Source organism: Salvelinus fontinalis, chromosome 14 (genome assembly GCF_029448725.1).
Source record: "Salvelinus fontinalis isolate EN_2023a chromosome 14, ASM2944872v1, whole genome shotgun sequence".
Lineage (NCBI taxonomy): Eukaryota > Metazoa > Chordata > Actinopteri > Salmoniformes > Salmonidae > Salvelinus > Salvelinus fontinalis.
The window spans coordinates 47103117-47391474 of record NC_074678.1 but is presented as its reverse complement, the minus strand read 5'-3'; the positions used below and the strand labels follow the sequence as shown (position 1 = coordinate 47391474).

Sequence of the window (288358 nt, the reverse complement as noted above, 5' to 3'; positions counted from 1 at the left end):
CAGGCAGCTAATCAACTGATCATTAGGAACAGATAAGTAAACAAAGATATCCATTATCCATCAGCTGTGCCCAGCTCCCCGCTGTGTGTGTGTGTGTATGTGTATGCGTGTGTGTGTGGGATTATCTAACGAGGAGACAGCAGTGCTCACTCCTGGGGTCCCCAGTGATGATCTGACAGGCCAACCACAGTCTCTTTACATGGCCAGTTGGGCCCAGCAAGACTCCTTTCAGTCTCAAGTAAAGTGTGTGTGTGTGTGTGTGTGTGTGTGTGTGTACTGTATGTGTGTGGGTGCGTGCCTGGGTGCGTGCGTGGTTCAGACGATTGGGGTGCGGGGGTTTAGTGCAGTGGGGTAAAACAAGAAATTGGTGCTAGAGGAGGGCATAGCTGAGCTGTCAATATCGCCAAATGCCTAATGATCCTAGCTGCAGTCTTAAGGTGGACGAGGTCTATGCACAAATACACACACGAGGGTTGGAGTTTCCAGACTGTGGTGCCATAGAATTACACATAGAGGAATTGGCGGATTTTGTTTAACTTTTGTTGAGCTTCAATTGGTGGACAGAGAGCCTTACATTCTCCTGCATACAGGAGATAAACTTGGGAATTCATTTTTCTTTTTTCTTTTTTCCGTCGATGATAGCAAGCTGTCCAGGCCCTGGGGTAACAAAGCAGCCCCAAACCATGATGCTCCCTCCACCATAGTTTACAGTTGGGATGATGTTTTGATGTTGGTGTGCTGTGCAGTACAGGCAGGGGTTTGTGATCAGAGTCAGGCAGGTACAGGACGGCAGGCAGGCTCGGGGTCAGGGCAGAAAGAGGTTCGTAATCAGCTCAGAGTCAGGCGGGTAGAGGACGGCAGGCAGGCTCGGGGTCAGGGCAGTCAGAACAATCAGAACCGGGAAAACTAGGAAACAGAACTTAAGAAAAAGGAAAACACTCTGGTAAGACCTGACAAGACAAGACGAACTGGCAACAGACAAACAGAGAACACAGGTATAAATACACAGGGGATAATGGGGAAGATGGGCGACACCTGAAGGGGGGGTGGAGCCAAGAACAAAGACAGGTGAAACAGATGAGGGTGTAAATATATCATGTGTATACAGTTGAAGTCGGAAGTTTACATACACTTAGGTTGGAGTCATTAAAACTCGTTTTTCAACCACTCCATACATTTCTTGTTAACAAACCTCTACGGACCACCCATCCCGGATCCGGGATCATTCTCATCAGAAACGCTGACAAGAATAGCCTAGCCTAGCGCCACAGGGATATAATATAATAGAATTTCATGAAATCACAAGTTCAATACAGCAAATGAAAGACAAACATCTTGTGAATCCAGCCAACATGTCCGATTTTTTTAATGTTTTACAGCGAAAACACAACATATATTTATGTTAGCTCACCACCATATCCCAAAAAACACAGCAATTTTTTCACTGCAAAGATAGCTTTCACAAAACCCACAAATAGAGATAAAATTAATCACTAACCTTTGAACAACTTCATCAGATGACAGTCATGACATCATGTTATACAATACATTTTTGTTTTGTTCGAAAATGTGCATATTTATAGCCAGAAATCGTGGTTTTACATTGGCGCCATGTTCAGAAATGGCTCCAAAACAGCCAGAATAATTACAGAGAGCAACGTGAAATACAGAAATACTCATCATAAAACTTTGATGAAAAATACATGTTGTACACATAATTAAAGATAAACATCTTGTGAATCCAGCCAACATGTCCGATTTTTTAAATGTTTTACAGCGAAAACACAACATATATTTATGTTAGCTCACCACAATATCCAAAAACACACCGCCATTTTTTCACAGAAAAGATAGCTTTCACAAAACCCACAAATAGAGATAAAATGAATCACTAACCTTTGAACAACTTCATCAGATGACAGTCATATGATATCATGTTATACAATACATTTATGTTTTGTTCGATTATGTGCATATTTATAGCCAGAAATCGTGGTTTTACATTGGCGCCATGTTCAGAAATGGCTCCAAAATAGCGAAAGTAATTACAGATAGCAATGTGAAATACAGAAATACTAATCATAAACTTTGATGAAAGATACATGTTTAACATATAATTAAAGATACACTGGTTCTTAATGCAACCGCTGTGTTAGATTTAAAAAAATAACTTTAGTAAAAGGCACAGCAGGCAATAATCTGAGACAGTGCTCAGCCATTCTTCGCCATGTTGGAGTCAACAGAGTCAACAGAAATACGAAATAACATCATAAATATTCCCTTACCTTTGATGAACTTTCATCAGAATGCAGTGCCAGGAATCCTAGTTCCACAATAAATTGTTGTTTTGTTTTATAATGTCCATTACTTCTGTCGAATTAGCAACTTTGGCTAGCATGTGTAGTACACGTGTCCAAACACTTGCGCAATTGAACAAAAACGTTGAACGAAAACTTCAAAAAGTGGTATTACAAGTCGAATAAACTGGTCAAACTCAGTTGAGAATCAATCTTCAGGATGTTTTTCTCATATATATCCAATAATGTCCCAAACGGAGCATTTCTTCATGTCTATCTAACGCAGTACAGACAAAGACATCACATGCCCTCTGTGCGTGGCCAAGAACTGGCAATCTGCCTGACCTGTCACTCCAAAGGCTCCCATCCGGTCCCACATGAAGCTATATGCTTCATTCCACGTTCTACTGCCTGTTGACATCTAGTGGAAGGCGTATGAAGTGCATACAGATCCATAAATATAAGGCAATTGAATAGACGATGCCTTTCACAGCGACCCATTTCAGAATTTTCACTTCCTGTTTGGAAGTTTGCCTGCCATATGAGTTCTGTTTTACTCACAGATATATTTCAAACAGTTTTAGAAACTTCAGAGTGTTTTCTATCCAATAGTAATAATAATATGCATATCATATGATCTAGGACAGAGTACGAGGTCGTTTAACCTCTACAGAGTACCTAACCCGGATCCGGGAGCACCCCCCACACCCCCCACACTGATTAGCATCGCTAGCATAGCGTCACAATTAAATAGTAGCATCTAAATATCATTAAATCACAAGTCCAAGACACCCAATGAAAGACACAGATCTTGTGAATAAAACCACCATTTCAGATTTTTTAAATGTTTTACAGGGAAGACACAATATGTAAATCTATTAGCTAAACACGTTAGCAAAATGACACCATTTTCTTACTCCAACAGTTTCTTACTCCATCAGGTGCTATCACCAATTCGGCTAAACTAAGATATTGATAGCAATTAACTAACAAACAAATTCATAAGATGACAGTCTGATAACATATTTATGGTATAGCATAGTTTTTTTTTTTTAAATGTGCATTTTTCAGGTATAAATCACAGTTCTACATTGCAGCTGCAATCTGATATAGTGCTGATGCAGCTAGAACAATTACAGAGACCAACGTTATATAACTAATTACTTGTCTTAAAACATTTCAGAAAAAATACACAGCGTACAGACATTGAAAGCCCAACATCTGGTGAATCCAAACAATATTTCAGATTTTTTAAATGTTTTATAGCGAAAACAAAATGTATCGCTAAATTAGCATAACGAGGCCAGCCAGAACCGGCTGGACGCGCCCGACCAGTTCACATGCACGACAGATATATGAAATAACATCGTAAATTGGGTCTTACTATTGCTGGTCTTTCATCAGAATGTTGATCAAGGTGTCCTTAGTCCTGATGAGTCGTTCAATCCATTCACAATGGCAACCTCCCCTCTTCATTTAACCTGGGTACTGGTCGACTGGCACGGTCCATGTCCAAAGTTAAAAAACTCAAAGAACGGAACACGGCAAAACTCCCGAAAAAATTCTAACAATCTGATTAAACTATATTGAAAAAACATACATTACGGTGATATGGTCACATGTATCAAACAAACTTCGACACGGAGATAGTTTTCATCCGTAACGTCAGCATAACAAAATACAATGCCACCTCTGAAAACGCGCATTTCAGAAACCGGAAGTTGTCGGTCACGCTAAAGAAATAGGTCTTATTTCACGTCAGTACAAGATAAACAAAAAATTTCTCCTCTGACGTCTTCCAGACACCCAGAGGAAGAAGAAGGAAGTGTGATTCGGGTCATAGGTCGCGTGACCATATATAGGCAGAGCTTTGAAGCGAGCATACACATCTTGCAATTTTCTTCTGGCTCAGGGAAAGTGCTGTGAAATGACCTGTGTTTGACTCAGAGACTCAATTGGAACGGTTTTAGAAACCATAGCTTGTTTTCTATCCAATGCTATATGGTTATATGCATATAGTAACAGCAATAATTGAAAAAGAGGCAGTTTAATCTGTAGAGGCAATTATGCTAATGCGAAACAGCACCCCCTGTATTCTCAAGAAGTTAACCTCTAACGCCTACCTAACCCGGATCCGGGATCCCCCCCATCACAAAAGCTGACTAGCATAGCCTAGCCTAGCCTAAAGTTACAGGGATATCATAAAATAAAATGTTCATGAAATCACAAGTCCAAGACACCAAATGAAAGATACAGATCTTGTGATTCAAGCCATCATCTCTGATTTTTAAAATGTTTTACAGGGAAGACACAATATGTAAATCTATTAGCTAACCATGTTAGCAAAAGACAACAATTTTCTTACTCCACCATTTTCTTACTGCATCAGTAGCTATCACAAATTCGACCAAATAAAGATATAAATAGCCACTAACCAAGAAACAAACCTCATCAGATGACAGTCTGATAACATATTTATTGTATAGCATAGGTTTTGTTAGAAAAATGTGCATATTTCAGGTATAAATCATAGTTTACAATTGCAGCCCCCATCACAACTTTCACTAAAATGACTAGAATAACTACAGAGACCATCGTGTATCAGCTAATTACTCATTATAAAACATTTCTTAAAAATACACAGCGTACAGCAGATGAAAGACACAGATCTTGTGAATATAGCCAATATGTCAGATTTTCTAAGTGTTTTACAGCGAAAACACAATATAGCGTTATCTTAGCTTACTACAATAGTCAGTCACACAGCAGCATTGATTCAAGGCAAAAATAGCAATAACGTTATAAACCACCAAACGCTATTAATTTTTTCACTAACCTTCTCAGAATTCTTCAGATGACAGTCCTGTAACATCATATTATACAATCCATATAGGTTTTGTTCGGAAATGTGCATATTTAGCAGCACACACCGTGGTTATACAATGTGATCAGTAGCAACAGGGCATGCATTCTGTCCGGCGCCATCTTGGAAAGGCACCTACTCTTATCGAAAGCTATTCATAAACTTGACAAAAAAAATACAGGTTGGACAGCAATTGAAAGACAAATTAGTTCTTAATGCAATCGCTGAGTTAGATTTTTTAAATTAACCTTACTGCGCAATACTGGGTACAATACAGGGTGCGATAGCGCAACGCTACACGGAAAATAATTGCGTCTAATATATTTTACTTTTTCAACAGAACAACGTTTTATCAGCATAAATAGTACTTACTATTAGCTGAACTCCCATCAGAATCTTGGGGAAGGTGTCCGTTGGCCAAAAGAATCGTTGCTGGGTTGGAGAATGTTTCCTTTGACGTTGCAATTAGCAGTACAGAATGGCATTCGAGAGAGAGACACCCAAGTTTCTACAGCGCCATGGAAATACCTGAAAATCGCAATATACTGACATAAACTGGTATAATTCGGTTCAAAAAAACAAGATTATGATGTCTTTAAAGCCTATAGCGAATAAAAACAGAGCCGGATACATCTAGGAGCTAAAACCAGAGGTTCTAAAAAGACATGCCAAGAACCTTTCTGCGTCAGCGCGAAGTCCCAAAAGGCCGGACACCTCGGTTCCAATCAATTTATTAACTTTGGGAACTACGTAGAGACGCCATTTCAACTCTCCCTATTCGCTAACAGCCAGGGGAAGGCGTATGCAGTGCATCTCAACCAATAGAAGACAGGCAAAGTTAAAGACAGGTCTCAAAGCAGATGATAAAATATGCCATTCTCACACAGACATAGGAAAAGTGCTCTAAGTCGAGTTCTGTTTCACTTACAGACATAATTCCAACGGTTTTAGAAACTAGAGAGTGTTTTCTATCCAATAGTAAGAATAATATGCATATTGTACGAGCAAGAATTGAGTACGAGGCCGTTTACATTGGGTACACATTTGTGCTATGTCGAAATAGCATCCCCCTAGCGGCAAGAAGTTAATTTGGGCACAAATTCATCCAAAAGTGAAAATGTCGCCCCCTATCCCTAAGAAGGTTTAACAAACTATAGTTTTGGCAAGTCGGTTAGGACATCTACTTGGTACATGACACAAGTAATTTTTCCAACAATTGTTTACAGACAGATTATTTCACTTATAATTCACTGTGTCACAATTCCAGTGGGTCAGAAGTTTACATACACTAAGTTGACTGTGCCTTTAAACAGCTTGGAAAATTCCATAAAATGATGTCATGGCTTTAGAAGCTTCTGATAGGCTAATTGAAATCATTTGAGTCAATTTGAGGTGTACCTGTGGATGTATTTCAAGGCCTACCTTCAAACTCAGTGCCTCTTTGCTTGACATCATGGGAAAATCAAAAGAAATCAGCCAAGACCTCAGAAATAAAATTGCAGACCTCCACAAGTCTGCTTCATCCTTCGGAGCAATTTCCAAACGCCTGAAGGTACCACGTTCATCTGTACAAACAATAGTACGCAAGTATAAACACTATGGGACCACGCAGCCATCATACCGCTCAGGAAGGAGACGCGTTCTGTCTCCTAGAGATGAATTTACTTTGGTGAGAAAAGTGCCAATCAATCCCAGAACAACAGCAAAGGACCTTGTGAAGATGCTAGAGAAAACAGGTTCAACAGTATCTATATCCACAGTAAAACGAGTCCTATCTCGACATAACCTGAAAGGCCGCTCAGCAAAGAAGAAGCCACTGCTCCAAAACCGCCATAAAAAGCCAGACCATGGTTTGCAACTGCACATGGAGACGAAGATCGTACTTTCTGGAGAAATGTCCTCTGGTCTGATGAAACAAAAATAGAACTGTTTGGCCATAATGACCATCGTTATGTTTGGAGGAAAAAGGGGGGGGGCTTGCAAGCCGAAGAACACCATCCCAACCGTGAAGCACAGGGGTGGCAGCATCCTGTTGTGGGGGTGCTTTGCTGCAGGAGGGACTGGTGCACTTCACAAAATAGATGGCATCATGAGGGAGGACAACTATTTGGATATATTGAAGCAACATCTCAAGACATCAGTCAGGGAGTTAAAGCTTGGTCGCAAATGGGTCTTCCAAATGGACAATGACCCCAAGTATACTTCTAAAGTTATGGCAAAATAGTTTAAGGACAACAAAGTCAAGGTTGGAGTGGCCATCACAAAGCCCTGACCTCAATTCCATAGAAAATTTGTGGGCAGAACTGAAAAAGTGTGTGCGAGCAAGGAGGCCTACAAACCTGACTCAGTTACACCAGCTCTGTCAGGAGGAATGGGCCAAAATTCACCCAACTTATTGTGGGAAGCTTGTGGAAGGCTACCTAAAACGTTTGACCCAAGTTAAACAATTTAAAGGCAATGCTACCAAATACTAATTGAGTGCATGTAAACTTCTGACCCCCTGGGAATGTGATGAAAGAAATAAAAGCTGAAATAAATCACTCTACTATTATTCTGTCATTTCACATTCTTAAAATAAAGTGGTGATCCTAACTGACCTAAGACAGGGAATTTTTACGAGGCTTAAATGTCAGGAATTGTGAAAAACTGAGTTTAAATGTATTTGGCTGAGGTGTATGTAAACTTCTGACTTCAACTGTATATATATATACAGGTAGCACGTCCGGTGAACAGGTCCAAAGAAAGAAAGAAAGAAAGAAAGAAAGAAAGAAAGAGAGAAAGAAAGAAAGAAAGAAAGAAAGAAAGAAAGAAAGAAAGAAAGAAAGAAAGAAAGAGAGAGAGAGAGAGAGAGAGAGAGAGAGAGAGAGAGAGAGAGAGAGAGAGAGAGAGAGAGAGAGAGAGAGAGAGAGAGAGAGAGAGAGAGAGAGAGAGAGAGAGAGAGAGAGAGAGAGAGAGAGAGAGAGAGATTAAGAGAATTAGAGATAGCATACCTAAATTCACACAGGACACTGGATAAGACAGGAGAAATCATCCAAATGTAACAGACTGACCCTAGCCCCCCGATACATAAACTACTGCAGAATAAATACTGGAGGCTGAGACAGGAGGGGTCGGGAGACACTGTGGCCCCATCCGACGATACCCCCGGACAGGGCCAAACAGGCAGGATATAACCCCACCCACTTTGCCAAAGCACAGCCCCCACACCACTAGAGGGATATCATCAACCACCAACTTACCATCCTGAGACAAGGCCGAGTACAGCCCACAAAGATCTCCGCCACAGCACAACACAAGGGGGGCGCCAACTCAGACAGGAAGATCACGTCAGTGACTCAACCCATTCAAGTGACACACCCCTCCTAGGGACGGCCTCAGAGGTAGTAATCACACCGGGAGGCATTCTTCTTAGCGAACCACATGACCTTTGTTTTGGAGGTGTTCAGAACAAGGTTAAGGGCAGATAAAGCTTGTTGGACACATTGAAAGCTTTGTTGTAGAGTGTTCAACACAAAATCTGGGGAGGGGCCAGCTGAGTATACGACTACCATCTGCATATAAATGAATGAGAGAGCTTCCTACTGCCTGAGCTATGTTCTTGATGTAAATTGAGAAGAGCGTGGTGCCTATGATTGAGCCTTGAGGTACTCCCTTGATGACAGGCAGTGGCTGAGACAGCAGATGTTCTGACTTTACTCTTTGAGAGAGGTAGTTAGCAAACCAGGACAAAGACCCCTTGGAGACACCAATACTCCTTAGCCGACCCACAAGAATGGAATGGTCTACCGTATCAAAAGCTTTGGCCAAGTCAATAAAGATAGCAGCACAACCTATTCTTAGAGTCAAGGGCAGTGGTGACATCATTTAGGACCCATAACCTGAGCAGAAACCAGATTTTATACCAGAGAGAATACTATAGACATCAAGAAAGCCATCAAGAAAGTTTTTCTAACGTTTTTGATAAACAGGGAAGACAGAAATTGGCCTATAGCGATTAGGAATAGGATCAGCTTGATCTCCCCCTTAGAATAAATGACGGTTATGTTTGTCCCTGTTTCCGGTGATCCATTTGAGCAGGTATCAAGGTTAAGTGGATGGCTAAAAGGTTCCTGTGGAGATACTGAAGCCCTCAGGCCAAATCATACTGACATTTCTTAAGCACTATTTCCACACTGGCTTGTCTGCTCTACAGAGGCCTTCACGGCACTATAATTAGAGTCAAATGGCTGGGAGCATACCTGGTTAGTTGGTGACCAACCAGGGTTCAAAACCCCGGTCTCCTGCACACGTCAAGACTGTATTTACCCGCTAAGCTGGGGGAGCTAACACAAGCCTTCAGGTTTCAGGCAAGGTTATACCATAAAATAACATATCTACTGAAATGTACCATTGCACCTAGGGTTGTAAAATGCTGATAACTTCCCCAAAATGGTTGGAATAATCAGGGTATGAGCAGAAAATCTGTGAAGTTACCAGCATTTTGCAACCCTAATTGCACCAGAATACAGCAGATCTCATAACATGCTGAAATATCAAATGCTGGGCTAAAATGATTTGACATTCCCAGTCTGTATTACGACAGTATGTACACCACTGTTTTCTTGGCAGGCAATTGAGAACATTTTGATTTGAGTAAGGTGTTCTCCTCTAGGCTTCTCTCTCTGTTCGTTTCCTGTCTGTACACTCTTAGAAAAAATAGTTCCAAAAGTGTTATTTCGGGCTGTCCCCATAGGATAACCCTTTTTAGTTACATGCAGAACCCTTTTTGGTTCCAAGTAGAACACTTTTGGATTCCATGTAGAACCCTCTGTCTACCTGGAACTCCAAGGGGTTCTTCAAAGGGTTATCCTATGGGGACAGCCGAAGAACCTTCATCTTTTTTTCTAGGAGTGTAGGTTCCATCCCTCCACTCAGGCAGTGGTCAGTCAGTGGGTTAATGCAGGATGAGAACTATACATGCCAGCCGAGCTAAAGCCTTTAAAAAGGGCTTTTTGTAAGGACAAGGCATAAAGCCCAGATTAGGGGAACAACAATAAAACAATCCCTTATGTTCATTCCATAATACACTGTACAGTTGAGCTTATAGGGGTTTGGGCTTGAATAAACAGCTTCAGATAGCTAGGCTCTGTAGGCACTGTAGCTGAGGTTCATGGTCAATAGTGGGATCACACTTATTCGAAGAACTGGCTGCTTGGAGCCAAGGCTCATGGCGGATGAGTTAAGAGATAATCAGTACATTTACTAGGAGTCAGTGGTGGGGGGGGGTTCCTTAGGCCTACATTAGGAGCATACTTCAACCAAGTTCTCAGGTGTAGATAATTTATGCAATTCCTTCCAAGAGACGGGCTTACACAGCTGCCGAAACCAGAGCTACTGTTCTGCTGTCGTATCTTTGTGATCAAAACGTGGTTCATATTGCAACTCTACAGTGACTTAAACTCAACAGGCGAGCTTCAATTCTCTAAATGTCGGGGACCAGATAAGCCTCTGATGCTGTAAAGCACTTCAGATCAGATTTAGCAGTTATAGGCAGACGTAGAGGTCTGAGAGGTAGCTGGCGAGGGGTATTATATTATTATCACACCGGTACAGTTTTACCCCATTCCTTTAATTGAGAAAAGACTTGGAGACGTTTCTAAGTGCTCCCAAATCAGATAAAACAGTAGGAGAAAATCATCTTCTCCATGTAAGTGTGCTAGTCTGCGCTCTGACACTGATACGCACCCAGAGAGGATTACATGTGGGAGGTAGGCTGGCTTTGGAGAGACTACGTGGAAGTTGGGGGTGTAAACTCACCCTGTACTTTTTCATACATATATTTCAATTTGTTCAACTAAATTGGAACATTTATAATGAAGATTTGTATCTCGTACCACTTGTGCTATCGAGTTCAGATGATTGTTCTACAAATGTTCTCCCCACTTTTAAGTGCAATCATGTTAAAGGGATAGTTCACCCAAATTCCTCAATTACATATTGGTTTACTTACCCTGTAAGCAGTCTGTGGACAAGGTAAGACAGATGAGGAACCCAATATGAAATGTTGTAATTTGGGTGAACTTCCCCTTTAAAGGAGTGTACACTAATTACGTTAACCAGAGCCTAAATGACACATAATTCACTGTCTACCCTGACATAACAGAACCTGCTGTTGGTCACCCCCCCACCCCCCCCACCCCACCCGTGGTGACTGTGTGACTGACTCTGGGGTACTGCTAGTCCCAGTGCAGTCTCTCTTGCCCCTCTCTCCCCTGGTTGATAGTTTAATTACCCCAGATAAATCCATTGGCTATTTGTCAGGCTGTGCCAGTGTATCCTCCCTTCCTCCCTCTGTTCCCCCGCTACTCTCCCCTTCCTGGTTGTAACTAAGCCCCTGTAATGAAATACTAATCACCAGGTCCCTGACGAGCATCCCCAGCCTATTATCCCCTAATTACCCCCACACTAGTAAAGGCCCAGATTCTGGCCAGCAGGGGGCACTCTGGGAAGTTTAGTTCGCACACAGTTGAAGTAGATCTCATGTGTTCTGTATTAATGTCTTATTACTTGTTTTTAAGGGATCAAATGTGTTCTGCCTTATCTGGCTATGTTCCTTTCTGTCAGATGTTCATTCAGATGGAGTTTAACTTAGCGACCATGTACCATCTCCTTGTCCCATGAAACCAAAATGGAGAGGCAGTTTGAAAGCCTGCTGACTGGGGGCAGTTTATGCATGGGACCAGAGAGAATCCGTCTTGTTCACAATCTCTACCTCCTGTCTGAGTCCAAATGGTTCCCCTGTGGACCATTTGGGCTGCGGCAGAAAATGTCATCCCGAACCCCCTACCTACCTCATTCCCTCCCAGAGTAATTTGCAGGTGCTGCACTTGGGATTCGGGGTGAGTCAATATGGCGCAAAGATCACAATTGGAATTGGCAGCCGATATGGAATGGGGTCAGGGGATTTGGTCTTGACACACACAGGCAGCATGTGTGAGGAGATACCTCTGGTTCAGAAGGGGGTCCAATAAAACAATGGAATTATGGCTGTATAGGTAGTGGAGGAATGTGATCCCAGTCTTTGCGACATGATACGGTAACTCCCCTAGAGTTCTCAACAGGTCTTGCAACATCTCCTTAGTCTAGGGATACTCTACTGAGTTCACTCTGATCTGGAATTTACTGAAGTTTTTGGTTCAAATCTGGATTTGCGGGAGAGTTTGGACACAAGTCAGGGTGTGTCGGGGATTCGGGGTGATGAAGCAGATTTGCTAAACAGTGTTTGTGCTGGGACAGAAAAGTTCCCGTAGTCCCTTGTCTCGGACTGAGAAAAGAGCAAAGAAAAGGGTCCATGTCACACAACGTCGGCCATATTTAACATACAACTACCTCAAGCTAAACAAAAATTAAACGATATACTGAATCATTCACGTATTCACAGTTATTTTTACTAGAAACAATGTTAGACTAATGTTTTACCCAACTTTATTTGGGATCCTAAAGCATATGATTGGGGGGGGGGGGGAACACGCCATGGTCCTTTTGGAATCCTGGTGCCCGTTTTTTGTCAGTGTGGAGGTGAAAGCCTGTCAGAAATGGTTAGCTTCTCCAGTGAAACTACTTCTTTGCATCTTATAGCTCCAGGTCTTGCCCTGTGTCTGCACCATTTCTTTCTATCCTCTTGTTTCTCTCCTTTTGTTTAGATAAAGCGAGGGATTAGGGAAGATTTGCCCCCATAAAGTAGTGGTTTGATAGGCTTTTATCCCTCCATGTTGCTAAAGCTGTGTTGCCCCTGGATTAGGCGGCTACAATAGGGGCCCTTGTGCTAGGCCGCAGCCCGAGGGGGACAACCAAACACTGGCTCAGGGAAAAAGGGAGGAAACAAACCTGCCAACTTCAATATGTCAAGTTGGCCAGAGGAACCGTTCGACAGAGTAGCCATGGCGCATGTATGGTGGTCTGTAGGTGACGCAATATGGTTATATCTATATTCTACAGGGTCCATTGGATTAGTTAAGTCACACTCTTCCAGGGTGTCACTGCCACAGAATATCCATCACTACTACCTAATATGAGTTTAAATCAAAAATATGCCCGACTTATCTAGTGACACTTACTTTACAGTGCTAATAAGGGTATCCATGTCCTATTGATGTAGGTTATTGTAAGCATTGTCACGTCAATTAATCTCAACCTGCCCATCTGTTGAGATGAGCTGCTATGAGGTATATGCCTAACCTAAGAGTTTTACTGCCTAGGGTAAAATGATGATTCAGAATCAGATGGAATACCATCTCTCATATTTAAAGGAATCAACAGGGCCCATATTAATCAAGTGTCTCAGAGTAGGAGTACTGATGTAGGATCAGTTTAGCCTTTAAGATGATAATTAATATGATTACTATAGACAGGGATGACCTGATCCTAGATCAGCACCGCTTGATAAACACAGGCCTAGCAGGTCTACTTGACATTACAGTCCTTGACATGCAGCAAAGCGATTTCAAATCAAATCAAATGTTATTTGTCAAATGCGCCAGTGAAATGCTTACTTACTTACATTTCCCAACAATACAGAGTTAAAAAGTAAAAACTTTTTCAAATAAAAATAGTAACACAATAAATAACAATAACGAGTACTGAGTCAATGTGCAGGAGTACGAGGCAGTTGAGGTATTTGAGGTAAAATGTACAGTTGAAGTCGGGAAGTTTACATACACTTAGGTTGGAGTCATTAAAACTCGTTTTTCAACCACTCCATAAATTTCATGTTAACAAACTATAGTTTTGGCAAGTCGGTTAGGACATCTACTTTGCGCATGACACAAGTCATTTTTCCAACAAATGTTTACAGACAGATTATTTCACAATTCCAGTGGGTCAGAAGTTTACATACACTAAGTTGACTGTGCCTTTAAACAGCTTGGAAAATTCCATAAAATTATGTCATGGCTTTAGGAGCTTCTGATAATTGACATCATTTGAGTCAATTTGAGGTGTACCTGTGGATGTATTTCAAGGCCTACCTTCAAACTCAGTGCCTCTTTTCTTGACATCATGGGAAAATCAAAAGAAATCAGCGAAGACCTCAGAAAAAGAATTGTAGAACTCCACATGTCTGGTTCATCCTTGGGAGCAATTTCCAAACGCCTGAAGGTACCATGTTCATCTGTACAAACAATAGTATGCAAGTATAAACACCATGGGACCACGCAGCCGTCATACCGCTCAGGTATGTTCTGTCTGCTAGAGATGAACGTACTTTGGTGCAAAAAGTGCAAATCAATCCCAGAACAACAGCAAAGGACCTTGTGAAGATTTTTTATTTTTTATTTTTTATTTAACCTTTATTTAACCAGGTAGGCAAATTGAGAACACGTTCTCATTTACAATTGCGACCTGGCCAAGATAAAGCAAAGCAGTTCGACACATACAACAACACATAGTTACACATGGAGTAAAAACAAACATATAGTCAATAATACAGTGAAAAAAAATAAGTCTATATACAATGTGAGCAAGTGAGGTGAGATAAGGGAGGTGAAGGCAAACAGATATATGTATAAATAAATAAAATATAAAAAGGCCATGGAGGCGAAGTGAGTACAACAGAGCAAGTAAAATAAAAACTAAAAAAACACTGGAATGGTTGGTTTGCATTGGAAGAAAGTGCAAAGTAGAGACAGAAATAATGGGGTGCAAAGGAGCAAAATAAATTAATAAATAAATACAGTAGGTAAAGAGGTAGTTGTTTGGGCTAAATTGTAGATGGGTTATGTACAGGTGCAGTAATCTATGAGCTGCTCTGACAGCTGGTGCTTAAAGCTAGTGAGGGAGATAGGTGTTTCCAGTTTCAGAGATTTTTGTAGTTCGTTCCAGTCATTGGCAGCAGAGAACTGGAAGGAGAGGCGTCCAAAGGAAGAATTGGTTTTGGGGGTGACTAGAGAGATATACCTGCTGGAGCGCGTGCTACAGGTAGGTGCTGCTATGGTGACCAGCGAGCTGAGATAAGGGGGGACTTTACCTAGCAGGGTCTTGTAGATGACCTGGAACCAGTGGGTTTGGCGACGAGTATGTAGCGAGGGCCAGCCAACGAGAGTGTACAGGTCGCAGTGGTGGGTAGTATATGGGGCTTTGGTGACAAAACGGATGGCACTGTGATAGACTGCATCCAATTTATTGAGTAGGGTTTTGGAGGCTATTTTGTAAATGACATCACCGAAGTCGAGGATTGGTAGGATGGTCAGTTTTACAAGGGTATGTTTGGCAGCATGAGTAAAGGATGCTTTGTTGCGGAATAGGAAGCCAATTCTAGATTTGACTTTGGATTGGAGATGTTTGATGTGGGTCTGGAAGGAGAGTTTACAGTCTAACCAGACACCTAGGTATTTGTAGTTGTCCACATATTCTAAGTCAGAGCCGTCCAAAGTAGTGATGTTGGACAGGCGGGCAGGAGCAGGCAGCGATCGGTTGAAGAGCATGCATTTGGTTTTACTTGTATTTAAGAGCAGTTGGAGGCCACGGAAGGAGAGTTGTATGGCATTGAAGCTCGCCTGGAGGGTTGTTAACACAGTGTCAAAAGAAGGGCCAGAAGTATACAGAATAGTGTCGTCTGCGTAGAGGTGGATCAGAGAATCACCAGCAGCAAGAGCGACATCATTGATGTAAACAGAGAAGAGAGTCGGTCCAAGAATTGAACCCTGTGGCACCCCCATAGAGACTGCCAGAGGCCCGGACAACAGACCCTCCAATTTGACACACTGAACTCTATCAGAGAAGTAGTTGGTGAACCAGGCGAGGCAATCATTAGAGAAACCAAGGCTGTCGAGTCTGCCAATGAGGATGTGGTGATTGACAGAGTCAAAAGCCTTGGCCAGGTCAATGAATACGGCTGCACAGTATTGTTTCCTATCGATGGCGGTTACGATATCGTTTATGACCTTGAGCGTGGCTGAGGTGCACCCACTGCATAGAGTCAGTGTAAGACGTTCAGTGCAAAAAAAGATCAATGCAAAAGTCAAGGTAGCCATTTGATTAACTTTTAGGCAGTCTTATGGCTTGGGGGTAACAGCTGTTCAGGTGCTTTTTTGTCCCAATCTTGGCGCTCCAGTACCACTTGCCATGCGGTAGCAGAGTGAACAGACTATGGCTTGGGTGGCTGAGGTCTTTCACAATTTTCCGGGCCTTCCTCTGACACTGCCTGGTATAGAGGTCCTGGATGGCAGGAGCTCGGCCCCAGTGATGTACTGGGCAGTCTGCCCCACCCTCTGTACAGCCTTGCAATTGAGGGCGGTGCAGTTGCCATACCAAGCAGTGGTGCAGCCAGTCAAGATGCTCTCAATGGTGCAGCTATAGAACTTTTGAGTATCTGAGAGGCCATTCCAAATCTTTTCAACCTCCTGAGGGGGAAGAGGGGCTGTTTTGCGGTCTTCACGACCGTGCTGGTGTGAAAGGACCATGACGATCCATATCGGGGATGGATGGCGGGGTACAGTTGTACTTCAATGGTTCCCTTGACCCAGCCTGTACTCCTTGGAGCTAACCACGTTTGAGACGGTTTACGGCAGCCAGGAGCAAAAACTCCCTATTAGTCGGGCCCAATGGAGAAACCCTGGGAGGACCAGGCTCGTAAGTCTTTAGGGATGGGGGCCTTGCTCACCACTCCATTTCATGTAGTTCAAAAATAAAACAGAGGTTTCGAAAAAGTAAAAGGGGTTTGTCCCCTTAAAGCAGGTATCTTACAGATGGGGGGGGGATCTTTAAGGTGAAGGCCCTGCTAATAACATGTCTGAAAGATTACTCCTGGCAAGTTGCTTTGTTACTCTTGTCAAACACGTCCCCGGGTAGTACTCAATTCTTCCCCATACATCAAAATGATTAATTTCGCCTAAATGAGCACAGGCCTGGATACCCTTGACTGAGAGCAGGTGAGGCTAAAAGCTAGAGGATTGGAAGAATAATGTATTCATGAAGTTGTGAAAACCTAACGATGACTCTGCTTTGAGAGACTCAACTTTCCACTCGATTTCATGCAAAACATCAGTCGAAACTCTGCTTACTTTTTTAGGTGTAAAAATTACACACGCTTGTGCATGATAAACACGATTAAACTGTAGCCGAAAATCGTTTAGTGTTTGCATAGTGTTTTACCGCTCGAGTTGGTTTATGAAGGCATAGACTGCCAAAGTCCTGATATGACTGGATAAAGTTCTAGATCCTGAAAGCAGGCAGGCCTATGCGTCATTCAGAGATGATGGAGAGCAAAGACGATAATTCACGTCAGTCGAGGCTTATACATGATAAAGTCTGAAAGCAGCCGTTGCCGGGTATGCGGAGAACAATGAGCGCTAGTGCCAAATCCGTGGAAATCTGAGATGAATTTCGAAATAAGGGCTAGAAAAGTTAGAGGGTGTTAGGATGAGAGCGAGAGAGAGGATAGAGAGGCCGGAGCGAGAGAGAGGGAGAGGGGGAGAGAGAGAGAGAGATACCCGTGGTGGCAGTAATATTGCTCTAATAGGAGCACGTCTTCGACGTACACTTGGCTTTAAACACCTCAAACGCGCTGGACATTAGCCTGCATTAAGTTATGTGGAAAGCTGATTTGAGGAAGAGCAGCTGAGAGGAATGCCTTCTCGCTTTAATTGCTTTAGAAACGGTTTCCACAAAGAGACATTGCCCAGATTTACCTCCCGTTTAAGTTCTTATTTCTATCGGTTCACAAGTTAATCCGATTTCTCTCCCAGACCCAAATACTCAGTGATATATTGTGCTGACAAAAGACGGAGAGGAACAGAGGGTCGGCTTGAAGCATTAAAAACTTCCCCCAAAATAAGAACAAACAATTGAAAACGAATGTGAATTTATACGAATTAAGTCACAAATCTGTTTTATTATTAAATTGCTAAATGTGTTGTCCTTATTTTCATGATTAACCCTATCATTAATTATACGTTAAAAGGCTTATTCATTGAATATTGAAAATGACAATTAGGGTTATATCCTTGCCATTATTATGAAATGGAATTTCATGACTGTTATGTAATCACATCATCATAGTTTTGGAGTTTAAAGACCCGAATAATGAACTGTCTTAATCCCAAATTGTATCACTAAATCGACATTTTTAAACAAGAGAGGACCTGCGTTCCATCAAAAAACAATTCTGATGTTGCTTAAACCCATCATTGAAAATACTAGAGCTGCATAGATCATTGTTTTACGTAATGTAATGAAGGATTACAAACAAACAAGAACATTGGTAAGACATATTGAACAAGGCAATCTGTTGCGCGTAATGCACTCCTGGGGGCGCGAGGCGTGATGCATAAATGACAGCAGTAAGTTCTTTCTGATCAATTCACTGTGTACAGATGTCACATGGCGTCCTGCCAACCTGCTCAATCCACCAGGCTACGCCAACACGGTTTATTCATTATCTACAACCATTTAATAGACCTATAATTTTCCCTATTTGCGTCAGAGGTTTTCCAATTGTCTCCCATACCCTGATATTACAAGTTGATGTATTACATGAAATACATTTAATCAATTAAGATGTGAGAATTACACAACCTACCAAGAAAATAGAACAACAGCTTATTCGCCTTGAGTTTTGCGCCCATGTTCGACTGGATTTCCCAGGAAAAGTCGTTATTGGCATTTCACATCAAGACTGGATTGTAAAACTCAGTCGTGAGAGTGCATACGTTTTCTTTTCATGCAGTGTTTGATCTAAGTCTAAACTTCTATGGATGAATATGGTCAAAGATCAAATTGAGTTTAAGATTTCACACCCTCCCTTCTCTTTCTCTCCTCCTCTCTTGGAGAAATTCAACAAAATATGCAAGCGTTGGGCTACATTAGAAGGCTACATTTCGCTGCCCTTAATTCCAGCCTAAACGGGTTTTCTCCGGGAGAAGAAATCTTTTCTTAAAACCTTGAAGAAGAGAGGGGGCATTATTGTTTTAATCCTCTTACCAGCAGTCATTTTAAGACAGTTTTTTTAGAGGCTGAAATGGCGTCTTGTCTCCCCAATCCTAACCTAAATCCCTTGAGGCCGGGAGAGTTTCTAAAGGCAATAGCACCCTGGCATCTATTACCCATCTCTCCACCGCAGTCTCCTCAGCAAATAGCTCGACAAAGTCAAAAAGCAAATACAATTATTGCATGAGTAAATCAACCCTTTAAAACAACCCAAAACATGCATGCAAACCATTGTAATCAAAGCGTTATTGAAAACATTGGCACTTCTTGAGTGAACAAACATATTAATTATTATAGCTACCCTTTTAGGCTATTACATATAGGCTAATATAATACTGCATGGGTTAGCAAAATGGGATAGTGGATTTTAGTCGATGTTCCAAGTTCCATTTGAAAATAGACTGCACATTGATCAAAGATATAGGCTACAAAGTGCTTAGGCCGAAATGCAAAGCAATTGTCAAATGTAGGCTATATTTTAATTAAGAAAATGAGACTGAAGGAAAGAAACACTTAGTCTATATTTCTGCTAAGGCTGTCAAACGATTAAAAATGTGATCGAGTTAATCGCAGGATTTGACTTCATTAATCATAATTAATCACAAATGCAGAATTCGCTCAAAATGAGCTGTAATTTAAGACGTTTTATACAAAAAGCATTACAATAATATTGATGTCTTGATTTTGTCCAAAGAAGACTAATGGTAAGCAGAATCAGGTAAATTGATGAAGCACACTTTCTTTGACCTCAATGTCAACTTGTTTTAACATGCAATGTTGTTTTTAGCTGTATAGATGCTACATTTTGATTATTCTGAACACTTTGAGACAATGCAATGAATCATGATTGAAAAAAAAGAGTGCACTAAAATGACAAGAAATTCACTCGAGTTAACAGATGAACTCTGACAGCCTTAATTTCTGCATATTAAATTATAGACTGAGCAACATGTGAGATTCCTTATTGCATGATTTCACCTAATTTTAACACTCTGTCATAAAGAGCACATGTTCAAAATAAAACACGTTTTCCAATCTCAAGAGGTTAAATCCATGTTTTTTTAAACTATGGTATGTGCCTATTAAAGGCCCAGTACAGTCAATATTTTCATACGTGTTATATTATATGGTACAACAGCTGATGAAACTAACACTGTAAAAGTGTGAGAAAAAAATATCTGTGTAGTTGCTGGTTGAAATACAATCTACATACACAGGACCTTCTAATCAGCAGGTTTGCATGGGGGGAGTTTAGTCTTTGCATGGTGACATCACCACGGGTAAATGAGCTTAAATAGACCAATAACAGAGAGTTCCAAACCCCTCTGCCAATAACAGCTTGTTTTCAGTTTTCCAATCTCCACTCAGACCACTCCCACAGTCCAAGCAAAATTCTTGCTTGAGAAATAGTTTTTAGTTAAAAAAAAGCTAATTTTGTTTATTTTAATGGAAATCTATTACAATAAGGTGCTTAATTGTTACGCAGAAATTATTTTATATTGATATAAAAACGGCTGCATTGGGCCTTTATGTGCCAAATAAAGTAACAAGGTTGAGCATATAAGGGTTGACATAACACGGTTGAAGATTTTATCTTAAGTCAGCCATGAATCCCCTTGTGACAGGGGGAATGGAAGCTTGTTGTGTGCAGCAAGGAGGGGCAATTGAATGCAAGCTTCACAAAAAGATCACTTGTTTAAGCATTTCTATGGGTAACAGAATTGACTAGTGCTCGACACACTTAGTTTTCCACCACAAAACACTAGAAAATTGCCAAAAAGAGTAGAGCCAGCTCACCTGATTATGCATTATGATTTGGCTATTAAATGTTCACATTTTATTTAGATTTTTTTTTAAAGGAACAGTTTCATCATATTAAAACGAGAGTACAGTTCAGGTAACAACCTTAAAATGAGGGAAAGTTATTTTTTTTAACAATAAAATTAAACAATTGCCAAAGACCACCCAATCACATTAAATAAATAATATTCAGAAATAACTTTGACAAAGCAACGAAATAACTAAGGCTTTACAATGATGGTGAAAACTTGGAGAACTGTTGGGGTGAAGTGGGTTAAAATCTTCCTGGAAGTCAGAGGGTGCATGAAGTGACATGTCAAAGTGCTGAATTTTGACACTTTAGCTAGTCTTTATTCATATAAAAATGTATGTATTGAAATCTCCACGTGGTCTATGTTAAAGGACACTTCATTGAATATAATAGGCTTTTAAAATTCCAAATTGGCGCACAATTTCTACTTAAAATATAAAAGGGGCGCAAAGGGCACGCATTTCGTGGAACGACCCATACAGCAAAGGCCCTACAAGTTAAGAGGATGAAAATACTAATACTAATAATAACACCATTTGATCGTTTCGATATTTGATAGAGTAAATATGACAATACCTTGCCAATGTCAGTATTCTAAATTAAGACTTCTAATTATCACACATCCACATACACATTTATTTCCTGTATAATATTACGCTAACATTCATGTCCAGAAATTGATTCAGAAATGAACTCTAAATCAGTCATGAGAAAGACAGGAGTAGAAGAAACCTCTTTTGATTGGCACAGCAAAGAACCATTTGAAATCTTGCATGACCTCACCGGGCGCTCGAGTTCTTTAAAGCCCTTACCTCGTGCGCGAGCCTGATATATGGCAGTACTCTGAATTCTTCCACACTTCGGAGAACGACAGGAAAGCGAGAGCACCGCGCACAGAAAACGGACTACTGTATTCCTGAAAGAAGACAGCGTTTTGAGGAGTTTGGACACTAGTTCAAAAAATGAGTATACAGGACTAAACAGCACGGAATTGATAAGTAAACGCACGAGGTGATACTTTGAACGCTAATATTCCATTTGAAAACAGCGGGACATCGGCTACAACACTCAAAGACCCCAGGAGCGACGTGTGCAATAGGTAATAACTTTTTGAAGGGCATGCGTCAGTAAAACAAATCAGGGATGGACCATGTTAGAAAAATACCGTTCTAAAGTTTGCCTGTCATAATTGCTGAACAATTTAAACCTTGGAGCAAAATATTGTTGTAGTCTTATGAAGATGCATTTATTATAAGCGGAAACGGCTAAACTTAGCTAAAATGTCAACATTATTTTATGAAATGTTCATCTCCTGAACAGTTTATTAAATTATCCATGTATATTAGCGTAGGTTTGGCCATAACTTGAATCAGGGGTGCATGCACGTAGAAGAGTGTGTCGCTTGTACAGACATATCGGCGGCCCCTGGGCGATAGGCCTACATAGCCTCTTCAGTGTCTGGGGTAGAACATATACATCCACGGCAATTAGCATAATGAGGCTTAAATCAGATACCCAAGGCTAACTGACTCTCTCAACATGGAGATATTAATATTTAAACATCCTCAAACCAATTGTAAACCATATGTAGGCTACAGGCAATGGCACTTATAGGAAGATGAACTGTCATATTAAAAAATTGACATTATTAATCACACACACGCCTTGCATGTGTCAGAACGGATGACAAATGAAATAGCCTAGCATTTGAAACCTATTTGCACCTACATTAGACGGGGTAGCCAACTGGGGATCACCATATTTCACTGAAGAGCCCTCATACATCTCCCCGCCACAGCAAGCCTCCGGGCAGTGGGACGCGAGCAGCCAAAGATCGGGAGAAACGGCTCCCATTTAACTCAAATACTCAGGGAGATAAGTAAATATTTAGCAATGCACATTCTGTCCCGGTCGGGGCCAATGTAAAGTGTTCCCTCATGGCTGGCTGGCAAAGACTCGCTAGCAAATACAGAAAAACAGATTCCTTGACCTGTGGGCTATGGCATATTCCAGTTTATTGTAACTAATTTTATTGTAATTTTAAAACATGTTTTATCAAATACATTACAGTATATTATCTGGTATAGGCTGTATTTTAGGCCTATGATAATCCCTGTAAATGTGTCTGAAATTTACATTTACATTTACATTTAAGTCATTTAGCAGACGCTCTTATCCAGAGCGACTTACAAATTGGTGCATTCACCTTATGACATCAATTACCGTGTCATTACACTACTGTATTATTGGCATGGCAAAACATTTGTCAATTTATAATAGGTAGCCTATAGGCTTCCATCATAACTGATAAATCAAGATTTGCAGCATTCAAACATTCAGATATTGTTAGATCTTGATAAATGTTCATGCTCCTGCATTTGGTGACAATATATGAAAGTGAAAATATGGATGAGATCGATATAACGTATATAGGCCTATCAGGTTATAAGCGTTCAATTACTATTATTATTAATAATATTTGTATTATTAAATTCAACTTTTATTACCAATTTTAATCATTTCACTTCATACATGCTACATTTCTGCTTTATGAATGACAAGATGAAATGTTAACGTGATAGGGGTCTGACACTATCATTTAGGCTTCTGTATTTAGATTGTTGTGTTAGCCTACACATTCCCGCTGTCACCCTTAGGGCTTTCATTCCCAAGAGCACATAAAATAAAATACCGTGGGCTATGATCTTTTGGACATAGTGCAAGACTGCTAAATCTAGCAAATAAATAGATCCAAAACAGGCGAATCCACCCATTTGAGGGGTTGAAATTATATTCAAACAAATATTTTTGCAGGCCTACTTACAATTATTATTCTTAAAATAACAACATTGCAGTCAGTATTCCAAATTATGAACGCAATATGCACATGAAGCTAGGCCAACTTGTCTTAATAAATAATACAAATAATAACAAAAATAAACATGATTCGTCGTGACTTGTTTTATGAGCAGTTTACGATTCAATTCTCAACGCACTGACAATTTTTAGATTTAAGTCGTAGGCTTGGATCATTTTATCGTAATCTATGTGTGAATACAAATTAGCTAGGCTATTAAATGCGCTAAATTGCTACACATTATGGATATGACAATAAGTCTGCAATTAATAGGACTCTCAATGAAAACATTATAGCATTTAATAATTTATTTTGTCTGCTGGTCACGCCAAGTTATTTGCTTTTGTGTGATTTTTCAGAGCAAAGTCCCCAATTTATTTCTGATTATTGTGTAGTTTTCTGTTGACGTTTCATTGGCATTTTTAACTTCAGCTAGTGCTGTAGGGACTCTATATTTAGCCTATTTAGTAGCCCCACGTCGCTTTGCTTTCAGGCACAACGTCAAGTGCGACATACAAATAATGAATTTCAATATCAGCATTAATGTTGCGATAACACAGGAGAATAGGCTAATTATTTCATACAGCCCCTGGGGCTTTAGTGGTGGGGGGGGGGGGGGGACCCTCTTGGGACAGGCTGGTTAAATAGCGAGTTTTGCGTGGGAACAGAGGGATAGGGTTCGTGGAGGCTGGCTTGGCTTCTCAATGCCATTATATTATAATGTCTCACTCTCAGCTTTAATCTTTATAAATACACATATTTACAGTTATAGCCCTATAATAGCTGATGCAATATTGGACCATGTCCAAATGCAGGTGCCCAATTAAAGGTATTAGAAGTCAGATATTGATAGGCGAAATAGTTTTGACAAAATGTATGGAAATAGGAAATGAAGATATAATAAAAAAATAGGTGATAATAACTTAAGCCTACTTGATCTTTGAATTATCTATTAATCTACATCTACAGGCTATTAACAAGACTATAGCCTTGATCAATCCACACTGATATTACACTATGGTTTTAGGCTATAATTCAACAATAACAATACATTGTTTGACTTGTAGCTACATTTAACCTCAAACTTGTGTAATTACAAATGCCCATAAACAACTTTTCCCACTATTTTTTTTTTTTTAAGTTGACGGGAGCCATGCAGCACTACGGAGTGAATGGATATTCTCTCCACGCCATGAACTCGCTAAGCGCCATGTACAACCTCCACCAGCAGGCGGCGCAGCAGGCCCAGCACGCCCCTGACTACCGGCCGTCCGTGCATGCGCTCACCCTGGCAGAGAGGCTGGCTGGTAAGAACTGGTTGCACATTTTCTGAATATATAGCTTAAATCTGTCCATAAGTCAGAAATATTTGCAATACAATTAGGCTAATGCTATGTGATGGTCAAGTCTGTTGCCTTGTGTTAAAGGACTCTTGAAGTAGTCGAACTAAGTGTCTTACACAATAAATTGAAGCATTTACTTAAATCCATATTCAGAGCCAGACTCTCAATTAAATTGGCCCCGTCTCTTTTCCTTCAACGGCTGCACATTTCAAGACATCATCCTCGAGGCCCGGTATGGCTCCCAGCACCGGAAGCAGCGGCGCAGTCGCACAGCCTTCACTGCCCAGCAGCTGGAAGCCCTGGAAAAGACCTTCCAGAAGACCCACTACCCTGACGTGGTGATGCGTGAGCGCCTGGCCATGTGCACCAACCTGCCAGAGGCCCGTGTACAGGTGAGGATACTACAGAGTCGAAAGAAAGGAAATATTTCACGAGGTTCTCATCTTCTGGGGTGGAGTGAGTGGGAGTGAGGATGATAAAGAGCAATATTTTCTTAATCCTCTCCGGGGCCCATACCAAAGATCTCCAATGATGTCGGTCTTGGGCAGATACATTTTTTTCTGGCCATGACTAGTGGATGTTTTTGAGTTCTGCAGACAGGAAGAGCAATATATACTGGACAAAAATATAAACACAACATATGAAATGTTGGTCTCATGTTTCATTCAGCTGAAATAAAAACATCCCAGAAATTTTCCATACTCACAAAAGCTTATTTCTCTCAAATTGTGCACAAATTTGTGTACATCCCTGTTAGTGAGCATTTCTCCTTTGCCAAGATAATCCATCCACCTGACAGGAGTGGCATATCAAGAAGCTGATTAAACAGCAAGATCATTACACAGGTGCACCTTGTGTTGATGACAATAAAAGGCAACTCTAAAATGTGCAGTTTTGTCACAGTTTTGAGGGAGTGTTCAATTGGCATGCTGACTGCAGGAATGTCCACCAGAGATCTTGCCAGATAAATTAATGTTCATTTCTCTACCATAAGCCGGCCTCCAAAGTCGTTTTAGAGAATTTGGCAGTACGCCCACAAGTACGCCCCCGGCCTCACAACCGCAGACCACGTGTAACCACACTAGCCCAGGACCTCCACACCCGGCTTCTTTACCTTCATGCCACCAGGACAGCTGATGAAACTGTGGGTTTGCACAACCAAAGAATTTCTGCACAAACTGTCAGTAACCATCTCAGGGAAGCTCATCTGTGAGCTCATTGTCCTCACCAGAGTAAGACCTGACTGCAGTTTGGCATCGTAACCAACTTCAGTAGGCAAATGCTCACCTTCGATGGCCACTGGCATGCTGGAGAAGTGTGCTCTTCACGGATGAATCCCGGTTTCAACTGTACCGGGCAGATGGCATCGTGTGGGTGAGCAGTTTACTGATGTCAACGTTGTGAACAGAGTGCCCCATGGTGGCGGTGTGATTATGGTATGGGCAGGCATAAGCTACGGACAATGAACTCAATTGCATTTTATCGATGGCAATTTGAATGCACAGAGATACCGTGACGAGATCCTGAGGCCCGTTGTCGTGCCATTCATCCGCCACCATCAACTCATGTTTTAGCATGATAATGCACGGCCCCATGTCTCAAGGATCTGTATCAATTCCTGGAAGCTGAAAATATCCCAGTTCTTCCATGGGCTGCATACTCACCAGACATGTCAACCATTGAGCATGTTTGGGATGATCTGGATCACGATGTATGACAGCGTGCTCCAGTTCCCGCCAATATCCAGTAACTTCGCACAGCCATTGAAGAGGAGTGGGACAACATTCCACAGGCCACAATCAACAGCCTGATCAACTCTATGCCAAGGAGATGTGTCGCGCAACATGAGGCAAATGGTGGCCACACCAGATACTGGTTTTCAGAGTATTTTTTATCGAACAGCAGTTGAAGCTGTGAATAAGTATTTGTTATTGAAGGGCCATGCTTGAGTTGGTTACAAGTCTACCTTTCTTTTAAGGCATCTGTGACCAACAGATGCATATCAGTAGTACCAGTCACGTGAAATCCATAGATTAGGCCCAATGAATTTATTTAAATTGACTGATTTCCTTATATGAACTGTCTCTCAGTAAAATCTTTGAAATTGTTGCATGTTGTGTTTATATTTTTGTTCAGTGTAGAAGTAAATGTGTTATTAGTTAATTATATTTGTAAGAATCAACAATATACACATTGGATGCATCAAAGCCTTATATTTTTACTATTTTCTACATTGTAGAATAATAGTCAAGATATCCTAACTATGAAATAACACACATGGAATCATGTAGTAGCCAAAAAAGTGTTTTATATTTTATATTTGAGATTCTTCAAAGTAGCCACCCTTTGCCTTGACGACAGCTTTGCACACTCTTGGCATTCTCTCAACCAACTTCATGAGGTAGTCACCTGGAATGAATTTCAATTAACAGGTGTGCTTTGTTAATTTGTGGAATTTCTTTCCTTAATGCGTTTGAGCCAATCAGTTGTGTTGTGACAAGGTAGGGGTGGTATACAGAAGATAGCCCTATTTGGTAAAATACCAAGTCCATATTATGGCAAGAACAGCTCAAATAAGCAAAGAGAAACGACAGTCCATCATTACTTTAAGACACGAAGGTCAGTCAATACGGAACATTTCAAGAACTTAGAAACATTTCTTCAAGTGTAGTCGCAAAAACCATCAAGAGCTATGATGAAACTGGCTCTCATGAGGACTGCCACAGGAAAGGAAGACCCAGATTTACCTCTGCTGCAGAAGATAAGTTCATTAGAGTTAACTGCACCTCAGATTGCAGCCCAAATAAATGCTCAGAGTTTAAGTAACAGACACATCTCAACATCAATTGTTAAGAGGAGACTGAATGAATCAGGCCTTAATGGTCCAATTGCTGCAAAAAAATAACTACTAAAGGAAACCAATAATAAGAAGAGACTTGCTTGGACCAAGAAACACGAGCAATGGACATTTGACTGGTGGAAATCTGTCCTTTGGTCTGATGAGTCCAAATTTGAGATTTTTGGTTCCAACCGCGGTGTCTTTGTGAGACAGAGTAGGTGAACGGATGATCTCTGCATGTGTAGATCCCACTGTGAAGCATGGAGGAGGAGGTGTGATGGTATGGGAGTGCTTTGCTGGTGACACTGTCAGTTATTTATTTAGAATTCAAGGCACACTTAACTAGCATGGCTACCACAGCATTCTGCAGCGATACGCCATCACATCTGGTTTGCACTTAGTGGGACTATCATTTGTTTTTCAACAGGACAATTACCCAACACACCTCCAGGCTATGTAAGGGCTATTTGACCAAGAAGGAGAGTGATGTAGTGCTGCATCAGATGACCTGGCCTCCACAATCATCCGACCTCAACCTAATTGAGATGGTTTGGGATGAGTTGGACCGCAGAGTAAAGGAAAAGCAGCCAACAAGTGCCCAGCATATGTGGGAACTCCTTGAAGACTGTTGGAAAAGCATTCCAGGTGAAGCTGGTTGAGAGCTTTGCAAACTCTTGGCATTCTATCATCAAGGGTGGCTACTTTGAAGAATCTCAAATATAAATTATATTTGTATTTGTTTAACACTTTTTTGGTTACTAAATGTTTCCATATGTATTATTTAATAGTTTTGATGTTTTCACTATTATTCTACAATGTAGAAAATAGTAAAAATAGAGAAAAACCCTTGAACGGGTAGGTGTGTACAAACTTTTGACTGGTACTGTATATAAAATCTAAATTACCAATATTGACATTATCAGAAGCCTTGGCTATTATAGAGAATTACAGTTTTCGTAGCAATAGATTTCAGCCAAAAGATAATCTGAGATTGAAAAGTAATGACATTTCTTTATTACTGTAAATCAACTGAAATCCTTCCTCTCATCAGGTGTGGTTCAAAAATCGCCGCGCCAAGTTCCGCAAGAAGCAGCGCAGCCTCCAGAAGGAGCAGCTCCAGAAACAGAAGGAGGCCAACGGAGAGGGGGGTGACAAGGAGGATGTCAAGACCAAGGACACCTCCACCACAAGTGTGCCCTCCACCCAGAGCCCTTCACCTCCCTCGTCCTCCACCTTGGAGTCGAAGCAGCCCCAGCCTGCAGAGATGAACGTGGAGGTGAACGTCACCTCCCCGGAGCCCTCAGACAGCGAGTCGGCCGCCGAAGACAACGGTGAGGGAGAGGAAGAGCTGAGGAGGGAGAGGCTGCAGGAGGAAACGCAGCAGCAGCTTCAGGGGGAGATGCAGCAGGGGGATGCAGGGCTGCAGCCGGGAGGCGGCTCTCCGTCCTGCAAACGCCTCAGCTCCACATCAGGTATGAACTCCTCTATCACAGTCACAGATAGTGGGCCATACATCGAGACTGTGAGCCAGCTTACAAAACGGAATTGTCTTTTAATAGTCTTTGCAACAAACACTAAACAATACATAAACAGTGGTGGTTATTTATGCAATTAGACCCAAAGGGGTGTGGAAAATTGGCCATTATAAACTGGGTGGTTCAAGCCCTGAATGGTGATTGGTTGACAGCTGTAGTATATCAGACCGTATACCACGGGTATGACAAAGCATTTATTTTTACTGCTCTAATTACATTGGTAACCAGTTTATAACAGCAATAAGGCACCTCTGGGATTTGTGATATATGTCCAATATACCACTGCTAATGGCTGTGTCCAGGCATTCCGCCTTGCGTTGCGTGTAAGAACAGCCCTTAGCCGTGGTATATTGGTCATATGCCACAGCCCCTCTGGCCTTATTGCTTAAATATATCACAGCTAAGGGCTGTTCTTTATGCACAACACAAAGCGGAGTACCTGGATACAATCCTTAGCTATGGTATATTGGCTATTTACCACGAACCCCGAGGTGCTGAAATGCTGTTTCAGCCAAATCAGCAACCAGGACCCAAACTACCCAGTTTACAATTATCTTTTGACCTAGCTAAAACCAAAATCTTCTTCTCCCTCTCTTATCATCAGACTCTCCCCTGGGCTCTCCCTCCCTCCCTTCCTCCAGTGGTGGCATGGGCAGCAGTGGGCTGTCCCAGGGCTCCTACGCCTCGTCCCCCCTCAGCCTCTTCCGCCTGCAGGAGCAGTTCCGCCAGCACATGGCCGCCACCAACAACATGGTCCACTACCCTTCCTTCGACATGGGTACCCCCTCCTCCCTGCCCTACCTAGGCATGAATGTCAACATGCCCTCCCCCCTGAGCTCCCTGCCCTGCCAATCCTACTACCAGTCCATGTCCCAGGCATCCCTGTCCCAGGCCCAGCAAGTGTGGAACAGCCCCCTGGCAGGTCTCCAGGCTCCTCCGGGCAGCATGCCCAGCCTCAACAGCAAGACCACCAGCATTGAAAACCTGCGTCTGAGGGCCAAGCAGCACGCAGCCTCCCTGGGCCTGGACACACTACCCAACTGACCTGACCCCTCCCCCCCCAGTGCAGGGCAGCTACCAAGGACGCAGCCAGACATTATGACCCCTTCTACTGACATCTTCACTGACTGGACATTATAGACACTGCATCAGTTTTGGACACTGGGACTGGACATTTGATCAATACACTACTGGACACTGCTTATTTGATCCTTTGCAGGTTAGATGCATAGACCCAGTCCAATCTCACTACTGCTACCCACCAAACCATGTGGATCAGTGAACTCAAAGCTACACTCCCCAAATCACAAAGCCGTCATCTCATACTGGGGCAAATGCATGGCGGTTTACAGTATCTGATGATCTCAACACTAGAGCTGGCGAGAGTGACAGTAATATTAAAGATGAGCTTTGCATGCATCCTGAGACAAGGATTACAACGGCACAAAGATTGAACCAAGATTCCAGCCTCAGATCAAACCCATTCAAAGATTTACAACAGCACAGACTGGCCCGACAAATCCCACAATGCCCTGCACCTGGCAGATGGACAGTACTTCCTGTTAAAGAGCTACATCCCACCTGCAAGAATTTATTCCACATTGTACTGTAAATATTCCTCCTTGTTTGTTCCCATCCCATCTGCTTGGTTAGGGAGTATAAATCAGTGTCTCCTTTTGTGTCGAGGACTTAAACAGGAAACATTCAAGCTATTTTTGAATTGTTCCATTGTGGCTTTATGCAAAGGACCTACAGTAGAATGAGCCAATACCTGCTGGGGTAAAGATTATAGTCTACGGTGGGAACAGAGCGACGTTCAAATATGAATCTGTTTAATCTAGCGATGTTATGTTCGTCTGTGTACCAGGTTGTTTCTGCATGCGTTTAAGAGCGCTACATCTTTACGGAGTCAAGACAGTGACAAAAAAAAAATGGTGTTATCGACTTAAGCAGAAACACACTGGCACCCAGGCCAACGCTGTATGTATTTTATCATTGTAGATCCCAGACATGTATTTCTCAATTGTTTACTTAAATGTGAGTAATTTATCTGTTAAAATGCAAGGGAATAAACCACGTGTATGAAGATCGATTGGTGAATGAGATTATTATTTTAGACGATAATTTAAATCATGCAATATAATTTATGAATAATTCTGTTGTGAATACATCACAGACAACAGAGACAATTTGCATGTTTATATGTGAAAGCCTTTTTTTCTACTCTTGTGTTTTGAAAACTATACTGAACAAAAATGTAAATGCAACATGGAACAATTTAAAATATTTTGCTGAGTTACAGTTCGTATAAGGAAATAATTCAATTTAAATCATTTCATTAGGCCCTAATCTGTGGATTTCACATGACTGGGCAGGGGGGCAACCATGGGTGGGGAGGGCATAGGCCCACCCACTGGGGAGCCAGGCCCAGCCAATCAGAATGAGTTCTTCCCCACAAAAGGGCTTTATTACAAACATAAATACTCTTAAGCACCCCGCCCTCCCCCCTCTGACGATCCCGCAGTTCTGCGGTTGTGAGGCCGGTTGGACATACGGCCTCAGTTTTTTAAACGATGAGGCGGCTTATGGCACAGAAATGGACATTAAATTATCTGGAAACAGCTCTGGTGGACATTCCTGCAGACAGCATGCCTATTGCACACTCCCTCAAAACTTGAGACATCTGTGGCATTGTTGCATGACGAAACTGCACATTTTAGAGTGGCCTTTTATTGTCCCCGGCACAAGGTGCACCTGTGTAATGACCATGTGGTTTAAACAGCTTCTTGATATTCCACACCTGTCAGGTGAAGGGATTAAATGCTTATTAACAGGGATGTAAACTAATTTGTGGACAACATTTGGGAGAAATAAGCTTTTTGTGCTTATGGAACATTTCTGGGATCTTTTATTTCAATCTATGAAACATGGGACCAACACTTTTTGCGTTTATATTACATGCATGTTGCGTTTATATTTTTGTGTAGTTTGCCCTTTAGGGCTACCGTACTTACCAGAGCTTTGGGACCATGGGTGGCTACCTGGTGGAGCAGCTAGGTCAGAGTGGCTCACCAGACTACCAGAACAACTCCTGAACCATGGAGGATCACACAGCAGGAGGCTTCACCCACCTCCCACCACCCTGCAGTGTGAAATCACTATCACAGCAGGGAACCTGGCCTACAGAAAACAAACAAACAAACAAACACACGAACACACTAAAACACAGGCATGCATGTGCTCCTGCAGATGTGCACACACAGTCTTACAAAAACGTATTTCTAAAAGTTAAAACGTAGGAATTCTTTCCATCACCCAACGCCTATGTACAGAGCACTGAAGTCCCTGTTTAAGGACATTCTTGTCAAACAGTACACACACAAAGTCTCATATAACTAACCTTTTGGGGACACACAATTCAGTCCCGTTCAAAATCCCATTTTCCCTAACCCTAAACCATTAACCGCAAAACCTAACCCTAGCTCCTAACACTAAACCTAGCTCCTAACCATGAACCCAATTCTAACCCTAAGACTACATCTAACCTTAAACCCACCTAGAAATAGCATTTGACCCTGTGGGAACTAACAAAATGTCTGATATTTTTTTGTTTGTTTACTTCTGGTGCCCACAAGTATAGTTAAACACGTCCACACACACACACACACACATAGCTCCTGCCACTTGTTCACCGAATGCAGAGTAACTAATCCTAAATGAAATGACTGAAGCACAGTGTCAGGCTCTAAAGAGTCCCCAATCCCCCACTCCCCTTCTCGGCCCTGTCATCCGAGGTTCGGCTACACCGAAACAGAATGCTTTGCCATAATAAGATTAACTTGGGTTGGGATATCGATGGATTAAGTAAGAATAGAATAAGATGAAATAGAACTGAAAAGGTTCCTAGAGTCAGCAAAGTTCAGACACCTGTTTTCTCTGGTCCCTCTCTCCCTCTTTCTTCCTTTCTCTCTCACTCCCTCAACAACCCATACAATCAGAGATCTCTCTATCCAGTTTTAACTGAAGGCTATCAAGTTAGTGTACAAAATCATTATTTGAAGGAAAAAACAACGTCCTAGCTATGTCATTAAAAATCATTTGTTGATATAAAAAATCCTGGCATAGAAATATTGGGTTTAAAAGATGTTCAAGCCTGTATGATTATGTTGTCGACCAATGGGGTTTGTGCGTATACACAACTTTGTATATTGTGAGTTGTGTGCGAAATGGTTCATGCGAATGCTGTGTGTGTGTGTGTGTGTGTGTGTGTGTGTGTGTGTGTGTGTGTGTGTGTGTGTGTATGATCTCACACACGCACGCAAAAGTGTGCACGCACACAAACAAGTGTGTGTATACACACACACACACACACACACACACACACACACACTTGTTTGTGTGCGTGCACACTTTTGCGTGCGTGTGTGAGATCATGTATGTGTGTGTTTGTGTGTCTACGGCGCTGCTAAGCCACTGAAGGAAGGTTTCCAGGAGCTCTTTGATGTGTATCTGGGCAATGCGCTATTAGAGGGATTTTCATCGTTGACAGCTCGGAGAATGTGTGGAGGAATTGCGATGCCAGCGGGCTAAGATAATGCTGGAAACAGGATTAGGATCATATTCTGGCAGCGCCTGTCACTTCATCAATGGGCTAAGGTTCCCTGGGTGACAGCCCTCCTCTGCCCAGCTAAAACCTTTAGTAGGCCCATGAAGGGGGTGAAAGAGGGGGAAAAAAACAATGATTGAATGAATGGTGCACTATGATATTGGGTGTGCTCAGGCTGTGCTGGGGCATTGTGTTGGGAGGTCTAGAGGCGTGGATACGGAGGGAGGGGTGGGTTAGAAAGGGGATGAGGAGAAGGAGGAGGGGTGCTGGGTGAATGACTACGGTCTCTTTGGGAGGTTACATATGCGCACACCAACACCCCCACTGGCTGTGCATGGTGAGGGGTGTTACACTGACGCTACCGGACAGGGAGGCTGCGGGCATGGTGGTGTCCCCACAAAGAGGAACAACATCAGGTGAAGAGAAGTGTCCTGGGAACCTTGTCTTGTAGTAGAACATTATTCCCTTGTGTCGAGCTGTAAAGAACTGTACGTTTTACATTTCAAGTCTGTTTTACTCTGTGACTGACCGCATTTGACGTTGCAAAGTTGTCATTATTCACTTTGATGTCCAAGTGCCCTGCAGTAGGTTTTGCAGGTGTATAGCCGTATTTCTCTAATAGATACTATTCAAATTACACCATATAGGACGACAGCATATTCATGAAATATTCTCTCACGTCAATCAGGCATGCAATACAAAAAAATGTGTTCAACGAGGAATTGCTTCATACATGTAGCCGTCTGAGCTCTATTGCTGTATGAATAATCCAGTGATCTCTCGAGTAAAATCGCTGATGTTTGGTCGACTCAGGAAAGTAAGAAGTGTTCGATTACATGGGCTGAGTTAATAACTCAACAACAGTAGGTGGTTTGTGTTTCTTTTACTCAACTACGTGGTTTACTTGATGGGTTGTGCTACTGCATCTGACTAGAGTACATAGAAGACAATGACATGAATAGTTCATATATGACTTTATTATTCATGTGAATGGACCCACAGCCATGACCACAGGATTACTTCACTGACTTCTCCTTGTTCACCGCTGAGAATCTGAGAAACGTCCCCATGACAGGGGTCAAAGGTTAGCGACGCTCCATTCAGCACCACCCACTCTCCCTCCGCCAGGACTGGGTCTATATTTGCATTGAGCTCTTTGCCAATTAACCTCTCTCTACAATGTGATATAGTGTTAAACAAGGAGAACTATCCAAATCCACACCCCTTTCGTTATGACACAATCCCACAACGGACTTATGCATTCAATTAGAGTCATTATATATGTCTTAGTCACTTCTCAGCTAACACATTTTGGTTCCCAGAATGTTGTGGAAAAGTTATATTTCAAATAACCAAAGGAGAACCTTAAGGGACCATGATGGGAAGGTTCTTTGCTAGCTTGGTTAGGATCTGATGCTGACTCTCAGCACATCTCACAACGCAAACTTAATTGATTTGCATCCTGACTTCTTAACAAGCTCAGGTTGATAGTCAACGTTTATCCAACGGATTTGGGGAAAATCAAAATATGATGTTCCAAAAAGGTCTTGTCAAAATTATAACAATCTCTCGTCAAAATCATGACTTCAAGGACGTAAGAACTACGAAGGGTTAAGGTTTAGGGATGGCCATTTGAAATAATTTCACAGTTGCAGGAGCCCTGTGGTTCCCAAACAGTGGGACGCACCCCGTAGAGGGGCCGACAGGGGGGTATGGGAGGGGGGCCTGAGTGAAAAAGTTTGGGAACCCCTACTGTAGCCTACCCACATTTCTTTTCAGAGTACTTGAACACAAGGCACGCAATGGAAACGAAATAGCACATTTATTTATGTCAACAGTGCACAACAATGCCCAATTTATCATAACCATTAGAGATAACAAATCCTAATTGCCCCATACACAGTTGAAGTCGGAAGTTTACATACACTTAGGTTGGAGTCAACAAAACTTGTTTGTCAACCACTCCACAAATTTCTTGTTAACAAACTATAGTTTTGGCAAGTCGGTTAGGACATCTACTTTGTGCATGACACAAGTCCTTTTTCCAACAATTGTTTACAGACAGATTATTTCAATATAATTCACTGCATCACAATTCCAATGGGTCAGAAGTTTACATACACTAAGTTGACTGTGCCTTTAAACAGCTTGGACAATTCCATAAAATTATGTCATGGCTTTAGAAGCATCTGATTGACTCAAATTATGTCAATTACGCCACCAGAGACTCTGCGTTCGAGCCCTGAGGTCCATGGAGCGACGCACAATTGGCCTAGCGTCATCCAGGTTAGGGAGGGTTTGGCAGGTAGGGATATCCTTGTCTCATTGCGCACTAGCGACTCCTGTGGCAGGCCGGGCGCAGTGCACGCTGACCAGGTCGCTAGATGTACGGTGTTTCCTCCGACACACTGGCTTCTGGGTTGGATGCGCGCTGTGTTAAGAAGCAGTGCGGCTTAGTTGGGTTGTGTTTCGGTGGACGCGTGGCTCTCGACCTTCGTCTCTCCCGAGCCCGTACGGGAGTTGTAGCGATGAGACAAGACAGTAACTAACAATTGGATACCACGAAATTGGGGAGAACAAGGGGGTCAAAAATAAATAAATAATAATATTTAAAAAAAAATGTCAATTAGCCTATTGGAGGTGTACCTGTGGATGTATTTCAAGGCATACCTTCAAACTCAGTGCCTCTTTGCTTGACATCATGGGAAAATCTAAATAAATAGGCCAAGACCTCAGAAAACAAATTGTAGACCTCAAGTCTGCTTCATCCTTCGGAGCAATTTCCAAACGCCTGAAGGTACCACGTTCATCTGTACAAACAATAGTACGCAAGTATAAACACCATGGGACCACGCAGCCGTCATACCGCTCAGGAAGGAGACGCGTTCTGTCTCCTAGAGATGAGCGTACTTTGGTACGAATAGTGCAAATCAATCCCAGAACAACAGCAAAGGACCTTGTGAAGATGCAGGAGGAAACAGGTACAAAGGTATCTATATCTACAGTAAAACGAGTCCTATCTCGACATAACCTGAAAGGCCGCTCAGCAAGGAAGAAGCCACTGCTCCAAAACCGACATAAAAAAAGCCAGACTACAGTTTGCAACTACACATGGGGACAAAGATTGTACTTTTTGGAGAAATGTCCTCTGGTCTGATGAAACAAAAATCTAACTGTTTGGCCATAATGACCATCGTTATGTTTGGAGGAAAAAGGGGGAGGCTTGCAAGCTGAAGAACACCATCCCAACCATGAAGCACGGGGGTGGCAGCATCATGTTGTGAGGGTGCTTTGCTGCAGGAGGGACTGGTGCTCTTCACAAAATAGATGGCATCATGAGGCAGGAAAATTATGTGGATATATTGATATATTGAAGCTTGGTCGCAAATGAGTCTTCCAAATGGACAATGACCCCAAGCATACTTCCAAAGTTGTGGCAAAATGGCTTAAGGACAACAAAGTCAAGGTATTCGAGTGGCCAAAAAAAGCCCTGACCTCAATCCTATAGATAATTGGTGGGCAGAATTGAAAAAGTGTGTGCGAGCAAGGAGGCCTACAAACCTAACTCAGTTACACTAGCTCTATCAGGAGGAATGGGCCAAAATTCACCCAACTTATTATGGGACGCTTGTGGAAGGCTACCAGAATTGAGTGTATGTTAACTTCTGACCCACTGGGAATGTGATGAAAGAAATAAAAGCTAAAGTAAATCATTCTCTCTACTATTATTCGGACATTTCACATTCTTAAAATAAAGTGGTGATCCTAACTGACCTAAGGCAGGGACTTTTTACGAGGATTAAATGTCAGGAATTGTGAAAAACAGAGTTTAAATTAAGTTTGCTAAGGTGTATGTAAACTTCCGACTTCAACTGTAGATGTTGCTGCCTTTTTTTATGATTGTTGCTAAATGATGATTGTTGCTAAACACTTCAGTTCAATAAAAAAATCAAGATCCATTTAAAATTCATGTTGAAACTGTAATATAAATTGGTTATATTGAACACAATTATAAAAAAAGGCAGCAACCTCTGCTTGTAGAAGCCTTATAATAGGAATCAAAATGACTATGTAAAGGTAGGTTAAGTAATTAAACATGAACTGATATAAAATTTCCACATATACACTGCTCAAAAAAATAAAGGGAACACTTAAACAATACAATGTAACTCCAAGTCAATCACACTTCTGTGAAATCAAACTGTCCACTTAGGAAGCAACACTGATTGACAATACATTTCACATGCTGTTGTGCAAATGGAATAGACAAAAGGTGGAAATTATAGGCAATTAGCAAGACACCCCCAATAAAGGAGTGGTTCTGCAGGTGGTGACCACAGACAACTTCTCAGTTCCTATGCTTCCTGGCTGATGTTTTGGTCACTTTTGAAGGCTGGCGGTGCTTTCACTCTAGTGGTAGCATGAGACGGAATCTACAACCCACACAAGTGGCTCAGGTAGTGCAGCTCATCCAGGATGGCACATCAATGCGAGCTGTGGCAAGAAGGTTTGCTGTGTCTGTCAGCGTAGTGTCCAGAGCATGGAGGCGCTACCAGGAGACAGGCCAGTACATCAGGAGACGTGGAGGAGGTTGTAGGAGGGCAACAACCCAGCAGCAGGACCGCTACCTCCGCCTTTGTGCAAGGAGGAGCACTGCCAGAGCCCTGCAAAATGACCTCCAGCAGGCCACAAATGTGCATGTGTCAGCATATGGTCTCACAAGGGGTCTGAGGATCTCATCTCGGTACCTAATGGCAGTCAGGCTACCTCTGGCGAGCACATGGAGGGCTGTGCGGCCCCACAAAGAAATGCCACCCCACACCATGACTGACCCACCGCCAAACCGGTCATGCTGGAGGATGTTGCAGACAGCAGAACGTTCTCCACGGCGTCTCCAGACTCTGTCACATCTGTCACATGTGTTCATCTGTGAAGAGCACAGGGCGCCAGTGGCGAATTTGCCAATCTTGGTGTTCTCTGGCAAATGCCAAAAGTCCTGCACGGTGTTGGGCTGTAAGCACAACCCCCACCTGTGGACGTCGGGCCCTCATACCACCCTCATGGAGTCTGTTTCTGACCGTTTGAGCAGACACATGCACATTTGTGGCCTGCTGGAGGTCATTTTGCAGGGCTCTGGCAGTGCTCCTCCTGCTCCTCCTTGCACACCACCTGCAGAACCACTCCTTTATTGGGGGTGTCTTGCTAATTGCCTATAATTTCCACCTGTTGTCTATTCCATTTGCACAACAGCATGTGAAATTTATTGTCAATTAGTGTTGCTTCCTAAGTGGACAGTTTGATTTCACAGAAGTGTGATTGACTTGGAGTTACATTGTGTTGTTTAAGTGTTACCTTTATTTTTTTGAGCAGTGTATATTCAGTCAATAAAAACTAAGTGTCATTTGAGAATAATTCATGGAAACTGTAATGAGGCGTTAGCTGCTCGGCTCTGACACGTCAAGGTGCTTTGCAGTTGCAAAAGATGTCATGAGAGATTGGTGCAACTTGTCCCACTCCAAGAACGTTTCTTTATGCTTGATAAGCATATGATTCCTAATGAAGCTAGTTGTGCTGTGAAAAGGAGAGCTTGATATTGCATAGTTTGCATTACACATGGGTTTCATCAGTTTGATCAAAACACTTCCAAACCTCGCTGCGTTTTGGCAGCCATGCTGATAGTGCCTACTTCCCGCTAGACACCTAAAACAGCTAAAAATACAATATTATGGGTATGGAAAATACATTTCAAAGCAGTGTAGATGGTACAATGATTCTCTACTACACTATAATTGCTTGTTTTGTCACAAACAAAAATTTGCCAAACTTTTCTACATTTAGCAACCGAGAAATGGAGGAGCGATTTCTGCAAAGTGAATCACTAAATAAAGAAGTTGTATTGTGAAAGTTAAAACTCCATCTCAATATAACATTTTATTTTTATTTTGACCAGAGTTAAGAAATAAAATCACACAAATAGTATTACAGTATAAAAAAATAATTGATCTCTGGTTATGGATGGTTCAAGTCTGTTCAAGTACTCAAGCACTCGATTACACATGCACATTCCTATTAAGGTTAGGTAATAACCACTTTGTGGTTAAAGGGATAGTTTGGATTGTACCATTTTTATGTATCTGCGTCCAGTGTGAAGGAAGTTAGAGGCAGTTTCGCGAGCCAATGCTAACTAGTGTTAGCGCAATGATTGGTCTACAGGAACAGCTAGCATGATAGTTAGTTAGCAACAGTAACTAAATGCTAACGCTAGTTAGCAACTTCCTTCAAACTGCACGCAGATACATAAAAATGGTATCCGCAACTTTACCTGACTCTGGGGAAGCCAAAATCACAAACTATCCCTAGGTCAGGGTATGGGCTGCTTCTAATTCCCCTATAGAGCATCACCAAGACCAGGGAAACTGATCCTAGAACAGCTACTAGGCCAACTCCCCAAGACTCCCTCCACCAGCGGCGTATAGTAACTCCCAGGTCTGCTCACACGTGTGAAACAATACTTTCACAATACAGCGTAAGGAGTTTGATTGTTGCCCGACAAGTTCCTATAATTCCTGGAATTACAGACTTGCATGCAAATGCTAAATCCTTCTCCCTTTCTTCTGAAAAGTGGATGAGACGGCCTGTAGCTGCAGGCTTCGCTAGCTGCTCCCCAGCTTTGTGCAGCCGAGACGCTCTCCTTTCTCCCCCTGACTTCGGTGCTAATCCTGACACGCACTGTCTGCATTTTTGACTGTACGCGTTTAAGCGCATTTGCAGTGCGTTTAACTCCCCAATGTAAACCAATTTGGCTATAAGGGCCGTGGGCCAAGCGAGCCGCCAGAGGGAAGAAAGGGAAAAAAACAACTCAACCTAGCAGATGTACAAGAGGGGAAAGAGGATGGTGAGGTAGTGAGAAGAGGGATGGAGAGAGGGAAAGGAGGGAAAGGGGGGTTGATGAACGCCTGAAAGCAGCAGAAAAAGGGAAGCGGAACCATCTCGGGAAAAAAACAAAAAAACAGAGTGTCCCTTGTCCAGAGGGTAAGCTTTTCAAAGTTGGGATAGCGGCTCTTAAAGCCGCTAGAACCTGGATCACGGAATTGTTGAGTCACAGAATTGGAGGAAATCATTCAGAGCTCTTGGCTAATCCTGTCATAGAGAAATTGGTGAGCATATACCTCAGAGATCCCAGCCCCCATGCAAGAAGCACTGTGCGTGGGCTGGTGTAAAGAAAAAGGCCCCTGTACGCTACTTGCGCTACTCCATGTACACCTACCTGTATGAGCTGTCTGGTAATCTCCCATTCCTCTCCTCCCTCCATCTCTCCACATGCTGGCTCTTCCTATTGGGGAGTAATGGCGGATGAAATGGACCAAAGTCCTGAAAGCTGCCAATCTCACTCCATCCAATATCCCTTTGGAAGTGGCTTTCAGGTCTCAGAGGCAGAACTCGTGACTTTGATCATCTGGAAGGCAAGAGTCGTGTTGCGACAGACATTACTACCTGAGAGTCTACGGCACTATAATGACCAAGGGGCTCCTTGGTCCCTGAAATGGCACATTAAGACAGAATCATCCTAGTTTAGTTGGGGCAATATCGTATTTTTATTTGTTTGCACCCGAACGGGGTGTGAATGGGTTGGGATGGCTTTTAAAGTACCTGATCTCATAGCCTGAGATTTCTGTAAATGAGGCGTTTGGACTTCCTACCAATGAGCTGGAACATAAAAGGTCTCTGCTAGAGGCACTGGTAGAGGTTCCCTGTTAGATGGCCTGTTATGTTCTGTTTTCTTGGTCTGGAGCCAGGTAAATCTGCAGTTGAGTGTTGAGATCTAACTCTGAAAACTCCTTATTACATTTGAAAACGTCCATATTAGTGAATCCTCGGTCTCAGCACAACTTCTTTCAATCTAATGCTGCGTTTAGAGGGAAGCAAAAACTGTCATACCAGTCGGCATAGCCGGACAAGAAAGCAAGAAAGAGGGTGACTGCAAAAGCAAGCCAGCGCGACCGTATGCGTTGCTATGGTGATTTCATTAAACAATCAGCGCAAATCAAACATCTGGTAGCTAACAACTCCACAGCAGACGGCAAAAGTTGAAATATTGGAACTGTGGCGGCAAGTCCCGTCTACTGTGGTGGCCAACGGCATTCACCGTCGCGCTCTCATTGAAAACAATGACATCCGGTTTGCGTTTTCCTTGTACCATCGAAACGTAGAATTAGCCCTGCTGAGATTGAAAAAAAAATTGTGCTGAAACTGAGGCGGTCCTAATATAGTTTTACTAAAACACAAGTCAGAACTACAATCAGCTAACGTTATTGAACAATGACATCATCCTGATTACAGTGTGAAATCAAGCATTTTATATGTATACAGGGCTCATTTGTGAAAGAGGCCTTGGTCTCAGCATGACTCTTAAAATAAAAGTTTAAATAAAAATAAGGAGAACACTTTTAATGCTGTGTTAGAGACCGACAAAGAGTGAGAGAGCAAGAACGAGTGTGTGTCACACTGTTACTGTAGGGATTTGCGTTCTTCTGAAGAGACCGGAGACCCCCTCCACTGCCTCTTATTGCTTAATGCTCCCTGACTGAATGAAACAGCCAGAATCTCTCTGACACAGATAACACTAATAACCCTACCTCTCAATCTACACTCTCCTCCTCGCCTGCCTAATGTGTCTACCTCACTCTAACAGATATGATTTCATATTCAATAATGGAATGGCAGAGAGAATAGGAATGCACCACGATGATGGAAAACAAAATGCATTGTCCCCTAATGGCCTCCCATCCCAGGAGAGTTAAAAAAAAAATGTAAATTTATGTAAAATCGAAAACACATATTTACAATATACTTGGGGGGGTAATCACAATACGCGGCGGCCGCAGCGCGCTGGCCATGCCAATGGAAACGCTATGTGTCATTAGGTCCCCCTTATCTATTGCTGCGCTAAAGACATGTCCTGTTATTGAGGCGACGCCGTAATCACTCACAGGGAAAATGATCTGTGCTACTCATCTGTGGCACCAAGATGGAGAGAGGAGGGTAAACATTGAGAGAGGAGGGACTATGAGGGAAAGACCCGGCCAACTATGGCCAGGGGTAAAGGGGAGAGAAATAAAAAGAGAAGGGAATATAGAAGAGAGGGGAAGTGGGGAAGCCGAGGTGGAAAGGGAGAGAGGTAGAAGTAGGATAGCTATGGCAGAAAGGGGCAAGAGAAAAAGAGGTAGAAGTGAAGCAAAAACACAGAGTAAGAGAGAGAGGACAGCAGAACTCTAGAAGGGCCAAACATAGAGATACGGTAGCAGAAATGCAGATGGAGGAAAAGCAACTGCCAAAATAAAGGAAACGCGCCTCCCGAGCGGCGCAGTGGTCTAAGGCACTGCATCGAAGTGCTAGCTGTGCCACTAGAGATCCTGGTTCGAATCCAGGACCGGGAGACCCATGGGGCGGCACACAATTGGACCAGCGTCGTCCGGGTTAGGGGACTCTCCCGAGTCCGTACGGGAGTTGCAGCGATGGGACAGGATGTAACCACCAAATTGATACCACGAAATTGGAGAGAAAAAAGGGGCATACATTTTTTTTTTTTATATATATTTTTTAAATAATAATAATAATAAATAAAGGAAACACCAACAGGAAGTGTCTTAATAGGGCGTTGGGCCACCATGAGACTCCAAAGCCACCAGAATAGCATCAATGACCCCTGGCATAGATTCTACAAGTGTCTAACTCTACTGGAGGGATGCGACACCATTTTTCTATGAGAAATTCCATAATTTGGGGTTTTATTGATGGTGGTTGAAAACCATAAGTGTTCATAAGTGTTCAATTGGACCTGGTGACAGACACCTACAGACTTATAACCTCCTATGCTCCTTTGAGACCCCTCTTTCAAAGTCACTGAGATGGGCATTTTTTACACATGACCCTAAGCATGGAAGGGTTGTTTTAATTGCTTAATTAAGTCAGGAACCACACCTGTTTGGAAGCACCTTCTTTCAATATACTTTGTATCGCTCATTTACTCAAGTGTTTCCTTCATTTTGGCAGCTACCTGTATATACAGTAAAACGCCATTTCCTCATTAGACATGTCCAATACCATTGTCTGAGTAACCGAGACAGACTGCGTCGTCATTTTCCAGAGTGTCGGATGTTAGCAAGACGCCAGCTACACAACTTCTACCCCTTAATGTTGTTGTGCCTGTTCATGCTACATTGGCTGAGATATTAAAGGGAATCGGAATGTTAGTGATTGACTGAGGAGAAGAGTGGCAGAGGCTGTTACTATTGTCCTGGGTTAATTCGCACAGCCCACTAATGGACAAGATCACGATCGATGGTATTGGATGAATAAATGACGGTCAACACACAACTTTCCTTCCGTATTAAAACTGCAGCATGTATTGAAAAGTACATAAGTGACCATATTATATCTCAGATATCTAAAAGCATTGCATGTCACGTTTGGTAGACACTTGACCTCAAGGGGAGAAATCCATGATAAATGTTCTCATTCCTAAACCATGCAGACACAAACAGCACTACATAGAGGGATATATTTAAAACGTTTTTAATTTGAGACATGAAAATCACAGACATAGTGTATATTTAGATTAATTTTCCTATATAAAAATAAGTGCATAAATGCAGACACAAACAGCACTACATAGAGGGATATATTTAAAACGTTTTTAATTTGAGACATGAAAATCACAGACATAGTGTATATTTAGATTAATTTTCCTATATAAAAATAAGTGCATAAATTGACTATTATTTAAAAATACCAAGTCATTTCATATTTCATTAGTGCGTTTTTTTTATTTAAATCGACTGAGGTAAACAGAATTTCCCAATTTTCTTGAGTGTGTAAGAAAATATGCATGTATTTGTATCCCTATTTGAGGTCAGGTGAACTGTTAGCAGCCATGGAACAGTCATGTGTTTCTCAGTGCACTTGGATCAGTCCTTCCTCCAACCTGCTTTCTGAGGACATTTACAATTATTTGGGCCAGGGGGCCCTATTCAAGTTACCTTGCAGCATAAGAATAATGTTATATATTCCTTTTACTGCTTCAAAAAGTGACTTTTTCTTATATTGATTATTTTGACTGCTTGATTAAACAGGTCCTTTTTACCATTCTCTCTGTCCATAGACTGAACTTATCTCTCTCCACCTCTTAGTACATCAATCTCTCATTTCTTCTTCTCTCTGAACAGCCTCTCCACCTCTCTCATGAAGCGCAGACAGAGCTCGTCCTGCCAGGGCAGGGCCACACACTGTACGGCCACCGGCAGCCCCTCTCCACCAGTCACCGCCTGTAAACACACACAAACAGTCAGTCCCAACCAAACGCATGTTGACTAGGGACCGTATTCACAAATAATCTCAATAGGAGTGCTGGTATAGGATCAGTTTTCCTTTTTAGAGAATAATATATACAATTATATGGAGGGGGGGGGGGGCTGATCCTAGATCAGCACTACTACTCTGAGATGATTTTTGAATACGGGCCCAGTGGCCTGAACTCCAACCAAGCAACCAGGACAGGCCTCTGCTTCCATCTACTGGTTACAATGGAACTACAGGTTAAGATTCACCGGTTAGGCTACAGGTTGTGACATCTGGCATGGACAAAATGGCCACTTCAAGTCAGGATGACGGTAAGACGGAAATAAGTTTGGAAATAGCTAAATATCCTGTAAATATTTTAAGAGGAAGAGTGTGTTTGTGACTGACTGTACCTTTCTGTAGAGCTTGTCCCAGAGGTCCCCATAGTTGCCCTTGTAGTGCCTGAGTTCCTCCTCGTCCTCTGCTGTTACCGTGGAGACAGGGACCACCCCAGCAGGGAAGTTAAGGAGGTTGTAGATAGTGGTGTAAGACAACGCACCTGAAGAGAGAAAAGGGGTGGGGCGGGGGCACTGAGTCAATAATCCATCCACCCATAGTTCAATAAAGCAGGTGAATTCATAACAATTCCAACTGGTGATTCTACATTTTAAAAAATGGCCATGACTGCAAAAAAAAACAAACAAGCCTCATAAAATTAAAAAGAGCTAGTTAAATCTATATTCCATTTGATAAGAGAGATCAGAAAGGAGAGATGGGTACTGGTGAGTTTCCCAGGGTAGTTATGGTTGTAGGCGGGACCCATCATGGGACAGAGCAGCACGTCCAGCTCACACCTTCTCCACTCTGCCATCACCTCATGCATGTAGTCCTTGGAACACAGACAGAACTACTGTACATTTTCCTCAGAGCACTGATTTCCACACAACATTCTCTCAAAGGTTTTTGTCAAATTGATTATCATGCTGCAAGCTTAGGCCAACAACCTAGTTGAACAATATAACATTGCCAATGACTGACACTATAATCCATGCCATTCTGTTTTTCTGCATTACAACAAGAGACCAGATTAATGAAGACATTTAAATAATACATTTACAGGATACGATTTGTGCCTCCTCTCGGACCATCAGGAAACTCTTAGAGATGGCACAACTTCAAAATGTCTAGTACCTCCACATCTGCATGCTGTCTCCACAGGTCTTGCACAGAGCTGGTGAAAAGAAGTGATGGAATCATTAAGATTCTGCATTTCATACCATGGCATCGAAATATAATAAAAGAGTCATCCCATGTCATTTCAGCAAGCCATGACATCCACCATCTCAGATTGTTATGAAAGAATTTCTGGAGTTAAAAACAGATAAGATTAGCATTCCTGCAACTTTATTTTGTTGAAATTTAGTTGCTATTTGATTGCACCCAAAAATTGGCCAGTTTAAGTTTTAGGATTCACATAATATTCAATAAATATAGTACCCAACATCCAATTGGAACCAAACATATACCTACCATTGACTAAGAAATGGGGAAATCAATAAAATGTGACTGACCACCTCGATTCTGTCTTATGTAGCCCTATTTTAAATGGTGTTTTTTTACATTGGAAAAAAGTAGAGACTCAGAGCTAGAAAATGGTATATCATACACTACAGTTGAGGAACAATGGGAAAGTAATTCTGCTTTGAAAGTCGATAAACTTGTAACCCCACTTGAATGTTTTGGAACACCTACAATACCGGCGAGCTCTTCTTTGTCTACACCTATTCAGCATCGTTCACACCCTCTTAAGCCTTAGCCCCACCCATCTCTTTAAGGATTCACGTGAGGCCATGTGGTAAACAAACGCTATATCAAATCTATAAAATCTACATTTGTCACATGCTCAGGATACAGAAGGTGTAAACGATACAGTGAAGTGGTTACTTGCATAGTAGCAATATCAACAACAGAAAGTGTCCAGAAACAAACATTTTATTGTCAAAAGCCACCCACGGACGCCCCCCAAACCTCACGCCTACCACCCCAACAACCAATATACAGTATCAGTTATCTATGTTTGACAAGTAGTATGGAGCTGCGGCTTGGACTATTGCTTCTTCATCCTATGTAAATGTTTCCCTGGGGTGGGATTGGCATTGGGTGTGGGTGTGGGGGTCACTGGGTGGCTTTTGACAATTTTGGGGAATTTGTCAAGTCTTACTCGTTGTTATTAAGAATTATGGTCCAAATCAGATGTTAGGTATTATAATTATTGATGATTATATGAATCCAATAGGAAGAATAGACATAGGTTCTTCTCACCTAGCTCCACACAGGCTTTCCATAGAGGCACCAATACGAGGAAACTGAAGGGAAAAAAATAAGACCATTGACAAACATAGAAGTATCCGCCAAATATAACATGAGCAGTCTGATACACATCACAAAGCTCCCCAGATACAGTTTTAACCTCCCTCTCTGTATGCTGCGGACTTGGAGAGCACTCACTATGGGCTTGATTAGAATGGAGAGTATTTTCTTCACAATGCGAGGTAAACCGTACGGAATAATCTGAACCCGCAGAGACGGGTCGACAGGCCCTCCTTTCCTACAATAACACCAAACAACAAAGTTACTTTTTTAATCATTTTAGTGCGAATACTGGATAGTTAATTTCTCTCCCAGGGATGTGCTGGTTTAACTCATTGGGAGAACCTGGGTTGTGTTCATTAGGGGGTTGTGTTCATTCATTAGAACTAAACGGATGAAAATGGATTGAAACAGGCAGGGACTACATTGACTGCAATAAGAAATACACATTTTTGCTTCGCATTTCAAAATGTCTTACTATGGTGTGCCCAACTGAACACAATCCAGGGTGATTTGACTGACTCACAGGTTGCTGAGCAGGGTAGCGCATCCATCGCCTGCGATTCCCCTGATAACCAGCTCATGCATGGCATAGCTCAGCCTGGGGAGACTGAAGGGAACCAACTACAGAGAGTGAGATGAGATAGACAGAGAGAAATACAACTTAATATCAACACAGTTATGGACCGACCTGTTAAGGAATTAACATCCACATTATTTTGTTTCTGTTATTTCGGCAGTCCAAGTAAATCTGTCTCTGATACATAAAAGTGTTCAACCAAGCTCTGGTCATATAGTGCCTTCAGAAAGTATTCATACCCCTTGACTTATTCCACATTTTGTTGAGTTACAGCCTGAATTCAAAATGTATTAAATATATATTTTTGTCTGACCCATCTAGACACAATACCTCATAAATGACAAAGTGAAAACATGTTCTTAGAAATGTTAGCAAATGTACATAAGTAATCACACCACTGAGTCAATACATGTCAGAATCATGTGTCAGATTTTCCCCCCAAACATAATGCCTTGTATTCAGGACATAAAGTTCATTTATTTGCCACATTTATGGGGGGCAGTTTCACTTTAGTGCCTTATTGCAAACAGGATACATGTTTTGGAATATTTTTTATTCTGTACAGACTTCCTTCTTTTCACTCTGTCATTTAGGTTAGTACATGTATTGTGGAGTAACAACAATGTTGTTGATCCATCCCTAGTTTTCTCCTATCACAGCCATTAAACTCCGTAACTGTTTTAAAGTCACCATTGGCCTCATGGTGAACTCCCTGAGCGGTTTCCTTACTCTCCGTCAACTGAGTTAGGAAGGTAGTCTATCTTTGTAGTGACTGGGTCTATTGATACACCATCCAAAGTGTAATTAATAACTTCACCATGCTCAAAAGGGATATTCAATGTCTGCTTTTTTTAACCAATAGGTGTCCTTCTTTGTGAGGCATTGTAAAAGCTTCCTGGTCTTTGTGGTTGAATCTTTGGCGATTATAAAGATGACAGAACTACATGAGTTTGTATTTTGAGTTTCGTGGTCGCACATTGAGATTAGTGGTTGCACGTACGACTCCCAAATATGTATTTTAATTTTGCAAACTTTTATCACGATGAGTGAAAGATTTGTTGTATCTTTAATTTTGAATACATTCAATAAGACTTGCAAGCATCATTTCATTTAAGAATGATTACAGATCTGATCACTACTTTGTTTCCTTTTATGTCTCCCTTTCCTCCAACCCTAAACACTAGGCCCCTACCCAGATGGTCATGTGCCATCGCAATTTTCACTCACTCTCTCCTCTTCTATCATCTCTCCCTTCTGCTAAATCCTTCTCCCTCCTGATTCTGCCTCTTCGACCACTCTCTTCCCTTTCCGCATCCTATGACTAGCACTGTCTTCTTTCCTCCCAGCCGGCTCTGCCCTCTCTTGCTCCGTGGCGGAGTGAATCATTGCGAGCTTACAGAACAGGGCTGTGGGCAGCTGAAAGAAAATGGAAGAAAACTAAACTTCCGGAGGACCAATCATCCTTTCACTCCCTCCTCTCTACCTTCTCTTCCTCATTATCCGCTGCCAAAGGCACTTTCTACCACAAAATTTCAAGCTTCCGTCTCTAACCCTATCCTTTAAACTATTTTCCCCCTTCTCCTCCCACCTTAATCCTCCACCCCTCTCTCTCTGCGGACGACTTTGTCAACCACTTTGAAAAAAAGGTTGACAACATCCGCTACTCATTCACTCAGCCTATTGAGTCCACTGGTCTCACTCACACAGAACTACCAAACATCTTGACCTCTTTCTCCCCAGATTAAATTCTGTGACTAGTGAGGTCTGGCTGCCCGACAACCTGCCCGCTCGACCCCATCCCCTCTTCCACACCATCTCTGGAGACCTTCTCCCATTCCTCACTTCCCTCATCAATTCATCGCATTCCCTCTGATTTCAAAATGTCCTGAGTTGCTCCCCTCCTCAAGAAACCAACACTTGACTCATCTGACATCCAAAACTATAGACCTGTATCCCTTCTTTCTTTTCTTTCCAAAACACTTGAGCGTGCTCTCTCTTATTAACTTTCTCATTATCTCTCTCAGAACAATCTTCTTGACCCTAACCACTCAGGCTTCAAGACGGGTTACTCAAATGAGATTGCTCTTCTTTGTGACAGAGGCTCTCCGCACTGCCAAAGCTGACTCTCTCTCCTCTGTTCTCATCCTCCTAGATCTATCCGCTGCCTTCGACATAGTGAACCATAAGATCCTCCTCTCCTCCCTCTCAGGGTTGGGTGTCTCAGGCTCTGCACACTCTTGGATTTCATCCTACCTGGCAGCCCGCTCCTACCAGGTGATGTGGAGAGGATCCATGTCTGCACCACATACTCACACTACTGGTGTCCCCCAGGGCTCGGTTCTAGGCCCTCTCCTGCAAGAGTATTTTTGATTCACAGCAGTATATTCATAGTTGGAAATAGACTTGTCATAATTCAGAAAATAAATGATGCTTGCAAATCTTATTGAATGTGTTCAAATGTCAAGTTAGCGACCATTGTTAAAATCTTTCACACATTATACAAACATGCAAAATAAATTACACATTTGCAAATCGTACTTGCAACCACAAATCTCAATGCGCGACCACGAAATTCAAAATACAAACTCACGTAGTTCTGTCGTTATAATCCCATAGAATCTTTGTTTGAAATTCACTGCTTGATTGAGGGACCTTACGGATAATTGTATGTGTGGGGTACAGTGATGACATTAAAAAATAATGTTAAACACTTAGTGCACACCGAGTGAGTCGGTATAACTTATGTGACTTGTAAGCACATTTTTACTCCTGAATCTTAGGCTTGCCATAACAAAGGGGTTGTTGAATACTTATTGACTCAAGACATGTCAGCTTTTCATTTTTAATACAATTCGTTAACATTTCTGAAAACATAATTCCACTTTGACATTATAGCGTGTAGGCCAGTGACACAAAATCTTAATTTAATCCATTTTAAATTCAGTCTAACACAAAATGTGGATAAAGTCAAGGGGTGTGAAAACTTTTTGACCGCAGAGTAGATCAGTCTGGAGCTAGAGGTTACTCACCGTGTGCCCTGCTCTCTCCAACAACGCCTTGGTCTCCCTCAGGGCTCGGCCCATGCTTGGAGACGGCATGGCATAGCCGTCGTTCTCATAGTACCCGATCCTCAGGGGATTGGAACGCTGGTATACCTGGAGAACAGAGGAAGAACACAGTATTGATACATAGAGAATGTAGATTGCCGGGGGTTTGAATGTGTATAGGTCCTTTCTGCATAATGTACCTTATAATAATGGATATTGGCATCCAATATCAATCATTTGATATGGACACTATTGTTTGATATTGATAAGAGCAAGGCATATTGTTATATCGGATTATTCTTCTTGTCAACCTAAACTATTATGTAAAAAAGCATACGTGACTGTTCCTGCATGCACAAAACCCTCCCAACAGACCTTCTCACGGGCTGTCAACTTATCATAATCATACTTAAATTGCCTGCTGATGAGCCATCAACCGTTCATGGGCTTCTCATTGTATTCAAACTGGTTGAGTAGGTTAAGCTCCTAGAACATTCAGACCAGAACATTCCCAGAACATCAACAAGCAGCTGGAACATTCAGACAGTTGCAATGTTTTGAGTAAAATCAATATGTATTGTTATGTTATAATAAAACAATTGCAACTGATATCATTATAGATTTTACAAAAGGGTGCCCGTCACTAAATATAATAATAATGTATTTAAGGATATCATTTATTTTTCTTCAGGGATATCCATTGAACAATGATACGTATCCTACGAAAGGCTCCAGGATGAAGTGTCCTTTATGTACAGATCTAGGATCAGCTTCACCTCCTACAACAACAACAAAACTGTCTCAAGATCAGCATCTAGGGGCAACATCACCCTACTCCCTATGACAGAGAGAGATCCCACCTGTTGGTTGAATGGGATTGGGGGAACAGTAGGGTCCAGTCTGAACATGTGGTCACAGAGCAGAGCTTGCATACAGAGAGCCAGGCTATCCACGTCCCTTGCCATGGGCCCAAAGGACGACAGCACTGGAACAACACAAACAATCGGAGTCATCCTGACAGTGGAGAGTCAGTTGTTAAAAGTTAACAATAACATCTGTTACTATGTTGTTACATGTAATGCAATGAGCATCCTTTTGATTCCATTCCTACTTTTTTTCACAGAAGAGCTCCGCTCCCTATTTTGTCTATGTATATAGGCGTTATGACGGCGGGGGTTAAGAAAACGTTCATCAATTTATTTAGCTATACATGTGCAGGGTGGAAAGTTGTACGTTTGAGCCTTGCCTGACTTTTGGCCCCGGCTACAGGAGACAGCACCTCGCGAACTGAAAAAAAAGGAAAAAAAAAAAAAATTGTCAGTCATCATCTAACCAAGCCAATCAGGTCAATAACTCACTCAAACACACAACTATGCTTTTACGGGGGAAATAAACATCTTGTGATGCAATCATTCTTAAACTCTCCTCAAGGTTAGCAACATTGTAAAAGATTACTGAAGGCCTCACAGGTTGTCACCATGACTAACATATTCACTGACACATCCTAATAGTTACACGACGCACTGACAGACCCCCCCCCCCCCCCCCCCCCTTCCTCATCCACCCACCTCAGCCTGTTGGCCGTGGGTTTAAAGCCACAGATCCCACAGAAGGATGAAGGGATGCGTATGCTGCCCCCGATGTCGGAGCCCATGCCCAGGACCGAGCCCCCTCCTCCGATCAGCGCTCCCTCCCCGCCCGATGAACCCCCGGGCGTCTTTTGAGGGTTATGGGGATTCAGAGTCAGGCCGTAGATGGGATTGCCGCAGTCGTAGCTGGACATGGGGACAAGACAGACGTGGGTGAAAACACTGACTGCTAAGAACAACATGAGTCATGGGGTGACCAATCAGCTTTACTCTGGGTGCGGACTAGTCTGGCCATTGGACTTTGACGATGACCGTCTTCACAAACTCCTCAATCACATTGCTCAAGTCATAGCTCTTGCACTAAATTACATCACCTAATGTGGTATGTGGCACATTAAAGGCATTGTTACCCGATCTATGTCAATGTATTGCTAGTGTATTATGTTTATTCATCAGTTGACATTGTATATGGTAGACAAATTATATTCTGAATCTCATTCGATGCATTCACAAGAATAACACCTTAGCAGGCTTTGAGGTACGTTGGTCTTGATGAAGGGAATGGCGCCTTGTCTCTTCAGCACTTCAACCAGCACACTGTCCTCTGTGGCAGGAAGGTCCAACTTACAGATCACGCCACATGTAGAGTCATGACCCTAAATACAAAAACGGGCAGATCAAAAAAGTAAATAATTCATAAAAAAATAAACTCTTTCAGTAGACATGCACATCTCTGAACCCAGAACTATGTTACTGGTAGGCCCTCACGAGAGGCTCGACTTGAAGTTCACAAACAAAGACAAGCCTACTATGGGGTGGCTTTCTGGACACAGATTAAGCCAATGTCCTAGGCTAACAAGTGTCAGGATTCACCTAGGGGGTCATGATTTGGGTCTGTACAAATGTTTGATGTATTCAAATAATTGATTATGCTTATGTTAATATAATATCTATTAATATAAGACCCCTCCCTCCTAACATTTATAGGGTCCTAGACTACAGATTAACAATATATATATATTCATTATATAGTTTTAGAATTGTTCCACAGTTTGCTCTTTCTTTCTCTCTCTCTCTCTCTTATGTGTGACTGACACAGAACTCTGCAGGGGAGCGTGGGAGATAAGAGACGACTCAGACATTCCACAAGTAATCAACTTCGGGGAGTGGACGTTTATTGCCTAGCTTTTAGACAGAGTTTCAGTGTTTATGTTTGTATAGCTATGGATGCTGGGTTCTGGTCTCAGGAGAAAAAAGGTAATGACGTAGTCAGTGACATCACTAAGGCAGGACTTCGGTTTAATAAAACAACTTGAGACCTTTTGTTTGACACAGAACTTACTCAGCAACATTCGTGCTATGTTCCTGTTTGTCAACTTCTGTCTGCAATTGCATTAAAGGTTTTTGAATGATTAAAGATATTGTCATAATGCTAATTTCACCAATGAGCCAATGATGATTGACAAGAAGGAAAGGAACAAACCTAACACAAGCATGCTCAATGGAGAATCTCTATTGAAAGTGCTTTGGTCCAGGACTAGGCCCATGTTTAATCTGACCTGGAAACCCCTGCTATATTTACAGGTAAAAATGACAATTAATGAAAGACACTGAAGTGACATCTAATCAACACCTTGTATCCAATATTTTCCTTGATGCTGACAGGGACCCCATAAAGGAGACCATCCTTGTGAGAGCCAATATCCTCCAGCTGATCCCAACTCTCCAGCAGGACCTCAGTGCAACAGTTCAGTCTCCTATTCACCTCCAATGTCTGTGGGAACACAACATGTGAAAAATCAATGGGAGCACTTGTAGATTGAAAGGTCTAGTAGCCTGGTCCCAGATCAGTTTGTGTTGTCTTGCCAACTCCTATGGCCATTGCTACAACAAGAGCACAAAACAGATCCCAAACAGTTCTGGGAACAGGCCAGATTGATCACCACGCCAGCATGCCCCAAAATACATGATGCCTATTATGTGAAAGCCATTCAATGACTGATCATGCTGCATTGTTTTGTAAACAGTGCAAATATAATCCAGGCATGTCATCATAACTACATAGGCCTTTTCAGGGCTGTGTTGGCTCGGACTAGGATTGCACATTTTGGGGAATATTCAGAGGTGGAAACTTTGTGGGAATTAATGGGAATTCACAGAAATTAATATTAATACCATTTCAATGTAGATGTTTTTTTGCATTGGATATATTTACCATATCATATGGAGACAGAAACACTTTACCTTATCATAAATAGACAATTGTAAATGATTAAATCCTTCCAACAGAAAGATGAAAAACCTTTTATTTACGACCTTTACATTAGTTTAATCTTCACATGGGATGATTTCACTGAACAACAAAATAAAGGGAATATTGAATGATCCATCACATCTCCCAAAGACATATTCAACATAGATCTGTAAAATTATAGTCTAGAAACTAAAGCCTTGGTTGTCTTCCTCTCAGGCTTCCATGTCTTCTCCCTTGACCTCCTCAAAGTCCACCTCTTGAACATCCGACTCGGAGGCCTCATCTTCACTGTCACCTTCAAACCTTGAGGATGGCTCGTTGTCAGGCTCAAAAAGCCTCAAAGTTGCCAAGATGGCCACCAATTTTTCAATACTTGTAATGGTCAGCCTGTTGCGTGCTTTGGTGTGTGTTCCCAAACTAGGACCAGTTGCCCTCTGAGGTGGCTGATGTTGGGATTTGGAGGATGGGGGAAAAAGCCTCAGATCCACAAAGTCCCTTTCACCAGCTGGCTGATGAGATACAGTTGAAGTCAGAAGTTCACATACACTTAGGTTGGAGTCATTAAAATACGTTTGTCAACCACTCCACAAATTTCTTGTTAACAAACTATAGTTTTGGCAAGTCGGTTAGGACATCTACTTTGTGCATGACACAAATCATTTCCCCAACAATTGTTTACAGACAAATTATGGGAAAATCAAAAGAAATCAGCCAAGACCTCAGGAAAAAAATTATAGACCTCCACAAGTCTGGTTCATCCTTGGGAGAAATTTCCAAATGCCTAAAGGTACCACGTTCATCTGAACAAACAATAGTATGCAAGTATAAACACCATGGGACCACGCAGCCGTCATACCGCTCAGGTATGTTCTGTCTCCTAGAGATGAACGTACTTTGGTGCAAAAAGTGCAAATCAATCCCAGAACAACAGCAAAGGACCTTGTGAAGATGCAGGAGGAAACAGGTACAAAAGTATCTATACCACACGAGTCCTATCTCGACATAACCTGAAAGGCCGCTCAGCAAGGAAGAAGCCACTGCTCCAAAACCGACATAAAAAAAGCCAGACTACAGTTTGCAACTACACATGGGGACAAAGATTGTACTTTTTGGAGAAATGTCCTCTGGTCTGATGAAACAAAAATATAACTGTTTGGCCATAATGACCATCATTATGTTTGGAGGAAAAAGGGGGAAGCTTGCAAGCTGAAGAACACCATCCCAACCGTGAAGCACGGGGGTGGCAGCATCATGTTGTGAGGGTGCTTTGCTGCAGGACTTCACAAAATGGATGGCATCACGAGGCAGGAAAATTATGTGGATATATTGAAGCAACATCTCAAGACATCAGTCAGGAAGTTAAAGCTTGGTCACAAATGGGTCTTCGAAATGGACAATGACCCCAAGGTTACTACCAAAGTTTTGGCAAAATAGCTAAAAGACAACAAAGTCAAGGTATTGGAGTGGCCATCACAAAGCCCTGACCTCAATTCAATAGACAATTTGTGGGCAGAACTGAAAAGGCGTGTGCGAGCAAGGAGGCCTACAAACCTGACTCAGTTACACCAGCTCTGTCAGGAGGAATGGGCCAAAATTCACCCAACTTATTGTGGGAAGCTTGTGGAAGGCTACCAGAAACATTTTTACCCAAGTTCAACAATTGAAAGGCACTGCTACAAAATACTAATTGAGTGTATGTAAACTTCTGACCCACTGGGAATGTGATGAAAGAAATAAAAGCTGAAATAAGTCATTCAGGCTAAATAAGTCATAAGGCTTAAATGTCAGGAATTGTGAAAAACTGAGTTTAAATGTATTTGGCTAAGGTGTGTAAACTTCTGACTTCAACTGTATGTTTGTGCTCTTGTGGAATACTGGTTGAGGGGTGGAGATGTAGTTAATTATTCCTTTCCCACAATCAGTAAACCACCATTCAGAGACGATTGCAATACGGTCTATGATTTGCTTGACCTAGTCTACTCTGTTGAATTCTGCATCCAGCAAATGAGTAGATAAAGCATGTCAGGTTGGAAGGGTGCATGCTGGGCGAAGAACATTCAGAAATCTCTTCCAATACACATTGCCTGTGAGCATCAGAGGTGAACCAGTTGCATACAAAGCTTAAGACATTCATCAGCATTTGTCTTACTACGTTCCTCCATTGAGTCAAAAAAAATAATAATAACTTGATTCCAGGAGGACCATGAGCTGTTGCTATTGATAAGGTGTCTGATTCATCATTTACACCTCGAATAGAAGTAGAGTGACTTTTGTCAGTGGTTGCTTGTTGTGAGCGCTGAGAGAACTTTATGTACTTGGCCAGATGATTCTGCATCTTACATTCTACACATTTAATTTGGCACAGTATTTGCAAATGTACACAGCTTTTCCTTCTACATTAGCTGCAGTGAAAGGTCTCCACACATCAAATAGTGCCCGTGGCATTTTCCTGTAAAGAATAGGATTTAAACAATTACAAAAAAAAGAATACAATTCCAGTTACATATAAATAATCTCAGCAAAAAAAGAAACGTCCCTTTTTCAGGACCCTGTCTTTCAAAGATAATTCGTAAAAATCCAAATAACTTCACAGATCTTCATTGAAAAGGGTGTGAGCGTGCTCATATGTGTGAGCATGCCTTTGGCATGCTGCAAGGAGGCAAGCAGATGTGGCCAGGGCAATAAATTGCATTGTCCGTACTGTGAAATGCCTAAGACGGCACTGCAGGGAGACAGGACGGACAGCTGATCGCCCTCGCAGTGGCAGACCATGTGTAACAACACCTGCACAGGATCGGTACATCCGAACATCACACCTGCGGGACAGGTACAGGATGGCAACAACTGCCCGAGTTACACAATCCCTCCATCAGTGCTCAGACTGTCCGCAATAGGCTGAGAGAGGCTGGACAGAGGTGCTTGTAGGCCTGTTGTAAGGCAGGTCCTCACCAGACATCACTGGCAACAACGTCGCTTATGGGCACAAACCAACGTCGCTGGAACAGACTGGACTGGTAATTAGTGCTCTACACTGACTAGTCGCGGTTTTGTCTCACCAGCGGTGATGGTCGGATTTGCGTTCATCATCGAAGGAATGAGCGTTACACCGAGGCCTGTACTCTGGAGAGGGATCGATTTGGAGGTGGAGGGTCCGTCATGGTCTGGGGCGGTGTGTCACAGCATCCCCGGACTGAGCTTGTTGTCATTACAGGCAATCTCAACGCTGTGTGTTACAGGGAAGACATCCTCCTCCCTCATGTGGTACCCTTCCTGCAGGCTCATCCTGACATGACCCTCTAGCATGACAATGCCACCAGCCATACTGCTCATTCTGTGCGTGATTTCCTGCAGGACAGGAATGTCAGTGTTCTGCCATGGCCAGCGAAGAGCCCGGATCTCAATCCCATTGAGCCCAATAAACAACTCCTTTGTAAGATACATGTTTTAAAATGAAACATGTATGGAACAGGTGAATTAACACTCCTATGTTAGCAGGCTCAAGCAAGCTAAAACCCACACGGTTGCAAAAACTAACTAGCAGAAATTGTTAACAAGTTAGAAATGATTTACACACACTTTGCTGTAGGATACTATTTATAATTAACAAAAGAAATGTCATAATATATATTCACCCCAGCCAGTATTGTAATCAAAACTTACCAGAAAGCATGTAGTTCTTGGCTCAGACAGTGTAGTAGGGTGGGATCTATAGCATCTCATTAGTGTGCAAGATCTTGAAAATCAGCTGCAAATGTGATGGTTGCAATTCCATTGAATTGGGGATAGTTTAACCAAAATATGCTACAAGACCTAGAATTTCCTTATGTGTATCCTACAAAAAAAGGTTCACTGTTATAAGCTAACTTTTTGATGAATTTAAGGAAAATTCCCCAAATTCCAGGTCTTAACGTCCCATGGAACATTTCCAGAAAGTTTCAGACCCTTTGCAACCCTAGCTGTGACTTCCGATTTAAATACGTAAACAGGTTAAAGGTGGTTAATGGTTTGCAGAAAACATTGCAGGAGTACGATATGTTGCCAATGCTTGCAGTGAAAACAAATTACACCACCTATAGAAATAATGCAGTCCACAAAATTCCACAACATGCACATTACAGCGGTCAAACGACCTCCACTCTTCACTGTCAAACGCTCCCTGAAACACTTCAGCGAGCAGGCCTTTCTAATCCACCTGGCATGGGTATCCTGGAAGGATATTGACCTCATCCCGTCAGTAGAGGATGCCTGGTTTTTTTTTTTAAATGCCTTCCTCACCATCTTAAATAAGCATGCCCCATTCAAAAAATGTAGAACCAGGAACAGATATAGCCCTTGGTTCTCTCCAGACCTGACTGCCCTTAACCAACACAAAAACATCCTATGGCGTTCTGCATTAGCATCGAACATATGCAGCTTTTCAGGGAAGTTAGAAACCAATATACACAGGCAGTAGGAAAAGCCAAGGCTAGCTTTTTCAAGCAGAAATTTGCTTCCTGCAACAAACTCTAAAAAGTTCTGGGACACTGTAAAGTCCATGGAGAATAAGAACACCTCCTCCCAGCTGCCCACTGCACTGAGGATAGGAAACTCACCACCGATAAATCCACTATAATTGAGAATTTCAATAAGCATTTTTCTACGGCTGGCCATGCTTTCCACCTGGCTACCCCGGTCAACAGCACTGCACCCCCCACAGCAACTCGCCCAAGCCTTCCCCATTTCTCCTTCTCCCAAATCCAGTCAGCTGATGTTCTGAAAGAGCTGCAAAATCTGGCCCCCTACAAATCAGCCGGGCTAGACAATCTGGATCCTTTCTTTCTAAAATTATCTGCCGAAATTGTTGCAACCCCTATTACTAGCCTGTTCAACCTCTCATGTCGTCAGATTCCCAAAGATTGGAAAGCAACTGCGGTCATCCCCCTCTTCAAAAGGGAGGGACACTCTTGACCCAAACTGCTACAGACCTAAATCTATCCTACCCTGCCTTTCTAAGGTCTTCGAAAGCCAAGTCAACAAACAGATTTCCGACCATTTCGAATCACACCGCACCTTCTCCGCTATGCAATCTGGTTTCAGAGCTGGTCATGGGTACACCTCAACCACGCTCAAGGTCCTAAATTATATCTTAACCGCCATCGATAAGAAACAATACTGTGCAGCTGTATTCATTGACCTGGCCAAGGCTTTCGATTCTGTCAATCACCAGATCCTCATTGGCAGACTCGATAGCCTTGGTTTCTCAAATGATTGCCTAGCCTGGTTCACCAACTACTTCTCTGATAGAGTTCAGTGTGTCAAATCAGAGGGCCTGTTGTCCGGACCTCTGGCAGTCTCTATGGGGATGCCACAGGGTTCAATTCTTGGGCCGACTCTCTTCTCTGTATACATCACTGATGTCGCTCTTGCTGCTGGTGACTCTCTGATCCACCTCTACGCAGACGACACCATTCTGTATACTTCTGGCCCTTCTTTGGACACTGTGTTAACAACCCTCCAGACGAGCTTCAATGCCATACAACTCTCCTTCCGTGGCCTCCAACTGCTCTTAAATACAAGTAAAACTAAATGCATGCTCTTCAACCGATCGCTGCCTGCACCCGCCCGTCCAGCATCACTACTCTGGACGGTTCTTACTTCGAATATGTGGACAACTACAAATATCTAGGTGTCTGGTTAGACTGCAAACTCTCCTTCCAGACTCACATCAAACATCTCCAATCCAAAGTTAAATCTAGAATTGGCTTCCTATTTCACAACAAAGCATCCTTCACTCATGCTGCCAAACATACCCTCGTAAAACTGACCATCCTACCGATCCTCGACTTCGGCGATGTCATTTACAAAATAGCCTCCAACACTCTACTCAGCAAATTGGATGCAGTCTATCACCGTGCCATCCGTTTTGTCACCAAAGCCCCATATACTACCCACCACTGCGACCTGTACGCTCTCGTTGGCTGGCCCTCGCTTCATACTCGTCGCCAAACCCACTGGCTCCAGGTCATCTACAAGACCCTGGTAGGTAAAGTCCCCCCTTATCTGAGCTCGCTGGTCACCATAGCAGCACCCACCTGTAGCACGAGCTCCAGCAGGTATATCTCTCTGGTCACCCCCAAAGTCAATTCCTCCTTTGGCCACCTCTCCTTCCAGTTCTCTGCTGCCAATGACTGGAACGAACTACAAAAATCTCTGAAACTGGAAACACTTTTCTCCCTCACTAGCTTTAAGCACCAGCTGTCAGAGGAGCTCATAGATTACTGCACCTGTACATAGCACATCTATAATTTATCCCAAGCAACTACCTCTTCCCCTATTGTATTTATTTAGCTCCTTTGCACCCCATTATTTCTACTTAGCACATTCTTCCACTGCAAATCTACCATTGCAGTGTTTTACTTGCTATATTGCATTTACTTCTCCAAGATGGCATTTTTTGCCTTTACCTCCCTTATCTCACCTCATTTGCTCACATTGTATATAGACTTATTTTTCTACTGTATTATTGACTGTATGTTTGTTTTACTCCATGTGTAACTCTGTTGTTGTATGTGTCGAACTGCTTTGCTTCATCTTGGCCAGGTCGCAATTGTAAATGAGAACTTGTTCTCAACTTGCCTACCTGGTTAAATAAAGGTGAAATAAAATAAGTGATTGCTGGGGTGTTGATTGAATTGTGCATTACCTTTTCCATGTATGTGTGGAACACAGCTTGTGGAGTTAGTGTTCCACCCTTCAGTTGTTTGGACAGCTCAGCCAGTGACAGTGAGAGGATGAGAGAGGTGTCTGTTCCAGGGTGCTGACATGGGAGTCAAAGAGGGAAGAGACTGAACATTCGGTACACCACCAGATATCTATCTAGCTACCCTCTGAAAATCTAAATGAAATGTCATGCTATCTCAGTCAATAAGGTAAGGTCCTCTGCATACACTTCATCCTCCTTTCAATACATGCATGCATGACTAAGTGGCAACTGGTTTGAACATGAATATGTGATAGCCACCCCAGTACTATCTGCAAGTTAGAGTCACAGCTGTGTCTGACTGACTTATCAACAGGGTTGAATGTTCATTCGTTGAGGTTGTTAGCTAGCGTTTGCTAAACTAAAGTCAAACTTACAGATTCGTTGAACTGAAGGACAGCGAGTTCTGCCTGTTGCAGTGACGTTTCTCTTCGGGCTTTCGCCCTCTGAATTTTCTTCCACGACTGTTCGTGTCTGAACCAATTCAGAAAAAGCATCAATGCACCTGTACCGCATGTAGTGGCTGTCAGAATCGCTGTCCAATTCGGCTCTGCCCAAAAAAATACTTGTTTAAAGTTGTCCATTCTGTCCACAACGCTCTGACAGCTATCTTCCACCTCCAACCTCCTACCTCCAAGTACACTTCAATGATTCTCGAAGGGTTCGGGTTAAATGCGTTTGACTCCGCCCACAGTGAGCCCGGCCCCGAACTGCAGTCAGGGGCTTCTCCCTACACCTTATTCGTAGGGGTTTTAAGGGTGGTTGGCATCCAATGTTAACAGTGCATTACAGCCACCAGCTGTAATCACAGTATATTCCAAAATACACCCCTACACGGGCTAAGGGACCTGTGAGGTCAGAACATTTGCCAACAGGATTTCTTGCAAGGTCTCGGCTGTGAAATCACAAAGAAACGTTCAGCTGCATTCACAATTACAATTTGCTCCGACCTCTTCTCCGCTTGTGCTGTCCAGCTTATGACCACTGCAAACCGACAGCTATCCAGCTGGGACAACGCACGTTCCAAACTGCTGTACATGTGGGGAAACTGCACCCTTCTTGTGTCATCTCATCACAACACAGGGATTGGCTCGAGGCTATCCAATAGAAGAGGCAAAGTCTAGATAATCTTCGCCAAACAATAGCAAGTAGGCGAGGAACTCGTGACAGCTTTTATTGCATACTACAAAAATTAAGATTTTACCAGGGGTTGTTGATTGCATGGAGGCATGCTATACAAGGTTTCCATTATGTGAAATTGCATTTTAGCGGAACATAAAGCAATTGTAATTCTTTGCAATTATCCAGTTGTTGTGAGACCAATGACCAAGTTAATTTATGCTGCACTTGCCACATTGATACAGCATAACCTCTTTCCCAGTCTCAATAGCTCCCGCCAGCTGGTAGACGAGAGTAGATGCATCACAACTAACAAAAGTATAACTTAATAAAATCCAACCAGTTACAAAAAACACTGATTTAACACTTAATTTACAATTTATTCACATGAACAGAGTGTGTATTTGAGGTTATAACATATATCCATAGAGGTTTCCTTTCAAACCAGGTACTCGTTTCTATATCTGACAGGGAATTTCTGCCAGTAGTGCAGGGAGCTGGATGGACTTTATTTGACAGAATGGAAGACTTTGTGTGCCACCTGGGGGACAGAAATGAAAGGTAAAGTTATTGCAAACTGTCAAGTACAAATGTATGCAAAGTGAGTGACACTTGTCTCCTAAAGTAGCTAGTTATACCATCAAAATGATTTTCTCTTCATTCCTCGTCCAGTGACAAAGCATACAACCGTAAAACAATATGAGGGTCAGTCTGCTTTTCTTTACCCATTTCTCCACATCCTTCTGTCCTGATCCATCATCCAACTATTGCACTCAAATTCTAAGCTCTCCAATCATGAAGAACTTAATAATGGAGAAGCATGCTATAGAGTAAATACAAATCACTGACTCCTGAAAATTGGTATCATCTGTCTGTAGACGTTTAAATGTTCAGTCACACAAATGTATTTGTGTATCAGTTGTGGTACGTAGCGGTGGGGGGAACCGCACAGATGACTGAGGAGACAAGGAGTTGGATCCACTGACATCTCTCTTGGCAGTCTGACAACCAGACTCAGTCTCAGGTTATTTCTTGGCAGACTAAGCGAGATCCAACCTGCTGTAACATTCTATCAAGAACTGCTAGCTTTATCAGCTCGTTGCTTTAACATCCACTCATGCCTGGTTGTATGTTCTCCATTGCACCCCATGGTTAACTGCTGGTGACAGTGTCTGGGTAGATCTCACGTACACAGTGGTCCCGGGCATGGAGAAAGTCGAAAAGCTCTTCAGTGCAGTCCTCTGCGGTCTCGGACTTGGAGCTGACCCTGGACTCGCAGTCCTCTAGTTTTGCCCGGGTGTGGATGCAGTGCTCTGCCTGTGCACACTTGTCCCGCACTGTGTCAAGGGGGTCCTGGAACAGAAGGACCATGGCTACTGAGAACATAAGTCATCCATTCCCTAGCCTGGTCCCAGATCTGTTTGTGCTATAACCAACATATCTGGCATAACAAACAACCATACATCGGACTTGGCTATAGCACAAATAGATATGGGGCGGGCTATTTATTCCCCCCAGTTGCATGACAACTAACTAGTTGGCTAGTTGACAAAAGATTCTTTAGGTTTCAGAACCAATGCAAGGTGGGCAGATTACGTTGCATCATACCAAATCGATACATACCACCATGTCTTCCTCCTCCTCTTCCTGAAAGAAAAACACATTTTAAAGCACTCGAAACATGACACCGATATAACACACTGGACTACTTGCCAAGGCTGTTGCTAGCCAAGCTAGTTAGCTAACTTTCATGCTATTTATTGCCACTGGTTGCGCGAAAACAACTGAGCAGATTATTGGCTAACTATGCTAGCTAACGTTAGCTGACTCGCTAGCTGACATACCGGCTGGCTAGACACTGTGTCTCTCCTGTTAGCTATAGTAGCAAACCTAGGCCTTAAACTCACGGTTCCGTTCATTATTTAACCACATATTGAATGGAAAATTGTTAATTAATGTCTTACATCTTCGGGTTCCCCGTTCAGGATCATTTTCTCCTCGAAAACCATGATGTTATTGCTCTTTACCTGATATGACTCGCTGTCAGATGAATAACTTGATCAGAGTTTCTTTGATTTTATGTTGGAGGACGGACCAGGTCACTCACCCGACGTAATCGTGGCGATACGTTACTTATTCTACGTTAATGAAATGGCACCCAATTGAATCCCTGTACGCTACCAAAGCTACTGCCACCGTGTGTACCGGAGAAGTTACACGCTGTCAAAAAAGGGATTCAGTCGCACAAGGCTGTCAATTCACATGTAGACTTATCGATCTCCTAAATTCCAAACCCAATACCGAGAATTTCTAAACGCAACACCCAGCAAATGGTCTAAAGTAAGATTGTACATTTTATTCCAGTTTTATATGTTTGCCCTGTAAATTAACTTGTGAGCTGAGCACTGCCATTATTGATCATTGCCACGCAGCCTCTAATTGTTAATCCACTGCTCTGTCAAGTTCAACCACAACACAAACACACACAATTAGGTCAGAGGATAGACTATCCAATCACTGATAAAGGTTATCCTCTACATTGTGTTAGTTTAAAAAAAAAACATTTGATATAGTGTTGCTTGTAGTGTCTACAATGTAAGTCTATAATATCTGCTGTGTCACTGTCACCATAAACCTATTGATTTTTTATCATACCCATTTCTACCAAAGTAAGCACATATTGTTTGGAGGACAGACTGAAAGATCAAAATCCAGGAAAATGGGGAAATTTGATTGGCCCTTCAAGTGCCCATATTCAAATGAGGGTAAGATCAGAGCAACAACATTACACCCACACACAGGCTAGGGGTGATATAGACTACACATATAGGCATAAGCTTACACTTGGCTCATTCATCCCCCTCCTCTCCCATGTAACTATTCCCCAGGTCGTTGCTGTAAATGAGAATGTGTTCTCAGTCAATTTACCTGGTAAAATAACGGTAAAAGAAAAAAAATGAAAAACACACTGAACAACAATATGAATGCAACATGCAACAATTTCAACATTTTAGAGTTACAGTTCATATAAGGAAATCAGTCAATTGAAATATATTAATTTGGCCCTAATCTATGGATTTCACATGACTGGGAATACAGATATTCTGTTGGTCACAGATACCTTCAAAAAAAAGGTAGGAGCGTGGATCAGAAAACCAGTCAGTATCTGGTGTGACCACCATTTATTTGCCAAATGCGGTGCGACATCTCCTTCGCATAGAATTGATCAGGTCTACCTACACCTGTTGTATTCGGAGCATGTGACAAATAAAATTGGATTTGATTTCATCCAAAATATTGATCAGTCACATTTATTGTACAGTTTAATTTATACAAACATATATATATATATATATATATTAGTATACAGTTGAATATACAGTTGAAGTCGGAAGTTCACATACACTTAGGTTGGAGTCATTAAAACTAATTTTTCAACCACTCCACAAATTTCTTGTTAACAAACTATAGTTTTGGCAAGTTGGTTAGGACATCTACTTTGTGCATGACAAAAGTAATTTTTCCAACAATTGTTTACATACAGATTATTTCACTTATAATTCACTGTATCACAATTCCAGTGGGTCAGACGTTTACATACACTAAATTGACTGTGCCTTTAAACAGCTTGGAAAATTCCAGAAAATTATGTCATGGCTTTAGAAGCTTCTGATAGGGTAATTGACATAATTTGAGTCAATTGGAGGTGTACCTGTGGATGTATTTCAAGGCCTACCTTCAAACTCAGTTCTTCTTTGCTTGACATCATGGGAAAATCAAAAGAAGTCAGCCAAGACCTCAGAAAAAAATAGTAGACCTCCACAAGTCTGGTTCATCCTTGGGAGCAATTTCCAAACGCCTGAAGGTACCACAATCATCTGTACAAACAATACGCAAGTATAACCACAATGGGACCACGCAGCCATCATACCACTCAGGAAGGAGACGCGTTCTGTCTGCTAGAGATGAACGTACTTTGGCAAAAAGTGCAAATCAATCCCAGAAAAACAGCAAAGGACTTTGTGAAGATGCTGGAGGAAACCAGTACAAAAGTATCTATATACACAGTAAAACAAGTCCTATATAGAAGCCACTGCTCCAAAACTGCCATAAAAAATCCAGACTACGGTTTGCAACTGCACATGGGGACAAAGATCATACTTCTTGGAGAAATGTCCTCTGGTCTGATGAAACAAAAATGGAACTGTTTGGCCATAATGACCATCATTATGATTGGAGAAAAAAGGGGGAGGCTTGCAAGCCGAAGAACACCATCCCAACCGTGAAGCACGGGGTGGCAGCATCATGTTGTGGGGGTGCTTTGCTGCAGGAGGGACTGGTGCACTTCACAATATAGATGGCATCATGAAGCAGGAAAATTATGGGAATATATTAAAGCAACATCTCAAGACATCAGTCAGGAAGTTAAAGCTTGGTTTCAAATGGGTTTTCCAAATGGAATGTGCGGGAATGTGCCTTAGGCATGCTGCAAGGAGGCATGAGGACTGCAGATGTGGCCAGGGCAATAAATTGCAATGTCCTTACTGTGAGACGCCTAAGACAGCACTACAGGGAGACAGGACAGACAGCTGTTCATCCTCGCAGTGGCAGACCATGTGTAACAACACCTGCACAGGATCGGTACATCTGAACATCACACCTGCGGGACAGGTAGAGGATGGCAACAACAACTGCCCGAGTTACACCAGGAACGCACAATCCCTCCATCAGTGCTCAGACTGTCCCCAATAGGCTGAGAGAGGCTGGACTGAGGGCTTGTAGGCCTGTTGTAAGGCAGGTCCTCACCAGACAGGACTGGCAAAAAGTGCTCTTCACTGACGAGTCGCGGTTCTCTCTCACCAGGGGTGATGGCCGGATTCACGTTTATCGTCGAAGGAATGAGCGTTACACTGAGGCCTGTACTCTGGAACGGGATCGAGGTGGAGGGTCCGTCATGGTCTGGGGCGGTGTGTCACAGCATCATCGGACTGAGCTTGTTGTCATTGCAGGAAGACATCCTCCTCCCTCATGTGGTACCCTTCCTGCAGGCTCATCCTGACATGACCCTCCAACATGACAATGCCACCAGCCATACTGCTAGTGTAACAGATGTAACTTTACGTCGTCCCCTCGCCCCGACACGGGCGCGAACCAGGGACCTTCTGCACACATCAACAACGGTCGCCCACGAAGCGTCTTTACCCATCGCTCCACAAAAGCCGCGGCCCTTGCAGAGCAAGGGGCAACCCTACTTAATGTCTCAGAGCAAGTGGCGTAACTGATTGAAATGCTACTAGCGCGTACCCGCTAACTAGCTAGCCATTTCACATCCGTTACACTAGTTCTGTGCATGATATCCTGCAAGACAGGAATGTCAGTGTTAGTGCCATGGCCAGCAAAGAGCCCGAATCTCAATCCCATTGAGCACATGTTCATTTTGCTGAAAATAAACGCAGTTGACAGTGAGAAGATGTTTCTTTTTTTGCTGAGTTTAGTTAAGCAGTTATTGTTAACAAGTTGGAAATTATTTTAGCACACTTTGCTGTAGGCTACTATTTACAAGTTAACAAAAGATCATGTATGTCATATAAAATATATTCACCCCAGCCAGTATTGTAATCAAAACTTACCAGAAAGCATGTAGTCCTTGGCTCAGACAGTGTAGTAGTGTGGGCTCTATAGCATCTCATTAGTGTGCAAGATCTTGAAAATCAGCTGTACATGTGATGGAAGAGTGCACTGCACATGTGATCAGTGTTGCCAACTAATTTTCAGGGTAAGTTGCTAGAGGCAGGATGATTTGTTGCTAAAAGTTGCAAAAATGACATTGTGATGTCATTGCGTGATAACATAAAACTGCGTCATTACGTAGAATACACAATAACGTTACGCAAATTGACTGGCCATCTAAGCGAAAAATATGATTTGACATTTGTTCAGGTACAGACTCCCACTCTTTTCTGTACTTATGGCTGTACAATTTTGATTGAGACATGTTGATTGATGTTGTAAGTTCTGTTCAAGATCAAACATTCGTGACCAACTATATTCTTTGGGTTTGTCTTGTCGAACCCGTACTACTGCTGCTGCAGTCAGCCAACAATGATTTGCAATTTTCTGAAATTGCTGCTGGCCTGCTGCTGCCTGTGCACGAGCTGAGCGCCTGCTGCTGACGTCACTCACAATGCACTTTTGCAGCCAGGCACATGTGTTGTGACTGAGTGTGTTTTATTTTTTTATTTCACCTTTATTTAACCAGGTAGGCAAGTTCTCATTTGCAACTGTGACCTGGCCAAGATAAAGCATAGCAATTCGACACATACAACAACACAGAGTTACACATGGAATAAACATTACAGTAGAGAAAAAGAAAACAAAAAAGTCTATATACAGTGAGTGCAAATGAGGTAAGATAAGGGAGTTAAGGCAATAAATAGGCCATGGTGGTGAAGTAATTACAATATAGCAATTAAACACTGGATTGGTAGATGTGCAGAAGATGAATGTGCAAGTAGAGATACTGGGGTGCAAAGGAGCAAGATAAATACATACAGTATGGGGATGAGGTAGATAGATGGGCTGTTTACAGATGGGCTATGTACAGGTGCAGTGATCTGTGAGCTGCTCTGACAGCTGGTGCTTAAAGCTAGTGAGGGAGATATGAGTCTCCATCTTCAGTTATTTTTGCAGTTTGTTCCAGTCATTGGCAGCAGAGAACTGGAAGGAAAGGCGACCAAAGGAGGAATTGGCTTTGGGGGTGACCAGTGAGATATACCTGCTGGAGCGTGTACTACGAGTGGGTGCTGCTGTGGTGACCAGTGAGCTGAGATATGGCGGGGCTTTACCTAGCAGAGACTTGTAGATAACCTGTAGCCATTTGGGTTTGGCAACGATTATGAAGCGAGGACCAACCAACGAGAGCGTACAGGTCGCAGTGGTGGGTAGTGTATGGGGCTTTGGTGACAAAACGGATGGCATTGTGATAGACTGCATTCAATTTGTTGAGTAGAGTGTTGGAGGATATTTTATAGATGACTTCGCCGAAGTCGAGGATCGGTAGGATGGTCAGTTTTACGAGGGTATGTTTGGCAGCATGAGTGAAGGATGCTTTGTGGCGATATAGGAATCCGATTCTAGGTTTAATTTTGGATTGGAGATGCTTAATGTGAGTCTGGAAGGAGAGTTTACAGTCTAACCAGACACCTAGAATACGTGGACAACTACAAATACCTAAGTCAGAGCCGTGCGATCAGGTGGGGGCAGTGATCAATGGAATAGCATGCATTTATTTTTTCTTGCATTTAAGAGCAGTTGGAGGCCACAGAAGGAGAGTTGTATGGCATTGAAGCTTGTCTGGAGGTTAGTTAACACAGTGTCCAAAGAGGGGCCAGAGGTATACAGAATGGTGTCGTCTGTCTAGAGGTGGCTCGGGGAATCACCAGAAGCAAGAGCGACATCATTGATGTATACAGAGAAGAGAGTTGGCCTGAGAATTTAACCCTGTGGCACCCCCATAGAGACTGCCAGAGGTCCGGACAACAGGCCCTCCAATTTGACACACTGAACTCTATCAGAGAAGTAGTTGGTAAACCAGGCGAGGCAATCATTTGGGAAACCAAGGCTGTCGAGTCTGCCAATAAGAATATGGTGATTGACAGAGTCGAAAGCCTTGGCCAGGTCGATGAATACGGCTGCACAGTAATGTCTCTTACCGATGGCGGTTATGATATCATTTAGGACCTTGAGCGTAGCTGAGGTGAACCCATGACCAGCTCTGAAACCAGATTGCATAGCGGAGAAGGTACGGTGGGATTCGAAATGGTGGGTAATCTGTTTGTTAACTTGGCTTTTGAAGACCTTAGAAAGACAGGGTAGGATAGTTATAGGTCTGTAGCAGTTTGGGTCTAGAGTGTCACCCCCTTTGAAGAGGGGGATGACCGCGGCAGCTTTCCAATCTTTGGGAATCTCAGACGATACGAAAGAGAGGTTGAACAGGCTAGTAATAGGGGTTGCAACAATTTCAGCTGATAATTTTAGAAAGAGAGGGTCCAGATTGTCTAGCCCGGCTTATCTGTAGGGGTCCAGATTTTGGAGCTCTTTCAGAACATCAGCTATCTGGATTTGGATGAAGGAGGGGAATTTAATCAATTTTAAAATAAGGCTGTACTGTAACAAAATGGGGGAAAATTGAAGGGGTCTGAAAACTTTCCGAATGCACTATGTATATATAAATACAATTTTATACTGGCTGATAAACTGTTTAAATTTTTTAATGGTTGCAAGTAGGGCACCTATGCTTTAAATAAAAAATGCATAACTAACAAACACTCAAGAGTGCCATTCAATAATTTAATCAGGTTGTCAGTTTTGTTTTGTGTATATTTTTTACATAAAATCATATTTTTATATATATTTTTTGCTGCCTAAGTCCCTGTAAACCCCTGCATTAATCCGGCCCCACACATATAGCAGAGTTTACATTTCAGAGTAGTTCCGACTAGCACATGAACACGGCATACATCCTAACAAAGTAGCCTACTCCCTTACAGATGTTACATCCTCAATAGGTCTACTGTAGGGATACTGGGTATTTTGAAAATGAGCTAGTCAAGGCTATGTCTGACAATCACTTTTGGAGAAAGGACTGTCCTCTCATGTTTTTCCACTTTCTCCAAAAGGCCTATTCCCAATAAAAAATAATTCGTTTTTCTAAAGAGTAGGCCTACTGAACTCTTAAATCTGTTAATACACAGACACTGCTGCACGTTTGTGGTATACGCTATTATAATTTAGAAATAAATTCACAAACTCTTCATTGTGTGTATTTCTGCCTAGGCCTGTGGACAAACGCCTGACGTCATAATCAACTGATTATGACTTCAAGCAGCTCACTGAATTGCGTGAATAAAATAAAAAACACAACATAACATACATGTAACACAACACAATATCACGTTTCGTATGGATATTGTTGGTGCAACAACCCAAATCAGGTATCTGCTTGACTGAGGAGATTGTACAATATTACGGTAATATTTTCTAGATGTGATGTCCCTGATTTTACATGGGCATGTCTCACACTTTTAATTCATTTTAACTTGCAAGATTCAATGGAAAATTGCCACGATGATTAATCTGTCAAGAGAAATTGGGAAAACTGTTGCTGACACGATATTGCCACAGGGTGGCGCACATTGTCCTGTTTTCTGTTGTAACGATGAGAAGCCAACAGGCATGCGTGTTTTCCGACTTCTGGCCCGCCGGCTCCTCCTCTTCCAAGCTGTCAGTACAGCAACCTTCATGTAGCTGTCCATGTAGTAACTGTTGGTGTTAAGTCAAGTTCCGTTTGCTTTGTGCTAGTAAATACTGTATCAGATTGTATTTGTTTGTAAAAGTGGTTGGCTCATTATTACCCCGTTCTGCCGATAGGTTAGTGGTTGGAAATGTATTGGGCTGCATGGTTGCAACTGGCCAAGTTATCTTTCAAATTGGAAGTGGTTTGACAGCTCGCTGCTTATGCCTTGCCCACGAAGGCGCCCCAACAACGGGGTAAGTCAGGACAAATATCTCCGTTTGTTTACACCAACTTTGTTTATACACTTTTAATTGTACTACAGCAGCTATGCTGTGAACTCATGATGTGCTGTAAGTTTACTAGTTAGCAAGCAGATGAAGGACTTTTTTCCCCTCTTTTGTTGATGGTGCGTTTGTTTATGTCCGGACAGACAGCGCCTGATAAGGTCCAGCATCAGTTAGTTGATAAAATGTTGCTAACTAACGTTAGCTGGTTATCTAGAAAGCTATGTTGCTGGTTAGAACGAACTGTAAATATTTCCACTCGTCAAGAGGACTTGTGACGGTAATAACCATCTTGCAAGCTGCTACAGCCGATATATGCATTGTTTTGTCAAATGAGCCATGCAATCATTTTAGATTTGTACACAGAACCACATATCTAAAAAGTTAGCCAAAATATGTACAAGCGATGCATTCATGGATGTTGTTTCTCAGTTTGTGTGTCGTTATGTGCATTGCTGTGCACAGTATGTATGTCTGTATGTGTGTGGTGGTCTCTTACCTGGCTTTATGCCAGTAGTCATCCTATCTATGCCTTCAATGGCTTCCCCGTTCGACCCCACCCTGAACACAGCCCTCACTTTCAAACCCTCACTCTCTCCGCTGTAGTTCACCTAGGTCCTCCTCATCATTCAATGTACTTATTAGGATCAGCTTCAAGTTATGGCAACACATTCATGTGTTTGTTCGTGTCTTTTTGTGTCTTTTGTATCAGTGTCATTTTCAGTGGAATACAGGAGATTTGAGAGAATTACAGTACAATATGTTCCACTCTCAGTGAAAATAAAGGTTATTACATACCCAGAGGAAGGTAATAGGGCTAGGAATTACAAAGGGACCTCACAATAAGCTTTATCACGATACTTAGATGGCGATGTATGTATTGCGATTCGGACGATTCTATTTTGCAATTTGATACTGTGATTTTATTGCGATTCGATGTTTCAAAATATTGCTCACCATATTGTCTGCTGTAGAGGGACAAGAGAGCCTGGGGCGACTTCAGCAGGACAGAACGGTGTGCAACGTTTAATTAAACGGAAGCGGTGCTCTTCTGAACGACCAGTTGAGGGCGATTGTGTATGGTGTGCTGCACGAGTTTTGCTATTCCAAATGGTTACCCATATTGATCGGCCGGCCACACCCACCAAACGGGAGCAAAAAGGCTACCATAAGGATTGTTGAAGAACAGGGTGCACTGTTTTGGGGAAACGTGTCCTTCAGTACAAACTGTCACACAATGTAGGCTAGTAAAACGTTTGAACTTTAATGAACTGAATGCACACCCGGCTGGTTCTTATTTTACGAGCTCATGGTGTTGGCTCTATCCCACTTGGTCACTAGTCCTACCAGTGGCTGTTTGTCTGTCAGTAACCATGGAAACTAACATACACTGTGTCCGGTCTACAAGCGGCCTAAGCAACCTAAACTTGTTACTGTAGTTAAACCTGGTGATTAGTGTGAGTCAACTTCCTTTTCGCTGTCTACTCTGTCCTCTAAATGTGCATATCACTCACACAGATACACGCTCTGGCTTCCTGTCTCTGTGAACATACAAACACACAACATCTCACTCCGACCGTGTTTTTCCGGGTATTTGAGCTTCTCCGCAGTTCTCGTCTGCTAATTCTAATCAGTGTTAGCCCTGTTTGGAAGTTGAAATTCATTCCCACACAGCCTGGCTTTGTATGCTGTCTGAGCAAAAAGGATTTGGTAGCTCTAGCCTTTTCATTTGACTATACCAATGCTACCTGTGTTGTATTCAATCCTACACAAGATCTACTGAGAAACCTTTTTATTGCACACTGTAACACACTGTAACACACACTCCCACCCGTTGTACCATGCCCAGAGCGTGTGTGTGAGAGAGAGAGAGCAATGTGAGGTGCTAGGGAGTAACTGGATTAGAGGTTATACAGGAGAGCATCTGCCAGAGAGCTCTCCTACCAATAGCTCTAGGGTACCCTTAGGTACTAGGCTAGGCTATTTCTTGGATTTTTAAAATATTTTTTTTTAAACTCTGTGTTAACAACTTTTATTTGACCGTTACTGTAAATAAAGTCCTACGTGAAGACCTATAAACCAAGTGAATGTTACAAAGTGTGCTATTATTGATATATGTGTGAGTGATTCCTCCAATTAAATCAGCTTGTCACACAGTAGCCTATATGTGGCATTGACACTAATCTGTTTCTCTCTCTGTCAGACATGTCGCGACGGAGTATGAGGCTGGTTTTAGGGGGATACTACAACCAATCCTCCGAGGATGACGAATCCTCCTCAGTTTCCTACAGGGAGAGCCCTGTGAGGTGTGTGTGTGTGTGTGTGTGTGTGTCTTCCATCTTGTACAGTATAGCCTTATATCGTAGGCCTAATAGTTGCTTTAACACCATGTCAAACTCTCCCTCTCTCTTCTCTCCTCTATTTCTCATCAACCTCATTTCTCTTTCTCTCTTCTCTCAGGGTCTTTCCTAAGAGGAAGAGAGGGGGTCATAAAGTGGCCTCCTCTCGTACCTCCAGCCGGGCCAACAGCGTGGCTAGCACCGCTAGCATTGCTAACACGATGGAGCCACCCAGTAATGCTGAGGACTACATTGGTACGGTTCACCCCACTTTCTGCATCCACTGTCCCAATGACTCAGTTACTTTCACCCTCTACTGTATACTCAGTACTGTATGTGTTGTATTGCAGTGAGCTAGCTAGGTAGGTTAGCTTTGAATTGTAGTTACATAGCTAGGGTAGCTGCTTTTTGTTGTTGTTAGTTAGCCTGCTGGCAAGCCTTTTCTGTCTATGTTTATAGTTATCTATTCAAAACTGACCATCTGACTCTCTCTCTTTCTCCCCGCAATCCTTGCCCCTCAGTGGTCTCAAGTTTGGCTCAGAGGAGGAAGACCTTCCAGGAGCCTCAAAGTGTGGCTCCAGCACCAGCCCCCAGCCTGAATCTGGCTCCTAGCCCCAGGGGCTTCCCCTCCTGCCAGACCAGCCTTAACCAGGCCCAGAGCCAGAGCATCGCCGTGGACAGCTCTGGTTACTCCTCTTCAGAGGCAAGATGTTTCAAAGGATACTCTGGATACACCTCTTTATACGGACAAAGGGCTAGCGCCAGCCAGAGCTCTGGCGCCAACAGGAAAAGCGCCAGCGCCAGCTGGAGTGAGTAATGTGTGGGTGTGTGCTTGTTTGTTAGCATTAGCATAGCGTTAGCTTGTCTATATGCTTGAAGCTTGTTTGTTAGCATTAGCTTGTTTCTATGCTTGTAGTCTGTTTGTTAGCATTAGCTTGTCTCAATGATTTTTTAACTCGGTCTCCTCCTGTAGCCCCCCCGTTTGTCCCTGCCGGTGTGGGGAAGGCCATTCTAATTGCCTTCCTCCTCCTCTTGACTTTTGGTGAGTGGCATGACACCCCATAATCATACAGTCTATAGTTATATAGAACTGCCATGAAAAGAACCAACAGTAAGCTGTGTACACTTGCACTTTTACTTTATTGGTGCTAGCAGTAAATTGTCCACACATGACATCCCTAACCATAGTACTTACTGGCAATTTAATTCACTGAGGGAACGTATAAAATGGCACTAACAGAAGTACAACACATACTGTACGACCAATAATGTAGACACAATAATGTTCACACATCTAAATGTTGTCTGTGTAACCTGTACGATACTGTGCCCCTTGGCGTATTCAGGTCTATTCTGCTTCTCTCTGCTAGGCTGCTGGCACCTTGCACCCTTAGTATGGTCCACCCTGACTCCGACTATGACCCTGAACCGACCAGTCATCACCCCGACTCCACCCCCTATCTTCAGTCTGCCTCCCAAGGCTATGGTAGGATCTGATAGGACCACATACCCGCCAATCATCTCTCTATCATCTTTCTCTTGATTTGAAAGGATGCTGCATTGACGCTCTGCATATGTAACCTACTCCTGGATTGTACAATAAAGTTTGTCAACTCCTTCTGCAGGATGGCGCGTCGGTATTTAATTTTGCTTTGGAAGCCAAGATGAACACCATCCTGGTAAGAGAGACAGAGAGAGAATACAAACTATAGTTAATTTGGGTGTATTAATTTTTGCTGAACTGACATGTGCATGTTTCTCCCACAGACAGAAATAGAAATACTTAAGAAAGACCACCAGCAGAAATTTGTTACCGAGGTGAGTACTCTACCGCGGTGGTTCCCAAACTTTTTATAGTCCCGTACTCCTTCAAACATTCAACCTCCAGCTGCATACCCCCTCTAGCACCAGGGTCAGCGCACTCTCAAATGTTGTTTTTTTCCCCATCATTGTAAGCCTGCCACACACACACTATACGATACATTTATTAAACATAAGAATGAGTGTGAGTTTTTGTCACAACCTGGCTCGTGGAAAGTGACAAAGAGCTCTTATAGTCCAGGGCACAAATAATAATATTATAATAATCAATCATTTTGCTCTTCATTTAGCCATCTTACATATAAAAGTTTATTTGTTCATTACAAATTGTGAATAACTCACTACAGGTTAATGAGAAGGGTGTGCTTGAAAGGATGCACATAACTCTGCAATGTTGGGTTGTATTGGAGTCTGTCTTAAATCATTTTTTACACAGTCTGTGCCTGTACTTAGTTTTCATGCTAGTGAGGGCCGAGAATTCACTCTCACATAGGTAGTGGTTGCAAAGGGCATCAGTGTCTTAACAGCACGATTTGCCAAGGCAGGATACTCAGCGCAGCCCAATCCAGAAATCTGGCAGTGGCTTCTGATTGAATTACATTTTCACAGAACCGCTTTTTGCAATTTCAATGAGACTCTCTTGTTCGGATATCGGTAAGTGGACTGGAGGCAGGGCATGAAAGGGTTAACGAATCCAGTTATTTGTGTCATCCGTTTTGGGAAAGTACCTGCGTAATTGCGCACCCAACTCACTCAGGTGCTTCCCTATATCACATTTGACATTGTCCGTAAGCTTGAGTTCATTTGCACACAGGGGCTGTCGGGGGCAATACGGACTTTCAGCTCCCTCCAAAGATTTTCTATTGGGTTCAGGTCTGGAGAGTGGCTAGGCCACTCCAGGACCTTGAGATGCTTCTTACGGAGCCAAGTGAAATAATTTGTCTGTAAACAATTGTTGGAAAAATGACTTGTGTCATGCACAAAGTAGATGTCCTAACTGACAAAACTATAGTTTGTTAACAAGAAATTTGTGGAGTGGTTGAAAAATTAGTATTAATGACTCCAACCTAAGTGTATGTAAACTTCCGACTTCAACTGTACATGTCTTACTACTCTAACGTCGTCTTAATTCTCGCTGGAAAAAACTCCTGTGGTCCTTTTTCAAATGGGCATGTTTCGTTTCTAAATGTCTGCGCAAGAGTGAAGGTTTCATCAAGTTGTGAGAGAGTACTTTTGCACATGTAACACACTGTGGCTGAGGAAAGGCACTACTCCCAATATAAGTGAACCCCAAATCAATGTAGTTCTCATCATATTTGCGTCTCTTCGATGGTCCAACGTCCGTCTGTTGTTCGGTGCTTTCCCGGGTAAGGGGGCAGTAGCCCTTCGGCTGCATCAGATTCACAACTGTGTCCATGCTAGCTGGGCTAACAACAAATGTAGAATTACTGACGCTAGCATTGGATGTGCTCGTATAAGCAGAACAACTTGTGTCGTCGACAGGTGCAGGTGTAGTACTACCAGTAGAGCTGGTATGGGTCTTATGGATGTGGACCTTTAAAAAAAGTAACCATTTATCAATTTTCAAGCTAACGGAATGAGCAGCAGCTACGTTTGTCTACATAGTGGAATTCACGCGAGAGGGTAGCGGTTAATGTGATTGGATGTTAATTATTTGCCTAGGCTACCTGTATTTGACATTGTTGTTATTTCGCTGAACACTAGATGGTTTAATTTGATTTTTGGCATTAAAACGAGGCTACTCAGGGGAGAAATAAACCTCATCCAAATGTATAGTCCAGTTGGAAAATATAAATGGACTGTATGAAAATGTGAATTTTTAAAACATTTTTATTTGGCCTACCTGCTTCTACAGTATACTATTATGTGGATTGGGGTGTCATAAGGTTTCAGTTATAGATGTCTATAGTAATGTACGATATATGTAATAGGGAGTCATTTACAGGGCTCTATAGAAGTGCAGTATTTTTGCAAATAGGGTTTAATTTAGAGCTGAGCGATTTGGTGCTTTTTGAGGTCAGTTCTGTTACTGTTCGATTGTTAAAAAATAACGTTTTCGGTTTCGCACATTTTTTTAAACATGAAATTCATTATAAAATAATGACATTTACTATACATTTAGAGCTTATTTTTTATATATATATATTTGTGAAAAATGTTATTGTGTATTTTATCCCCAATTTCGTTCTTGTCTCATCGCTGCAACTCCCCAACGGGCTCAGGAGGCGAAGGTCGAGTCATGCGTCCAAAAACATGACCCCCCCCCCACAATCTGCGTTTCTGACAACCCGCCCGCTTAACCCACAAGCCAGCCGTGTCGGAGGAAACACTTTTCGACTGACAACCGAATTAAGCCTGCAGGCACCCGGGGCACCCGGCCCACCACAAGGAGTCGCTAGAGTGCGATGAGCCAAGTGAAGCCTCCCCGGCAAAACCCTCCTCTAACGTGGACGACGCTGGGCTAATTGTGCTGGGCTATGGGACTCCCGATCACGGCCGGTTGTGATACAGCCCGGGGTCGAACCCGGGTCTGTAGTGATGCCTCTAGCACTGTGATGCAGTGCCTTAGATCACTGCAGCACTCGGGAGGCCTGGAGTTTGAGATTTTTTATGGAAATTCCAAAGCCTAAAATTGTGAAAATTCAATTGAAAAACATAGAAAATATTCCATTGTCTCTGATCGGGTCCGCATTGGAAATTACTATGCAAAAATAAAACATTTCAGTTCAGCTGCAGAGCTGTCTGACGATGTCATTTTACTAGTTCTTCAAAGTAGATTAGGCATACTTTCACGAACGGTCTGTCTCTCTTTCGTCGTTATGTACATTCCTCTCATGCGGCCAGTGTGTATCTAACCTAACGTAGCAGATGTAAAAGTGTATCATGTCCAGAGGTCTGTATATAATAACGAGATGCTCATGTCTCTGCTCTGACATTGGGAGTCGTTGTCTCAAATGAGGGAAGGCAGGCGACAAGCTGAGGTCCAAAATAAGCCCATAGAAATGCATTGGGCTTATTTTGGACAGATTCTGGCGAGAGTGAAACCTTTCACTTCACCTCTTCCTCTCTGATCTGTCTGAGGTGGAAAAAAACTGGTGCAATGGGTTATGGACATTGAGGTTAATTATCACATTTCTGCTAGGTTGAATATTTGCTTAATGAAAACTACAACTCCCTTCAGCCCAGCGTCCCACATAGTTCTTGACTTGATTTCTGTCTAGAGAAACGGTGCGTTGGGCTCAGAAAAAAACAAACTAAATGGAATTCAAGTAATTGAACCGATGTCGGTCAATTAGTTGTTTAATAACCGAACGAAATGTAATGTTGGTTAATCGCTCAGCACTAGTTTCATTTCCAGGGTTTTATACTATACTATATTTACATACATGGTTGAGATGTGGTCTTTGTGCTTGTCTATCCCAACAGATGGTAGAGAGACTACAGACAGACTTGACAGACGTGAGGACAGACATGAGGAATGTGACAGTGAGAGTGGACAGGTGAGTGTTTTTTATTTGATTTAGTTATTTAACGTATATTTAACTAGGCAAGTCAGTTAAGAACAAATTCTTATTTTACAATGACGTCGTGGGCCAATTGTGTGCCGCCCAATGGGACTCTCGATCACGGCCGGTTGGGATACAGCCCGGGATCGAACCAGGGTCTGTGTTGACGCCTCTAGCACTGAGATGCAGTGCATTAGATTGCTGTAACATTCGGGAGCCGGCCCCATTCAGAAACTACCCCTAGCTCCTTACCCATGCTCCCTAGGCAGATTTGAAAGGATTTAAGACATTGGTTAATAGGAAAAGTATGAGACAATCTAACATCCCAAACTAGCCAGCAGCATACCACCCTGCATCCAACTGCTGGCTTGCTTCTAAAGCTAAGCAGGGTTGGTCCTGGTCGGTCCCTAAATGGGAGACCAGATGCTGCTGGAAGTGGTGTTGGAGGGCCAGTAGGAGGCACTCTTTCCTCAGGTCTAAAAAATATCCCAATGCCCCAGGGCAGTGATTGGGGACACTGTCCTGTATAGGGTGCCGTCTTTCGGATGGGACGTTAAACGGGTGTCCTGACTCTCTGAGGTCATTAAAGATCCCATGGCACTTATCGTAAGAGTAGGGGTGTCAACCCTGGTGTCCTGGCTAAATTCCCAATCTGGCCCTCATATCATCACGGTCACCTAATCATCCCCAGCTTACAATTGGCTCATTCATCCCCCCTCCTCTCTCCTGTAACTATTCCCCAGGTCATTGCTTTAAATCAGAATGTGTTCTCAGTCAACTTACCTTGTAAAATTAATAAAACTGTTCGATTTGGGGGGTGAGGATAAAACATATTTTTCTCGCTAAATAGACAAAGTTACATTATAAACTCTTTTCAAGACCCTGTCTTTCAAAGATAATTCGTAAAAATGTAAATAACTTCACAGATCTTCATTGTAAAGGGTTTAAACACTGTTTCCCATGCTTGTTCAATGACCCATAAACAATTAATGAACATGCACCTGTGGAATGGTCGTTAAGACACTAACAGCTTACAGACGGTACTCAATTAAGGTCACAGTTATGAAAACTTGGGACACTAAAGAGGCCTTTCTACTGACTCTGAAAAACACCAAAAGAAAGATCCCCAGTGTCCCTACTCACCTGCCTGAACGTGCCTTTGGCATGCTGCAAGGAGGCATGAGGACTGCAGATGTGGCCAGGGCAATAAATTGCAATGTCCTTACTGTGAGACGCCTAAGACAGGGCTACAGGGAGACAGGACGGACAGCTGTTTGTCCTCGCAGTGGCAAGACACGTGTAACAACAACTGCACAGGATCGGTACATCCGAACATCACACCTGCAGGACAGGTACAGGATAGCAACAACAACTGCCCGAGTTACACCAGGAACGCACAATCCCTCCATCATTGCTCAGACTGTCCGCAATAGCCTGAGAGAGGCTGGACTGAGGGCTTGTAGGCCTGTTGTAGTAAGGCAGGTCCTCACCAGACATGACCGGCAACAACGTCCCCTTAGGGGCACAAACCCACCGTCGCTGGACCAGACAGGACTGGCAAAAAGTGCTCTTCACTGACGAGTCGCGGTTTTGTCTCACCAGGGGAGATGGTCGGATTTGCGTTTATCGTCGAAGGAATGAGCGTTACACCGAGGCCTGTACTCTGGAGCGGGATCGATTTGGAGGTGGAGGGTCCGTCACGGTCTGGGGTGGAGGGTCCGTCATGGTCTCCTCCTCCCTCATGTGGTACCCTTCCTGCAGGCTCATCCTGACATGACCCTCCAGCATGACAATGCCACCAGCCATACTGCTCGTTCTGTGCGTGATTTCCTGCAAGACAGGAATGTCAATGTTCTGCCATGGCCAGCGATAAACCCGGATCTCAATCCCATTGAGCACGTCTGCAACCTGTTGGATCGGAGGGTGAGGGCTAGGGCCATTCCCCCCAGAAACTTGCAGGTGCCTTGGTGGATGAGTGGGGTAACATCTCACAGCAAGAACTGTCAAATCTGGTGCAGTCCATGAGGAGGACATGCACTGCAGTACGTCATGCAGCTGGTGGCCACACCAGCTACTGACTGTTACTTTTGATTTTGACCTCCCCCCTTGTTCAGGGACACATCATTCAATTTCTGTTAGTCACATGTCTGTGTAACTTGTTCAGTTTATGTCTCAGTTGTTGAATCTTGTTATATTCATACAAATATTTACACATGTTAAGTTTGCTGAAAATAAACGCAGTTGACAGTGTGAGGACGTTTCTTTTTTGCTGAGCTTCTTTTAATTGATCCTATTCTATTGTAGTGTGGATCCTTTGGATTGGGACCGTCGTTTGAGCCAGCAGACAGCCGGCTTCACCAGTCAGGTAGACGACCTCAAGGAGCAACACACACACATCAGGGGGAGAGTCGCTGCCCTGGAGGACCAGACTGCCACGGTAATGTACACACCCACAAACAGGTACACAAACCCGGTCAAATTTGTAGCACTGAACTTATCCAGAGCCACGTATGTGTGCCGAATAACTGAAATATGAATGGCTGAGTCCAAAATGGCACCCTATTCCCTACATAGTGTCCTGGTCAAAAGTACTGCACTTATAGGGAATGGGTGCCATTTTTGTACTCAGACAACGTGAATGATGAGCCTTCCTAACCTAATTGATTTGGTGTCTGTTGTGTAGCTGCAGCAACAGGTCTACTCTGTCCAGAACCAGCCTCCTCCAGAGCCCAGCCCCACCAAAGCCGACGCACACCTGACCACCGAGCTCAAAGAGGCCATGGCCAAATGGCTGCATGAGAATGTGCCCCAGAATGAGCCACGGGTAGTGAAAGAGATTGTGAATGACTGCAGTCCTCCATTGGCCGACAGGATGCCGGACTTTGCCTTAGAGTCCCAAGGTGCCAGCATTGTGAGCACGCGGTGTTCCGAGACGTACCGCAGCCGCTCGGCATGTGTGACCTTCCTGGGTATACCTCTCTGGTACCCCTCTGAGAGCCCCCGCACCATTATCCAGGTACCTCTTTCTAGCTCTTTTTATATTCTTTCTTTGCTGTTTGTTGCCACCGTGTCAATAGGAATCTCCACTCTCCTTTTCTCTGTTTCCTTTCTTTTTTGCATTTTATAATCTAACTAAACGTGAACCTCACCTGTCCGCCCCTCAGGGCCAGCCTGTGCAGGCTGGGAAGTGTTGGGCGTTCCACGGTGCGCAGGGCACCTTAGTCATCGCCCTGTCTCATCCCGCTCGCATCACCCACGTCACCCTGGAACACCTGCCTGTATCCACCGCCCCCACCGGACGCATCAACAGCGCCCCCAAGGCCTTCTCTGTCTACGTGAGTCACCTCTGACACCTGACCTAACTGTGATACCGAGACCCCCCCCCCCCCCGCTATTCCTTGTAGAATCTTCTGTTGGACATTTCCCACCGAGATATCTGGAGCAGTACGCTAAGGACTGGTTTCTCCCTTAGAAGATCTCACTCGTCTATTTCTCTCTCTGTGAAGGGTATGTCCACCGAGACAGAAGACGGCACCTTCCTGGGAACCTTCACTTATGACCAGCATGGAGAGCCAATCCAAACCTTCCAACTGCCCGTGAGTCGCGTCATTCAAACTTAGTCAGGGTTAGGCTAGCTAGGTTTAACTTTTGGGACTTGCTATAGCTGAAATCTGCCACACTCAGTTGAGTTTCTCATGCTAACTCTTTATCCTTCCTGTTCTCTCCCTCTCTTTCTCTCAGAACCCTACCAGGGCCATCTATCGCTATGTGGAGCTGCGCGTTCTGAGTAACTGGGGTCACCTAAAGTACACGTGCGTGTACCGCTTCCGTGTTCACGGACACATGGCCCCATCCTCCATATGAGAAGGGTTCACCGTCCACCATCTACCCCAACCGCAGACCTCAGAGAGGCTACGCTTTCATGTTCCGTCAACATCATGACGGAACAGTCTAAATAAATCCCTCTGGTTTCATACACGGGCTTTTGTCTAGTGCGAGGTTAGAGGTCGTGAGGTTAAATATCTATAGTGATTTATTTTTATTTTTTTTGGTGCTGACCTGGGGGGAGTGAGGGGATGAGTTTTTCTGAGATTGAAGTTTGTGTGCATGTGCTTTTGAGCATAGATGGTTTGTTTGCATTTTGTCTGGCCACAGCAGACAGACATTTCAGATTGTACCTTGAAGGTGTGTGTATAACAGTCCTGCCTGTGTTACTGGACTTTTATTCAGTTATTTTTTCTTTTTGTCTTTTATACAAAAGTAGAATTATGTTGAGAAAGAACGTTGTTGGGTGTGTATTTTGCAAGTATCAAGGTGTATTGTTAATATAATTTATTGCGATAATGATGTAATGTAGTTGCAAGTTATTCTTTTCTGTTGCTCTGAATGACCATACAAGTTTTGAAGTACCTTGCCAATAGGCATCCTATTGAAGGATGTATGATATGATTTGAGATGCTTGATATAGAGACGTTTCCGTTTCCTTACACAATAATACCGAATAGAAAGAAATAGGCAGGAACACACCATGAGAATTGTCTTTACTCAAAAACACATCTTAGTTTACACGGCTTGTCACATTTATTTAAAGTTACTCTTTTTTAACATTTTGCCTTTTTTTTGAACAATTCAAATAATTTTCATAGTAGTGAAAGCACATCCAGGCAATTTCCCAGATGCAAGGTACAAATCATAGAAAATAAATGCATATTTATTTTGTCTTGAATAACTCCTCTCAAAAGCAATGAGGCCATTTCAATGTCAGTGAGTCCAAATGTCAGGGTTTCTACGTCCAAACATTGGTAAATGGTACAAAAGTAACCTACTCATTGCTATTGTATTATTTAAATAATCTGAATGTTTTTTTGGAATCATATGTAACTTTTTTACATTCACAGTATTATTGATTTAAACATTTGCAGTAGTGTTACAGACTAACAAAAGACTGATTGTAAGAAAATACTAATATGAGAAAATACTAATATGATTTGCTATCAATAGCACTTTGAGGTGTTTGTTTTGATCTGAAATTACAACAACAACTCCGGGCCAATTTATGTTTACTTACGTTCTGTTGAATTGGACAAAGAATGTCCGCGTAGGAATGCAATTCAATTCTTGAAATGACTGGCAATATATAAATAATGAATGTGTATGACATCTTTTTCTACTCTGTTAAAATACCCTCTTTTTTTTGGTATGTTACTTTTATGCAGTAGTTATTTGAAAGCGAGGCATCTTAACAGGTATTTCAGATGTTTCGAATTGGGTTTTCAAAGAAAATACTTAGCTAGGTGTGTGTTCAATTGGCACAAGACAAGATCTTTTTTATTTATTTTTTTAAACAGTAGGATTAAAAAATGTTGGTAGTACCTGAACTTGTTCTATAAAAAAATGCTCAATTATTTTGTTGCTAAACATTTTGCTACATTGTGCTCAACGGAACACGGCCCAGGTGAACGTAATATTTATTTTATTTAATCATGTGCATATCATACATTATTTAATTAGGGTCATTGTATTTTTTTAATTTATCTTTAATCATTGGTCCAACTTTAATTTCATTGATTTGTTATTAATGATGCATCAATATTGTAGCATGTAATTAATGCAGGCTAATATAATGAGACAGCAGAAATCTTCCCTTCGACTGTTATAGCCGGGGGTGCTGGCCTGTGGTAGAGTAAGGTTAAGAGTGACAGTGAGGTGACTAACTTTTGCTTTTACCTCCTGATTATTTTCACTGCAATCGCTCAGCAATTCGATGCATTCATTGATTTTATATATAAAGATTTTGAAAATATATTTTATTTTGTTAAAGTATAGCTAAGTACTATGGTGGTTAGGTTTTATTTAACCAGGCAAGTCAGTTAAGAACAAATTCTTATTTTCAATGACGGCCTAGGAACAGTGGGTTAACTGCCTTGTTCAGGGGCAGAACGACAGATTTGTACGTTGTCAGCTCAGGGATTTGAACTTGCAATCTTACTAGTCCAACGCTCTAACCACTAGCCTACGCTGCCGCCATACACACCATAGCCTTAAATCACAGGGATTCACATGGAGTTATGTCACTATAATCTCTGAAATGTGCACTTGTTCACTTTCTATCAGGGATTACTTTAAAAAAGGGTCATCTGGAATTGTTACATCCATTTTTGGACTTTAAAATTGACTAGATGGTCCAGCTAACCATAATGATAGATTTATTTCCCTGATGGTGTCCATGTGCTTGTGTGTCCTGACAGTTATTTTTAATAAATTTGCAAAAAGTTCTAAAAACCTGTTTTTGCTTTGTCATTATGAGGTATTGTGTGTAGGTTGATGAGGGGGAAAACTATTTAATAAATGTTAGAATAAGGCTGTAACGTAACAAAATGTGGAAAAAGTCAAGGGGTCTGAATAATTTCCTAATGCGCTGTATTCATAGTTTTGTTGAATAGGAAATACATCATATTTGTACTGTGTACTTGAGCTTGTGTCCTTGAAAGTGACTACACCTCAGCAATTTATAACTATAAAGTTGAGATTTTAACCAGCATTACTAGTTATTGTTTATGGCCTGCCCGTGATAAATAATTACTTTGGGGATTACTTCAATTACATTTAGTTACATTTAATATGAAGTGAAAGCCCTGTAAACTTATTGGACCCTGATTCAGTGATTGACAGGAGTGATGACCAATGGGGCTGAGTTTTCACCAATAACATTATCACCAGGGTAGCAGCCAATGAAAGAGTAGATATCAGACCTGGCCTCCACATTTTAGAAGACCTGAACCTCCTCATGATCCACAAACACCCCCAATTTCTGAGGCTTCTCATCCAGACAGAGGTGAGTAACGGGAGTGGTAAAGGCCTCATATTTATCCCTATTCCTCAGTCCCACATTCCAGTATTCATCCGTAGGTCACCGTGTCAACACACAAAATCCTTCCTGTTGATGGACTCTCTGGCCACTTAACTCCCAGTAAGCCACCACCCCCCCCCCACCCCCACCCCCCCACACACACACACATCTACATTTAACCTCGTTGGGTTGTCAGGGAGATTCTGTGTTCTGCTTCCAATCTCACTTGTTTCCTGTCCTCAGGCATGATGAGTTGAAGATTTGTTGTATCAGGGTCCAGAGTCACAGCCACTGCATCCTCTTCAGCTATTTATGTATTTATTGTCTCCTCCAGTTGAGACACAGCTCTCCCCATACACAGCTTACTGTAAACACTGATCTCATACCAGCGCTTGGTAAGTGTAGGGAGGTACAGGGATAGGGAGCTTTGGTGGAGGTGGTTATCAGTATGCCAGAGCTGCTTCAGGTCAGTGTGTCTCCTACATAGATCAGTGATTCCCTGCTCCAGCTCTTTAATCAGCCCTTAATCCGGTTTCTCGGCTGCTTCCTGCTTCTCCTGAAAAACGTCAATGAATTCAGCCTGGGTTCTCTCAGTGGAGAGCGCCAGAGCAGTGAAGACCTGCAAGCTGTCTGCTATCACTCTCTCTGCCTCTCTCTGGCTGAGATCTACTGAGTGTTCTCCTGAACCTTCTGTAGTCACTCCTGGATCATCTGCTGTTCTTGTCCCTCCTTTATCCCCAATGTAGCCTTCCTCTCTCCTAACTATTTTTAGAGTAGGATTCCCCGACAGGCGGCCAACGGGACGATGTGTGGCCCCGCAAGTGGTTTTCTGAGAAAATTATAATAATTTTTTTGAATTTTCCTTGTTGGACATAAAATATTGTAAAATTACCAGGAAATCACCTTCAAGTGATTTACATTTAGTAAATTTGTTCCCAAGTATTCCCACACATAATAGAGACACATGATTAGGGCTGTTACTGTGACAGTATTACCGCCACACCGGCAGTCACCAGTCATGACAGCAGTCAAATTCCACACTTCCTAGTCCCGGTAATTAGCTCTGATGCTGCTGATGTTCAGTCGTAGCCTACCAAACTTGCCTGGTACTCAGGACTCTATTGTTCCTGTAATCACTCGGACATCAATGCAAATGTAATCAAAAATCTAATCTAACACTTCATGAGAGCCCATCACAACTAAAGTGGCCAAATAACTTCTTAAAATTAAACACATGAATCAGCTTTACAACGGGTGTAGAGCCTAACTAGCATACATACACTAAGCAGCGACTGAGTTTCAAGGTTGGGGAAGATCCTTTTCTCCATAAATATGCACCTTTATAATAAAAGCATTACATGCATAATCGCATTTGCTGTCACTTTTGAGTACGGCGTATTCCCGCTAATTTATTGCATTTTGGAACATTTGCGCTGTGTGTGTGAAGAGATAGCCTAATAGTTTATCAACATTTTAAGCTAAACGTTCTGATCTGTTGCTAGTTGCTAGTGGTTGTATTAATTCCACAACTGCCCAAATCAAATCAAATTTTATTGGTCACATACACATGGTTAGCAGATGTTAATGTGTTAATGCGAGTGTAGCGAAATGCTTGTGCTTCTAGTTCCGACAGTGCAGTAATATCTAACAAGTAATCGAACAATTTCACAACTGCCTAATACACACAAATGTAAAGGGATGGAATAAGAATATGTACATATTGGCATGTGTCCTAGACTATGTTTGGAATATTTATTTCTCTCGCAGAATATATTAGGTCAACTTTTGTACTATGGGAGCCTATGTCAATCCCCATAGTACAAATGTTGATAGGCTAGTGCTTTTGCTGTTTGTTATGTCTACTCATCTTGTTGGCTGGCGAAAAATATATGTGGACAGTTCATTCAATATCTTCAATATGCGCCTCAGAATTGGACAAGGACGTGCGCAGTTGTGTCCCCGATGTGTCTGTCTTCACTTGTAGCCTGTGAGAAAGACCTGATCATGTGACGGGCATTGGCTAAAAATAATTGAGCTACCTGAGTGAGCCATGTGAGTGAGAAGTGCTTTGGAGCACGCAGCCAGGAAAGGCATAGATTTTTTTTTTGGGGGGGGGGGGGGCATTACAGCCACACAATGGGGATGCCACCGGGAAATTCAAGGCATTATCAAGTGCTTGTCAAATTGTGAATGAGAGACTGATGAAGTGTGTGCAGCCTGCACAAATAACAAAGCAGAGCTCATGCCTTTCATGTGACTTTTTTCAAATCATCATTAGAGTCGCATGATGCAGTGTGATGCCTGTCCTGTGAGGATCAGAATGGGTCAGATCAGACTGGTGGGGGATGACAGTAACCAAGTCTCTCTCTCTCGCCCACAGAGGGGGGGGGGGGGGGGGGCTTCTGGATGGTCAACAGTTCACACCTTGATGTAAATTACAGGAGAAGGAGACTTTCTTTCCCCCTCCCGTATTTAACCCAAGGAATGTTCTTTGTTAACAGACATTTTCACGCCGAAACTCTAACATAGTCAAACGTGAATACTGGAACAATAATTCTAACATATGAAAGTGGGGAATATTCAGTTGTGGGCTATATAAAACTAATGTCATATTGGTTTTTATTTTGTGATGTCATAAAAAATTGTATGGACGAAATACTGTAACTTGGAAAGTATATCCCCTTTATCAGTCAAGTTTCCATCCAATACGTTGTGCTTATAATATAAAAAATTATGAAATAATTTTTGTTAGGAATGTGATTTTAGGAGTCATAGGAGATAACTGGCAATCATATCCTTCGCACAGTAAGTAGCCATGCCCCGAGTGAGGTCAGAAGAGCGTGTCAGCCCGATGGAACTTTCCCTTTCGACCAGAGTGCTTAAAAAGACTGGTGAAGAATGAACATTTCAGACCAGAACATTGCCAGGTTGCAGCTGTGCGTGTAAAGTGGTCTGAATCCTGAACCTTGAATAATCAACACGAGGTGTAGGCGAGAAGCTCACCTCCAAGACAATCACTGGTACGGCTTATTAGCTGTCCTAAGTCAGATATCGAGAAAAGCAAATCTCAGAGGGACCATCACACTACTCTTCAAACCATCTCATCCTACTACGAGTCTCAAATCGCCGGATTCTCCTACCATCATCACCAATGAGAACCGTCGACACAGCTGGCTATCTTCTAGAGTGAACAACAGTAGAAAAGACGGGTCCAGACCCTTTCGGACAATCAGAGCCTTACAAGCGTGCCACTGAAAGGCCAACCCACATCCTTCCTAAGAAGGACTGGTTCCGACAGATAAATGGCGAACAACGGCACTCACACGTAAATACATTAATGATGTCTTATTCCAAACGGTTGGCGGTTTGTGTGCAAAGTATATGATTAATGTGAGAATAGTTATAAATGTATCCACGATAAGTGTCCCCCCCCCCTTCCATCTCTGTTGTAACAAGCCGTCATATTGTGTCAGTCCACTAGGGGCATTTGTCTCATGTAAAGGGTGTATGTTTATTCTGTGTTATTATTTAGTTAGCTAGTAAATAAATAATTAAACCAATTTGTGTAGTACTGAATCATGATTAAGGCTAGGGTTTTTGAACCGTCGTAACCGCACAGAATGATGATGTGGTATGAGGTAATGATTAATACGTTGACTGTTTTATGGATGTGATAGGTAAAGACATTTAGAGTTTAATTAGGGAGATGGTAACTCTTTAAACAACCTCTTCCATGGTTTCCCAAATTCTAATGAGTTAATTGTTACATGATTCATTTAATTGGGTAACAATTAAACAGATTTAGTTGATTAAATAAATAACAGTCATCAATTTAATGAAAGTAAAGTCACGACAGCAGCCTTAGAATGTACTAAAAATCTAAACATATAGCCCGACATTTGTATCACAACTAAAGTTGCATAAATAGCTCTAAATTAAGCATATAGGAGGACCTGTTTCTTTGTTAACTGCTAAACACAGAATAGCCTCATGTGCTCACTCCCTCAAATCATTTGGAGAAAATATCCTTTCTATTTTATTCAGCTTTGTTCAACTGTATTCTTTCTACTATAAAATAATGCCACAAAAGTCTACACAAATCTTGTCTGCTAAATGAACTAGTGTAGCCCACAGCCATATCATGGCATAGCCAGATCAGGGCCTAACATAAGGACAACTCATTCTGTTCTTCTGAAATAGACTACATCTTTTTCATATCATGTTTCTTTAGACCTGTCTAAAATAGATAATGGATTTATTGTAAAATTGTAGGTTATATTATATGGATCTATTAGACTTTTTAAAATGTAGATGTTCCAAAAGATCTGCATCAGTGGCTTGTAGGTTATGCGTGGAACCCAGGAGATGCTAAATGTGTTCATGTTAATTAACGGTCAATTACCGTGAGACCAGCAGTTATTTGTTTGACAATCACCGGCTGACAAAATAGAAACTCTCCAATTAGTTGCAACTTATATTGGAGTTCAAATCAAATGTTATTTGTCACATGCTTTGTGAAATACAGGTGTAAACCAACAGTGAAATGCTTACTTCCCAACAATGCAGAGAGACCATATAGAAAAATAATGACACAAGGTACAAATAAATACACAATGAGTAACGATAACTTGGCTATATACAGGGGGTACCAGTACTGAGTCGATGTGCAGGGGTACGAGGTAATTGAGGTAGATATGTACATATACAGTGAGCTCCAAAAGTATTGGGACAGTGACATATTATTTGTTGTTTTGGCTCTGTACTCCAGCACTTTGGATTTGACATGTTTGATCTGAAAAGTTGAGGTTGGATTTGATGAGGTTAAAGTGCAGACTGTCAGCTTTAATTTGAGAGGATTTTCATCCATATCGGGTGAACCGTTTAAAAATTACACCACTTTTTGGCATAGTGTGTGTGGACCATGTTCATTCCTTAGTGATGTGGACACCCGAGGAACTTGAAGCTCCCGACCCGCTCCACCACAGCCGTGTCAATGTGGATGGGGGCGTGCTCGGCCGTCTCTTTCCTGTAGTCCACGATCAGCTCCTTTTGTCTTGCTGAGATTTAGGAAGATATTGTTGTCCTGGCACCACACTGCCAGGTCATTGACCTCTGACCTCCTCTCTATAGGCGGTCTCATCGTCGTTGGTGATCTGGCCTAACACCGTCGTGTCGTCGGCAAACTTAAAGATGGTGTTGGAGTCGTGCGCGGCCACGCAGTCGTGGGTGAACAGGGAGTACAGGAGAGGGCTAAGCACACAATCCTGAGATGCCCCCGTGTTGAGGGTCAGCGTGGCGGAGGTGTTGTTGCATACCCTCAGCACCTGGGGGCGGCACGTCAGGAAGTCCAGTGTGTGGATCTGTTGGGGCGGTATGTGAATTGGAGTGGGTCCAGCGTGTCTGGGATGATGGTGTTGTTGTGAGCCATGACCAGCCTTTCAAAGCTTTTCATGGCTACAGATGTGAGTGCTAGTCATTTAGACAGGTTACCTTAGCCGAGTTGTGTCTGTTGTTCAGGCTAAAATGTTCCCACCTGATCTCGCCTCCTCCCGCCCGCCTTTCCAGAAAAACCCTTTGACCTGACCAGAAAATAATAAAACCTCTATTGATAATTGATTCTGATTGTTTCTTCTGGATTGATCATTTATTAAAGCCATGGCTGTAATGCCTCCGTTTCTCTTAGCATTAATAAAGTAACTTCTTTGTATTTTACTGTTACCGTGTCTTGTGTTAGAAACTTTCTTAAGCTTCGGAGGAATAAAAAAAAAAGAATCAGTATTGTATATCTCAATAATCCAATAATAAGAATAATCCAAAGGCAATAATCCAACAAAATGTTTTACTAACGTCCAGCTGCCATACAGGAGCATCAAAAACAACATATAAAAATGAACATTTTCCATTTCGAGGACATAGCTCATGGAAAAAAATGTTTGGGATATTGCATAAACTACAGTGCAGACACTGAGGAAAATGTTGGCTCGTTTGGTCAATGTTTGGGGTCAGCTCATGAGTTTGACCTCTATTGGTTGATTTTCCTATTGAGTTGTGAATCAAACAGCCTCTTCTCACAAGTGTCTTTTTTACCATTCACAGAGACCATGTGTGTGGAGCTTCCCAGGGGATGTGGGGTCTTGGTAACCAGGGCAACAGTTCATCTCCCATTCTTCTCAGGACATTGGACCCTATAGCCCACCCTGTAAGCTTGCAGATACACACGCGCCTGGTTGATCCTGCAGCCACAGAGAACAGTCAGACTGAGGGATAGTGTGTGTAGTGCAGTATGTTTCAGTGATGGTTGGGTTGTGTGTTATATAAAGGAGTGTTGGTGTGTGTGTGTCTGAGTGAGTGAGTGTCTGAGTGAGTGAGTGAGTGTGCGCATGTGTGTGAGATCTGTCACCTGTACTTGGTGCAGAGCTGAACTCCCAGGGGTCCACAGCGGTCAACGTAACTCTCCCTCACACCCTTCCTGACGGCACGGGCCATACTGACCACAGTAGTGACCACAGGACACGTCCTGATCAACACACACAAAACAAACAGAGAAGAACTCAGGCCGGGATTCATTCAAAGGCGTGCTGCAGCGCTGCGCACTGCACTGTCTACAAATAAGGAATGTCGTGCAGCGTGTTGGTGCTGGGTTGGCTGGTTGGTACTCACAGCCTCTCACAGTGGATCCCAGCCGTGCCCTCTGGACAGGTGCACTTGTTGTGAGGACTACAGGTGGCACCGTGTTGACAAGGGGGCACACAGGGGGTGGTCACCGCTACAAACACAACACACAACACCTGCGTCATACTGTACAAGCACATTAACACACACATCCCTGTCTGTCTTTCACACGCAGGCATGTGCACACACTTACACACACGCACACACTCACCTGTCTCACAGAGACTCCCAGTAAAGTCACTGGCACAACGACATCTGTTGAGGCCCACACACACGCCACCATTTTTACAGGGCTTTTGGCACTGCACAGGCTCTGGGTGAAAAACACACACACACAGTGATGCCTTCACATTGTAGTACTGAGATACAGTACTATCACCACTAGAGGGCAGCATATCATTATCTTATTACCTATCTGGCAGCGAGCGCCTTGCCACCCTCCGACACACGTGCATTTGTTGACATCTACGCACCTCCCTCCGTTCTGACAGGCTGGTGTGCACAGAGCTAGAACACACACACGTCACACACAGACACATATATATGTAAAATGTGTGACCGTAAGTAGCTTTGGATAAAAGCGTCTGCTAAATGGCATATTATTATTATACTGTATATTTGTGGCACGGAAATTCAAATTTCTAACAAAATATAGCACGTTACAAGCAATGTTCCCTCTAAACTGCGCGCAGCCGCGCAGCTCCCCCGGGACTGCCGTGCAGAATAAATATTAGCCTGAACAGCGAAGCCCAAGACTGAACTTCACTCAACTTTCAAGAGTTTTTCCCCTTAGTTAACACTACCAACGTTTCAACACAATATTAGCCACTTTGAATGCAACATAACCGAAACAAAACAAACTATGCAAGACTTAGTATGCAAAACTAACTATTCAAGTGCTTTGTTGTAGGCAGACGGCATCCGAGTAGGATGCAATTGCCTTGACACTAACAACTCAGCCCCTTTTTTCGTTTTTGTACTTTTCACCTCTTTTTCTCCCCAATTGGTAGTTACAGTCTTGCTTCCTCTGAAACACAACTCTGCCAAGCCGCACTGCTTCTTGACACACTGCTCGTTTAACCCGGAAGCCAGCCGCACCAATGTGTTGGAGGAAACACTGTACAACTGGCAACCGAAGTCAGCGTTTATGCGCCCGGCCCGCCACAAGGAGTTGCTAGAGTGCGATGGGACGAGGACATCCCGGCCAGCCAAACCCTTCCCTTATCCGGAAGATATACAGACAGGCTGGGCAAATTGTGAGCCACCTCATGGGTCTCCCGGTCGCGGCCAGCTGTGACACAGCCTAAGATCAAACCCGGGTCTGTAGTGACGCTTCAAGCACTGCGATGCAGTGCCTTAGACCGCTGCGCCACTCGGGAGGCCAAACTCAGCCCCTACTCTACACAGACCGGTGGAGCATAACCAATCAGAGCTGAAGTAGGCATATATGCAAATAGACCATTGCCATATATGGATCTGAGCCATTCAATTTGAAGAGGACTGTGTTGGGTGCAGTGTTGTATTTTGATACGGTCTTGATTAAGCTAAGTAGCCAATAGGCAGAGGGTATCATAATTTGTCTGATTCTCTGTAATAATGGTATTGGAATAATGAATGCATTTTATTTTGTAGTGGTTTCTTGCATCAAACAACACAACATTTTCAGTCACCTGAAGTACAAGTGGATAAACAGGTTAAGTCAGGCCCTGCATATTTTTTTTCAAAAGGCTCATACAATGTAGATCTACATTGGCTGTTACTGTAGGCTGAATGATAGAACAGCTATTTCCATGTTAAATTGTCATGGGATGCATTTTCTCCATTGTTTTTGACGGTAGGATACTGGTAGACCTACATTATGATCAAATAGCCACAGTAGCCTACTTGACCACTGTCTGAATCTGTAACTTAAAGCAGGTTCAGACTCAGTGTTCACAGTAAACGCACACTGGAAGTTGCACAGAATGTTCAATGTTCAAGTCTGCGCTCAGCGGACCTGAAAGGTGCTATGTGGCGAAAAAAAAACAAGACGGAACATTGGATACAAACAGTGCCCCATAAAATGGTCTAAAAAAATGAATCTGAGGCTCATGTATCCAGTGTGGTTGGTGTGCTGGATGCAGATAGTTTGTTCGTCTACTCACGTGAGAGGCACTGAGGGCCCGTGTAGTCCGAGGGGCAATGGCAGGTCTCCGGGCCCACACAGCGACCACCGTTGGCACAGGGCAGCTCACACACAGCTAGGGAGAGAGAGAGGGGGGGGGGGGGGGGTATATATATAGAGAGAGAGGAATAGAGAGAGAAAGAGAGGGATAGAGAGAGAGGGAGAGAGAGAGAGGGGATAGAGCGAGAGGGAGAGAGAGAGAGAGAGAGACAGAGAGAGGGGGAGGGGGAGAGAGAGAGGGGAATAGAGAGAGAAAGAGAGGGATAGAGAGGGAGAGAGAGAGAGAGAGAGAGGGGGATAGAGAGAGAAGGGATAGAGCGAGAGGGAGAGAGAGAGAGGGGGGATAGAGAGAGAGAGGGGATAGAGCGAGAGGGAGACAAGAAAGGAGGATGAGAGAGAAGGGGAGGGAGGGAGGGAGATGAAAAGTGTCACAGTATGTGTCAGGGTGGGGGACTGACATTGGCTACGTCTGAACAGGTACCCTTTTCCCTTATATAGTGCACTACTTTTTGACATTCCAGATGCAGCCAGCATGACGGGGACAGTCTACCTGTGTGACAGCCGGTCCCCGTCCAGCCAGGTAGGCAGAGACACATGTTCCAGCGTATACATGTTCCTCCATGGGCACAGGGCGGGGAGCACATGGCTGAAACACATGTTATTCACGTCATGTCACAATGTTAACAACACTTACTACACTGAACAAAATATAAACGCAACATGTAAAGTGTTCGTACCATGTTTCATGAGCTGAAATAAATTCATTAAAGTCGCAGACGTTTTTCATACGCACAAAAAGCTTATTTCGCTCAAATTCTGTGTGCTCAAATTTTGTTTTACATCCCTGTTAGTGAGCATTTCTCCTTTGCCAAGATCTGGGTGTGGCATAACAAGAAACTGATTAAACAGCATGATCATTACACAGGTGCACCTTGTGCTAGGGACAATAAAAAGACACTCTAAAAGGTGCAGTTTTGTCAGACAACACAATGCCACAGAGGTCTCAAGGTTTGAGGGAGCATGCAAGGGTGCTGAGGAGTATTTCTGTCTGTAATTAGCCCTTTTGTTGGGAAGAACTAATTCTGATTGGCTGGACCTGGCTAGCCAGTGGATGTGCCTATGCCCTCCAAGGCCCACCCCTACCCAGTCATGTGAAATCCATAGATTAGGGCCTAATTTATTTATTTAAATTGACAGATTTCCTTGTATGAACTGTAACTCAGTCAAATCTTTGAAATGAATTGTTGCGTTGATATTTCTGTTCAGTTCATATACTACATGTGTCTATAGTATATGTGTGTGGATTTAGGCCCCAATACATACACACGTACCTGAACAGCCAGGACCAGGGTAACCTGCAGGACAGTCACAAGAGTGAGGGGCCACACACGCTCCATAGTTCTGACATGGGGGGTCACACACCGCTGGACAGGCACAAAGAGACAGAGAGAGACAGAGACAAAGACAGAGACAGAGACAGACAGAGACAGAGAGGAGAGAGAGAGAGAGACAGAGAGAGAGAGACAGAAATATAGGTCGAGAGCAAGAGATTGAAACTAAATCACATGCAGCATAATCATTAGCCTAGGCAGCTGATAAATGGGCGCTAGATCTGCACTACCGTTAGACGAGCTTATTACCGGGAATGCACGTGTCCCTTGTGGACCGGCTCGGAAATAAAGCATCCTCCATTCAGGCTGCAAAGGCATCATTTCCCTTTTTAACCAGTTTAAATGGTGAGCCGCCGGGGGAAAAAAACGGAACAAATATACTGCATGTGCTGAGTGCACATCAATACTAAACGATGCAGAACTAGCGGCCACGAGCGACTGCCTAGGCTACATAACCGTGGTAGATGCCTCAACACACATATAATAGTCTAATATACAATGATAAGTAGAAACCAGTCATTTTGTCCATTACATATGCTTTTTCAGTTACTTTTTATTTACTCATTAGAGTACTTCTCAGAGTTCAGGCCGTGGGATATACAGCAGACTCACGTTGGCACTTGGTGGTGTCGTCGGTACGAGCTACATAGCCCTCCCCGCAGCTGCAGTTAAAGCCACCAGGGTGGTTCTGACACAGCTGCTCACAACCGCCGTTAGTGAAGTCCCCACACTCATTCACATCTGAGACAGAGGAGAGAGACCGCCCAGTGTCAGACAAGCAGATAGACAGCAACCCAGACAGAGAAGGAGAAGACAGGGGCAGAAAAACAGAGACATGGAAGTTCATATTTGGAGGTGTTCTGTACATATAAGCCTGTTGTTTTAACCCCAAAGTAAAGGAAATATCTCATACATATTTTCAGACTGGACAGTTTTTCTCTCTTTTTTTATATCAAGAAGCAGGTGACCTTGAAGGGGAAAAAGCAAGAGGAAAGAGAAATAGAGGGAAGGAATAATAGGAAGACTTTCTCACCCAGGCAACTCCTCAGGTCCTTGCCCAGTTCCCATCCTGCACTGCAGCTACAGTAGAGAAGCCCCTCGGCGCGTACAGTACACACGTGGTCACAGCCGCCTCTCCTAAAGTCGCACGACGTCACGTCTGCCCAGGAGAGAAAGCACACGCTACGCGCCATAGTACACAGGAGACACACAACTGGTCCGATCTACTCACGCACAACACACTCTCGTGTATGTTGGAAACCTCCGACTTTTGGAAACGTAGGTCTGAGTTTCTCTGCGGAGCACTGTGAGAAATCACTTGATGGAAAGTGGACACGAGTACAATACCACAGCAACATGGGCAGACAATAAGGATGCAGTCATGCACACTGTCGGTCTGGGTTTCTTTGTGGAGCACCGTGATAAATTCAAACAAACACACACACACACAGTGAGGTAAGGCGAAGGTGGGGGACGTACTGACACAGCTGGTATTGTCCGCGTGCAGCAGTAGAGGGGCGGGACAGGAACACGTGTGTCCCCCTGGTGTGTTGGTGCAGGTGTGGGAGCAGGCCCCGTTCTGGAGCTTACACTCGTCAATATCTAACACACACACACCCACCCACACAGACACAGAGAACACACACCAAATTACAAACTGTGTTACAGTTAGCGGCATCCAACAGATACATAACAAGCTAAATAAAGTGCGTTTCTCAAAAACTGAAAGTAAGCCCGGATAAAATACAATACTCTAGGGAGTCTAGGCTGACTCCTTTACCTCCAACATACAGTCTAGTTGGATAGATTTACCATCCTACTCCACACTATGCTTTTCCAAGGTTTTACAGTAGCAGAACTGGGCCAGAACATGGCTGAACTGGATCTTAGTGGCCCACTGACTACTGACCTACACAGCTGTGGCGGTCGATATGAAGCTGGTAGCCAGGTCGGCAGGAACACAGGAAGGAGCCCTGCGTGTTGGTGCACACCTGCTCACACGTCCCGTTCTGCACCACACACTCATCAACGTCTGGGGGACCAAGGGCAGGGAGGAGATTCAGGTTAGTGCGTATTCATTAGCTATGTAGTGTACTGTAGGTAGTTAACTAGCTATGTACTCTTTATATGTTGAGGGTAGTTTACTCTTTATGAGTACACAAAGGAGAGCATTCTGCCTGTCTGTGTTAATAGCGATATGCTCTTTACCTGTACACGGAGTAGTATCCTCTAGTAATTGTGCAGTGCTGTAGTCGATCTGTTCAGTACTGTTGTTAACCAGTGCAGTACTGTAGTTCACCTGTGGTGTGTTGTAGTTAAAGGCCCAGTGCAGTGAAAAATGTGATTTTCCTATTTATTATATATATTTCCACACTATGAGGTTGGGATGATACTGTGAAATTGTGAAAACTATGATAATGCCCTTTTAGTGTAAGAGCTGTTTGAAAAGGCCGCCTGAAATTTCATCCTGTTTTGGTGGGATGGAGTTTTGGCCTTACATGGTGACATCACCATGTGGTAAATTAGTTAACAGACCGATAAGAGAGTTTCAAACCTCTCTGCCATTAACAGCTAGTTTTCAGTTTTTCCCTCTCCATTCAGACTGCTCCCAGACAGTCCAAGAAAAATTCTTGCTTGAGAAATTTGTCCTTTAAAATATATAGATATATTTTTTTTAATCGAAAACAATCGCAGTAAGGTACTTAACTGTTACCCAGAAATTATTGGATATTGAGATAAAAACAGCTGCATTGGACCTTTAACCTGTGTAGTACTGTAGTTTACCAGTGCAGTACTGTAGTTTACTGTGTAGTACTGTAGTTTACTGTGTAGTACTGTAGTTTACTGTGTAGTACTGTAGTTTCCTGCGTAGTACTGTAGTTTACTGTGTAGTACTGTAGTTTACTGCATAGTACTGTAGTTTACTGCATAGTACTGTAGTTTACTGCGTAGTACTGTAGTTTACCTGTGCAGTACTGTAGTTTACTGCGTAGTACTGTAGTTTACTGCGTAGTACTGTAGTTTACTGCATAGTACTGTAGTTTACTGCATAGTACTGTAGTGTACCAGTGCAGTACTGTAGTTTACTGTGTAGTACTGTAGCTTACTGTGTAGTACTGTAGTTTACTGTGTAGTACTGTAGTTTACTGTGCAGTACTGTAGTTTACTGTGCAGTACTGTAGTTTACTGCGTAGTACTGTGGTTTACTGCATAGTACTGTAGTTTACTGCATAGTACTGTAGTTTACTGCATAGTATTGTAGTTTACTGCGTAGTACTGTAGTTTACTGCATAATACTGTAGTTTACCAGTGCATTACTGTAGTTTACCAGTGCAGTACTGTAGTTTACCAGTGCAGTACTGTAGTTTACCAGTGCAGTACTGTAGTTTACCAGTGCAGTACTGTAGTTTACCAGTGCAGTACTGTAGTTTACTGTGCAGTACTGTAGTTTACTGTGTGGTACTGTAGTTTACTGCGTAGTACTGTAGTTTACTGTGCAGTACTGTAGTTTACCAGTGCAGTACTGTAGTTTACCAGTGCAGTACTGTAGTTTACCAGTGCATTACTGTAGTTTACCAGGGAAGTACTGTAGTTTACCAGTGAAGTACTGTAGTTTACCAGTGCAGTACTGTAGTTTACCAGTGCAGTACTGTAGTTTACCAGTGAAGTACTGTAGTTTACCAGTGAAGTACTGTAGTTTACCAGTGAAGTTCTGTAGTTTACCAGTGAAGTACGGTAGTTTACCAGTGAAGTACTGTAGTTTACCAGCGAAGTACTGTAGTTTACCAGTGCAGTACTGTAGTTTACTAGTGTACCAGTGTACCACTGTAGTTTACCAGTGCAGTACTGTAGTTTACCAGTGCATTACTGTAGTTTACCAGTGCAGTACTGTAGTTTACCAGTGCATTTCTGTAGTTTCCCAGTGCTGCACTGTAGTTTCCCAGTGCTGTACTGTAGTTTCCCAGTGCTGTACTTTACCTGTGCAGTTGTGTCCGTCCTGGGCTAGCTGGTAGCCTGTGCCACAGTGGCAGCTGTAGCCTCCTGGCTCGTTGGTGCAGTTGTGCTCACAGTGACCATTGCTCAGGGCACACTCATCAACATCTGTAACCATGGCAATCAACAGACATCCATAATAATACACTGTAGTAGAGCACAGTAAAACAATGGTATGTACAGCAACACCTTGAGCACACACACGTACACACACACACACGTACACACACGTACACGTACACACACACACACACACACACACACACACACACACACACACACACACACACACACACACACACACACACACACACACACACACGCCATCTGCTTCTGTCTCACCCACCGAAGCAAGAGTAGCCATCCCCATTGAAGCCCTGGTAACACTGGCAGAAGTAGGAGCCAATGATGTTCCCACAGCGAGCATTAGTATCACAACCGTGACGCCCTGATGCACACTCATTCTCATCTGGAGTAGAGAGACAGAAAGAGAGAGAGAGAGGGAGGGGACACAAGTCATTATCAACAAATCAACTTCAAATTGCATCTGCAACCCTTTACATCTGCAATCCTTTACATCTGCAACCCTTTACATCTGCAACCCTTTACATCTGCAACCCTTTACATCTGCAACCCTTTACATCTGCAACCCTGTGACTATTAAACTCTCTAAATCTAAAATAAATTTTCCGCAGAAATGTTAAGTTCTGTTATGCAATGACATTGCTTCTTACCTTCACAGTATGTGCCATTGCCCCGGTAACCTCTTTGGCAGACACACTTATAACTCCCAAGAGTGTTCTCACACACACCCTGACCAGCACACACCTCTGGATTTTCCTTGCACTCATCCACATCTGTGAAAGAGAGAGAGAGAGAGAGAAAGAGAGAGGGGATAGAGAGAGACGGAGGGGATAGCGAGAGGGGATAGAGAGAGACGGAGGGGATAGCGAGAGGGGATAGAGAGAGACGGAGGGGATAGCGAGAGGGGATAGAGAGAGACAGAGGGGATAGAGAGAGAGAGAGACAGAGGGGATAGAGAGAGGGGATAGAGAGAGAGAGAGGGGATAGAGATAGGGGATAGAGAAAGAGAGAGAGGGGATAGAGAGAGAGAGAGAGAGAGAGAGAGAGAGAGAGAGAGAGAGAGAGAGAGAGAGAGAGAGAGAGAGAGAGAGAGAGAGAGAGAGAGAGAGAGAGAGAGAGAGAGAGAAAGAAAGAAGTTAAGAAATACTTACACCTCAGAAGATAAGTCAGGGTGGTCCTGCATGGCCACCAAAGTACCAGTAAATCAAGCATCCAGCGTGAACCGTGAGCCATAGGTCCATAAACCGGAAGCTTTTCAGGGCGGTCATGAAGGGTCTACTGGGTTACACACGTGAGAATCTGCTGTTGGCACCCATTCAAATTAGCCTCAATTTGCCTTTTTTAATCTTGCCCATTCACTTAATTACTCATTTCTAATTAGCTAGGAATGTTGTTTTAAAATGTTTCAACCCAACATATTTGGCTGACCTACTGCACACCCATTATTCTTGTGCAGGGTCTGCTATTAACACGCTAATGTAACGGAGTTAAAAATGTACCGTAAACTCACTCCACAGCTAGCTTGAAATGTCGCCGATGGAGCTATCCCATTGCTACCATTGGTATAGCTCAAACGGTTGGTAATGTTTTCAAGGAGGATGGTCACGTGTGTTTGCGAGCAGAGGATCACTGGTACGAGCCCGGTATTTACGGACAGGGACAGTGGAGGACGATACAGTGAGCACCAAAAGTATTGGGACAGTGACACAAATACAGTATCATACCCGCAATACATGCTAACCTAACCGGGATGCTAGCCTTCTAGGCAGAGTTCCTCTGTCCAGTGTCTGTGTTCTTTTGCCCATCTTCATTTTTTCTTTTTATTGGCCAGTCTGAGATATGGCTTTTTTTCCCCCAACTCTGCCTAGAAGGACAGCATCCCGGAGTCGCCTCTTAACTGATGACGTTGAGACTGGTGTTTTGAGGGTACTATTTGATGAAGCTGCCAGTTGAGGACTTGTGAGGCGTCTGTTTCTCAAACTAGACACTCTAATGTACTTGTCGTCTTGCTCAGTTGTGCACCGGGGCCTCCCACTCCTCTTTCTATTCTGGTTAGAGCCAGTTTGCGCTGTTCTGTGAAGGGAGTAGTACCCAGCGTTGTACGAGATCTTCAGTTTCTTGGCAATTCCTCACATGGAATAGCCTTCATTTCTAAGAACAAGAATAGACTGACGAGTTTCAGAAGAAAGGGCTTTATTCTTGCTATTTTGAGCCTGTAATCGAACCCACAAATGCTGATACTCCAGATACTCAACAAGACTAAAGAATGCCAGTTTTATTGCTTCTTTAAATCAGAATAACTGTTTTTAGCTGGGCTAACATAATTGCAAAAGAGTTTTCTAATGATCAATTAGCCTTTTAAAATGATAAACTTGGATTAGCTAACACAACGTGCCTTTGGAACACAGGAGTGATGGTTGCTTCCGGCGCCGACAGAGATGGCCGCCTCGCTACGCGTTCCTAGGAAACTATGCAGTATTTTGTTTTTTTAAGTGTTATTTCTTACATTGGTACCCCAGGTAATCTTAGGTTTCATTACATACAGTCGGGAGGAACTACTGAATATAAGAGCAACGTCAACTCACCATCATTACGACCAGGAATATGACTCTCCCGAAGCGGATCCTGTGTTTTGCCTTCCACCCAGTACAATGGATCGGATCCCAGCCGGCGACCCTAAACAACGACGCCGTAAAAGGGGCAAATGAAGCGGTCTTCTGGTCAGGCTCCGGAGACGGGCACATCTCGCTCCACTCCCTAGCATACTACTCGCCAATGTCCAGTCTCTTGACAACAAGGTTGATGAAATCCGAGCAAGGGTAGCATTCCAGAGAGACATCAGAGACTGTAACGTTCTTTGCTTCACGGAAACATGGCTCACTCGAGAGACGCTAACGGAGTCGGTGCAGCCAGCTGGTTTCTTCACGCATCGCGCCGACAGAAACAAGCATCTTTCTGGTAAGAAGAGGGGCGGGGGGGGTATGCCTTATGATTAACGAGACGTGGTGTGATCATAACAACATACAGGAACTCAAGTCATTCTGTTCACCTGACTTAGAATTCCTCACAATCAAATGTCGACCGCATTATCTACCAAGGGAATTCTCTTCGATTATAATCACAGCCGTATATATTCCCCCCGAAGCAGACACATCGATGGCCCTGAACGAACTTTATCTGACTCTATGTAAACTGGAAACCACACATCCTGAGGCTGCATTCATTGTAGCCGGGGATTTTAACAAGGCTAATCTGAAAACAAAACTCCCTAAATTCTATCAGCATATCGATTGTGCTACCAGGGCTGGTAAAATCCTGGATCATTGTTATTCTAACTTCCGCGACGCATATAAGGCCCTCCCCCGCCCTCCTTTCGGAAAAGCTGACCACGACTCCATTTTGTTGCTTCCAGCCTACAAACAGAAACTAAAACAAGAAGCTCCCGCGCTCAGGTCTGTTCAACCTAGGTCCGACCAATCTGATTCCACGCTTCAAGACTGCTTCGATCACGTGGATTGGGATATGTTCCGCATTGCGTCCAACAACAACATTGACGAATACGCTGATTCGGTGCATCTGCGACGTTATACCCACAGCAACGATTAAAACATTCCCAAACCAGAAACCGTGGATTGATGGCAGCATTCGCGCGAAACTGAAAGCGCAAACCACTGCTTTTAACCAGGGCAAGGTGACCGGAAACATGACCGAATACAAACAGTGTAGCTATTTCCTCCGCAAGGCAATCAAACAAGTTAAGTGCCAGTATAGAGACAAAGTAGAGTCGCAATTCAACAGCTCAGACACAAGAGGTATGTGGCAGGGTCTACAGTCAATCACGGATTACAAAAAGAAAACCAGCCCCGTTGCGGACCAGGATGTCTTGCTCCCAGACAGACTAAATAACTTTTTTGCTCGCTTTGAGGACAATACAGTGCCACTGACACGGCCCGCTACCAAAACCTGCGGGCTCTCCTTCACTGCAGCTGAGGTGAGTAAAACATTTAAACGTGTTAACCCTCGCAAGGCTGCAGGCCCAGACGGTATTCCCAGCCGCGTCCTCAGAGCATGCGCAGACCAGCTGGCTGGTGTGTTTACGGACATATTCAATCAATCCTTATCCCAGTCTGCTGTTCCCACACGCTTCAAGAGGGCCACCATTGTTCCTGTTCCCAAGAAAGCTAAGGTAACTGAGCTAAACGACTACCGCCTCGTAGCACTCACCTCCGTCATCATGAAATGCTTTGAGAGACTAGTCAAAGACCATATCACCTCCACCCTACCTGACACCCTAGACCCACTCCAATTTGCTTACCGACCCAATAGGTCCACAGACAATGCAATCGCAACCACACTGCACACTGCCCTAACCCATCTGGACAAGAGGAATACCTATGTGAGAATGCTGTTCATCGACTACAGCTCAGCATTTAACACCATAATACCCTCCAAATTCGTCATTAAGCTCGAGACCCTGGGTCTCGACCCCGCCCTGTGCAATTAGGTACTGGACTTGCTGACGGGCCGCCCCCAGGTGGTGAGGGTAGGTAACAACATCTCCACCCCGCTGATCCTCAACACTGGGGCCCCACAAGGGTGCGTTCCCTGTTCACCCACGACTGCGTGGCCATGCACGCCTCCAACTCAATCATCAAGTTTGCGAACGACACTACAGTGGTAGGCTTGATTACCAACAACGATGAGACGGCCTACAGGGAGGAGGTGAGGGCCCTCGGAGTGTGGTGTCAGGAAAATAACCTCACACTCAACGTCAACAAAACAAAGGAGATGATTGTGGACTTCAGGAAACAGCAGAGGGAGCACCCCCCTATCCACATCGACGAGACAGTAGTGGAGAGGGTAGTAAGTTAAGTTCATCGGCGTACACATCACGGACAAACTGAATTGGTCCACCCACACAGACAGCGTTGTGAAGAAGGCGCAGCAGCGCCTCTTCAACCTCAGGAGGCTGAAGAAATTCGGCTTGTCACCAAAAGCACTCACAAACTTCTACAGATGTACAATGGAGAGCATCCTGTCGGGCTGTATCACCGCCTGGTACGGCAACTGCTCCGCCCACAACCGTAAGGCTCTCCAGAGGGTAGTGAGATCTGCACAACGCATCACCGGGGGCAAACTACCTGCCCTCCAGGACACCTACACCACCCGATGTCACAGGAAGGCCATAAAGATCATCAAGGACAACAACCACCCGAGCCCCTGCCTGTTCACCCCGCTATCATCCAGAAGGCGAGGTCAGTACAGGTGCATCAAAGCAGGGACTGAGAGACTGAAAAACAGCTTCTATCTCAAGGCCATCAGACTGTTAAACAGCCACCACTAACATTTAGTGGCCGCTGCCAACATACTCACTCAACTCCAGCCACTTTAATAATGGGAATTGATGGAAATTTATGTAAAAATAGCCACTTTAAACAATGCCACTTAATATAATGTTTACATACCCTACATTACTCATCTCATATGTATATACTGTACTCTATATCATCTACTGCATCTTGCCATCTTTATGTAATACATGTATCACTAGCCACTTTAAACTATGCCACTTTATGTTTATATACCCTATATTACTCATCTCATATGTATATACTGTACTCTATACCATCTACTGCATCTTGCCTATGCCGTTCTGTACCATCACTCATTCATATACCTTTAAAGGTCTAATGCAGACGTTTTTACCTCAATATCAAATAATCTTTGGTTAACAATGAAGTACCATACTGTGATTTTTTTCCTCAATTAAAATGGTCAAAAATAAACAAAAATAGCTTCTTAGCAAAGAGCAATTTCTCAAGACAGAATTTGCTGGGACTCTCTGGGAGTGATCTGAGTGGGGAGGGGAACACTGAAAAGTAGACGTTGCTGGCAGAGAGGTTTGGACACTAACAGCTCTTACATTAAAAGGCCATTAACATCATTTTTACAATTTCACAGTACTATTCCAACCTCATAGCGTGGGAATGTATATAATATATACTGTAAAATATACTCCACTGGGCCTTTAATATACTGTGAGAGTTCAATGACCACCCTCCTCAGGGGAGAGGTACTCAGTGTAAAGCCAATTAGTACACAGCTGGGCCCACTAATTGCTTCGTGTCTTCCTCCTATATAGGTGTGCCAGGAGAGGATCTGGGGGAGGATTGAGAGGTGAGACGGGGACATGTGAGGACGTCAGTTTTGCCTACCTCAGAGAAAGCTTCTGTGACTGGGCACCTTGTCTCTCTGTTAACCAAGACAGGCTTTAGGTAGAGAGAAGCGTTCCTCCTCTAACTGTTACGTGTAGACGATAGTCTAAGACGGGAGAAGAAGTTAGTTGTTTTGCTTTCTTTTTTGGTCAACGACTTAGTTTATGTTCATTTGTTTTGTTACGCTGGTGTTGGACGTTACCCTGTACTGGAGTTATTATGTCGGGCGAAAGAAGACCCGTTTTAGTAAACGATACAAAAGACAAGGAACCACTGCCTCTGGTCTGTTCATTTTATGCCTACCGCCTGTGTTCGATGCTTCGGACAATCTGATCCGTTCACAAAACTGAATTACAATTGAACTACATTGTCAGCCTCAGTCGGAATAAGATTGACACATACTGAAACAATAACAGCAACCACAAGAGACCAACTCACCGATGCAGGCTGGGGCCTCTGCGCTGAAGCCAGGCTGACACTGACACACGAAGCTACCAGGGGTGTTCACACACACGTTTCCCAGCTCCCTGCGACACTGCTCCTCAAAGCTGCACTCATCAACGTCTGAGAGAGATATACATATATCATTCACCCATCAATACCTAAAAACGTACACACACGGGAATGTACAGAGTGCAAACACACACACACAGTCTTGCACAACTGACCTTGTGGGGACACAGAATTCATACATCAACACTAATTCTAACCTTAAACCCCTAGAAATAGCATTTGACTTTGTGGGGCCTAGAAAATGTCCCCAGTTGGTCAAATTGTTGTTAGGACTGGTCTCCACAAGTATCCTTAAACACGTCCACACACGTAACAAAGACCTCACCCACACAACTGTGTCCGTCAAGAGCCATAACGTATCCAACTGGACAGGAACATGAGAAGGATCCAAGGGTGTTCCTGCAGTCTGCCCCAGACCCACAGGCCTGCAGCCCTGTCACTTCAGCTAGAGCACACTCATCAATATCTGAAACACACACATGAATAAGCACACACACAGAGAACATCAAATAACTCTCAAGCGCAAATGCTAAAGCCGCACGCACACTCACCTTGGCATCCTCCTGCACCCATCAGGTAACCACGGAGACATTTGCACAGGTATGAGCCGGGTGTGTTTGTGCAGTTGGCATGGAGACTGCATGGTCCTGGCCCCTCCCCTTTACACTCATCTACATCTGATACAGAACGAGAAACGCAATATAAAAGAGCAGCACAGTAGATTCCATGTTAAAAGTGGCACAGACCATACCACTGGTGTACTGTAGATGTATGCTCTTTACTGAGTTAGACAGAGGGTGCAATTGGACCAAAGCATGTTTTAGCATGGGCAGTGCCATTGAGGGCTTTCACCATTTGGAAGTAACAGGAGTGTTCTAGTACATCTCTATGGACTCACCTAGGCACCCTGCTGCCCGCTGCAGAGTGTAACCCACAGGGCAGGTGCAGTTCTCTCCTGCAATATTCACCATGCCAACAGGGCATCCACAGCCCTCGCTGCCCACCAACACTACCTGATTACCTGGGCACTGAGGGGTGGGGGTAGGAGCTGGGGCTGGGGTAGATGTGGTGTTGAAAGAGGCTGCCGTGGCTGAGGAAAAAGAGATGGATAAGAGGAGAATACGGAGATGCAGTAGAGAGAGACAGAAGGAAAGTAAGATAGACAAGAAGATTACAGATGCTCAGTATTCAATAACAACATAATAATAGGCTCAATATTTTGAGACACTCACTTGCGGCTGGTCCACCCCCCTGCTCAGTTCTACTGAAGTTCCCAATGGTGTTCTCGACCTCTAGGTTCTGAGAAGAGAGGAACAGAGCAATAGGTCTCCTCAAAATGACTCGCACCACTTCAACTCAAAAAGCAGGAGAGTATGGGATGATATGCTTTACTCAAAACAATGAGAAGCCGCAGAGAAAACGTTGACAACGAAGTCACTGCGCAACATGTTGCATCACGTCACTTAAAATCTTAATTTGAGCGTTTCCCACAGACTCCTATACCCTGGGCGCCAGGCGGATATAGCTTCAGCCGACTTCCAAATGTCTTGTCAAACAATAACGTTCTGACATTGCTTTAATGAAGAAACAGAAAGTCTAACGCCCAGGCTGATTTTGCTACTTTTGACCATTGAGCGCCACGTTCAGTCTGGTTTAACCAGCCTAGCAAACTCTGGCCCTGATGTGGAAGAGGGTCCCAGACACACAGACAGTCACTGACCTGGCTCTTGGTGAGTGACGCCTCTGTGTGTTTCAGGACCTCGTTGTCGCTGCCATTGGGGGTGGTAAGGGGCTCTGCCACACATATCGCTGCCAGCAGCACCAGAAGGTGAGTCCGAGGCCGTGGCATCATCTCCTGACCCTATGGGGAAGAGGGAGAGTTTAATACATCACAGGCAGGGCAACAACTTGACACACAGAAGGACAGAGGTGGACAGGTGATTGGGTCAATTAGACTGCAGAATACCAATCACCTACAAGTAGGTAACAAACTTACTTTCGAAACATGGTCAACTTTTTGGGGGGGGGGGGTGGCATATAGGCATACTAATACATATGATCAATGTTTATGAATAGTTCATGCTTTATATACACATTGATTCATTATCATACCGATCATCATGTATAATAAATAGGCCTAAAAACGGACTTCTGTATTTATAATTTTTTTTTGTGGTACTTTTTACCCCTTTTTCTCCCTAATTGGTAGTTAGAGTATCTTGTCCCATCACTGCAACTCCCGTACAGACTCGGGAGATGCGAAGGTCGAGAGCCATGCGTCCTCTGAAACACAACCCCGCCAAGCCGCACTGCTTCTTGACACACTGCTCTCTGGGGGTGGGAGTAGGAGCACTGCTTCTTGACAAACTGCTCTCTGGGGGTGGGGGTAGGAGCACTGCTTCTTGACACACTGCTCTCTGGGGGTGGGGGTAGGAGCACTGCTTCTTGACACACTGCTCTCTGGGGGTGGGAGTAGGAGCACTGCTTCTTGACAAACTGCTCTCTGGGGGTGGGGGTAGGAGCACTGCTTCTTGACACACTGCTCTCTGGGGGTGGGGGTAGGAGCACTGCTTCTTGACACACTGCTCTCTGGGGGTGGGGGTAGGAGCACTGCTTCTTGACACACTGCTCTCTGGGGGTGGGGGTAGGAGCACTGCTTCTTGACACACTGCTCTCTGGGGGTGGGGGTAGGAGCACTGCTTCTTGACACACTGCTCTCTGGGGGTGGGGGTAGGAGCACTGCTTCTTGACACTGCTCGCTTAACCCGAAAGCCAGCAGCACCACCAATGTGTCCGAGGAAACACCATACAGCTGGCGACCAAAGTCAGCGTGCATGCGCCCGGCCGCCACAAGGAGTCGATAGAACGCGATGGGACAAGGACATCCCAGCCGGCCAAACCCTCCCCTAACGCTGGGCCAATTGTGTGCTGGCTGCGACACAGCCCGGGATCGAAACCGGATCTGTAGTGACGCCACTAGCACTGCAATGCCGTGCCTTAGACCGCTGCGCCACTCGAGAGGCCATGGCATTCTCCTTAAGTAGGCTGCCATGATGGTCCCACCTGGTCGATAACATATTGCAGCCTAAATGTGATTCTATTTGGTTAATTACATGCTTCAAATCGTGATGATCACTGACCATTAAATAGCTTATTTCCAGTTTCAGATTTTTCATATGCCTCCGATTTATAAGGTCGAGTGGCGCAGCGGTCTAAGGCACTGCATCTCAGTGCTAGAGGCGTCACCACAGACCCTGGTTTGATCCCGGGCTGTTTCACAACCGGCCGTGATCGGGAGTCCCATAGGGGAGGGTTTATCCGGGGTAGGCCATCATTTTAAAATAAGAATGTGTTCTTAAACCCACTTGCCTAGTTAAATAAATGTAGTGAAGACATCTACAACTATGAAAAAACACATATGGAATCATGTAGTAACCAAAAAAGTATTAAACAAATCAAAATATATTTTATATTTGAGATTCTTCAAAGTAGCCACCCTTTGCCTTGATGACATCTTTGAACACACTTGGCACACTCTCAACCAGCTTCATGAGGTAGTCACCTGGAATCCATTTAAATTAACAGGTGTGCCTTGTTAAAAGTTAATTTAAGGAATTTCTTACCTTCTTAATACATTTGAGCCAATCAGTTGTGTTCTGATAAGGTAGGGGTGGTACACAGAAGATAGCCCTATTTGGTAAAAGACCAAAGTCCATATTATGGCAAGAACAGCTCAAATAAGCAAAGAGAAACGACAGTCCATCATTACTTTACGACATGAAGGTCAGTCAATTTGGAAAATGTCAAGAACTTTCAAAGTTTCTTCAAGTGCAGTCGCAAAAACCATCAAGCGCTATGATGAAACTGCCTCTCATGAGGACCGCCACAGGAAAGGAAGACCCAGAGTTCCCTCTGCTGCAGAAGATAAGTTCCTTAGAGTTACGAGCCTCAGAAATTGCAGCCCAAATAAATGCTTTACAGAGTTCAAGTAACAGACATCTCAACATCAACTCTTCAGAGGAGACTGCATGAATCAGGCCTTCGTGATTGTATTGCTGCAAAGAAACCACTACTAAAGAACCCCAATGAGAAGAAGACACTTGCTTGGGCCATGAAACATGAGCAATGGACATTAGACCGGTGGAAATCTGTCCTCTGAGTCCAAATTTGAGATTTTCAGTTCCAACTGCCGTGTCTTTGTGAGACGCAGAGTAGGCAAGCGGATTATCTCCACCTGTGGTTCCCACCGTGAAGCATGGAGGAGGAGGTGTGATGGTGTGGGGGTGCTTTGCTGGTGACACGGTCTGTGATTTATTAATAATTCAATGCACACTTAACCTGCATGACTACCACAGCATTCTGTAGCGATACGCCATCCCATCTGGTTTGCACTTAGTGGGACTATCATGTGTTTTCAAAAGGACAATGACCCACTACACATCCAGGCTCTGTAAGGGCTATTTTACCAAGCATGAGAGTGATGGAGTACTGCATCAGATGACCTGGTCTCCACAATCACCCAACCTCAACCCAAATGAGATGGTTTGGGATGAGTTGGACCGCAGAGTGAAGGAAAAGCAGCCAACAAGTGTTCAGCATATGTGGGAACTCCTTCAAGACAGTTGGAAAAGCATTCCAGGTGAAGCTGGTTGAGATAATGCCAAGAGTGTGCAAAGCTGTCATCAAGGCAAATTATGGCTAACTTGAAGAATCTCAAATATAAAATAGATTTTGATTTGTTTAACACTTTTTTAGTTACTACGTGATTCCATATGTGTTATTTAATAGTTTTGATGTCTTCACTACTATTCTACCATGAGAAACATAGTGAAAATAATGAAAAACCCTTGCGTCCAAACTTTTGACTGGTACTGTACGTCCAGTAAAACATGGTGCAGCCAAGCTCCTGGACGTGTTAATGTTTACAATTGTGCATATGACTCATAGGAGGCAGAAAGGAAAGGCATGAACCTTTTTTGTGCTTCATTTCCAAGAGGCTTCGATGTTAATAGGTGAAATGATGCACACTCATCCCTGCGCTATAGGCAGGTGAACATAGCCTACCAGGCACAGAAAGATGGTTTAAAGTGGCTCTGGCTCTTTGTTCATAACTAAAGCTATTTGCTTTGCCGTGATGACAATACGTTCCCTGGGAAATTAGCTAATTGCCAGGGTAGGTATCTAAAGAACCATTACTAATGTTTGCCCTTATGATTCAGAGGCATATGAAAACACTGAAAATGGAAATAAGCTATTGAATGGTTAGTGATCATCACTATTTGAAGCATGTAACTACCTAAATACCCACTGGGAACAGACGTGAATTCAACGTAATTTCACTGAAATGACGTGGAAACAACGTTGATTCAACCAGTGTGTGCCCAGTGGATAGAATTACATTTAGGCTGCAATATGTTAGTCTATCGGACAATACAGCACATTTGGTTCCTTGGATGTTGTGGAAACGTACATTTTTGGTTTCCCATTGGTTCTGGGAAAGGAGCCATACGTTTTCTGACTGTTAGAACTGAACGTTTTTTTTAAACGTTCTGAGAAATGAAGTGAACATTTTGGCCTGTTCTGGGAATGCACATTTTTAAGTTGCAGCGAGGTTCTGAGAATGTTTCTCTGTGGTTCACTGGAAGTTTTCCTGGGAGGTTTTTATTAACGTTCTGAGAAGGGAAATTCTAGGTTATTTGAAGGTAATTAAATAACGTTTTGAGAGCATGTTTGATTAAGACTTTTAATTACCCTGCTAGCTTAAGTTAACTGTTCTGAACTCCAAGCACAGACAGGACATTAATCATTAATCATGCAAACACATGTATTATTTATTGTGGCATGGCGTCAGTGAGATTCAAAACTATGATCTTCTGCTCTCTATCCATGGAATTAGTCCATTGTGCCACCAGGATGGTGCTTACATAATGTTTTTTTTTACTCATACAAAGCTGTTAATTTTAGTATTTTCAAACATACCTTATTTCAAAGGAAACAAGCACTCATTAAGATTACAAGATAGAGGACAGCGAGTTTTGTTAATCCTGAGAACGGAACGTGTATATTTTTAAATAACATTCCTTAGAACGTTCTTTGAACATTACTAATGATTTCTTGTGTTTTTTTTTATGGAAAGTTTTCTTAACGTTCTGAGAACATGACTTTAAATAGAACCATGAGGAAACATTATGCTTAAGTACTTCCAACGGGAACAACGCTGCTTCTTAACGTTCTGAGAACATGACTTCAAATAGAACCATGACAAAACCTGTAGGGAATGTTATGGGAAGGTTGTATGCAAAATAACCATAGGACAACCACCCTCTCAACAAGCTCTAAGAGACATATGGTTCTCAGAATGTTATATGTTAGCTGGGAAGTGGGAATGGGACCGTCATTGCACACAGTGATGTAAAGTACTTAAGTAAAAATACTACTTAAGTCGTTTTTTGCAGGTATCTGTACTTTACTATTTATATTTTCTTTACATTTTTCTTTCAGCATAAACTTTTACCTTTACTTCACTACATTCCTAAAGAAAATGATGTACTTTTTACTCCATACATTTTCCCTGACACCCAAAAGTACTCATTACATTTTGAATGCTTAGCAGGACAGAACATTTTTGTAATTCACACACTTATCAAGAAAACATCCCTGGTCATCCCTACTGCCTCTGATCTGGCGGACTCACTAAAACATACTTTGTTTGTAAATGATGTGTGAGTGTTAGAGTGTGCTGCTGGCTATCCATACATTTAAAAAACAAGAAAATGGTGCCACCTGGTTTGCTTAACATAAGGAATTTGAAATGATGTGCACTTTTACTTACTTTTGATACTTAAGTATATTTTAGCAATTACATTTACTTTTGATACTTAACTACATTTAAAACCAAATACTTTTAGACTTTTACTCAAGTAGGATTTTACTGTGTGACTTTCACTTTTACTTGAGTCATTTTCTATTACAGTATATTTACTTTTACTCAAGTATGACAATTAGGTACTTTTTCCACCACTGATTGTACATAATGAGAACGCTGTTCTAGTAGAGATTGTAGGCTACACAAATCCACAAGGAATCAGGAGTAGCTTGTGATTTGAACCATCGTTTATCAAGTCAGCCATATCAATCATGGTTCTGAAAAGGGAGTAAACAGTATGTAAATGAATGAGATGATCTCAAGAATATATTCAAACAATTAAGAAGATATTTGTATTTTACGTCCAGATTGAAGTAGAATTAAATTAACTCTGATCAATGCATGACGTGGACATGCACTCGAATCTGCAGCTGAGATCACAGGGAACAAATTAATAAATTTAGGGAACACATTTTTATATCGAGGGAATTATTTGTTTATATTGAGGGAACGAATAAAAAATGACCATGACCCCTAAGGGGCTCCCTCCATACTATGGAATACAACAACCAACAGCTGAGCTGAGCAGACAAGAGATTCGACCCATTTAAGCTGCTGGGGGTAGGCTAACAGACATCATGTCTAGACATGTAACACTGGCTACAAAGCTAGATGAAGAGAGCAGAGTAGACCCTGTTATTAACCATCTTCCGTTCTTGTTCTTTCTCCATGACACGCCCGGGTCACTATCCACTATCCAGAAGAAAATAAACGTGTTTCCACTTAAGGTGCGTCTGGGATGATGCAATGGAATAGAAAAGTATTTCGAACTGTGTGCGTAATAATAACTTTGTCTTTTCTATTCTGAATGCCCATGCCCAGAAATATATTATCCCTCCCGCTGTTTCTAGTATGGAACGCGTTTGCGCAATATCTTCACGCATCTCTTCAGGGTATAGCGGTCCAAATACGATGTCCTGCCCGACACACATAGACTATAGCCTAATAGCAAGAAGTATCTTACAAACTTCCAATAACTGCGGATCAGACGTGAATTCATAACCTACAGTTACAGTCGTATTCAGTTATTATCCCAGATCACACCATGTAAATGCGTTTGAAATGGACATATATAGAGAAAGCAAAACATGCAATCAAATAAAGTTGCTTACCAGTAACAGATAAAGTCGATTTGGGTCCACTGGGTGAGCGAGGTTTCGACTTGCCAAACGCGTTTCTTCCACGGTCTCCTCCAGATGCGAGATAAATCGTGTGGAGTTGTCTTTCCCCACAAACCAATCCAGCAACTCGACGTAAGGGGCTGTGCTGTACTCCTCCACATCCTGTCCAGGAATTCTATACTTCCCGTTCCTTAAATCCCAAACCGCAGTGGAGGAACAACAAGCTAAATCGCTCTCCTCCTGAGGGCGCGGCGTCCCCTGTCTGAACTTTTGATTGAGGTCATAAACTATAGTGGGAACAGGGAGTTATGCCGAGAGCGTGGCAGAAAACATTGGTAGAATAAAATAGCATTTCAATTTATTAGAAGAGAATAGATATGTATTAATCTAACTGTTGGGTTGCTTTCACAATACGCCCTACATCAGCAGTGGGCCTACAGCGAGGGTAAGCCTCAGAGCAGCGACCCATGGGCAGTTAGGGCTTAGGTCCCTTGCTCAAGGGCACAACGGCAGTATGCAGCCCCTGATATGTTGGTGCCAGCAACCCTCCGGTTGCCAGCTGGGTCATTCCACCAATTCGGTGCCTTTTAAGAAGTATAACTTGGTCAAAAAAACTTTTGATTTCACCTAATTTTAGCAAAAACGAGGCTATATACAGGCGGCATCAGTACCGAGTCAATGTGCAGGGGTTGAGGTAATCTGTACATGTAGGTGATGGAAAAGGGGGGGTGTCAATGTAAATTGTCTGGTGGCGTATTTTATGAATTGTTCAGCAGTCTAATGGCTTAGGGGTAGAAGCTGTTGAGGAGCCTTTTGGTCCTAGACTTGGCGCTCCGGTACCGCTTGCCGTGCGGTAGCAGAGAAAACAGTCTATAACTTGGGTGACTGGAGTCTCTGACAATTTTATGGGCTTTCCTCTGACACCACCTATTATATAGGTCCTGGATGGCAGGAAGCTTGGCCCCAGTGATGTACTGGGCCGTTCGTACTACCCTCTGTAGTGCCTTACGGTCAGATGCCGAGCAGTTGCCATACCAGGCGGTGATGCAACCTGTGAGGATGCTCTCGATGGTGCAGCTGTAGAACCTTTTGAGGATCTGGAAGGCTAAGCCAAATCTTTTCAGTCTCTTGAGGGGGAAAAGGTTTTGTTGAGCCCTCTTCACGACTGCCTTGGTATGTTTGGACCATGATAGTTCGTTGGTGATGTGGACACCAAGAAACTTGAAACTCTCAACCTGCTCCACTACAGACCCGTCGATGTTAATCGGGGCCTGTTCGGCCCACCTTTTCCTGTAGTCCACGATCAGCTCCCTTGTCTTGCTCACATTGAGGGAGATGTTGTTGTCCTGGCACCACACTGCCAGTTCTCTGACCTCCCTATAGGCTGTCTCATCGTTGTCAGTGATCAGGCCTACTACTGTTGTGTCAGCAGAAAACTTAATGATGGTGTTGGAGTCATGTTTGGTCACGCAGTGGTTAATAAAATAAACAACACTATTAAGTCCCAAATAAAGTAACAGGGTTCACTGTTGACTGATTGAAGATTATCTTAAAGGGATAGTTCACCCAAATTACACATTAGTTTCCTTACCCTGTAAACAGTCTATGGACAAGGTTTGACAGAAATCCATGCTTTGGTTTAGTTTCCCTGGAACGGTTTCCACAAATCCAATTAAAGTCATGGTACTGATATCATAAACGTCTTTGCACATCATGTTAAAATCTCTCTATAAGTGACTTTGTTGAGCTTCACAATCAATTTTAGATACTTTTGGATGATTTGGATATGATGCGCAAAAAATGCTAATATCGGTACCAGGACTTGGATGGGATTTGTGCCACAAATGCTAAAACGTTAGCATTTTGAATAAGTGCAAGTGAAACTCAACCAAAGCCGGAATTAAATGCAAGCTTTAGAAAAATGTGGTTTATATTAAAGGGCACTTCAATTAATGTAACAGGCTTTTAAAATTCAATATTGGTACACATTTTTTACTTAACATAAAGGGATGCTAAAAGGCAATAATTTCCAGGAAAGACCCAGCTCACTTCAGATAGGTTGTAGAATTGTCGTAAATTGTCTTGCAACACGAATCACCACTTGAAGGCAGTGAGATTGATACTCTTAGCAGACACCATCGATCCTTGCAAATACAGTAGCCTGTTCAAGTATAAATGTAGCTTTATTTCAAGAGACACCACATTCTTCTATGTAAAATTCTGTTTTATTATGTATCACATTCAGCCTACGTTAAAGCACACAGCTTTATTCAAACATAATTTGTCCCTAAGTAGAAAAAAAATCAACAACAGCACACAATGCAGTTGTCATGGTATCTGCACTGCACGTGTAGCCATATTTATTTTCAAAGTAGAAATGAGGTGAGTGACAAAGTAAAAATGCATAGGTCCCGTTTCCTCATATTTCTTGGCACAGCTAGAGGCTAATGAATTTCTATCCTGTGGTGTATTTCTCCTGCTTATGGTCAATAGCCACAAAAAGCCATATCTGAGGACCTCAAGGGGACCTAATACTGTATACAGAATCTATGGCATTGGAGCAATGGCCATGCGCACACACACACACACACACACACACACAAACACAAAAAGAGAGAATCACACAGACAAAAAGGCACTAAAACACAGAGAGAATGCAACACACACATCATAAGATAATATTCTAATAAAACCTGAAAAACAGGGGCACGTTTGATACATAAAACCATCTATTTTCCAGTAGAAGGTCAATCCTATTGACTTGCTAAAAACACATCAAAACGTGGTGAAGTACCACAGAGAATGTAAGGTAAGGCCCTGGACCAGAGCTACACAGAGATAGACTTCCATTGTCCTTAAATGTAACAAAACCGTAGATGATGCTGAGTGGAAGAGGAGGAGAATTTCACAATGCGCCAAACAGTTAAACTCGAGCTGGACACAATGGATGAACTCAATGGTGGTCCCTTTAGAAATGAGATTGTGACGAGAGAGGAGAGGACATTGTAGGTTTCAAGGACACAATGTACAGCACTTGCTCCTAAAAGTACATTGTCAATGTGTGGAGGCCACAGGAAGGAGAAGAAGATGACTTTATTGTCCAATGTAAACAGATATCCAAATTGTCCCCCGCTTTATTCCAACCCCTCTACGAAAGACACTCATTAAAAACACAGAGGTTGGAGAGGAAGAGGAGAGGTGGATGAAGAGCACTAGAACGGTGTGTCCATCTGACTACCCTTGGCACCGGGCAGTACCACTCCGTAGCTGTTATCCTGCCACCTCAGCCACCTCATATGGATCTCCTTCTGGACCTGATAGAAACAGACACACGCCCAAAGACCTTAGATTGTAGAACCAGAGTACACATTGTACGATCTCCAAAAGCAGCCAATTTCAGTGTTGTTGACGGATGGATGGACGGAGGTGTTTCTGATGTGCTGTTTCCTTTAATAAAACCTTTATAAACCCTCTATAAACCCTCTATAGATCCCTCACCCCCTCTCCTATGTACAACTTTTTTAAACTGTTTTTTATATTAAAGACATGGTTGCATTACCTTTAAAATGTGTTATGAACACAACCAGTCATGTTTTCATCTGATTGTCAAAGAAATCACTTCAAAAACTAGGTCGCCTTTGCAAGTTCATCCAAAAATAACTCCAGTAACTGAATCGTGAACTGTGCACCCACCAAGTGGCTGAAACTATCTCACCGGAGAAAGAATCTGAGTGAGCGAAACAGCGCCCCTCTGTCTTACTATATATAGCGCATGTATCAGATGCTGTCTGGTCAAAAAGAGTATGACATGCCATACTCTTTTTGGCCAGACAACATCAGATACAGTGTCTATAGAAATTCTACACCGCCTTGAACTTTTTTCACATTTTTCTGGCTTAAAATTTCATTGAATTTGTTTCCTAGATCTACGCAACCCTACTCCACATTTTCAAAACAAAAGAAAGTTATAGAAAAATATTGAAATTAAGAAAAATGTCAAACTGTTATCACGGGCTCCACACCCCAGAGTTAATACTAGGTGGACGCACCATTGGCAGCCATTACAGCTGTGAATCATTTTAATTAAGATCCTATCAACTTTGCACAACTCTCAGGGCAAAATAGATCCATCGTTCTTTTTTCTTCAAAATTGCTCAGGCTCAGGAAGTTTGGTTGGGGATCATTGATGGACAGCTATATTTAAACCTCGTCTCAGATTTTTTTTGAAAGCAGATTTAAGTCAGAACTGAGACAGGAACACTCAACACCTAATCGGAAAGCCATTCTGGAGTGTCTTTTGCATAAAACTATGTGTAATTGTCCCGCAGAAAACGCCACAGTCCCTGCTGGTGACAAGCATATCCATAACATGATGCTGCCACCACAATACTTGAAAAAACAAAAGGGATCAACAACATTGTATTCAGTCCATATTACTGGCCTGCATGACAAAGTGAAAAGAAAGAAGCCTGTGTGAAAAGATCCACTCTAAATGTCACGTATACTCCCTCTCCGGCCTCTAGGTCATCAGGCTGCTGATTACCCCGCACACCTGTCACCATCGTCAAGCGCACCAGCGCCTCATGACACTCACCTGAACTCCATCACCTCCTTGATTATCTTCCCTGTATCTGTCCCCTTTGGCTCTTTCCTCAGGTGTTATTGACTCTGTTTCATGTCGGTGCGTTGTTTGTGTTTCGTGTTTTGTTTATTTATTCAAACACTTACTCCCTGAACTTGCTTCCCGACTCTCAGCGCACTCGTAACACCAAATAATCCAATGACCCAACTTCTTTTTGGTTACTACATGATTCCATATGTGCTATTTTATAGTTTTGAAGTCTTCACTATTATTCTACAATGTAGAAAATAGTCTAAATAAATAAAAACCCTGGAATGAGTAGGTGTGTCCAAACTTCTGACTGGTACTGTATATTTAATCAATTTTAGAATAAGGCTGTAAGGTAACAAAAGGTGGAAAAAGTCAAGGAGTCTGAATACTTTCAGAATGCACTGTATATATACACTATATTACCAAAAGTATGTGGACACCTGGTCGTCGAACATCTCAATCCAAAATTGGTGTTCCAATTTATCCCAAAGGTGTTAGATGGGGTTGAGGTCAGGTTTCTGTGCAGGCCAGTCAAGTTCTTCCACACCGTTCTCGACAAACCATATCTGTTTGGACCTTGTTTTGTGCATGGGGGCATTGTTATACTGAAACAGGAAAGGGCCTTCCCCAAACTGTTGAAACAAAAGATGGAAGCACAGAATAGTCTAGGATGTCAATGTATGCTGTAGCGTTAAGATTTCCCTTCACTGAAAGGGGCCTAACCCGAACCATGAAAAACAGCCCCAGACAACTATTCCTCCTCCACCAAACTTTACAGTTGGTACTATGCAAAGGTGCATGGGAGGTAGCGTTATCTTGGCATCCGCCAAACCCAGATTCATTCGTTGGACTGATAGATGGTGAAGCGTGATTCATCACTCCAGAGAACGCGTTTCCACTGCTCCAGAGTCCAATGGAGGCGAGCTTTACGCCACTTCAGCCGACACTTGGCATTGCACATGGGGATCTTAGGCTTGTGTGCGGCTGCTCGGCCATGGAAACCCATTTCATGAAGCTCCTGACGAACAGTTATTGTGCTAACGTTGCTTCCAGTGGCAGTTTGGAACTCGAGCTTAATGATGAGCTTGGAGGGTACTATGGTGTTGAAGGCTGAGCTATAGTCAATGAACAGTATTCTTTCGTAGGTATTCCTCTTGTCCAGATGGGATAGGGCAGTGTGCAGTCCAATGGTGAGTGCATCGTCTGTGGATCTATTGGGGCGGTAAGCAAATTGAAGTGGGTCTAAGGTGCCAGGTAAGGTAGAGGTTATATGATCCTTAACTAGCCTCGCAAAGCACTAGTCATAGTCATTTAGCTCAGTTACCTTCACTTTCTTGGGTACAGGAACAATGGTGGATCTCTTGAAGCAAGTGGGGACAGCAGACTGGGATAGGGAGAGATTGAATATGTCCGTAAACACCCCAGCCAGCTGGTTTGCGCATGCTCTGAGGACGCGGCTAGGGATGCCGTCTGGGCTGGCAGCCTTGCGAGGGTTAACGTGCTTAAACGTCTTACTCACGGTGGCCACGGAGAACGAGAGCCCACTGTCCTTGGGAGCGGGCCGCGTCGGTGGCACTGTGTAATTCTTAAAGTGGGCGAAGAATGTGTTTAGCTTGCCCGGGCGCAAGACGTCAGTGTCCGCGACGTGGCTGGTTTTCCCTTTGTAATCCGTGATTGTCTGTAGACCCTGCCACATACGTCTCGTGTCTGAGCAGTTGAATCGCGACTCCACTTTGTCTCTGTACTGACGTTTTGCCTGTTTGATTGCCTTACGGAGGGAATAACTACACCGTTTGTTTTCGACCATATTCCTAGTCACCTTGCCATTGTTAAATGCGGTGGATCGCGCTATACTGTATTGTATGTTGCCTTAAAAGTTGGTAGAATCTTATTCCAAATGATTCACAGCTGTACTGGCTGTTAAAGGTGCTTCCACCAAGTATTAACTTGTGGCGGGTCTAGGAAAATGTTCTTATATTACACTTTGAAAATGTGGAGTAGGTTCTGTAGATCTGTAGGAAAAAATCCCATTTTAAGGCAGCGAATTATGAAAAGAGTTCAAGGGTGTGTAGATTATATATAGGCACTTCAACAGGTTTCCCCTTCCAGTCCTCTGCCTCCACGACGATGGCAGTATTATCAGCAGCACTGTCTTTTTAATAAAGAAATGTGTTAACTTAGGTCATTTTTCTGTTCAAATTAAATCTTCCTTCTTTCTTTTCTCTACCCACTCTGACAGCGACTCATTGCTGCAGCTTAATGTCAATGAAAGTCACATTTGCAATCCTATCGCGTGAAACAATGCACGTGAACTCTGTCAGGGTGGAATAGTCCATTATTATAAACCAGTCTGTGGGTGATTAACTACACTTTCTACAGAAAAACATGGATTATATTAATATGGATATAAAATATGTGTATATGGACAGAAATGATTGATTATGAATTAATATTTCGGCTGTATGTATTTATTTACTTTTTTGGAGGCTTTCTTATGTCTACAATGTGGCCTCATTAACCTGGCCACAGTGCCCAGGCAAAACCCCCCTCCCTCCCCCATTTTATTTGAAACTTTGAAGCTTCCTGCAGATTTTGCTCCTGCTGAGCCAACCTGCTGAAGAAAGACACATTTATGTCGGTGAAGAGAAATGTGAGTGTGTTTGTATGGCGAGAAACAGATTTGAACACGTGGCACTGTGTTACAACGCACACAGCAATGCATGGGTCGTGGGTTTCACTCCTGCTGGGGTCACAAACTGAAATGTAAGCACTCACTGTATCGTAAATTGCTTTGGTTACACACCTGCGAAATCGCTTATATTGTATTATTCTAATGCTTTATATCAAAGCAACATCTACAGAGCAGTATGGTTGGTGTCTATTAAAGGCCCAGTGCACCTAAAATTCATTTTCCCTTTGTTTTATAAAACTAACTCTGTAAAACTATGAAACCATTTGATTAGTGTTTTTTTCCTGATAGTTGCTGGTTGAAAATATAATCTACACAGGACTTTCTAAATCAGCAGGTTTTGCATGGGCGGGAGTTTCTGCTTTCCATGGTGACATCATCATGAGATCAATTGGTTAATAGGCCAATAACGAAGAGAGTTCCAATCTTCTCTGCCAATAACAGCTAGTTTCAGTTTTCCCCTTCCCACTCGACCACTCCCATGAAAATCCAAGCTAAATTCTAAAAAGCAATGGAAAATCCATTACGGTAAGGTACTTCATTGTTACCCAGGAATTGTTTGACATTGATATAAATACGGCTGCATTGGGCCTTTAAAGTAGAATGTTAGACTACTCACTTCTTGGTTGAGAAAGCAGTAGAGAATTGCGACAATCAGCCCCTACAAGAGAGAGGATATATAATCAACTATCAATATTCAAAACAATTAAGCACAAAGATGTTCTCAACAGTTAAGAGAAGAACTGTGGGCAGTATAATTGTAAACAATGCCATAAAAAGGTATATGATACAGTGCATTCGGAAAGTATTCAGACCCCTCGACTTTTTTCCACTTTGTTAGGTTACAGCCTTATTCTAATATTGATACAGTCATCCCCCCCCTCCCCCCCCTCATCAACCTACACCGTACACCCCATAATGACAAAGCAAAAACTGTTTTGTAGAAAAACAGAAATATCACATTTACATAAGTATTCAGACCTTTTACTCAGTACTTTGTTGAAGCACCTTTGGTAGCGATTACAACCTTGAGTCTTCTTGGGTATAACGCTACAAGCTTGGCACACCTGTAGTTGGGGAGTTTACCCCATTATTCCCTGCAGATCCTCTCAAGCTCTGTCAGGTTGGATGGGGAGCCTCGCTACACAGCTATTTTCAGGTCTCTTCAGAGATGTTCGATCGAGTTCAAGTCCGGGATCTGGCTGTGCCACTCAAAGACATTGAGACTTGTCCCGAAGCCACTCCTGCGTTGTCTTGGCTTTGTGCTTAGGGTCGTTGTCCTGTTGGAAGGTGAACCTTCACCCCCAGTTGGAGGTCCTGAGCGCTCTGGAGCAGGTTTTCACAGAGGATCTCTCTGTACTTTGCTCCGTTCATCTTTGCCTCGATCCGGACTAGTCTCCCAGTCCCTGCTGCTGAAAAACATCCTCACAGCATGATGCTGCCACAACCATGCATCAACATAGGGATGGTGCCAGGTTTCCTCCAGACGTGACGCTTGGCATTCAGGCCAAATAGTTCAGTCTTGGTTTCATCAAAACAGAGAATCTTGTTTCTCATGGTCTGAGAGTCTTTATATGTCTTTTGGCAAACTCTAAGCGGGCTGTGATGTGCCTTTTACTGAGGAGTGGCTTCCATCTCGCCACTCTTCCGTAAAGGCCTGATTGGTAGAGTGCTGCAGAGATGGTCGTCCTTCTGGAAGGTTCTCCCATCTCCACAGAGGAACTCTAGAGCTCTGTCAGAGTGACCATCGAGTTCTCGGTCACCTCCCTGACCAAGTCACTTCTCCCCCGAATGATCATTTTGGTCGTGTGGCCAGCTCTAGGAAAAGTCTTGGTGGTTCCAAACGTCTTCCATTTAAGAATGATTGAGGCCACTGTGATCAATGCTGCAGAAAAGTTTTGGTACCCTTCCCCAGATCTGTGCGTCGACAACAATCCTCTCTCAGAGCTCTAAGGACAATTCCTTCAACCTCATGGCTTGGTTTTTGCTCTGACATGAACTGTCAACTGTGTGACCTTACAGTATATAGACAGGTGTGTGCCTTTCCAAATCATGTTCAATCAATTCAATTTACCACTGGTGGACTCAAGTCAAGTTGTAGAAACAGCTCAAGGATGATCAATGGAAACAGGATGCACCTGAGCTCAATTTTGAGTCTCATAGCAAAGGCTCTGAATTCTTATGTAAATAAGGTATTTCCGTTTTTAAAACATTTGCAAAAATGTCTAAAAACCTGATTTCGCTTCGTCATTATGAGGTATTGTGTGTAGATTGATGAGAAAAGTGTTTGACTTAATCCATTTTAGAATAAGGATGTAACGTAACAAAATGTGGAAAAGGTCAAGGAGGCTAAACACCGAAGGTACTGTAAACCACATTACATTTACATTACATTTAAGTCATTTAGCAGACGCTCTTATCCAGAGCGACTTACAAATTGGTGCATTCACCTTATGACATCATGACATTGACACCTTATGACACCTTATGACATTAATTTTGCTTTCTCTAAAATGCTTAATGTTAACTGTTCTATCTTTCAATTACTTTGTTTGACTGGCTGTAAAAGTGCTATCCATGCCAGGAGTAATTTACGTAAGTTAGATGTATATACATATTCATGACATAGTGTATAAATACCACATACAGTGAGCTCCAAAAGTATTGGGACAGTGAACATGTTGTTGGTTTGGCTCTGTACTCCAGCACTTTGGATTTGAAATGATACAATGACTATGAGGTTGAAGTGCAGAGTGTCAGCTTTCATTTGAGGGTATTTTCATCCATATCGGGTGAGCCGTTTAGTTATTATAGCACTTCTTATACATTTTAGGGGACCAAAAGTATTGGGACAAATTCACTTACGATATATGTGTATTAAAGTTGTAAAAATGTAAGTATTTGGTTCAATATTTATAGCACACAATGACTTCATCAAACTTGTGACTCTACAAATTTGTTGAATGAATTTGCTGTTTGTTTTGGTTGTGTTTCAGATTATTTTGCACCTAATAGAAATCAATGGTAAATAATATATTGTGTCATTTTGGAGTAACTTTTATTGTAAATATGAATAGAATCCGTTTCAAAAGACTTCTACATGAATGTGGATGCTACCATAATTACAAATAACCCTGAATGAATTGTGAATAATGAATGAGTGAGAAAGTTACAACGACACAAATATCATATCACAAATATCATATCCCCAAGCCTCTCACCAGTGAGTACAGTATCTGAGAGAGCGTGAATTTGTTTGTGTGTGCAGGCCAAGCGAGTGAGTGTGCGCAAAAGGATTAGAACACCTGAAAGGACCCCATGCAGAGCTCGATGCAGAGGCGCACGCTAACATGGAAGTAGTCCGGCAGGAAGTTAAACACCATGTAGTGGCTCCCAAAGAGAGGGATGAGGAGGAGAGTGGACTTAGTCAGCCGTCTGGCAGAGAGGAAGAAAGAGAGAGGGAGGAAAAGAGAGAGAGAGAATAAGCTTGAGTAACAAGCTCTTGGGTTGTTCATGTTAACGAATACGCATGTGATTGTGTACAAGAATGCATTTCAAAGCCAATTTTACATTTACGTATGGGAGAATACCGGTACACGTAATATTTTTTTTACCAGTCTACTTGACTGACCTTAGCTAAGAATATAATAGGATCTACATATGCATGAGTGCTTTCGGGGCTCAAGTCAATTATTCTGCACTGCGCTCTAATGAGGATTTCATCTGCTAAGCCTTTGGAGGTGTGAAGTGGTGTAGGTGATCCGTTGTCAGACAGACCGCATTGACTCAGTGGGTGAATCAGACCTTGCACACATGAAAACATGCTCCCTTCCCTCAAACCTTGACAACTTCTCCTTCCTGGATACAAAGGAACTGGATATGTATAAGTGATAGGTAGACTTTCCCGCCATTGTTTTCACCTATTAAACCAGTTCTCTCAGATCTGTGTTGGGAGGGGAGTTTTCAAAGTGGCTCAATGAGAGTGGAAGGGAGTGAGTTTTTCAGAAGTGGAATGCAGCCCTATGGTTACAGAATGTAGACCATCAGCAGACAAATAAACTATAGGAACCGAAATAAACTGTAGGAAATTAAAATTAACTAAAATTAACTGAAATTAACTGTAAGAACTGAAATGAACTAAAAATAAACTTTTACTCCAGTTCTAAGTTCAATACTGTTTTACCTGTAATTTTTCACAATTCCTGACATTTAATCTTAGTAAAAATTAGGATCACCAATTTATAGTTAGGATCACCAATTTATTTTAAGAATGTGAATTGTCAGAATAATAGAGAGAATTATTTCTTTCAGCTTTTATTTCTTTCATCTCATTCCCAGTGGGTCAGAAGTTTAAATACACTCAATTAGTATTTGGTAGCATTGCCATTAAATTGTAAATCTGGTGTAACCGAGTCAGGTTTGTAGGCCTCCTTGCTCACACATGCTTTTTCATTCTGCCCACAAATGTTCTATAGAATTGAGGTCAGGGCTTTGTGATGGCCACTCCAATACCTTGATTTTGTTGTCCTTAAGCCATTTTGCCACAACTTTGGAGGTTTGCTTCGGGTCATTGTCCATTTGGAAGACCCATTTGCAACCAAGCTTTAACTTCCTGACTGATGTCTTGAGATGTTGCTTCAATATATCCACATAATTTTCCTATCTCATGATGCCATCTATTTTGTGAAGTGCACCAGTCCCTCCTGCAGCAATGCACCCCCACAACATGATGCTGCCACCCCCGTGCTTCACGGTTGGGATGGTGTTCTTCGGCTTGCAAGCATCCCTCCTTTTCCTCCAAACATAACGATGGTCATAATGGCCAAACAGTTCTATTTTTGTTTCATCAGACCAGAGGACATGTCTCCAAAAAGTACGATCTTTGTCCCCAAATGCAGTTGCAAACCGTGGTGTGGCATTTTTATTGCGGTTTAGGAGCAGTGGCTTTTCCCTTGCTGAGCGGCCTTTCAGGTTATGCCGATATAGGACTCGTTTTACTGTGGTTATGAACTCAGCAAAAAATAAACATCCCCTCACTGTCAACTGCGTTTATTTTCAGCAAACTTAACATGTGTAAATATTTGTATGAACATAACATGATTTAACAACTGAGACATAAACTGAACAAGTTCCACAGACATGTGACTAACAGAAATTGAATAATGTGTCCCTGAACAAAGGGGGGGGTCAAAAATAAAAGCAACAGTCAGTATCTGGTGTGGCCACCAGCTGCATTAAGTACTGCAATGCATCTCCTCCTCATGGACTGCACCAGTTTTGCCAGTTCTTGTTGTGAGATGTTACCCCACTCTTCCACCAAGGCACTTGTAAGTTCCCGGACATTTCTGGGGGTAATGGCCCTAGCCCTCACCCTCCGATCCAACAGGTCCCAGACGTGCTCAATGGGCTCTTCGCTGGCCATGTCAGAACACTGACATTCCTGTCTTGCAGGAAATCACGCAAGGAACGAGCAGTATGGCTGCTGGCATTGTCATGCTGAAGGGTCTTGTCAGGATGAGCCTGCAGGAAGGGTACCACATGAGGGAGGAGGATGTCTTCCCTGTAACGCACAGCGTTGAGATTGCCTGCAATGACAACAAGCTAAGTCCAATGATGCTGTGATACACCGCCCCAGACCATGACGGACCCTCCACCTCCAAATCGATCCCGCTCCAGAGTACAGGCCTCGGTGTAACGCTCATTTCTAACCATCACCCCTGGTGAGACAAAACCACGACTTGTCAGTGAAGAGCACTTTTTGCCAGTCCTGTCTGGTCCAGCGACGGTGGGTTTGTGCCCATAGGCAACGTTGTTGCCGGTCATGTCTGGTGAGGACCTGCTTACAACAGGCCTACAAGCCCTCAGTCCAGCCTCTCTCAGCCTATTGTGGACAATCTGAGCACTGATGGAGGGATTGTGCATTCCTGGTGTAACTCGGGCAGTTGTTGTTGCCATCCTGTACCTGTCCCGCAGGTGTGATGTTTGGATGTACCGATCCTGTGCAGGTGTTGTTACATGTGGTCTGCCACTGCGAGGACAATCAACTGTCCGTCCTGTCTCCCTGTAGCGCTGCCTTAGGCGTCTCACAGTAAGGACATTGCAATTTATTGCCTTAGCCACATCTGCAGTCCTCATGCCTCCTTGGGCATCTTTGTTTTGGTGTTTTTCAGAGTCAGTCGAAAGGCCTCTTTAGTGTCCTAAGTTTTCATAACTGCAACCTTAATTGCGTACAGTAACAGTAAGCTGTTAGTGTCTTAACGACCGTTCCACAAGTACATGTTCATTAATTGTTATGGTTCATTGAACAAGCATGGGAAACAGTGTTTATACCCTTTACAATGAATTTTTGTGAAGTTATTTGGAGTTTTACGATTTATCTTTGAAAGACAGGGTCCTGAAAAAGGGACGTTTCTTTTTTTGCTGAGTATAGATACTTTTGTACCTGTTCCCTCCAGCATCTTCACAAGGTCCTTTGCTGTTGTTCTGGGGTGGATTTGCACTTTTCGCACCAAAGTACGTTCATCTCTAGGAGACAGAATGCGTCTCCTTCCAGAGCGGTATGACGGCTGCGTGGTCCCATGGTGTTTATACTTGCGCACTATTGTTTGTACAGATGAGCGTGGTATCTTCAGGAGTCTACCATTTTTTTCTGAGGTCTTGGCTGATTTCTTTTTGATTTTCCCATGATGTCAAGCAAAGAGGCACTGAGTTTGAAGGTAGGCCTTGAAATACATCCACAGGTAAATCTCCAATTGATTCAAATGATGTCAATTAGCCTATCAGAAGCTTCTAAAGCCATGACATCATTTTCTGGAATTTCCCAAGCTGTTTAAAAGCACAGTCAATTTAGTGTATGTAAACTTCTGACCCACTGGAATTGTGATACAGTGAATTATAATTGAATAATCTGTCTGTAAACAACTGTTGGAAAAATTACTTGTGTCATACACAAAGTAGATGTCCTAACCAACTTGCCAAAACTATAGTTTGTTAACAAGAAATTTGTGGAGTGGTTGAAAAACGAGTTTTAATGACTCCAACCTACGTACGTAAACTTCCGACTTCAACTGTAGCTCAATAATCTGCAACAGAGCTCTTCATAAGAAATCTGTGTTTGAACTCCCTAAAAGCAGCCCTAGAGAAGGCCATGGAAAAGAAAAGTGCTTTTACATTACGATACAGACTCTCTAATGTACTGCTGAAATGTAGGACACTTAACCGGCGTCATGCAGACACCACGCAACTGAATAGACCGTTCTCTTCAATAATGGTCTAAATGCACTGGACTTCAGTGACCCCAGAATGTGCTTGAGCAACAAACTGTATTACCTACTACTGCATTACATAAGGTACTCAGAAGTAGGGTTGCAAAGTTTCTAATTTTACCAGTAAACTACCAGAATGTTTGTATTTTTGTGTAATCTATCACAAGACTAGTGGCGCTTTTGGGTACTTCAGATTATCACAGGTGTCTAATTATCTCTGGCCCTTTGTGTGGCCTTAATCACATGTAAAATAAAGATGACGCTGATTAAAATACAAATGGAATGACAAAGCTGTAAAACATTATCCTAAATATAAACCATCAATTTAGTGAATAACATTGGTGTTTAGTGTGAGAGTTTCATTATAAAATATCCTTTATATTTTTATTTACACACTTTTACTTATTTTACTATGTCAAATTGTATTTGTTGTGACTGTTTTGGCGTCAAACTGGTGGCTGGTGTAAACAAAGTCAATAGTTGGATGAGTTGCAGAGGTAATTAAAGATAATTCCATTGTTGATTAGATGCTTTTTTCATTAATTTGGCTATTTTCACTTGAACCATGTGGTTCATCAACGAACAACTCATGGACAAGAGACACAAATATATAAAAGCATTATACTATATATGAATTCATTTTTTCAAAGTTATTCAAGTATAAATTACCAACGTTACGATAGATTGACAAATGTTTTCTTAATTACCAAAATAACAGAAGATTCCGGCTTTGCAAACCTACTCAGAATACTCAGTCGCTCATAATGGTTATGATGACTTTGTCTGTGTCCTAAAAATGGAGACTAAGAAAGTTGGCTTCACTCAGATCTCCCATTTCTATGTAGCAGACAGACATTATGGTAGTCTACAGCAGATATCATCTATAGATTGTATCCTATAAATCACCTCCCCTGTCTTTTCCAGTCCGACAACTTCATATTAGAAGGGCCCGATAAAATCATCTCTCCACTGACCTAGGATACCCGACTTTTTGTCCAATTACATTGCTCCTCTTTTGTATCATCCAATGAAAAGACTCCTCACCTGTACTGGTCGGAGTTGTTGAACTGGATCAGACGAGGGTTCAGTTTCTGGATCAGGATTCTGATGATGTTCATGAAGAGGATGAAATTGACCTGTCGATAAAAAACTATTTAACACAAATAAAAAAAGCTCTGTGTTTTTAATCTATCATTTCATAAACCCCCCCCCTTTTTTTTAAATCAACAGTTGTCATAAAGTACTTTACAGTAGCACAACACCAGTACAAATCTGGAAAATAGGGGAGACATAATACAAATATTCCCAGGAGGATTCAATAAAGTAAATCTAAACAAACAATATTCCTCCATTTCTGGGTTGCATTGACGTTATGGCAATAGTCAAGACACAATTTGTACAGCATAGGACACAGGACTAAATGGGATAGGACCACCTGCTGTGTTGACTATTGGTTGTTCAAGCCCAACAACAGATTTCATCTTTATACGACACTAAAACACCTGAATGAATTAAACACAACCAAACAATTAAGAGCCCTGATGGTACCCCACAGAGATCAATAGAGACGTATCAGAATAGGGCATCAAAGCTTAAAACCGTTCACTTTAAAAAAAAAAAACGTTCTTTTAAAGTAGGCACATACAGTAACAACCACAAGTGCGCTGTGACATAAGTAACAGATAATCGGTATGTCCCTTTAAGACAATCACACATTGTGTATGACTGATACCCCCATAGAGCCTAGTCACCCCAATAGAAACCACGATTGGCCCTTTGATGATCCACCAATAGGGAGAGTTCTCGTTGATGTCCCAGCATCTGTAGGAGAGGGTAACGATCGGTCAGACCAAATTCAATAACAGAGATACAGACAGTACCGTACAGTAAATAAAGGCCCTTCTGCTCTTTCAGTCTCCGGTGGGAGTAAGAGCAACAAGAGCCTTTCTCAGTGCATAATATACTTACATGTAAAAACTGTACAACCCTTTTGAGAATAGTGAGTTTCAAATCACAAACCATTTTCTATAGAAAAGGAAATGGCCTCAATTAAAGATAATACCCGATAAGGCTTATCAAATATAGAGTACTGGGAGAGTAAAAAGTACAGAGTAATATACTCACTCAGTATCCTCAAAATACACCCTGGACCCAATCCATATGATGATGAAGACGATGGGTACACCTGAAAATGAGTACAAAAAGTCAAGAAATAAACTTCAAAAGGAAAAGTGAGTGTAGATGGAAAGAGGAACATTTGTTATACCGGTCAGTTTAAAGCCTTATGCTGCTCGGCTGAACATGAGAGACTTAAACATAATAAGATGCACATTTTGGCGTAGTAGGCAGGATGCAACAATTATATGCTGAGATGTCGCACTTACTGAGTAATTATGAAGAATTCAGAACCAAGTACTAATTTCAGTAGCTGCACAGGTTTTACCAGAACTCCTTGATAGCCTACTCCCTGTGCCTATTTAATACACCTGAATGTCTAAGGAGAATTGAAATACCAGAAATACCAAAAGTAATGTGTTTAATGAAATGCTTAACTGAGTGGAAGAACACTCTGCTGTTAATATCTCAATAAAATGTGCGTCATGATCTTGATTCATATGCACTTGATTCATATGACACCCCTCAGCTAAATCGAAAAAACTAAAAAAAGGATGATGTTTGCACTTCCCGATTCATCTCAGACAATTAGTACTAATAACTATAACAAGCAATCAAAACTAGACAGCATGAAATCCTAAAAGTCACATAAGGGATAAAATAATGAGTAAAAAAACAAAATACAAGTGGGAATTGCAGTGGGCTACTAAGTTTAACTTAATTTGTTGCATTATTCAAGTTTACTCCTCTCTATATACAGAGAGTTATTTGTGCCATTTAAAAATAATGTATAGGCAATGTTTTGCACACAGTTGTTTGACCTTGTGTTCATTTGAATTCATTTTCAAATGTGGGGTGGAATCAATATCAAACAGGATTTGAATAGTGACACACTACAAACCAGAGGAGCAAAAATAAATGGCTCTGTACTTCCCACCAAAGGACTTACTAAAGACAAGACCAGACAAGACCAGACCAGACCAGACAGACAACGATGAAGCATGAGGTGCTCACCCCAGCCCAACAGGCCAAAGCCCCAGAGGCAGCGGCGGCTGTGGTGGAAGGAGGAGAGGAGCAGGGAGTTGAGGTAGAGGGCCTCCACCAGGAGCCAGAAGAAGTTAGCCATGACACAGTAGTGACAGAACACCACTGAGGCTTTACAAGCTGCCTGGGAGGGACAATAAGAAAGAGAGAGAGACACACAGAGAAAGTGAAGGGTGGGAAGGAAGAGGGGAAGAGCGAGAAAGAGAGAGGTGAGAGTAGTGCGAAGACAGACAAACAGGGGGAAATAAAGAGTCTCAGAAAGAGAGGATAGCGTGTTGAAAAGCTAGCAAATTGGACCTCTTCCATTTCCCTCTTGACTTACGGTGGAGAGGGTGCAGTGGTTGACTTACGGTGGAGAGGGTGCAGTGGTTGACTTACGGTGGAGAGGGTGCAGTGGTTGACTTACGGTGGAGAGGGTGCAGTGGTTGACTTACGGTGGAGAGGGTGCAGTGGTTGACTTACGGTGGAGAGGGTGCAGTGGTTGACTTACGGTGGAGAGGGTGCAGGGGTTGACTTACGGTGGAGAGGGTGCAGGGGTTGACTTACGGTGGAGAGGGTGCAGGGGTTGACTTACGGTGGAGAGGGTGCAGTGGTTGACTTACGGTGGAGAGGGTGCAGTGGTTGACTTACGGTGGAGAGGGTGCAGTGGTTGACTTACGGTGGAGACGGTGCAGTGGTTGACTTACGGTGGAGACGGTGCAGTGGTTGACTTACGGTGGAGACGGTGCAGTGGTTGACTTACGGTGGAGACGGTGCAGTGGTTGACTTACGGTGGAGACGGTGCAGTGGTTGACTTACGGTGGAGAGGGTGCAGTGGTTGACTTACGGTGGAGAGGGTGCAGTGGTTGACTTACGGTGGAGAGGGTGCAGTGGTTGACTTACGGTGGAGAGGGTGCAGTGGTTGACTTACGGTGGAGAGGGTGCAGTGGTTGACTTACGGTGGAGAGGGTGCAGGGGTTGACTTACGGTGGAGAGGGTGCAGGGGTTGACTTACGGTGGAGAGGGTGCAGGGGTTGACTTACGGTGGAGAGGGTGCAGGGGTTGACTTACGGTGGAGAGGGTGCAGTGGTTGACTTACGGTGGAGAGGGTGCAGTGGTTGACTTACGGTGGAGACGGTGCAGTGGTTGACTTACGGTGGAGACGGTGCAGTGGTTGACTTACGGTGGAGACGGTGCAGTGGTTGACTTACGGTGGAGACGGTGCAGTGGTTGACTTACGGTGGAGACGGTGCAGTGGTTGACTTACGGTGGAGAGGGTGCAGTGGTTGACTTACGGTGGAGAGGGTGCAGTGGTTGACTTACGGTGGAGAGGGTGCAGTGGTTGACTTACGGTGGAGAGGGTGCAGTGGTTGACTTACGGTGGAGAGGGTGCAGTGGTTGACTTACGGTGGAGAGGGTGCAGTGGTTGACTTACGGTGGAGAGGGTGCAGTGGTTGACTTACGGTGGAGAGGGTGCAGTGGTTGACTTACGGTGGAGAGGGTGCAGTGGTTGACTTACGGTGGAGAGGGTGCAGTGGTTGACTTACGGTGGAGAGGGTGCAGTGGTTGACTTACGGTGGAGAGGGTGCAGTGGTTGACTTACGGTGGAGAGGGTGCAGTGGTTGACTTACGGTGGAGAGGGTGCAGTGGTTGACTTACGGTGGAGAGGGTGCAGTGGTTGACTTACGGTGGAGAGGGTGCAGTGGTTGACTTACGGTGGAGAGGGTGCAGGGGTTGACTTACGGTGGAGAGGGTGCAGGGGTTGACTTACGGTGGAGAGGGTGCAGGGGTTGACTTACGGTGGAGAGGGTGCAGGGGTTGACTTACGGTGGAGAGGGTGCAGTGGTTGACTTACGGTGGAGAGGGTGCAGTGGTTGACTTACGGTGGAGAGGGTGCAGTGGTTGACTTACGGTGGAGAGGGTGCAGTGGTTGACTTACGGTGGAGAGGGTGCAGTGGTTGACTTACGGTGGAGAGGGTGCAGTGGTTGACTTACGGTGGAGAGGGTGCAGTGGTTGACTTACGGTGGAGAGGGTGCAGTGGTTGACTTACGGTGGAGAGGGTGCAGTGGTTGACTTACGGTGGAGAGGGTGCAGTGGTTGACTTACGGTGGAGAGGGTGCAGTGGTTGACTTACGGTGGAGAGGGTGCAGTGGTTGACTTACGGTGGAGAGGGTGCAGTGGTTGACTTACGGTGGAGAGGGTGCAGTGGTCCGTGTCCTCGCTGGCGAACAGCTTGGCGTCCTTGTTGAACACAGCCATCGCCTTCAGCATGAAGGTGACAAACAGCTGGATGTGAATATAGTTCCTGGCACAGCGAAGCCTCCTGGAAAGAACCACAAAACACAGTCAGGAATGGGGACCGCAGGGCAACCCAAAAAACACGGTCAGGAGTGGGGACCGCAGGGCAACCAAAAAAACACGGTCAGGAGTGGGGACCGCAGGGCAACCCAAAAAACACGGTCAGGAATGGGGACCGCAGGGCAACCAAAAAAACACGGTCAGGAATGGGGACCGCAGGGCAACCAAAAAAACACAGTCAGGAATGGGGACCGCAGGGCAACCCAAAAAACACGGTCAGGAATGGGGACCGCAGGGCAACCAAAAAAACACGGTCAGGAATGGGGACCGCAGGGCAACCAAAAAAACACGGTCAGGAATGGGGACCGCAGGGCAACCAAAAAAACACGGTCAGGAATGGGGACCGCAGGGCAACCAAAAAAACACGGTCAGGAGTGGGGACCGCAGGGCAACCAAAAAAACACGGTCAGGAGTGGGGACCGCAGGGCAACCAAAAAAACACGGTCAGGAGTGGGGACCGCAGGGCAACCAAAAAAACACGGTCAGGAGTGGGGACCGCAGGGCAACCAAAAAAACACGGTCAGGAATGGGGACCGCAGGGCAACCAAAAAAACACGGTCAGGAGTGGGGACCGCAGGGCAACCAAAAAAACACGGTCAGGAGTGGGGACCGCAGGGCAACCAAAAAAACACGGTCAGGAGTGGGGACCGCAGGGCAACCAAAAAAACACGGTCAGGAGTGGGGACCGCAGGGCAACCAAAAAAACACGGTCAGGAATGGGGACCGCAGGGCAACCCAAAAATCACGGTCAGGAATGGGGACCGCAGGGCAACCAAAAAAACACAGTCAGGAGTGCTGGACAAGGGACCACATTCACAAAGCATGTTCAGGACCAAGGACCACACACACGAAACACAGTCAAGAGCATGAGGGGGAAAAAACAACAAAACGATCAAGATCAAACAACTACTAACAGGAAGTGAGATTGAAGTTGCACAAGCCAATCAACATAAAATAAAACCACCTCTCAACCGACACTTGAAAGACATTATTAAAATGAGGCCCACCAAAAAAGTTGCACAACAACAGGGCGGATTCAGATTCAGGAACAAGAGTTGAGGATGAGAGAGAGAGCGAGGGTAACAATTTACTTTGACTACAGATCCATAATGCATTCATTACACATCATTAAGAACATCATGACGTGTTATAACAGGTCCCATCTGCATTATTAAAGGTTAATTAAACATAGCCATAGCATATCTATAGCACATTCTTGTCATGCTCGGCAAGAGCTCATATTTAGGCATGTTAATAGATGCAGTACTACAATGGCAGCATAGCGTCATCATTATTGCTGTTCTCAAAAGTGTGCTTCTGTCATACCAGTGTTAGTGAATATGCCAAAAGGCCAAACAAAGTTTAGCAAATGATGCTGATATATAGCCTGTACTAGCCCCATTTCCCCCACAGACCAGTAAAAGCCCACACTTACCTTCTTCTCACTGAGGTCAACGGTGCATGGGGGAAATGGGGCTAGCTAAGATAGTAAGATAAACATTAGTTATTGCATAGCATGACATGAACGTGCCATAAATATGCTATGTATATGTCATAAACTTTTAATAATGCAGTTGGGACCTGTTATAACACGTTAATGAATTGCTTATAGTTGTGTCATAAATTCGCTATGGATATATAGACGAAGTAAATCAGTTAAATAAAAGGTTGAATAAAATAAAAAATAATTACGGGCGGGCGGGCGGGCGGGAGCGAGAGAGCAAACAAGAACGTGCTTGACAGTAGCAGGTGTGCATTATTGAGACTATACACTTATACCACATTAGCATTAGCAAAGGCTTAGAGCATCTGCCCCTCTGATTATTACATTTCCAGCTCATGCAATCCAAATGTCATGGGCTCTATATATCGCCATCCCCAATGTGTGAGCCCAGTCAGTTCCCTATCACTCGGTCCAACACAGCTATAGGGAGTTCGCGAGCTAGCGCCCTTTACTGAAGAAGGTTAGAATCACGTCTGACAAGGCCAATGAACAATGTGTCTCACCGGAAGCCCCGCCTTCAACAGGTGATAAACCCTCATTCCTTCAATTCAATCGCTCTGCACCTCGAGCTGAGCAGAACCATTCATGCATTTCTTTAAAAAACAAAAAACATTGGTACACAAGATTTATCAGGCTTTACTCCAACTTAACGGATGTAGCAGGGGAATATCTGATTTGTAGCGCACTGCTCATTGATCTATGTCGCAGAGCAGCTTCGCGATTGTCAGTGGAGTGGCCATCCCCCCTGCGGCAGAAGGTGTCAGGTTTGGTGGGAAATACCTGGCACCGGTGCTAGCTGCAGTCAAGCACCGCTTGCCTCTTTTTACAGAGTTTGTCCATGAGCTTAGGGGGTGGAGGCCCGGTCCCTGAACAAGGTCATAATGCTGCAGGTTTACCAGACTGAGTAGTTGGCTGATCTGAGGGAGACGGTTTCTCCTATGGTGTTGTTCGGCTCAGCCCTGGAGTATAGTGTATGCAGTCTCGTTTTGAGGAGAAAAATAAGCGGGGGGCCGGAGGCATTGTCTTCTAGAGGGTCTGCAGACAGAGTACAGGCGGGTAAACGGGCTGCGCTGGCTTCCTGGTCCAACCCCAAGACTGTTCCTGCTTGTCCTGTTCCACAAGAGCAGTGGCAAGGATGAAGTGAAAGCTCTCAAGGATGAAGTGAAAGCTGGTCCCTCTGTGGAGCGGGGGAGGCAGCAGCCCCCATGCACCTAGCGCGATGAGAATGGAGGTGGCATGGCCCACTCTCCAGATGTTTGCTTGACAACAGTACCCGCAAGTGGCACGGCCAACCGGGGTAGGTAACTGGTAGCCGAAGTCCCCAAACACAGAGTGAACCTGGCTTCAGGCAAACGTCGGCACTTAAACACCCTGTTTCCACCCCAAGTTCCACGGTTTTCAAGAGTGTCGTCTCCTTCACACGTGAGCTTAATAAAAATAGTTCCGTCAGACACTTGGTTGTTGAGAGTGGTGGAAATTAAAAAAGGCATGAAAATTTGTTTTTCTCCCAGTCCGCCCCTTCAGATGGCACTTTACAGGACACATGCTGTCTGTGTCAACCAATGGCGTGCATGCGCAGTGTCACCCTGGATGATGCGAACCGTGACATTGGGGTATACCCTACAATTTGTTGTGCGTCCCCCACGTCTTTACGGCATCATTACGTCGACTGTTCCCGATGCCTCAGCGCCCGTTTTGAGGGAGGAGATTTCTTCCCTTCTCCAGAAGCAGGTAATCCAAGTGGTTCCTATATCAGATGCCCAAGACCGCTGGTACAACCGGTATTTCCTGGCTCCCAAAAGGGGTAGGACTTTGCATCCCATTTTGGACCTGCGTGCCCTAAACAAGCACCTCAGGGTCTACAAATTCAGAATGCTCACGAACATTCGGCTGTTACAGTCAGTGCGCCCGGGCGATTGGTTCACCCCCATTGACCTGAAGGACACGTACTTTCATCTGGCACTATATTTCCATCACAGAAAGTTCCTGAGGTTCCGTTTCAAGGCTGCATGAGCTTGGTTTCTGGTCCTCACTTTCAGGCTTTCCGTCTCGCCACGCAAGTTGTGGAGGCGGGTTTGGCACCTATGCAGTGTCTGGGGCTCAGGATATTAGACTACCTGGACAATTGGCTGGTGGAAGCAGAGTCGATGGAGCTGGTTTCCCATGTTCAGTCTGTCTGGTACGAGCATTATGTATGTACATTGAGTGGACCAGGAGTGACCAACTAACTTCTTGTCTGTTTTGCTAATCTGGCTCTGGCATATGACAGCAAAAGTCAGGAATTACCTAACCCCACTTCCCGGCACACCATTTTCTGTAAACAAATCTGTGCACCCAGATGCAATTCAATGCATAGTAAATTTACTGTTGAAGAAAAAGCCTCTTTATAATTTGCGATATGGTATAGGCTATACTTAAGCAGAGGTGTTTTTAGGATTTCCACACACGGGGAACAGTTAGCAGGATCAGATTTTTCTTTTCTTTTTAAAAACACATTTCATGCAATTCTACGTCAGTTACATGATAGAAGACATACGATGAATCTTTTTTAGCCATACACATATGACCAAAATGAGTGGCTACTCTGACACTGAAAAACTAAGATCAATCTGGTCTTGAATTCAAACAAAGTTGTTATCAAGGCAAAGGGTGGCTACTTTGAAATATAAAATATATTTTCATTTGTTTAACACTTTTTTGGTTACTTCATGATTCCATATGTGTTATTTCATAGTTTTGATGTCTTCACTATTATTCTACAAAAATAAAAAATAAAAGAAATAAAGAAAAAAATAAATAAAGAAAGAAAACCCCTCGAATGAGTAGGCGTCTCCAAACGTTTGACTGGTACTGTAGTTAGCTAGCTAGATAATTAATTAAGTGTAAAACGCAGCTAGCTAGCTAACCAACTAGGCAGTTATCAAAGACACTCACTCAGGTAACTTACCATACTTTTCTGATCAACTAGACATTACTTTAGCCACCATCGGCCGACTCCTTCTTGCCTACTTCCGTCTATAGGTCTTCTAGGTTCCAAACTATATGGCTGTAGTAGGGTGCTTCATTGTCAAAAGAAACCCAGTCGCACTCTACCACCTTGTGCAGCCAGTGGCTCAGCATTCCATAAGTATTCACCTGAATTTACATCAAGCCTGGACAACGTTCTATTTCATATTTATTTGGTGCACATGCAGCCCATAAATCGATTATATCACCAATTTACTGTCAGATTGAAGAACAAAAAAGTGACATAACAGATTCATACATATACACTGTCTTGCAAAAGTATTCATCCCCCTAGGCGGTTTTCCTATTTTGTTGCATTACAACCTGTAATTGAAAATTGATTTTTATTTGGATTTCATGTAATGAACATACACAAAATAGTCCAAATTGGTGAAGTGAAATGAAAAAAATGACTTGTTTCAAAAAATTATTTAAAAATAAAACATGGAAAATTAGTGCGTGCATATGTCTTCACCCCCTTTGCTATGAAGCACATAAATAAGATCTGGTGCAACCAATTACCTTCAGAAGTCACATAATTTGTTAAATAAAGTTCACCTGTGTGCAATATAAATGTCACATGATCTCAGTATATATATATACACCTGTTCTGAAAGGCCCAAGAGTCTGCAACACCACTAAGCAAGGGGCACCACCAAGCAAACGGCACCATGAAGACCAAGGAGCTCTCCAAACAGTTCAGGGACAAAGTTGTGGAGAAGTACGGATCAGGGTTGGTTTATAAAAAAATATCATCCCACGGAGCACCATTAAATCCATTATTAAAAAATTGAAAGAATATGGCATTACAACAAACCTGCCAAGAGAGGGCCACCCACCAAAGCTCACGGACCAGTCAAGGAGGGCATTAATCAGAGAGGCAACAAAGAGATCAAAGATAACCCTGAAGGTGCTGCAAAGCTCCACAGCGGAGATTGGAGTATCTTGTCCATAGGACCACTTTAAGCCGTACACTCCACAGAGCTGGATTTTACAGAAGAGTGGCCAGAAAAAAAAGCCATTGCTTAAAGAAGAAAATAAGCAAACAGGTTTGGTGTTCACCAAAAGGCATATGGGAGACTCCCCAAACATATGGAAGAAGGTACTCTGGTCAGATGAGACAGAAATGTTGCTTTTTGGCCATCAAGAAAAACGCTAAACCCAACACCGCTCATCACCCAGAGAACACCATCCCCACAGTGAAGCATGGTGGTGGCAGCATCATGCCGGGACTGGGAAACTGGTCAGAATTGAAGGAATCGTGGCTGGCGCTAAATACAGGAAAATTCTTTGGGGAAACATGTTTCAGTCTTCCAGAGATTTTAGACTGGGACGGAGGATCACCTTCCAGCAGGACAATGACCCTAAGCATATTGCTAAAGCAACACTCGAGTGGTTTAAGGGGAAACATTTAAATGTCTTGGAATGGCTTAGTCAAAGCCCAGACCTCAATCCAATTGAGAATCTGTGGTATGACTTAACGATTGCTGTACACCAGTGGAACCCATCCAACTTGATGGAGCTGGAGCAGATTTTTCTTGAAGAATGGGCAAAAATCCCAGTGGCTAGATGTGCCAAGCTTTTAGAGACATACCCCAAGAGACTTGCAGCTCTAATTGCTGCAAACGGTGGCTCTACAAAGTATTGACTTTGGGGGGGTGAAAAGTTATTCACGCTCAAGTTCAGTTTTTTAAACTTATTTCTTGTTTGTTTCACAAAAAAATGTATTTAGCATCTTCAAAGTGGTAGGCATGTTGTGTAAATCAAAGAAACAAACCCTCAAAAAAATCTATTTTAATTCCAGGTTGTAAGGCAACAAAATATGAAAAATGCCAAGGGGGTGAATACTTTCGCAAGCCACTATGTGCACTACTCGTTATTGTTTGGGGGGTTTTAAAGTAAAACATGGCCTTTAATAAGAGTATATTGACGCACCCGTGCATGAATCTAAGTAACATAATAAAACAAATCCCTATCAAAATCCGTTAGTTTAAGCTAGAGATATCAGGTTTTTGCATGGGACTTTTTTCTGAGCCTGTGTGATGTAGGATGTGTAATCTGAAACCACTTGAAGCTGGGATGTCCCTCCTACCATTTAATTTGCTCTTCCGACTGTCCATCAACTCCTGGCTGAACCCTACATCGCAGCCACTGACAAAGCACATGCCTGCAATCACTACATAGTTGCACAGCAGGAGAGAGTGGTTTTTCACAGTAGCACATTGAGATCTATTTATAGCCATAAATCTAAAAGAATTCACGATTTTAAACAAAAAACACGTTTGCCATAGACAGACAATATTAAAATTAGATGAAAGGAGAGTTCCTAACAAGTTCAGGGAAGCAAGTTAGAGCTCTGTGAGACATTCACAGCTATGGGTGCAGACGTTTTGATCAAGAGAGACCTTTAGAAAATATGCACATTTTCTCTAACACTAAATATGTATTTTACAGTTATAAGGAATGTGAAATCTTATAGTTAGTTGTTTTAAAATTTGATTATACTATATTTAGAAAGCATACAAGTAATTTCAAGCCTTATTCATGCAATTTTGTTGAATAGGAAATACATCACATACATTTTTTTCCCCGTATTTTTTTAGCATATTTGTACTGTGTACTTGAGCTTGTGTCCTCAAAAGTGACTACACCTCAGCAACATATAACTATTTTGACCAGAAAGGTGATTTTGAACATTTATTTGAGTATTCAACATTACGAAAAATCATTGTATATGGCCCTCATGATAAATACTTACTTTTGGGGATTACGCAGATTACATTCAATTAAGGTATCTTTACTTTTACTAAAGTATGAAAAGTGGGTACTTTTCCCACCACATGACATATATAATACATACAATGGGCTTCAGCCCCGGTAAGCCCCTGCATTACTCCGGACCTGCTTGAGAGAAAGCTAATGCTCAGTTGATTCTATCTCAGCATCATAAAAGCTGTTAGTATTTCAACCCAAAAACATATTTTATTTTTATTTTTTATTTAACCTTTATTTAACCAGGTAGGCAAATTGAGAACACGTTCTCATTTACAATTGCGACCTGGCCAAGATAAAGCAAAGCAGTTCGACACATACAACAACACATAGTTACACATGGAGTAAAACAAACATATAGTCAATAATACAGTGAAAAAAAAATAATAATTCTATATACAATGTGAGCAAGTGAGGTGAGATAAGGGAGGTGAAGGCAAACAAATATATGTATAAATAAATAAAAATATAAAAGGCCATGGAGGCGAAGTGAGTACAACACAGCAAGTCAAATAGAAACTAAAAAAACACTGGAATGGTTGGTTTGCAGTGGAAGAAAGTGCAAAGTAGAGACAGAAATAATGGGGTGCAAAGGAGCAAAATAAATTAATAAATAAATACAGTAGGTAAAGAGGTAGTTGTTTGGGCTAAATTGTAGATGGGTTATGTACAGGTGCAGTAATCTATGAGCTGCTCTGACAGCTGGTGCTTAAAGCTAGTGAGGGAGATAGGTGTTTCCAGTTTCAGAGATTTTTGTAGTTCGTTCCAGTCATTGGCAGCAGAGAACTGGAAGGAGAGGCGTCCAAAGGAAGAATTGGTTTTGGGGGTGACTAGAGAGATATACCTGCTGGAGCGCGTGCTACAGGTAGGTGCTGCTATGGTGACCAGCGAGCTGAGATAAGGGGGGACTTTACCTAGCAGGGTCTTGTAGATGACCTGGAACCAGTGGGTTTGGCGACGAGTGTGAAGCGAGGGCCAGCCAACGAGAGTGTACAGGTCGCAGTGGTGGGTAGTATATGGGGCTTTGGTGACAAAACGGATGGCACTGTGATAGACTGCATCCAATTTATTGAGTAGGGTTTTGGAGGCTATTTTGTAAATGACATCACCGAAGTCGAGGATTGGTAGGATGGTCAGTTTTACAAGGGTATGTTTGGCAGCATGAGTAAAGGATGCTTTGTTGCGGAATAGGAAGCCAATTCTAGATTTGACTTTGGATTGGAGATGTTTGATGTGAGTCTGGAAGGAGAGTTTACAGTCTAACCAGACACCTAGGTATTTGTAGTTGTCCACATATTCTAAGTCAGAGCCGTCCAAAGTAGTGATGTTGGACAGGCGGGCAGGAGCAGGCAGCGATCGGTTGAAGAGCATGCATTTGGTTTTACTTGTATTTAAGAGCAGTTGGAGGCCACGGAAGGAGAGTTGTATGGCATTGAAGCTCGCCTGGAGGGTTGTTAACACAGTGTCAAAAGAAGGGCCAGAAGTATACAGAATAGTGTCGTCTGCGTAGAGGTGGATCAGAGAATCACCAGCAGCAAGAGCGACATCATTGATGTAAACAGAGAAGAGAGTCGGTCCAAGAATTGAACCCTGTGGCACCCCCATAGAGACTGCCAGAGGCCCGGACAACAGACCCTCCGATTTGACACACTGAACTCGATCAGAGAAGTAGTTGGTGAACCAGGCGAGGCAATCATTAGAGAAACCAAGGCTGTCGAGTCTGCCAATGAGGATGTGGTGATTGACAGAGTCAAAGGCCTTGGCCAGGTCAATGAATACGGCTGCACAGTATTGTTTCCTATCGATGGCGGTTACGATATCGTTTATGACCTTGAGCGTGGCTGAGGTGCACCCATGACCAGCTCTGAAACCAGATTGCATAGCGGAGAAGGTGTGGTGGGATTCGAAATGGTCGGTAATCTGTTTGTTGACTTGGCTTTCGAAGACCTTAGAAAGGCAGGGTAGGATAGATATAGGTCTGTAGCAGTTAGGGTCAAGGGTGTCCCCCCCTTTGAAGAGGGGGATAACCGCAGCTGCTTTCCAATCTTTGGGGATCTCAGACGACACGAAAGAGAGGTTGAAGAGGCTAGTAATAGGGGTGGCAACAATTTCAGCAGATAGTTTTAGAAAGAAAGGGTCCAGATTATCTAGCCCGGCTGATTTGTAAGGGTCCAGATTTTGCAGCTCATTTAGAACATCAGCTGACTGTATTTGGGAGAAAGAGAAATGGGGAAGGCTTGGGCGAGTAGCAGAGGGGAGGGCAGTGCTGTTGTCCAGGGTAGGGGTAGCCAGGTGGAAAGCATGGCCAGCCGTAGAAAAATGCTTATTGAAATTCTCAATTATAGTGGATTTGTCGGTGGTGACAGTGTTTCCTATCTTCAGAGCGGTTGGAAGCTGGGAGGAGGTGTTCTTATTCTCCATGGATTTTACGGTGTCCCAGAACTTTTTTGAATTTGTGTTGCAGGAAGCAAATTTCTGCTTGAAAAAGCTAGCCTTGGCTGTTCTAACTGCCTGTGTATATTGGTTTCTGGCTTCCCTGAAAAGTTGCATATCACGGGGGCTGTTCGATGCTAATGCAGAACGCCATAGGATGTTTTTCTGTTGGTTAAGGGCAGTCAGGTCAGGAGAGAACCAAGGGCTATATCTGTTCCTGGTTCTAAATTTCTTGAATGGGGCATGCTTATTCAAGATGGTGAGGAAGGCAATTTAAAAAAAATGACCAGGCATCCTCTACTGACGGGATGAGATCAATATCCTTCCAGGATACCCCGGCCAGGTCGATTAGAAAGGCCTGCTCGCTGAAGTGTTTCAGGGAGCGTTTGACAGTGATGAGTGGAGGTCGTTTGACCGCTGACCCATTACGGATGCAGGCAATGAGGCAGTGATCGCTGAGATCTTGGTTGAAAACAGCAGAGGTGTATTTGGAGGGCAAGTTTGTTAGGATGATATCTATGAGGGTACCCGTGTTTACGGAATTGGGGTGGTACCTGGTAGGTTCATTGATAATTTGTGTGAGATTGAGGGCATCAAGCTTAGATTGTAGGGTGGCTGGGGTGTTGAGCATGTTCAAATTTAGGTCGCCTAGCAGCACGAGCTCTGAAGATAGATGGGGGGCAATCAGTTCACATATAGTGTCCAGAGCACAGCTGGGGGCAGAGGGTGGTCTATAGCAGGCGGCAACGGTGAGAGACTTGTTTTTAGAGAGGTGGATTTTTAAAAGTAGAAGTTCAAATTGTTTGGGAACAGACCTGGATAGTATAACAGAACTCTGCAGGCAGTCTTTGCAGTAGATTGCAACACCGCCCCCTTTGGCCGTTCTATCTTGTCTGAAAATCTTGTAATTGGGGATGAAAATGTCTGAATTTTTGGTGGTCTTTCTAAGCCAGGATTCAGACACGGCTAAAACATCCGGGTTGGCAGAGTGTGCTAAAGCAGTGAACAAAACAAACTTAGGGAGGAGGCTTCTAATGTTAACATGCATGAAGCCAAGGCTATTACGGTTACAGAAGTCATCAAAAGAGAGCGCCTGGGGAATAGGAGTGGAGCCAGGTACTGCAGGGCCTGGATTCACCTCTACATCACCAGAGGAACAGAGGAGGAGTAGGATAAGGGTACGGCTAAAAGCTATGAGAATTGGTCGCCTAGAGCTACTAGAGCAGAGAGTAAAAGGAAGTTTCTGGGGGCGATAAAATAGTTTAAAGGAATAATGTACAGACAAAGGTATGGTAGGATGTGAATACAGTGGAGGTAAACCTAGGTATTGAGTGATGATGAGAGAGATATTGTCTCTAGAAACATCATTGAAACCAGGTGATGTCATCGCATATGTGGGTGGTGGAACTGAGAGGTTGGATATGGTATAGAGAGCAGGGCTAGAATCTCTACAGTGAAATAAGCCAATAAACACTAACCAGAACAGCAATGGACAAGGCATATTTACATTAAGGAGAGGCATGCTAATCGAGTGATCAATAAGGGTCCAGTGAGTAGAGGTTGGTTGGGGTCGTGGCGATCCAGACAGCTGGCCGGGTATATGGCTAACGGTAGCAGCATAGGATGGAGGTCTGTTTGTAGATACCTCGTGCGTTTCCGTCGGTAGGTTAGTGGGGTTCCGTGTAGTGGGGTTCCGTGTGGTAGAGGGGATCAATCCAAATTGGCAAAATAGATATAGTGACCCAAGGAAAAAAATAAAATAAATAAATAATAATAATAATAATAGTTGTCCGATATACTTGTTCAAATAGCAGCCGATAAGACAGCTAACGATTAGCGGGCCTCAGATGAGCGTTCAGGTAACGTCGGGACGGAGGTGCCAGTTGGATAAATCCCTCGGGCAGATAACGTCGGCAGTCAGTCGCGGCAGTCAGTCGTGAAGGCCCGGTGGGGTTCCGTATCTGCAGCAGCAACAAAAGAAACGGGTCCGGATGGTGATGGAACTCCTCAGCTGGCTAGCTCCAGAATGATTTGAGTTTGCTCCGGGGTCGACGTAAGCCAATAGTCACACGGTTTGCAGCTAGCTAGCTGCGAAATCAAGGTGCAAGTGTCCAGAGCCTGCGGCTGGAATCCGGGGAAACTGAGAGAAAAAGAGTCCCGGAATGCTCCGGTCCGAGTCGCGTTGCACAAAAGTGCCGGTAGATTATCGAGCTAAAGGAATAGCTGATGACCACTAAACGTGGGCAGCTGAAACACCAACGCTAGCCAGCAAACCGGCTAATTTCGGGGCAGCTACAGATTAGCTTCTGGCTAGCTATCGGAGTAGCTTCTGGTTAGCTTTCAGGCTAGCTTCTGAGTTAGCCCCTGGCTATCTTCCACGATGGATTTTCAGATTGAGGTAAATAATACTTTTTGTAATTGGTGAAGCGGGTTGCAGGAAAGCTTTTGCAGGAAAGCTTTTGTAGTTGAGTTCTTGGATAATAAAATAAATAAAAGATATGCGAAGAAAGGTTTAAATATATATATATACAGGACACGACAATACGGAACAGAAAAAGACGTCTGAACTGCTAAGCCACCTTGGACGAGAGCTGAGAAACAGTGCATCAAAGCCGAACTGAAATCTTATCAGAAACATGTTGGGTCAATATTTCACAGGAGTTATAGCATTTTCTTCCCGGTCCCTAAATGTCTTTGCTCCATGAAAGAAGCAGAGATGACAGAGAAAACTTTACCAATGTCAACTAGATTAAAACATCAATTTATGGCATTCTGGTGAGCAAGGGTTCATTTAGGCTTCTAGGACAACATATGACAGAAGTGAAGCTGCATGTATCTAATTATAGACGAGTTGACTAACAAAGCCTACCAAAATGTCTGAATTCATAAGCAGAGACATCTAAATCCCCCAAAATATATCCTGCACCCCCCGTCAAAAAATCATTTATTAGCCTGCATGGTCAATCCGACGTCTGCAGTGGCCGTACAGCATTTAATGTGATGCGGCCTCTGCAGAAGGAAAAACATTCATACTTCTTGCGCTTCTCTGAACAGAGCAGAACTGTTGTGTAGGAAGAAGTCAAGTAAGTAGGTTTCAGGACCTCCCGCCCCCAACTACTGTCAACCAATCATGTCAATGCGGAGCTATACAGAGCCCTCCGCATTGTTACAACATGTGGGTGGCTTAAGGCGATGCGGTACATAGTTCGATTTGGCCTGCCACAAGCCTCCGGAGGCTTCCAAACTGCGTTACAACCTTCCACACTGAGCCTCCGGACCACATTGCCAGATCAAGCATAAATTGCCTCAGATTTTCATTTTATCACCTATAGTCAGACGGTCGTGGATTGGTTATTAGCAATTGCGGGCGGAACAAACAGCTGACCCGCTGACCACTAGTAGGCGCCCACTCCACCTGGGGTCTGGTGGCATCTTGGGCAGAGATATTTGTGTTGCGGCGAGTTGGGCATCACCACAAATTTTTATGAGGTTTTATCGCTTGGATGTCTCTACCCCCAGTGTAGCCCGCTGCCCACAGTGTGCTTATTATGGCTGGGGCAGGAGATGGTCATTAGCCAGTGTGCAGATTAAACAATACCCGGGTACTGCAGGTTTTCCTGTCCAGTTGCAACTCTGGGTGGTCTGCCATGGGCCATTTTTGTTGGTGTCTGCTGGGGTCGTCTTGCGGCGTGATGTCATGTACCCATTGCAGTGTTGTACAGAGCTGAAAGGGAACGAAGTTATGACGAACTACTGTTCCCTGAAGGACCGAAACAAGGTACAACACCTGTTCGGCCTGTGCCGCCACTTCTGGGCTCGGTGAAGAGAGGTAACGAATTGATGGAATTAATCCGTGTCTCGGGTTAATCACCTGTGTAAAACAGGGCTTCCGGTGAGGCAGTGTTCATTGGCTTTGTCAGGCGTGATTCGTTTGTTCTTCAATAGAGGGCGATATTTAAAAGAAATAAAAAATAGAATGACAAAGCTGTAAAACATTATCCTAAATATAAACCATACATTTAGTGAATAGCATTGGTGTTTAATATGTTGGTTTCAGTATGAAATATCCTGTATAATTTTATTTAAACAATATGGACAATATGGATACATTTTTAAAGTTATTCAAGTATAAATCACCAACAAGTTACTATAGATTGCCATCGATTTTGTGTTAATTACCAAAATGACTGCAGATTCCGGTAACTTTGCAACCCTAGTCATAACTGTACGATATAAAACACCAGTCTCTCTTTTACCTTCATTTATTAAAGAGACTCCCTTTAATTTGGTATGAGGCAGAGAGAGAGCCAGAGCGAGAGAGACAGCAAATCACAATCTATGGATTTGTCCTTTCAGAGCGCCCACATGTTTGAATAGATTAGACTGCAAAAAAATGTCTGGAGGGAGAGGAGGGAGGAGAGATGAGAGGAGGGAGAGAAGAGGAGGGAGGAAAGCATGCTAGACATTCTCTCAACAGGAACGTCTGAATCCAACATGGGTGGAGCGGGGAGAAATGGAGTGCCATTGTCCCTCATTAGTGACAGGGGTCCTAGGCTTCACCCCAATGGTAAAATGGACAGAATACAATAGTGTTGGTTAACTCTAGTCCTCATTGGTCTTTAATCCCCCTTTATAAGGATCTGAGCACATCTCTACTTCTGTTAGTTGTAGTTATATTGAGAAATCTTTCATTTGACTAATATACAGTTGAAGTCAGAAGTTTACATACACTTAGGTTGGAGTCATTAAAACTTGTTTTTCAACCACTCCACACATTTCTTGTTAACAAACTATAGTTTTGGCAAGTCGGTTTCTGGAAAATTCCAGAAAATCATGTCATGGCTTTAGAAGCTTCTGATAGGCTAATTGACATCCTTTAAGTCAATTGGAGGTGTACCTATGGATGTATTTCAAGGCCTACCTTTAAACTCAGTGCCTCTTTGCTTGACATCATGGGAAAGTCAAAAGAAATCAGCCAAGACTTCAGAAAAACAATTGTAGACCTCCACAAGTCTGGTTCATCCTTGGGAGCAATTTCCAAATGCCTGAAGGTACCACGTTCATCTGTACAAATAATAATGTGCAAGTATAAACACCATGGGACTACGCAGCCGTCATACCGCTCAGGAAGGAGACACGTTCTGCCTCCTAGAGATGAATGTACTCTTGTGCAAAAAGTGCAAATCAATCCCAGAACAACATTAAAGGACCTTGTGAAGATGCTGGAGGAAACAGGTACAAAAGTATCTATATCCACAGTAAAACGAGTCCTATATGAACATAACCTGAAAGGCCGCGCAGCAAGGAAAAATACACTGCTCCAAAACCGACATAAAAAAGCCAGACTACGGTTCGCAACTGCACATGGGGACAAAGATCGTACTTTTTGAAGAAATGTCCTCTGGTCTGATGAAACAAAAATAGAACTGTTTGGCCATAATGACCATCGTTATGTTTGGAGGAAAAAGGGGGAGGCTTGCAAGCTGAAGAACACCATCCCAACCGTGAAGCACAGGGGTGGCAGCATCATGCTGTAGGGGTGCATTGCTGCAGTAGGGACTGGTGCTCTTCACAAAATAGATGGCATCGTGAGGGAGGAAAATTATGTGGATATATTGAAGCAATATCTCAAGACATCAGTCAGGAAGTTAAAGCTTGGTCGCAAATGGGTCTTCCAAATGGACAATGACCCAAAGCATACTTCCAAAATTGTGGAAAAATGGCTTAAGGACAACAAAGTCAAGGTATTGGAGGGGTCATCACAAAGCCCTGACCTCAATCCTATAGAAAATATGTGGGCAGAACTGAAAAAGCGTGTGTGAGCAAGGAGGCCTACAAACCTGACTCAGTTACACCAGCTCTGTCAGGAGGAATGGGCCAAAATTCACCCAACTTATTATGGGAAGCTTGTGGAAGGCTACCCGAAACGTTTGACCCAAGTTTAAATTGTTTAAGGCAATGCTACCAAATACTAATTGAGTGTATGTAAACTTCTGACCCACTGGGAATGTGATGAAAGAAATAAAAGCTGAAATAAATCATTCTCTCTACTATTATTCTGACATTTCACATTCTTAAAATAAAGTGGTGATCCTAACTGACCTAAGACAGGGATTTTTCTACGAGGATTAAATGTCAGGGATTGTGGAAAAACTGAGTTTAAATGTATTTGGCTAAGCTCTATGTAAACCTCCGACTTCAACTGTAATTTCTGTGGGTGGACCATGGAAAATCATGTGGAATCTGGAACTGTTCCAGCCATTCTATTTCTTCATCCCAATCAATCAATTAATGAATCAACAAATCAATCACCTGGTACACCAGGTTACAACCTTTGACCTCCGCCTACCTGAAGAGCAGCAGAATCACCACGGCGATGGACAGGAAGAACAGGGAGGTGCCGTAGCCAATGGAGTAGATCAGCTTCACCGTGGCAAAGTATGACTCCTGCATGGTTCACATACAGAGAAGCAGACATCACAGTAGGAGTGCTGATCTAAGTTCAGGTCTGACCGTGTGCCCTATCCATATACATGTTATTCATTATGAACTAAAAGGCCAAACTGATCCTATACCAGCATTACAACTTTGACTGTAAATATGGGCCCAGTTTCCTGCAAAAGTCGGCATTTATAAAAAATTTAACTTGTCCTTACCCCCACGCAAACTGTAGAGCTTGTGTACGTACATTTTCTTGTGGTCGAAGTTTTATATGGCAAGCAGACAAGAAAATATTTTGTGCAAATGGGGGATATGATGACAGGCTTATCGAAATGCAAAAATGTGTGTTTTATTTTTGGAATTAAAATTATTATTATTTTTCTTTTGTTTTCATTACCATTGCAGAATTTCTCACATTTTCTGGCTGTGATGGGTTCATATTCCCAAAGTATCCATACAACAAATTACCATGCGCATCTCTCATTTAATTGTCCATAATTTTTTCTTTCAGAAACTGTCACAGTCCTTTGCCAAATACAGTATCCATATAACAAATTACCATGCTCATTTCTCATTTATATTGCACAAGATTAAAACATTTTGCCAACACCTCCAAAAACATTTGATCAAATGTGCCATTGCTCTTTCGTTTAGATACAACTATGGCCTAAATCCAATAGTTTCAATTTATACCTAAATTAAGGGAGTTATTGTCACTATAAAAGGTGAATGGAGGAAGAGTTATAATGCTTGTTCACGCACGCACAGTATTAGGATGGATCTTACTGATAACGGGCATGCATATGTGATGCACCAAGTTTCAAAATCTCAATATTTTGAGACGTTCATATCCTTATAAGAAATTGTGCACACGGATATTTAGTGTGAAATTTACAAAACATTTGTAAATAAGGCCTCTGGACTTGTATTCATGGAGCCTCTCATAGTATGAGTGCTGATCTAAGATCAGTTCTGCCTTTTAGATCATAATGAATATGATTGTATGGACAGGCGGACCTGATCCTAGATCAGTAGTCCTTCTCTGAAACATGTAAATCCTGCTAACTGTCTCTTAATCATATCATTATTCATGACTCATACAAGTGATTCATCATAACATAATCCGCTCATGTCTACCGAATGAAAACCAGGCTATTCATGGTTGCCAATCACATCGTGTCTTCATGGACATGGTTAAGTTTTCAACTGTGGTACTGATTATGTGAAGATACAAAAATCCAAGCCAAATCCTCTCATCTTGTTTACAGGAATGATCCACTAGACAAACAAAATACAACTAAATATCCATCCTCACTCTTTAAAAGGATAGAAATGTATTTATTACTAAGCTATAAAATTCTACACAAATGAGGGACATTTAGATATGGATAGACTCTCCAAATTGTTATTGTTCCAAATAACTATATCGTTCCAAAATTGAAATTACATGGTCATTATATTCCGTTGAAATCAAATTCCAATAAATATATACAAACGAGAGACAATTACATATGAATAGACTCTCCAAATCGTTATCGGTCCGTCGTTGAAATGACATGGGTATATTCCACTTAAATTGACTACTCAATCAGTAGTGAGTAGGCTAATATCTAAATTTAACAATGGATACTCAACCTTCCGCCAACAACCCCGTCATTCGTTTTTATTGTGTGCCATAATTGCACTTGATTCAAACATAGATTTAGAGTACAGGCGAATGTAAGTCTGCCCTTCAACAGACTCCCAACAGCAGGAAGCAATTTCATATGGTCAAATGTAGGATGTTTCAATTCAACGGACTGCAATGATGATTTTTGATTGTTTTTCTGGTGTCCAAACGTTGAATCCTGTCCACTAATATCATTTATGAAACACTCAAATGTCTATCTATTTCCTCCAAGGACCAGATGCAGCCAGGGCTAAGGTTGCAAAGGGAGTGTATATTACTGAAACTTTTTAAGTTTACCAGTAAATTACCAGAATTTTGGTAGCTTTCAAGGATTTTATGTAATCTATCACAAGATATCTAGCAGCCCTGTTGGGTACTTCAGATTATCACAGCTGTGGTGTAATTATCTCTGGCCCTCTGTCTGTCCATAATCACATGTAAAATATATAAAACAATTAAATACGATTTTAAAAATAATATTAATAACAAAGCTGTAAAACATTATACTAAATATAAACCATCAACTTAGTGAATAACATGTGTTTAGTGTGAGGGTTTCAGTATAAAATATCCTTTAGATTTTTATTTTCACACTTTTACTTATTTTACTATGTCAATATGTATTTGTTGTCAGTGTTTTAGCATCAAACTGGTGGCTGTTGTAAACAAAGTCAATAGTTGGATGAGTTGCAGAGGTAATTAAAAATAATTTCATTGTTGATTAGATGCTTTTTTTCATTAATTAGGCTATTTTCTCTTGAACCATGTGGTCTATCTACAAAAAACATGAATACTATATATGAATACATATTTTTAAGTTATTCAAGTATAAATTACCAAAGTTACGATAGATTGCTATAGATTTTCTGTTAATTGCCAAAATGAACTTTGTTAATTACCGGTAGCTTTGCAACCCTAGTCCAGGGCTCACTTCCCTTAGTAAACAGTAGGAATCAAGCTAGGGAGATTGTAGTCCATGACTATGGGTAAAATGTTCTTGCATGCCCCTATGAATTATTTCAGATCAAAATGCATTTGGCATTGTTTCAAACCAAATACTGTCAAAACACATCGATATATGTCACGACTTCCGCCGAAGTCGGCTCCTCTCCTTGTTCGGGCGGCGTTCGGCGATCGACGTCACCGGCTTTCTAGCCATCACCGCTCCATCTTTCATATGTCCATTTGTCTTGTCTTGTTTCCATACACACCTGCTTTTCATTTCCCCAATCAATCTACTTGTATTTAACCCTCTGTTTCCCATCATGTTTTGTGTGTAATTGTTTCATGTTATGTGGTGTTAATTTAAGCACTTTACTTTTATGCTCCGTTTTTTGAGAGCGTTTTATTTATGGAGTGCTCTCGTTTTTTGGAACTTTAATAAAAGGGCTCCTGTTCATTATACTCTGCTCTCCTGCACCTGACTTCGCCTCCAATACACCCTTGATAATATAGCTGTAGTTCAGTCGATTGCATTGACAGACAGCTGTAAAGCTATTGTTAGTAAAAACAGTACACTGCAGATGCTCATGATGACCCTCCTGACCTTATCACATGACCCTTCTCTCTAAACTCTTTCTCACCTCTGGAATGTGAATGTTGTCATCCGCACTACAGGCTATGTGGTACGGGGGGAAGGGTCGAGACCATCCGTTGCTAGTGCAGTTTCGGCTGACTGACCCTGCTGAGGTAGAGGTCAAAGGTTAGGAGTCACCTGTGATGAGAAACAGAAGCACTATGAGGGGCTGGACTATGGGCTGTCAGTCACTGCGACTGACAGGGATCGGAAGCCAATGGAAAACGGACAGAGAGAATTACTGTAAAAGAGAAAAGCATAACATAGTACCTGTATGTCATTGTATATTATTTGTATACTTTATACAGTACATCATGGTATCTCCACCCACACACGTTCTCCCCTGCCCTTCACTGTGACAAATGTCAACTGCACCTGTGTTATTCCCAAAAAGAGAGAAGACAGCAGGACAGGCCGTGTGGAATGTCTCCCCAACCGCAGCATATGGCCAACACACCACAGAGTCCCAGAACGGTAGACAACCTTCAGGAGAGAGAGTGAGAATAGAGAGACGAGAGCCAGAGGTGGAAGGATAGAGAGCAAAAGAGACACAGATGAGAGAGACAGAGATAAAGGTGAAGTATGCTCTACTCAGTTACTTGTACATTTCTGTAAGAAAAGGTACAGTATGTTACTATAAATTCCAAAGCAACTTTGGTTTAGCAGTACATTACTGTAGATGTACAGTGATCAGTGGCGGCTGCTGAGTGGAGGATGGCATCAACACACATGGAAACCATTTGTTCAATGTATTTGATACAATTTCACTTATTCCGCTCCAGCCATTCCCACGAGCCCATCCTCCCCAATTAAGGTGCCACCAACATCCTGCGACAGCGACGTAATGTAAAACCAAAGATTCTTCGGAATTTACGGTAAGATACTGTATCTTTGTACTGGCTGCCAGTAAGTTACCGTAAAAACAACAGGATTTTTTTCAGTGTACTTAATCGAAACCTAAACACAATACCAAGAATTTAATCTTGCTATAAATTACATACATATTCCTCCTGACAGTGCTGGTGTAACTTAGTCAGGTTTGTAGGCCTCCTTGGTCGCATGCGCTTTTTCAGTTCATCCCAACACATTTTCTATAGGATTGAGGTCAGGGCTTTGTGATGGCCACTCCAAAACCTTGACTTTGTTGTCCTTAAGCCATTTTGCCACAACTTTGGAAGTATGGTGGGGGTCATTATTATCCATTTGGAAGACCCATTTGCGACCAAGCTTTAACTTCCTGACTAATGTCTTGAGATGTTGCTTCAATATATCCACATAATTTTCCCTCCTCATGATGCCATCTATTTTGTGAAGTGCACCAGTCCCTCCTGCATCAAAGCACCCCCACAACATGATGCTGCCACCCCCGTGCTTCACGGTTGGGATGGTGTTCTTCGGCTTGCAAGCATCCCCCTTTTTCCTCCAAACATAACGATGGTCATTATGGCCAAACAGTTCTATTTTTGTTTCATCAGACCAGAGGACATTTCTCCATGTGCAGTTGCAAACTGTAGTCTGGCTTTTTTATGGCGGTTTTTGAGCAGTGGCTTCTTCCTTGCTGAGCGGCCTTTCAAGTTATGTCGATATAGGACGCATTTTACTGTGGTAATAGATACTGGTTTCCTCCAGCATCTTCACAAGGTTCTTTGCTGTTGTTCTTGGATTCATTTGCACTTTTTGCACCAAAGTACGTTCATCTCTAGAAGACAATGCATCTCTTACTGAGCTGTATGACGGCTGCGTGGTCCCATGGTGTTTATACTTGCATACTATTGTTTGTACAGATGAACGTGGTACCTTCAGGCATTTGAAATTTGTGGAGGTCTACAATTGTAGACTTGTGGAGGTCTACAATTGTGTTTCTGAGGTCTTGACTGATTTATTTTGATTTTCCCATGATGTCAAGTAAAGAGGCACTGAGTTTGAAGGTAGGCCTTGAAAATCATCCACAGGTACACCTCCAATTGACTCAAATTATTTCAATTAGTCTACCAGAAGCTTCTAAAGCCATGAAATAATTTTCTGGAATTTTCCAAGCTGTTTAAAGGCACAGTGAACTTAGTGTATATAAACTTCTGACCCACTGGAATTGTGATACAGTGAATTATAAGTGAAATAATCTGTCTGTAAACAATTGTTGGGAAAATTACTTGTGTCATGCACAAAATAGATGTCTTAACCAACTTGCCAAAACTATAGTTTGTTAACAGTTTGTTAACAAGAAATGTGTGGAGTGGTTGAATAACGAGTTTTAATGACTCCAACCTAAGTGTATGTAAACTTCAACTGTATCTTACGTCCTCTTTTTTGATTAATCATAATACATGTATTACTTTTCCACTACGATAGTTTCCCCCTCTGAATCTGTCCTTTCCACAAATGATTCTCTGCAAACCATTTATTCAATGGCGGACTCTCACGTTTAGATGTGAACATATGTCATATTATGTTATGTATATATCATATTATGACTCGAGTATAGACAATCTATACTCGGGATCTAATCTATGAGCCGTAAACTGGAGTGAGAAAACATAATAGGTGATTCTAGGAGGATAATGTCACGGATACCTAGCATACTGTGGTTCTGCAATGCATCGAAGTTGAAAAGTACTGTCCTGTTTTCAACTGTACTGTGGTTCTGCTCTGCAATGTATCGAAGACAACGCCGCTCCTCCCTCTCCAGCTGAAAGATGTACTCGCAGTCTGGGTGCAGACTCGACAGAACCTGGCGAGAGAGGGGGGGGGGGGGGGGGGGGGTCAGAGACAGACAGACAAACAGAGAGCAAGAGAGAAACTAGTGAAAGAGACAGAGAGAGGGGGACGAGAGACTACTATTGGAACAAAAATGTAAACTATCGAGACAAAACTAATAATTCTCACCAGAAGTGTATGGAAGAACACTCAAGTCTCCCTCCAGCAACTCACCTACCCAGACTTGGCCTGATTGCCTAAATGGGTGTTACGTGACTATAGTCAGGCGAGAGTTCCATCAGGCCCCCTAGCAACATGCCTAGCAACAGAGGTATGAATGCCATCTACTGAAAGACAAGAGTCATGATCTGGGGGATGGTAATCTACTTGATGCAACCTGGGGTCACAAAGTTTCTGCCTCTAAGACAGACTGAGGGAGTCTGGTTTTCTACAGCCGCCCCAACATGTAAATAGTACATACTTAACTCTGTAAAACCAGCTTACATGTCTTGTTGTCTAGCAAAATAATTTGTGGAAGGTACAGTACTAGGCAGCGCACAGACCACCACACGCAATCAACTTAGTCAAGATACGTTGAGTTTCCTTGAGTTTCCTTGTAGGCCTATTTGCCAGCGAAAATGTATAAATACCGTATACAGGGGGTATTTCGGAAAAGCAACAGGATGGTTTTTCAATGCCATCAATTCCTTCAAAACTATTTCTTTTAAGTTTTTCATTTACATTTACATTTACATTTAAGTCATTTAGCAGACGCTCTTATCCAGAGCGACTTACAAATTGGTGCATTCACCTTATGATATCCAGTGGAACAACCACTTTACAATAGTGCATCTAACTCTTTTAAGGGGGGGGGGGTTAGAAGGATTACTTTATCCTATCCTAGGTATTTCTGAAAGAGGTGGGGTTTCAGGTGTCTCCGGAAGGTGGTGATTGACTCCGCTGACCTGGCGTCGTAAGGGAGTTTGTTCCACCATTGGGGTGCCAGAGCAGCGAACAGTTTTGACTGGGCTGAGCGGGAACTGTACTTCCTCAGAGGTAGGGAGGCGAGCAGGCCAGAGGTGGATGAACGCAGTGCCCTTGTTTGGGTGTAGGGCCTGATCAGAGCCTGAAGGTACGGAGGTGCCGTTCCCCTCACAGCTCCGTAGGCAAACACCATGGTCTTGTAGCGGATGCGAGCTTCAACTGGAAGCCAGTGGAGAGAGCGGAGGAGCGGGGTGACGTGAGAGAACTTGGGGAAGTTGAACACCAGACGGGCTGCGGCGTTCTGGATGAGTTGTAGGGGTTTAATGGCACAGGCAGGGAGCCCAGCCAACAGCGAGTTGCAGTAATCCAGACGGGAGATGACAAGTGCCTGGATTAGGACCTGCGCCGCTTCCTGCGTGAGGCAGGGTCGTACTCTGCGAATGTTGTAGAGCATGAACCTACAGGAACGGGTCACCGCCTTGATGTTAGTTGAGAACGACAAGGTGTTGTCCAGGATCACGCCAAGGTTCTTAGCACTCTGGGAGGAGGACACAATGGAGTTGTCAACCGTGATGGCGAGATCATGGAACGGGCAGTCCTTCCCCGGGAGGAAGAGCAGCTCCGTCTTGCCGAGGTTCAGCTTGAGGTGGTGATCCGTCATCCACACTGATATGTCTGCCAGACATGCAGAGATGCGATTCACCACCTGGTTATCAGAGGGGGGAAAGGAGAAGATTTTTTTTACATTTTCAGTTTTCAATACATTTGAATATTTGCAGCTACTTTAAAAGTTAATACCTGCAGTCAACCTGTGCAATACATTAGGGAAAAAAGTGGATTGCGTTATTCAAGTCATATGTCGTATTATTTTACATTATGAAACTTACCGTAGTTCCCCAGAACATTTGAGCCAGTCACATGTTTGTTTGTAAATAACACAATGGGAGAAAGCAGGAGCTGGCGAGTCCATAGCGTTCAATATCTGTCAGTGATTCTCTGTTGTACAGCGCACATGAGGTGATGAAGATACACTTGTATGCAATTCACTACTAAATGTTTACCCTCAGATATCTTATAATTGCTTTCTGACAGAAGCACGAGGACTAAATAAGTACACAATGAGCAATGATACAGTAGCTTGGCAATATACGAGCCGATGTGCAGAGGTACGATAGACGATAGACAGGATAGATAATAAACACTAGCAGCAGCGTATGTAATGTATAGAAGTGTGTGTGTGGCAAATGTGTGCCTGTGTATACGTGTTGTGTGAGTGACTGTGTGTGTGTATGTATATGATTTGGAGTGTCAGTGTAAGTATGTTTGAGTGTGTGAGTAGAGTCCAGTGTGTGTGCATCCGTTTCCTGTAGTCCACGATCAGCTCATTTGTCTTGCCAACGTTGAGGGGGAGGTTGTTGTCCTGGCACCACACTGCCAGGTGTCTGACCTCCTCCCTATAGCCTGTCTCGTCATCGTTGGTGATCAGGCCTACTACCACTGTCGTGTCATCAGCAAACTTGATGATGGTGTTGGAGTTGTGCACGGCCACGCAGTCGTGGGTGAACACGGAGTACAGGAGGGGAATTGGCACGCACCCTTGAGAGGCCTCCGTGTTGAGGGTCAGCGTGGCGGACGTGTTTTGACTACCGTCACCAACTGGGGGCAGTCCATCAAGAAGCCAGGATCCAGTTGCAGAGGGAGGCGTTCAGTCCCAGGGTCCTTAGCTTAGTGATCAGCTTGGAGGGCACTATGGTGTTGAACGCTGAGCTGTAGACAATGCACAGCATTCTCATGTAGGTGTTCCTTCTGTCAAGGTGGGAAAGGTCAGTGTGGAGTGCAATAGAGATTGCGTCATCTCTGGATCAGTTTGTGCCGTATGCACATTTTAGTGGGTCCAGGATTTCTGGGATGATGGTGTTGATGTGAGCCATGGCCAGCCTTTCAAAGCATTTCATGGATACAGATGTGAGTGCTATGGGCGGTAGTCATTTAGACAGATTACCTTGGCACAGGGACTATGGTGGTCTGCTTGAAACATGTAGGTATTACAGACTGGGTCTGGGAGAGGTTGAAAATGTCAGTGAAGTCCTTGCCAGCTAGTCAGCGCATGCTCTGAGTATGCGTCCTGGTAATCTGTCTGGCCCTGCGGCCTTGTAAATACTAACCTGCTTAAAAAGGTCTTACTCACATTGGCTACGAAGAGCGTGATTACACAGTCACCCGGAACAGCTGGTGCTCTCAGACATGGTTCAGTGTTGCTTGCCTCGAAGCGAACATAGAAGGCATTTAGCTTGTCTGGTAGGCTTGCATCACTGGGTAGCTCTCGGCTGGGTTTCCCTTTGTAATCCATGATAGTTTGCAAGCCCTGCCAAATCCAACGAGAGTCAGAGCCTGTGTAGTAGATTTCGATCTTTGTTCTGTATTGACTCTTTGCCTGTTTGATGATTCATTGGGGGGCATAGAGGGATTTCTTGTAAGTGGATTAGTGTCCTACTCCTTGAAAGCGGCAGCTCTAGCCTTTAGCTCAGTGCGGATGTTGACTGTAATCCATGGCTTCTGGTTGGGATTTGTACATACTATTAATGTGGGGACGACGTCGTCAATGCACTTATTAATGAACACGGTGACTGATGTGGTAAACTCTGGCTAACGAAACAGTCCTGTAGCTTAGCATGTGCTTCATCTGACCACTTTCATCTTGAATACGTCACTGGTACTTCCTGTTTGAGTTTTTGCTTCTAATCAGTAACCAGGAGGATAGATTTATGGTCAGAGGGCGAGAGTGGAGTAAATGTGATCTAGAGTTATTTTTTCTCTGGTTGCACAGGTGACATGCTGGTAGAAATGAGGTGAAATGGATTTCATTTTTCCTGCATTAAAATCCCAGGACACTAGCAGCGGCGCTTCTGGATGAGCATGTTCTTGTTTGTTTATAGCTCGTTGAGTGTGGTCTTAGTGCTAGCATCAGTATGTGGTGGTAAATAGACAGCTTCCAGTCCTGGTCCAGTCTTGTTGTGTCTGTTTGCTGTTTTTCATTAAAACCCTCCCGTGCATGCATGGCTGTGTGTCCCCAGTTGCCGCCCTGTGAAAGTCAATGGCTGTAGGGCACTGGCGGAGAAGGAAGTCCCGCCGCCCCATGTCTCCACCCCTTCAGTGGCATGGATGGAGTGGGCAGTAAGGGGCAAGGTGCTCACAGTATCTGTGAGGCTGGGCTGTCCAGCAGGAGGTGTCCAGGCTGGGGGAGGAGGCCATCCCACGGAGGTGGGCCAGGCATCCTTGGACAGAATAGGGAGAGAAAGCTGGTCAGATTGTGGCTCTCCCACGGAGGCTGGATGTTAATCCAGGTCTGTAACTGGAGGCAGGCCCAGATCTGGTCTGGCCTGTGGATCCAGGGCTGGAGCTGGATCAGGCAGTGTGGCAGGGACAGGGCTAGACACCAGACTCAGTGCTGGTTGTGGGTCTAGCAGTGATATGTCCTCAGGAGCCGGTGAAGGCGATGGACCTAGGACTGATGCTGGGTCAGCTGATGAGCCAAGGACAGGAACAGGCTTCAGACACAATGTTGGTTCTGAGTCGGCCAATGGAGATGGTCTGTCGACGGGAGTGGATTGCTGGACCAGGACTGGAACCAGGTCAGCCAGTGGGTCCGGGACAGGGCATCGGACCCAGGGCTAGGGCTGGGTCTGACAATGGGCCCAGGTCCGGGCTGAACTGGCCCTCCAGGACGGTAGTGGACATCGGGACCACTTGTGGAGGCACCGGCTGGGGTGCGGAGTGGAGCTCTGCCTGCTGCTGGGACAGCTCGGCCCTGTGGCAGTCGCTGGTCTGGCAGCACCACTGGTATCGGGTTAGCTGGCTGAAGCGCGTTGGACAGCATGATTTGGTGCAGCGCTGGCAACTGCTCGGCTGGTTCAAGGACTGGCAACTGGAGCCATGGAGGCCAGGTTGGTTCCGATGCAGGCCTTGGCATTTGAATAGATGCCCGCTGAAGCATTGGTTTTGGTGGCAGCCCTGGCTCCACCTCTGGAGGCCGCTGGGCTGACTGGCGAACTGGGAGCTGCGTAGCTGGCTGGAGCTAAGGGGTGCTGCATTGTTGGCTGGACATACAGTAGTCCTGGTGGTCGCCTGATGAGCCGAAGGCTGGCGAGGACACTGGCTGGAGAAACTCCTGGGACGCCGGAGTCCGGGTTGCCTCTCAACACGTGTGAATGGCGGCTGGACCAGTGGCCGAAAAGGTGGCTCTCATATGTGATAAAAAGCACAGAAATCTACTTAACATGAACCAGGTTTCCATCAAATCCTTTTTATGCGAGTAAAGTAAGTTGGATAAAAAATGTCACGACAGACCAGAAGGAAACTGCAAATTTGCTATTTTTTTTGTGACAAAATGATCAATAGAGTTGAAAATGCGATGGAAACCCATTTGTTTTTAATGTTGCATTTTCATGTGCACTACACAATCACGCACAGCTTTTTATCAGCAACAAGTCTATTTGATAGAAACACTTCTCCCCTGGGAAAATGTGCATACTGTTTTTCAACCTGGACTCAGGGGTAGGCCGAACATAGAAAATGTAAATGCGGACCACACAAATTAGTATAGTAAGTATTAATTTGTTGATATCATACTAAATTAATAATGGACAACTTAAAAATTGCAATTCAGACAAAATGTTATGAATTTGCAAACATATGATATGTTACGAATTCCAATTTGGTGTTCCTAACGTTAGCTGGGTGGCTAATGGTAACATTAAATAGGTGGCTAACGTTAGCCAGGCTAGGGGTTAAGGTTAAGGTTAGGGGAAGGGTTAGCTAGCATGCAAAGTAGCTACAAAGTAATACGTAGTTGCTAATTTGCAAAAATGCTAAAGTTGTCCCTGATGGAATTCGAACACGCAAACCTGACCAATCACCTTACTTTCGTTTTGTCTTAAGTAACAATCTGTCTTATGTAAACATACCAAACGTAACATATCATACTAATTTGAGTGTCCCGGATTTACATTTACTATTATTACGTCTAGTCTATGAGACCATGCTGTTTTTTTTGCGGATTTTAGAATATTCGTAATGAAAATCTTTCGCCAATTGGATGGAAACCTAGCTATTGACAGAGTCTATGTCCCAAATGGCACCCTATTCCCTATGTAGTGCACTACTTTTTTACCGGAGCCTGGACAATAGTAGTGCACTACTGCTACATAGGGAATTTCGTCATTTGGGACGCTCACAGACAGGTGAAAATGAACAGTGACTCATTTCGCCCATACATTATCTGGTACTTGGCAACGTTTTCCTATTAAAATACCTCTTGCTTTGGGCAAAACAAATCCATCTCCATTGGTGGTGTTAAGTGGAAATGTTTTGGAAAGAAAGGTGAGGGGAAGGGAGAGCGGCGAGTCAAATTCATTAATTCAGTTTGCTCTAAATGCCACATTCGTTTCAGTTAGGGCATAGGTCATTGTCTCGCCACAATTCAATATGTACACACAGGCAAAAACATCAGAGTCCTATAACTTTGAGCTAGACTACTCTGAATGACCAGGTACCTGTACCTTACAATTAGATGCCGATTATGGATGTCTGCTATAGTCTGTCTATCCGTCAATCTGTGAGTCTATCTGCTACAGACTGTCCCTATACCTACACTCCTGTATCAGATAGTAGTAGGATAATTAGATCAGTATTTGACATCAGTGGCCTTTCCCTCAGTCTAGTGTAGTCTAACAACACAGATAAGGACGTCTGGTTCCCAGAAAGAAGATTGGGGGAGAAGGATAGACATAAATTGCATTTGATGAACGTTTCTGAGGCATGATTACACCTGCAGGGATGATTCTGTGTTAATGACTAGGGTTGCAAAATTTTGGGAACTTTCGATTAAATTGCCTAGGTTTTCTAGAAATCCTGGTCGGAGGATTCCAGATTTCCTGCTTTTTCCTTCCTGAATTTATTGAAAGTTCCTGGAATCTTGCAACCCTAGTAATGACACACACAGTTGTACCTGGATGATCAGAGATGTGGACCAGGAAGATTATTAGAACTATTATCTTCCATGTGGGCAGTACAAGATAAAACATACTCTTTACAAGACTGAGGAGGTAAAAGGAAGAGTGTGTGTGTGTGTGTGTGTGTGCGTGCGTGCACTTGGCACGGAAGACAAGAGGCGCAACACATACAGTGCCCTTGCAAAGTATTCAGCCCCTTGACTTCTACATTTTGTTACGTTACAGGCTTATTCTGAAATGGATTACATTTTTGAATAATCTACACACAATACCCCATAACGACGAAGCTAAAAAAAAAAATTATAGAAATGTTTGCAATTTTTTAATTTTAAATTTAAATAATGAAATATCACATTTCCATAAGTATTAAAGCACCTTTGGCAGCGATTACAGCATCAAGTGTTCTTGGGTATGACGCTACAAGCTTGGCACACCTGTATTTGTGGAATTTCTCCCATTCTTCTCTGCAGATCCTCAAGCTCTATCAGGTTGGATGGGAAGCGTTGCTGCACAGCTATTTTCAGGTCTCTCCAGAGATGTTCGATTGCGTTCAAGTCCGGGGTCTGGCTGGGCAACTCAAGGACATTCAGAGACTTGCCCCGAAGCCACTCCCGCGTTGTCTTGGCTGTGTGCTTAGAGTCGTTGTCCTGTTGGAAGGTGAACCTTTGCCCCCAGTCAGAGGTCCTGAGCGCTCTGGAGCAGGTTCTCATCAAGGAGCTCTCTGTACTTTGCTCCGTTCATCTTTGCCTCAATCCTGACTAGTATCCCAGTCCCTGCCGCTGAAAAACATCCCCACAGCATGATGCTGCCACAACCATGCTTCACCGTAGGGATGGTGCCAGGTTGCCGCCAGATGTGATGCTTGGCACTCAGGCCAAATAGTTCAATCTTTGTTGTTTCATCAGACCAGAGAATCTTGTTTCCCATGATCTGAGAATCTTTAGGTGCCTTTTGGCAAACTCCAAGCGGACTGTCATGTGCCTTTTACTGAGGAGTGGCTTCTGTCTGGCCTCTCTACCATAAAGGCCTGATTGGTGGAGTGCTGCAGAGATGGTTGGCCTTCTGGAAGGTTCTTCCATCTCCACAGAGGAACTCTGAAGCTCTGTCAGAGTGACCACCTCTTTGACCAAGAGCCTTCACCCCCGATTGCTCAGTTTGGCCGGGCAGCCAGCTCTAGGAAAAGTTTTGGTGGTTCCAAACTTCTTCCATTTAAGAATGATGAAGGCCACTGTGTTCTTGGCAACCTTCAATGCTGCAGACATTTTTTAGTACCCTTCCCTAGATCTGTGCCTCAACACAATCCTGTCTCGGAGCTCTACAGACAATTTCTTCAACCTCAAGGCATGGTTTTTGCTCTGACGTGCACTGTCAACTGTGGGACCTTATACTGTTTTCGCTTTGTCATTATGGGGTATTGTGTGTAGATTGCTGAGGAAATTTTTTTATTTAATCAATTTTAGAAGAACGCCGTAACGTAACAAAATGTGGAAAAAAGAGAAGGGGTCTGAATACTTTCCGAAAGCACTGTACATACAGTATATGCATTCTCTTCCATTTTCAATTCACTTCCATTTTTATGTGTTAAGAGTATGTTTGTGGATTTGTTAGTCTAATATGTTGTGCTTGTGTGGATGGACATACTTATACTTCACTTTGAATCAAAGAAGGAAAAGAGCACAACAGACCATGCCAGAAAGGAAGTTAGTAGGGACAAGCAAAAAATGTCTTTGCCACGTTAATGACTACTCTGAACACAGTCACCCTTGATTCAGTGCCACTCTCCTTGTGATGCATAGAGTGAAAAGAAAAGAAAGCCCCCAAATGATTCCCATTGGTCCACCAACCCCGCTCCGCCTCCCCCTGAGAACCCGGTTTTCCTCATCCACGAATATCGTCAGTCTCTTCCAATCAGAAGACGCGACTTAGTATCATTAGCATTATCATTAACAAGCGCTATGAGATAAAAGACAAATCCCTCCGAGGGAAAACAGACAACATCTGGACTTCACTCAACGATATGTGTCCATTTCCTCAAATGACACCTCTACAGCGCTTTAAATCGATATGATAATCACAAAATGATTATACCTATGCGGCCTAGGAGCCAAAAAATTCAAGGGCTTAAATCAAGCACAACTGTGGTTCATAAAATGTCTACGTCCCAAATGGCACCCCATACATAGTGAACTATGGGCCCTGGTCAACAATAGTGCACTATATATGGAATACGGTCCCATTTGGGGTGCAACCATTGTATATGGGTGCATGTTTGATGTGATCAAAATTATGTTCATCCAGATCAATTGTTGTCAATGATGGCGCACATCCCAGCCTTAATGGGAACTGTCATACCGATGTGGAAACGATTTGGGTTAGGTTCAGCCCATGTCGTGAGAGAAGTGTGTCTCTTTGGTAATGAGCAAATAAGGCTAGATAGAGGAGGGCTAAAGAGGCATAATGGTTCTTGATTACTGCAGCATTAGTATGGAGGGACGCACCTTAGCGCGGGGCCTGATCTGAATCTTGCCACCTCTCTGCAAAATTGTGTTTTAAAAACACTCACCGTACTCGGTCTCACATCTGCTGACAACACACAGTGGCTGTGTCCCAATGGCGCCATATTCCCTATATAATGCACTACCTTTGACCAAAAGTAGTGCACTATAAAGGGAATAGGGTGACGTTTGGGACGAGCCGAGGACAATGTCTCGTCACTTTTACCAACACACACGCCTTCTCTCCACTACACTCTAACACGGAATTCCATATCGAACGCTAGCCTCTTCACCGTAGATCTGAGAGGATTGGCTACATATAAGCGTTACGGTAATTGCTTCTGATGGGTTGCCATTTTGCTTCCATCTATCCAATCCTCTCAGATCTAGAGTGTAGGGGCTAAGGGTCAATATGGAACTGAGTAGAGTCGCACTGTGTGTGTCTGGATCAGTGTTAAGTAGGGTTAATGTGTAGGTAATTACAAGTCTCTGAGCGAGAGAAGAGAGGCGAAGCCATAGCAAAAGAGGCAGAAATGCGTCTTCACTCTGATATAGCTAGTGGCATAGTCATTTCAACTGAAATAAGCTCAGGGTTTATGTTAATGTCTGTAAGATATGCAGGTCATACAGTCGGCCATGTTGGAATACGATGAGCGAGCTAATGCTAATCACATCACTAGTTTGACCTTTGAGAAATATGAAGGTAATGTCGGTATGCTAAGATCACGTATATGATCAACTGGAATATGCTAAGAGATCTAAGCTAAGTTAACCATATCACTAGCCTTCTACGAACCATCCTGTTTTCACAAGCTTACATTCGGTTTCACTAGCGAAACAGAAGGTAAGCCAAACAGAATGTACGCTCGTGAGATCAGGAGGGTTCGTATGAGGCTACCACATTACTTTAGTTTGGCATTTGAACTTGCTTTGTAAAGCACCTCCTCCTGTTGCGGCCTTCCTTATTGGCTCATTGGCTTCATTACAACAACAAATCGACAGCATGTGTGTGTCAACAACACACGTGTCGAATTCTCCATATGTGTACACACCAGATGTTATTTTCTTCTTGTTCGGCTGCTGAGTGGAGAATAAAAATGGTTGATGTTAAGTTGATAGTTGATTCTGATTGTAACAGTCCTGACCTATTTATGTTAGTTTTTATGTGTTTTTGGTCAGGGCATGTGTTTTGGGTGGGCAGTCTATGTTATCTGTTTCTATGTTGGTTTCGGTTTGCCTGGTATGGCTCTTGATTAGAGGCAGGTGGTTTGCATTTTCCTCTAATCAAGAGTCATATTTAGGTAGGGCATTCTCACTGTGTGTTGGTGGGTGATTGTCTCCTGTGTCTGTGTTATGTCTTACACCATACGGGATTGTTTCGGTTGTTCGTTTCGTTTCGGTTTATGTAGTCTGTTCCTGTGTCAGCGTGCTTCGTGTATATGTAAGTTCGTTTGTTCAGGTCTGTCTACATCGTTTTGTTATTTTGTTAGTTATATCCAGTATAGTTCGTTTTCGTCTTTGTCTATTTTGTTTATTTAATAAATCATTATGTGTTCAAACTTCGCTGCGCCTTGGTTCCCTCAATACTCCTCCTTTTCCGAAAATGGAGAGGAGGAGGAACGCCTTAACAGAATCACCCACCAACCCAGAGCCAAGCAGCGGAGTCAAAGGAGAAAGGGACAGGAAAAGAAGGAGCAATGGACATGGGACGATGTTCTGGATGGAAAGGGTGTCTACACATGGGAGGAGATCCTAGCGGGTAGAGATCGCCTCCCATGGGAACAGCTGGAGGCACTGAGGAGAGCGGAGGCTACCGGAGAGAGGAACCGGAGCTATGAGGGAACGCGTCTGGCACGGAAGCCGAAAAAGCCCGTAAGTAATTCCCAAAAATTTCTTGGGGGGGGGCTAGGAGATAGTGGGCCAAGGGCAGGTAGGAGACCTGCGCCCACTTCCCAGGCTTACCGTGGAGAGCGGGAGTACGGGCAGGCGCCGTGTTACGCAGTAGAGCGCACGGTGTCTCCTGTACGAGTGCATAGCCCGGTGCGGGTTATTCCACCTCCCCGCACTGGGAGGGCTAGATTGGGTATTGAGCCAGGTGTCATGAGGCCGGCTCAACGCGTCTGGTCTCCAGTGCGTCTCCTCGGGCCGGCATACATGGCACCGGCCTTACGCATGGTTTCTCCGGTTCGCCTACATAGGCCGGTGCGGGTTATTCCACCTCCCCGCACTGGTCGGGCAACCGGGAGCATTCAACCAGGTAAGGTTGGGCAAGCTCAATGCTCAAGAGTGCCAGTACGCCTCCACGGTCCGGTATTTCCGGCACTACCTCCCCGCCCCAGCCTAGTACCTTCAGTGTATACACTACGAACTAGGCTACCAGTGCGTATCCTGAGCCCTGTTCCTCCTCCATGCACTCTCCCTGTAGTGCGTGTATCTAGCCCGGTGCCTCCAGTTCCGGCCCCACGCACTAAGCTACCAGTGCGTCTCCAGAGCCCTGAACCCACTGTATCTTCTCCCCCTACTAATCCTGATGTGCTTGTCCTCAGCCCGGCGTCACCAGTGCCGGTACCACGCATCAGGGATAGAGTAGGCTTTGAGAATACAGTGTGCCCTGTCCCTGCTCCCCGCACTAGTAGGAAGGTGCTTGTCATTAGCACGGTGCCTCCAGTTCCGGCACCACGCACCAGGTCTACAGTGCGCCATATCCGGCCAGAGCCATCCGTCTCCCCAGCGCCATCTGAGCCATCCATCTCCCCAGCGCCATCTGAGCCATCCGTCTCCCCAGCGCCATCTGAGCCATCCGTCTCCCCAGCGCCATCTGAGCCATCCGTCTCCCCAGCGCCATCTGAGCCATCCGTCTCCCCAGCGCCATCTGAGCCATCCGTCTGCCAGGAGCCTGCAAAGCCGCCCGTCTGCCATGAGCCTGCAAAGCCGCCCGTCTGCCATGAGCCTACAGAGCCGTCAGCCAGACAGGAGCCGCTAGAGCCGTCAGCCAGACAGGAGCCGCTAGAGCCGTCAGCCAGACAGGATCTGCCAGAGCCGCCAACCAGACAGGATCTGCCAGAGCCGCCAACCAGACAGGATCTGTCAGAGCCGCCAACCAGACAGGATCTGCCAGAGCCGCCAACCAGACAGGATCTGCCAGAGCCGCCAACCAGACAGGATCTGTCAGAGCCGCCAACCAGACAGGATCTGCCAGAGCCGCCAACCAGACAGGATCTGCCAGAGCCGCCAGAGAGCCATGAGCAGCCAGAGCCGTCTGAGAGCCATGAGCGTCGAGAGCCGTCAGCCTGCCATGAGCGTCGAGAGCCGTCAGCCTGCCATGAGCGTCGAGAGCCGTCAGCCTGCCATGAGCGTCGAGAGCCGTCAGCCTGCCATGAGCGTAGAGAGCCGTCAGTCTGCCATGAGCGTCGAGAGCCGTCAGCCTGCCATGAGCGTAGAGAGCCGTCAGCCTGCATGGACCTGCCAGAGCCGTCCAAACAGGACCTGCCAGAGTCCTTCAGCCGGGATCTGCCCCTTGTCCCGGTGTTGCCCCTTGTCCCGGTGTTGCCCCTTGTCCCGGTGTTGCCCCTTGTCCCGGTGCTGCCCCTTGTCCCGGTGCTGCCCCTTGTCCCGGTGCTGCCCCTTGTCCCGGTGCTGCCCCTTGTCCCGGTGCTGCCCCTTGTCCCGGTGCTGCCCCTTGTCCCGGTGCTGCCCCTTGTCCCGGTGCTGCCCCTTGTCCCGGTGCTGCCCCTTGTCCCGGTGCTGCCCCTTGTCCCAGTGCTGCCCCTTATTCCGGTGATGGTCCTTATCCTGGTGCTGCCCCTTGTTTTTGTGCTGCCCCTTGTCCCGGTGCTACCCCTTGTCCCGGTGCTGCCCCTTGTTCCGGTGCTAGCTGATTATTTAGGGGAAGGTAATGTTTGGGTGGTCAGTGGTAGGGGTAGACAGAAGAGGGGAGTGACTATGGTGGTATGGGGACAGCGTCCGGAACCGGAACCACCACCGTGGTCAACTGCCCACCCGGACCCTCCCCTGGACTTTGTGCTGGTGCGCCCGGCGTTCGCACCTTGGGGGGGGGGTACTGTAACAGTCCTGACCTATTTATGTTAGTTTTTATGTGTTTTTGGTCAGGGCATGTGTTTTGGGTGGGCAGTCTATGTTATCTGTTTCTATGTTGGTTTCGGTTTGCCTGGTATGGCTCTTGATTAGAGGCAGGTGGTTTGCATTTTCCTCTAATCAAGAGTCATATTTAGGTAGGGCATTCTCACTGTGTGTTGGTGGGTGATTGTCTCCTGTGTCTGTGTTATGTCTTACACCATACGGGATTGTTTCGGTTGTTCGTTTCGTTTCGGTTTATGTAGTCTGTTCCTGTGTCAGCGTGCTTCGTGTATATGTAAGTTCGTTTGTTCAGGTCTGTCTACATCGTTTTGTTATTTTGTTAGTTATATCCAGTATAGTTCGTTTTCGTCTTTGTCTATTTTGTTTATTTAATAAATCATTATGTGTTCAAACTTCGCTGCGCCTTGGTTCCCTCAATACTCCTCCTTTTCCGAAAATGGAGAGGAGGAGGAACGCCTTAACACTGATAAAGGACTTGATTTATTTCTTTGGATAAGCTGAGACACAACGACGACTTCATCTCCCTGGATTAGAAAAGTGTAGATAAGTCAAAGTTTGCAACCCAAATGGTATCCTATTACCTACATAGTGCACCTCTTTTGACCTGTTGAACAGTAGTGCACGATATAGGGAATGAGGTGCTATTTGGGACGTAGCCACAATCATTCAGCAGGGTTTGTGAATTAAATGGAGACAATTAGGGATATTATCTGTCTGGAAATTCAGATCAAACGCAGTAATTGGTGTTGTTGGTGTTGTTCCGCGAGCGTGAATTACAACAGTTTAGGCTCAGGGCATCTGGGAGCTTGGCTACACAGCGTTTTAATTCGGCATCGCAAATAATGACAACAGATGCAAACAGACACACACACACACTCCATCCCTCTCAAAAACACAGGCGTGGATGTGTACGCGCAAGCGCAGACAAACAGACGCAAGCCACTGTGGACATGGTGGAGCCTGAGTGAATGTCAACTCATCTACTATCACCAATAGATCAATTTGCCACCGTAGGTCCTAAATGTCAGTCTTGTCACTGAAAATGTCACATTTTGTTGGTGATGTGGGACAGAATGGGGAAAAATATTATTCCCTGTCAATTCTCCACTTCTCAAATTAGTCCACCCAACAGGAATTACAACTTATTAAAGCTTCATATAGCATACATAAACAGTTCACAAGCACTTTAAAGATGCTTCACAAATCCTCTATAAGCTTATGTCATACTCTACAAGGGGTGTTAAAAGGGTGACATAACAGCTCCCTATGTAGGTCAGTACATTGCCAAATATGACCAAACATTCTGAGGTAGAGAGCGAAGGGCTACCATTGGATAAAATATGTCAGACATCCCAAAGGAGCTCAATGCTCAACTTCCAACTTCGATTTCCGTCGCCGGTAACAACACTTTTTTTGTATTTTCTTTTATACTTAATCCAGTTTGCTGGAGCCTTTGTTTGCAGTGCCTCTCTGCCTCAGAATACCCAACTGTTTCCGAGGATGAGGGGTAAAGAGCCTGGTTAATGCCTTCTTTTGTTCCTAATGCATCGCTAATAGACTAATGAGGGATCTCATTAGGCAATTTACTCCACAATTATTCTCTCCTTTGTGGGTGGAAAAGGAAGATGGAGGAACATGAAAGTGGGAGAGAATGCATAGTACATCATGAGAGAGTGGACTTTAGCTTAGAGACAATTAGGCTTGGGCCACACACACGGACAAATTCACTTCAATACAATATGTTCCTTCCTTACTAGGCTGCTTCATATGGTTGTGCAACAGTACAGTCTACATACAGACTGCTCTTCCAATGAGGTAAAAGTGGGTTTTCAAAAGCTTATTCAATCTAATATGAGCAGCACTCAACTGTGCGGGAAGTAGCTCAAGAGAAAGATAGACATAGGAAAGGTCAGGGTGGGGAATATATATAGATACAATTGGAGGGGGAGATCAAAAGAGGGTAAGATAGAGAGATTGTTCTTTTTAATTGCACTTTTCAATGCCAAAGAACAAAGAATTAGGAAGAATGATTATGTGTGTGTGTGTGTGTGTGTGTGTGTGTGTGTGTGTGCGAGGGAAAAAGAGTGAGAGAGAAAGTAAGAGAAAACGAGCAAGCAAGCGAGAGAAAGAAGGAAGAATAACCAATGCCTTTTGAGAGCACCACAGCACAACCTGCCTATAAGGCCAAACCACAATGCTTTGTTCTCAGCAGGCTGTGAAATGGCCTTTGAAATAGAGGTAAGCCCATTAAGTGACGACTATCCAGGGTCCATCAGATCAGCTTCACTTTGCAGATGTTGGTTTCTCTTCTATACAGCTTTTGTCCAGTTGCTAAGGTAATGACACAGATACACATAATTCCTTACCGGTACACACACATTTTAAAACATACACTCTTTCTCTCTAAAAAAATACACTCGTTCTCTCTAAAGAATACACACAAACCCACCCCCCACCACACACATAATATGCGGTACATCCCGGTTAATGTACGTGAATGCTGTCACCCTCATTAGCAATTAATTTTTTAAACATGAATTTGCATAAGTTAGATTCGTGTTTATTTTGTGAAAACAGACATAATGGTATGACTTCCAGACATAGGTTGCGCCCCCAAATGTCAACCTATTCCCCGTTTAGTGCACTACGTTTGACCAGGGCATACAGGGCTCTGGTCAAATGTAGTGCACTACTGTATATAGGGAACAGGGCACCATTTGGAACGTAACCATAGAGATGGACAAGTGAGAGCTCTCTGTTGACAAAGAGCAGCTGTTGTTTATCAACAGCAGATGGAAATTGCCACTTTCCACTCTCGCATCTTTTGAGGGAGATAGACTCAATTATGATGATGGTGTCTTTGAAATCTGTGATTGCATTAGCGAAAGAGAGAGGGGGTGAGAGAACGAAGGAACGAAAGAGGGGGGAGAGAGAATGTGTGTGACAGGGACAGACAAATCGAGAGAAAGAGAACGAGAGAGGCATAACAGAAACATAGAGAGACCCATGGCATTATCGTCAGCCGTAAAAGGAGAGGGATGGGGTTTGGAATGAAAGCCAACCGGCTCATTAGAATTATCTCTCTTGTGATGCTGCAGTTAGAGGTCAAGGGTCATAGGAATGGAATGATGAGCTGACATATCTCCACATCACATCAGCAAACTTATTTCGGTAATAAGATTGTCCATTATGATTCTGAACACACATATGTATGTTTTTTCTCTCCATCTAAATCCAGAAAAACAGTCAGATACTCTCGGCAGTGAGTTGTGACATGAATACAAAACAGATCGTAACGCCCAGCCAGTGGTTTAACTGGGCAGATGTCACATACTTTATTATCTCCAGGGGGTGCTTTATGTATGATAATTCAGAACCAGAGCCTAATGGTTTGTGGAATCAGTCATGACCAGCCCAGCTGACCATTATAGGCCTACTATAACACTAACAAGGCATTGCACAATTGATCAGTAGGCTACATACTGAGTTGACTTGTTATTTGTAGCTCTGGTCCAGGTTGCTGGTACGTGTTTGTCCACAACTGTGTACTAATGACCTGGACCAGAGCTAGGCTATTTGGTGTTGCAGCAAAAGTGAGTGTGCAAAGAATAACATTTCATTTTAACAAGAGTAAACATCACCCATGGCGCCGGTGAAATCAGAGCACTGTATGCCTAGCCTGGTCCCAGATCTGCTAGTGCTCTTGCCAACTCCATTGCTGCCATTGTCAAGCCAAACATGACTTGAGTGACAAGGAGTTGGCATGAGAGCACAAACAGACAAACAGACATCCCATGTCATCCCATGTGGAGGACGAGGAAAGCCAACATGGGCATACATGACCAGAATATTCCAACAATTCAATACAAAATCTAGCCCTGTGGTCTCAGATCTAATTGGGCTGTCTTGCCAACTCTTAGGCTAAATGGCCATTGTCATTGTCACACAACGGCTACAGAAGGCTGTTAACAGACAGCACAAACACGTCTTTAGTGTGGAAAGGGAACACATGTGCTACTTTTAATTTCATAAACGAAACGCAGTTAATTTATTAGCCTGGCTACACTTCAAAATGTGGATATGAGGTGACTACCTTTGGACATTGTGGCACAAACAACAATAATGAATCACATCCTTACTCCGGAGATACCACGTACTCCCATTTGATTAACATTAACCTTGCAGAGGAACTTTATAATTGCCTTGCAGAGGAGCAGAGTTTATTAGAATACAATCACAGTGGCAGCACAACCTCATTGATTAGGGGGCTTTCGTGCCATAGATTTAATTACACCAATGAAAGAAAAGGACCACTCCACACTCTCCACAGTTCGATGTACGCCCACATGCACGCAAACACACACACGTGCTGGCGCTTAAAAATGTATATAGCTATCCCCTTGCAGTCTTCCCAGATTATTTTAATAGAGCCGCTTCATAAAAGTTTCAAAAGGGAAATTAAGAGACACGTTTCAACGTGTAATTATTCATCATACACGTGTGCCAGTTTTTGTTATCAATTAACATGTAATACATAGCCTATTCTGTGTAAACTACATCGAGCGCGTAACCTTGTTGGTTACGCTCATCGTTTTTTATACTTTTGTAGCCTAACGCATGATCAATGCAGTCCTTATCATCCGTGTAAGAGCTTCTGCATGCTACTCCTAGCAGAACTCGGCTAGGCGAAGTGAATGTATGTGCCTCGCATACTAGTGATGGGTCGTTCGCGAACGAATCGGCTCTAGGTGAACGTTGGGAGCCGGCTTGCATATCAGAAGAGCCTAATCTATTTATAAAAATATTTAAAAATTAAGACATGAATAATCAAAAGATTTAAATGACTAGAATTAACCAATTCAAAGAACGAAAAAATAAATAAAATATTATAGGCCTAAATGCTCAAGCGCACACACATATTCGTTCTGACTGTCTGCTCAGACTAACAGCCTCACCTGTTGTTCCTGTCAATCAGACACGCAGTGTCAACCAATGAACCAAAGATGCGTGAGGGAGGGCTGAGCCAACTCACTCACAGTCACACACTTAGCAGCCGAGGAGAGTGGAGGAAGGACAGCTGTGAAAACAGCTGGAAAATGAGTCGGAAGCACAGTAGAATTTGGATGCATTTTGATAATGTAGACAATGTTAGAGCACAGTGTAGAATTTGCCAAAGCAAAATCTCATATTAAGATGGTTCTACGCACAACCTACACCGGCATATGAGAACTGTGCACCCAGCTGTGAAGCTAGCTGTCTCGGAGCTGGGCCTGCTAGTGATAGTGGTGGAGCCAGCACCTCAACACGTGGAGATGTATCCACTCAGTTAAGTAGGCCTACTCCGAGACCCACAGAAATGCGGTCTGTCTGTACCAAAACAATGCCAAATTGATATTGCATTGGCTAAAATGATTGCCACTGATTTCCAGCCATTTTCGATCATGGAGGACAGAGGTTTTAGAAATTATAGCAATAGTCTAAATCCAATGTACACAATTCAAAGCAGGAAAACCCTTTCAAAATCACTTATTCCACAACTCTATGAGAGCACACAGGCTTCAGTGTGGGAAAGAGTCCAAAAAGCTACTGCAGTTTGCCTTACCACTGACTGCTGGACATGTAACCACTTCTTACATGTCACTTCATTGAAGATATTTCGATGTCTAGCTGTCTTCTGGACTGCTTTGAGTTCAGCGACAGACACCTCAGAAAACTTGGCAGAGGAACTGTTGAGAGTGGCCTGAGAATGGCAAGTAGATGGAAAAGTGGTCTGTTGTGTTAGCGACAATGCAGCTAACATAACCAAAGCCATGAAAATTTTGAAATGGACCATCATCCATGTCTTGCCCACACAATCAACCTGATTGTAAGAGATGCTCTGAAGGGGGTGAAGCCCACTGTGGACAAAGTGAAAGCAGCTGTGGAATACTTTCATAGGAGCACAGTAGGTGCTGAAAAACTAAAGTCTACATGCCAGATGGGGATGCCTGAGCTGAGGCCTAAACAAGACTGCACAACAAGGTGGAATTCAACATTTTATATGTTGAAGCGGTTTCTTGAGTCAAAGGATGCCATCATCTCTACCCTGGCCATTGTCAATGCACCTGTTGATGCTCTGACCCAAGAGGAATGGGAGGTGGTGGAGGAGGTGCAGAGTCCTGGAACCCTTTGAGCAGGTCACTGTGGAGATCAGTGGAGAGAGGTACAGTAAGCAGTTATTACTGCATCATTATTTAATCCAGTATTATATATGTTATGAGCAGTAGATGAGAATGTAGTATCAGTAGACAAAACATGAACCTGAACTAATTCAGCTCTGTGACAGCCTCAAAAATGATACTCCTGTGTAAGGGTCTGCAGCAAATCACAGCAGGCCGCCAGAGAGAAGCAAATGTAACCACAGGACATGTGACAGAGTCGATGGATACCCTATGTTCATCAATGGACAGAAAGTTCCACAGAATGGAATATAATCACGTGCTATCAGAAACCGCTGCACTTGACCCCAGGTTTAAGAAGTTTGCCTTCAGTGATGCAAGAGCGATTGATGAGGTTCTTCAAAGAATAACCTCAGCAGCAGGGAGGGACAGACCCAGCAGTCAGCAAGCTCAGGCACCAGGGCAACAGGAAGAAGAGGGATCAGATGGAGCAGAAGCACCAGCAGTAGTGCCACAAACGTCTGCTGTTTGGATGCTGTTTGACGAGAGAGCAACTGGGGGTGCAGCACGAAGGAATCCCTCAGCAGATGCCATAATGGAGGTCCGATCCTATTTGGAGGAGCCCAAAGATCTGCAGATCCTCTGACCTGGTGGAAGAACAAGGCCTCTGTCAACCCACGGCTTACTAAAGTCATGACAGGGAGACTCTGCATAGTGGCCACATCCGTTCCCTCTGAGAGGGTCTTCTCAAAAACAGGACAAATAATTACTGAGAGAAGAAAACGCATCAGCCCCTCGAAAGTGAGGCAGCTTGCATTTCTGAATGCAAATCTCTCATAAAGGCAAAATATGATCAGCATTGCTGTGTGCTGCTGGTTATAACATAGCAATAAAGGAGAGAAAAGAGGGACCAGTTTAATGTTTTAAGTGGGATGCTGCAGTTTTGCACATTGTTATTTATTTTTCTTTGATATGGTGCAATATTCTATTATTATGCTGTTCAGATTTTATTAGTTTTGAATGGTTAGATTTATATGCACTTTGTTTATATACATTAAAAAGTTATACTTTAAATGCCAATGTTTAAAGCATTATTTTTCATAACAAACCAATGCATTTTTAAATACTTAGGTTAAGGTAGAGTAATGATTTAATTTAATAATTTAATTAGAATTGTTTTAACACAAATCATAGTCAAACTATCGCAAACTGCTTGATTTGAAAAAATACAAAACATTTTTTTTTTAAAGAGACGGCTCTTTTTGGTGAGCTGAGCCGAACGAGCCGGCTCACTGAAAAGAGCCGGAATGCCCATCACTATCGAATACTCCTTTAAAAGACCTTCACTTGATAAACGAGAAAAACAAAGCGGAAATAGTACTATTTGTCCCTCTTGAGACGCCGTAGTGTACGCTTCATCAAACTAGTTTGAATTAGTCTAAGATAACTGTAATTAATTTAGACGTTTTTGCCGAGGAGGTCTTAGTCCCGCAATTTTACATCTAACTAAGATGTTTGTTGCATTATTTCTCGAGGGAATTTTTTTTCATGAAAACGAGTTTTATGTCCTTGAATGACAACAAACACTTCATTGAATAATCCCTACTGTTCACCAATCAAACTAAGGGGCGTAGAATTCGGCTACCGAACTTCTGAACTTCGGCTTGCCTCAAGAAAAAAAATGACGAATAGCCGAAAAAAACCTTGCTGAAGACCAAAATGAACAAAAACGTCACAATATATGCACAATCCAATAAGTGATACTGTGGTTTAAAAAAAAAACACTTCAAATACTCACAGATGGAGCCAAAGATGTCGCGAAAAGAATCCAATAGACAAGGACGCACATCTTGAGTGTTCAAAGCTGTTTGAATGCGCCAGATCAACTCAGCTCACAGTCCACTCTTACTGAACTGCTGTCTATTTAAATAAGTCTCCATGCATCCTTTATCATAGACAGACAATGACGTGCACTAAGGCAGGCAGCGGGAAGCCTCTCTCTCCACCACCCTGAAATATTCATCTAAAACCATCTGCTCTCTGCTGCTTCGGAGCCTGCGCGTGCCACTTGTGGTCTGCACAAGCGTCTCGCACTACAAAGTCACATTTATGAAGCAAAAATCTATCAAAACTAACACCTGTGTAAACTTTTATTACGGGTTTATGCTTGTGCGTCAAACCAAGTGTCCTATTAAAGTCCATTCCTTTGTCGTGCGTAATTGGGACATTTCTGTAAGCATCTAGGGGTGGAATAATGACCATTTCCACTTTGGATAGATCACCTGTAGACTGGAATGAACGTTATGTATTTTATCACAATTGCATCTAAAATACTGACCACACCAACAGCGTTTCGTGCACGAGCGTTGCAAAAAAATTTTTTTTACACGTTATTCAATCATTTCATCCAAACTGCTCGTGCGCGTCTACGTAGCTAGGCGCCTAAAATAGAACGTGGCTCTATTTTAGACACTTGACCCGATGCAAGTTCCGTCTCTCCCATCTCATTGGTTTTTAGGAGGACATACACACGTGGGTGATTGAAAGATTTAGGTGTCCCGACCAGTTGGTTGCGATAATGCACCGTAAAGTTGGTTGCCAACCGCCATATAAAATCCAAAGAAAAAGAAGAGAGATACTAAAAACGAACTAGGTTTCCCCTTTTATCTGTGGATTAATTGTTGGAGTAGAGAACACATGATTTTGTGTGACTCAAAATCCTACAATGATCTAGCAAAAAAAAGGACCTCAAATAACAACCCAATTTTTATATCCCTGACCAAATTAGCTAGCAATAGCAAGTTTCGACCTGTCCCTAATGAATATAGTTCTTCACAGTTCGTTTTGATATTTCAACCTGCATGTCCTGAACGCATCTGGTGGGGATAGACAAACTCAACATACGCACAGTGGCGGACGCGCAGAGCCGGATTGGTCATCATATAAATCAATACGTAATGAGATGAAAGCACATTGCGCACTCAATTAACCGGTAGCTCCAGCGCATACGTGAATGCACGTTTTTGTCCCAGCACATATCATTCTTGTCACTGCTTCCCCTCATGCTGCGTTGATGCATAGTCTCCAACTGAAAGGCACCGTTGGCCCTCGACAGACGAAACAGTGGCCAGGTGAGAGGGAATGCCAAGACGTAACAGAGTTGTGAAGAGGAATTAGGCTTGGAGTGGCAAAACCCCTGGTCCTGCAAAAAGCTTTAGGGTTGAATGGCATTCATTTCAACGCATCACACAAATCTGTGTACTCATGTAAGGCTTAAAATGACCACAGAGAGAAATTGCAGTGTCCTCAGAAAACACATTGAAATTGAAACCCTGAAAACCACTCTACACACAGAAAAAAGGGTCTACCTAGAACCACAGGGTTAGCTGATGGACGTAGCCCCTTATTTTCTAAAGACTGTCAACCTGGAATAGGTGTGATGAGTTAGGAAGTGGAAGAAAGTGACATCATTAACAAACTTTATTTTAAAGTTGAACTGTACATTTTACCGGTACCGTAACCATTATAACAGTGAGTGCTAAGATAAAGAATATGATGGTGACTGACTTGGAAGCAGTTTTTTAATAAAATACATAGGATATCTTTCCCAGCACAACCACCATCAAACAGACTTGGTTTAAAATACAATTCCTTGTGACTTTGTAAATCATTATTATTGTTTTTCATTCCAAAAAGTGCAAAACTGTAGAGAAAATACGAGGCTTTGTATACAAATTGCACAAATTTAGACCACTCATAAAATCTTAGAAATTGAAAACAGTTCTTTACAAAAGCAGCATCCGATTTAGCCCTTGACTCTTTGGTGTAGGGTGAAGTTGCCCCTAGAACCTGATCTTGGGTCAGTATTGCATTTTCCCCTCTAATGGTTATCGTTAGGATTGGGGAAAACATCACTCCGGACCTTGCTTCATTAGTAAAAAACATTGGTAAACTCCTTGAATAGACAGTATTGTAAACAAGGTGGTCATGCCTTATTACCATAGAGACTAATAGAGAAAGACAACGATCAACTTAGATTAGTGACAAGAAAAAACACAAGATCTAAAATGTATGGCTATAACAAAATTCTAAACTCCCTTACAAAGATATATTACAAAATCATATTCCTATGATGGTATATAATATAAAGGCCTGCTATTATAAACAGTTCAGATATTATCCAGAAAGACCTTACACAAACATAAGCTTGCCATGGTACACTACACCAGCAATTCTCAACTGGTGGGTCGCAACCCAAGGTTTTGAATGCGTCTCGGGTTTATTTTTGACAAATATTTATACCAGTCAAAAGTGTGCAAAGCTGTCATCAAGACAAAGGGTGGCTGCTTTGTAGAATCTCTAATATAAAATATATTTTGATTTGTTGAACTCTTTTTTAGTTACTACATGATTCCATGTGTGTTATTTCATAGCTTTGATGTCTTCACTATTATTCTACAATGTAGAAAATAGTAAAAATTAAGAAAAACCCTGGAATAAGTAGGTGTGTCCAAACTATTGACTGGTACTGTATATATATATATATATATGGAAGAAATACTCCAGTCTGAACTTAAATCAAGTAGAAGATGTGTAGAAATGATAATGAATTAAAAAATATATATAATTTAATCTCTGAAAAATCTTTTTTCAATCACCATATTTCAATATATAGCTATTAGCAGTGCATTTTTTTGGTTGATTTTGTCGTCTCAAACTAGTGAGTTTAAAATTCTTCATCAAGAATATGGGCAAAATTGAATTAACGACAATGAAAGAGGTGGGAATGTTTTTCCCTTGTCATATAATTTCTACATGTACTATTAATATTGCATTAAACATGGTTTTTTGGCACATTTTGCAACCGAGACAACCTGGGTCAATTTGGGTCCCGAGGCAAAACCAGTTGAGAACCACTCCACCGTGCCCTGAGGTGCTCCTTGAGGATAGCCTTTGGTTAAGTATTATTCCATGAGGATAGCCTATGGCTAAGCATTATTCCTTGAGGATAGCCTATGGCTAAGCATTATTCATTGAGGATAGCCTATGGCTAAACATTATTCCTTGAGGATAGCCTATGGCTAAACATTATTCCTTGAGGATAGCCTAAACATTAAAGAAGTAGAAGCACTGTATACAACAGTGGATTCTTAAAGATGCTGAGTATAGCACGAACTGGCTATCCAAAACACATGTCAAATCTGCACACGTGAAAAGACAATGTGCCATCTCGGCACTTAACTTTTCATTTTCACAGTGCAGTTTTTGTGTGTCTTGTAATGGAAACATAATTTTACAAATTAATGTTATAAGAGAAGTAATCCCTTAAAGGCAAGGATTGGCACCTGCTTTGTCAGTGAGTGAAATTGAGCTTGGCAATAGATCATAATAGTTGACAGTGTGCTGTAATAATATAATATAGTGTGCTTTAAAACAATAGTATTAAGTTAAAATAAGAGAAGTTAAGACATTGTCTTTTACAACAAAACCATTTGAAAATGGATTTCTCTCCGGGATATAAGCCCCGCTTGTGCTTTTTACATGACATTAAAGATGGCGGTCTCATCTGAAAACACGAAATATTGACTAACTTGAGGAAAGGCTATCGACGGTCGCAGAGAGAGGTCCTTCATAGTGTTCAATTCACTCAAACGGTAGGCTTCAAAAGTCCCACCCGACACAAGAATTTGGTAGCAAAGCTTTCAATCCCCCTGTACTGCTGACTGTCGACCCGCACTTCATTCTGCTCCCTCAGCATCACAGCATTTTGAGGATGCTCCAACGTAACGGCCTCCTCCTTAACAACGTGTTGTTTTTGTAGCTTGAAACAGATGCTCTATTCTACAGTGTCCCCTACTGATGGTGTGATTAAAATGTATGCAGTTGCTCAAGAAGAATCCTCTCACCTGCGGACACTGTGCTAAGTCCATGGTAGAAAGAAAATCAGAACTAATAACATTGTATAAATGTGTGGTCATCTTAAGTAGTGTATAATAACTTCTCCATCTGTGTTTAACAAGACCGTGTACTTATAAGGTAAGCATTTGAACCCCTTAGCTGTGGTTAGGTTTTGCTTTTGAATTTCACCACCGAATCTCAGTGAGGAGTCCATTAGGTCAAACCATTTGACTTAAGAGCGAACCGCTATGTCTGTAGGGTGTTTGTGCTCCAACTAAAACATAACTAACACACTCCAGAACATAAAAGCACTAGTGTTAAAAATATAGGGATCCTACAAAAAACAATTCGGACTAAAACAGCAAAACTAAACATAAAATACTTGGTGGGGAACACAAAAAAAAAGAAGCACATGAAATCCTTAAATTAAATACCTGTAAAAATGAAATGGACACATTGTCCTCCCTCTGTAACCTCTCCCTCCCTCCATTCCCCTATAACATTTACCCTGCGTATGTGTCCACTGTCAGTCTTAAAAATCACTTCCGTCGTAAGTAACCGGCTTCTCGAGTGTCAAGTGGTAGAGGACTTTCTTGGAGATGAACCTGTGAGGATGTGATGAAGAAGTAGAACAAAATTAAATATGCAACATTAAGATTATACAATCACAAGCAATTAGTACAGCGCAGTACTTCATTGTACTTCAGTACTTTAGAGCCGTCATCCTTCACCACAAGGGCACCTGGGAACTGGATACTGACTTGATGCTCGCGATAGATGTTCTACACAAGCGCAAGCTACCACGAGGAGGAGGATTTCAGTGTGAGTGTTGAAGGGTTTTGCGTGAGTACGGGTAAGCGCATGAATCTTTTGCCTGTCGTATGCTGATAAGAAGTTGTCAAAGGGATAACGCTCTGCTCCACACAAGCACACGTAATGTTAAAGAACTCTGAGTGAGTATGGGCAATAATAATAATGTACATCTTTAGCGTATCGAACCTTGAGAAGGAGTTGTCGAAGATGAGTGTGTAGAGACCAGGGTTCCTGACTTTCAGCCGGCCTTGGATGGCCTCTTTGTGGGAGTTACAGCGAGTCAGAGGAATCAGCACCTGAGAGCAGAGCATTAGAAGATGTCTGTAAAGTCCTAGATTTGAATGCTATTACTCAATACAATGTTGTCTACGTCAGGGGTGTCAAACGCAATTCCTGGAGGGCCGTGTGTATGCTGGTTTATGCTATTTCTTGTCAATGCGTGTCCAATTAAGACCTAGACAACCATGTGAGAGGAGTTCCTAACAAACAAATGACCTTAATTGATCAATCAAGTACAAGTGAGGAGCGAATACCCATAGACCGAGTGTCCAGAAATTGAGTTTGACAACCCTGGTCTATGTACTATTTATGTGTAAAAAGTGCCCACAATCGGTTTTGTATTATCATATTTCCAATTAGTTAACAGTATATGTATGTAGAATCCAGGGTAACTTAGGTCACACAAGATTTTAAAGTATTTCACATTTTGTCTAAAAACCCGCTTCAAAAATCATTGTAAGCGGAACAGAAAAAAAGATGATTGTATTGACATTCAGACAGGAAAGGAGGTGTCTTCTCAGAACAACCGTTGTTGCCCTTTTACACAAACTGTAGAAACAAGCTTGAGAAACAGACTACTTAAAACACTCATTGACTAGAATGATGAGTCAATTATTTATTCTCATCAGCAGTTGAAGCCGATGGAAACAAACCCTATCCGACTGACAAGCAAATTGTCTGGATTAAACTCAGTGGTGTAAAGTACTAAAGTAAAAATACTTAAAAGTACTACTTAAGTAGTGTTCTGGGGTATCTTTACTTTACTATTTATGTTTCTGACAACTTTCACTTTTACTTCACTACATTCCTAAAGAAAATAATGTACTTTTTACTCCATACATTTTCCCTGACACCCAAAAGTACTCGTTACATTTGAATGCTTAGCAGGACAGGAAAATGGTCCAATTCACCCCCTTATAAAGAGAACATCCCTGGTTATCCCTACTGCCTCTGATCTAGTGGACTCACTGAACACACATGCTTTGTTTTGGGGTACTTTCCCCACCCCTTCTTAAACTTGGGGCTGTTCTGAGCAGAATGAGCCCATGTTCACCATATTGTAAAGACAATAGGCCACTAAAAGTTGCACCTGAATCCATTCTGGGCAAAACAAAATGACGATGTGTTTCAATAAAGGGCCGTGCATGAATATTATTACCATGTTACTGAATGTATCAAGAGTACTTTCAGATTTCGTTATCAACAAATGGCTGTGAAAAAGTACAGTAAAGATAAAATGCAGATAAAAGTCATTTCCAAATTCAGTCGTGTCAGGTCAGGTAAACTGCTGTGTCCTCACCTTTGTTTTGAAAATGGCACCATAATCTCCAAAGTGTTCCCTTTATACCATGGCTATGCATTATGCGTCAAATATTTTGTTTCTGTTAGAAGCATTTCAATTTGGCCCTGTCTATAATTATTTAACTAGGCAAGTCAATTAAGAACATATTCTTATTCACAATGACGGCCTACCGGGGAACAGTGGGTTAACTGCCTTGTTCAGGGGCAGAACGACAGATTTTTACTTTGTCAGCTCAGGGATTCGATCCAGAAACCTTTCAATTACTGGCCCCACGCTCTAACCACTAGGCTACCTGCCTATATGGACACCATATAGGCCAATTCCCTGGAGTGTATGGGGCTACCTGAGCTACACCAGGCTGCTTGCTCTCTTCATGAATGAAAGGGGAATAAAGAGCTTTGCTCTCAGCAGGGGGAGTTGCTCTCCCATTTACACTGCTCCAGGGTGAAGTTTCCCCTAGGTACACTTCTAGGATCAGATTTCCTTCCCTAAATCCTAGCCTTAACCATTAGTGGGGAAATGTAAAACAGGCCCAAGATATTGTATGTATTAAACGTCTCCCAGCAGAAGTGCCAATTTAGGATCAGTTTTCCCTTTAAGATCACAACAAATAAGATGACATATTTTTTACATTTTTATTTTACATTTATTTAACTAGCCAAGTCAGTTCATAACAAATTCTTATTTTCAATGACGGCCTAGGAACAGTGGGTAAACTGCCTTGTTCAGGGGCAGAACGACAGATTTTTACCTTGTCAGCTCGGGGACTCGGTTTCGGTTACTAGTCCAACGCTCTAACCACTAGGCTACCTGCCGCCCCATAGACAGGGGAGACCTAATCCTAGAAGATCAACTCTCGCAAACCGAGACGCTTGACACATCCCCTAAATCAAATAAAGCCTTGACGACTGCAGAAAGCCCTGCCTGTACACACAGTAGCTCTCCAGGACCAGGGTTGGTGATTGACCACTGGTCTAAGAGCTGAGCTGGGGCGTGGTTGTCCTACCTTGGATTGTTCCACGGGGACGTCGGCGGTCACACGGTACACCATGCTGAACGAGATGCTCTTGGGCTCCGAGGAGAACATCCAGCTCACGGTGGGGCTGCAATCGACCACGACGATGGAGATCACGCTGTAGCAACTGGACTTGACAAAAAGCTCCCGGGAGCCATCGCCAAACTGAGAGATGTCGTCGATGCTGAGAGGGACGACCAGACTGGAAACACAACATATCAAAATCAAATCAAATCTTATTTGTCACATGCCCCCCCCCCCCCCGCAAAAAAAAGTAAGAGATAAAAATACAAATAATAAAGGCGCAGCAGAAAATATCAATAGCGGGGCTATATACAGGGGGTGCCGGTACAGAGTCAATGTGCAGTGTGTAGGTAGAGTTATTGAAGTGACTATGCATAGATAATAACAGAAAGTAGCAGCAGCGTAGAAGAGGGGGAGGGGGGGGGCAATGCAAATACTCTGGGTAGCCATTTGATTAGCTGTTCGGAAGTCTTATGGCTTGGGGGTAGAAGCTGTTTAGAAGCCTCTTGGACCTAGACTTGGCGCTCTGTTACTGCTTGTCGTGCGGTAGCAGAGAGAACAGTCTATGACTAGGGTGGCTGGAGTCTTTGACAATTTTTAGGGCCTTCCTCTGACAACGCCTGGTATCGAGGTCCTGGATGGCAGGAAGCTTGGTCCCGGTGATGTACTGGGCCGTACGCACTACCCTCTGTAGTGCCTTGCGGTCGGAGGCCGAGCAATTGCCATACCAGGCAGTGATGCAACCAGTCAGGATGCTCTCAATGGTGCAGCTGTAAAACCTTTTGAGGATCTGAGGACCCATTCCAAATCTTTTAAGTTTCCTGAGGGGGAATAGACTTTGCCGTGCCCTTTTTATGACTGTCTTGGTGTGCTTGCCCCATGTTAGTTTGTTGGTGATGTGGATGCCAAGGAACTTGAAGCTCTCAACCTGCTCCACTACAGCCCCGTCGATGAGAATGGGGACGTGCTCGGTCCTCCTTTTCCTGTAGTCCACAATCATCTCCTTTGTCTTGATCACATTGAGGGAGAGGTTGTTGAACTTGCACCACACGGTCAGGTCTCTGACCTCCTCCCTATAGGCTGTCTCATCGTTGTCATGATCAGGCCCACCACAACTTAATGATGGTGTTGGTGTCGTGCCTGGCCGTGCAGTCATGAGTGAACAGGGAGTTCAGGAGGGGACTGAGCACGCACCCCTGAGGGGCCCCCGTGATAAGGATCAGCGTGGCGGATGTGTTGCTACCTACCCTTACCACCTGGGGGCAACCCGTCAGGAAGTCCAGGATCCAGTTGCAGAGCGAGGTGTTTATTGATGAGCTTTGAGGGCACTATGGTGTTGAACGCTGAGCTGTAGTCAATGAATAGCATTCTCATATAGGTGTTCCTTTTCCAGGTGTGAAAGGGCAGTGTGGAGTGCAATAGAGATTGCATCATCTGTGGATCTGTTGGTGTGGAATGCAAATTGGAGTGGGTCTAGGGTTTCTGGGATAATGGTGTTGATGTGAGCCATGACCAGCCTTTCAAAGCACTTCACGGCTACAGACGTGAGTGCTACGGGTCGGAAGTCATTTAGGCAGGTTACCTTAGTGTTCTTGGGCACAGGGACTATGGTGGTCTGCTTGAAACATGTTGGTATTACAGACTCAGACAGGGAGAGATTGAAAATGTCAGTGAAGACACTTGCCAGTTGGTCAGCGAATGCTCAGAGTACACGTCCTGGTAATCCGTCAGGCCCTGCGGCCTTGTGAATGTTGACCTGTTTAAAGGTTTTACTCACATCGGCTGCGGAGAGTGTGATCACACAGTCGTCCGGAACAGCTGATGCTCTCATGCATGTTTCAGTGTTACTTGCCTCGAAGCGAGCATAGAAGTTATTTAGCTCGTCTGGTAGGCTCGTGTCACTGGGCAGCTCCCGGCTGTGCTTCCCTTTGTAGTCTGTAATAGTTTGCAAGCCCTGCCACATCCAACAAGCATTGGAGCCGGTGTAGTACGAGTCGATCTTAGTCCTGTATTGACACTTTGCCTGTTTGAAGGTTCGTCGGAGGGCAAAGTGAGATTTCTTATAAGCTTCTGGGTTAGAGTCCCGCTCCTTGAAAGCGGCAGCTCTACCTTTTAACTCAGTTTGAATGCTGCCTGCGTGGGTATGTGTGGGTATGTATGTGTGTGTGCGTGCACAAAGTTCTAGACTCACGTGACTTCTCCAGACTTGAGAAGGGCGATCTCTGCGTCCTGCAGAGTGGGCACATTCTCTTCTGGGCCATCTGGGGTCGTGTCTCCTGTGCCTCTGCAGGCCGTGGGTCACATGACAAAAGACAGCATTGATTTACCACATAGCTTCTCATAACCACACATCTACTACTGTGTCTGTATCCAAGCTGGCGTAGCAGTGTAGACGTCTTTGTCCTGTCGTGTCCCGTGTCCCTTGTATATATCTTTTTACATCTTTTTCTTCGCATATCTTTTAAAAATACTTTCTTAAACCTCAACTTCTAAATACTCTCCTGCAACCCGCCTCACCCAATGTGGCGTGGATCTGCTTTTTTCTAAAGTATTTCTATTTACTTCTGATCTGGAATCCATCTACTGAAGATAGCCAGCTAACTGCCTACCAGCTATCAGTTAGCAAACCATTGCTAGCGGTCATCAGCTAACCTTTAGCTCGGAAAGCTCTCGCTAGTTCGAACAACGTGACTAAAACTAGAGCATAACGGACCTATTTCTCTCCATATCCCCGGATTCCTACCGCAAACTCTGAACATTTTCATCTGGATCTTCGCAACTAGCTAACCACAATCCCGGGTGACCACTCCTGGCTAGCGTTTACATCCCGGAGCAAGCACCAATTAGCCTGAAGCTAGCCCGGCTAGGGCTCCTGTGCTACCACTGAAGCCCACTCCTGGGCTACAATATCCGGACCCCTTTACTGCCGGTACGGAGCACGGAACCCCGCCGATCCTCTACGACTGGAATACCGACATAATCTGCCCGAGGACTCCAACAGGCCCCTCAGGCGTGTCGCCCGCTGAAGGCCCATCCTGCTAACCTACTAGGCCTGTTAGCTACCTAGAGCTACCTGGAACCCTGCTAATTCCACGACTGGTCTATCGACGTCACCGCACGAAGAGGCAAAAACAGACTTCCCCCCCCCATCGTGACGTCCCCCAAAGGCTAACTTGCCTGCCCCGGTCTGCTAACTGCTAGCTTATCTTGCAGCTAGCGCAGCCAGGAAGCTAGCACCAGTTAGCAAACACAATTCTACAATTCACAACCTCTTTCGCCATCGCTATCCGGCTTGGATTCTCTGTCGACACGACCACGTCTGGTCTGCAGACGTGCCCTCAACCGGTGCCCTCAACCGGCCTCCGTCTGAGCAGACCCCCTCCGTCTGAGCAGACCACCCGCTGGGCTACTAACTTTAAACGCGTGCTAGCTTAGTGGAGGCCTCAATGCTCCATCTACGGCTGCCCCCTGGACACTATGATCACTTGGCTACATAGCTGATGCCTGCTTGACTGTCCAATAATTCATGGTACTCCATTCTGTTTATTTGTGTTTTATCTGTCGGCTCTGTGCCTTAACTCAGGATCTGTGTGTAGTTAATCCGACCCTCTGCCTAGTCGTCGCCATTTTTACCTTCTGTTGCTGTGTTAGCTGACTAGCTGCTGTTATCTCACCTGTTGTTTTAGCTAGCTCTCCCAATCATGACCTGCAATCCCTTTATGCCTTATTGTATGTCTCTCTCAAATATCAATATGCCTTGCATACTGTTGTTCAGGCTAGTTATCATTGTTTTGGTTTGCAATGGACCCCGTAGTTCCACTCTCCGTACCTCTGATACCTCCTTTGTCCCACCCCCCACACATGCGGTGACCTCACCCATTGAGACCAGCATGTCCAGAGATACAACCTCTCTTATCATCACCCAGTGCCTGGGCTTGCCTCCGCTGTACCAGTGCCCCACCATACCCTGGTCTGCACATTATGCCCAGAATCTATTCTACCACGCCCATAAATCTGCTCCTTTTATTCCTTGTCCCCAACGCTCTAGGCGACCAGTTTTGATAGCCTTTAGCCGCACCCTCATCCTACTACTCCTCTGTTCCTCGGGTGATGTGGAGGTAAACCCAGGCCCTGCATGTCCCCAGTCACCCTCATTTGTTGACTTCTGTGATCGAAAAAGCCTTGGCCTCATGCATGTCAACATCAGAAGCCTCCTCCCTAAGTTTGCCTTACTCACCGCTTTAGCACACTCTGCCAACCCTGATGTCCTTGCCGTGTCTGAATCCTGGCTTAGGAAGGCCACCAAAAACTCTGAGATTTCCATACCCAACTATAACACTTTCCGTCAAGATAGAACTGCCAAAGGGGGAGGAGTTGCAATCTACTGCAAAGATAGCCTGCAAAGTTCTGTCATACTTTCCAAGTCTATGCCCAAACAGTTCGAACTTCTAATTTTAAAAATTAATCTCTCCAGAAATAAGTCTCTCACTGTTGCCGCCTGCTACCGACCCCCCTCAGCTCCCAGCTGTGCCCTGGACACCATCTGTGAATTGATCGCTCCCCATCTAGCTTCAGAGTTTGTTCTGTTAGGTGACCTAAACTGGGATATGCTTAACACCCCGGCAGTCCTACAATCTAAGCTTGATGCCCTCAATCTCACACAAATCATCAAGGAACCCACCAGGTACAACCCTAAATCCGTAAACAAGGGCACCCTAATAGACATTATCCTGACCAACTTGCCCTCCAAATACACCTCTGCTGTCTTCAATCAAGATCTCAGCGATCACTGCCTCATTGCCTGTATCCGCCACGGGTCCACGGTCAAACGACCACCCCTCATCACTGTCAAACGCTCCCTAAAACACTTCTGCGAGCAGGCCTTTCTAATCGACCTGGCCCGGGTACCCTGGAAGGATATTGACCTCATCCCGTCAGTTGAGGATGCCTGGTCATTCTTTAAAAGTTACTTCCTCACCATATTAGACAAGCATGCTCCGTTCAAAAAATGCAGAACCAAGAACAGATATAGCCCTTGGTTCACTCCAGACCTGACTGCCCTCGACCAGCACAAAAACATCCTGTGGCGAACTGCAATAGCATCGAAGAACCCCCGCGATATGCAACTGTTCAGGGACGTCAGGAACCAATACACGCAGTCAGTCAGGAAAGCAAAGGCCAGCTTTTTCAAGCAGAAATTTGCATCATGTAGCTCTAACTCCAAAAAGTTCTGGGATACTGTAAAGTCCATGGAAAACAAGAGCACCTCCTCCCAGCTGCCCACTGCACTGAGGCTAGATAACACGGTCACCACTGATAAGTCCGTGATAATCGAAAACTTCAACAAACATTTCTCAATGGCTGGCCATGCCTTCCACCTGGCGACTCCAACCTTGGCCAACAGCCCCGCCCCCCCCGCTGCTACTCGCCCAAGCCTCCCCAGCTTCTCCTTTACCCATATCCAGATAGCAGATGTCCTGAAAGAGCTGGAAAACCTGGACCCATACAAATCAGCTGGGCTTGACAATCTGGACCCCCTATTTCTGAAACTGTCCGCCGCCATTGTCCCACCCCCTATTACCAGCCTGTTCAACCTCTCCTTCGTATCATCTGAGATCCCCAAGGATTGGAAAGCTGCCGCTGTCATCCCCCTCTTCAAAGGGGGAGACACCCTGGACCCAAACTGTTACAGACCTATATCCATCCTGCCCTGCGTAGCTAAGGTCTTCGAAAGCCAAGTCAACAAACAGATCACTGACCATCTCGAATCCCACCGTACCTTCTCCGCTGTGCAATCCGGTTTCCGAGCCGGTCACGGGTGCACCTCAGCCACGCTCAAGGTACTAAACGATATCATAACCGCCATCGATAAAAGACATTACTGTGCAGCCGTCTTCATCGACCTGGCCAAGGCTTTCGACTCTGTCAATCACCATATTCTTATCGGCAGACTCAATAGCCTCGGTTTTTCTAATGACTGCCTTGCCTGGTTCACCAACTACTTTGCAGACAGAGTTCAGTGTGTCAAATCGGAGGGCATGTTGTCCGGTCCTCTGGCAGTCTCTATGGGGGTACCACAGGGTTCAATTCTCGGGCCGACTCTTTTCTCTGTATACATCAATGATGTTGCTCTTGCTGCGGGCGATTCCCTGATCCACCTCTACGCAGACGACACCATTCTGTATACTTCCGGCCCTTCCCTGGACACTGTGCTATCTAACCTCCAAACGAGCTTCAATGCCATACAACACTCCTTCCGTGGCCTCCAACTGCTCTTAAACGCTAGTAAAACCAAATGCATGCTTTTCAACCGTTCGCTGCCTGCACCCGCACGCCCGACTAGCATCACCACCCTGGACGGTTCCGACCTAGAATATGTGGACATCTATAAGTACCTAGGTGTCTGGCTAGACTGCAAACTCTCCTTCCAGACTCATTTCAAACATCTCCAATCCAAAATCAAATCTAGAGTCGGCTTTCTATTCCGGAACAAAGCCTCCTTCACTCACGCCGCCAAACTTACCCTAGTAAAACTGACTATCCTACCGATCCTCGACTTCGGCGATGTCATCTACAAAATAGCTTCCAATACTCTACTCAGCAAACTGGATGCAGTTTATCACAGTGCCATCCGTTTTGTTACTAAAGCACCTTATACGACCCACCACTGCGACCTGTATGCCCTAGTCGGCTGGCCCTCGTTACATGTTCGTCGTCAGACCCACTGGCTCCAGGTCATCTACAAGGCTATGCTAGGTAAAGTGCCGCCTTATCTCAGTTCACTGGTCACGATGGCTACACCCACCCGTAGCACGCGCTCCAGCAGGTGTATCTCACTGATCATCCCTAAAGCCAATACCTCATTTGGACGCCTTTCCTTCCAGTTCTCTGCTGCCTGCGACTGGAACGAATTGCAAAAATCTCTGAAGTTGGAGACTTTTATCTCCCTCAACAACTTTAAAAATCTGCTATCCGAGCAGCTAACCGATCGCTGCAGCTGTACATAGTCCATCTGTAAACTACCCACCCAATTTACCTACCTCACCCCCATACTGCTTTTATTTATTTACTTTTCTGCTCTTTTGCACACCAGTATCTCTTCTTGCACATGATCATCTGATGATTTACCACTCCAGTGTTAATCTGCTAAATTGTAATTATTCGATTTATTATTGCCTACCTCATGCCTTTTGCACACATTGTATATAGATTCTCTTTTTTCTACCATGTTATTGACTTGTTTATTGTTTACTCCATGTGTAACTCTGTGTTGTTGTCTGTTCACACTGCTATGCTTTATCTTGGCCAGGTCGCAGTTGCAAATGAGAACTTGTTCTCAACTAGCCTACCTGGTTAAATAAAGGTGAAATAAAAAAATAAAATAAAAAATTGGCTAACTGAGACTTTAGGGCCGAACCAAACCATACTGTGGTCGTAATGTTTACGACCACAAATAACCAGTGGCGTATTGGAGGGTAAAACTGCATGACAGTTTATCTGCCTTTTAGGGAAAGATGTATAGGGAACGTAACTTTTTCACTGTGACCGGCGATCAAAGTTTGCCCACCTATTCTTTTACCACTACATCAGTGCAAATAGCAATAACTGTAGTGACCCTGTGTTTGAAGACATTTGCCAATTTGATGCTATATATAAACATTTCAAATATTTGCAACAAATGATCCACCATCAGGGTTTTGTGCCAATGCACCACAACTAATAAGCAAAGCATACCGACTTTGGGCGCTTCAACATCACGGTTTGCAATTTCAACAATATCAATCTGCACGGTTTGGATGCTGGATTATATTCCGGACGAACGCGCCCAGGTTGCCTACAGGAGATTTATGAAGTAGCCTAATTAGATTAAAACATTGTGACTGGTTGTGTTTATGCCACACATAAAAGGAAATACATTGTAAAAGTTAAATGACAAATCTTTATGCTATATTGAAGCGTTTTGGGTTCTAGGTACATGAGGAATAGCCACTCGGATCAGAGAGGAGGCAGAGCAGGTGTTAAGCTTTCCTGAATAACTAGGCCTGCTGGTAGCATATTTGGCCACATTATTATACGACAGGCTGGGCTGCTACTGTGTCTTTCTATACCTTATGAACTGTCGAGAGTAGACCCACAATTGGTCCAAATGGAATAAATGGCATGAAATATTCAAATCACAAGGCTTTTGTGCCGTTGCTCAAATGACAGTTGCAGTTTACAGCCTTAAGTAGAATGTTTAACTCCCTTAAAAACAATAACACAATTATTCATTACAATGTGGTGTTGTAGGCCAGCCTATGTAGGATAATTGTATTGTCCCCAAACAAGACCAATAGGGCAGCTTTTTGAGCTGCGTGTCTCAAGTCTTCACTGGTCTTTCATATGCAATGACGCACCATGGCATCTCCGCTTATATTGAAAATTGGTCCAGCTTTGAATGATTATGTGTGGTATGATTGCTAGTTAGCATAATGCAAATCTGGACAAATGATCCACCTACCACTACAGGCACTATGAATGGTGGATAGAGGGCAGGCTAGACAGACTGGTAGACTATGTTGACGTGTGTGGTATAGTTAGCGCGCGGAAAAGCAGAGTGCATAACGGATGTACCAAAACACCTTGATATAGGGGAGGCGCATGCAAGCAGATGAGGAAATTTAGCTAGGATTTTATTTTATTTTATTTCACCAGGTAAGTTGACTGAGAACACGTTCTCATTTGCAGCAACGACCTGGGGAATAGTTACAGGGGAGAGGGGGATGAATGAGCCAATTGTAAACTGGGGATTATTAGGTGACCATGATGGTTTGAGGGCCAGATTGGGAATTTAGCCAGGACACCGGGGTTAACACCCCTACTCTTACGATAAGTGCCATGGGATCTTTAATGACCTCAGAGAGTCAGGACACCCTCGGAAGACATTGTATAGTAAACCTGGAAAAAAACACACCACCCTCCCCAATCTGGACGTGTTAAATCACACCTCTGGATGCCTCCATTTACGGTCATTTTCTTTCCCACTGTTAACCCCGGGATTTCTCCTTGGTCTGCTTATGACTTCCAATCACAATCATTTCAGCAGCGGGTGTCCACAAATGGAAGGCAGCAGAGTGTGTGAAGGTCACATTGAACTTTTGTTTGCGGCCAACTTTTTTTTTCTTTTTTTTTTTCTTGTGAGGGGTTCAGATCACACAGGCAATAATATTCAAAAAGTACATAGAGAAAGAATCAAAATAAGGTTGAAGTAAAAACATGCATAAAAGACAAAACACCAAACAAAATCAAAAATAAAATATAGCTGCAAGCAGCAATGCCGGGGTTCAAGCTGTGGGCCCCCTGCCACCAGGCCAAATTGGAAATATTGCCCTCGGATGAGCTACTTCTGTACTCCTTACCACACTTGCAAATTATCAAAACTCAAAATCAAACAGATCAAGCAATACTCTTTCAATGTGTTTTGGATTTTTTTTAATGACATTGACTACTTTCAAAAATGTTGGTATATAGCAAATATAGATGCACATCATCAAACACAAACAATTATTGCTGCTATGAGCCAATAAGCGTGCGTGAATGATTTTCCCTGTCCAACAGCGCCCCCGTGCAGCCAAACTGAACCATAGGTTAGCTAGACTCATATCCCTGAGCATGTGTGCCAAATGTCATCATTCTGAGTTAAATTGGCAGCGTTTTTGCAGAGTCAAATTGAATCTGTGAATTAATGTATAGTGTATTCATTTATAATACATTTTTTGGGAGGACATTGGGATATTATTTCAGACTCTTTTCTAGTCTGTATTTTGTTGATGGCTAAGACTTATGTTGCATACCGTAATTATTCCCATTGGTTTATGGAGGGCTTCTAGTAGTTTAAAAAAATATATATAGATTCGATACAAAGCCTCAACTTGTGTTCTTGCTACCTATAGTACCAACTTTGTAAGTGGGGGGAGTGGTTGACCCCATGGGACTCCGTAAGTGTGAATAGTGGTTTGTAAATGCAAATAAAAAAGAACGACGAACCAGGTAAATTATACATGTTTTTCAGGTCTGTAATTGCAGCAGTGACTTGTTTGTAGTTCCTCTACAAAATTGTATCTAGAGGGAATAATGTCAAAGCCTAGATATTTAAAAAGGGTCATAGTTGGTATCTCCAATTCTAGCTTGAGATTGGACATTGCTTAAAGTGGGAGCAAAGATGATCCAGTGAGGTTGATCATATACAGTTGAAGTCGGAAGTTTACATACACTTAGGTTGGAGTCATTAAAACTCGTTTTCAACCACTCCACACATTGCTTAACAAACTATAGATTCTGCAAGTCGATTAGGACGTCTACTTTGTGCATGACACAAGTCATTTTTCCAACAATTGTTTACAGACAGATTATTTCACTTGTAATTCACTGTATCACAATTGCAGTGGGTCAGAAGTTTACATACACTAAGTTGACTGTGCCTTTAAACAGCTTGAAAAACTCCAGAAAATTATGTCATGGCTTTAGAAGCTTCTGATAGGCTAATTGACATCATTTGAGTCAATTGGAGGTGTACCTGTGGATGTATTTCAAGACCTATCTTTAAACTCAGTGCCTCTTTGCTTGACATCATGGGAAAATCAAAAGAAATCAGCCAAGACCTCAGAAAAAAATTGCAGACCTCCACAAGTCTGGTTCATCCTTGGGAGCAATTTCCAAACGCCTGAAGGTACCCCGTTCATCTGTACAAACAGTAGTACGCATGTATAAACACCATGGGACCACGTAGCCTTGATAAACCTCAGGAAGAAGATGCGTTCTGTCTCCTAGAGATGAACGTACTTTGGTGCGAAAAGTGCAAATCAATTCCAGAACAACAGCAAAGGACCTTGTGAAGTTGCTGGAGGAAACGGGTACAAAAGTATCTACATCTACAGTAAAATGAGTCCTATATTGACCTAACCTGAAAGGCCACTCAGCAAGGAAGAAGCCACTGCTCCAAAGCCGCCATAAAAAAGCCAGACTACGGTTTGCAACTGCACATGGGGACAAAGATCTTACATTTTAGAGAAATGTCCTCTGGTCTGATGAAACAAAAATGGAAATGTTTGGCCATAATAACCATCTTTGTGTTTGGAGGAAAAAGGGGGATGCTTGTGTAACAGTATAGCTTCTGTCCCTCTCCTCGCCCATACCTGGGCTCGAACCAGGGGCCGTCTGCACACATCAACAACTGACACCCACGAAGCATCGATACCCATCGCTCCACAAAAGCCGCAGCTCTTGCAAAGCAAGGGGAACAACTATTTCAAGGTCTCAGAGTGAGTGACGTCACCGATTGAAACGCTATTAGCACGCACTCCGCTAACTAGCTAGCCATTTCACATCGGTTACACTTGGAAGTCGAAGAACAACATCCCAACCGTTAAGCACAGGGGTGGCAGCATCATGTTGTGGGGGTGCTTTGCTGCAGGAGGGACTGGTGCACTTCACAAAATAGATGGCATCATGATGCAGGAAAAGTATGTGGATATATTGAAGCAACATTTCAAGACATCAGCCAGGAAGTTAAAGCTTGGTCGCAAATGGGTTTTCCAAATGGACAATGACCCCAAGCATATTTCCAAAGTTGTGGAAAAATGGCTTAAGGACAACACAGTCAAGGTACTGGAGTGGCCATCACAAAGCCCTGACCTCTATCATATAGAAAATGTGTGGGCAGAACTGAAAAAGTGTGTAGAGGAGGCCTACAAACCTGACTCGGTTACACCAGCTCTGTCAGGAGGAATGGTCCAAAATACTCCCAACTTATTGTGGGAAGCTTGTGGAAGGCTACCCGAAACGTTTGACCCAAGTTAAACAATTTAAAGGCAATGCTACCAAATACTAATTGAGTGTATATAAAACTTCTGACCCACTGGTGATGAAATAAATAAATCATTCTCTCTACTATTCTTCTGACATTTCACATTCTTAAAATAAAGTGGGGATACTAACTGACCTAAGACAGGGAATTTTTACTCGGATTAAAGGTCAGGAATTGTGAAAAACTTAGTTTAAATGTATTTGGGTAAGGTGTATGTAAACTTCCGACTTCAACTGTATTAAAATATGAATGTCATACAGTGGACATCTAAGCCTATAGGCCATTGTTTTAGGAAAGTAGCCTAACCCCCCCCCCCCTATAAGCTACACATCAAAACAAGGAATAGTGTTTTTGTAATTTGTTACAGGCTGTTTTTAAGGACACATAAATGTGGCTCATTTGGCCAACATCCCTTGTTGATTGATAGCGCTGGCCGTGCCAGGTTGCATCTGAATGCATATGGATGTCCATGACATTTCTCAAATGTCCAGTTAATTGGATGGAAACCTAGCTATGGACACGCTAAAGACTCTGACAAGTGCGCTAGTCCACTGTCACTTTGATTATGACTGCACATCATGGTTCACCAGCAGCCCCAAACATCTAAATAATAAGCTACCAGCCAAACAAGCTTGTAAGAATTGTACTTAAATTCCCTCATACTCATCTGGAGGTTGAGTTTTTTTTGTCTCTATCTCTGTAATGTGTCTGCATCTAAGTAATTCTATATGTAATATGTAGAAAATAGGGCCCACTGTGGACATAAGTCCCTGACTTTATTGTGCAATCCTGGTCACTTCAAACAATCTTGGTGTGTATATACACTACCGTTCAGAAGTTTGGGGTCACTTAGAAACGTTCTTGTTTTCCATGAAAACATACATGAAATGAGTTTCAAAATTAATAGGAAATATAGTCAAGACGTTGACAAGGTTATAAATAATGATGTTTAATTGAAATAACAATTCTGTCCTTCAAACTTTGCTTTGGTCAAATAATCCTCCATTTGCAGCAATTACAGCCCTGCAGACCTTTGGCATTCTAGTTGTCAATTTGTTGAGGTAATCTGAAGAGATTTCACCCCATGCTTCCTGAAGCACCTCCCACAAGTTTAATTGGCTTGATGCGCACTTCTTACGTACCATACGGTCAAGCTGCTCCCACAACAGCTCAATAGGGTTTAGATCCAGTGACTGTGCTGGCCACGCCATTATCGACAGAATACCAGTTGACTGTTTCTTCCCTAAATAGTTCTTGCATAGTTTGGAGCTATGCTTTGGGTCGTTGTCCTGTTGTAGGAGGATATTGGCTCCAATTAAGTGCCGTCCACAGGGTGTGGCATGGCATTGCAAAATGGAGTGATAGCCTTCCTTCTTCAAGATCCCTTTTACCCTGTACAAATCACCCACTTTACCACCACCAAAGCACACCCAGACCATCACATTGCCTCCACCATGCTTGACAGATGGCGTCAAGCACTCTTCCAGCATCTTTACATTTTTTCTGGGTCTCACAAATGTTCTTCTTTGTGATCCGAACACCTCAAACTTAGATTTGTCTGTTCATAACACTTTTTTCTAATCTTCCAGTGTCTGTGTTCTTTTGCCCATCTTCTATATTTATTGGCCAGTCTGAGATATGGCTTTTTCTTTGTAACTCTGCCTAGAAGGCCAGCATCCCGGAGTCGCCTCTTCACCGTTGACGTTGAGACTGGTGTTTTGCGGGTACTATTTAATGAAGCTGCCAGTTGAGGACTTGTGAGGCGTCTGTTTCTCAAACTAGACACTCTAATGTACTTGTCCTCTTTCTCAGTTGTGCACTTAACCTCCTCTTTCTATTCTGGTTAGAGCCAGTTTGCGCTGTTCTGTGAAGGGAGTAGTACACAGCGTTGTACAAGATCTTCAGTTTCTTGGCAAATTCTCGCATGGAATAACCTTCATTTCTCAGAACAAGAATAAACTGCCGAGTTTCAGAAGAAGGCATGACCTCGAGAGCAGTTCACACCAGACATCCCAAGAATATTGCTGAAATGAAACAGTTTTGTAAAGAGGAATGGTCCAAAATTCCTCCTGACCGTTGATGTTATTGCTGCCAAAGGGGGGTCAACCAGTTAATAAACAGAAGGGTTTACATACTTTTCCCACCCTGCACTGTGAATATTTGAGTCAAGCAGGAGATGGAGCCATCAACCAAATTGAGGTACCTAAGAACTCTGAGAGAACCACATTTAGAGCAAAAAGCTCCTTCATACCTCCCCCAAATGCAATGCATCCATAGAAACATTCTGTAGGATTGTTGAAAATGATGTAGGTGACCTACTGAAAGACAAAACAGAAACACAAATCCGATGATCACCTGAGTCGAGACGAGAGAATGGCTCCTAAGGACTTACAATCAGATCCTTCGATTATCATAAAAAAATGTGACAAAAGGAGGAGGAATTTGTATACAAAACACATGTGACTATGTGAATGAATGTCGCCAACAACCATCTAAAGATGACTTCTATCACTATCATAAACAGGCACTGTAACACTTCCTTCAGCAGAGAGACCCTACCCTTGCTCCATCCAATGATTGCATCTTGCAACTCGCTGAACTGGTATTATCCAATAACTACTTCATCTTTGTGTCAGACTTTTTCCTTCAAATTCGGGGAGTAGCCCTTTTGCACCCAACTATGCGAACCTGCACGTGGGACAATTTGAGGAAGCACTCATTTACAAAACAGAGACACACCCACTACTTTCTAAAATCATCTCATGGAAGAGATACATAGATGATGTCTTTGTGCTCTGGGAAGGAAGTCAGCAGGTACTAAATTCATTCCAAACTCTGCTAAACGAGAGCTCTGAATATCTCAAATCCCATGCAGACTGATGAGAGATTTTTTACCTGGACTTATTGATCATCAAAGAGAATGATGCATTACATAAAGACTTATACACAAAGCCCACAGACCGCAATACCCTGCTACGTGTAGATAGTATTCATTCCTTTCCCCTCAAGAATGGTCAAATAGCCAGTTATGCAGGGTTAAACTAATCTGTGGCCACCAGACAGATTTTGACAGCAATGCTAAGAAAATGACAGATACATTCAAAATGAGAGGCTACAAGGGCAAAACTCTTAATACTGCAATGATGAAAATATCTCAAAAACCAAGAGAGGAATTGATAAAAACTAAACCAAAGAAGAAAAACAACGCAACAGTGTTTTGCACTAAGTACACCAAGTGTTCGGAGACACAAGTGTTCGCACACCTCTTCAAGGAGCCCCCACTGGTGGTCTATAAGTGTGGTCGCAATATTAGGGATAGCTTGGTGAGATCTGACCTGCCCCCTGAGCCCACTCAGACACTCGACACCCATTCCAAATGGGAACTACAAACGTGGCTCATGCGCCCAGTGCAATAGCACTACAGAAACATCCTTCTTCAGACATCCACACACAGGTCGAAAAATCCCTGCTAGGGGTATCATCTCATGCAAGACAAAGGGAGTAATCTATCTCATCACCTGTACATGTGGGAAAACCTATGTAAGACAAACGACAACTAAAACAACGCATAGCTGAACCTCTCAGCTCAATTAGGTGGAAGAACATTGACTATCCAGTAGCAGGTCACTTTGTTGAAGCTAACCATCCCATCTCCTCCCTCAAATACACAGGCATTGAGCATGTTGCTCTACCAAGGAGAGGAGGTAACATTGAGATCCTACTACTATAGAGGGAGGTCTACAGGATATCCTGTTTAAAAACACTGACCCCTAGTGGTCTGAATATTGACTTTGATCTCAGGCCATTCTTATGACCAATTACATTTTCTGTGAACAGGTCTTGTAAATGAATGTATTCTTTCCACAGCTTATCAGAGTACACCCAATATGTTGCCCCTGTTGATGACGCGTATTATGCATTATGGTCGAACCAAAAGATTACACACGTTAGGGAAAAAAATGAAATTGGAAATATTTAAATATAGTGGCAAGAAAATGTATGTGAACCCTTTGGAATTACCTGGATTTCTGCATAAAATGGTCATAACATTTGATCTGATCTTCATCGAAGTCACAACAATAGACAAACACAGTCTGCTTAAACTAATAACACACAAATTATTGTATTTTTCTTGTCTATATTGAATAGATCATTTAAACATTCAGAGTGTAGGTTGGAAAAAGTATGTGAACCCCTAGGCTAATGACTTCTCCAAAAGCTAATTGGAGTCATGAGTCAGCTAACCTGGAGTCCAATCAATGAGATGAGATTGGAGATGTTGGTTAGAGCTGCCCAGTCCTATTAAAAACACTCACACAATTTGAGTTTGCTATTCACAAGAAGCTGGAAAGGGTTACAAAAGTATCTCTAAAAACCTTAATGTTCATCAGTCCACGGTAAGACAAATTGTCTATAAATGGAAAGTTTACCACTGTTGCTACTCTCCCTAGGAGTGGCTATCCTGCAAAGATGACTGGAAGAGCACAGTGCGGAATGCTCAATGAGGTTAAGAAGAATCCTAGTGTCAGCTAAAGACTTACAGAAATCTCTGGAACATGCTAACATCTCTGTTGACGAGTCTACGATACGTAAAACACTAAACAAGAATGGTGTTCATGGGAGGACACCACGGAAGAAGCCACTGCTGTCCAAAAAATGCATTGCTGCACGTTTGAAGTTTGCAAAAGTGCACCTGGATGTTTCACAGTGCTACTGGCAAAATATTCTGTGGACAAAAGAAACTACAGTTGAGTTGTTTGGAAGGAACACACAACACTATGTGTGGAGAAAAAAATGCACAGCACACCAACATCAAAACCTCCTCCCAACTGTAAAGTATGGTGGAGGGAGCATCATGGTTTTGGGCTGCTTTGCTGCCTCAGGACCTTTCTATCGTCGACGGAAAAACGAATTCCCAAGTTTATCAAGACATTTTGCAGGAGAATGTAAGGCTATCTGTCTGCCAATTGAAGCTCAACAGAAGTTGGGTAATGCAACAGGACAATGACCCAAAACAGAATTGCTTCAACAAAGAAAATACGCCTTCTAAAGTGGCCCGGTCAGAGTCCTGACCTCAAACCGATTGAGATGCTGTGGCATGACCTCAAGAGAGCAGTTCACACCAGACATCCAAAGAATATTTCTGAACTGAAACAGTTTTGTAAAGAGGAATGGTCCAAACGTTTGCATGAGGTTATTGCTGCCAAATGAGGGTCAACCAGTTATTAAATCCAAGGGTTCACATACTTTTCCACCCTGCACTGTGAATATTTACATGGTGTGTTCAATAAAGACATGAAAACGTATACTTGTTTGTGTGTTATTAGTTTAAGCAGACTGTGCTTGTCTATTGTTGTGACTGATGAAGATCAGATCAAATTTGATCACTAATTTATGCAGAAATCCAGGTAATTCCATGGGTGAAATTAAATGAAACAGTAATGTATGTTGATGCTAATGATAACAATGGCATCATATATTCAATATACTGTGGGCTATTGTCTTAACAGTTTTGCTCAATTCATTCTGCTCAACCTGTGACGTGGTTAGGTTGGACCCAGGCGCAGAGAAGAGACCAGACGAGGAATCAGTGCTTAAGGATAAACATAATACTTTACTGATATACGGAAGCCGCAGGATCACTGTATACTTGAAAGAACAACAAAACACTAAGTCTCAAACTCAGGAAAGGAACGCACACGATAAACAATTCAAGCATCTGCAAAGGACCACAATCATGAAATAAGACAATAAGAATAAGTCCAATAAGTCTCTAGGACGGCCTCGCTGTCCTCCTCTGGTGCCAGAAGGAACCATGACACAACCTAGCAATTACGACACACCCAACCCTCACTGTTGTCATTGATCGCACAGAAGAAGCTGTTTACTGTACTGTTTGTCTACATAACCTAGTTCAAGCATTCATGAAATGACCCTGAAGGGCACAGTGATGCCGAAACGTGGGTGTTTTTTTTACCCAATAAATGACTGGGAGGTTATATATATGAAGTGTGCGACTTACAGCTTACAGTTTATTCACCGTTAGTCAGCACCTCTACACTAAATCATTTTCTCTGGGTGTGCGCCAGCTCATGCTTTTTATTAGGCTTTCTGTTTGTCAAGATGTTTGTGATGTTGAAAAGTTTCCGAAGTCGGTATGCTTTGTCGATTGGTTGTGTGGTGCACTGGCACAGACACCTGTTGGTAGAAAAATCATTGCATATATTTTATATAATTATAAATATGGCATCAAAATGTAGAAAATCGGATTTGTCCCTAGCTGACAATTGTCTGCAGCCGGCTCTAGCGTAGTGTAATGAAACAGGCAGGGAGAGTGAGCTCGTCCGTGGCGGGCGGGCGAACCGTCAACCTTCTGGCCCGTAGCCCTGTGTGGCAACGACTGTGCCACCAAATCATGCTGAAGTGACAGTCAATATCCACGTTCATAAACACAGGGTCGCTACGTTCATAAACACAGGGTCGCTACAGTTACTGCTATTTGTAGTCCTAAACATTTTGTTCATTCTATGAGGGGGGGGGGGATCTGTCCCTTACTGATTTTGTTTCATTATTAGCAGTCGAGGAGGCAGCCACCTTGAAGTTGTTGTTTTCTTATTTTGCTTATATCATCCATCACTCTTGAGTTTCCTAGAGCATGGGAATATCTACCACTTCCTATTGATAACATCAGAACAACTGTAGTAGTACATTTTCTTTTTTCATTCATGCCCTGTAAACCCCAAGAAAGCCCTGACACCTTGAAAAGTAAATAGATGTGTATTCAGTAACCAGCATAGAATATGTAAAAAAATATATACATATATACATTTCCCAGGAGTCTCCCCAGGTCGCAACCCATATAAACCTCCCCCTTTCCCTCCCCTCCCACCAAAAAAGGGAATATTCATGATTACATTGCAGCTGTATTATATTCGTAATATTTACAACATCCCTTTCTTGTAGACTCCAACAACGATGCATCCAGTTGCAGGGCTCTGGCGTGTCAAGAACAAATAGCCCATCCACAGAGCTCCCTCTAATATTGTCCCATAATCTAAATACCAAATACAATCTACTGGACTAGAAAGGTGGGGGGGGATAATAAACCATATGAAATCATTAACGGTGAAATAAAAACTCATAAACCAAATCATGCTTGTACAGTCACTGTTTAAAAGGGACAAATATAAACCATTCAACAGATCCTAATTTGAACAGTAATTTGCTCATTACTGTTCAGCTCCCTCTGAGACATTCTATTCGTGGGTCCCGTCTAAGAGGGTCAAGTGGGTGTAAAAAAAGTAAGTGGGTTGAACACCCACACAAAGACAGACAGGAGTTGAATGCTAAATAAATAATACAGAAAGGGGAGGGGGGGGGGGGGGGGGGTCAGAAAGCCTGTGAGGCCGAGTAGATTATGGTCGGGGGAGGGAATCCAGCATTGGCTTGACTTCCATTGCTTCCGGAGCTTGCGTGGCTCTTGTTGTTGATGCTTCGCCGGGTGAACAACGCTGTACTTCAGGTTAGTTTTGCGCAGTAGTCCTCTCACCTGGTTGTAGGGAGCTTGCTGTTTCTGTAGCTCTGTGCTTACATAGGCTGACGGTTTACCATCTTTGGATTCCATGATCCAATCCGATTATTCTCAGATGACATTTCCTGCTGTGGTGTCTTTTCCTCCAGCAGCTTATTTGCAACTAGCAATGTGTCATTTTTCTTCTCCGCCGTTTCCAGCCAGGTGTGTAGGGCGGTAGTTGAAACCTTAAGATCTTTTTTCCTTTGAGTCACAATTGGTGACCGTGGTTTGAAGTTTCACTAGTGTGTTGTTGATTGGGCTCAGCTTGGTGATGACAGCGGAGGATATTTCCTCACGGACAATCACTCTGATCATACTTGCAAGAGCGTCAGGATCCATTGGAGTGCTGCATGTCTTGTACGGCATTCACGTGTAGCCTAGTTGTTTCTTCCCGAAAAGTTAAGCCAATACCTTTGGAATTCTTAATATTGAAAAATAAAGATGCATCTCTTGTGAATAAAGTCTTACTTTGAGGGAATTCTGTGGTACGAGCTAAGCCTGTTCACTGCATGCCACTGGAATTCACGTCCTCCTAAAGGACTGAACTTTTTGCCATGAAATGAGTGCATGTCTTCGAGAGATTTGAGAGAGTTTTTCATGACTATTTGAGAGAGAGCTTGTCATTACTCAGAGTTTGTCACGACTGTGCACTTGGAATGCTGTGTGTGTGTGTGTACCAGCGTTTGTGTATCGGCGCATGCGTGTGTGTGTTTTTATTTGGCTAGGTATCTGTCCATGTCTGGTTGCACTCACATGTCTAGCGCCCCCGGTGGCCGTGCGCCCTGCTCCCCCTCCAGTGAATCCCCTGTGGTCTGGGACAGCGAGTCGCTGTCATAGATCCCATTCGCATCCTCCTCTGTGATGATGTCATAGGCCCCGTCATCAGTCTTGGCGCTGGGGTCCGACACTGCACAGGAAACAGGTGATCAAACCAGTCATGTACTTGTAACACTTTACTGTAGCCTGTATGTATGCTCTAATAAAGCTTTTATAAGAGCTGCCTAAAGACATAACAGGAGCAGGAAGTCACACCTATACCCATTCTATCCCAGGCAGTCATACATGTTTTACACATAGAAACGCCATAGAGATCACATTATGTTTTTATGTACAGCAAATTGTGATCACCAAGGCTTTTTTGTCTCGATGTTCTTTTACAATTTTTTTTACCCATCCACCTTCGGAGGACAAATATACATATACATTTTTTGCAGCTTTTTTGCTACATATACAGTACCAGTCAAAAGTTTGGACACACCTACTCATTCCAGGGTTTTTCTTTATTTTGACTATTTTCTACATTGTAGCATAATAGCAAAGACATCAAAACTATGAAATAACACATATGGAATCACGTAGTAACCAAAAAAGTATAAAATAACCCTTTGCCTTGATGACAGCTTTGCACACTCTTGGCATTCTTTCAACCAGCTTCATGAGGCAGTCACCTGTAATGCATTTCAAATAACAGGTGTGCCACGTTTAAAGTTAATTTAAGGAATTCCTTTCCTTCTTAATGCATTTGAGCCAATCAGTTGTGTTGTGACAAGGTAGCGGTGGTATAAAGAAGATAGCCCTATTTGGTAAAAGACCAAGTCTATATTATGGCAAGAACAGCTCAAATAAGCAGAGAAATTAAACTCCACCATTACTTTAAAACATGAAGGTCAGTCAATATAGAACATTAAGAACTTTTAACGTTTCTTCAAGTGCAGTCGCAAAAAAAATCAAGCACTATGATGAAACTGGCTCTTATGAGAACCACCACAGGAATGGAAGACACACAATTACCTCTGCTGTAGAGGATACGTTCATTAGAGTTACCAGACTCAGAAATTGCTGCCCAAATTAATGCTTCAGAGTTCAAGTAACAGACACATCTCAACATCAACTGTTCAGAGGAGACTGCGTGAATCAAGCGTTCATGGTCGAATTGCAGTAAAGAAACCACTACTAAAGGACACCAATAATAAGAGACTTTCTTGGGCCAAGAAACACGAGCAATGGACATTAGACCGGTGGAAATCTGTCCTTTGGTCTGATGAGTCCAAATTTGAGATTTTTGGTTCCAACTGCCGTGTCTTTGTGAGACTCAGAGTAGGCGAACGGATGATCTCCGCATGTGTGGTTCCCACCGTGAAGCATGCAGGAGGTGTGACCGTGTGGGGTTGCTTTGCTGGTGACACTGTCTGTGATTTATTTAGAATTCAAAGCACACTTAACCAGCATGGCTACCACAGCATTCTGCAGCGATACACAATCCCATCTGGTTTGCACTTACTGGGACTATCACTTGTTTTTCAACAGGACAATGACCCAACACACCTCCAGGCTGTGTAAGGGCTATTTGACCAAGAAGGAGAGTGATGGAGTGCTGCATCAGATGACCTGGCCACCACAATTACCTGACGTCAACCCAATTGAGATGGTTTGGGATGAGTTGGATCACAGAGTGAAGGAAAAGCAGCCAACACGTGCTCAGCATATGTGGGGACTTCTTCAAGACTGTTGGAAAAGCATTCCAGGTGAAGCTGGTTGAGAAAATGCCAAGAGTGTGCAACGCTGTCATCAAGGCAAAGGGTGGCTACTTTGAAGAATCTAAAATCTAAATTATATTTTGATTTGTTTAACACTCTTTTAGTTATTACATGATTCCATATGTGTTAATTTTGATGTCTTCTTCACTATTATTCTACAATGTAGAAAATAGTAAAAATAAGGAAAAACCATTGAATGTGTAGGTGTGTCCAAACTTTTGACTGGTACTGTACATACATTTTACATACACATTTTACATAGACATTTTACATACACATTTTACATAGACATTTTGCATACACATTTTACATACATGGTACTTTTATATATAGCAGTCACATAACAATAACACATTACCAAACATAAGCTCTTTAATCCCACCCCCTCAGCCACTCTCAGCCCATCCCACCTATCACCATAGACCCCCCTCGTTTGGTTTCCATAGGCCATATATTTTTCAATTGTGCTGTGATGTTTTACATCATTTTTAACTTTTCTAGTCGTATAGTATCTCATGTTGTTTTTACTAGCCTCTCTCTTTGAACTTCTTATCTTATCCCATCTGTCAGATTTTAAATGTGTGATGAAGACGCACGTCATTGGGCTTTGCTGTCCTATAAAACGTCCACAACAGAACTTACCTTTTGAGGAATAAAAAGATTTCTTGAAATCTGTAGTAGCCGTACATTTTCCCTTCCCAGTAAAATGACGTGACAAAAACGAGGCAGATGTTTGCCAAGCAACCTCCGCTGTGGTTTTTGCCATGTTTGTTAATGAAAGCAGTAAAGCAGAAGGGAGATTAAGAAAGTTGAATTGAGGTGGCACCTACCACCCTTCGCCCTTTTGCTTAGAACAAGATAATGGAAGTATACCACTAGAATGGTTAGGAATGGCAGAAGGTTTCTGTTCTTATTCCACAGGGTACAGTGGATGCTCTTGTTTCAGTACCTGTTATGACTTCCCTATTCAACACAAAACCACTTCACCAACCTTGAAAGAAGGCCAGAGTAATTGTGACAAATTGTGTTTTTCAAATTAAATTGTCTAATGGGGGTTTGCTTAAATACGTATCCCTTTCGACTGAGTGTTTGAAAAAGGCCTTTGCAAGTGTGTGTGCGGGATGCTCTTGTTTCAGTACCTGTTATGACTTCCCTATTCAACACAAAACCACTTCACCAACCTTGAAAGAAGGCCAGAGTAATTGTGACAAATTGTGTTTTTCAAATTAAATTGTCTAATGGGGGTTTGCTTAAATACGTATCCCTTTCGACTGAGTGTTTGAAAAAGGCCTTTGCAAGTGTGTGTGCGTGACCATGTATTTGTATGTGTGGGTTTTTGAGTGCGCATACTAGGAGTGTGTGCGTGTATATGCGTGTGCCTACGTGTGACCATCTATATCTCACCTGTAACCCTGGGAGTAGGTTTGTAGGGGACTGGTTCGGGGAGTGAGTGAGGCCCAATTCCGGGGGGAGGTGGCTGGGTGTCGGAGGGACTCAGCTCAGCCTCTGTGAACCTCTCCACCACGGCTCTATGTTGGGTGTAACACTCCCTACAGCAACGCTCCTTCTTCCCACTGTGCTTGGTCATCACAAAGTTGTTACTGCAGTAGTAGCAGAAGATGCGACCACACAGCCTGAAACAAGAAGAGAGTCTAGTATTGTATCACTGTGGAGCATTCATTTAATTCAGGAGTTAAATTACTAACATGCTAATTCAAATACTGAATTGCCTGAAAGTCCAATATAATTGAGACCTTGGAATTATTAGCCGATATACTCAATCAACCATCCTGGCAATATCGCCAGATTCACCACCTCTGTCCATTGTAACCACTATGTAAAATGGCCTGTTTACAAATGTGTATAACAGTGGCGGTCAGTGACGTTTAAGATGAGGGAGGACAAAAAAATGTATCAGCATGGCCTTAATTCTAGTACAGCATATTGGATGACTGTCATTCATATTCCATTCACAGTGATAGGTTTAGGCTATTACATGATACTCTAATTTTCTCTATACCCATCATGAGGTTGCTACAACATAGCCTATGAATGAAAGTTTACAATGTAGGTTCACACAGGTCGAGAGAAGAATTTGAGGTGACAGACAGTGACACATGGACAGACAGTGACACATTCAATACCGCCTTGCACACTCTTGCCTGCATCTAGCTGATATAGGGTGTGATAATTAGTCCAATAGTTGCAAACGAGAGTTTCTATTGGACAAATTCAGGTATGTTTATCCTGTTTAAAATCAGTGGAATGAATACACCCCTGATCACACGTAAATACAGTTCACTTTCATTACAGCCACGTTTTATTCCTTCTCGCATCTATGTCCTCTCCTCCTCTCATATTTTCCCTTCGTCGCTTGTGGACATTAATGCACAACACATTAGCAGTATGTGACCAGGCAAAAAAAACTTTCAAAGACAAACTGCTACACACAGCCTACATCGTTGTCACCATATTAGCTAAAGTAACGTCATAGTCAACATAACTAATAACGTTACAGTGTACAGTCAGTAAGCAGTTTAGTACTTACACCGGCAGGCTACAGTGGGAATACATTTGTAAAACCAAAAGCTTACCTTGACTTGGAAGAGTTCCAGTGTTGTGTTGGTTAGTCATAGCCAGCTAGCTAACATAGCATCCCTCTGTTTGAGTAGGGTAAAGTAGCTAGCTGCATTTCCTAGCTAAGTGAAACTGAAAGTAAAAAAATGTAATCTCTCTCTCTCTCATGCTTGTCCTTCATTTTGGAAGGAATTTATTTGTCCACCCAATCAAACTGCAGTGCTAGCTAGCTGTATCTTATACTTTCAGTACTAGATTCATTTTCTGATTGTTTGATTGGGTGGACAACATGTCAGTTCATGATGCAAGAGCTCTGATAGGTTGGAGGACATCCTCCGGAAGTTGTCATAATTACTGTGTTAGTCTATGGAAGGGGGTGAGATTTGTATTGAAGTCAATGTACCCAGAGGTGGACGGAAGCTAGTTGTCCTCCGGCTACACCATGGTGCTACCCTCCAGAGTGCTGTTGAAGCTACTGTAGACATTTTTTGGCAAAATAGTATGTTTTAATCAATCAATTATTTGGTGACGTGATTATATTTAGTATAGTTTTATCTAAAAAGGATAACTTTTTGAATGTTTAAAAAAAAAAAACGTATAATCCCTGAGGAGGATGGTCCTCCCCTTCCTCCTATGAGGAGCCTCCACTGGTGTATAGGTGTATCACAATGTTTTCAATCATTACAGTCAGATCATAGTCTGTTGAAGTCACGATAAGAAAAGAAAGTCAGCCATTTCTAAAGCCACCGACGCTCTAATAGCTATTAACACTTTGTCTACGGTTCCCGTAACATGACGTAATATGGCCATTTGGTGAGTCAGTGCCCTCTCAGTGACTACCTGCAGTGGTGTCGGCGCAGCCACCAGGTGAAATGGCCCTGGCAGCCCAGGCAGTGGGTGGCCTCCTTGTCCTGCAACCAGCGTTCCTCTGCACGCAGCTTCTGCTCAAACTCCAGAGCATCGGACTTCTGCCACAGAATGTCCTTGTCCCTGCCGGAGCACATACACACACTGTGAATACATTTTGAATGTTTGGATCCAGCATCGAAGTACAAAGCACCCAAAAGGTCACGAACACACACGGGTACACACACACATACACAGGTGGGGGGTTAGAGCGCAGGACCTGCTGCCAAAAAATAACATGGTTATTCAGGTCTGGTTGTTCCCCTCTGTTCATCAGAGAGTGAGAGTATGGCAATTATCTGCTCAGTTAGCTTCTTTCAGGCATGGTTACTTCGTAAGGAGTGAATCATACATTTGTATGGTTTGTGGGTATTTGAGGACGACATAATCATTACTCATGCTATTCTGTTTATATTGTCCTAATCTAATTCTACATGCACTTTCCAATGACCCCCTGTTCTGGAGTACATCTCTCTGCCAATGAGCAGTAAGGAATAGGAAAAAGTGAAAGCGTAAATGAAGACGGTAAATAATGTTGTTACTGTTGTCCCGTTGACAATTTTGATTCTCATTTTTATTTTTTTATTGTAAATATCCAAAACAAGCTTTGGCAATATGTACATTGTTACGTCATGCCAATAAAGCGAATTGCATTGAAATAAAAGCACTGAAGTGGTTTAAGGACACCCCAGGGGCGCTGGAATTGTGTTTTATCCCCTACTGGGGATAAGAGCTATGTGAATAGCTGAGACAAAGAGAGAGAGAGAGAGAGAGAGAGCATCAATTACTGCCAAAACATAAGCAGACGAGAGCTGTTGCTTTCTCTTCATTCGTCTCTCTCTTGAAATCCCCCTCTCACTCTTTCTCCTTGATATCATAGACTTTCTGAATTCCAAATCGACTAATCCTAGGCACTTTGTGTACAGTAGAGTTCAACGGATCGGATATGTATAATCCATACAGTACAGTAGTTCTTTCATCTTGCCCTTTTAGCTGTATATTGGATACACCTAACTAATCGTTTTACACCTACAGAAGTGCCTCGCGGTTGATTTGGAATTACGAATTGGTTTCTGTCTGTCTCCAAACAACTTATTTCTTTGTCACCCTCCTCTGTGTCACTTTTTTTATACCCTTTTTCCCCATCCATCCATCTCTTTCCTTTCCCTCCCTCCTTCTCGTCAGATGAGACTGTCAGTGGTGAGATGGCATATCAAAGACCCAAACTGTGTTCCCTATGGGAGAGCAACCTCAGAATACACACGTCCCCCAGGGCTCAGCTAAGAGGGCAGAACCCAGACATAACATGCTATCTTGATCACCCAAACAAAGGGGGAAAACAAGTCCTCAACACCCTTTCAAGTTCCTAAACAAAGCTCCTTCCCCTCTACAGATCAAAAGGTACAGCTGTAACTTTTTCTCTTTCCTCCCATGGCTCAGGGCAGGTGCAGAGGAGGATGGAAGGCTTAGGGCGTACTTGATTAGTTCGATGAGGCGCTCCTCCAGCGTGCTCTTGGTTCGGTAGAGGTCGTCGATCTCTGCTGTAGTCCTGAGGTATTGACTATGCTTGTCAACCTCGGCCTGCTCCAATTTCTTCTTCAGCTCCTCACGCGCCGCCTGGACCGCCAAGAGAGCCTCCTCGGCACTAAATGGGGGAGCGATTAGAAGGGAGTGAAAGGGATTAAGAGAATGGAAGAGGGAGAGTGTACGATTACATAGTTGTGACTGCATCATCTTTGACTCAGATAGATAGATAGGACAAGACAACTCTATCTATCTATCTATCTATCTCTATATCTATATATCTCTTAGAGACAGGGACTACTTAGTTAATCTAAATGGAGAGGTTGTTTTCTGTTTGGGGTATAATAGTATACCGGTAGGCAGTGTTCATTTTGGCACAGATTTAGTCTAGCTTTAATAATTTTGACAAAAAAAAGAATTAAGTCACATTTTTGTTATTTGAATAATGATTGAGTCTAGTTATTGTCAAAATTATGATAACCGTGGGCAATTTTAATCAATTAAATGCCTTTTCATTTTAGTCACTTCACAGCTGTATTGCCTCATTAACCCCTTCATGTCCATAACGGAAATTAACAATTTCCTTCAGTACACTTGTTCTCTGAGCTTGCTGATGGATAAATCTGAATAAATGTTTTAATTGTCGTTTGTCTACGATGTGAGTTTTGATATTGTACTATATTTAGTCTTTGGACACATGGGGTTAAAGTCCTGTGAATACATGTTTAAATGATCAGATCGTAATGATGTTTGGTATATACTGTAGATTGTCAGGACCAATATATATATTAAAACTATATCTAAAGAAATCCACTCATACACTTCTAGAGTAGATTATACAGTAGAGGCAAATTCCATGCAAGTCAATGGAGAGTGAGGCCTGCTACAGCTTTCTCCAACGTTCTCTCCCTCTCTCACAGGCACACATGTACATACACGTACCACAGACATACAGTATATGTTATTTAGTATATGTAAAGACAACATTAAATTAAGAATAGTCTGATGGGTGACAATATTAGCCTATCATTTGTGAATGATGTATTATCACTTGTGAATGATTCCCAGCTTGTGCAGTAAGGCAAGAAACAGTGCATGCCTTTTTTCACCATAAAAAGGCATCTTTATAATAATAATCGCATTTGCTATCATTTTCAGGAACAGCGGTTTCCCGCTAATTGATTGCATTTTGGAACATTTGCGCTTATAGCCTTCTGCCGTGTGCGCATTGCTGCACTGATAATGTGAAGAGATAGCCTAATAGTTTATCAACATTTTAAGCTAAACGTTTTGATCTGTTGTGGAGTGGTTGTATTAATTTCGCCTCAAAATTAATGGATTTCTTTAGGGGGCATTACAGCCACACAAGGGAGATGCCACTTGGAAATTCGAGGTCTGGTGAGAATATTATCAAGTGCTTGTCAAATTGTGAATGAGAGACTGATGGAAGTGTGTGCAGCTTGAACAAAAAACGAAATCAGAGCTCATGCCTTTCATGCAACTTTTTTTCACATCACCATTAGAGTCCCGTCATGCAGCCTTAGAATGTATTAAAAATAAAAACATATAGCCCTACATTTGTATCACAACTTAAGTTGCATAAATAACCCTAAATTAAGCATTTAGGAGGACCAGTTCATTTGTTAAACCCTCCACAGAATAGCTGCATGTGCTCACTTTCTTTGAAATCATTTGGAGAAAATATCCTTTATATTTTATGAAGCTATGAAATAAAATAAAATTATGCCACAGAATTCTATGCAAATCTCGTCTGCTAAATGACCTAGTGTAGCCCACAGCCATATGGTATAGCCATATCAGGGCCTAACATAAGGACTCAGTATGCTATTCTGTTCTTCTGAAATAAGACTACATTTTGTTCATATCATGTTTCTTTAGACCTGTCGAAAATAAAGAATGGATTTATTGTGATGGTGTAGTCCAGGGGTGGGAAAACTTTTTGGCTCAAGGGCCACATCGGGATTTTGAAATTCAATGAAGGGACACATTTTTGGGGGGGACGAATTGCTTGGCGAAGTGGTCTAAGACACTACATCTCGCTGCTTGAGACATCACTACAGACCCGGGTTCGATCCCGGGCTGTGTCACAGCTGGCAGTGACTGGGAGACCCATGCGGCGGCAGACAATTGGCCCAGCGTCGTCCGCGTTAGGGGAGGGTTTGGCAGGCCGAGATTTCCTTGTCCCATCACGCTCTATAGCGACTCCTGTGGCGGGCCGGGCGCATGCACGCTGATACGTTCGCCAGGTGTAGAGTTTCCTCTGATATATTGGTGTGGCTAGCTTCCGGGTTAAGAGGGCATTGTGTCAAGAAGCAGTGCGGCTTGGCTGGGTCGTGTTTCGGAGGACGCACTGATCTCGAGCTTCGCCTCTCCCAAGTCCGTACGGAAGTTGCAGCGATGGGACAAGACTGTAACTACCAATTAGATACCACGAATTTTGGGAGAAAAAAAAGGGGTAAAAAATATATATATATTTTGAAGTGCCCGGCGGGCCGGATACGTCCCACGGGCCGTACTTTGCTCCTCGTTGGTGTAGACTATATTAAATGGATTTATTAGACTTTTTAAAATGTAGATGTTCCAAAAGGTCTGCATCAGTGGCTATGCGTGAACGCCAGGAGATGCTAAACATGTTAATGTTAATTAACGGTCAATTACCGTGAGACAGGCAGTTATTTGCTTGACAATCACTGGTTGACAACATTTTGTGACCGCCACAGCCCTACTAACGAGGTGACATGACTGAACATGTCATTTTTGTTCATGTAAAACAGTATAACTTTACGTCCGTCCCCTCGCCCCGACCCGGGCGCGAACCAGGGACCCTCTGCCACATCAACAACTGACACCCACGAAGCATCGTTACCCATCGCTCCACACAAGCCGCGGCTCTTGCAGAGCAAGGGGAACCACTACTTCAAGGTCTCAGAGCAAGTGACATCACCGATTGAAAGGTTATTAGCGCGCACCACCGCTAACTAGCTAGCCAATTCACATCCGTTACACTCACCCCCCTTTCCACCTACTCCTTTTCCGCAGCAACCAGTGATCCGGGTCAACAGCATCAATGTAACAGTTTAACTTTACTACGTCCCCTCGCCCCGACCCGGGCGCGAAGCATCGTTACCCATCGCTCCACAAAGGCCGCGGCCCTTGCAGAGCAAGGGGAACCACTACTTCAAGGTTTCAGATCAAGTGACGTCACCGACTGAAAGGCTGCTAGCGCGCACCACCGCTACCTAGCTAGCCATTTCACATCGGTTACATTCAGTCATGTCACCTTATTAGGGCTGTGGCGGTCACAAAATGTTGTCAACCAGTGGTTAAAGGTCCGGTCCGCAAGTAACCCAGTTTTAGAATGGCCCAAGATATGCTTCATGAAATTAACCTCTTGAAACTAGAGGGCAGTATTTTTATGTTTGGAAAAATAACATTCCCAATGTAAGCTGCCTATTTCTCAGGCCCAGATGCTAGAATATGCATCTAATTGACAGATTAGGATAGAAAACTCTAAACTTTCCAAAACTGTCAAAATATTGTCTGTGAGTATAACAGAACTGATTTTGCAGGCGAAAACCTGAGGAATTCCAACCCGGAAGTGCCTCGTATTTTGAAAAATCCCTGTTCCATTGCCTGCCTTTCCTCCATTTAAAGGGTTATCAACCAGATTCCTTTTCCAATGGCTTCCACAGGTTGTGAACAGTCTTTAGACATAGTTTCATGCTTTTATTCTGAAAAATTTGCGAGATTTATCAAATCGCGTCAGTGGACTGCCAGATGTCCTTTGATTAGTTCCTGCGCGCGAAAGTGGTAGCTTGACATTTTCTTTATCTCTTGTATTGAATAGTTTACCGTCCAGTTGAAATATTAACGATTATTTATGTTAAAAACAACATGAGGATTGATTATAAAAAACATTTGACATGTTTCTACGAACTTTACGGATACTATTTGGAATTTGTGTCTGCCCTTCATGACCGCTCGAGCATGTGGATTTCTTAACATAACGCGCCAACCAAATGGAGGTTTTTGGATATAAAAATAATCTTTATCGAACAAAAGGAACATTTATTGTGTAACTGGGAGTCTCGTAAGTGCAAACATCCGAAGATCATCAAAGGTAAGCGATTCATTTTATTGCTTTTCTGACCAATCTACATTGCTGCTAGCTGTTCGTAATGTTTTGTCTAGTGATCGATAAACTCACAAACGCTTGGATTGCTTTCGCTGTAAAGCATATTTTCAAAAGCTGACACGACAGGCGGATTAACAACAAGCTAAGCTGTGTTTTGGTATATTGCACTTCTGATTTCATGAAATTAAATATTTTTAGTAATTTTTTTCGAATTTGGTGCTCTGCAATTCAGCGGATGTTTACGAAAATAATCCCGCTAAAGGGATCTATGCGCCAAGAGGTTTAAGAGGAGGCCGCCAACGCACAATAGATATCAAAAACGTATAATGGGTCATATCTTTTGAACGGTAAAGGCTAGAATCAAGCCGTTTTCTACCAGGAAAAGAGGGAGACTTGGCCATGTTGGCTACATAACCTGGCTATGAAATGCAGTGAGGAAAGTGGGAGGGTTGAGCAAGACTACAAATTTAAAGACTGCCTACTTTTCTATGCTCAAGGGAGAGAAAAACATAGCTAGACTTGTTTTACTATTAAACTCAATGCTGCTATTGTTTTTTATTTTGTAAAGCAGCTTGGGTTTCTTAACCAGGCAAAAGGTAGCTAAGTAGAAGGCTGATGGTGACTGGTTAGCTTGTACTTATTATCATTGAAAAGCATAACCTCTCAAAAAAAAACTTATCCAGTCCATTTAGTAGTCTGATTATATTCACAGAGATAATTTTGTCTCGTTTCGTTTTAGTCAACTGAAATGTAAAATCATTTTGTTCAGTTATAGTTTTTCTGTGGTTATTTAGTCAGTTATAGTTTTGTCAATTGCCATTAAAAAACATGAGTTTGACTAATATTTTAGTCACTATTTTGTATGACATGAACACTGCCAGTATTTTAGAGGTAAATGGAAGGGGGGTTATAGCCATACCTGGTGACAGAGTCGCTCAGTCGCTGAATCTCTCCCTCACTCTGACGAATAGCGGCTTCCGACTTTGTGACGTGAGCATCCTTCTCTCCAATCAGCCGTGAGTACTCCTCATTCACCCCCTTCACCAAACATAATCATAACATACACTCGTTTTTTTTTTTAAGAACCAAAAAGCTTTCGTGAACAGATTAACTGTTGATCCCTTTAAATACAGACAAAGGATTAAGAAGAGCGATGCTTTGTAAATTAACTCTCTCCTTCACTCAATTATCACTCAATTATCATAGCAAAGTATTATAGTACAGTACTCATTTCAACGTGTCACATCCTCTCTATGCAGGGAGAGGAAGGAGATTCACACCACCCTGCCCTCAGTTCTATCATCCTCGGTTTATGAACACTGAGCTAATCTAATCTTCGGGGTATTCATTAACCCAGTCAGGTGTGTGCAGCCCTGCTCCTCTTGCCCCCTTTTCGTATTTATACCTTTGCCCTTTTTCCCTTTCTCATATTCATTCCTATGCCTCTCTAATGAAAACGTAAAAACTTTTGCCAGGGCAGACAAGATGAATGTGCCACGACTGGCTTCGTCATCCACTCTCTCCTTCTACACACAATATGATCTTTCACACATTCCTCTTACCGATTCTTTCTTTCAGCTATTTCAGTGTCAGCTGCTAAACAGACATGCCATTTAGCCAATCAGTTGTTCTGCGCCAGTGTATCCTAAAGTGGTCTATCTTGATAAGGGATTGAAGACTGTGGTTTCATTTTTTCGTCTGGCGCTACGTCAAACGCACGTTAGTTTGCAATTTCGTCATGTAAAAACTGCAGCACTGGCATTTTACAGCCCTAACGCCAGGTTCGGCAATTCGCCTGTCTAACATCAGATCGCTTGCGCCGAGGTGGGAGGGGTGTCAATATTTGAGATGTTGCCTTAAAAACAAGCACAAAAGTGACAATTTCATGCAGTACTAATGGGAAGTTTTAAGACCCACAAAAACTACATCTTAACGGTAACGCAGTTGATAATGGAATGGATTTTGAGAGAGGAAGCGCAGACTATCCAGCCATGATGCACAGTGTCCATGGAAGGAGAGATGCGTCTTTTGTGACAGGGAATCGTGTTTATAAAAAACGATTTAATTTAAAAACAAGCATAGTCTACCATCCCCTTAATCAAGGCTGGTTTAATAGCATTGCGATATTAAAAGTAGCTTATGAATAAAGAGGTTTTAAATGGTCAACAGAATGCTTTGAAACATTTGAGGTTTTTGTCCTCATGCTATTTCATTATTCACATACCTGCATTTTTCTTGTTCAAGTAGGCTATCCATTCCCATTTTCAAAGAGCTACCCTCGTCCGATTACAAAAGATATGCTCCTCCAAACTATTCAGTCCTCCTATAATGCCAAAGCAGATTTTGGGGAGAATCTGCCTCACACATACAGTACCAGTCAAAGTTTGGACACACCTACTCCTTCCAAGGTTTTTCTTTATTTTATTATTTTCTACATTGTAGAATAATAGTGAAGACAACAGAACTATAAAATAACATATATGAAATCATGAAGTAACAAAAGTGTTAAACAAATCTAAATATATTTTAGATTCTTCAAAGTAGCCACCCGTTGCCTTGATGACAGCTTTGCACAATCTTGGTATTCTCTCAACCAGCTTCATGAGGTAGTCACCTGGAATGCATTAAAATTAACAGGTCTGCCATATTAAAAGTTAATTTGTGGAATTTCTTTCATTCTTAATGCGTTTGAGCCAATCAGTTGTGTTGTGACAAGGTAGGGGTGGTATACAGAAGATAGCCCTATTTGGTAAAAGACCAAGTCCATATTATGGCAAGAACAGCTCAAATAAGCAAAGAGAAACGACAGTCCATCTTTACTTTAAGGCATGAAGGTCAGTCAATACGGAAAATGTCAAGAACTTTTCAAGTTTCTTCAAGTGCAGTTGCAAAACCATCAAGCGACATGATGAAACTGTCTCTCATGAGGACCGCCACAGGAAAGGAAGTCCCAGAGTTACCTCTGCTGCAGAGGATAAGTTCATTAGAGTTACCTGCACCTCAGATTGCATCCCAAATAAATGCTTCACGGAGTTCAAGTAACAGACACATCTCAACATCAACTGTTCAGAGGAGACTGCGTGAATGAGGCCTTCATGGTCGAACTGCTGCAAAGAAACCACTATTAAAGGACACCAACAACAAGAAGCGACTTACTTGGGCCAAGAAACACGAGCAATGGACATAAAACCGGTGGTAATCTGTCCTTTGGTCCGATGAGTACAAATTTGAGATTTTTGGTTCTAACCCCTGTCTTTGTCAGACGCAGAGTAGGTGAACGGATGATCTCACCTTGTGTGGTTCCCACCGTGAAGCATGGAGGAGGATGTGTGATGGTACTTTGCTGATGACACTGTCTGTGATTTATTTAGAATTCAAGGCAGCCACCAGCATGTCTACCACATCATTCTGCAGCGATACGCCATCCCATCTGGTTTGCGCTTAGTGGGACTATCATTTGTTTTTCAACAGGACAATGACCCAAAACACAACTCCAGGCTGTGTAAGAGTTATTTGACTAAGAAGGAGAGTGATGTAGTGCTCCTTCAGATGACCTGGCCTCCACAATCCCCTGACCTCCACAAACCCAATTGAGATGGTTTGGGATGAGTTGGACCGCAAAGTGAAGGAAAAGCAGCCAACAAGTGCTCAGCATATGTGGGAACTCCTTCAAGACTGTTGGAAAAGCCTTCTTCGTGAAGCTGGTTGAGAGAATGCCAAGAGTGTGCAAAGCTGTCATCAAGGCAAAGGGTGGCTACTTTGAAGAATCTCAAATCTCAAATATATTTTTATTTGTTTAACACTTTTAAGTTACTACATGATTCCATATATGTTATGTCATAGTTTTGATGTCTTTACTATTACTCTACAAAGTAGAAAATAGTAAAAATAAAGGAAAACCCTTGAATGAGCAGGTGTGTCTTAACTCGTACTGAAGGTAACAATACAATTGACAGGAGCCTAGCCTTTTATATAGACGTGTGAATGTTATGCGTTAAGACATTTAGGACTACGTGTGCACACAGTGCCATGGAACGAGAGAAGCGATTTATGATATCATGCTTCGAACCCGATCCTATTTAGAAATATTGTTGGTTTAAAAAATGGACTGATTGTTTTACGTTTAATTTGATAAAAAAACAAACTTATTAGAAAGATTCACCGTCCATGGGTTTATGGTGAGAACGTACATGGCTCGGAAGCGATGCAATTTCGTCTGCTATTTCCGGAGGAGTGCAAGTATGATCCATAAGATGGTTCCATGATGTTTATATAAACATTATATTTGCCAGCAGTATAACGGTGAGTGGACATTCCCCCTGTCTCTTTATATTGGATCTTTATCCAGCTCCAGTGAAAAGTTTGGATGTGTGTAAAACCTTCCATAGTCTAAGTTGCCTTGTCTGTATTATACGCCCTTGGGGAGCAATTATGGTGCCTGTAACTATAGTTAGACATAGCATACTTAAAAGAAGTTGTTGTTTCGTTTCTATTAGAATTTGAATAAAATTATACACTGTCTTTTTAGGTCTATTTAATATCCTAGTGAATTTAACAAACTAGGCTATAACGGACTAACATTCTAATTGGAGTTGATGGCAACGCAATACATAAAATACCGTAAATACACAACTTGAAGCAACCACATATTTAGCCATGGAGCATGTTCTGACTGGCCAGAGGGGAGAATCCTCAACACACACACACAACTTGTTTATTCATCCAAACCCAGCCCTTTCACGCCACCGCCAACTTCTGCGCCCATAATTCTGGTTGTGAAAATAGCAAAAAAATATTTTGGACCCCCCCCCCCCAACCTATAACGCTACAGCCAGCGCTAAGATTTACCCTTGCATTAGAGTTGTTAAAATAGAGCCTCTGGTGTCTATTATAATGTTCTCTGTCATATGTGAATAATGAAAGAGGTGAAAATACAGACCTCTATCTCAAATATTTTGGCCTGCAGACTGGACACCTTCTCCTGCTCTTTAGGCAGCTGGACCCTCAGTTTCCCCACCTCATCTTTCAGACTCTGGATAGAGAGCAAAACATGCAAGTGTTCAAATTGTGCCAATCGGTCATTCAAAAACATGAAAGTGAGGAGAATTCTGCAGCTCCTGCACAGCAAAAGCACACTGTTTAATAGAGGTAAATGTGTTGTGATTCACACACAGTAATTAATTGTCTAATTAATCACAATAATTTCCCCCCTGTCACAGGCTTTTGACAGAACTCCAGCCAAACTCACCTTGATCTGGTTCTGATGATTCATGCTCTCGGAGCTCATCTGGAACTTGACCGCCTCCATCTCCTCCAGACTGGAGTCCTGGAGACTCCTCACCTGGCCCTCTGCCTTCTCCAGCTTGTCCTGCAGCTCCAGCATGGCTCCCGGAAGGTTCTCTGTCACCCTCAGTTCCTCTCTTAGGCTGGTGTTCTCCTGGCGCATGGCAGCCATAGAGGCCTCCAGCCGCTCCACCTCCCCGGAAGTTCTCTCCTCCAGTTCCCCTATCCTGTCTGCCTCCCCCGCCCAGCCTTCCTTGGCCTCCTCCCTTTCTGCTGTCAGTCTACAGATAGTCATCCCAAGCTCTGCCATCTCTGTATTGGCCCGGTGGAGGCCTTCACGTATCTCAGCATTCTCCATGGCCAGCCTCTCATTTTGGGCCTTTAGCGTAGCCAGCTCTCCCCTGGCGGAGGCCTCTGCGGCAGCCGACTCGGACCGGGTGGCTGCCTCCTGGTCACGCTCCCTGCTCAGAGCCTCTTCCCTCTCTTTGCACTGCAGGAGCTCGGCCACGTGCCTCTGGTTAAGTGCCTCGGTCTGGGCTTTGAGCTGCTCTGTTAGGGTCCTGAGTGCGTCTTTCTGGGCCTCCATCACCTCCAGCTGGGCCTGGCTCCTCATTCTGTCCTCCCCAGAGGTCTTCAGCTGCACTCTCAAATCCATCACTTCTGCCTGGAACCTGGACACCTCTTTCATGTTCACTTCCAGTTGGCCCTCCACCATAGTCAGCTTGGCGGCTACCTCCTGGCTCTCCTTGGCCTGGGCAGAGCTTCTCTGTAGCTGTGTTCTCTCCACAGTCTGTTTCTCAGTGGTGACCCTCTCTATCAGCTTTGTCTTTTTGGCACAGGCATTTTCTGCATCTGCCTTAGCCTTTTCCAGTGCCCTTCCTCTGGCCTCCAGGACCTCCACCCTGGCCTGGAGCTCTGCACAGCACCTCTCCTTGTTCTCTAGCTGGGCCTTCCTGTCTTTGAGCTGCTCCTGCAGGCTGGCCTCGCTCCTGCGGGATGCCCCCAAGCTCTTCTCCAGCTCTCCGATCTGCCCGTGGATGGACTTCAGTTCCTCCTGCATGGAGCTCAGCGCCGCCCTCACCGTAGCCTGCTCCTCCCTCAGGCCTTGGTTCTCCTGCTCCAGCCGTTTGGTAGAGGCATCTGAGACCGCGGCGGCCATGGACGCCCTCTGTAAACTCTCGTTCAAGGCCCGGTTCTCCTCACGCAAATTCCTGTCCTTCTCATCCACTGTTACCTTGGCGTCGTCCAGCTGGCCCCTCAGGTGCTTGTCAGACGCCCTCAGAGCAGCCACCTCGCCCTCCAGGGCTGCCTGGCTCTCTGCCAGTTCCTTCTTCAGCTCCTCATTCCTCTTCACTGTGTCAAGCAACTTCCCATTGAGCTCCATCAGGTTGGTGCACTGAGTCTTGTACTCTTCGATTTTATTGGCCTGCTCCCTGATGCTGGATTCCAGCTTGGAGAGGTTGGCGCTCAGGATGTCCCTCTCCGTTGTCAGGCCATGGCTCTGGACCTCCAGGTGCTGAAGCCTCTGTATGCTGGAGAGCAGCTCCGCCTCTCTGCTCTTCAACTGCTCCTTCAGGTAGAGTAGTTCCACCTCCATGGCCTCTTTCAGACTGCCTATGCTTTCCTGGATCTCCTCTTTCTCCTCCTCTGCTCTGTTTCTGGCCTCCTCTGCTTGTCTCTCCATCTCTTCCAGAACACTCTGGAAGTCCTGCAGCTGCCTCTGCAGGTTGTTGACCTCCTTCTCTCTCAAAGTCAATGCCCCTTGGAGCTTGTCAATGGCATTACGCTGCTCCTCTGCACACTCCGCAAACTTAGCGTTCCCCTCTGCAATGGATTTTGACAGCGACTCGAGCTTGGCCTCATCCCTCATTTCTGCCACCTCTTTGACCCTTAGCTCATCTGCCAGCCTGTCGGCCTGTCTCCTCCTATCCTCTCCCTCTGCCAGAGCCTCTATCTTCCCCCTCTCAGCCTCCTTCAGTCTGTCCAGTAGCTCATGGATCTTCTGTGCTGAGTCAAAGTAGCTAGTCACCTGCTGGCCCTTCTCATCCAACACGCCATCCAGTTTGGCCATTAGTTCTACGTTCTTCACCTCTGCGGTTGCCAGCTTCTCCTGAAGGTGGCAATTTTCGGTCTCATTGGCCCTCTCCCCGGCCCTCAGGGACTCCAGCTCGCAGGACAAGGCCTCCTCCCGTGCCTCCAGGTCTTTCAGGGTCCCTTGCATACCCTGCTGTTTCTCCTGGGCGGTCAGCGACACGTCCAGCTGCCTCTGTAGCTCCACCACCACACTCCTGAGCTCAGCACCCTCCTCCCACATCTGCTGTACCCTGTCTAGGAGCTCCCGCTGCTTCAGCTCTGACTGGTCCAGCTCCAGGCGGAGCTCGTCCAACATACTCACCTCTACGCTGGAAGGCAACAACTCGTTCAACTCGCTCAGAATGCTTGGGCCATTGTCAGGGCTGCCAAGGAACTCATGAGCCTGCTGCGGTGGTTTAGGGGGTTGGGGAAAGAGAGTATTAGATTGAGTGCAGATGACACCACTAATTTTATGGTTTTCATTATGGTATAACCTTAGCAATATGACTAGCAATATGTTAAGATATGACCAGTTCATAATATAACCATATTAGTGCCAGCAGAATAAAAGCTTTGAGGAGGAAGGCTGGCTGTGTCAGTACCTGTGAGTAGGTGCTGGCCAGACTGTTGATGCTAGAGCTGCGACTGGGTGGTTTCCACATGTGGCCAGGTGAGTTGGGCATGCCCAGTGTCCTCCTGGAGATCAGAAAACACGTGATGAGGTGACGTCACCAAGTATCGTTTTAATCTACGTCAATTCCTCAATCCAATGCACAGCACCTGGAGAATGGGATGTATTATAAACCACTCGGTCTTGGTGATCGGTTACCTTGCGAAGGTGGGCCAAGACGAGTCAAGGTCATGACCCCTGGAGGCCACATCAAACTGGACCTCGTTGAGCTCATACAGTTGACTTATGATGTCAACACTGAGGTGAGACTTCAGCAAGGGGCTGCGAGTATAGTACCAGTCACTGCACAGAGAAGATAAGCATATTGATAGAATGAAAGGAGAAACACACACATTCACATAGAAATACCTTCACTAATATACTTAGCCTGTTCGTTATATTCAATTACCTTGACCCTCACAAAAAGTACAGTGCATATATGAAAAATGGACATCCCTTTTGTAACCACACATATTCATTTCACAAGTACATCGAGCATACAGACACGACTCTTTACGAAGGGAGAAGCAACTTTTCGAGAAGCAGATCTTTACAATATATCTTGACTGCATCTGAAAACATATAAACCCCTCAAACCCACTGGATACTGTTTCCAGTAACCTTTGGTGCCATAGTACAGGCACACTCTCTTTACTCACCTGAGGAACAGAGAAATGGGTTTGTAGAAGTAAAACCCCGCAAGGGAAGAGAAATTTAAGGAAATGATGTTAACTTGAAACAATGAACTTACCGTCAGATCAGTCCAAATCTCAGAATAGTAGTCTATGTCTAATGAACTGTCACTTCAACCAAAACATTTAACAGTCCCTTAATTTAGCCAAACATCATTATGTTCCCCAAATTTGACCCTACGGATCCATGTTCAACCCCTAAAACTGTTCCAGAAGTGGTGTCAGGTTTGAGATTTTCTCCTCACTTTGCCATTCCCAAGTGTGAAACGTATTAAGAGAGATGAACCCCTCTTTGCCTCAGGGTTTTTAACCCATGACCTCTGTAAATCCTGTGCCGGGTTGAGTTTTACCTGGTTACCCTTTGGTTCATGAGACACTGCTGCAGCGTGTCGGCTAGTCGTTGGTGCACCAGGGAATAGCGAATGAAAGCCCTGCCCTTCCCCAGAGATGTCTTCAGCTGGAAGGGGAAAGTAAATAACATATTCACAGTGCTGTACAGCAAATATGTGATAGCTGTTCATCTGCAGCACCAATGAGGCCTAAAATGAGCATATGTGCTTCTTGAACATGTCCGTTAAAAGGATAGTTCAAATCAACGTTTGTCAGACATTTTAATTCCTCAAAAGTGGTTTATAATCATTCATCCATATTCAACAACATCTGTTGTGTAGATCCTGCTTACAAAGAGTATTTGTGTTTCATGGCTAGTGTCCACCACCCAGCAGAATGCCAAATTCTCCCATGTCCTTATTACTACAGGTAACTGTCAAAATAAAGGAAACACCAACATAAAGTGTCTTAATAGGGTGTTGGGCCACCACGAGCCAGAACAGCTTAAATGCAAATTGGCATAGATTCCACAAGTGTCTGGAACTCTATTGGAGGGATGCGACACCATTCTTCCACAATAAATTCCATAATTTAGTGTTTTGTTGACGGTGGTGGAAAACAGAATCTCCCATAAAGTTTCAATTGGGTTGAGATCTGGTGACTGTCACACACACACACACTTTAACCCCGTATGCTCATTTGAGACCCCTTTTTCAAAGTCACTGATATCTCTTCTTCTAGCCATGGTAGGCAAAATAAATAGGTAACTGGGCATTTTTATACATGACGCTACGCATGATGGGATGTTAATTGCTTAATTAAATCAGGAACCACACCTGTGTGGAAGAACCTGCTTTCAATATACTTTTTAAAATCGCTCAATTACTCAAGTGTTTACTTTATTTTGGCAGTTACCTAGTTATCAGCGAGACAGAGAACTGAATGCATATACGTTAATTAAGCAATCCATGACAGTTGCAATGTCAGGAGTATTAGCGATCAGGTCGTTTTCAATCCCTTGAATCACTGTTGTGAAATATGTGTCTGAGTGGATTTGGTACATGATTTGTAGATCAAGTTTATTTGTTCCTTCATTATTTCACATTAGGTAAAAAAACAATAAGACCCAAAACTGTAATATTATACATAACTTCAGATAGAGGTTAAACAGAAATGGTGACAGTGTTTGCTGGGACCCATAAAACGGTGGCAAAAAACCTCTGAAGATACAACATTACATATATGAATTACTACTAAACGTTGTGTAATAACAGTTGACAATCCTTATAATTGACTTTTAAAAGGGCTGATCTCCATACCTCTGGGATGGATTTGACAAAGCGGATACCATCGTTGGCGCCTTTGATCTTGGCCAGACAGTCGCTGAAATAATCCCAGTAGTCTTTTCTGGTGCCAAGAAATGTTGTCTTCTCCTTCTGGTCAAACTGAAGTGTAGATTACGTGTTAGCAACAAATCTTACATGACATACTGTATAGCGATGTGAACAATGCCATATTGGTGAACATAGCAGGTAGGCCTTGATTTGACTTGGATTCTTCTGGACACAGATTTGATTTTTAGTCTAGGACTAGACTTAATCTGTGTCTGGGAAACCACCCCTAAATCAAATCAAAGTTTATTGGATGTGTACACAGTTTAGCAGATAGGTGTAGCAACATTATTGTGTTACTAGCTCCTAACGGTGCAGTAAAATGTAAAAGTACACAAATAATAACAAACTAAAATCAAGAAATCAACATGAATGTGGATGCTACCATGATTACGGATAATCCTGAATGAATCGTGAATAATGATGAGTAAGAAAGTTATAGAGGGTCAAAGGTTACACCCCAGAGACATGTTAACCTCTCTCCATTACCAATAACAGGGAAGGTTAGCATGGCTTGGGGTATGATCTTTGCCCATCTGTAACTTTCTCACTCATCATTATTCATGATTCATTCAGGACTATCCGTAATCATGGTAGTATCCACATTCATGTAGAAGTGTTTAGAAACATATTCTATTCTTATTTACAATATAAGTGACTCCAAAATGACAAAATACATTGTTTACCATTCATTTATATTGGGCACGAAATAATCTGAAACAAAATCAAAACTAACCGCAAATGCATCCAACATGTTTGTAGAGTCACAATCTTGATGTAGTCATTGCGTGCTAGGGCTTTGTTCCAATCGGGGCAGATGGTACCGGTGCATCAAGGCTCAGACCAACAGACTCCTAAACAGCTTCTATCCCCTGGCCATAAGATTTAAATGTCTCACAACGACTGCTCCCCCTCACACCTACGCTGCTGCTAAAATTACTATTGACTAGATGTATTACAACCACTACACTACTATACATTGATTATTGATTGCCCTTACCATTAGTATCGATGTATTTTATCCTGCTACTGGTCACTATTACTCCTGTGTACATTTATACTCAGAAAGTACTAAATATTAGGAACACGTGCTTCCATGCCATAGACTGACCAGGTAAATCCAGGTGAAAGCTCACTTATTGATGTTACCTGCTAAATCCGCTTCAGTCAGTGTAGATGAAGGGGAGAAGACAGGTTAAAGAAGGATTTTTAAGTCTTGAGAAAATTGAGACATGGATTGTGTATGTGTGCCATTCAGGTGAACTGTGCCTTTGAACAGGGTTTGGTAGGAAGGTGCCGGGCGCACCGGTTTGGTAGTAAGGTGCCGGGCGCACCGGTTTGGTAGTAAGGTGCCGGGCGCACCGGTTTGGTAGTAAGGTGCCGGGCACACCGGTTTGAGTGCGCCAGGAACTGCAATGCTGCTGGGTTTTTCACACTCAACAGTTTCCCATGTGTATCAAGAAAGATCCACCACCCAAGGACTCACCTGCAGCAGGTACTCCAGTTTGTAGGAGAATTTGTGCAGATTGGGACTATCATCCGTGATTGGCTCGCCATTCTCCCTGTACTCTTTAGTGAGCTCAGCAACAGCATCTGTGGTTCAGAGAGAAAGGAGAGAGAGAGGAGAGAGTCCATCACAGAACAAAAACGGATGTAAACACACTTAAAGGCATATACATCGACTATACACGTGCATGCCCCACATTCAGACACCACTGACAAAAACAGAGAGTTTCTACTACAGTAGCTACATGCCCTTTACCTGCTGGGAGAAACACATTAATATGATTTCTCTGACCTGGTAGCCTCTTTCTCCTGAACAAAATGCAAAAAAATGTCAACCCATCTAATCCGATAGTCCTGCTACCTTTTTGGGAGGCAGGTAGCCTAGTGGTTAGAGCGTTTGGCCAGTAACTGAAAGGTTGCTGGATCAAATCCCTGAGCTGACGAGGTAAAAAGGTCGAGGTCGTTCTGCCCCTGAACAAGGCAGTTAACCCACTGTTCCTAGGCCGTCATTGTAAATAAGAATTTGTTCTAAACTGACTTGCCTAGTTAAATAAAGTTTAAAAAAACAACAACAAAAAAACAACCTGTGGAGCATTTTTAGTTAGGTTCTAGAAATTGCAGGGTTTCTGTGCTTATTACAGCTCAGAGAAAACAATCCCACCATTCAATGACAAACAAACTGAGGTCCCACACTGACACACAGATACACATACAAGACGCACCACACATACAGTCAGATGGAATATCCTCACAGCGGCCTGGATACATTTCAATGGTTTCCAGGTCATAGATAGGTCAGAACAGATGGAGTCAAAAGCTCAGGATGTCCACCCTGGCATGTCTCCCCAATCCCTCCCCACATCCTCCTTTCATCTCTACCTCCACAAAGACGTTCTCCAGCCCCCTTCCACCTTTCTCATACATCCCAGCTCTCCCAGCTCAGTACATTACCCACCTGCCTCTCATCCAGCGTAAAAAAAAAAATGGAAAGACGCTGGGCGGGAGGCTGAGCACCTCCTCTCTCCTGCTGCATGCTGACAGGGCCTTTCGGGTCGCCCCCGCCACACTCTAGGGAGCACACCCCAGGGGGCTGGGGGAGAGGGTCGGCTCCTTGATATTCTCCCAATGAGGAGCGGTGACAACCAAAGTGTGGAAAGAAATGCTGTCTGGCTTATAGCCAAGGCCAAGCCAGTCACATCCAGGCCACTGCAACTCCTCTGTCACTTGACCCCTTCCATGATCCTTCTCTATTTCTCTCCCTCTTTGTCACTCGCTGGCAGCCGACAGTGGCGGTCTCCCCCTGTCACATTTACACAGGCCCGGACGCACTCGTTGTCACAAAGAAATTGACGCGAGCAACCACACGCAGCCTCACGCACACTCAATGGGAACGTACCATGCAGATCTCTGATAATCCTCTGAAGTTGGCTCTCCCCCAAAGCCACACCGGCAGCCATGGTCAGACTAGCTCCCCGGCAACCAGTTCACCGGGTCATATACAGTCTGCTGAATCAGAGAATCAGAGGGACAGTCAGAAACAAAAGTCAAGCACGTATGTACGCACACACATTTACTACATCCCTTTCACTCTTTCATACAGTCTGTCTGTCAGTCACTCACTCTATCACACCCACTCGCACACACATGCATGCAAACATGCACACACGCACACACACATATATACTACCGTTCAAAAGTTTGGGGTCACTTAGAAATCTCGATGTTTTTGAAAGAAAAGCAAATTTTTTGTTGATTAAAATAACATCAAATTGATCAGAAATACTGGGTGGACATTGTTAATGTTGTAAATGACTATTGTAGCTGGAAACGGCAGATTTTTTTATCCATCATACCTGTGTTCCAATGGCACATTGTGTTAGCTAATCCAAGTTTATCATTTTAAAAGGCTAATTGAGCATTAGAAAACCCGTTTGCAATTATGTTAGCAGAGCTGAAAACTGTTGTGCTGATTAAAGCAATAAAACGGACCTTCTTTAGACTAGTTGAGTATCTGGAGCATCAGCATTTGTGGGTTTGATTACAGGCTCAAAATGGCCAGAAACAAAGAACTTTCTTCTGAAACTCGTCAGTCTATTCTTGTTCGGAGAAATAAAAGCTATTCCATTTGAGAAATTGCCAAGAAACTGAAGATCTCGTACAATGCTATGAACTACTCCCATCACAGAACAGCGCAAATTGTATCTAACCAGAAAAGAAAGAGGAGTGGGATGACCCGATGCACAACTGAGAAAGAGGACAAGTACATTAGAGTGTCTAGTTTGAGAAACAGACGCCTCACAAGTCCTGAACTAGCAGCTTCATTAAATAGTACCTGCAACACTCCAGTCTCAACGTCAACAGTGAAGAGGCGACTCCGGGATGCTGGCCTTCTAGGCAGAGTTGCAAAGAAAAATCAATATCTCAGACTGGCCAATAAATATAAAAGATTAAGATGGGAAAAAGAACACACAGAGGAAATTGGGAAAAAGTGTTATGGACAGACAAATCTAAGTTTGAGGTGTTCGGATCACAAAGAAGAACATTCGTGAGATGCAGAAAAATTGCAAAGATGCTGGAGGAGTACTTGATGCCATCTGTCAAGCATGGTGGAGGTAATGTGATGGTCTGGGGGTGCTTTGGTGGTGGTAAAGTGGGTGATTTGTACAGGGTAAAAGGGATCTTGAAGAAGGAAGGCTATCACTCCATTTTGCAATGCCATGCCATACCCTGTGGACGGCACCTAATTGGAGCCAATATCCTCCTACAACAGGACAATGACCCAAAGCACAGCTCCAAGCTATGCAATAACTATTTAGGGAAGAAGCAGTAAGCTGGTATTCTGTCTATAATGGAGTGGCCAGCACAGTCACCGGATCTCAACCCTATTGAGCTGTTGTGGGAGCATCTTGACCGTATGGTATGTAAGAAGTGCCCATCAAGCCAATCCAACTTGTGGGAGGTGCTTCGGGAAGCATGGGATTATTTGAAGAAAGCAAAGTTTGAAGGACAGATTTGTTATTTCAATTAAACATCATTATTTATAACCCTGTCAACGTCTTGACTATATTTCCTATTCATTTTGCAACTCATTTCATGTATGTTTTCATGGAAAACAAGGACATTTCTAAGTGACCCCAAACTTTTGAACGGTAGTGTATACAGTACCAGTCAAAAGTTTGGACACCTGCTTATTACTGTGTTTTTCTTTATTTTACTATTTTCTACATTGTGGAATATTAGTGAAGACATCAAAACTATGAAATAATACATACGGCATCATGTAATAACCCAAAAAGTGTTCAAATCAAATTATATTTTATATTTGAGATTCTTCAAAGCAGCTAACCTTTGCCTTGATGACAGCTTTGCACACGCTTGGCATTCTTTCAACCCTTCATGAGGTAGTCACCTGGAATGCATTTCAATTAACAGGTGTGCTTTGTTAAAAGTTAATTTGTGGAATTTCTTTCCTTCAAGACTGTTGGAAAAGCATTCCAGTTGAAGCTGGTTAAGAGAATGCCAAGAGTGTGCAAAGCTGTCATCAAGGCAAAGGGTGGCTACTTTGAAGAATCTCAAATATATTTTGATTTTGGAACAGTTTTTGGGTTACAACATGATTCCATATGTGTTATTTCATAGTTTTTGTTTTCACTATTATTTTACAATGTAGAAAATAGTAGAAATAAAGAAAAACCTTTGAATGATGATGTCCAAACTTTTGACTGGTACTGTATATTCACACATTCATTACCAATTTCAAGGTATTGCTGGAGACAATGTTGTGCTTCCCAACTTGTGGTTTGAACTCATAAGCTTCTGAGAGCTCAGTGTTGGACTGAGAATGAAAGAATTAGATGTACTTTTAGTTTGTGAGTTTTACTATGAGCTCCACATTAAACTCAGCATCGCTTTAAGTACATGGTGTTCTTGGCTGCTTGGTTGCATAGAGGTAGAGTGATTTACCACAGCAGCTGTTCCTTCAGGCTAAAAAGGCTAAAAATATATCTATGAAATATTTCTAAAATATCACACTTCTCAATTCAGTCAGCTGTGTCTGTGACAGCCTCTCTCTCTCAGCGTGAATGACAAAGCCACTGTTGCTAAAACAAAGTGAGAGCACGTCAACAATAACAGTAAACAAAACTATAATAAATACTCAATAATAATGATAATAATAGTGATGGTGATTAGACAAAAGGGACAATATACGGTGCATTCGGAAAGTATTCAGACCCCCTACCTTTTCCCAAATGTTGTTACGTTACAACCTTATTCTAAAATGGATGAAATTATTATTATTGTTTCCCTCATCAATCTACACCCAATACCCCATAATGACCGAGCGAAAATGGCTTTTGAAATTATTGCTAATTTATTAAAAATAAAAAACAGAAATACCATATTTACATAAGAATTCAAACCCTTTGCTATGAGACTCGAATTTGAGCTCAGGTGCATCCTGTTTCCATTGATCACCCTTGAGATGTTTCTACACCGTGATTGGAGTCCACCTGTGGTAAATTCAATTGATTGGACATTATTTGGAAAGGCACACACCTGTCAGAGCAAAAACCAAGCCATGAGGTTGAAGGAACTGTCCGTAGAGCTCCAAGACAGGATTGTGTTGAGGCACAGATCTGGGGAAGGGTACCAAAAAATGTCTGCAGCATTGAAGGTCCCCAAGAACACAGTGGCCTCTGTAGCAATATTGATGTTAATCAAGTTGATGTTACACAGGAAACGGAAACCAATTGTTACTTACCGTCTTCATGTACTGGATGTGCTGGTTGACAACATGCATAGTAAAGTTTGCTTAACTATATCTTTGTCTGTCGTGACTACAACACAAAGCATATTGAAACATGGTGGCAGCGGTACTCAAAAGAACCTGGATCTCATCGACGTAAATGAAGAATACATCCCAGGCGGCAGTTTGGAAAAGTACCGCATTTACAAGCTAGTCATTGAGCCTAACGTCAACGCTAGCTCGCTATCGTGAGTGAGACTATGCTAAAAGCTAACTGGCTATTGGACACAAGCAGATTCATGAGTAACTAACATTCCAATCTACAAATAAATCGCCATTGGAAAATGCACAGAAACCTCTGGAGAAAAAATAGACTGATGATTGTAATTTAGCACTGACCTGGAAATGTATCATGTACAGTCGTGGCCAAAAGTTTTGAGAATTACACAAATATTAATTTTCACAAAGTCTGCTACCTCAGTTTGTATGATGGCAATTTGCATATACTCCAGAATATTATGAAGAGTGATCAGATGAATTGCAATTAATTGCAAAGTCCCTCTTGCCATGCAAACGACCTGAATCCCCCAAAAACATTTCCACTGCATTTCAGCCCTGCCACAAAAGGACCAGCTGACATCATGTCAGTGATTCTCTCGTTAACACAGGTGTGAGTGTTGATGAGGACAAGGCTGGAGATCATTCTGTCATGCTGATTGAGTTCGAATAACAGACTGGAAGCTTCAAAAGGAGGGTGCTGCTTGGAATCATTGTTCTTCCTCTGTCAAACATGGTTACCTGCAAGGAAACACGTGCATTCATCATTGCTTTGTACAAAAAGGGCTTCACAGGCAAGGATATTGCAGCCAGTAAGATTGCACCTAAATCAGCCATTTATCTGATCATCAAGAACTTCAAGGAGAGCGGTTCAATTGTTGTGAAGAAGGCTTCAGGGCGCCCAAGAAAGTCCAGCAAGCGCCAGGACCGTCTCCTAAAGTTGATTCAGCTGTGGGATCGGGGCACCACCAGTACAGAGCTTGCTCAGGAATGGCAGCAGGCAGGTGTGCAGACACCAGAGAGTGCAGGGACCAGCACGTGTCAAGCATGTCAAGCTGAATCTGGAGAAGCTGCAGCTCAGACTGAAGGATGTGCCCTACATTGGCCACCTGCTTACATCAGAGGGGTTGAAAGTGGCCCCAGGAAAAGTGACATCCATCAAACAGATGCCTAGGCCTACGGATGTGCAGCGCTTCCTGGGCATGGTAAACTAAATCAGGAATACCATTGCACAGACCCCTGTGCTGAAATACTACAACCCAACAGAGCAGCTTGTACTACAACGTGATGCTTCAGAAAGGGGGTTAGGAAGCAGCCTTGATGCAGGGAGGACAACCAATAGCATACGCCAGCAGAGGTGTTTGGCATGGAAAGGTTCCACCAAATCAAATATGGACGAACTGTGGAAATGCAGTCAGATCACAAGCCTCTAGAGAGCATCATGACAAAGCCTCTCCTCAGCAAACAAAAAAAAGACTACAACGCATGCTCATGAGACTCCAAAACAACGAGTTCAGTCTCCAATACTTTCCTGGAAAACATGTGGTGCTGGCCGACCTAACAGAACAAGAAAACAGAGGTCCTGTGGAGGTCGAAGTGGAATCAATCAATATGATACACTACCTCCCTGTGTCAAGCCAGAGACTAAAGCACATCCAGAGAGCCACTGAGCTGGACCAGGAGCTCCAGACACTGAAAAATGTGATCCTGCAAGGGTGGCCTGAAGTGAAAGAACATGTACCCTTGGAAGTAGCCATGTATTTTCACAACAGAGATGAGCCGAGTGTGCAAAATATAGTTATCTTCAGAGGTGAGCGAGTCGTTGTGCATGCTGCCCTCAGGTCAGAGAAAATGCAGAGAATCCATTCCTCACACATAGGAATCGATGGATGTCTAAGAAGAGCCCGTGAGTGTCTACTGGCCGGGCATGAATGCACAGCTGAGAACATAGACGGAACAATGTAGCACCTGCACTGCATGGGGTGTGAAGCAGCAGAAAGAGACGCTGAGCCCACACGAAGCACCCAAGTATCCCTGGGAGAAACGACCTGTTCCAGTTCAACGACAGAGACTACATGGTCACAGATGATCATCTCTTAAACTTCTGGGAAGTGGACCATTTGGAGAACACACATTCATTTGAAAACTGAAGACACACTTTGCACGCTATGGGATACCTGACATCCTTTACTCAGACAATGGCCCCCCCAGTACTCGTCAGCCAGCAGCATACCACCCTGCATACCACTACTGGCTTGCTTCTGAAGCTAAGCAGGGTTGGTCCTGGTCAGGCCCTGGATGGGAGACCAGATGCTGCTGGAAGTGGTGTTGGAGGGCCAGTAGGAGGCACTCTTTCCTCTGGACTAAAAAATATCCCAATGCCCCAGGGCAGTGATTGGGGACACTGCCCTGTGTAGGGTGCCGTCTTTCGGATGGGACGTTAAACGGGTGTCCTGACTCTCTGAGGTCATTAAAGATCCCATGGCACTTATCGTAAGAGTAGGGGTGTTAACCCCGGTGTCCTGGCTAAATTCCCAATCTGGCCCTCAAACCATCATGGTCACCTAATAATCCCCAGTTTACAATTGGCTCATTCATCCCCCTCCTCTCCCCTGTAACTATTCCCCAGGTCGTTGCTGCAAATGAGAACGTGTTCTCAGTCAACTTACCTGGTAAAATAACGGTAAAATAAAAAAATAAAAGAGTTCTGAAGTTTCAGGAAGGCTTGGGACTTTAAACACACAAAACATTGTCTACAGTGGTTCCCAAACATGTTATAGTCCCGTACCCCTTCAAACATTCAACCTCCAGCTATGTACCCCGTCTTGCACCAGGGTAAGAGCATTCTCAAATGTTGTTTTTGCCATCATTGTAGGCCTGCCACACACACTCTATACGATACATTCATTAAACATAAGAATGAGTGTGAGTCGTCACAACCCGGCTCGTGGGAAGTGACAAAGAGATCTTATAGGACCAGGGCACAAATAATAATATAATAATAATCAATAATTTTGCTCTTTATTTAGCCATCTTACATATAAAACCTTATTTGTTCATCAAAAATTGTGAATAACTCACCACAGGTTAATGAGAAGGGTGTGCTTGAAAGGATGCAAATAACTCTGCAATGTTGGGTTGTATTAGAGAGTGTCAGTCTTAAGTAATTTAAAACACAGTCTGTGCCTGTATTTAGTTTTCATGTTAGTGAGGGCCGAGAATCCACTCTCACATAGGTACGTAGTTGCAAAGGGCATCAGTGTCTTAACAGCGTGATTTGCCAAGGCAGGATACTCTGAGCGCAGCCCAATCCAGAAATCTGGCAGCGGCTTCTGATTCAAATTTCACAGAACCGCTTGTTGCAATTTCGATGAGGCTCTCTTGTTCAGATATCGATAAGTGGACTGGAGGCAGGGCATGAAAGGGATAACGAATCCAGTTGTTTGTGTCGTCCGTTTCGGGAAAGTACCTGCGTAATTGCTCACCCAGCTCGCTATATCGCATTTTAAATTGTCCGTAAACTTGAGTTAATTTGCACACAAAAAAATCATACAATGATGGAAAGACCTGTGTGTTGTCCTGGTTAATGCAGACAGAGAAGAGCTCCAACTTCTTAATCATAGCCTCAATTTTGTCCCGCACATTGAATATAGTTGCAAAGTCCCTGTAATCCTAGATTCAGATCATTCAGGTGAGAAAAAACATCACCCAGATAGGCCAGTCGTGTGAGAAACAAGTCGTCATACAAGCAGTCAGAAAATGAAAATTATGGTCAGTAAAAGAAAACGTTAAGCTTGTCTCTCAATTTTTTTTTAAACGTGTCAATACTTTGCCCCTTGATAACCAGCGCACTTCTGTATGTTGTAAAACCGTTACATGGTCGCTGCCCATATGCAGAAAATAAATGAGAATTCAGGGGCCTTGCTTTAACAAAATTAACCATTTTCACTGCAGTGTCCAAAACATCTTTCAAGCTGTCAGGCATTCCCTTGGCAGCAAGAGCCTCTCAGTGGATGCTGCAGTGTACCCAAGTGGCGTCGGGAGCAACTGTTTACACGTGCGTTACCACTCCACTATGTCTCCCTGTCATGGCTTTTGCTCCATCAGTACAGATACCAACACATCTTGACCACCAAAGTCCATTTGATGACACAAAGCTGCCCAGTACTTTAAAAAGATCCTCTCCTGTTGTCCTGGTTTCTAGAAGAGGATGTCTTCCTTGATTGACCCCCCATAAACGTAAAGGACATATACCAGGAGTTGTGCCAGACCCGCCACGTCTGTTGACTCATCCACCTGTAATGCATATAATTCACTGGCTTGTATGCGAAGCAGTCATTGTTTCAAAACATCTCCTGCCATGTCACTGATGCCTCGTGAAACAGTGTTGTTAGATGAAGACATTGTCTGTATAGTTCTTTTGGCCTGTTCCCCCAGCATTGTACCAGCCATATCTGCAGCAGCAAGAAGAATTAAGTCCTCCATAATAGTATGGGGCTTGCCTGTCCAAGCCACTCTGTAGCTCACCATATAAGACCCTTCTAGCCCCTTCTTATTAATGACATCTGTTGCTTTTATGCATGTCTTACTACTCAAAAGCCATTTTAATTCTCGCTGAAAAAACTCCTGTGGTCCTTTTTCAAATTGACATGTATCGTTTCTAAATGTCTGCGCAAGAGTGAAGGTTTCATTGAGTTGTGAGAAAGTACTGCTGCATATATAAGACACTGTGGCTGAGGAAAGGCACTACTCCCAATTTAAGCGAACCCCAAATCAATGTAGTTCTCATCATATTTGTACCTCTTCGATGGTCCAATGTCTCTGTCTGTTGTTCGGTGCTTTCCCAGGTAAGGGGCCAGTAGCTCTTCGGCTGCATCAGATTCACAACTGTCAGTGTCCAGGTTAACTGGGCTAGCAACAAATGTAGAATTACTGATGCTAGCATTGGATGTGCTCGTGGAAGCAGAACAACTTGTTTCGTCGATAGGTGTAGGTGTAGTACGGCTGGTAGTAGCAGTACCCCCAGTAGAGCTGGCCCGCGTCTCGGGCCTTACTTTTTTTAACCATTTATTTATGTTCGAGCAAACGGAATGAGCAGCAGCTACGTTTAGCTACATACGGACCGTTAGTGGAATTCCCGCAAGAGAGTAGCGGTTAATGTGATTGGATGTTAATTATTTGACTAGGCTACCTGTATTTCACATTGTGTTCGCTGAACACTAGATGGTTTAATTTTTGGCAGTGAAACGAGGCTAGTCAGGCGAGAAAAAAACATCAACCCAAATTGGAAAATCTCAATGGGCTGTTCGAAAATTCACATTTTTATTTGGCGTACTCCCGACGTTCTAAGCCGATTCTGAGGGCAAATTCTGAGGGCATCTAAGCTTGATGCACTCAATCTCACACAAATTATTTATGAACCTACCAGGTACAACTCCAAATCCGTAAACACGCGCACCCTCATAGATGTCATCCTAACTAACTCGCCCTCCAAATACACCTCTGCGGTTTTCAATCAAGATCTCAGCAATCAATGCCTCACTGCCTGCATCCGTAATGGGTCTGCGACCAAACGACCACAACTCATCACGGTCAAACACTCCATAAAACACTACTGCGAGCAGGCCTTTCTAATCGACCTGGCCGGGGTATCCTGGAATGACATTGACCTCATCCCGTCAGTAGATGATGCCTGGCTATTCTTTAAAAGTGCCTTCCTCACCATCTTAAATAAGCATGCCCCATTCAAAAAGAATTGAACTAGGAATATATATAGTCCTTGGTTCACTCCAGACCTGTCTGCCCTTGACCAGCACAAAAACATCCTGTGGCGTTCTGCATTAGCATCGAATAGCCCCCGTGACATGCAACTTTTCAGGGAAGTTAGGAACAAATATACACAGGCAGTTAGGAAAGCTAAGGCTAGCTTTTTCAAACTGAAATTTGCATCCTGTAGTACTAACTCAAAAAAGTTTTGGGACACTGTAAAGTCCATGGAGAATAAGAACACCTCCTCCCAGCTGCCCACTGCTCTGAGGCTAGGAAACACTGTCACCACTGATAAATCCACTAAAATTGAGAATTTCAATACGCATTTCTCTACGGCTGGCCATGCTTTTCACCTGGCTACCCCTACCCCAGTCAACTGCCCGGCACCCTCCACAGCAACCCGCCAAAGCCCCCACCATTTCTCCTTCACCCAAATAGCTGATGTTCTGAAAGAGCTGCAAATTCTGGACCCCTACAAATCAGCCGGGCTAGACAATCTGGATCCTCTCTTTCTAAAATTATCTGCCGAAATTGTTGCAATCCCTATTACTAGCCTATTCAACCTCTCTTTCGTGTCGTCTGAGATTCCCAAAGATTGGAAAGCTGCTGCGGTCATCCCCCTCTTCAAAGGGGGTGACACTCTAGAGCCAAACTGCTACAGACATGTATATCCTACCCTGTCTTTCTAAGGTCTTCGAAAGCCAAGTTAACAAACAGATTACCGACCATTTCGAATCCCACCGTACCTTCTCCGCTATGCAATCTGGTTTCAGAGCTGGTCATGGGTGCACCTCAGCCACGCTCAAGGTCCTAAACGACATCATAACCGACATCGATAAGAGACATTACTGTGCAGCCGTATTCATCGACCTGGCCAAGGCTTTCGACTCTGTCAATCACCACATTCTTATTGGCAGACTCGACAGCCTTGGTTTCGCAAATGATTGCCTCGCTAGGTTTACCAACTACTTCTCTGATAGAGTTCAGTGTGTCAAATTGGATGGCCTGTTGTCCGGACCTCTGGCAGTCTCTATGGGGGTGCCACAGGGTTCAATACTCGGGCCGACTCTCCTCTGTATACATCAATGATGTTGCTCTTGCTGCTGGTGATTCTCTGATACACCTCTACGCAGACAACACCATTCTGTATACTTTTGGCCCCTCTTTGGACACTGTGTTAACTAACCTTCAGACGAGCTTCAATGCCATACAACTCTCCTTCCGTGGCCTCCAACTGCTCTTAAACGCAAGTAAAACTAAATGTATGCTATTCAACCGATCACTGCCCGCACCTGCTCGTCCGTCCAGCATCACTACTCTGGATGGCTCTGACATAAAATACGTGGACAACTACAAATACCTAGGTGTCTGGTTAGACTGTAAACTCTCCTTCCAGACTCACATTAAGCATCTCCAATACAAAATTAAATCTAGAATTGGCTTCCTATATCGCAACAAAGCATCCTTCACTCATGCTGCCAAACATACCCTCGTAAAACTGACCATCCTACCGATCCTCGACTTCGGTGATGTCATCTTTAAAATAGCCTCCAACACTCTACTCAACAAACTGGATGCAGTCTATCACAGTGCCATCCGTTTTGTTACCATAGCCCCATACACTACCCACCATTGCGACCTGTACGCTCTCGTTGGTTGGCCCTCGCTTCATATTCGTCGCCAAACCCACTGGCTACAGGTTATCTACAAGTCTCTGCTAGGTAAAGCCCCGCCTTATCTCAGCTCACTGGTCACCATAGCAGCACCCACTCGTAGCACGCGCTCCAGCAGGTATATCTCACTGGTCACCCCCAAAGCCAATTCCTCCTTTGGTTGTCTTTCCTTCCAGTTCTCTGCTGCCAATGACTGGAACGAACTGCAAAAATCTCTGAAGCTCGAAACACTTATCTCCCTCACTAGCTTTAAGCACCAGCTGTCAGAGCAGCTCACAGATTACTGCACCTGTACATAGCCTATCTATAATTTAGCCCAAACAACTACCTCTTCCCCTACTGTATTTATTTATTTATTTTGCTCCTTTGCACCCCATTATTTCTATTTCTACTTTGCACATTCTTCCACTGAAAATCTACCATTCCAGTGTTTTACTTGCTATATTGTATTTACCTCGCCACCATGGCCTTTTTTTGCCTTTACCTCCCTTCTCACCTCATTTGCTCACATTGTATATAGACTTATTTTTCTACTGTATTATTGACTATGTTTTGTTTATTCCATGTGTAACTCTGTGTTGTTGTATGTGTCGAATTGCTATGCTTTATCTTGGCCAGGTCGCAGTTGCAAATGAGAACTTGTTCTCAACTAGCCTACCTGGTTAAATAAAGGTGAAATATAATAAGTATTGTCGTATGCCCCAGGTTGTGAATAGCCGGTCGACAGGATACCCGCAAATTAATGGGAAAGTGGAAAATAGCCAAAAGACTAATGGCAAACGCAAAGAGAATAGGTGCTGACCCATACCTGGATCACAGAAATACCTTGTCACAAGGAACAGACAGCAGCCCTGCAATGGAGCTCATGGGAAGATGTACAAAGACACTACTGCTAATGAGTAAAAATCTGCTGGGACCGGTGATGACAAGCTGTCAGCAGGAGAAGTTCAAAGAAAGACAGCAGAGACAGGAAAAGTATTACGACACCTCTGCTAAGGATCTCACAGAGCTGCAACGAGATGACAGGGTGAGAGTTCAGCCACTCACAGGACAGAAACAGTGGTGGCAGAGGGCCACAGTAGTCAGACCTGTGGAGCAAAGGTCCAACGAGGTGAAGACAGGACAGGGACAAGTCTTCAGGAAGAACAGGAGAAACCTGAGGAAGAGCAGAGAAATAGAGGACGATTTCCCCACTGTTGAAGAGCCTGGCACAGAGCCAGTAAACAGAGCACCAGCTGACGCCCAGCAGTGGATGCTGCACCTCAACAAGAAGTTCCAAACATTTTAGGTCAAGCACCTCCAGATGTAATCAACACTCCCCACACAAGGTCTGGTAGGGCCATCCGAAGACCTAAATAGCTGAAAGACTTTGTGTGAATGTAATTTTTTTTTTAAAGAATAACTTAATGGACAGGCAGACATTAAACAAACATTCAGTTCACATTCAAGTTTATTGCAGACTTGGACTACAAGCCAAAGTTAGGTGGAGTCTGCCTTTCTAGATGGGTGATAACAGGAGAACTATAATATACACCCTGGCCCAAAGACACAGGCGAGGCAGCACAAATAACAACCACGGTAACATGTACCGGATTAAACAAAACAAACAAACCTATCGCAAGCCAGCCTGTAGTATAACACCCAACACAAAGAACAATTCCACACACAGACATGGGGGAAACAGAGGGTAATATACATTTAGTCTGATGCGGGAATGTGAACCAGGTGTGCGGGAAAACAAGACAAAACAAATGGAAAATGAAAGGTGGAGCGGTGATGGCTAGAAGACCGGTGACTTCGAACGCCGAACGCCGCCCGAACAAGGAGAGGGACCGACTTCGGCGGAAGTCGTGACACTGCTACTTACCGTCTTCATGTACTGGATGTGCATGTTAACAACATTCATAGTAAAGTTTGCTTAACTATATACACTACCGTTTACAACATTAACAAAGGCTACACTGTATTTCTGATAAATTTTATGTTATTTTAATGGATTTTTTTGTTGTTGCTTTTCTTTCAAAAACAAGGACATTTCTAAGTGACCCCAAAATGTTGAATGGTAGTGTATATAGTTAAGCTTTTTCTTTACCACTCTGCCTAGAAGGCCAGCATCCCGGAGGTCGCCTCTTCACTGTTGACGTTGAGACTGTTGTTTTGCATGTACTATTTAATGAAGCTGCCAGTTGAGGACTTGTCTGTTTCTCAAACTAAACACTAGTCTACTTGTCCTCTTGCTCAGTTGTGCACAGGGGCCTCCCACTCTTCTTTCTATTCTGGTTAGAGACGGTTTGCGCTGTTCTGTGAAGGTAGTACACAGCGTTGTGCGAGATCTTCAGTTTCTTGGCAATTTCTCGCATGGAATAGCCTTCATTTCTCAGAACAAGACTAGACTGACGAGTTTCAGAAGAAAGTTATTTGTTTCTGGCCCGTTTGAGCCTCTAATTGAACCCACAAATGTTAATGCTCCAGATACTCAACTAGTCTAAAGAAGGCCAGTTTTATTGCTTCTTTAAATCAGAACAACCGTTTTCAGCTATGCTAACATAATTGCAAAAGGGTTTTCTAATGATCAATTAGCCTTTTAAAATGGATTAGCTAACACAACGTGCAATTGGAACACAGGAGTGATGGTTGCTGATAATGGGCCTATGTAGATATTCCATTAAAAAAAATAGCCGTTTCCAGCTACAATAGTCATTTACAACGTCTACACTGTATTTCTGCTCAATTTGATGTTATTTTGTACAAAGAATGTGCTTTTCTTTCAAAAACAAGGACATTTCTAAGTGACCTCAAACTTTTGAATGGTAGTGTATATCTTTGTCTGTCGTGACTACAACACAAAGCATATTGATACAGCCTCCATCATTCTTCAATATAAGAAGTTTGGAACCACCAAGACTCTTCCTAGAGCTGGCCGACCGGCCAAACTGAGCTATCGAGAGAGAAGCGCCTTGGCCAGGGAGGTGACCAAGAACCCGATAGTCACTAGAGGTCGACCGATTATGATTTTTCAACGTCGATACCGATTATTGGAGGACCAAAAAAAGCCGGTACCGATTAATCGGTCGATTTTTTAAATGTATTTGTAATAATGACAATTACAACAATACTGAATGAACACTTATTTTAACTTAATATAATACATCAATAAAAATCTATTTAGCCTCAAATAAATAATGAAACATGTTTAATTTGGGTTAAATAATGCAAAAATAAAGTGTTGGAGAAGAGAAGAAAGTAAAAGTGCAATATGTGCCATGTAAAAAAGCTAACGTTTAAGTTCGTTGCTCAGAACATGAGAACATATGAAAGCTGGTGGTTCCTTTTAACATGAGACTTCAATATTCCAAGGTAAGAGGTTTTAGGTTGTAGTTAATATAGTATTTATAGGACTATTTCTCTCTATACCATTTGTATTCCATATACCTTTGACTATTGGATGTTCTTATAGGCACTTTAGTATTGCCAGTGTAACAGTATAGCTTTCCGTCCCTCTCCTCGATCCTACCTGGGCTCGAACGAGGAACACATCGACAACAGCCACCCTCGAAGCAGCGTTACCCATGCAGAGCAAGGGGAACAACTACTCCAAGTCTCAGAGCTAGTGACATTTGAAACGCTATTAGCGCGCACCCCGCTAACTAGCTAGCCATTTCACATCGGTTACACCAGCCTAATCTCGGGAGTTGATAGGCTTGAAGGCATAAACAACGCAATGTTTGAAGCACAGTGAAGAGCTGCTGGCAAAACCCACGAAAGTGCTATTTGAATGAATGCTTACGAGCCTGCTGCTGCCTACCATCGCTCAGTCAGACTGCTCTATCAAATATCAAATCATAGACTTAATTATAACATAACACACAGAAATACGAGCCCTTGGTCATTAATATGGTCGAATCCGGAAACTATAATTTCTTAAACAAAACGTTTATTATTATCGCATAAACCCTGACTCTGCGTGCAATGAATGCAAGAGATGTGACACAATTTCACCTGGTTAATATTGCCTGCTAACCTGGATTTCTTTTAGCTAAATATGCAGGTTTAAAAATATATACTTCTGTGTATTGATTTTAAGAAAGGCATTGATGTTTATGGTTAGGTACACGTTGGAGCAACGACAGTCCTTTTTCGCGAATGCGCACTGCATCGATTATATGCAACACAGGACACGCAAGATAAACTAGTAATATCATCAACCATGTGTAGTTAACTAGTGATTATGATTGATTGATTGATTGTTTTTTATAAGATAAGTTTAATGCTAGCTAGCAACTTACCTCAGCTTCTTACTGCATTCGCGTAACAGGCAAGCTCCTCGTGGAGTGCAATGAGAGGCAGGTGGTTAGAGCGTTGGACTAGTTAACTGTAATGTTGCAAGATTGAATCCCCGAGCTGACAAGGTAAAAATCTGTCGTTCTGCCCCGGAACAAGTCAGTTAACCCACCGTTCCTAGGCCGTCATTGAAAATAAGAATTTGTTCTTAACTGAAGTGCCTAGTTAAATAAAGGTTAAATATAAAATAAATAAAAATACCCAAGACCCAAGGCTGTAATCGCTACCAAAGGTGCTTCAACAAAGTACTAAGTAAAAGGGTCTGAATACTTATGTAAATGCCATAACGTTTTTGATTTTTAATACATTTGCAAAATGTTCTAAAAACCTGTTTTTGTGTGTGTTTACATATACACATGCAAGCACATGCACACATACAGACTTGTGCACATGATTTTGCATGGGTGTGTGCATTTTAGGAATGCATGGATGAGTGTAATAGTCTACATGTTATTTGATGTAGTATCTAAGTTGTAGGCTATTTAGAGTGCATACATGAGGTGTTGTGTGTAAGTATGTAAAGAAGTGAAATGAGTACAAATAATTAAATAAGGAAACAAAACAGAACAAAAACATAACACAATGAAACAAAACACTAACAGCCCGCAGTCTATCCCACCTCTTTCCTCTCTCAGCCATGGGCTCTATTTAATAGGTATCACTGAAAAGTAGCCTAAGCATTTCACTGTTAGTCTACGCCTGTTGTTTACGAAGCATGTGACAAATAACATTTCATTTTATTTGAAGCGTTACAGATAGGGCGCAGGCCCCTGTCCGGTCTGGATTAAGTCACGAGCTAAACTGGTCCGCTATTGCGTAGCAAACTAGCGGTGCCAAAAACACTGGTATGCCCTAGAAAGCATATTTAAATTCCTATCGCCAGAACGTCCCAGAAATAATTTTGGCCTCTAAAATTAGTTTATTATGATCAAGTTCGATCCCCAGGGTGAAGTATTTTGAAGTTCGCTACAAATCGAGATAATTTATTAAATAGTGATCCAATCTGACTACTGCATTTGTCGTCACACAGGACCACGTGCTGACACAGACTAATCAGGCTACCATACAACGTATCAATAAAATACACTATCTTGACACTTTTTTGGCACATGCCCTTTCGAAAACAACAGTCAGCGCCGAGCCTTTGCAGAGTTCAAGCACTAATCTGAACTAGGACACTGCCATTTCCAACTTGATAAGTAGTTGAACGCAGCACGAGTATAACTACATCCAGTTAACAAATCGGACATTTCAGTTTCCTAGTTCCGACTAGTACGTGAACGCGGTATTTGTTTGTCTCGCACACGCTACTGCAATCGATTGACCGTCTTTCTCATGTTTGATGAGATTTATTGTGCGAAATAACCTACTTTCAGTGATAAGTACATGTTTAAAGGTCTACTGAAAGCACAATGTTTTCGCCTTTCGGTGTTCCCTGTCCTTACGCAACAGTTTGCGATGGCCACACTTTTGTCTCAGCCATGAGGATACAAATATGTTCCACTCAGAGAGGATACATTTAGCCTAATGTTGTTATTATCGATATCCAAAGTGACAGCGAGTGAGTGTAGTATGCTTGGTATGCATATTGGCCAAAATCAGTTGTCATTAGAAGTGAAGTTGCATAAGACACATTGATATTCATATCAACAAATAGACATTAATTATTTAAGAGAGAAACGTACTTTAAACTTGGCGATCCATGAAAATCCAGATAGTTACCATCCATACACAACCTTGCTATGTGGGGCGGAAACAATAACTGGATTGACAAGTAGCTAAACCATTTACAATGCGAGAAACAGGACCAGGACAGAGGATTCGTTATGTAGGCTAAGTTTGGTTGTAGAGTATTACAAGTTAAACAGTAAAATCATGTGACACTGTAGGAATGTCTGGTTAATTTGTCCGGACTGTCCCACACAGTCATATAGGCAGGATTTGTAAGAAAATAAATAAGCTTTAGTGAATAAGAAAAAGAAAATAAGAACAAGAAAAAAGTGTTTTATGTTAAAAGAGAATTAAAAAGGAAAAGTTTGTTTTATAAAACATTAAAAGCAGATAGCCTATTTATACAATTGAAACATGCTACACGATACAGTACACATATTTCAACTAGATATTATATTTGTGCAGCTAGCCTACTGCACTTCTTTTGATGGCACAGTTACTTTATCGGTTGGTTGTAAACCTGATGAGCTAAACCACAGATGAAAAATATTTTTGTTTTTCATGTACTGTACGCCTACGTAGAATGGAAATACCTTCGGCAGTGCAATTATGACTGTAGGATATTTCATGTTTGCCCTCTAAAAAGGTTACACCGGAAACAAACTGTAGGAGGAATAGAAACCTGATGCTTTTGTTACCTTAGCTACATCACACCTCAACAGTCCTCGTATCATTGTGTACATGGGAACGGGAGGGCATCAAGCTAAACTGAAAGGACAGGCACAACGGGTAAGTTTGATTTTGTCAATAATTTTGTGAGCCTAATCCTTCAAACTTGACTCTAGAGTTTTAGCCTAACCAAGATATAGATCAAAACCAAAAGACTGTTGTTACATTTTAATTGTTGCAGTTTCAGATGTTTCCATGACTTCTTCCTCATTCATTTTTGTATGCCTTTTTTACATTTCTGTAATTGTAGTTGTAGGCGTATTGTTAAGTCATTTTGAGATTTGTGTTGCGTGTCCCTTTTTAAAAAAACTGTGCATGAAGAAGTCATTGATAATTACAATTAGCATTTTTATTTTCCAGCTTCCAACTTGACCATGGAATATTACGAAAAAAACATCACTTATGATGACGATTATATAGACGAGGTCTGTAACAAGGAACGTGTTGTCAAGTTTGGCTCAATCGCCACCCCTGCCTTCTTCTCTGTGGTGACCATCCTGAGTCTAGCAGGCAACATCCTGGTCCTGGTCATCCTGGCCAAGTACGAGAACCTCAAGTCTCTCACCAACATCTTCATTCTCAACTTGGCCCTATCTGACCTGGTGTTCACCTTTGGTCTGCCCTTCTGGGCAGCCTACCACATCTGGGGCTGGACCTTTGGCTGGTTCCTCTGCAAGACCGTCACCTTTGTCTTCTACGCAGGCTTCTACAGCAGCGTTTTGTTCCTGACCATCATGACGATCCACCGCTACCTGGCAGTGGTGCATCCTCTGTCCGACCACGGCTCCCAGAAGGGCTGCTACGGGGTCACCGTCTCGCTCATCATCTGGGCGATCAGTTTTGGTTCGGCCGTCCCCGCTTTGATTTTCAGCTCTGTCCAAGAGAATCCCCACAAAGAAGACAAACATTTGCATTGTGAATACAGCGTTCCACTGTGGAAGAAAGTGAGCACATGCCAACAGAACGTCTTCTTCTTGGCTGCTTTTGCAATTATGGGTTTCTGCTACGTGAGGATATTGAGGACAATCTTCAAGTCAAGGTCACACACGAGGAATCGAACCATGAACCTGATCTTCAGTATAGTGGCAGTATTTTTCCTTGGCTGGGCGCCTTACAATGTGGTGATCTTTCTGAGGTTGTTAACTGACAACTCCGTAGCACCTTTCACCGATTGTGAGGTCAGCATGAAGCTCGACTATGGGTTCTACGTGTGTCGACTCATTGCTTTCTCCCACTGCTGTCTCAACCCTGTCTTCTACGCATTTGTTGGGATCAAGTTCAGAAATCACTTGAAGGTTGTTCTGCAGAAACTTTGCTGGCGCCAAAGCACCATAGATTCACAACAGATTAGAGCGACTAATGTTCCCTCAAGGGAATCAATGTATTAGTCTGGCTCTTGAAGTGTCAGAGCACCATGGACTGAGCAGACTTCCGTCCAACCTTGATCAATTGTAAAATTTCCTTTTTGCCTTTTCAATACATTAAGAATGCGACTAATGTTCCCTCAAGGGAATCAATGTATTAGTCTGGCTCTTGAAGTGTCAGAGCACCATGGACTGAGCAGACTTCCGTCCAACCTTGATCAATTGTAAAATTTGCTTTTTGCTTTTTCAATACATTAAGAATGTTACTTATCTTTTATTTCCATTAGTTTTTATCATTGTCATTTTGTCTTGTTCTTTTCATTATTTTGTTAATCCCACTATTGGTATTTTAACAAAGGTTAAAATACTGTCTTATGTATGAGTATAACGTATCAAAAGTGCTTTTCAAATAAAGTTATTATTGATCTGAACCATTTTTACAGTATGTGTACTACAGTGGATATTAGGACAGACACAGAGGAGGACAAACTCCTAATTACATCTTCAAATATGGGGATGTAGAGTAGATCAAGTGGTGTGGGGGGACAGGCTCCCCATAGTAGCGTTACCACTTTAGCACTGCATAATGGGACTTTTTCATAAGGTTGTGCAGCACCCTAGCTTCAGCTAGGGTTCCACTGCCCTCTGCTGGGGAACGAGAGAAACAATAAAAAGGTTTACAGCAGGGTCCTTCCTCAAATCTTTCCCTACGAGGTCCAGAACCTGCTGTTTTTTTTGTTCTACCTGATAATTAATTGCACACATCTGGTGTCCCTGGTCTAAATCCCGCATTACAGGGGAACAAAACATTATATTTTCACCTTTATTTAATTAGGCTACCTATCCCCCTGCCACACACACACACTTTTAAAGAGTGGAATAGTGCTCCTGTTTTAAAGACTTCTAGACCAAGTGCATATGTTGGCCACAGTTTTTATCTCTCACTATCTTTTCCTACTCCTAGTTTGTCTCTCTCCCCTCTCTACATTCAACACCAAAGACTGGCCACAAACATCTCCAAAAGCATAATAACAGCCATAAGAGGCATCTCTTCCTCCCTTATCATCGCTTATGTACAACCACCCTGAACACGCCCAATCTCTAGACTCGGAGGCTAAGCAGCGCTGGCCTTGGTTGGTAGGCTATTTGGATGGGAGACCGGCTCGGTATATACTGTATATCAGGGCACATATTCATATAGTAGAGGAGTGCTGATCCAGGACCAGTTTTCCCTTTTAGATCATAATGAATAATATTACATTGGGGGGCAGGGGGAACTGAACCTGGGTCAGCATTATTGGCCGGGGTAGGCCGTCATTGTAAATAAGAATTTGTTCTTAACTGACTTTCCTAGTGAAATCTAGGCTAGGTGTTAGGGTTGAGTTCAGTAGTTAGATTAAAGGGTTAAATCACCATCTGTCTTGTGTAACCATACCAAATGTAACATGTCATACTAAATTGCTCATCTCAGATTTACATGCATAATAATACGAAATGCTCTAAGACCAGGTTGCTCTAAGACCAGAAACATTTAACATGCAATAATGAAGCCCAAATCAAGCGTAGGCCAAATATTTTTGCTTGGTCGCGTATAGGCAACTCCAAAAGCACGAGGAGGTTATGAAATATGAACAAGAGACTCGCATGATTTTAAAAATAGGATTGCTATTATTATGTATGGGTATCATGATGAAGATACTCTCAATGTATGACCCTACCGCCTGCTCCCTAACAAAGTGAAGTGAGGGTAGGAAAGAGATGAAACGGGGTTTTAAAAAAGCAAGGGCTTGGGCTCCGTTTCAAAATATCACTTTTTTTACCACAGCGGTTTCACACTTTCCCGTGACACAAATTGTGTGGGGAAAATATTGTAGTTTACTCTGTTATATTCCATTATATTCTTACTACAAAATATGTGTGCTGACTGTGATCGGGGTAGGTGTTTCTGTTTAAAGAACAAAATAATTAACGATTTAATTCACTTGGAAGTAACATAATTCAACTCAAAATATGGCATTCTATTGTTTTGAACATATTGTATTAGTCTTTTGTTTCTTAGTTCCTCCCTAAAATGAATTAATAATGGATTTATTTTTGATGGTGTATGTTCAATGGGTTTATTCAAATAGACGCCCAACCACATCCGCACACCGTTACTACCACTCATCACATAGGAGGTATAAATAACAGGCGCTGGCAATAATGTGTTAAAAATAGGCCTGTTTGTGCCAAAACATTTTTTTAAGAAAAATATACACCAATCCTATGTGAAAGCAGAATAGATATGTTCTTGTGATGACAGCAAATTACCAGCAGAGGATGTTAAAACATAACATAAGAATTCACAGCCATGTTGCCTAGGTCAGGGGGTTTTAAACCGTCCATGTATTTTAACTATTTCACAGCTAGCACACCTAATTCAACTTGACAATTAATCATCAAGCCCTTGAATAGGTGAATCAAGTGAGCTAGTTCAGTAGCCTTGTAGTAAGTAGCCTTGCCTTGTACGAGCTGGAATGTCTCATAGGGGCAGATCTCCTGTTTCTGTAGCGTAAGGCAGGCAGCTTGATGTACAAGTACACCCCCTGGACAGGAAGCTAGTCTATCGCAGTGCCAAGCAGAGACCATTGGGTCCCATTTTCCCCTTGGGGCCCAAGGTAATGAGTGGGTATGGCAACTGACCAATTCTTAGTGAATGACAGCACCCAAACATATAACAACATCCATGCAAACAGAGGGGGAAAAAAACAATCTGGAAGTTCTAGGGCTCGATTCAATCAGATTATTTGAATCCAGTGGAGGCTGCTGAGGGGAGGATGGCTCATAATAATGTCTGGAAGGGCACTAATGGAAGGGCATCAAACACAAACTGTGTTTGATACCATTCCACTGATTCCGCGCCAGTCATTACCACAGGCCCATCCTCCCCAATTAAAATGCTCCCCAACCTCCTGTTTGAATCAGTGTGCTATCATGGCAGCAGAGCCGTAGTAGTTGAGGAAAAATAATGTGACAAAAAAACTTAATATTGACAACAAGCTCAATACAATCCTCAATGGAGGAGTCTGAACTGCTAATCAGAAACCCGGGAGTCAAGGGGTGATGCACTCTGGCTCTCTCTGGAACTTTCCTTAACCTGTTGTGATTGGTTGACAAGATCACAGCTTGGGGCTTTGACAGTGCATATACTCTCTTTGTTACAATATGCAATGACAATTTGATGGCCAAAAATTATAATAAAGTTGCTGTTCATTACTAGTAAAGAAATACATTTAATGACAGGTATTTCTAGTAACACAGTATGTTTTCAAATGTCATAGGCCTATGCATGTTTTGCCAAGAGAGAGAGAGAGAGAGAGAGAGAGAGAGAGAGAGAGATTTTCTTACCCCCTTTTTCCTGATATCCAATTGCGATCTTGTCTCATCGCTGCAACTCCCCAATGGGCTCGGGAGAGGTGAAGGTGAAGTCATGCGTCCTCCGAAACATGACCCGCCTAACCGCGCTCCTTAACACCCACCAGCCTAACCCGGGAAGCCAGCCGCACAAATGTGTTGGAGGAAACATTGTTCAACTGGCAACCGGGGTCAGCTCGCAGGCACCCGGCCTGCCATAAGGAGTCGCTAGATCACGATGAGCCAAGTAAAGCCCCCTCGGCCAAACACTCCCCTAACCCGGCGACGCTGGGCCAATTGTGCGCCATCCTATGGGACTCCCAGTCACGACCGGTTGTGGCACAGTCTGGGAATGAAGCCCATGTCTGTTGTAACACCTCTAGCACTGTGATCCAGTGCCTTAGACTGCTGTGCCACTCAGGGGGGCCCCGAAACACTAAGTTGCACGCATATGAGTCAGAAACAATAATTCTAGTTAAAAATTGACTACAAAGTGTAAATAGGATAATTTTGGTCATAAAGTAAGTCTTGTCTAAAAGAGAGTTTGGAATAACAGTGTGTCACATTGAGTAAAATAATGTTGGGTTTGGATTACAATTATTTAATCAAATCATGCCCCCCTTTTCCAAGCTCCATGTACAAATCGGCCCTCCACCCACTTCAGTTCATTGAATGGGGCTCATCACACCCAACATGTTCAAAGGATGACAGACTGAAAAGCCTCCACAGCCAAAGTTATATGGTTTGCATGCCCTGCTGACGGACCCAAGTATGCTGAATAGCTAGGTGGTTGGAGTTTGTCGGCCCCCAAGTCTGCACCTGTAACGCTAGGTCAGTGTGCAATGACTGGTGGTGGTGAGTATAACCAGAGATACTGGAATATCTCAACAACAATCACTATTCTGCCTCAAAAAGATATCCACAGGTAAAAACATGAAAGGCAATCGCAACCAAAAATTACCGAAAAAAAACCATGAAGTGTATCATCCCACACTATCATTTACGTAGCTCTAATTTACCTAGCAACCTCTCTGGTATAACTTAACTAACAACGTTAGATAATATAGGTAGCTAGCTATCTTTTGATAAAGCGATGCAGGCTAGCTAACATTAGCTAGTGAGGCAGGCTAGATAACTTTTAAGCTAATGTTAGCATAGCTAGGTCATTATAACTTAGTTAGGTTGTAGCTTATACACGTTTATTGTGTATTGTCTAGATATTGCTGCAGGGCTCTACAGTGCAACTATTTACTCTTACATGCGCATAAATATTTTGCAGTGCGACCTGGGATTTTAATTTAGGAACACCAGTGCGCCTAGAAAAATTAATAATACCTCAAATATTTTTTATTGTGCTCCTACATTTCTTTGTGTGTGCCTTTTCCAACTTAGGCGCACACACGCTCTATGTAGAAATAATATGTAATATTATAAACTGGGTGGTTTGAGCCCTGAATGCTGTTTGGCTGACAGGTGTGGTATATCAGATCGTACACAACAGGTATGACAAAACATTTATAATTATTGCTCTAATTACGTTGGTAACCAGTTTATAATAGCAACAAGGCACCTCTGGGGTTTGTGTTATATGGCCAATATACCACGGCTAAAGGCTATATCCAGCACTCCGCTTTGCGTCGTGGTATATTTTACATATACCACACCCCCCTGGGCCTTACTGCTTAATTATCATTGGATAATGCTAGCGAGGCAGGCTAGCTAACGTTAGCCTACAAGTCGAATTTGCAAGTTAGTTCAAAGCTCATACAAGTGTATTCTGTATTGTGTCTGTGGAATTATTGTGTCTGTGGAATTAGCTTTACTCAAGTTACTGCCCTGATGACACAAATGGCTTCATCAACAACGGTTGTGAGTCTTGTAAAAAGTTGTATTAAAAAATACCCAGTACTGGATGTCATTTTGGTTGTGAAATGCATTATCAGAAAGCTTCTTTTCTTTATAACAAAATGCACTTCACCACTTGGCTGTCTATTGTATCACCGTGTCACAGGCCCTCACAGTCAACACCACCTCATAAAATGAGGAAGTGCAATGTTTATAAAGATTGCCTGCTGCAGTTGTCCAGTTTGAAGATGACATGCAGCTCTCTACATTCAATTCCATATAATTGAATAGCCCATTTCATAGAGTGTTATAAACTGGACGATTTAGTAACTTACTTTGAAAGGATGGGGATTTGGGTCTAAATAGGCATTTGGCAGTCTAAATAAAGTGCACTTGTCTTTAAATGCCATTTCTCGAAAGTCAGACTCTTCCCACACGCCAACTAATTTCTCTACTTAAGAAGCATCTACATTCAACTCATTTCATGTGGTTATCCTTATATATATTCTCCAGACTTGCCCAGAGGGAATTGTTGATATGTTGTAAATGTTTTATTCTAGATTTTTTTTTTTATATATTCACAAAAAATGCATTTTACATGCATGTCTTTAGTGTATTACAGATAGAAATATGAAAAAGTTTCAAAACCTAGCCTGGAGGTGGCCCCCATAGAATTAGGAATTAGAATACTAGAATAGCGATGAGCCTTCTTATGATGGAATAAAGGTCATCCATCTTGGTCAGAGAGTTGGTAAACCATGGTTTGCCAGTGCTGTGATAAGATATTGTGTAAAATATCTTGTGTAAAAATGAATTTGAAGAATGTATCTGCACTGTATGTTGGTTAGCTAGCCAGTTTTAGAGGAATGATTCCATAGATTTTTCAAATGAACTGACAACATTCCATTCAAACAATGCAGTCAATACACATGCATACACTGGCTGGAATTAGTAGATGATAGGACTTTGACAAGTTGTAAATGCAACAAGTAGGCTACTGGTATTTTATCATATAATAGCATTCTCAGCTTTCCAATAAAAAATATGAAATGTATGGTCTGTTTACATATATTTAGAAGCTATTTATAACAGTAACATATATAAATCATGTAAACTGTATTTATGATTATATGACAATATTTTAGGTTGACAATAACTATATTATACAATTTTTGATACATCATGTCTTTGCTTTATTTTCCTGCATAAGTAAAATCAGGATTAGGCCTCTTCTGACATTCATTCCAATTAGACTGGGTTGGATTTCTCCCTGACCAATATGGCTGCCATTTTCCTTCCATTCTGGAACTTCGAGGGTTTATGACGAAGCCTCCTCTGGATCTCAATGGTCGTCGCTGGTCTTCACTGACAGGATGTTGGTCGTGAGCAATGACCAAATCTATCTATGGTCGTGACAGAGGGAGCTGCGTTGATAAAGAATTCATGACAAAAGGAAATAATTTCAGCAGTTATTTTTTTCCACCATCAGGCCTAAATGTCAGTAAGCTTATGAATATCTGACATAGGCTAATTAGCCTATCTGCTAGAAAAAAAATATCTTCCAAACGGTCTCACACATATAGGATATATTTAGCCATTTAGAGGTGTGTTTTGTTCACAAGAGGTCTACTGATAAACGATTATTGATTTAATTGTGGCATGTCTTTGAGAACCCCATCATTTACCCTCCATCCCCTACTTTGAAAGATGGGATCGAAACTGGTAGGCCTAAATGACACATGTAGACCTAAAATAGCACCAAACGTTGCATCTCTGAGAATATTGGGTGTCTCTCCCGCTTTGACGGATGAACCTGCAGGCCGTCTTATCTCTGTCTGCAAGGTGGTCCTTTGAGCTTTACACCAAATTCTGCCAAGTCTCAAGGCATCCCTACGCGATCGATACAATCTACTGCAAAAATAACAAAGCAAGTGGAGGATTAAAGGATTCTGATCATTTATCCGATGTACCTATTTTCCTCTTATGTGGGTCGATGTTTATTTAATTTAGGCTATAGGACTTTCACTGTATAGCCATGCAGCTAATCAGGCTAATGATGATAGTCATAAACGTGATGTAGACTATACCCGGTAGACTGTGCTGCTTCAATTGATTTTGGAGTCCACTGTTGTTTGGTTTTGCATGCAAACCTATCTGACTGGCCCAAAAAACGGGGAGATAATTGTGTTCCGAGTGTTGTCAAATGATATGAGCTTGACCCAAATTACAAAGTATTACACTACTTAATTATCATTGTTGCACAATATAAAACTATCGGAAATACATTCAGTAGCCCAATGGTATTCATTTTACATGTCGCATTCATTAATTCAAATGCATTCATCAAACACTTGTGAATTCGCGGTTTATTAATTCTCCTTCATAAAAGGTTAAAATATTAGTCAAAACAAATACACATGCCTAATGGTATTTTTCTCAAGTCAACATCCCAACTGATATGATTTAAATACGCTCCATTGCTCTTGAACTAAGACTTGGAGCATTTTACAAGGCATGCACCTGCTGTAATAAACATGGATTTTTATCCCTTAAAATCTCCCGCTATAGGCCTATGTCAGTGCATATCAATTCACAATATAAGGCAATAGTTTTTCCTCGCGCTTGCCCAAGATAAAAAGCCAAATAATAATGAATAATTTAATAAATAATGGTTTTAGGGGCTTATCGAATATGGAGTGGCCGCAACTGCGTGTCCTTATCTCTCCTCACCACATTGCGCCTGTGTTCCGCTCGCTCCCCATACTAAGTGGCGCACTGGACGTGATGTGGAATTATATAGACCTCACTTCCAGCTTCCACGCAGCACTTCAGTGAATCTAAAACATCAGACATGGATTACCCTCGACAAAATGGCTCCACGCATAGGCTACTCTATCAACAACACTCCGGCTATGGTAAGGACAACACACCCAAATAGGCCTTATCAAGTCACATATGTTGTTGTCGATTTATGGATATGTTATTGGTAATGCGAATAGATAGTTGGAACATTGTTTATCATTGGTCGTTCCTATTTCGCGTTGACATTTGTTTTCTCGGTGAAGTGAAATACATTAGTTAGCCTATCGAATTAGGATTCGTTTTATCTACCAATAAAATGTGATTTAACACGAAACATGTACAAAGATTCGATATATTCATAAATTATTTCGTTTTGATAAAATGTCCTCCGTCTATCGACGCTTTCATTTAAATCAAACAGACTAGCCTACACACTCAGGGAATGCTAGCTGATAGGCTAAGATTAATTTATGGGTGATCATTTTATTTTGCAACAATGAACAACAAAGCTATTTGAAATATAAGTTAGTGATGCATTAGGTTATTATATCTTCATAGGCTATTGTGAAACAGAAAATGATGTAGCCACCATAATGTTTTTGTAAAAATGTGTGATGGCCTAGCGTACCTACACATTTTATAGAATGAAAAGGTTGGCGATGCATAACATTCTGTGGACTGTGGCTCAATTAAGGTTCAAGCTTTCAAAGGCTCATAAATAAACTACGCGAAACGCACTCTATTCCATTTCATTTTACTTGCCCTACAAGCTATAGCCCAAAAACTATTCCCACAGTGGTGGTGAAAAAAACGACACCAGTTCCTTTTTCACATGACGTAATAATTTTACTGAGGTGCAAGGAACGGATTATTTTGAAACTCAATCATGAACACGCAACAAAGTAGGCTAAGAACAGAAATAATAAAATAAAAACCAAATGAAAAAGACAAATCGATGAACGAAGAATTATGAAATCAATTGGAAAAACAGGCCCTCGAGTGACAGAGGTTATCATTCCACTTATATTAATATGAGTATGTTATATAACGATAATGATACAGTGAAAGGCAATCAATTGTATTGATTTCCACGCAGAGATAACGCTTCCGTTTAACTGCACGACGTTCGTTGGACAGAAGCAATAATGTTGGGAAATCGTGAATTTAGAACCAAGGAAATTAGCCTATGTTTTTTAACAAAGAGGCAAACAAATAGGCCAACAATTGTTAAAAATAAAAATAAACATCACAAAGCAAGGCATTGGCTCTGATAATATCCTCTAAAGTATTAGCCATGAAGGGATATGATTTTTCCATGTGACGGACCGCAAGAGTGCAGTCCAAACAGTTAATTGGATTAAAAGCCGTATTGACAAGGGAAGCAGTAACTCAACAGTGCGTTCGTAGTTAGAAACATTGACAGTATATGCACCAACCCTCATAGGTGCAGAGAGAGCACCGTGCAGAATACACAGGTCTGCCTGCTGAGTTAGTTGATGACTTGCCGCGCGCGGGATTGACTGTAGGCCTACCATTTTAGAGCTCTGGGTCATTCCAGTGTCGCGCGCAGTCTGCAGTTTTGGTATTTTATTCGTTCGAAAATGTTAGATTCATACATAAAAAGCATAAAAGCTTCTTTTTTTTGCAGGTGACATCAAGGATTAATATCGGCGGATGAAAGAGATCGTTTCGATGCGCAGTCATCCGTCGTTGGCATTACGCAAATGCACTTTTACAATTTAAGACATATTTACGCACGGTCTAATCTATCGAATAACCGCGGAAATGATGGAAAAACTGAAACCAGAAGTTGGGCAGCTCAGTCCTATGGGCAAGGAATGCAAGTCTCCACACCACGACAGCCTGACTACTTCCATAGCAGGTCGTGTAAGTGGGGAGGGGGGCGAAGCTGGTGGTGAGACACAGGAAGCGGCGTCGGCGAACTCAGCTGAGAGGGATCGTGTCCCGGGGGAGCACTGCAACCGGACTATTCTCTTTAATGCAGTTACCAAGGAAACGGCGTACCACAGCGAGCAAAAAAAGGAAGTGCCTGTTATCGAATTGGCCAGAAGAGGAGGGCTCGTGGACATAAAAGCTAAGGACATGACGGCAGACGGCAATCACAGGGTACAGACCACCGAGCTGTGCAGACCTCCTATTCCACTGACACTGCCTTCCCGGGACCCGTTTTTGAGCGAAACTCGAATGGTGCAGTTGAGCCAACCTGGGTACTCTCTCCCTGCACGAGCGATGCTGTACAGTAACTTTGCTCAACCGCTCGCTACTATGAACAGGTAAGGCAAGCTATTCATTTGAAAATATATATGTCATAATAATGTGATTTTTCATGGACAAGTTTATGCCATGCGGGCACTGTTTATCTGTCATATTTTGATTGGTGTAGCCTATTCTACTTTTAGGACTGAAATGTGCATCGCTATTTCAATTTTCAGAGTTTGTTTTCATTATCATATTATTATTATTATTATTATTATTATTATTATTATTAGGCCTATTAGTATTACATCAAGTCTTTAATTTGGTCTACATTAGGCCTAACTGTCATCATTTAATTCAATAAAATCACCAGAATAAAATAGTCGACTTATAACCTGATACTCACTGATAAAAACTAGTTGAATCATCATTGTTTCCACACCATTTCAACCCAAAATCGTGTTGAATCAACGTGGGACAACTCATTGAATTTGCAAAATGTAATCTTTTTCGCCCAACTTTTAAACTAAATCCAGTGACATGGCGACATGTTTTGTTGATTTCACGTTAGTTGACAACTAAACCAAATATAAGTCAAACCTAGATGTTTAACTGACATCTGTGGCCAGTGGATATAAGCTTATATATTTGTAGAGGGAATTTGTAATTTGACTAATTCCCACGATCTTCCTGCAGTGGCTACGGTGGCGAGATGGAACAGTATGGCATGTATCCCAGCCATCGGATAAAACGTCGACCTGCACCTTATGAGATTGAAATCAACGATGGTAATGGTAAGATCATATCATATTTATTTGTTATACTTAAAAACAAAACAAAAATATATATATAGACACACAACCATTCAAAAGTTTGGGGTCACTTAGAAATGTCCTTGTTTTTGAAAGAAAAACACTTTTGTCCGTTAAAATAACAGAACATTGATCAGAAATACAGTGTAGACATTGTTAATGTTGTAAATGACTATTGTAGCTGGAAACGGCAGATTTTTAATGGAGTATCTACATGGGTGTACAGAGGCCCATTATCAGCAACCATCACTCCTGTGTTCCAATGGCACGTTGTGTTAGCTAATCCAAGTTTATAATTTTAAAAGGATAATTGATGATTAGAAAACTCTTTTGCAATTATGTTAGCACAGCTGAAAACTGTTGCACTGATTAAAGAAGCAATAAAACTGGCCTTCTTTAGTTGTCTATCTGGAGCATCAGCATTTGTGGGTTCGATTACAGGCTCAAAATGGCCAGAAACAAAGAACTTTCTTCTGAAACTCGTCAGTCTATTCTTGTTCTGAGAAATGAAGGCTATTCCATGCTAGAAATTGCCAATAAACTGAAGATCTTGTACAACGCTGTGTACTACTCCCTTCACAGAACAGCGCAAACTGTCGCTAACCAGAATAGAAAGAGGAGTGGGAGGCCCCGGTGCACAACTGAGAAAGAGGACAAGTACATTAGAGTGTCTAGTTTGAGAGACAGACGCCTCACAAGTCCTCAACTGGCAGCTTCATTAAATAGTATCTACAAAACACCAGTCTCCACGTCAACAGTGAAGAGGCGACTCCGGGATGCTGGTCTTCTAGGCAGAGTTGCAAAGAAAAAGCCATCTCTCAGACTGGCCAATAAAAAGATGAGCAAAAGAACAAAGACACTGGACAGAGGAACTCTGCCTAGAAGGCCAGCATCCCGGAGTCGCCTTGGATTAGCTAACACAACTTGCCATTGGAACACAGGAGTGATGGTTGCTGATAATGGGCCTCTGTACGCCTATGTAGATATTCCATGAAAAAATCTGCCGTTTCCAGCTACAATAGTCATTTACAACATTAACAATGTCTACACTGCATTTCTGATCAAGTTGCTGTTATTTTAATGGATTAAAAATGTGTTTTTCTTTCAAAACAAGGACATTTATAAGTGACCTTTTGAACGGTAGTGTATATACATATCACACTTTGGTTTTTCACTATTTCTGGAAATATGGACTGGTGTATATAGCATCAACCTATCCTGGGTTAGAGGAGAGAAGGGAGTTTTGGACATGAGCCATTTTAAAGAGAAAAGCTGCATCAGTAGGACAGCTATCTGGCCACTTGTAGAGTTGTTAAGGCATTCCTTCAAGACTCACTATTGTTGAATAATTTCCTGAAAAAAAGACTGAAGTCAGATTTATATTGTGTGGTTTACACAGAGAAACACTAACATTTGATTTGGTGGCTGTGGGGGATTGGGAGCCCCCTGTAGGTCCCTCCCTTCCCCAAAGAGCAGATAAACAAGTCATAACAAGTCATTGCTCAGGCTTTTCAGGGGCCACGCGAAACTGCGGTATGCCACTGTCAGGTCCTGGAAGGCCGCAGTGCAGGCTTTTGTTCCAGGTCAACTCTAACACATCTGATTCCTACATACTGCTGGTGTATGCATACAGTGTATAAATCAGACATGATCAGAATACCTATGTAACAGCCTCTCCTCCTCTCCCTCTCAGGCTCGCAGCCCAAAATTGTGAGGCGGATATTCACCAACAGTCGTGAGCGCTGGCGCCAGCAGAATGTGAATGGTGCCTTCGCCGAGCTTCGCCAGCTCATCCCCACTCACCCGCCCGACAAGAAGCTCTCCAAGAACGAGATCCTCCGACTGGCCATGAAGTACATAAACTTCCTGGCCAAGCTCCTGGACGACCAGGAAGGTGTGTTGGAGGCCGGCGACAGCGGTGGCATTGTGGGGGCGCGGGCCCACGAGGCCCGAGAGGAGAGCCTGTTCCGGGAAGAGCCCCTCCAGGGAATGCTGTCGCCCAGCAACTCCAGTTGCGGGAGTCTTCTGGACGGTAGTCCCGACAGCTACACCGATGACCAGGATTTGTCTATAGGGTCTCGAATGCCCACCTCCAGAGGCCTCCATCATCACTCTGGACTCCACATGGACGAACAAAACCAGAGATGACTCTACGTTTTCTTTATGGGGAGAAGAAAAGAGAATGTGAGGAGGAGCTTGGCAATTTTCTACCAACCAGAAGTGAATGGGCATCAATAGGATGGTTCCGATGGCGATACATTTCATGCTGTGTACAAATTTGATCTTTCTCTAATTCCTGTTTCACTCAATGGCCCTGTTTGTCGTTGGCCTTTCCAGAGGTGGGTATGTTCTCTAGTGGAACATAAAGGCTTTCTCCCAACTGCTGTTGTAAGCAGGTGATGGATTGGAAGTCATGACAGACCTAAAATGTAACTCAGATCATAATATCGAAAAACAATTAAGGGAATTTCCAAAAACGGCATGAATCTCAGAATGGTACCTTTTCTAGCCTGAGATCAAAGTTTGTTTAGGTACACTGCTTGACTCTTTAAACGACAATGAGAATTTTGTTCTTAAGTACTATGGACTGTACTAAATTTAAGTGATTTGTGTTCTTTTAGTAACTCAAATTTGGAGTTATCAAATAATAGTATTTCGACCTGAATTCCAGAAACATTTTTCTTGAACACCACGTCATAAGTTGTTGGATAACACAGTTTATTCCCAAACACACAGTTTTGCAGTGAGATAACTGATAATAACCGATAATCGGTAAAAAACTAAATAGTTTTAAAAAAGTGGGAGATCTCTGTGTTGCTGTCAATGTTAATGTTGGGAGAAGAACAAAATGTTTTAAAGTGTACTTGTTAATGTGATATTCACATAAACCACATGGTTACAATATTTACCATACAAAATTTGAGGTCAAATTGTTGCCATTTTTGTATGGAATAATATGGATGGCATATTAGTATGACATGCACATGACACAGACACACGATCGCGCACCACACAGAGACACAGAAAGAGAGAGAGAGACACACACACACGAGGGCATGATTCCTGTCCAATAATAGAACAAAATAACAATATATTATCTCTGTATCTTGCAATGTAAGAGGTACAAATGTACATAAAAACAGACCTGTACATTTGTATTGAACAATGAAACTTGCCATTTTTGTACTGCTTCTTTCATTGTGACCATGGTACATTGAGTTGATCATTTTTTCACATTCACTTCTTAAATTTCTCTTTAATTGATAGCATTAGTCAAGTGTTTTACCACTGTATTTGACATTATGTACGTCTGCTATTTCAGCAGACTATTGAGTAACCAGAAATGGTACCTTTAAGTCTTTGATGTATTAAACAACAAAAGGGATATTCTTTTGCTGTAAGGTGATTACGGAGACATCTATAAATATATTCAATGTTATATCTCAGAATTTTATATACCACAAAATAAAAATGAGGGGAAAAGTATACTGTTACGCTCATCGTGTATTCAAATTTCTATGTAATATTTCTTAATCGTCAATTAAAGATGTGGGTCTATGAAAACGACAGTAATACAGTACAGTGTACATCTCCCATCACCAGTAGATGCTTCCAGTTTTTTAAAGGTTGACTGGCTGTATATGCAGTAGTTTGTAATCAAAGACATGTTGATATTGCCATGGCAGGTACAATCCAAGCCCAATAATTCGATTTGTTTTATTTATTTCAAAGTTGAATCAAATAGAATGACGATGACGTTTAATTAAGGGAATTTAGGGGGCATTTTAGAAATTGACCCCAACCCCTGTAACTGTCCATAAAAAATGCCTTGAGAATTACAACACATTTTTTAGGGCAGTTCCCAGCTTTTCAAATTCCCATCCCTAATTATGACCATCATAATTGAATAATCGATCCACAGACAGACCCCACAATCAATCTGGAGCGATGCCTCTTAGATGAGATGCAATGGGTCCAATGTAGTCTCCATGTTCCCACCATATGAATTGAACACTATCGTTATTATCCACTTATTAGATTGAGATAGTGCTAGAGATAGAGTGGCCAGTCTGAGCTAGAAGGTATTTGAGGGGGCACCAGGGAACACTATGTCATGATTACAACTCTATGATGAGCGGAGAGTTGGAGCTGATGACTGATAAGGATCACAGCCAATGAAAAAGCCATCAGCGGAGACCGTGAGGTTAGGCTACTGGTCCCGTAGCGAATGAAGGGGTGCGTGTGAAACACTGGCACATCACCAGTTCCCACCTCAGTCTATGCTACGTTTCACACTCAACAGTTTTCCCATGTGTATCAAGAATGGTCCACCACCCCAAAGACATCCAGCCAACTTGACACAACTGTGGGAAGCATTGGTCACCATGGGCCAGCATGCCTGTGGAACGCATACGACACCTTGTAGTCCATGCCCTGACCAATTAAGACTGTTCTGAGGGCAACTCAAGGGGGTGCAACTCAATATTAGGAATATTTGTACAATATTTGAAAGTGACTAGTCAAATAACATTAGTTATCAGCTTAATTCAACTGCAGGGGTGCAACTCAATATTAGGAAGGTGTTCCTAATTTTTTGTACACTCAGTACACTCATGCATAAAAATTATCATTGTTAGCTTCTTCAATAAGTAGGACTACATTCACCTCATACTGCACACTAAGGACCCAGATTAATACAGGTCCTCTACTTAAAAGCACTTTCAATAAATGCGGAAGACACATTTCAGTTGAAGGCATTCAGTTGTAGAACTTACTAGGTATCCCCCTTTCTCTTCCCAATGGAGATTTTCCATTGAGGTACATTTGTGTCCAGCACTAGTTTTAATCTGTGTCCAGGGAACCAGCCGTAAAGAAAGTAACGACAAACACACAGTGAGGGAGAGGTATTACATCAGCAGTGTATATAGAGCAATTGTGAACACAACATTAGCCTGACTTAAGGTGGAGCGAAGGACTGGAATGTGTCCCTTTGTGAAACGCCATGGAAGGTAAAGGGAGAGTTTGGTGAGAGGGATGCTTCAGTGATTAGTCGGTATTGTTTCTGTGAAGGGCCGTCTGTAGAGAGGCTGATGGGATGTTCCCTCCGGGACTCCTCAAGGACTTGTTATTGTGAGGTTTAATGTGGCTACATTAGGTGCACCTCTCTCAACCCCACTTTCCGGACACAACAAGCACAAACAAACACAGGTCTATATATAGTGTATTTTACAGGTTTATGAAATGAAAGTTGTTTCACTATCAAAGTGTGAAGTATGTTATGCAGCTATGTAAAGAAAAGTGTGTTGAAGACTTTCAAGCATGGTAACCACACACACACACACGTTTATACTGAGATCCAACAATACTAATTACAGATCTGTTCAACACTAAAGTATCTACCAATTATGTACTGCTTTTTGTCGGGTTAAGACTCAGAATGAGACTTTCGACATATGAACAGCCCCATCCACAAGAAACCCTCTGGTGTACATTCATCATCTATCCAAAGATAAAATATAACTTCACATTCATATCATTACATCATAGTGAGAATGAGATTGAGTTCCCTTCACTGAAATAACCCATTCAAATAATGGATTCAATCAAGACTTTTTCAACTCAGCGAAAGCACACCGCAGTGCAACAGGTCTTGTCCCTTTTTAATTAACTCTTAGAATCCTTCTCCCAGTTTCCCATAAGAACACAGGTGGAAAAGAGCAGTCAGGCGACAAACCGGAGCTGCATCCCAAATGGCACCCTATTCCAAACATAGTGCTCTACTTTTGACCGGAGTAGTGCACTATATAGGGACTAGGGCTCCATTTGTGTCACACACCAGGATAGATCTCCAAGGGACCCTCCCAACAAAGACAAGTGTTACAGACAGATAACAAAATAAAACATCTTCATGGCTGGAGATAACTAGACAGACAGGGCTGGAGAGAAATCAATTAACGGCCTCCTCCCTCCCTCTGTGTGTGGTTGATGGTGGGCTGGATGGGATGGGCCATAGGGGAGTTGTGCTGGCCCCAGAGAACAGGACAGAGGGCTGGTTCTCAGCCGGTAACGGGACAGTGGGGAGAACCGCTGCTACTGGCTCTCAGGGCTGCTATCTGGCCACACATCACAGCCTGCCTACTCCCCTGAGGTGTGTGTGTGTGTGTGTGTGTGTGTGTGTGTGTGTGTGTGTGTGTGTGTGTGTGTGTGTGTGTGTGTGTGTGTGTGTGTGTGTGTGTATGTATGTGAGAGCGAGAGAGAGGGGCGGGAGGCTGTTAATGAGGGGGTGGGGCTGAGTGAAAAGGGACCTGCTAATTTGGCTGGTGCTGAGGTTGGGACAAAGCCTGGTGTCGATGCACTGTATAGACAGGCGGACAGAGAGACAAACAGTTAGACTAACGGGCGGACACACACACACACAAAGAGATGCTCATCATGTGTCCCTGGAGTCCAGATGGGGTGTGTCCCCTGTCCTTCCAGCACCTCTCCCTCTCTGCTCTACTAATCAACCATCTTTCATTTCCACTTTCTCCCGTTCTCTCTCATGCCTAAAATAACAACATGCACCTACAGTATGTGAAGCCCACCGCACTAACTTTACCCACGTCGGCTCCAATAGCTAGTAGCTGCTGTGTACTGAAAGTACAAAAGCACCATTCTTCTGAACGCCGGCTTTTAGTGCAAAGTCACTTGTTGCATAAGGTCAATCAGGCTTGTGCATTTGTCAAGATCTCCAACGCCCTTTGAATATAGTTTTATACTTAGAAATCATTCTTACATACAGATCTGAATAATGTTAGAATGAATAGTTAAGCCTGAATTGAGGCTATTACACTATCACACGTTTATCTTGGAACACTGTCAAATGTTAACTCCTTAGTGGGCAAAACAGAGCTCAATAGATTACTTTTTAAACCAAACCTCCAGTGACATATTAGAAGCCATGAGACTGATTGAACACTCACCAAGCCAAAGTCCTTCAGAGATGACTGTATATTCTCTAGGTTTCCATGTGTTTTCACTGCGCAGCTATTGAAAAGTGCTTAGTCCTGTATTTCCTGGTCACTATAGTGTAAAATCATCTGTCAAGGGTACATGATTATTCTCTTTTTGCCATTTGATATTTCTACTGAATAAGTTCATGGATGGCCTACACATGTCAATGTCTTCCCAAAATGAACAATTAAAACCTTAGAAGTTATCGCTGTTATTATTGAATGACCAGATGTTTTGTTTAAGCAAGTTCGGGTAAATCATTCACTACTACAGAACCAGGATGTGTGTGCTCTACATTCCAAAAACAATCCTAAGCCTTTCGGTACACACATCTTTTTACAAGAGCTGCTCGCAAGCCCATTTTTGTGATCCTAAAACTACATTTGGGGATTTTCAGTAAGACTCAACAATGGGTAGAGCGACAACAGGGATTCTTTGGTTGATGCTAACTCTGGGAGTAGTCACAGCTCAAATAGGTAAGAACTGAAACTCATGGTCATTTAAAGTTAATAGTACCCTATAAAGAAAATAGCTGCCTTTATGTGACTCTGCATGCTGGTCCAATTCACTGTTGATAATAGGATGGGAAGGATTAAAGTAATTTCATTCCCAAACAATGGGTTTTTTTTCCAGTCTTGTACAGTAAATTCCAGAATGATGAACGTATCTGCTTATTATTTACTCGTTCCCTCTTGTCAATTCCCAGTAAGCAAAATGGTGCATTTTAAGTGCTGAATAAAATGTGAAAATACATCATTTCCGGACATTGAAAATACGTAATTTACATTTGTTATAAATACATATATTTCAATCATGAATTCGATGGCCAAATTTCAACTCCACATTCTCAAAGTAGTAAGCATTAAATTACAATAAAAATTTTCCAAGCCTAATACAGGAAAGAGGAGCCGGCTGAAGATTGCAACATTTAATATTTATTATTTCTCCCATCTGTCACACGCACTAACATTAGCTTTTTAAAAACCTGGCAGCGATGATGTTCGAAGTTGTCTTGCACACAGAACAAACCACTTCAACAACATTAGCATTCTTAGTAACGGTTACAGAATGTATTCTTTTTGCTATGACTTCGATATGTAGTTGTTTATCTATCTTAGATGAATCCACTGACTGTAAGTCGCTCTGGATAGGAGCGTCTGCTGAATGACCAACATGTAAATGTTAAAACAAACACTTACTAAACATGCTGGGTTTTATTCTAATGCGCTCTGCCCTCCAAACAAGAACACATTTACAGCCAGGTCACCCGTGATACAAGTCAGTTTTCGACGTCCATCCATGTCTGAGGAGGTCGGGAGATTAAGTGGATACCGGCTACTAGGGCCAACAATGGGTACTGTTACCTTCAAGTAGGTTTGGGTTTTGCAAGTTCGTTGTTCAAGGGGATGGGCATTAGCATCTGCCTCTGGTGCCAAAGGTTACATGTTTGAATCCAGCGATAGAAAGTTGCTTTTGAGATTGTTGTTTTAAGCCTATCCCAAACCTTGACCTTTACCTTACACATTCAGAGTTAATGTCTAACCTTAAGATTTTGGAGTTAATGCCTTAATTTAACCTTAAACACTTCAAAATGTGACGTTTGAGAAACATGGATGAACTTCTAACTCTGATGTGAGACAGAGCTGGTTGCAAACTACTTTTCTTTACTGCACTATGTACGGTACTCCGACGTGCTCTACTGTGATGTCCAAACTTGTGAAACATAGATGTCTACGATTGGTTCCGATTTGGTGCAGTCTGGAACAAATCTGAACCAATTATAGACGTCTAAGTTTGTGTCAAATCAAGGCCGGTCCGGATCGTACCAAATCTGAAACGAGTAGACAAGTCTACAGTGCATTCGGAAAGTATTCAGACCCCTTGACCTAGTCCAAATTTTGTTACGTTAGACTTATTCTAAAATGGATAAAAAAAATAAAAAAATAATCTACACACAATGACAAAGTAAAAAAAGGATGAGATATTTTTGCACATTTATTAAACATAAACTGAAAAATCACATTTACCTAAGTATTCAGACCTTTTACTCAGTACTTTGTTGAAGCACCTTTGGAAGCGATTACAGACTCTTCTTGGGTATGACGCTACAAGCATGGCACACCTGTATTTGGGGAATTTCTCCCATTCTTCTCTGCAGATCCTCTCAAGCTCTGTCAATTTGGATGGGGAGCGTCACTGCACAGCTTTTTTTCAGGTCTCTCCAGATATGCTCGATCAGGTTCAAGTCCGGGCTCTGGCTGGGCCACTCAAGGACGTTCAGAGATTTGTCCTGAAGCCACTCCTACGTTGTCTTGGCTGTGTCCTTAGGGTCATTGTCTTGTTGGAAGGTGAACCTTCACCCCAGTCGGAGATCCTGAGCAGGTTTTCATCAAGGATCGCTCTGTACTTTGCTCCGTTCATCTTTCCCTCTATCCTGACTAGTCTCCCAGGCACTGCCGCTGAAAAATATCCCCACAGCATGATGCTGCCACCACCATGCTTCACCGTAGGGATGGTGCCAGGTTTCCTCCAGACGTGACGCTTAGCATTCTAGCCAAAGAGTTCAATCTTGGTTTCATCAGACCAAAGAATCTCGTTTGTCATGGTCTGAGAGTCCTTTAGGTGCCTTTTGGCAAACTCCAAGTAGGCTGTCATGTGCCTTTTACTGAGAGGCTTCCGGCTGGCCACTCTACCATAAAGGCTTGATTGGTGGAGTGCTGCAGAGATGGTTGTGCTTCTGGAAGGTTCTCCCATCTCCACAGGGGAACTCTGGAGCTCTGTCAGAGTGACCATTGGGTTCTTGGTCACCTCCCTCGACATAATCCTGTCTTGGAGCTCTACCGACAATTACTTCGACCTCATGGCTTGGTTTTTGCTCTGGCATGCACTGTCAACTGTGGGACCTTATACAGTATAGACAGCTTTAATTTACCACAGGTGGACTCCAATCAAGTTGTAGAAACATCTCAAGGATGATCAATGGAAACAGGATGCACCTGAGCTCAATTTCGAGTCTCATAGCAAAGGGTCTGAATACTTATGAAAATAACGTATGTTTTTTTATTTTTAATATATTAGCAAAAATGTTAAAAAACCTGTTTTCGCTTTTTTCATTATGGGGTATTGTACAAAATAAGTTTAAAAATTGTGTGTAGATTGATGAGAATTGTATTTATTTAATCCATTTTAGAATAAGGCTGTAACGTACCAAATGGTGGAAAAGGGGAAGGGGTCTGAATACTAACTGAATGCAGTGTATGTTTGGGAAAAAAAATTGACCGGTCCGAACCGGATATATGTGGACATTGAAATCAAGGCCTGTCCGGACTGCACCAAAAGAAAAACAGCATGAATGCCATGTTAGTAATCCCATCAACTGGGATGATAACTCAAGAGAATGAAAATGACATTACAGAACATTAGAATAGAATGACATGTGCCAGACATATTGCACCTGGCCTTGCCTAGATGAATATAAGCACTGAAAAAAATGCTTTAAAACCTCTCTGGGATATGTGGGAGGCTAGCGTCCCACCTCAACAACAGCCAGTGAAATTGCAGGGCGCCAAATTCAAAACAGAAATCTCATAATTAAAATTCCTCAAACATACAAGTATTATACACCATTTTAAAGATAAACTTCTCATTAATCCAGCCACAGTGTCTGATTTCAAAAAGGCTTTACGGCGAAAGCACACCTTGCGATTATGTTAGGTCAGCGCCAAGTCACAGAAAAACATACAGCCATTTTCCAAAGAAGGAGAGGTGTCACAAAACTCAGAAATAGCGTTAAAATTTATCACTAACCTTTGATGATCTTCACCGGATGGCACTCCCAGGACTCCATGTTAGACAATAAATGTGTGTTTTGTTTGATAAAGTCCATAATTTGTCCAAATACCCCCTTTTTGTTCGCGCGTTTAGCCCAGTAATCCAAATGCTCAATGCGCCATCAGTTAGTTCAGACGAAAAGTTAAAAAAGTTTTATTACAGTTCGTAGAAACATGTCTAACGATGTATAGAATCAATCTTTAGGAAATTTTTATCATAAATCTTCAATAATGTTTCAACCGGACAATTCCTTTGTCTTTAGAAATGAAAAGCAACGCAGCTAACGCTCACGGCCGCACACCTGACTTAGCTCATGGCATTCTGCCAGACACCTGGTTCAAACAGCTCTTATGCGCGCCCCCTTCACAGTAGAAGCCTGAAACAGGGTTCTAAAGGACTGTTGACATCTAGTGGACGCCTTAGGAAGTGCAATATGACCCCATAGACACTGTATATTGGATAGGCAATGACTTGAAAAACTACAAACATCAGATTTCCCACTTCCTGGTCGGATTTTATCTCAGGTTTTTGCCTGCCATATGAATTCTGTTATGTCTGTGAGTGATACTCACAGACATCATTCAAACAGTTTTAGAATCTTCAGAGTGTTTCCTATCCAAATCTACTAACTATATGCATATTCTAGCTTCTGGGCCTGAGTAGCTGGCAGTTTACTCTGGGCACCTTATTCATCCAAGCTACTCAATACTGCCCCCCAGTCCCAAAGAAGTTAAGTAAAGTATAGGCGGGTCAGAAGTTTAACAAAACCGATGCGTGCGCAACTATGGGGTAAAACAGACGGGGTTGGCTTAGATTTTTGTCAACATGTAAACTATATTTTGTCTCCATGTTTATTGAAAACAAATACATTTGCACTATGAGCAAATTTTTGCCATATTAGCATAGACATGATATCAGTCAAAACACCTCAAAACAGGACCTGGTATCAAAAACAAAATCAATCCAGCTGAAACGAGCCACCTACGATTCCCCACACGGCAGCTTCTTGTGATTGTTGATCGCTATCTGGCCATGCAGAATCACAACACATGGACTTCTGCCCCATTGAAGCGTGCGCATCGTTTTCGTGACGTTGTCAGCTAACCCGTCTATGCCCTGACTCTTTAAAAGGTAAGGTGGAGCGGACACTGCCCCAGTGGCTGACGGGCATCATAGCTGTGGGCGTCTTTCTCTTTCTCATCTTCGTGGCGGTTCTGGTCAACAAGGCCTGGTGTCAGGACTCAAGGTAAGCCTATAAATCGCTGTGACACCTGACCATCTCCAGTCCATACAGCTACTGTAGTAGGACAGTCAAAACTGTCATAGGCTGAGTCTGAAAACTTTAATAGGCATAAAATACTTGCTTCCTCTGTCCTTTGTGCAATTCCTCACCTCCCTCTCAAAGCACATCGGAAGAGAGGATTGAAGGTTCCTCCCTCAGACATCCTCCTCGAATGAGCTTTGGGAGCGAGGCAAGGAATCGAGGAAACAAGGATGAAGGAAGCAAGGATTTGACAACCAACATTTTCAGACATACTGTAGCCAGACATGGTTCTGAGGTACACTGAGTATACCAAACATCATGATCACCTTCCTAAAATTGAGTTGCACCCCCCTCTTTTGGCCTCAGAACAGCCTAAATTCGTCGGGGCATGGACTCTACAAGGTGTTGAAAGCGGTCCAGTGGGATGCAGGCCCATGTTGACCTCAATTTTGTAACTTTATTTCATCAGGGAGTCATACTGAGACCAAGGTCTCTTTTACAGATGAGCTCTGAATTACATAAATTACAGAAAATACACACATCAATATAAGTACAATATGTAAGCAGAAAGAACAAAATGGTCATAAAAAACAAAATAAACACATTCATCAGTAATAAGGTCCTCAATCAGCCTTCTGAATTACCCTAGAGGCACCAAAACTTCACATTTATGAACATTTTGAAGGATTGTTCGACAAATAAGTTGCAAGAAAACTAAAAGCTGACTTACCTAACTCAGTAGAGACCAAAGGAATTCCCAGAGTTAACCATCCCCGAGACCGGGTGTGGTGACTCGTATGTCTAAAGTTAAGTAAAGATGTTCGGTACAGTGGGACTTTTTGTAAAAGAGCTTTATATATGAAAACATAGCTTTGTATCAACCTACATGACATCAAAGAGGGCACACCAACTTTCTAGTAGAGAACGCAGTGATGAGTACTAAAAATGACGCCCGTAATAAAATGCAGTGCGCTATGATAAACTGCATCTAACGGCTTTAATTAAGTGGCAGAACGTCGACTGAAAAATGAACTAACTCATCAATATGCTTTTTAAAAAGACAGCTTTATCATCTATCCAGATTCCCAGATATTTATAAGCCGGGACATGATCAATGTGGACACCATCCAAAGTACATATTTTATTTTGACGTGCTCTAGAGAACAACGTATACTTAGTTTTACATGCAATCAATACTAATTTCAGGTCAATAGAGTTTTTCTGTAATACAATGAAGGCAGACTAGTTCAGATAGAGCCTGGTTAACTGTGGGGACAACAGAATACACAACAGTATCATCAGCATACAAGTGCAGGTTACTGTTTTTTACAGACAAGTCGATAATGTTAATGTAAACAGTCAAAAGTACAGGACCCAGAATCGACCCCTGCGGGACACCTTTTGTAATATGCAGGAAATCTGATTTAACACCATCAGTAGATACACATTGAGTTCTATGTCAAGTCATTTTTTAAACCAGTTACATGCAGCCTGGTCTAGGCCAATTGAGAAAAGCCTCCGAATTAGCAGTGAGTGATCAACAGTATCGAAAGCCTTTGACAGGCCAATGAAGAGCGAAGCACAATGTTGCCTTTTATCCATACAGTTAACCACATCATTTATAACTAGGGATGCAGCAGAGATATTGCTATGACGTGGTTTAAAACCTGACTGATGTACATTTAGAATACATTCCAAAGATAAGAAAGATCTTATCTGAGAATTAATCAAGGATTCTTACATGGTCTGCATTCCAAACCTTGGGGATAGTACCTGAAATAATTGTCTGGTTAAAAATATGGGTTAATGATTTAGCAATCGGGGGGCAGAGTGCTGCAGCAAAAATGGATCAAGCATATCAGCCCCAGTGGATTTTTTTTTTTTTTTTTTGTTACACATCAATCTTAAGCAAGGTATCGAACACATAACAGATAGTAAATTGTTGAAATGAAAACAAAGACTCACTAGAAGCTGACGAGTTAACCGTTGAGTCAGCTAGAAGCTGGCAGAGAGAAGAGCATTCGATTGATTATTATGTTGAGTGAGCTGAGACTTTGCCAAGGTCCATGGCCAACCGTGTGAGAGCAGAGTAGACTGAGCATTTGACAGACCTCCCTCAAGTCGCTGGATGCAAGGGGCTGGGACGGGAACTGGGAGAGCAGTGTTGGCAGAGCTCAGTCCACCCGGATGAAGCTCCCGCCAAAGGAGTGGAGCTACTGCAGGGGATAGGAGTGGCTGCCAGTGCTCCATTCTGGGTGTGCACAGGAGGCCTTGGTGTGGCTCCTGTTGCAGGGTTGGGGCTGCCATGGGGGGCATGAGTGTCCCAACCAAAACTAGCCTGGGATAGAGGTTGTGGGGGGAATTGAGGATGGTGGTGTTGAGGGCAGTGTGGCTGGCGAAGCTTCAAACACTCAGTATATGAGGGCTGATGATGTGAATGATACATGGTGTGGACTATATCATGTGGTGCACTACCCTCTACAGTGTTTTGCCAGACCCTTGGGTAGTAGTCAGTGCTGTGTAGAGCTGGGTTAAGTTGAGTTGGGCCTGGTCTGGTAGAGCTGTGATGTGACGGGCCTGGTCTGGTTGAGCTGTGCTGAGACGGGGCCTGGTCTGGTTGAGCTGTGCTGAGACGGGCCGGGTCTGGTTGAGCTGTGCTGAGACGGGCCGGGTCTGGTTGAGCTGTGCTGAGACGGGCCGGGTCTGGTTGAGCTGTGCTGAGACGGGCCGGGTCTGGTTGAGCTGTGCTGAGACGGGGCCTGGTCTGGTTGAGCTGTGCTGAGACGGGCCGGGTCTGGTTGAGCTGTGCTGAGACGGGCCGGGTCTGGTTGAGCTGTGCTGAGACGGGCCGGGTCTGGTTGAGCTGTGCTGGGCCGGGTCTGGTTGAGCTGTGCTGAGACGGGGCCTGGTCTGGTTGAGCTGTGCTGAGACGGGGCCTGGTCTGGTTGAGCTGTGCTGAGACGGGGCCTGGTCTGGTTGAGCTGTGCTGAGACGGGGCCTGGTCTGGTTGAGCTGTGCTGTAGAGTGGATGGTGGTGGCTGAGAAATTCCTGCCTCAGCTCAGGTAGCTCCTTCTGCAGGTCGTGTACGTGGCTGGTGTTGACTGCGCTGGACAGTTCCTCTGTAAGTCTGTGCACTTCCATCCTGAGAGCCTGGTTGTACTCAACATTTTTCATTGCACACTACAGCTCCTGGATCTCCTCCCTATGCTGGCGCACCAGGCTGATCTCCTCCCTATGCTGGCGCACCAGGCTGATCTCCCCCCTATGCTGGTGCACCAGGCTGATCTCCTACCAGGCCGATCTCCTCCTCTAGAAGATGCTGTGGTACTGCATGTGTCCCGTGTGAGAGGCATGCTCTGGGCTATGTCTGCTGCAGGCGAGGGAGGAATAGGAATACTTACTAGAGCACAGAGGAAGAGGAGGCTGTTGTAGGTAGTGACAGTGGAGGTTTTAAGTTGAGCAACAAGAGGTTGTATTTGGTCGAAGTAGCAGACAAATTGATCCAGATTGGCCTCCGAACCTTGAGCCGTCGCAGTGTCGTTATTATGAATATGAATGTTAAATTTGGGTGTGAAATCAAATGTATAGTTGTTCCCATTGTTCTGTTTTCTGACATTTTAAGTTCATGGTTGGTCTTTCGGAGAGCTGTGTGCCAAGCATTAGGATGATCCGTGTAGAACAGAAGGTCTCCTTCTATTTCCATGTTCGCTTTTAGGATGAAGTCTGCCCTCAGAGTCTCTGGGGATTCTCTTAGCAATTTATTTTTGAATACATTTTTTCCTGACTCACTTGTAACATTTTCAGGATACGAGATGGCAAGGTCTCTGAAACACTGCCAAGAGAATGCATCCATCTCCATGGTGACCTCTTTAAACAATGCACTCTGCTCTAAAATGATGTGCACATGCCTCTTGCTGAAAGCACTTATTGAAATAATGCACCTATAGATAAATGTGTTTTTCTATTAAATATATTACACCTAAATTAAGATACTCTGTGTTCAGAATTTTCTACCTCCTTTCCAAGTGCTATTTTGCTTGCTTGTTTATCTGAATGTTTGTTTACCTATCAAGGCCTGAACTATCCTCCAGAAATCCTTCCTCTTTCTCCCTCTGTTGGTTTTGCATTTGTTTATCTATGTCCTAATTCGTGTTGTCCTTGTTGGGTTTAAAGGCATCCTATCCCATTCCTTACTTCCTTAACCTGTCTCCTCCCCTTCATCTACACTGATTGAAGTGGATTTAACAAGTGACATCAATAAGAGATCATAGCTTTCACCTGGATTCACCTGATCAGTCTATGTCATGGAAAGAGCAGGTGTTCTTAATGTTTGGTATTAGAGTATTGGGACAAGTTTTGGGTCTCTAGTAAGACAAGTATTGGGTCTCCACAGACACAATTTGGGTCTTCAGCCCAATCTCGTTTTTCACCTGCACCGAACTATGAGATTGACCAGATGTTATAATTGCTTCTAATTGAATGTAAGGCAGCATTCTAACGTTTAACATTCTCAATTGCATGAAGGCTGGAGACCAAAGTATGTGAGTGTGTGGAGACCACTGGCGTGGTGAAGACCAACTATAATACCAGCCTGGATACAGTCAGGTAAGATGCTCAAACAATGCCACTTAAACACTTATTTTCTGTTGTTTTGTAGTCTACATTTCTAAACGGTACTAGTGACCTAAAGATACATAGATTTTGGGGTGTGTGTGTGCAATTACAGCAGGGGTTGTGTTCTAATAGGTGTGTGTCCCACAGGAACGGCGATGACGAGGGTGCATATGAGAACATGGCCCTTGAAAGGGTGGAGGACAAAGTCACTGTCATGTGACCGATAAGAACCAACACAAGACACCAATGTATATGGGTTTGTCGTGGACACACACACACGGGCCTAAAGTGTGATTCAACGCTTAGACCTGAAAAATAAAATGGAAAAATCTCATAACAATGGAAGCAACTGAAATATTTGCTATCAGCGTATGAATGACACGTGCTATCACAACTTAAGGAAATAAATTCACTTGGAGATCAGAGGTAGGACATGGTGGAAATGATTGTGCTCCTCTTGTATTTAATAAAACATGGAACATCATCAAACAGTTCATCAGAATTCACGAAGAGTATCAGTGTATGACCACAGTCAGTAGGCTACACACATTTAAAAGATGACTTGCATTTGTGATCATAGACAATATATTTTTTCTATAGATATATTTATATATATACTGTGTATCCACACGTCATTACAGCAGAGTTTGTCACACATCGATATATAGGAAGGGTGGATTGTTTCTTTGGATTTGAAAATGCGTTCCATCGATCAATGACGTGAAGAAAGACGTTTTCTGTGGCGCTACGGACCAGCGCGCAGTTCATCGATGGCATTATAGACGGGATTATTGGGCGTGACGGGATCATCATAATCATCAGTCCAACTTCTGACGAACACGTGTACAAACACACACAGCCTATTGCCGATTGACACGCATAGGACAAAGTCAGACAAAATCTAAAAGTCCAGAGTAGATGGAGAGATCACAGCATGAGAGAGGGGAAAAGAAGCAAGTGAAATAGGCAGCAGTGAGTTTAAACTGAATCTCTTTAAAGGGATCGAGCATTAAGACTTACAGAAATAGGCTCTCACAGAAATAAGACTGATGTATGATGAACACACACACACAATCTACTCTAGCACATCAGCGACTCACGGCAGAACAGTAGTCAGTCCCCTTAATAGGCCGACCTCCCCTAAATCCCAGGACCCCTTGCAAGTATTTAGGACGCACACCAGATTGCACTTCCACTTTTACTGAGACAGGCACGGCGCGAGAGTTACTATGCAGGGTTTTCCTTAGTGTTAACCGGGGTCATATTCATTATGGCACAACGTAGCTAAATGGTTTGCAACGGAAAACAAGTGTTTTTGTATTGGGCAAGTTCAGGTAGTCCCTCCTTGTTACAGTCTGCTTTCTCCCGTTTGGGACCTAATGAATACAACCGAGGGGGAGGGGGGCTCAAAGTGTCTTGGAGGAACGTGTTGTCACTTCCTGTGAGCGTGGAGGGGTTGCAGCGACACGGGAAACAGACGACGGGCTCCAGCCGAGGGAGACAGGATATCCTGTAATTGTTGGACGTGATGAGCTTCTCGCAGCTGGACAGAACAGTGTGGAGCTACAGCCACACATGGTTTGTATTCATTAGTGCACACCGTAGCAAAATGCCTTGCTACAAAAACAAGCATTTATTAAGTTCAGGTTGTCCCTACCTGTTTCAGTCCATTTTCTTCCATTTGATGCCTAAGGAATGCACCCTTGATACATGATGACAACGGCTCACAGCAAGAAATTGATTGCTTCTGATAGTGCCCCAAATGATCAGAAATGTTGGTATATGTTTTTACCAAGACATGTCTAAACAAAATAGGCTTACAGTAACATGCATGCAGTACCATCCGCATGACACAAATAAAAACAATGACAAAGGCAGGTAAAACAAAAAGTAATAGCACTTCATTGAAATGCACGTGTCCAGTCCACAAAGTTAAAATGATCGGGATTGGCTAGGAGGTGGATCGTCCAACACAAATATTCATCAGGATGATCCTTCTCCCTTTGATCAGTTAAGACAAAGCCTGGATCCAGTCCTGTTTGTGCGGTCTTGTTTGGCGTGACAATGACCATGGGAGTAGAGCACAAATATCTTGGACCAGACTAGTTAAGACATGGATGTATTTTGACACCATTTCATAGGACCTTAATAGGCTTACAGGGATACTCCAGGGTCAGCGACAAAGGAGGTAAAGATTCGGCTAACCTCCATACAAACCCACACTAGGGGAAAGCAAGCAAGCTCTGGCAACAGACACAATGCCCGATGTAAGTCCTGAGATTCGCCTACATTACATTGTATAGCTAATAGAAACGTGTCTGCCGCAACAATGCTAACAAACGCATAGTGTATATATTTTTCCTCACTTTGCTAAACGGTCTCGGATTCAAAGGGGGGGGGGGGTTCAGATAATTTGGCAACACTGTGTACTAATAACCTGTCTCACATCTGCATATGCAAGGCGAAACTCCTTCGTGACACGCACAAAAGCTTACAACTCTTAGCAGGACTACACAACATACTGCATAGTGATATACCAGCAGGGGTATTCTACTCTTACCCTACGAGGTCTGAAGCCTCCTGCTTTTCTGTTCTACCTGATCATTAATTGCACCCACCTCCCAGGTCTAAATGAGACCCCTGATCAGAGGGCAACAATGCAAGAAAACGCAGTGGAACTAGCTTCAATGTCCAGAGTTGTGTTTGAGGGGACTAGACTGTTGAATGTACTACCTTTGCGTAAGAGTATGACACTACGAGTTTAAATCGTGTGTGGGCAATGAGGAATGAGAAGATGTGCGTCAACCTGACAGTGACTCACTAGCCTACTGTGTGTGGGTGTGTATATACAGTATGTGTGTGTGTCTAAATGACCTGTTCCAGTCTAGTGTGTCGCAGCCCCGTTCCCTGCCGAGACCATTCACCCTCACAGTTAGCACATTAGCAGCAAATGAAGCTGACATCTCTAACAGCTAACCAGTGTCTTCCGATCAGGGAGATGCTAAGCTAACACGAGGCTAACGTTGAAGAGACCTAGACCAACTGAACCGCTCGTATTGTTCTACCAGTGTTCTATGAAGGAAGCACGGGTGCGATCACACAAAACAAAACTGAAAATGGCACAGAGACGGTACAGTTTCCCTGTGTTTCCTTGCTGTATAATATCCAGTCAGTGTAGCGATCGGACCACCCTCACAGTGAAGCTCCTAAGATGGCACACAGGAAGTTAGGTGTCACTACTTCCTGCAGCCCCCCAGATATAGTCCTCTTATTTCTCGTGGTTCACTTGAGGGCACAGCTGAACGCAGTGCGACACACATGTTCTCTCTCTACATCGCTACAGGGCAGGGCTCTCCTTGGCAGTGCCACCTAGTGACCCGAATCCTTCCAGAACCAATGCCCCCTTCTCGTTAATGGGCTGTTTATAAGGGTGAAGATGGGCATCAGATGTTGGCCAACTTAACGGAACAGAGTCTTGTTTTTTTTTTGTACGTTGGAAAGTTGAAACCAGTTCAACCCCATAATGGTCGCTTTGCCAGTGGGGGTAGAGGTGTGTGTGTGAGCTAAGAGAGGACTTCCAGAGTGACGGCCCCCCTCTGTCTCTTCAGTATGGCCACGGCCAGTTCGTGGGTGGCCCCCTCCAGACTCTCTCCGTTTACTGACAGAATCTGGTCACCCCTCTTCAGACGCCCGTCCACCGCCGCTGCCCCCTGCAGGGAGAACAGGGGAGCACACATAGTAAGTGGGGGGGAAGGTGGTGGAAATAAGACAAAAAATGTTTTTTTGAAGCAACCTTATGATCCTTGGAACTGACAGCATTTTAACTACAAACAGACAATCATAATATCAGTAAAACAAATTCCCTGTTTATGCTACAAAAGCAACTTCAGAAGAGGTTTTAAAGATAGGCTCTATTTGACTGAACATTCCATGACGTACACTAAGGCATTGTTGGCAGAATAGATGGATGCAGTGCAATGTATGATTAATACACTGCTCAAAAAAATAAAGGGAACACTTAAACAATACAATGTAACTCCAAGTCAATCACACTTCTGTGAAATCAAACTGTCCACTTAGGAAGCAACACTGATTGACAATACATTTCACATGCTGTTGTGCAAATGGAATAGACAAAAGGTGGAAATTATAGGCAATTAGCAAGACACCCCCAATAAAGGAGTGATTCTGCAGGTGGTGACCACAGACCACTTCTCAGTTCCTATGCTTCCTGGCTGATGTTTTGGTCACTTTTGAATGCTGGCGGTGCTTTCACTCTAGTGGTAGCATGAGACGGAGTATACAACCCACACAAGTGGCTCAGGTAGTGCAGCTCATCCAGGATGGCACATCAATGCGAGCTGTGGCAAGAAGGTTTGCTGTGTCTGTCAGCGTAGTGTCCAGAGCATGGAGGCACTACCAGGAGACAGGCCAGTACATCAGGAGACGTGGAGGAGGCCGTAGGAGGGCAACAACCCAGCAGCAGGACCGCTACCTCCGCCTTTGTGCAAGGAGGAGCACTGCCAGAGCCCTGCAAAATGACCTCCAGCAGGCCACAAATGGGCATGTGTCTGCTCACTAGATTAATCCACGAGAATAGTAAAAGAAAAATGTTTTGACCAACATTTTTAGTCCCCAGTTGCTATTTCTAGGGGGTTTAAGGTTAAGGTTAGAATTAGGTTAAGGAGCTAGAGTTATTTTTAGGGTTAGTTTAGGGTTAAGGTTAGGTTTTGGGGTTAAGGTTAGGAAAAATAGGATTTTGAATGGGACTGAATTGTGTCCCCCCCACAAGGTTAGTTAGTATTATATGTTTGTGTGTAAATGTGTGTGTGTGTATGTGGTGAAGGAACATCTGCTGCCATCTGGTGTCCCAAAGGGGAACTCAAAACACACTCTGCCCTATGGCAAACTAAGCCACATTACCCTGCAGGCACGTGTGATGGTGCAAAGTGGAGTTAGTTACCTTGCTGAAGACAGTCTTGATGTAGATGGGCAGGTCTCCATGAGGGCTTCCGAAGCCCCCTACGATGCTGAAGCCCAGGCCGTCAGAACCCTTCTCAAGAGAGATATTCTTGGGCTTGGGGGCCCTGCAGAGACATGTAGGAACCAGAGGTTTAGGACTAGAAGGCACTGAGCCTTTTATTAAACAGGTCAAGGATCAGCTTTACCATTACCTAATCCTAATCTTAACCATAAGGGGAGAAAACACAAAACTGACCCCAAATCAGTGTCTAGGAGTACATTTGTCCTACTTACTCAAACAATGGGACCCATTATTTTTACTCTTCTTTTAATTGAATGTCTTTAATTTAGTGTTATTGTACAGCTCTAGGGTCAGCTTACCCTCCCCTAATCCAAACCTTAACCACTAGGGGTGAATGCAAAAATGACCTTAGATCAGTGTCTAGGAGCAACTTAGTCCTACTCACTCTGGCTCCCCTGGCTGTGTGTCTGGGCTGTTGGGAAGGCTGGTGCTAGTGGACATACTCTCCACCTGACTGGCTATGGCACTGATGTTGGTGTCGGCGATAACCTGCAACACACACAAATTAGTATGCACAAATGACAGGAGACAAAACAATTCAGGTGTTAAGTTTTTACATTAGAATTCACAGGGTATAATCTGTGTGCGCTTGTGTGCGTTATAGACGGGTATGAGTCTCAGGGCACATGTGATGTGGGTTTCAAATGGAATAGAATGACTTTTTTTATTTATTTAAATTATGTACTACAAATATGGCTCCTGGTTCAAAGTCTTGGTTCAATGTCACAGAGAGCCACACAAAGCATAATGTGGTTATCATTGATCATTCCCCCCCTCTCACTCTCTCCAACTTTGGCAAGGAAAACAGGTTCGCTAGGTTTTAGTCCTCTCTCTTAACGAAATAGTCAGTCAGCCAACTACGGAGGGCGGCGACGTTCGGTCAGCATCCGTTCATTTCCATATTTAAATCAAGCGGGAGGCAATTAAAAATATGAAAACAACAACAAAGGCTAATTAACGGACGACTTGTTGGCTGTGCGAGGGAACATTAGTGGAACGCTCCCCAGCCGTCGCCTGCACTAATCTTACTGACACCTTCTTTCTGGAGAAAGAGAGGGAGAGAAAGAAAGGAGTGAGAAAGAGTGAGGGACAGCGAGAGATGGAAACAGAGCAAACTAGAAAGAGAGAGAGAGAGGGAGAGATCGAGTCAGACACTGAGCGAGAAAGAGATGTGTGGAGGGAGGGGGTTAGTAGTCAACAGTAATTGCTGGGTGTCCTGGGTGGTGTGTGTGTGTGTGTGTGTGTGGGTGGGGTGTAATCAGCGCTATGCAGCAGGGCTAGCCCAGTCTAACAGTCCAGTGCTGAGGCTCCTGGAGCTGGACTGATAAAGCTGCATTAGCATAAAGGCCTGGGATTATCTGGCCCAGTTCTCCAAACTGCCAGCCGGCTGCACGGAGCTGATAACCACACAGTGCATGGGCGGGTGTGCGCGCACACAGCAGTATTTTCTACTGCACACACATACGGTACATAGCGAATGTATGTGCATACACACTCACACCCCCAATGATAAATACATACACATCATGGTCAAATAAAATTAAAGAATTTATATTTGAAAAATGTATTTTTTACATATCTGGAAATAAAATGCCATCATTGTCCATTATTAGGGAATATGTATTTGATGGAGGTAAAATAATCTGCAATTAAAAAACTATATGGTCACATTGGGTGATGTGTCGTTACGTTTGAAAACTGATACTTTATTTGGCCATATAACGATGAGTAGTGGGGTGGGGTATTAGTGTGCTTGTGTGTGTGGACCAGAAGTCCCCTCAAGAATAGTAAACCAACAAAGATTTGACCAACTGGGGACATTTTGTTAGTCCCCACGAGGTCAAATGCTATTTCTAGGGGGTTTAGAGTTAATGTTAGAATTAATGTTAGGTTTAGAATTAGGTCTAGGGTTAGGAGCTAGGGCAAGAGTATGGGTTAGGGAAAACAGGATTTTGAATGGGACTGAATTGTGTGTCCCCACAAGGTTAGCTGTATAAGACTGTGTGTTTATGTACGTACGTATGTCTGTCTACAGTCACCGGACAGTTTATTAGGTACAGCCATCTAGTACCGGGTCAGATCCCTTTACACAGCCTGAATTCTTCAGGGCATGGATTCTACAAGGTGTTGGAAACGTTCGTTGCTCATTTGGTATCAAGGGACCTAACGTGTGCCAGGAAAACATTCCCCACACCAGTGCACCTCCACCACCAGCCTGTACCAGGCAGGATGGACACATGCTGCTTACGTCAAATCCTGACTCTGCCATCAGCATGATGGAACAGGAACCGGGCATCGTCGGACCAGGCAATGTTTTTCCACTCCTCAGTTGTCCAGTGTTGGTGATGTCGGGCCCACTAGAGCCACTTCTTGTTTGCAATTTTTATTTTATTTTATTCAACCTTTATAACTAGGCAAGTCAGTTAAGAACAAATTCTTATTTACAATGACGGCCTACCCCGGCCAAACCTGGATGACACTGGGCATTGTGCGCTGCCCTATGGGACTCCCAATCACGGCCGGATGTGATGCAGCCTGGATTCGAACCAGGGACTGCAGTGATGCCTCTTGCACTGAGATGCAGTGCCTTAGACCGCAGTGCCTTAGACTGCTGCGCCACTCGGGAGCCCTAAATAGCTCATCCGTGACAAGGACCAACGAGTTGTGCGTTCCGAGATGTCCTTCTGCACACCACTGTTGTGCAGCACAGTTATGTCTGTTTGTTAGCTTGCACGATTCTTGCCATTCTGTTTCGACCTCTCTCATCAACAAGCTGTTTTCGTCCACAGGACTGCCACTGACTGGATGGTTTTTGTTAGTTGCACCTTTCTCGGGCCTAACCCTAGACACAGTCGTGCGTGAAAAGCTCAGAAGTCCGGACATTTCTGAGATACCGGAACCGGCGCACTTAGCACCGACGATCATACCACGCTTACATCGTACCCACCCCGGCCGAGCCCGTGCGCCATCGTGCACAAAAAATTGATTTTGCCCCCCCACCACCTATCACACACACACCAAACGCGATCACGACACGCAGGTTAAAATATCAAAACAAACTCTGAACCAATTATATTAATTGGGGACAGGTCAAAAAGCATTAAACATTACACAAACACGACCGGGCGCCGAGCGAGATGGCTGCCTCGCTTCGCGTTCCTTGGAAAATATGCAGTATTCTGTTTTTTTATGTGTTATTTCTTACATTGGTACCCCAGGTGATCTTAGATGTCATTACATACAGTCGGGAGGAACTACTGAATATACGATTAACGTCAACTAACCACCGTTCCTACCAGGAATATGACTTTCCCGAAACGGATCCAGTGTTTTGCCTTCCACCCAATACAATGGACCTGATCCCAGCCGGCGAAGCTACTCGACGCCGTAAAAGGGGAAAACGTAGCGGTCTCCTGGTCAGGCTTCGGAGACGGGCACATCGTGCTCCACTCCCTAGCATACTACTCGCCAATGTCCAGTCTCTTGACAATAAGGTCGATGAAATCCGAGCACGGGTAACTTTCCAGAGAGACATCAGGGATTGCAACGTGCTCTGCTTCACGGAAACATGGCTAACTCAAAAGACGCTAACGGAGTCGGTGCAGCCAGCTGGTTTCTTCACGCATCGCGCAGACAGAAACAAACATCTTTCTGGTAAGAAGAGGGGCGGGGGGGTATGCCTCATGATTAACGAGACGTGGTGTGACCATCATAACAACACTCAGGAACTCAAGTCATTCTGTTCACCTGATCTAGAACTCCTCACAATCAAATGTCGACCGCATTATCTACCAAGGGAATTCTCTTCGGTCATAATCACAGCCGTATATATTCCCCCCCAAGCAGACACATCGATGGCCCTGAACGAACTTTATCTGACTCTCTGTAAACTGGAAACCACACACCCTGAGGCTGCATTCATCGTAGCTGGGGATTTTAACAAGGCTAATCTAAAAACAAAACTCCCTAAATTCTATCAGCACATCGATTGTCCTACCAGGGCTGGCAAAACTCTGGACCATTGTTATACTAACTTCCGCGACGCATATAAGGCCCTCCCCCGCCCTCCTTTCGGAAAAGCTGACCACGACTCCATTTTGTTGATTCCAGCCTACAAACAGAAATTAAAACTACAAGCTCCCGCGCTCAGGTCTGTTCAACACTGGTCCGACCAATCTGATTCCACGCTTCAAGACTGCTTCGATCACGCGGATTGGAATATGTTCCGCACCGCGTCCAACAACAACATTGAAGAATATGCTGATTCGGTGAGCGAGTTCATTAGGAAGTGCATTGACGATGTCGTACCCACAGCAACGATTAAAACATTCCCAAACCAGAAACCGTGGATTGACGGCAGCATTCGCGTGAAACTGAAAGCGCGAACCACTGCTTTTAACCAGGGCAAGGTGACCGGAAACATGACCGAATACACACAGTGTAGCTATTCTCTCCGCAAGGCTATCAAACAGGCTAAGTCCCAGTACAGAGACAAAATTGAATCGCAATTCAACAGCTCAGACACAAGAG

The 288358-nt window shown here is 43.2% G+C and overlaps 11 protein-coding genes across 21 annotated transcripts in view; 5 read left to right on the top strand and 6 right to left on the bottom strand.

The window, feature by feature from the left end:
• Positions 1-21767: 21767 nt before the first annotated feature.
• Positions 21768-31615, top strand: LOC129811023 (diencephalon/mesencephalon homeobox protein 1-B-like). The gene is made up of 5 exons (XM_055862122.1): positions 21768-22052; positions 24952-25117; positions 25367-25545; positions 29044-29464; positions 30132-31615. The coding sequence occupies exons 2-5, from the start codon at positions 24964-24966 to the stop codon at positions 30569-30571; spliced, it is 1194 nt and encodes a 397-aa protein (XP_055718097.1). The 5' UTR covers positions 21768-22052; positions 24952-24963; the 3' UTR covers positions 30572-31615.
• A 13198-nt stretch (positions 31616-44813) lies between these two features.
• LOC129811021 (vitamin D3 hydroxylase-associated protein-like) lies at positions 44814-63428 on the bottom strand. Its single transcript, XM_055862119.1, has 15 exons — positions 62427-63428; positions 61993-62106; positions 54690-54830; positions 53579-53712; positions 53036-53242; positions 52714-52754; positions 52328-52452; positions 51450-51575; positions 48367-48464; positions 47979-48078; positions 47793-47836; positions 46662-46701; positions 46251-46359; positions 45884-46029; positions 44814-45457 (listed from the first exon to the last, which is right to left on the bottom strand). Exons 1-15 carry the CDS (start codon positions 62631-62633, stop codon positions 45335-45337), a joined length of 1755 nt encoding a protein of 584 aa, XP_055718094.1. The 5' UTR covers positions 62634-63428; the 3' UTR covers positions 44814-45334.
• A 99-nt stretch (positions 63429-63527) lies between these two features.
• On the bottom strand, positions 63528-65326 carry LOC129811022 (cytochrome b-c1 complex subunit 6, mitochondrial-like). 2 transcript variants are annotated; one of them, XM_055862120.1, is made up of 4 exons: positions 65133-65326; positions 64777-64815; positions 64360-64521; positions 63528-63709 (listed from the first exon to the last, which is right to left on the bottom strand). In XM_055862120.1, exons 1-4 carry the CDS (start codon positions 65175-65177, stop codon positions 63677-63679), a joined length of 279 nt encoding a protein of 92 aa, XP_055718095.1. In that variant the 5' UTR covers positions 65178-65326; the 3' UTR covers positions 63528-63676. The 2 variants fall into 2 exon arrangements, with proteins under 2 accessions (XP_055718095.1, XP_055718096.1); XM_055862121.1 differs by having other exon boundaries at positions 64792-64815; positions 65133-65320.
• A 7112-nt stretch (positions 65327-72438) lies between these two features.
• LOC129811020 (SUN domain-containing protein 2-like) lies at positions 72439-84790 on the top strand. Its single transcript, XM_055862118.1, has 14 exons — positions 72439-72717; positions 74951-75053; positions 75208-75341; positions 75608-75895; positions 76060-76128; positions 76457-76572; positions 76712-76765; positions 76854-76904; positions 80355-80428; positions 82739-82871; positions 83118-83450; positions 83599-83769; positions 83941-84030; positions 84176-84790. Exons 2-14 carry the CDS (start codon positions 74953-74955, stop codon positions 84296-84298), a joined length of 1737 nt encoding a protein of 578 aa, XP_055718093.1. The 5' UTR covers positions 72439-72717; positions 74951-74952; the 3' UTR covers positions 84299-84790.
• An 8319-nt stretch (positions 84791-93109) lies between these two features.
• si:ch211-221n20.8 (fibrillin-2) lies at positions 93110-116831 on the bottom strand. The gene is made up of 23 exons (XM_055943673.1): positions 116801-116831; positions 116354-116649; positions 110037-110177; positions 109549-109615; positions 109215-109406; positions 108868-108993; positions 108642-108782; positions 108242-108367; positions 102239-102361; positions 101851-101973; positions 101490-101612; positions 99421-99543; positions 98991-99113; positions 98545-98670; positions 98124-98252; positions 97452-97544; positions 96671-96766; positions 96101-96196; positions 94368-94463; positions 94168-94269; positions 93945-94050; positions 93685-93801; positions 93110-93517 (listed from the first exon to the last, which is right to left on the bottom strand). The coding sequence occupies exons 1-23, from the start codon at positions 116829-116831 to the stop codon at positions 93439-93441; spliced, it is 2775 nt and encodes a 924-aa protein (XP_055799648.1). The 3' UTR covers positions 93110-93438.
• Positions 116832-118526: 1695 nt separating this feature from the next.
• Positions 118527-180308, bottom strand: LOC129811019 (growth hormone-releasing hormone receptor-like). The gene is made up of 13 exons (XM_055862117.1): positions 180065-180308; positions 158398-158554; positions 156202-156309; positions 155834-155931; positions 152490-152587; positions 136258-136390; positions 134058-134211; positions 133053-133113; positions 132680-132749; positions 131973-132064; positions 126969-127098; positions 124283-124324; positions 118527-119676 (listed from the first exon to the last, which is right to left on the bottom strand). Exons 1-13 carry the CDS (start codon positions 180113-180115, stop codon positions 119575-119577), a joined length of 1296 nt encoding a protein of 431 aa, XP_055718092.1. The 5' UTR covers positions 180116-180308; the 3' UTR covers positions 118527-119574.
• A 1420-nt stretch (positions 180309-181728) lies between these two features.
• Positions 181729-249004, bottom strand: LOC129811018 (FYVE and coiled-coil domain-containing protein 1-like). Of its 2 annotated transcripts, none has more exons than XM_055862115.1 (18): positions 248934-249004; positions 232058-232164; positions 230642-230748; positions 229084-229209; positions 227785-227891; positions 226902-227045; positions 226675-226768; positions 223965-226478; positions 223656-223748; positions 219636-219754; positions 214514-214681; positions 212971-213120; positions 210958-211187; positions 207770-207923; positions 189790-189882; positions 187566-187776; positions 185164-185273; positions 181729-184769 (listed from the first exon to the last, which is right to left on the bottom strand). In XM_055862115.1, exons 2-18 carry the CDS (start codon positions 232116-232118, stop codon positions 184697-184699), a joined length of 4554 nt encoding a protein of 1517 aa, XP_055718090.1. In that variant the 5' UTR covers positions 232119-232164; positions 248934-249004; the 3' UTR covers positions 181729-184696. The 2 variants fall into 2 exon arrangements, with proteins under 2 accessions (XP_055718090.1, XP_055718089.1); XM_055862114.1 differs by having other exon boundaries at positions 232058-232167; positions 248934-248995.
• Positions 249005-249172: 168 nt separating this feature from the next.
• LOC129869293 (chemokine XC receptor 1-like) lies at positions 249173-251409 on the top strand. The gene is made up of 2 exons (XM_055943648.1): positions 249173-249708; positions 250009-251409. Exon 2 carries the CDS (start codon positions 250023-250025, stop codon positions 251034-251036), a length of 1014 nt encoding a protein of 337 aa, XP_055799623.1. The 5' UTR covers positions 249173-249708; positions 250009-250022; the 3' UTR covers positions 251037-251409.
• Positions 251410-259058: 7649 nt separating this feature from the next.
• On the top strand, positions 259059-265567 carry LOC129811017 (T-cell acute lymphocytic leukemia protein 1 homolog). Its single transcript, XM_055862113.1, has 4 exons — positions 259059-259165; positions 260701-261346; positions 261966-262063; positions 263775-265567. The coding sequence occupies exons 2-4, from the start codon at positions 260838-260840 to the stop codon at positions 264227-264229; spliced, it is 1062 nt and encodes a 353-aa protein (XP_055718088.1). The 5' UTR covers positions 259059-259165; positions 260701-260837; the 3' UTR covers positions 264230-265567.
• Positions 265568-268370: 2803 nt separating this feature from the next.
• On the top strand, positions 268371-279278 carry LOC129811016 (PDZK1-interacting protein 1-like). Its single transcript, XM_055862112.1, has 4 exons — positions 268371-269550; positions 274037-274151; positions 278695-278775; positions 278932-279278. The coding sequence occupies exons 1-4, from the start codon at positions 269484-269486 to the stop codon at positions 279002-279004; spliced, it is 336 nt and encodes a 111-aa protein (XP_055718087.1). The 5' UTR covers positions 268371-269483; the 3' UTR covers positions 279005-279278.
• patj (PATJ crumbs cell polarity complex component) overlaps positions 279212-288358 on the bottom strand; it is a 174925-nt gene continuing 165778 nt past the window's right edge. For all 9 annotated transcript variants that reach the window (XM_055862099.1, XM_055862106.1, XM_055862101.1 and 6 more), the window contains 3 exons: positions 284214-284317; positions 283748-283871; positions 279212-282494 (listed from right to left, as the gene is read on the bottom strand). In XM_055862099.1, coding sequence (XP_055718074.1) covers positions 282348-282494; positions 283748-283871; positions 284214-284317 — 375 coding nt within the window. In that variant the 3' untranslated portion in view covers positions 279212-282347. The remainder of the gene's footprint in view (positions 282495-283747; positions 283872-284213; positions 284318-288358) is intronic.

Excerpts from the sequence above, each read along its gene's own strand:
- LOC129811023 (XM_055862122.1), top strand. The coding sequence starts at position 24,964 with ATGCAGCACTACGGAGTGAATGGATATTCTCTCCACGCCATGAACTCG. Across the intron at positions 25,546-29,043 it reads TGCCAGAGGCCCGTGTACAG|GTGTGGTTCAAAAATCGCCG; the intron begins GTGAGGATACTA and ends TCCTCTCATCAG. Across the intron at positions 29,465-30,131 it reads ACGCCTCAGCTCCACATCAG|ACTCTCCCCTGGGCTCTCCC; the intron begins GTATGAACTCCT and ends TCTTATCATCAG.
- LOC129811021 (XM_055862119.1), bottom strand. The coding sequence starts at position 62,633 with ATGGACAACTTTAAACAAGTATTTTTTTGGGCAGAGCCGAATTGGACA. Across the intron at positions 53,243-53,578 it reads GTACCTCAAAGCCTGCTAAG|CTACGACTGCGGCAATCCCA; the intron begins GTGTTATTCTTG and ends CCCCATGTCCAG. Across the intron at positions 46,030-46,250 it reads CTACCCTGGGAAACTCACCA|GTGCGTTGTCTTACACCACT; the intron begins GTACCCATCTCT and ends TTCTCTCTTCAG.
- LOC129811022 (XM_055862120.1), bottom strand. The coding sequence starts at position 65,177 with ATGGTTTTCGAGGAGAAAATGATCCTGAACGGGGAACCCGAAGAT. Across the intron at positions 64,816-65,132 it reads TGAACGGGGAACCCGAAGAT|GAAGAGGAGGAGGAAGACAT; the intron begins GTAAGACATTAA and ends TTTTTCTTTCAG. Across the intron at positions 64,522-64,776 it reads TGGTGGTATGTATCGATTTG|GACCCCCTTGACACAGTGCG; the intron begins GTATGATGCAAC and ends CTTCTGTTCCAG.
- LOC129811020 (XM_055862118.1), top strand. The coding sequence starts at position 74,953 with ATGTCGCGACGGAGTATGAGGCTGGTTTTAGGGGGATACTACAACCAA. Across the intron at positions 76,905-80,354 it reads AGCAGAAATTTGTTACCGAG|ATGGTAGAGAGACTACAGAC; the intron begins GTGAGTACTCTA and ends CTATCCCAACAG. Across the intron at positions 84,031-84,175 it reads TCCAAACCTTCCAACTGCCC|AACCCTACCAGGGCCATCTA; the intron begins GTGAGTCGCGTC and ends TCTTTCTCTCAG.
- si:ch211-221n20.8 (XM_055943673.1), bottom strand. The coding sequence starts at position 116,831 with ATGGGTCGCTGCTCTGAGGCTTACCCTCGCT. Across the intron at positions 108,994-109,214 it reads GCGGGCAGCAGGGTGCCTAG|ATGTAGATGAGTGTAAAGGG; the intron begins GTGAGTCCATAG and ends GTTCTGTATCAG. Across the intron at positions 98,671-98,990 it reads GGACAATACCAGCTGTGTCA|ACGTGACGTCGTGCGACTTT; the intron begins GTACGTCCCCCA and ends TCTCCTGGGCAG.
- LOC129811019 (XM_055862117.1), bottom strand. The coding sequence starts at position 180,115 with ATGTGCGTCCTTGTCTATTGGATTCTTTTCGCGACATCTTTGGCTCCA. Across the intron at positions 152,588-155,833 it reads ACAACATTCACATTCCAGAG|GAGTCATACTTTGCCACGGT; the intron begins GTGAGAAAGAGT and ends TGAACCATGCAG. Across the intron at positions 136,391-152,489 it reads GTGATTCTGCTGCTCTTCAG|GAGGCTTCGCTGTGCCAGGA; the intron begins GTAGGCGGAGGT and ends GGTTCTTTCCAG.
- LOC129811018 (XM_055862115.1), bottom strand. The coding sequence starts at position 232,118 with ATGGCTGCCGGTGTGGCTTTGGGGGAGAGCCAACTTCAGAGGATTATC. Across the intron at positions 227,046-227,784 it reads ATGAACCAAAGGGTAACCAG|TGACTGGTACTATACTCGCA; the intron begins GTAAAACTCAAC and ends TTCTCTGTGCAG. Across the intron at positions 211,188-212,970 it reads CTGCGCCGACACCACTGCAG|GCTGTGTGGTCGCATCTTCT; the intron begins GTAGTCACTGAG and ends TTCTTGTTTCAG.
- LOC129869293 (XM_055943648.1), top strand. The coding sequence starts at position 250,023 with ATGGAATATTACGAAAAAAACATCACTTATGATGACGATTATATAGAC.
- LOC129811017 (XM_055862113.1), top strand. The coding sequence starts at position 260,838 with ATGATGGAAAAACTGAAACCAGAAGTTGGGCAGCTCAGTCCTATGGGC. Across the intron at positions 261,347-261,965 it reads CCGCTCGCTACTATGAACAG|TGGCTACGGTGGCGAGATGG; the intron begins GTAAGGCAAGCT and ends ATCTTCCTGCAG. Across the intron at positions 262,064-263,774 it reads TGAAATCAACGATGGTAATG|GCTCGCAGCCCAAAATTGTG; the intron begins GTAAGATCATAT and ends TCTCCCTCTCAG.
- LOC129811016 (XM_055862112.1), top strand. The coding sequence starts at position 269,484 with ATGGGTAGAGCGACAACAGGGATTCTTTGGTTGATGCTAACTCTGGGA. Across the intron at positions 269,551-274,036 it reads AGTAGTCACAGCTCAAATAG|GTAAGGTGGAGCGGACACTG; the intron begins GTAAGAACTGAA and ends ACTCTTTAAAAG. Across the intron at positions 274,152-278,694 it reads GCCTGGTGTCAGGACTCAAG|GCTGGAGACCAAAGTATGTG; the intron begins GTAAGCCTATAA and ends AATTGCATGAAG.